The sequence below is a fragment of the Callospermophilus lateralis genome, chromosome 11, assembly GCF_048772815.1.
Source record: "Callospermophilus lateralis isolate mCalLat2 chromosome 11, mCalLat2.hap1, whole genome shotgun sequence".
Lineage (NCBI taxonomy): Eukaryota > Metazoa > Chordata > Mammalia > Rodentia > Sciuridae > Callospermophilus > Callospermophilus lateralis.
In genome coordinates this window covers 41,424,574-41,639,847 of record NC_135315.1, presented here as the reverse complement: position 1 = coordinate 41,639,847, position 215,274 = coordinate 41,424,574, and the positions used below count along the sequence as shown (strand labels likewise).

General features: G+C 36.4%; 1 protein-coding gene and 2 pseudogenes across 4 annotated transcripts; 2 read left to right on the top strand and 1 right to left on the bottom strand.

Moving 5' to 3' along the window:
• Positions 1-11,408: 11,408 nt before the first annotated feature.
• Nlk (nemo like kinase) lies at positions 11,409-160,998 on the bottom strand. 4 transcript variants are annotated; one of them, XM_076869352.1, is made up of 12 exons: positions 160,930-160,998; positions 159,345-159,815; positions 73,582-73,711; positions 63,473-63,528; positions 39,382-39,488; positions 37,559-37,644; positions 33,829-34,038; positions 30,590-30,691; positions 21,278-21,364; positions 16,379-16,577; positions 15,334-15,427; positions 14,790-14,998 (listed from the first exon to the last, which is right to left on the bottom strand). In XM_076869352.1, the coding sequence occupies exons 2-12, from the start codon at positions 159,800-159,802 to the stop codon at positions 14,881-14,883; spliced, it is 1,647 nt and encodes a 548-aa protein (XP_076725467.1). In that variant the 5' UTR covers positions 159,803-159,815; positions 160,930-160,998; the 3' UTR covers positions 14,790-14,880. The 4 variants fall into 4 exon arrangements, with proteins under 4 accessions (XP_076725468.1, XP_076725467.1, XP_076725466.1 ...); XM_076869353.1 differs by lacking the exon at positions 14,790-14,998 and adding an exon at positions 11,409-13,194 and having other exon boundaries at positions 159,345-160,951; XM_076869351.1 differs by having other exon boundaries at positions 159,345-160,951.
• On the top strand, positions 102,825-102,937 carry LOC143411059 (U6 spliceosomal RNA; annotated as a pseudogene).
• On the top strand, positions 135,362-135,677 carry LOC143410819 (prothymosin alpha pseudogene; annotated as a pseudogene).
• Positions 160,999-215,274: the final 54,276 nt, after the last annotated feature.

Genomic DNA, 215,274 nt, shown 5'->3' with positions numbered 1-215,274 from the left:
CTTATGTAGAATAATGTCCTTGTTTTTAGAAGATATATTAGGGTGAGTTTTCAGCAAAAACAAGAAAGTACACATAATTTGTATACAAAATGTACACACATATTTGTATATGGATAAACTGATAAGGGAGATGTGGCAAACTGATTAAAATTGGTGAATCTAAGTGAAAGGTATATGAGTTTTGATTATATTATTTCTTTCTCTTTTCTAAAGGCAGAGCAGAGATAGCTAGGGCTAACAAGCCTAACTCTCAAGGAAAACAACAACAGAAGGGCTCGGTGTAGTTCAGGGGTTGAGAGCTTGTCTAGCATGCTCAAGGCCCTGAAGACGGGGTTTTTTTTTGGGGGGGTATTCCTTATTAAATTGGCACCATCACCTGTAAATTTTTTATGATTCCCACTTACCCTCAAGAATTTTTAAACTATATATATATATATATATATATATATATATATATATATTTTTTTTAGTTGTTGATGGACCTTTATTTTATCTATTTGTATATGGTGCTGAGAATCGAACCCAGTGCCTCATGCATCCTAGGCAAGCACGCTAACACTAAGCCACAACCCAACCCCTTAAATTATATTTCTTAGGACTTTAAGCTTTGTTATAAAATCCTGAAGAATACATTAAAAAAATTAGTCCAGCAGGTTGTAGGATATAATATCAATACATAAAATACTTAGGGATAAATTTAACAAGAAAATGCAGATTTATATACTGAAAACTGTAAAATATCATTGAATGAAATGCTAAATAAATGGTAAGAGCCCATTTACAGATCAAAACTTATTACTAAGATGACAATATTCCACAAACTGATCTATAGACTCAGTGAAATCCCTATTAAATTTCAGCTGGCTTTTTTGTAGAAACTGACAAACATCTTAAAATTGATATGAAACTGCAAGAGACCCAGAATAGCCAAAATCATCTTGAAAAAGAACAAAGCTGAAGGACTCACACTTCCTAATTTCAGAATTTACTACAAACCTATAGTAATCAAGACAGTTTGGGGCATTCGTCGGTGTTTTTGGAAATAAAGTTTGTTCCTGCTTGAGTAGCTCGTGATTTTGTGCCCAGCCAGACTGCGGCAGGTGGGAAGGACCATTTGATAACCATTAGTCCCACACCTTGTCAAGAACTCTGGACAACAAGGACTCAGTGAAAAGACAAATGTGTGGTCTTTAAGGAGGTGATTTAACAGTCTGTGGAGAAGCGGGGACTGCACGCCTTATCTCGCCCCACAGCGGAACGATACCAACGCGGTTCCGAGGCAATGCTGAGCTGACGTGGATCTGGGGCGAACAGTCTGGGCCTCTCAGAACACACACCGAGCCCGGATCTGCTGAATTCAAGCTCCCGTTCGCCTTCATCTCGCAGACAAACCGCTGTGACTCAGCACTAAATGATTCTGCTGAAACAACTGGTCGGTCCTTCTGAACCTGCGGAGGTTAATACCAACCGAGCCTTCATAGGCAGTGGCCACAGGATTGAGACGGGGCTTGGGAGAGCCAGTCAGGACCCACCCCGTTGCATTGGTCACCCGGCAAAGGGAATGAACTGTCGCCATTTGCATGGGATACCACCATGGCAGAGAACTGACGTCACCAGAATGCGGCGGAGGAGATAACTTCATTGAAACCGGCGGCGACAGGTGTGTAACCCCCTAGCCCTTCCTCTCCACACAGTGGGCAAACCTCAAGGGCCCCTCCAAGCTCTCCCGTGAGCGCGATAGTCAGACGGAGGGAATCAGGAGTGGTGCAGGACCCGCTGCAACGAACCCCCCGGCTACCGCTCCCACCAGTGCTGACAACTGAGGTCTCTTGCACCAGCTACCGAGGTCATGGCTAGCGGAGGGCAAGCAAAATTCGCTGAGGGTTCTCAGCCCGAAGCTCCACAAACTTAGGGTCTGAGGGAATGGCAAACGGGGAGAGTGTGCCCAGGTGTTCAAGAAAATAGGGCTCCTGGGAGCAGCAGACCTGGCGTGTAACCAGTATTGTGGTGAGCGTCACCGGTGAGCGGGGCCTGGCTTGAGGAAAAGTGGGGAAGTGACTAGACACAAGAGAAGGCCCTAGGCACTCAGGATTGGAGACCCGCCCAGTCTGGGAGGAGGAGCTGCTGCACAGTGATTGGTTCCCGCATACAGAGAGGAGAAGCTTGGCCCAGTGGGCACAGTTCCACCTACTGGAAGAGAAGTTAATCAAACTCTAATACTGCATTTATTAATTTTTTTTAATTTGTTTTTTTTTTCATTTTCTTTTTTGTTGTTGTGTTTTAAATTTTTAAAATTTTTTTTAATTTTAATTTTTATTTTTCTATTATTTTTAAAATTTTTTTTCTTTTTTTATTTTCTATTTTTTTTCTTTTGTCTTTTCATTTCTTTTCAATTTCCTTATTCCCCCCTTCCTTGAATTCTACCTGCTTACTCTCATTCTCTTTAGTGACTTCTTCCCTTCCCTTCTAAAATCTTTCCTCCCAAGCATCAAATAAATTTATAGGAGTAAACAGTAACTCAGCAGTCAAACAGAACAAGAAGTAACATGAGCAGCATGAAAAAGCAAGGAAGAAAAGGAGTACAAACAATGCAGTACAGCCTAAATATTCAGGAAGACCTAGAGGCATCAGAAAAATGGTCAAATAAAGAACTCAAAGAATACCTTAGACAGTTGGAATGGAACTTTAAAGAGGATATGAGAGAAAATTCAAACAGTGAAAGAACACATTGAAAATGAATTACATAAACAGATAAAAGAAGAAATTAAGCATCTTTATCAGGAGATAGAGATTATAAAAAAATCAATAATTCTAGAAATTAAGAAAACTATAAACCAAATTAAAAACTCAAATGAGAGTATCACTAACAGAGTGGAGCAAGTAGAAGCCAGAACGTCAGATAATGAAGACAAAACATATCATCTTGAAAAGAGACTAGTCAACTCAGAAAGGCTGGCAAAAAATCACAAGAAAAACATCGAAGAGATATGGGATAACATAAAAAAAAAAACTTAAGAGTCATCGGGATAGAGGAAGGTATAGAGGTTCAAACCAAGGGAATGAGCAATCTGCTGAATGAAATAATTATAGAAAACTTTCCACAAATAAAAAAGGAAACGGATATACAAATTGTAGATGCATACAGGACACCGAGGATACAAAATCACAGTAGACCAACGCCAAGACACATTGTTATGAAGATATCCAATATACAGAACAAAGAGAAAATATTAAAAGCTACAAGAGAAAGGAGGCAGATTACATTCAGGGGTAAACCAATAAGGTTAACAATGGATTTTTCATCACAGATGCTGAAAGTGAGAAGATCCTGGAACAACGTATTTCAAACACTGAAAGACAATGGATGCAACCAAGAATTTTGTATCCAGCAAAATTAAGCTTCAGGTACGACAACAAAATAAAAATCTTTCATGATAAACAAAAGTTAAAAGAATTTGTAGCCAGAAAACCAGCATTGCAAAGCATCTTGAGCAAAACACTACATGAGGAAGAAATGAAAAACAATAACCAAACCAACAGTGGGAAGTTCCTCAGTAAAGCGAGAGGGCGGGGGAAAAGCTAATCATGGAGAAACAAACCAAATTAAAAAGAAAAAAAGATAAATAATCAAACATGCCTGGATGTACAAACCATATATCAATAGTAACTCTAAACATTAATGGCTTAAACTCACCAATAAAGCGACATAGGCTGGTAACATGGATTAAAAAAACAAATCCAACAATATGCTGCCTCCAGGAGACACATCTGATTGGAAAAGACATACACAGGCTGAAGGTGAAAGGTTGGGAAAAAACATACCATGCACATGGTCCTCATAAGCAAGCAGGGGTGGCCATCCTCATATAGAATAAAATCAACTTCAAGACTAAGTTAATCAAAAGGGATAAGGAAGGACATTATATACTGTTAGAAGGAACCATTCACCAACAAGACATAACAATTATCAATATTTATGCACCAAATAATGGTGCTGCGACGTTCATAAAACAAATTCTCCTCAAGTTCAAGAATCAAATAGACCACAACACAATAATTATGGGTGACTTCAACATACCTCTCTCACCACTGGACAGATCCTCCAAACAAAAGTTTGAATAAAGAAACTATAGAACTCAATATCACAATCAATAACCTAGACTTAACTGACATATATAGAATATATCAACCATCATCAAGTGGATATACTTTTTTCTTAGCAGCACATGGATCCTTCTCAAAAACAGACCATATATTATGCCATAGGGCAACCCTCAGTAAATATAAAGGGGTGGAGGTAATACCATGCATTTTATCTGATCATAATGGAATGAAACTGGAAATCAATGATAAAAGAAGGAAGGAGAAATCCTACATCACATGGAAAATGAACAATATGTTACTGAATGATCAATGGGTTACAGAAGACATAAAGGAGGAAATCAAAAAATTCTTAGAGATAAATGAAAATACAGACACAACATATCGGAATCTATGGAACACAATGAAAGCAGTTTTAAGAGGGAAATTCATCGCCTGGAGGTCATTCCTAAAAAAAAGAAAAAACCAACAAATAAATGAGCTCACACTTCATCTCAAAGCCCTAGAAAAGGAAGAGCAAAACAACAGCAAATGTAGCAGAAGGCAAGAAATAATTAAAATCAGAGCGGAAATCAACGAAATGGAAACAAAAGAAAGTATTGAAAAAATTGACAAAACTAAAAGTTGGTTCTTTGAAAAAATAAATAAGATCGACAGACCCTTAGCCAGGCTAATGAAGAGAAGAAGAGAGAGAACTCAAATTACTAACATACGGGATGAAAAAGGCAACATCACAACAGATACTACAGAAATACAGAAGATAATTAGGAATTATTTTGAAAACCTATATTCCAATAAAATAGAAGATAGTGAAGACATCGATAAATTTCTTAAGTCATATGATTTGCCCAGACTGAGCCAGGAGGATACACACAATTTGAACAGACCAATATCAATGGATGAAATAGAAGAAGCAATCAAAAGACTACCAACCAAGAAAAGCCCAGGACCGGATGGGTATACAGCGAAGTTTTACAAAACCTTTAAAGAAGAATTAATACCAATACTTTTCAAGTTATTTCAGGAAATAGCAAAAGAGGGAGCTCTTCCAAGTTCATTCTATGAGGCCAACATCACCCTGATTCCGAAACCAGACAAAGATACCTCAAAGAAAGAAAACTACAGACCAATATCTCTAATGAACCTAGATGCAAAAATCCTCAATAAAATTCTGGCGAGTCGGACACAAAAACACATCCAAAAAATTGTGCACCATGATCAAGTAGGATTCATCCCTGGGATGCACGGATGGTTCAATATACGGAAATCAACAAATGTTATTCACCACATCAATAGACTTAAAGATAAGAACCATATGATCATCTCGATAGACGCAGAAAAAGCATTTGACAAAGTACAGCATCCTTTTATGTTCAAAACATTAGAAAAACTAGGGATAACAGGAACTTACCTCAACACTGTAAAAGCTATCTATGCTAAGCCTCAGGCTAGCATCATTTTGAATGGAGAAAAATTGAAGGCATTCCCTCTAAAATCTGGAACAAGACAGGGATGCCCTCTATCACCACTTCTATTCAATATAGTTCTCGAAACACTGGCCAGAGCAATTAGACAGATGAAAGAAATTAAAGGAATAAAAATAGGAAAAGAAGAACTTAAATTATCACTATTTGCACACAACATGATTCTATACCTAGAAGACTCAAAAGGGTCTACAAAAAAACTACTAGAATAAATGAATTCAGCAAAGTGGCAGGATATAAAATCAACATGCATAAATCAAAGGCATTTCTGTATATCAGCGATAAAACTTCTGAAACGGAAATGAGGAAAAACACCCCATTCACAATATCCTCAAAAAAAAAAAAAAAAAAAAAAAAAAACTTGGGAATCAACCTAACAAAAGAGGTGAAAGATTTATACAATGAAAACTACAGAACCCTAAAGAGAGAAATCGAAGAAGATCTTAGAAGATGGAAAAATATACCCTGTTCATGGATAGGCAGAACTAACATCAACAAAATGGCGATATTACCAAAAGTTCTCTATAGGTTTAATGCAATGCCAATCAATCCCAACGGCATTTCTTGTAGAAATAGATAAAGCAATCATGAAATTCATATGGAAAAATAAAAGACCCAAAATAGCAAAAGCAACTCTAAGCAGGAAGTGTGAATCAGGCGGTATAGCGATACCAGATTTCAAACTATATTACAGAGCAATAGTAACAAAAACAGCATGGTACTGGTACCAAAACAGGCGGGTAGACCAATGGTACAGAATAGAGGACACAGAGACTAATCCACAAAGTTACAACTATCTTATATTTGATAAAGGGGCTAAAAACATGCAATGGAGGAAGGATAGCATCTTCAACAAATGGTGCTGGGAAAACTGGAAATCCATATTCAACAAAATGAAACTGAATCCCCTCCTCTCACCATGCACAAAAGTTAACTCAAAATGGATCAAGGAGCTTGATATCAAATCAGAGACTCTGCGTCTGATAGAAGAAAAAGTTGGCTCCGATCTACATATTGTGGGGTTGGGCTCCAAATTCCTTAATAAGACACCCATAGCACAAGAGTTAATAAGAAGAATCAACAAATGGGACTTACTTAAACTAAAAACTTTTTTCTCAGCAAGAGAAACAATAAGAGAGGTAAATAGGGAGCCTACATCATGGGAACAAATTTTTACTCCTCACACTTCAGATAGAGCCCTAATATCCAGAGTATACAAAGAACTCAAAAAATTAAACAATAAGATAACAAATAACCCAATCAACAAATGGGTCAAGGACCTGAACAGACACTTCTCAGAGGAGGACATACAATCAATCAACAAGTACATGAAAAAATGCTCACCATCTCTAACAGTCAGAGAAATGCAAATCAAAACCACCCTAAGATACCATCTCACTCCAGTAAGATTGGCAGCCATTATGAAGTCAAACAACAAGTGCTGGCGAGGATGTGGGGAAAAGGGTACTCTTCTACATTGCAGGTGGGACTGCAAATTGGTGTGGCCAATTTGGAAAGCAGTATGGAGATTCTTGGTAAAGCTGGGAATGGAACCACCATTTGACCCAGCTATTGCCCTTTTCAGACTATTCCCTGAAGACCTTAAAAGAGCGTACTACAGGGATACTGCCACATCGATGTTCATAGCAGCACAATTCACAATAACTAGACTGTGGAACCAACCCAGATGCCTTTCAATAGATGAATGGATAAAAAAAAAGATGTGGCATTTATACACAATGGAGTATTACACAGAACTAAAAAATGACAAAATCATTGAATTTGCAGGGAAATGGATGGCACTAGAGCAGATTATGCTAAGTGAAGCTAGCCAATCCCTAAAAAACAAATGCCAAATGTCTTCTTTGATATAATGAGAGCAACTAAGAACAGAGCAGGGAGGAAGAGCAGGAGGAAAAGATTAACATTAAACAGAGACATGAGGTGGGAGGGAAAGGGGAGAGAAAAGGGAAATTGCATGGAAATGGAAGGAGACCCTCATTGTTATACAAAATTACATATAAGAGGTTGTGAGGGGAATGGGAAAAAAAAACAAGGAGAGAAATGAATTACAGTAGATGGGGTAGAGAGAGAAGATGGGAGGGGAGGGGAGGGGGGATAGTAGAGGATAGGAAAGGTAGCAGAATACAACAGTTACTAATATGGCATTATGTAAAAATGTGGATGTGTAACCGATGTGATTCTGCAATCTGTATTTGGGGTAAAAATGGGAGTTCATAACCCACTTGAATCTAATGTATGAAATATGATATGTCAAGAGCTTTGTAATGTTTTGAACAACCAATAAAAAAAAAATAAAATGGAAAAAAAAAAACCACAGTTTGGTATACTGGCATAAAGACAAACACAAATCAATGGAATAGAATGGAGATGCAGAAATTAACTACATTTATTTACAATTTTTTTTTTTGTAGTACTGGGAATCAAACCTAGGGTCTTATGCATACCAGGCAAGTGTTCTACCTCAAATCTTTTTGTTTCGAGACAGAGTCTCACCAAGTTGCCCAGGCAGGCCTTGAATTTGCCATCCTCCTTCCTCAGCCTCCAGAGTAGCTGGGATTTAGATGCGTGCTACCAAACCTAGTTTCAGTTGATTGTTTTATGTCCCTTAAAATGGTTTTATTAATTAGAGGAGACTGAAAATATATCGCCTAATGGTTAAACATCTTTCCATCTGCTGAAAAAGCACAACTTGTATATAAAATTTAAGTGGCATTGAGTATATTCATTGTTGTCCAACCTGCCATCCCCACTATCAATCTCCACAATATTTTCATCATCTCAAAATAAAATCTTACACCCACTAAACAGCCACTTCCCAATCACCCCAGGCTGTGATAACCACCATTCCATTTTGTGTTTCTGAGTGTGTTCTAGTATTACTCATATATGTAGTACTATACGGTACTTGTGCTTTTGTGTCTGACGTATTTCACTTAGAATAATGTCTAGAAGGTTAGTCCGTGTTATATATTAGAATTTTCCTTCCTTTTAAAGCCTGAGTAAATATTCTATTGTATATATGTCACATTTTGTTTGTTTATTCCTTGATGGGCATTTGAATGGTTTTCACCTTTTGGCTATTATAAATAATGCTAGGAACATGAGTGTACAAATGTTTGAGTCAGTTTTCAACTCTGTTATGTATGTAGTCAGAAATGGAATTGTTAGATCAAATGATAATTCTGTTTAAATTTTTTTGGAGGAATTGGCATACTATTTTCCATAGCAGCTGCACCATTTTTCATTCCCACTAGCAATGTACAAGAGTTCCAATTTCTCCACATCCTTGCCAACATTTGTTCAATATTTAAAAAATCTTTGCTTTAAATATATTTTTGCCAGAACTGTGTAGCTGCAGATTCAGGCTAACTATGGAAAATGTCTACCATGTAAACTAAATGGAAAGCCCTCATTGGCAAAGCAAGCAGTCAAAACAGATTTCCCTTCTGTTGGAAAAAGTCAGCCTTCATTTTATGTGTTTCTACAAAAAATATCTCACTTCTCAATTCTAAGACAGAGAGTTGTGTCATGAATTTGCTGCCTGGGTGAAATAAATACTGCCAGTCTCAATATTTCTTCTTTTTTGGTAGTGGGTTCACCTAGGGGTACTTTATGTGCTCTATCTTACATCCCCAGCCTAAGGTCTTTGTGAACAAAAACTGCTTAAGTTGCCCCTTTACTTGGCAATCCAGGGTTTTTTTAATACCCAGGAACATTGTGTCATTATATTATATAAGATATGTAAGTGTATATCTTTCTTTTGTAAGTGGGAGAAGTGGGATGTAGGAAAACATAGTGATGTTCATTCTTTTTTTTTTTTATTACTTGTTCAAAACATTACAAAGCTTTTGACATTGATGTTGATTCTTTAAACCTAAAGAATATATGTGCCCATGTACTTCTTGAGTCTTCATTTTACCCTCTCGGTACATTATCTCACTTTAAAGAATGCTACTCTAATTTGTTTTATTCTCCTGCACCCACCATTATTAATGTTTTATGCAGTTAACGTTTGCTGAGTTCTTACCAATTTCTTTGTTCACCAGTTCTGCACTGGAGATCCGCTTTCAATTACTCTTTTCTTTATTTTTAAGTTGTTTAGATTGCCATTGAATTTGCCATCCTCCTACCTCAGTAGCCTGAGTTACTGGGAGTACAGGTATGCACCATGGTGCTGGGCTTCTTTCCTTTTTCTTGAAGTAAAAGAATTCCCCTTTAGAACTACATGGGGTTGGGGGAAGGGGGCTCTGCTGATGGTTCACTAAATTTGTTTACTAAAAGTATCTTGAGTTGTCTTAAATTTTGCAATTCTATTTTTTAATGTTTTTATTTTAACACAAAAGTTATATTTTAAATGATATACTATAAGGGGAAAACAAAATAAAAATTCTAGAGAAGAAATTATCTTCATCTTCTGTGATCTTAAACTATAAACAAACTATAGTTGTTTATAGTCCTACTTTATATGTCTACACTGACTGGTTTTAGAAATTCCACATTTTGTAATTCCAACAGATTGTGATAGATAACTAAGACACAAATCCCTTGATTTGCTAAGCAGTTTCCAATGGGAGTAAGTTTGTATATTTTCTCTAATATCTACTACCTATGAAGAACTTTGGTTTCAAAGTTATATGTGTGCTAGGTGCAGTGGCACATGCTTGTTATCTCAGCTACTCCAGAGTCTGAGATAGAAGGATCATAAGTTTGAGGCCAGTTCAGGTGCCTTAGCAAGATCCTGTCACAAAATAAAAAAGGCTGGGGATGTAGCTCAGTGCTAGAGTGCCACTGGGTTCAATCCCCAGCAGCATACAAAACACACAAAAAGAGGTTATATATGCAATTCAAAATGCTCCCTTGTAAATGATGGGACAGGGTTCTTATTTAAACATTACTGATATCAACAAAGCTTCCTCATACACAATTACTGCACCTGGTATTCAAAGTTTACTCAACGATGGGGCTTTGGTTATAGCTCAGTGGTAGAGTGCTTGCCTAGCACGTGTAAGGCTCTGGGTTCAATCCTCAGCACCACATAAAAATAAAGGTATTGTGTACAATAAAAACAAAGTTTATTGAACGGATAAATGAATTTGTTGAATGAATAAACTAATATAAGATTTTACATTAATTTATATGAGTTAAAATAGTCAATGCTTGTTCCCTCCCCGCCCCCTATGTCTGGGGGAAAAATCATTCATTTTGCTAAATTAAGAGAAGACAGGGAGAAGTAAATGCCACCTGCAAACTCAAGAGTAAAACTACTTGGTCCACCTCAGGGAAAGTATTCTGAAGTCAAGCAGTCTGGTTTCAGGTCTTAAGTACCCTGCCCCAGAGCTGAGACTTCTTCCTGAGCTCGAAGTGCCTTTGGGCAGCTAGGGACAGGACACAGGAAGGAAGAGGAGGGAGAGGGTCAAGTACCTTTGCTAGTCGGCTTCACCCAGAGCAATCTACTTTTATTTATTGTACTGGATTTCAATATAAGGTATGATTTCACATGAAAATTGGGTTCTTTGCTTCAAAAGAAAAGAAGTTTGAAAACCATAAATTGTTGCCATATTGTATATATTTAAACAACACCTTTGATATGGGTTAACTAAGCTATCAATATGTTTTTTGGTCAATCTTAAGTTTCTGGAAAAAACAAAACAACTAATGTCTTTTAGGAAATATAAATAGTGGAAATATAAATAACAAATATCTCAAAACTGCAAAGTTGGGACACAAGCTGTACTAAAAAGCAAACAAAGGAAAGAAATGGAAATAAAACAGATGACACATCTTTTTCAAATGTCACATTTAATGTTTTCACCACTGTACTTCAAATCTACATTGTACAAAGTGACCAGAAAGTGTGCCACGGTAATTGACCAACCTCTGAGATTGTACCTTTCACACCAGTGTCGTCTCGGGCTCTTTTGATACTAAACACGTTTCTCATTCAAGTGAATTGAAATGCTTCAGTTGGGTTGATTCTCAGGAGCCTCATAAAAAAAAAACAAAGATATTGCACCATCTTTGTTTAGTAATTCATTGTTTCTTTCACAGCAAATAATTACTTCATTGAAGTTAAAACTTCCAAACATAACTTATTAATAGTCTTCAAATTCAGCTCAGATCACTCAAGTTGAAAATACTCTGCTAAATACAGATAACTTACAATAACTTTAACAGTTAATTGTCCATAACACACACCAAGGTTTTTTCCTAGACCAATTTTAAGACGATCCTTTAGTACTCCTCGTACAGGTGAAAAACGATCTTCAATTTTCTTGTCTTTTTATTTTTAATATAAAAATTGGAAGGGACATTCAAGTTTCAAGTCTCCACATTGAACTTAAAAAAAAAAAAATAGTCATCATCAGCATGTGGAGGTAAACAAGCCAAGTTGTATAACTCCAGGAGGTAGAGGCCTTCAATTTGTATTCATATATACATATGCACAGAAGAATTCAGTGTTCCAACAGAAAAAAGAATTTGTCAAAAAGTAATAAGTTATTTACTACTGTGACATTTCCAGACTCCCACAGCTTTGCTAAGGACACAAACACATTTGACATAATTCCCTATGTGCCTTTTTTGTGGCTTTAAATGTATTAAAAATTTGTTTTTGTCTTTTATTTATTATTTTTCACTGTCCAGTGCAGGAAAAGTCTCACAAAATTTCACAGACCTAAAATGTGCAAGCTAATTCTCTCGCTATACAGCAATGTTGGAATTCTTTTGAAATTAGCCCAGAAATGAATTATTTACACACATGAAAGATGCATGCTTGGGGTTCTTTTATGTAAGAAAGAGCAGAAAAACTTCTAATAAAAATAGATTAAATATATATATATATATTTATACTGGGTAAGGAAAACAAAAGTTTAGTCTCTCCTAGTCACAAACTCATTCTCTCTACCCACAACATTGGTTTTTAGACAGCACACATCACCATCACAGCTCTAATGAGAAGCTAATTATAGGGCTTGATCATTAGGTGGCATGCCCCTCCTCCCTACCCCCCTCCCCCAGGCACAGCCACGATCAGCTCACGTGGCTCCATGATTGGTCGCAGGCAAGATTTTTAGATTTTTTAGTTTTAGAAAACCCCAAATCTTTAGGAATGGCTCAAATATCAAAATGTATGACTGTCCTTTGTGTGTGTGTGCGTGCATGTGTGTGTGTTGAGTGTATGTGAACAATCTCACTTCATTTAAAAAAAAGAAAAACAAAACAAAAACCCCAAACTCCCAAATTTGGTTCAATTCTCTTTTGTTCTGAGGTGAGCCATAACAGCTGCACTAATTCATAAAACATGTGCAACTCTGGGTAAAATATTTTTTTCTTCTAAAAGCACAACCACTTTACAAGATTAAAAGTCTAGTAACATTTCTAAATATTATTCATATCATACAAGTAGTGGTTGTTAATTTAAAACTTCATTAGTAAAATTACAGTACAAGCATGATTAACCTCCAGAATTGCAAATCCCAGACTCCAGTGGAAAGCTACATTACATCTTCAGTAGTACATTATCTTCCACTGTTACTCCCACACCAGAGGAGATGGGGGCATCTCAGACGGCTGAGCAACAGTGGAACTGGAAGAAAACAGAGAGATGATAAAATTAGTTGTAACACCACAGTGGGCAAAAGGGCAATCCACTATGCCTGTTTTCTTCTCTTTATTTAAAAAAGCTTGTAGAGTTCATTTCTGGATTTTTGTTTCTTTAATTTCTTTAAAGTTGAATGCTCCAAATTGTTCATTTAAGTGAGGAGATATGGTACAGTAGTTAACATATGGGCTTGAAAACATGTTTACTAGTTGCATGGCACTGAGCAAGCTCCTTAATCTTTCCTCATTGGAAAATGATCATGCTGTCTACCTCAGAGGACATTCTGATGAATAATTGAGATAATGTATATAAAGTGTGTTCCATGACATCTATAATATAAAGTAAATGGTGGCTATCATAATAATGTCTATATTCAAAGTAACCTTAAAAGATACAGAATTGTCTATTTAAAAGTAGCCTCTAGAAGTAGTGACTTTAAGTGGGGACCAGTTTTGAAGGAGCCTCATAGCACTATTTTATCAAGTATTAATGGAATAGTATGAATAATCATTTAGCATTTGTTATCCACAGAACTGTTATTAGATACTTCCCACCTCTAAGGTTGCTAATCAAATTATAATTCGGGTGGGGTAGTCATTTTGCTTCCCCAGGCCCAGGTTACCAATGATTTGCACCTAGAAGGTTGCGAAACACCTAATTGGGTCACTGACTCTTTTTTTTTTTTTTAAATACCTTTATTTATTTATTTATTTTTATGTGGCGCTGAGGATCAAACCCAGGGCCTCACGAGTGCTAGGTGAGCGCTCCATTTCTAAGCCACAACCCCAGCCAGGTCACTGACTCTTACGGGAAAATATTAAAACAATGTAATTTTTAAAAAGCCAGAGAAATAAAAATTGCAAATTAATGTCTCTTTCTGTAGAAACAATAAATGGAAGAAATGAAAGACATCTGATTTTACAAATTTTAAACAAATATTTCTTGACTTTGATTTGACAAATTCAAACAACTTTAATATCATGTATGAAAAGACAGAAGCAGGGAGGGGGAAAAGGAAAGGGAGAAAGACAGGTGGAAAATAAAGGAGACTGTAGGGTCTCTCAGATCCAAAACCATTCTTTGTCCTGCTTTAAGTGATACTGGAGCCAGATCCTGTACTTCTTTCTCCCCCTCCTTTGCTAACTGGCTTAATGGTAGCCTTGGTCAACAGAGGGCGCTGGAAGGGCACTGCTGGGCTGTCACATTAGGAAGCAGCTTCCCTTCCTTCTTCTGCTGTGTGGCTGTTTTTTTATTGTTGTTGTTTTGTTTTAAAAAACCAGAAGGCCTGGTTTTGGTTAATTCAAACTCTCTGGCAAGTTTCTCTGCAATCCAGCAGACCTCTTTGAGGGGCCAATTCTTCCCACACCTTTTGGCATATCTCTTCACCATCCTTAAGCTGAGGGTTCCTATGGCAACTTTACCCTCTTCAAAGAGATCCTTGGGTGGAGGGGCCTCTTCTAAGTTCTTAATTTCTTCCTTCACTCTCAGTCTATACAGGAAGTAGTTGCTTTCTGTATTTGCTATTTCAGGATCCTTTAGAATCCTTCTTAGTAGTTAATCATGTTTTTCTAATTAATAAATCTTGTTATTAAAATTTCCCCATTCATATTACTGGAATGATTTCTTTCTCCTGATTGGACCCTGACTGATATAAGAAGTTAGGGGGAAAGATCAAGAAAAGGAAAGGACAAAGAAATAGAGCCTGAGCTTGCGAAGTTCCAGAGTAGGTTCATAGTTCTCTAAAAAGCTTCTTGGCTTCTCCTCTAAATAGGCCACACTAGCAGTCCACCTGTAAAGAAAAATAAATTTCCTGCTTGCAGTTATTATGAAGTGGGACCAAGATGACCATGTCTAATCTATGCTGCTGCAGGAAGACATCATACATGACCAGGCAGCATGAGAGTCATCTGGGAAAAAACTGCCAAAGCAACTGCAGTGAATTGGCACCAGTGTAAAAACAATGCTCACATTTTTAATCTTATGACTGAAGCCAAAGTTCACAACAAAAACTTTCTGTTGGACCTTTTATCTATGTTATCTCAATAAAAACAGAAAGTCGCTGAATAACAAAATCACAATGGCATCCTTTTAATTCTAAAGAGAATATTAGAATTACATAGTTACCTAATAAAGCTCTTAAAAGCAGCAGACTGAGGGTTGATGCAGAGAGGCACTCTGTTTCCTTTCTGCTGTTCCAAAATGAACTGGTGAATAATTTCTGTGAAGAAAACAAACATCATGCAATCCATTGCCAATCTGTAGGACTGGGAGCAGTGAATTCTCAGCTACCTCTAGCCAGCATCTGACTAGAATTTCCTTCTGGTTTACTTAAATCTGTCTTACACATCAGCAGAATCCAGCTGAACTCTCCTAAAACCAAAATAATAGTTCTTGCTGCACATAGGTAAGCCCAGTAGTGGCTTATACAGACTGGAAACCCCAGCAGTGGGAAAAGTAAAATGGTCTAGAAGTTTGAGAGACTCCACATGGTGAATGTTACAAGTGAGCTCTTATAAATTGCTGGTAATTATTACCTTTTAGAAGATCACTTAAAAACTTCACTTTGTGTTTAGGTACATAGTTTTGGCTGGTTATTGTGGGGCTGACCTTTTCTTCTAAAATGTCCTAGAGCAGACACTAAAATCACTCAGAATTTTAAATCTCATCACCTCTACCCTGACCCCAACAGAAGATCACAATGTGTAGTAAATTATCAGAAATTCCCTTCCCTTGTTACTAATTTAGCCGCCGTTTTTTAAGTGGGGACCAAAGGGCCTCAGGCATCATGCTGGGCAAACACTCTGAGCAACACCCCTAGTCCCCTTAGTGGATTTTTATCCTCTTTAAAACTTCATATTTATATAAAAAGGCCAACACATTTCATTTGATGAAATGGCACTGAGTTTGTACAAATTAAATATATTTTGAGTCACAATCATTAAAACTTTGAAAATAAGAATAAAATCTCATTTCTTTGGCCTACCTTCCCCTGGATGTAAGCACTTTTATAACCTGCATAGCTTTATTGGCATATACTCCTTGGACAAACAGCTATATGCAAGGTTATAAAATAAACATGGAGGAGCCTTGGACAGCATCCAGACCCTGGATTTCTGGTCACATTGTAAAAAATGTTACTAGTCATCTGAAGGCCAAAAAAGACACTCACCTTTGACCTGTCGGACAGAACTGAGGTTCTTCTCAAAAGTGTCATCAAATTTGGGATTGGTGATGGGCTCAAAGTCACTTGTATAAACTCTTCCAGTAGAGGTGGAAAAGCAACATTTACACATACACGTGTGATATCTTAGTCGCCCTTCATCTAGGTAGGGGTGGGCTAAGGCATCCTTAGCGGATATTCTTTTTGACTGAAATCAAATTTAGAGACCAGCACATCAACACTACAGATAAGCATGACTGTCTATATAGGATCTTTCACAAGACAGTTACTGCTTTATACAGCTTATACTTAATATTCACAACATTCTGTGCAAAGAGGGATAATTGAATTTAGACGTTGGTAACACAGCAGAAAGAGGGAGTATATGATTTAGGACAACAAACTATTATCTACTACAATAAAACACTTAGAAGTGCTTTTCTGCTAAAATTTTGATAACTTCCTATCTTGAAATAGGTCTACATAGGGTCAAAAGTGACAAATATAATAGTATTTAAATATATACTGAATATATACTGTTTTGAAGGGGTAAGTTGACATCTTATTTAATTAATTCTTTTCTTTTTTTCTTTTTCTTTTTTTTTTTTTTTTTTTTTTTTACTATTTAAACACTTTTGACAGTACTGGGTGTGTGGGGGGGGTTAAATCCAGGACCACTTGCATGCTAGTCAAGTGCTCTATCACTGAGCTAAATCTGCAGGCCTTTTAATTTTATTTTGGGTCAGGGTTTTGCTAAATTGCCTTGGCTGAGCTTGAACCTGTGGTTTTCCTGCTTTAGCCTCCTGAGTGGCTGGGATTACAGGCCTGTGGTACAACATAAACTTACATTTTAAATAAGAGTCTATGATTTCCAAATGTGTCCATATTTGGAGGAGATGTAATCATGCTTGCAGTTTGACAAAGTTGCTGGAAACTTTTATTCTCCTTGACTGTTGAATAGATTGGACAAAAGCACATCTAAAAGCTGCTGGAGTTAGGTAGAATACAATGGTCTTAAATGCCATGTTATGAAAGACAACTCAGGCTCACTAGTAGAGAAGTGGCCTATCCTGTGGGTTTCTGGCACTTTTGATCAGAATACTTAAGATGCTAAGGCTTGCTAACCCATAAACTTTTTTTTCTTGAAACAGGGTTTCACTTTGTTGCCCAGACTGGGCTCCAACTTGCAAGCCTCCTGCCTTAGCCTCCTGAATAGCTAGGATTGTAGGCGTGTGCCACTGTGCCCAACTAACCCATAAACTTTTAAACTCATTACTCCTTTAAAAAATTAAACAAAATAATCATCCCTCCTCAGTGCTCAGTGGACATATAAATATTACTGGGATAAAAATGAATTTTATAGGATTTAAGGATGGAGTCCATGGCACAGAGCAAACAAAAACTGACACTTGGCCCTGCTTTCAGTATGACCTAGCACTTCATGTAACACAATTTTAAAAAGAAAACAATTCTACAATCAAATAAGTAAAACATAACTGGACCATTCTGATTGGTTCTAGTCCCCCAAACAATAAAATGTGAAACATTTCTCATAAATCTGGATTTCCCCAAAACACCTTTTATCTTTGATTTTTTGCTATGCTGATATGCTAAAAGGCATGTCATGACCTTTCAAGATAAGCTAAATACAAAACAAATTTACTGTTTATTTAACATGAAGAGACAAACACAAACTTGATAACCTTGTTTTTGCTTTTGTTGTTGTTGCTTTCCTTTCAATACCTGTGTATTCGGTGAGCCAGTTCTTCTGAAATCTGACTGCCTGGCATTCTTAGCAAGTAAGCCTTTTCTTTTTCTAAAAACATGAGTCTTCCTTTGGCAGCTGTTCCTGGAGCTAAAGATCCACTGGGAGAGGTCTAGTGTTTTACCCCAAAGGAGAAACAAGCTGGCCGACATACATTATACCCACTGTGTTGGTCCTCAGCCCCTCTGGCCCTTGCTCCCTTTTTCTTGATGCCTCTCATCAGTCTCATGTAAGGCACTGAGGTCTCTGCTTTGGCACACTAACTCTGGCTGTTGGCCAAGTCTGCTTGTGATTGAGCAAGCCACCTGTCCACACTGGGGCAGCAGTGATTAAATATGGGCTTTAATTTTATCATCTGACCATTAAGTCATTCCTGTCAGGTGGCAGATGGCAGACACTGGGTCTGTCAGCTGGTATCAGCAGCTGGAATCTAGTTCCAATGTTAGTCTTTTTTGTCTGAAGATTCTGTTATTTCCTGAAATCTGAGAATGCAGGGTCAAAAAGATTTTGGTTTCCCAGACCACTGACAGCATACTCTGTTGTTTTTTGTATGCACCTACAGAGGTTCTCTTTTACCTGACAGAAATGTTTGGACAAAAACAAATCAAATCCTTGACATGCAATGATCATCTTCCAAGTCTCTAAACTAATATCTTTTTAGGACTTCTCAATTTAAGCCAAAGGAAAGGAGACCTTCATTTACGGACACCAAAGAGAAACTGCTTTTCTTCAATAGTGGTCCTCTTTTGAAGGACCTAATGGTACTTAATTACATATTTTATATCTCAATTGCATATTTTGAGTGTCTTGTTTCTTTAACTGATCAACATTTGTAATAGATATGGACACCTGTTTCTATACTAGGTTTTATTGCCTTATCAACTTTTGAGTAAAAGTTGATACAATATCCATGTTACAAATAAAAAATATTTCTAAGTAAACAAACTGGTATACTTTGTTTACTTCTGTAAGGAAGCATACACCTTTAAAATTTCTTAAAATCATGTGGTGTAAATTCCTATTCCACTATTAAATTAAAACTGAATTTGCTCTCTTGGGTAGAAGGGGGAAACAAGCCATCTCTTGCCAGATAAATCTCTAAAACTATAACCACACAAAAAGTTTTATTTAATTAGGTGTGATAGTCCCATTATTAAGGAATAAGGGCTATATTTCATATGTAGAACTTATGTCTAAAAGGCCTCCTAGGAAACAGTGCTTGGTCCTTGCCCTACAGTTTAGGAAGTTCCAGCCTCATAGTAAAGATTGACTTTCAAACAGGTCAGAAGGATTAACAAACATGGGATCTTAGAGAAAATGGATACCTTACAGATACAAGCGCTGCAGGCAAACCTGGCAGAGGTGAATTAATCTAAATAGAACAAAAACAAAAACAAACCCCCCCAAAACAAAATAGAATAAAATATTTCTAATACAGGAAAGTAAAATTTAACCCTAGGGCCCTGGCTAAACTTGCAAAATAAAACAAAATGTCAAACTTAATGGTATCACAGGTGCAGTGGTACACACCTGTAATCCCACCCACTGGGAAGGTTTAGGCAGGAGAATTGCAAGTTTGAGGCCAGCCTCAGCAATTTAGGAAGCCCCTCAGCAACTCAGAGCCTGTCTCAAAGTTTAAAAAAGGACTGAGAATATGGCTCCTTAGTTCAATTTCCAGTTTCTCAAAACAACCGAACTAACTAATGAACAATACTGAATTACTAGCTCATTATGCAAGTTATATGACTGCAACTGTCCTTAATGGTGAGAACTTGACCTAAGGGAATCCATGGAAGCAAGAATTGACACTTTATCTTATTTCCAGTATCACTATGTACTTCATATACCACAGTAAAAAACAAAACAAAATAAACAAATAAATACTTAGAAAGCCACTCTAACAAAAAAGTCCACTTTGTTCCCTGAGATGTCACAAAAATAACTTGGTTCACCCTGATTGGTTCTGGCTCCACGAATAAGAAAACTTTTGACATTTCTCACAAACCTGAATCTCAACAGCACATTTTTTTTTTTTTAATCCCTAGTCTTTGATGCCAATTCTGAAGATAGTTATGACCTTTGTGGATTTTATAATCATGTGAGAAAGCTGTTTTTTCCTCATCTCATACCAATGTAATGTCAGTAACTGGTAATTTTGTGATTTTTTTTTGTATCAGGGGTTGGCGCCAGGGGTGCTTAACCACTAAGTTACATCCCCAGCCCTTTTTATTTTTTATTTTGAGACAGGATCTTGCTAAGCTGCTGAGGCTGGCTGTGAATCTGCAACCCTCCTGCCTCAGCTTCCAGAGATTCTGGGATTATAGGTATATACCATCAGCTTGTGATCTTTTTTATCCTTTAAATACCTTTTGTGTTTTGTACTTGGTGATCTCTTTGTATTCCCTATCAAGTAAAAATTTTAAAATTCTTTCATTTTTCAATCTTCTTTGACAAAAATTGTTGGTATAGATATGAAAATTCTTTGGATGAATGAATAAATGAAGAGCTAAACTTATGGCAGACTTTGCTTTGTAGTATGTCCCAAAAGAGTCACCTCCAGAAAGGGCATTTGAAAATATTACCATCTCAACACCCAAAGAATAAAAATGTCCTTATGCAATACAAAGAACAGATTTTTTTCAAATAATCTTAATTTTTTTTCTCCTGATTTGTCTTCATGTCAAGTTATTTTTACAAATATCAAGATAAATAAAAATTGTACAGTTTATTGTTCTTTTCTATGGGCATTTTACCACTGAACTACATACCCAGCCCTTTTTATTTATTTATTTTTATTTGGAGACAGGGTCTCATTCAGTTGCTTTTAGGGTCTCACTAAATTGCTGAAGCTGGCCTTGAACTTGGAATCCTCCTGCCTCAGTCTCCTGAGCTTCTGGGATTTACAAGTATGTGCTACTGCACCGGGGGCAAGTGGCAGTATATTATCTCTCTTCACTAGTGTCTTAAACATTAATAATCAAACTGTGTGATGAGTCAGCATAATAAACATGAAACTGGGGATTGAGGTTTATCATCTGACCAGTCATTATTTACATTGCCAATCTATTTAAAACCAGGATGTTTCTCTTAGAACATATTTATTTTAAATTCATTTAAAATATATAAAAATAAACACTACTTACTGGATCAAAGACCAACATCCTGCAAAGGAGATGAACAGCTTCATGTGTAGCCTGACTAGACAGGGTATAGAGTACAGGAAGAGATGGCTGTGAAAGAATAAAAAAATCAAATATTTAAGTGAGTCTTTATGTATATAGATATGGATTACGGCCAATTTATAACAAGGTAAGAAGTCAGCTCAAAGGATGATGTGTACAGTAAGTGTACAAAAGGAACAGGATTTCTCTTCATTAACCAGTCTTCAAAGGCAACAATTGTCACCGATTTCACAGTAGCATATTTATACTGTATGATGACTCACTCTAGTGTCAGAGCATAAAAGAGCCTCTGAAAAATGAAACTGATCCTGTAAATATGGTGGCTCCTTAGTCTGGCATATTAAATGCTTTAGAAGAAGGAAATGCCAAAAATGCCAAGGAGTAGGAGAAAAAAGACAAAACTTTGGCCACATGTAAAATGAAGCATGTAAACTATGCAACAGAAGCATGGGAACTATGTCTTATGACAATATTACCATAAAGGTATTAAAATACTAGTTCTAAAGAAGCTATACAGGATACTCAAGAATTTACAAAATCTAAGAAAGGATGCCACTGCTTCTGCCTGTTCTGTCTGAATCACCTTTAGCACTGACTTCTTAATTGTCTCAGAAGTGGCAGGCACATCCACATGGCAATAAGTGAACCCCTTACACTGAGGCAAGGAGATGGCTTTGATGAGAAGTCACAGAGCTAATGAAACTTCTATGTCATTGCTAGGTGTGTCTGGGGACAAAACAGATGAATGGCATCATTGCCCTGTCTCTAAATAAGTAAATTCTTAAAGTAAGAAAGGAAGAATCAAGGAAGGCAACAAAAATTCTAAATTCATGACCTGATTATTACTTGCACGACTGTCAAACTACTTTTTTTTTTAAAAGAAACTGACTTTAGGGTAGGGTAATTTTTTTTTTTTTTTCTAATGATATTGAGAACTACCGTCTACTTTCTGTAGCTAGTCTGCTAGGCCAAAGTCTATGAAAAATCAGCTCAGATGACAACAAAGTCAAAGCTTTGGTTAAAGAAACTAACCTGTTGGGCTAGGGATGTAACTCAATGGTAGAGCACTTGCCTCACATGCACGCAGGCCCTAAGTTCAATTCCCAGCACCACAAAACAAAACCAAAAAAATAATTATCTTTGGTGGTATTGAGCTTCACTCTGCTTTGGAAAGTGAAGCAGCTCAGAGCCACAAACTATATTTTATCTGAACCTAATTTATTCCTATTAGTTCTGAATACTTCTTACATCCTCTGTTTCTTCAAGGATTCCTCACAAAACTTAAAACTTCTGGGAAATAATCTCAGGCTAGAGCAGCTTTTCAGTTTTCTGGAGCTTAATGTATGTGGACCTGGTGGTATCCCCTTCATTTGGCCTGATCTCTTCTGCTTATTATACTTTTTTGAGTCAAATTATTTACAATTTGTTACTACATTAATGTAGTCTATTAATGGGAGAGAAGAACCTCAAGGGGGGGAAAGGGGGAAAAAGTAGGAGAGGAAAGAGAAAGACAAAAAAAACAGACTCTGGTTTCTATTTGGGAGCATCTGACCTCTAGAACAATACTAATTCCAGGCAAACTGGAAACAACTTTTACTCCCAAACTCTTGTGTATCTGTGGTGATCTTGTCTTGTATTTTCTGGGTAGTTAATAGATAAAAATTCAGAATATCACAAAAAGCAAAAAGTCACTACCATCTGATCATCTGAAGGCTAGAAAGAGCAACATTAACAGCAATATAAGCAGGTTTCACATTGGTCAAGCTCTCCACAACACCAGAAATGGAATACTGGAAGGTCTCCTTGTATCTCAGCCACAGCCTCAGAATCCTGCTATGACAACTACAATATCAAGTATTTTACATATCTGCTTCCTTCCAACAAAAGTCACATAAGAAAAATCCAACAATAATGAGAAAATTCGGTGTGGTGGCACACATTTGTAATACTAGTGATTCAGGAGGCTGAGGCAGAAAGACCAAGTTAGAAGCCAACCTCAGCAAATTAGTGAGGCCCTAAGCAATTCAGCAAGACTCTGCCTCAAAATAACAAATAAAAAAGGGCTGAGGATATGGCTCAGTGGTTAAGCACTCCTGGGTTCAATCTGCGTTAAAAAAAAAAAAGTTGGCAGGAGGTAATGATTCTCTATACAGAAGTTTTCTTTAGGATTAAAGAGTAGATAAGATTAGATGGGTGTTCTAGTCCTGTCTTGTCACTAATTAAATAAATCTCAGTATCTTTAAGTATAAAGTGAGATGGCTGGACTAGATAAACTCTGAAGTTTACTTTCATTCTAAAATTGTTTCAAACTTGCTGAGGATGTATATCAGTGATAGAAAACTTGCCTAGCATGTCCAAGGCCCTGGGTTCAATCCCTTTCACTGCTGAGGTTGGGGAGTCTAAAATTGTATCAGCCTTAATGGGATTACTACAGGTAGAAAGTATTATATGCACAGAACATTCAAGTGTTTGTAAACCAACTTACTATTCCTTGGTACATTTATTATTATTTTTATTTATTTATCGATTTACTTATTTATTTATTTATGTACGTATGTATGTATGTATGATGTATGTATGTATGTATGTATATATGTGGTGCTGAGGATCAAACTCAGTGCCTCACAAGTGTGAGGCAGGTGCTCTACCACTGAGCTATACTCCTAGCCCTCCTTGGCACATTTATATGTTTGCAGATGGAGAAGCATTTCTCATTTAAAACATGTATATCCCTAATTATTTATACTCGTCAAAATAAGGGAGGGAAGTGACGAAGAATTTTTAACTTACAACTTAATTTGTTTTCTTCATGAATTTTTTATTATGTAAAATAATGTAATTTGATATTCTTGAAAGATTTTGTTTTGATTGTGAAGAGCTGTCCTCTTTTGCACTGGCTTGTGCAGGTTGGCAGCCAAATTCCAGATAATTCTTAACAGACAGGGAGAGCAAAATTTCCTACCGTAAGTAATCCTTTCGTTTCCACTCTCTAAGTAAATCTGCTCTTCATCTTATTTTTGACTGGTATGACTACTAGAAGATATGGGTTCAAATTCTAACTGTGTCATCATTAGACCTGGGTAAGTTATTAGAGCCTTGGATTTCTCATCTATTAAACTGTACTAATACAAGTATCCTTATCTACCAACAACACTGCTCATCATTTAACATCCACTAAATACCAGAGCCCGGTTTGGTGTGGGAGCAACAGAGATGAATAAGATCTCTCTGGTAAGCAGGGAGGACAGAAAAATAGGTAGTTCCAGACACTACTAATGGGGAATAGAGAATGAATTAGAAGGCAAAATTTATGAGACTTGAGGAAGACTGGATATAGGACAGTTGGCTTGAGACAATCCGAGTTGATGTTAAGGCTACCTAAAATGTCAATGCAATACAATCTTTCTTATAGAAGTGTACCCCAACAAATACATTAAAAATAAGACTAAGTGTCATTTCAGCCTAGGACAGCTATGTTGCAATGGCAATTCTTCTTCAGAAAAATAACTATGAATAATTTAGTTTCCAGCACTGACTCTACAGGAAAGATGAGTACAAGAGGTGCTGTACTTCTAATTTTATTTTCTTCCCTCCAATTCACCGTCCATTATGGTCAAAACCAGTTAGGTCCAGCAATAGATTAAGTTTGTATTTCTCTTAAGTACAAAAATATCACTTTGAATAAGAGAAATAAATTGAATGCTCAGAAATAAGACCTAAATAACTAATTTCAAAATAAGTTTTTGCCAATTCTCCCAACATTCACAATGTAAATTTCCCCCCTTTAAAATACCAGTCCATTTTCTGGTATATTCTTTGTTCTGTTAAGTTTATAAGTCACTCAGTAATGGAGGAATATGTGGGTGCCAGTGCTGAGTCATGAGGACAGGAAGGGTCATTAAGAATGCTCTATTAACGACTATGATTAATTGTTGGTGAAATGAAGCAAGAATGAGTTTTTAGACTACAGTGAGAGGCCCTAAATATTATGACATAGTCATCGTAAGTTAAATGCAGAGTGCTGGTCGCTGTAGTGAAATCAGCCAGGCTGTGCAAGTGTCCTAAGCAGATGTTCCTATTAGTTTTTATCTAACTACACAAAAGTTTTAGACTTTAGCTGGCAGCAAAAAAGTTGTGGTGATCGGTCAGTAGCATTTCTTGAGTATACACAATTCATGGTGTACTACAGAAAGTACTCTAGGAGGATACAAAAGAATACTCACCTAGAAAATAAGTTTGAATCAACTGAACTCTCTCTCTAACATACTGTGAGTCTATTAAATGTAAAATATGGTACCTGTCAGGAGACAGGACTATTTTCACTAAGCTCAGCTTCTCTTCCTTTAACATTTGAGTTGTAAAAAAAAAAAATACCATACAGAGTTTCTGTCTGCCAAGAATTCCCTGACCTTTGGTAACCCATCCCCATTTTACCCTCAAACTAAGTGGTTTGGCTGGGCTTGATTTCAATGGCCCAATTCTAAGGATGGGCACCTGAGTTAGACCTGGCCAATCAAATTACATTATTTCCCAAGCACCAAGATTGGCTCCAGGATGGGAATGTGGTCTAAGACTCACTAGGACCAGATAATGGAATGGCTAGTCTAACACAGACCCTCAAACCTCCTTTCCCTTATCTGACTTCATTATTTAGAAAAGCTAAATACTCATTTTTGCAACTATGAGGCCACTGATGACATAATCTAGATGCTGACATGTGAGCAGAAGCATGCTAGGCAGGCTTCTGAGAAAGGGACAAAAGTGGTCATTGCCTTCCTTTTCCTTCATTTTCTTGTTTTGAGTATGAAGTCAACATTCTAAAGATGGAAGAGCAGAAAGTAAGAAAAAAACAGACCTTGAGTTGCTACATCAGCTTCAAAATATGAGGGAAAGATGACTAATTTATTTAAATCACTATAAGCAATACTTTCTATTATCTCTAATCAAACATATTCCTAACTGGATCAGAAACCTTCTAAATATTTCTTCTGGAGCTATTTGGAAAGCTCTTTCCAGAAGGATTGCTATGGTAGTAAAATACAGGCCTGGACTGCTGGTCCATATTTGCAAAAGATGTCTGAAAATGATGTCAAAACACGGGAAAACAGCAGAAAAGGAGAGTCAGATTCCTGACACAGAATATTATCTGACAACCCAAATTCTAAGTCAGTTGATTTTTTCATTTTAATGAGGCTGTAAGTCCACTTTTTTGCTTAAGTCAATTTGAACTGGAGAGAGTCCTGACTAATACAAAACACATAGTATGTGTATTAACTAGCCAACACAAGTAAATTAATTTGAGGCAGTAATCTGTGACTTTAGGACAACTAGGCATGGTAATGCATGCCTGTAATCCCAATGACTCAGGAGCTTGAGGCAGGAGGATCAAGAATTTGAGGCTAGCCTGGGCAATTTAACCCTATCTCAAAATAAAAAAATAAAATAGGTTGGGAATGTAGCTCAGTGGTAGGGAGCTTTTGGGTTTAATCTCTAGTCCAAAAGAAAGAAAGAAAAAGTATTCAACTAAGTTCTCCTTGTGTTTGTGTGTATATATATATAGACATAGATATATAAAGATAAATATCTAGGTATATACACACACACACCCCACACACATATTGTATTTTTTTAAAAAGTCCCAACAAATAGTAGCATATATTTATTTGTACAAATATGTCTAAATAAGATAAACAGAAAAAAATGTGCCTGGAGGGGCTGGGATTGTGGCTCAGTGGCAGAGCGCTTGCCTGGCACCTGTGAGGCACCGGGTTCAATCTCCAGCACCACATAAAATAAAAAGATATTGTGTTCATTTATAACGAAAAATATATTTTAAAAAAAGAAAAAGAAAATTGATTTTTAAAAAACAAATGAACCTGGAAAGATATTCTCAAACTAATCCAGAAAAGACTGGGATTAAGGGTGGTACTTGAGGATGACTTTAACTCTCTACAATTTTTGTTTTATAGGTACTTACATCTTACTTGCTCATATGTATAAAATATATGAATACATAATACACACACACACACACACACACACACACACACACACACACACAAATAGAAGTTTAAAATTATGCTGTGAAGGTGTTGGTTGGTGCCAGGCAATATATACTAACTTAGAAACAGGTTTTTAAACTAGAAAAACCTGTTTTTGAGATCTGGTTTATAATGTTAAGAATGTTATTATTTAACTTCTGTAATGCCTCATCTTCCATGGGTAAAAAGGAATATATAAGAAGTACTTAGGACATTTCTTAGTACGTAGCAATAATTTTTAACAGTAATTAGAAGTTTGCTAACAAAAAATGGTTATTTGCATCTAACTTGCAGCTATTTAAATGATAATTACTTATAAGATGCTTAGTTTTTCCTTTTCATAGTTCAACCTAAAAAAACTTAAATTGAATTTTTATAAGTATTCCTCACAAGTTAAAATACAGTTAATCTAATATTCTAATATTAAGTAATTTTGAATAAATACAGTAAGACAGAGCTTGCCCCATGAAGACTTCAATTAACTTAAGCAGCTTCACTGAGTTTTTGAAAAGTCAGATATTCTCTCTGTGTACATGCATTTTCATTTTTTGTAAGTAGTAATGTGTTATCTTTCTCATTCTGCTTTGTTTATAAGCTTAAAAGGAATTCACTTAAAAATTTTCAGTAAGTTTTTGTAAAGAGTCCTTCTGATGTTAAGACCTAAAAAGAACCTTATCAAATGCCTTTTCTGCACTGAGATAATCTTGAATTTTCTCATTTATGATATTAAAATATTTAGATTTTCGGTAGATTAGCAATCCTTGCATTTCTGGGATAAACTCCACATGGTCATAATATGTAATTTTTTTAAAAAACAAACTTTTCCTACTATTTTGGTGACAGTTTTAATGGTAAAGAAAGGTCATCTAAAGATAAAATTTTAAAGCCTATACAAAATATATCTATTTAGCCTTTGAGCAGAACTGGTCTCTTAATTTTCACCCTCTTAGTTTCTCTTTAAAGTTAAAATGTTCTGACATCAAGACTAGCCAGGGCAACCACTAACCTTTAATGCGGAGATCCCTTGAGGCAACCAGGAAACTCAGAAATAAATAAAATGTTAAAATCCCAAAAGGCGTTACTGTTAAGAGGCCAATTCATGTAAAAATGTATGTGAAAGGACTGGAGCGGTAGCTCAAAGGTAGAATGCTTGCTTAGCCTGTACAAGGCCCTGAGTTTAATCCCCAGTACCCAGTACTAAGCACGCCACCCCCACCCCCTCAAAAAAAAGTGTAAGAAAGTATTCTGTTACACTTCTCAACCTATTCAACTAAAGAAAAATGGGACTTTTTCATTTCTTACCTTATGTTTAGAAAATATGACATTCACTATGTTTATTTAATTGAAAGCTCTATATTTTTACAAATGTCAGATTTTACAATTTCTAAGAAAAAAGGAATCACTTGTTAGCAATGTGCAAAGGAATTCACAGTGTTTTAGTGCAGTAAACTTTTTTTTTTTTTTTTGGTGGTGGTGGAAATTGAACCCAGGGGTGTTTTACCACCAAGCCACATCCCCAGCCCGCTTTATTTTTTATTTTGAGACAGTCTCGCTAAGTGGCTTGGGGCCTCACTAAGTTGCTGAGGCTGGCTTTGAACTTGTGATCCTCCTGCCTCAGCCTCCCGAGTCACTGGGATTATAAACGTGTTATTACACACAAACCTTTATTTAAAAAAAATTTTTTTTTTTATAGTTGTAGATGTACACACACCTTTATTTTATTTACTTATTTTTATGTGGTGCTAAGGATGGAACCCAGTGCCTCTCACTTGCCAGGCAACCACTCTACCACTGAGCTACAACCCCAGTTCCCCCCACCGCCCTGACTTTTGAGCTATTCTAGACACAGGTTAGAAACTTTTCAGAAAGTCTTGCCGTCTTGGCTGCTGTTTAGCAACTCTTTGACACAGAGGATTAATTAACTGGCAACCTTTAGTAATAGCTCAAACTCCTCTAGAAATGGAGGGTGGCACCAGGGTGTCTGATTTTCACCACATTTCATTACTGTCTACCTTTAGCTAGGTAAGATTTACTGACCTGATGAGATCAGTAAAAGAGGAAAATTATTTTGCTACTTCCAAGGATACATTTTCCACAAGATACTGACAAATTAGTTAGTATTTCTGATGCTGGCCAATAAATAAATGGAACACAATGGACTTTATTAGTTCCTTCTAGATTATAGAACCTTCCTCTAGGTTAAGAATAACTGCACTCTTCTAAGGGTATTGGGATTTTAAATTATTTTATTGTTCTAAGCTAAATATCACAGAAAGATGTATCCATTAGGTGGCTTTTTAAACTACAAGCATATATCTCTCTTTATTAGTTTGGGATTCTCTTGGAAAACATATAATCTCACTTTCCTTTATACCTATGAAAACACAAGCTCTGGAGTCACACTAGAATTAAAGAGGGAACTGCAGAAGATGAAGCCTTAGCCAAATGGTTGGCTGGCCATTTGAAAGGAGTGTCAAACTGTCATTTGGTATCATCAATCAGATTATCTAAAAGCCCAGGAAGGTTAGTTGCCAGCTCATCCTGTTCAAGCCTTATCTGTTCTGTTTCAGTTTGCAGTTCCTAAGTAAAGTATTCTCCTTATTCACTCTTCACATCATTAAGCTGTTTTGTCCAAAGGGGATTAGGAAAGTGCTTCTAAAAAATGCTGCTAAATCAAGAGGGCAGAGATAAAAACCATCTTGTCTTTCTAAGCAGTGATTTTGATGGTTTCAAGTAATATAGTACAAATCTGGCAATCTCTCTTTATGCATCTTTTCTAACAATTCTCACATCTGATTTTGTGTTAGTGGCTAGAATGCAAAGCAACAATTTCACCTTCCTGGCTGAAATAAGAGACACCAGGAAAAATAAGAGACACCAGGAATTCTGGCTCAGAATTTGGAAAGAACATCTTGATATACATATACTGAGGACAAACCTCCATTGCCAGTAACTTTTCCCTTATGTATCAATAAACCAGAAGATATAAAGCTAGAGGTCATTTATTGGCAAAAGTGCTACAAAAATATGCATTTCCCCCCCAGGTAATTGGGAATGACCATATTTTATTCAGTTTGGTAAGTTTTCAACTTTTTTAAAATTTAGGTTATGATATAAAAAAATAAAAAAAACCTACAAGTAATATCTTTGTTTAAAAGTTCTTAATACATTATCTTTCAGAAGAGAAATTCTGCCCAGTTACCAGATAAAGATCTCTTTTCCCCCCTTTTACCTGTTTATGAGGACCCCTGAGTATGTGTGCCTTAGCGCCTTCACAAGCCGTCCTCATTGCTTCCAGTGATGGTGTGCCCAAGAGATCTGTGATCAAATCCAACTACAAGAAAACAGGAAATACAAATGGACAATAAGATCACAGAAACAATCTTTCATTACTCTTAAATAACAGCCTTAGAAACAAGGACCAAATTTTGGGAAAAAACTTAAAGCAAGCTCTAGACTAACTAACCTTGCAGGAGTCTCCACTTTCACTTATGGCCTATTCAACAAAAACAAAACAAAAACATACAAAAACCCCAGAAAGATATTTATTGGGAATTCATGACAAAAAAATATATATATATCTATATATAATATGTTTGGCAAGAATTGCATTCTAAGACTACAGCCCAGGCTGAACTTGAACTTGTGATCCTCCTGCCTCAGACTTCTGAGTCACTGGGATGACAGGTGTGTACCACCATGGCTGGCCTATTGTGCTGTTATAGCATCTACAATCTTTGTGGAGTTGAACTTTTCTTCTGTTGGTGGTTAATAACTGTCCTTTCAAACAAGTTAATGAATGGATTCTGATGCTTCAGATGCATTTAAGCTCATAGAGGAGCTAATCCAGAAACCAGTTGTATGGTTTAATAATTACTCAAAACATTCTGACCTGAAATGAAAGATAAACTCTGTTTGGGCCAGTACACAACCTTTACATTCTAGTCATGCAAAAAATCTCTTACATTGGCAGGAAACAATAGTACTTGGAAAACTATGAAACTGCATAAAGTCACACTTAGCTAGCTGAGCACAATAAAAGAAAGCAATAAAATGGTCTTCTCACATACAAACCTTGTAAGTAGCAAACCATGAATTTCCTGTAGTGTTACAATTGTTATTGTAACAATTGTAGTGTTACAATCGTTATAAAAATTATTTACATACCAATTTTATAAACTAATTAACAATAATAGGGGCTGGGATTGTAACTCAGTGGTAGAGCACTTGCCTAGCATGTGTGAGGCACTGTGTTCAATCCTCAGTACCACATAAAAATAAATAAAATAAAGGTATTGTGTTCATCTACAACTTAAAAAAACCAAACAAACAAAAAACAAAAACAATAACATTTCATTCAGATTCTTGTAGGATGGGAAATTCTTACCTAGAAGACAGTTTTCTGCACATATCTAAACCAAGGGGTAGCCATCATTATCACTGCCAGGATAAAGGATATATTTGAAAAGCTTGCTTTCCATAAAAGTTAGATCTCTATACAAAATTTTCTGGGAAAGTGTAGAATCAATATTGTGGGGTCTCTAGAAACTACTCTAAAGGCAAAAGGAAATAATTGGCTTATGGAAACATTCTAAAATTGATTAGATTCAAGGGAAACACTTATGATCTGCTCTTCAGCATTTAGGGTAGTTATTTTTCAAAGATACAGAGAAAATGCAACAGAAAAAAATAAGTACTTCTGTGTTCAAATTAGACTCTATTTTACATATCAATTTTTTACCCTAGAATACACTGACAATAGATGAGTTCTCCTCCAGTGCTTAAGACCTATGAATTCTCTAGAAAATGAAATATATCCTATATTCAAGTTGCTTCACTTTTCTTTCTAAGCTCTTTTTAGCATCAACTCAAGATTCTTGTTCAACAGTTAGGATTTAAACACCTCTTTATTATTATTGTTTTTATTTAAGCTTCTGTATGTAAGGTACTGTCACACATTCATTTTATGATAGTTTGTTATGTTCAGATAAACTAGTCTTATAGGTAAGTCTGTTTAACTCTATTTTCTAAAGAAATTCAATAGTAGATATTGTCAATAGTAGTAAAAATTAGATTACGTATTATATGCATCTGGTAATTTTTTAATTACTAGGATCAATCAAATCTCAATACTTCCTTGCTCAAAATACTTCATTGGCAGGTTCCTTCTCTTTCCCTCTGATGTCATTTCCTATCTTTGATCCTATAATCCCTCTAACATGCCATACTTGTTCCTGCCTCAGGGGCTTTATTATGATGGCTGTATTATCCTCCTTCCTTCTTTCAGGAACACCTTCCCCAGCACCTTACTCTCTCATTTCATGTGAGGGAAATGTTATCTTTTGAAGAATTCTTTATTGCTGCCCTACTCACCCATCATTTTCTATTTTTAACCTGGTGTGATTTTTTTCATCACAGACTTTATCATTACTTGGGGTTAATTTATTGGCATACTTATTTTATGTCTTACACGACAGTTTCACAAAGGCAAAATAACTTCTGTCTGTTTTACTGCTACATCCCTAGCATCCTGGCACACCACCACCATCATAACTGCTAACATTTACTGAGTGCTTACTATGTGCCAAGCCTTATTTTTAGCTTTACTAGTTTATTTAACATTCAGCTTTAGAGATTCTCCCCTCAAAAACAACAACAACAACAAAAAACAAAATACCCTCCCCCGTTTTTTTAATTAAAAAGAAGGTCAGTGAGGTTAAGTAACTTGCCCCAAATATAACTGATGTAAGTGGCAAAAGCTATTTTTGAACCCATCCATCAAATTCCATGATTTGGGTTCACTGCTTGTTTGCTTCATGCAAACAATACTGTTAAAATTTATTAATAAAAAATACTTAGGTTATATCCTAAGAAAAGACATGCATTAATGAATTAGTATAAAGGACAACTGAGGCAACACAAATGATTTCTGTTTTAGTTTTTTTCCCCCCCAGTGGTGCTGGGGAATGAAACCAGACCTCAAGTGTGTTCTACCATTGAACCACACTCCTAGCCATGAATGATTTCTTAAAGTTACATTTTATAATAATGATTAGAAAATTTCTCACGTTCAAATTTAAAGAAATAAGTAAAAATTTAGATTCTAAGCACAAAGTATAAGTACATAAAGTCACCAAATACATCTTCAAGTCACAGCCATTCAGTTAGAAAGAAGAGAAACCCTCTAACAATTGAAGATTATACCTGTGCACATTATAACAGCAGAGTCTGCAGCTATAAGCATCAGTGCATGTAATAAAGTCAACACTTACTCTAATAGTCTCCTAAGTTATAAAATGAATCTCTCTGTAATCTTAGAGTTTGTAACTTTCTGAATTTTAAGTGAACCTGAATCTGCTAAAAGCAAATTAGACAGTACAATGGATAAGCCCAAGACATGCGCAAGATGGCTTTTCCCCTCAACTCTGTAATAGAATTCAAAGCTACAAAAGCCCTAAAGTGAATCCACACCTGCTGAATGGGACTCTGTGCCTGAAACAATATTCTTCGTCCTAGTAGTTCTGCAAAGATACATCCAACAGACCAGATGTCAATAGCATTGCTGTAATGACGGCTGCCCATTAGGATTTCCGGAGCCCGATAATACTGAGTAACAACTTCCTGAGTCATATGACGGGATTCATCTAATTCTTCCACTCTGGCCAATCCAAAATCACAAATCTAAATAGAAAAGACAATCGAAACATTATCAGCAGACAAATGAACATGGAACAACAAAAAAACAAAACAAAGAACCTTGACATACTCCTGAACTTTAAAAAAATTTTAATGATATAAGTAGAGTGCATTTGTGTCAAAATACAATCTGGTTTTATTCAGATGAGAGGGAATAAAAGTTTCAAACTTCAATGTTTCTATATAAAATGATGCATCTTAAAAATATTCTCAGGGCTGGGGATGTGGCTCAAGCGGTAGCGTGCTCGCCTGGCATGCGTGCGGCCCGGGTTCGATCCTCAGCACCACATACAGACAAAGATGTTGTGTCCGCCAAATACTAAAAAAAATAAATATTAAAATTCTCTCTCTCTCTCCCTCTTTCTCACTCTCTCTCACTCTTAAAAAAAAATATTCTCATATTCAATTTGTTTTCAACTGATAATTAAGTAAAACAAAACAATAAGACACAGTTAAAATCATATTTCTAGTTTTAATGTAGAAACAAAACTATTTTCAAGACAGGCTTGTAGAGGAAGGTATGATAAAGAGGTATATCTTAAAGACTTCCTGAGTTAAGACTGTTTGCCATTTTTATTTTATATGTACAATATACAGTAAAATTTCTTTAAAGTTATGTGTTTCAAACTGAGTCCTATTGAATCCAATTCTGATGAAGTACTTCAGGAATTCTATAAACACTTTATTCAAATTTCACACCTATCCATTTAGAATACTAAAATTCATACTCAAACATGTGTATGTCAAAATTTAATATACTGTAGAATACTAGTGCTACTAGGTTCATTTCTTCATACCATGAATATTTAAATGTTACGTTTCAGATAGTATATTAGAATCTGGAGACACAGTTAATAAGAAAGACTGCCTGGATATATTGCTCAGTATTAGAGTATATGCTAAGCATGTGCAAGACCCTGGGCTCAATCCCCAGTAATAATATATTTAAAAAAAAAAAAAAAAAGGAAAAAAAATGATAAGCTCACAGACTGGTTAGTTTCTATACAGTACAAATAAATTTTTTCTTTCTATTTAATTGAAAAGTAGCCTGAGGTTGCAAACTACCTGTTAATAAATTACAACAAAGCCACAGTTGCAACTACTACTATCTCCAAATATTGAGATTTTCTTGATATTGGGAAAATATTGATGATGAGGTCAGATAGTAAAGACCATGTAAGCTATGTTATCTCTGATTAACTTTACAAGAAACTGTTAGAAGTGGTAAAATAATGTTTTAAATCTGTTTTCTAAGTTGAGGTACTAGAACTTGAAAAAGGGTTCTGGAATATTTTTAAAAGTTTGAAAACTACTCCTTTAAATAAAACAAAATTTACTCCTAATTTTTGGCAATCTCTCTTTCTGACTTAAATCAACATTGTCTATTCACACTAAATGAATGCATGTGTGCAAGTGGGGATGAGTCAGTATGAAGCCAACATTTAAAAACCTAATAATGAAGAAAATTTTTCCAGACAATACAGAAAAATCATAACAAAAAGACCAAATTTATCACATCTTTCCAAAGGTTAGTGTTCAAATAACATAATATTTTTAGAAAATGTTACTAGGCCATGATTTTTTAGGACATCTTTTAAAACACAGCAAAACAAAAAGAAAGAACTCAAAATTTTTTCTTGCATTTACATTTTAGGAGAAAACCCAACCAAACACCCATTGAACAATGTCTTTTGTCATAAAACAAATCCCTTTAAAAACATCAGCCTGATCCTGAGTTTACTTTTTGTTGTTGTTGTTAGCAAATGCAAGACAATCTGAGCCCAAAGTAAGAAATTTACAGGGATCAAATAACTAAAAAGATACTGAGGATTTCCAGCAAAATTATCCAACTTTGCTTAATAGGAAACAAAATATATTCAAAATATGAAAAGAAGCCATGCATGGTGGTACAACCCTTTAATCCCAGAGACTCAGGAAGCTGAGACAGAAGGGTTCCAAGTTCAAGGACAAGCTGGGCAATATGATAAGACTTTGTTTCACGATAAAATAAAAAGGGATCTGGATGTAGCTCAGTGGTAGAGCAATCTTGCATTCAATCCCCAACACCATGTCCCCACCCGCTGCAAAAGATGGAGACTAATTTAAGGAAAATGTTTTGTTACAATTATCTTCAAATAATATACAAATTAATTTGTATATTTGATGGAACAGAATAGTGTCTATAGCTTTATACTTTACTCTGGCTTTTTAAAAGCAAGCCTAGATCTAGGATGAGTCAAAGGAGCAGAACAAAATTTCAATTTGTTCTAATCTATGTTGTGTATCCATAAATGACATTTTCCTTTAGTTACCATTTATGTAGCCAGAGGTTACAATACCATAATAGATGATTTGGAAAATGGACTTCAAGCAGTTAATAGCATCAGGCATGACAGATTCTATACAAAACCCTCTGTAAAGGTTTCAAACCAAACACCCAAATAAGAAGAAACGAGCTTAAGTTGTCATATGATTGATTGGTATGAACAGGACAAAGAATTCCTAATTATAAAATTTTTAATGTGTGTTTTTCTTTTAATTAGAAAAGGATGAAATGTAACTACTGCCATTTTTGAGGAAAATATGAAAAACTGTTTTTTAACTCCTAAAGTCACAATTCTTCAAGGCCATAGTGAATTTTCATTCATATGCACTACAACCAACTGACTTTTAAAGAGAATTGGCTCACAGTTCAGAGAAATCACTTATATTAAAATAAATAAATAAATTTATTTCTACATTTAAAATTGTTAATGCTTGGATTAACTGTCAACAACCTAAGTAATAACAATAGTTTTGATTACTTTTAAAAGATAGTTCTTTCAAATGTATCATTGAAATGGTAAAAATAATTACTGTAGACTAAAGTACTATATAATACTGTAACAACTCAAGAAATAAATGGAATTTTTATTTGCTTTCACACGGCCCTCTAAAAAGGTTCTTATCTCTAATTTCTATGATGAGGAAAAATATGGTAGACCTTTCATTATTCAGGAGGTCTGCCAATATATATTTGTATTAGAGGTAGGGAAAGGCACATATGTGGATTTTGCTATTTGTGAGTCTCTATAACAAGAGACAATGGGAAGTGGGACCAGAGGGAGAAGTAAAACTGATGCTTTCTGGAGTGCTAAATATAATCAACCCTGTAATCCATTTTTCTTCAGGGGAGTTACTGAGGATTGGCTATGATATATGGAGGATATACACTTGATAGGCGCACATAACTTTTTGTGGTCTAGCATTTTCACTTTCAAACATATTTCTACTTCCTACTTTGCTACATCAGTCAAATAGCATACAGAAATGTTTTATGCAAAAATGTAGACAGTCTTCCTAAAAGGCTCTATTTCATTTTTATTTAATAAAAGCTAGAATAGTCTTCTAATATTTTTTTCTGATATATACTTTCTTTAACAATGGAACAATCTCAAAAGACATCAACTTCTCTATTATTCATTATAATTCTAAATTTAGTGTTTTTAAAACTGAAAAAAGATACCTTAAGAACACAGTTGCTGTTCACAAGAAGATTCCCTGGCTTAATGTCTCGATGTAAAATGCCAGCTGAATGGAGATATTTCAAACCTGAAATAATGAACAGATTTAATTGCAGATGTTTAATTCCTTTTAGTCAATTAATGATGCTGGACAAACCTTAGAAGGTTACAGAGTAGAGGATTTAGAATTGTTTCCTAAGTAACTGCATAATGCATATTATTAAAAGTTTGACTTAGTCCCCTCTCAAAAAATCAATTTTGCCTCAGTAAAATCATGCAAGGTGTGCATATTCCAAGAGATAATGTCTATAATTTAAACTAGTACATAGATTTAAATACAGATAAGCTTCTCAGACTCCCAAGTTAAGACTGACCATACCAATAGCCTTCAATTGAAGTGTGACCAGTGAAGTTCTGGTACTGATAATCTTAACCTATGATTCTGAACCTACTTCAACAAAATAATTTCCATTAAGCAACAGGGAGCCTTTCCCAGGGCAGATTTTTCACTGATATGACAAAACTGAGGAGCTTGTCCACGTGTGTCAGTAGTATTTTCTACTACTGAGAATCAGGAGGATAGGTCATTAAATAATTTCGACATCTTAAAAGACTGGGGCTTTAGCACTGCTAAAAGACACAGCCTCAGGTTGAGTCTTCTTTTTTAAAAATAAAATGTAGCAAATCACACTTTCCCACAAGTATAAAAAGAGACAATAATCTTCTCCATTTCCCCACCACAGAATATCAAATCTAAAGGAGGTGAACTTTCTAGTTTTAATATTGCTTATGCATTTTAATTCTTTTTGGCAGATGCTTTTCAATCTCTTTAAAGAATCACTTAATTCTATGAAAAAATAATTTTTCTGGATAAGAAAGCTATTTTAGCTTTTAATAATTTTTCACTTATAACTGCAAATTTTGAAGGATACAACTAATTTCTTCACTTAAAACTGCAAATTTTGAAGGATACAACTGATGGCAGAAGTGGCATCCATTATGTTGGCCTACATTGTTTCTTAGTTAACTCCGTGTTTTTTTTTTTTTTTTTTAAGTACCAGGGACTGAACCCAAGGGCATTAACTACTGAGCCACATCCCCAGCCCTTTCTTATATTTTGACTCTGAGTCTCACTAAGTTGCTAGGGCCTCGCTAAGTTGCTGAGGCTGGCTTTGAACTCATGATCCTCCTGCCTCAGCTTCCCAAGCCACAAGGATTACAGGCATATGCCACTGTGCCCAGCTAGGTCCATGCTCTTAATGAGCCATTCTGGAGTTATTTAGCTGGTTTTTTCTATTGGTCTCCTCTTTCTGCTTTGGTTTTAAGGTCAATTTATTTCTCTACAGTTGGACTTAGTATACTATCAACCAACACTCTGACAAGTACACCTATTATTGGCTTGCAGAATGCATTTCATCCATAGGAAGTACAGTAATTTTTAAATTTAGTCATCTGATACCACGTACTCCTACTATGTAGAGAATTAAAGGCTGCTTAAATGCATGTGGGACAAACCACTCTGCTTATTTGTCTTCCTAGATTAACCCAACTCAACTGCCCAGTGAAATTCACTACTCTACCATCATGAATATAAGAACTATTTGTCATTACATAACATTACATAACCTTCTCTACCATCAGGAATATAAGAACTATTTGTCATTATATAACATCAAATATGAAAATGATGAAATACAACTTGGTCCAAAAGAAAGAGCAGTTAGGAAAGAAGAAAATCTTGGAAGGCCAGATTAAAGTTCAAATGAACAGCAAAACATTTCATTTATATCATGACATGCCTTTTTCTTCATGAAGAAAATCTTACCTCGCAAAATCTGATAAAGAAAAACTTTGACATGATCTGAGCTGAGTGGTTGAGGAGAGACGATAATTTTATGTAGGTCACTCTGCATCAATTCTGTGACAACATATCTTGAGGTTTTAAGTTAAGGATAGTTCAGAGAATTCAGCCCTTGATCCCCTCAAAGCAGTCATCAGATCTAGGGTAATTGCCTTTCCAAGGCTAGAAAAATTTAAGAAAAAGAGCTTCTAGCACAACAGAGGCGAGAATTCTACCTTTACAAGATAAAACATTGACAAAATTAAAAGAATTATATGTTTAAAAGTTAGTAGAAGTAAGCAACAAAATGATTTACTTATGAAAAGCATCATAAAGAGAATACCAAAGGTAAACATTTGAAATAACAGGTCAGGAAAAGTGGAAAGACCAAACAGTCTCAAGGTCTATTCAGAAATGTAACTGGAGGATCCTTTGAATCCAAACAAAAGGGGGTTTGGTAATCTCACTTTAGTCTACCATGGAAAAAGATCACAACCCATCCATTGAATTATCGATTAAGTTACTTTATAAATTATGGTATCTTCAGAAATATATAAAATGGTTAGTCTGAATCCAAATCTCTCCACACTCTGAAAAAAATAATTCTTTTATTATTTAACTCTTGTATAAGTTTGCAAGACCTTCTTATAAAATTTCAAGCTTCCTATGCTTTGTACTCAGTTGTATCCTCAGGGTTTTGTTTAATCAACACATGGCAGATGATCAAAGAGACTGGGGAACCATGGAAATGTGGAATTCAGAACTCCTGCTAAGCACATGGATGTTATAGATATTAAGGAATCATTTTTTGTTGTATCTAGAATAGATTCATGTCTTGCCCTGCCTGAAGTTTAAAAATCATTAAAAGTTTAGACGAATTTTATGATTTTACTATAACCATCCTTAAGACAATTTCCAATTTAAAATTTTTAGCAAAGATGTGTAGAAAAAGGGACAACTTGGGAGCAGGGAGAAGAATAGCATTTGACACAAAACAGTGAAAATTCTCTTCTCCTTGTCTTTTAGTCTTTAGTATACAAAAGGTCTTTCCTTGTCCCTCACTGCTTGATGTTTCTAAGTCTCCTTTGTTAGTCCTCTTTTCCTCTCCAATTAAATGTTGAAATGCTCCAGGGCTTGGTTCTTGGTCCTCTTCTTTATTCACACTCACCCTTCTTGGGTATTTGAATCCAGTTCCATTCCTCTTAACATACATGCTGAAGTTGCTCACACCACCAACCACAAACTTTGGAGTTATAAGGATATTTATCCCTCTCAAAATTCTGTTGGTTTTACCTTCAAAATTTAGCTACAATTAGGGCACTTCTTAATATGTCTACTGTTATCACTCTGGCCCATGAGTCCTAGATTTCTAAAACATAGTAGAATGACCAAAATAATTTTTCTTTTTTTACTGTTTTATTCATTCCTATACACTGACATTTACTGTATTATACAGAAAATATGGCTGGGTGGGATGGCATTTATCTGTAACCCCAGTGGCTTATTAGGCTGAGGCAGAGGGCTACAAGTTCAAAGCCAACCTCAGCAATTTAGCGAGACTCTGTCTCAAAATAAAAAATAAAAAGGGCTAAAAGGCTGGGGGGTGTGGGGTGTTAGGCGCCTCTGGGTTCAATCCTTGGTATCAAAAAAAAAAAAAAAAAAAAGTTTCAGGCTTCTACATGCTTACCTATTTTAATCTCAGATTTTATCATTTAGGTTCTTTCCAAAAAAGTATATTTTGCCTCATAATGAAAGTGAGACAATGTGATTTGACATGTGGAATTTCCTTATGGGACAGTTCTCAGTGACAAATTAGAATTATTCCATAAAATGATATTATCAGGGTTATATTTAGTTTTTCTTTTTATTCTATGTTTTCTTTTTTTTTAATATTTTATTTTTTAGTTTTCGGCGGACACAACATCTTTGTGTGTATGTGGTGCTGAGGATCGAACCCGGGCCGCACGCATGCCAGGCGAGCACGCTACCACTTGAGCCACATCCCCAGCCCTCTATGTTTTCTTATGAGATTTTTCAAACATACTGAAAATTTGAAGGAATTAAACAGCAACCACCCATATATTCTCAGTATTTTGTAGACTCTTAATATTTTGCCATATTGTTCTGTCATACATCCACCCATTAATTCATTTAAATTTTCTGATGCATGTCACAGAATAATCTTTTAAGATTAAGTCAAAATTGTGTCATTCTTGTGCAAAAGTTTTCTATCTCATTTTCAATAAAAACCAGTCTTTCAAATGGCCAGGTCATAGTGATCTGACCTTCTTCTCTGATAGCCTCTCCTATCACCTTCCTCCTGTGCTAGACACATTCCAACCTTAGGCCTTTGCTGTAGCTGCTCCCTTTGCATGTACTGTACTTCCCAATACCTATTTAGCCTTTACATCTTTCATCTCCTTTGCAGCTTTACTTACATCTTATCTTTCAAATGATACCTATCTTGACCAATCTGATACCGCATCCTGCACTCCCTACCCAATTGCTACCTCCTTGTACAGCTTTCCTTTTTTTTGCCCCTAGTGCTTATCATCCTATATAATTACTTCTTATGTTTATTATTTGTTATACTCAGCCCTGCTCCATGAAGGCAAGAGTTTTTGTCTGTTTTGTTTACAAGTCTATCCCAAACTCTCAGGATGGTGCCTGCACTTAGTAAATCCTTATAAATATTTGTTGAATGAATGAAGTAATATATATTGAGCATCTAACAGGTAACTGGCACGCTACTAATTATTTTAAATATATTATCGCATCTAATTTTCATGGCAGGCCAGGGATGTAACTCAGTGGCAGAGCATTTGCCCCATGTACAAGGCCCAGGTTCAATTCCCAGGACTGAAAAATAAAAAATAAAACCAAACTTCCATTTAATTTTTATGGTAAACCTACAAAGTAGGTAGTGACATCCCCAATTTACAAATGAGGAAAGTTAGGCTAACAGAGAAAGTAACCTGCCTAAGGTTACAGTGTAGTAAAGCTTAGATTTGACTGTATCTAAAATTGCTTCATTGGCTGTCCATAATTTTGAATTTATCTTTTCTTCTTTTTTGAAAAACATTGGAAAAAAGCTATAATAAAATAAACTAAATGTTCACTGTCTTTCCTAAGAAGAATTTCGGCTGATAAATGCAGAAGTAGTAGAATTGGGGTAGGGGGGACCATCATTCTGCAACTTCTGTGAAATCATGGATCTAGCACTATCAATAGCTAGGAAAGCCACTTGAAAGGGATGAGAACAAGCCTGATATCAACTCAACCCACCACTCAATTTTAGCATTACTTAATGTGGGACAAAATATTATGTCCTTATGATAAGTGCACCACTGACTACAAAGTATTCATGCCTAAAAAAGTCTAATTTAAATATAATCTGTCCTCTAGCTCTGATTACCAGCTTATTAGAAATATGGGGAATAAAGAACTAGGGTACCATGAAGAAGCAAACGGCTAAACACACTATATGGATCATTCTTCAGGAAATATTTCTGAACAAGTCAAAGATCCCTCCTCTAAAGTATGTGGTAGGTGGGAGGGGAAATGAAGTCATGCAGGAATGTTTGGGATAAAGGAGACTCAAGAGATATAATAACCAAATTCAAATGTGTGAACTTTGTTTAGATCCCGATTCAAAGAGAGACCTTTAAGGCAATCCGAATAAATATTAAGGAATAGGATAACTCTATTAGATATGATTATGGCATACTGCTTATGTTCTTATCAGTAATGCATATTTAAGTATTTATAGGTACAGTAATGTGATGTTTGGGATGTACTTTAAAAGACTTCAGCCCTCCTTTTCAAAAAAGGAGGCATCAGGGTAGAGACAAAATGAGAATGGCAAAATGATCAACATTATTGAAGCTGGGTATTTCAGAGTTATTACACTATTGTCTCTACTCAAATTTTCATAATAGCTTTAAAAAACTTTATGTAGAAAACTCCAGTTTTCTACATTTGAAATTCAAAGAAACATAAGAATATAAAAACTACCCAGAACACTATTTCTTTGAACTAAACAACTATATTTTGATGAAAATATGTATCTACATATATGTATATTTAAAATAAAATTTGGATTATAATATATATAGCTTTGCTGCCTATTGCCTTAGTTTGAAAAAATATAAATATGTAAATAAAAATTAAGGGAAGGCTGTCATTAAATAAAGCAGGATTTTATAACAGAGTTCTAATGTACAGATGTAATTCATTTGACCAATCCACCACTGTTAAAAACCTAAGTTATTAATGGGGCATGGTGGAGCATGCCTGTAAACCCATCAACTTGGGAAGCTGAGCTAGGAGGATCACAAGTTCAAAGCCAACCTCAGCAACTTAGTGAGATCCTGTCTTAACATAAAAAAGTTAACAAAAAGGGCTGGGGATGTGGCTCAGTGGCAAAGTACCCTTGGGTTCAACCTCTAGTACCAAAGACAACAAAGACACAAAAAAAACAAAAAACATCTAGGTTATTTCTATTTCTTTTTCCAATTTTAAATAACTCTGGGCTAAACATGCTATACACATAGCTTTATGTGAATCTCATTATTTCCTAATGAATGATTCCTGAAGTGGAATTATGGTATCAAAGAATTATATGATAAACTATACACCTTTAAAAATTCAAAATACCATCGTATTACATAATCTTTTATCATTTGAAGTGCTATTTAGCATTCTTTTTAAATGTAATATGTCATGAGTTAAATAATTTCCTATCACAAGATGTTTAGGCTATTACTGTTTGAGTATAATGTAGCAGTTAGAGCTTTACGGTATTGTGTCATGAGTGAACCTTAACTATGTGTAGATCCTCTCTTTTGGTTAATACATTTCTCCAGAAAACAACCCTCTTTCTTTTGGCTTAGGTGGTATAGGCCAGGCTGTTAGGGTTCTGGGTGAGTGGGGCTGGGAGCCAGAGGAACCACAGCCTAACATGCTGTCTCTACATAATAAACCTTTAGTCTCCTGCAGGGTGGGGTAAAGAAAGACTGGGGCATCCTACTACATCCACTACAGGTGTATAAACAAGTCTGTGTTCAGACCCACTTGCATCCCTACTTTCTGATACCTGAGGCCTCCAATTTCTGAGCCTTTTTGATGTTCTGTAAAGCAAGAATCAACCTGTTTCTGGTTCTCACCATTGCCAGATTAAATTTCTGCCCCTTCTGGTTTAAATTTTTAATTCTTTATTGATATTTTAGGAGGACCATAGGGAAGAGTAGTAGTAAAGATATAGGTATGCAAGTTGAAAACCATTTACAGGTTTATTGGTCACATGCTTGTATGAGCACGAGAAAGAAAAAAGAAAAATGAGAGTGAGGGCAAAATGTTTTCTACTGGGATGATAAGATGCTTCCCATATTAACCCTCTTGTATATACTAAACATTTTTTTCCTCCTTGAAGAAATCTTAAACACAGAATAGAGACAGGAAAATACTTCTATTTGCACCATTAAGTCTCAATCAGAAGATCCACTATTTTTTCATTGTATTGGTTCCAGAAATCTTATGGGACAAAAAAGCAAGGGAACATTACACAGAAAACAGAACAAAACAAAACAAAAACAATGGAAAAACTTCACAAATGCCATTACTATACCAAGTGGTGTTCTCATTGTCTGAATGCCTGTGTCTCCCCAGAATCCACAGGTTGAAATCTTAAACTACAAGATGATAGTATTAGGAGGTGGAGCTTTTGGAAGGGATTACATTATGTGGCATTAGTGCCCCTACAAAAGAGGTCCAAGGAGCTTGTTAGTCCCTTCCACTATTTTAGTGAAAAGACTATATGAACCAGAAAATGGGTCTTTAGCAGATAACCAAATCTACTAGTGTCTTAATTTTGGACTTACCAGCTTCCATAATTCTGAGAAACAAATTTTGGTTGTTTGTAAGCTACTCAGTTTATGGTGTTTTCTTACAGCAGCTCAAATGGATTAAGACAGCTGTCAACTTGAGATTTTATTCTTGGGAAAAAAAAAGTCCTAAGGAAAGAGTAAGAAGCATTTATCTATATGAAATGTCAGCCATATCTGCTCAGTTTATTGAAAATATTCTGCTTCTGCCAGCACTGAAAAGTTCTTCCATGGATGTGAAGAGCAGGTTATATTCTATTCTGCCTCACATATCTACAAAACTGGCAGCCAAGTTGCAATGCCAGAATCTTTGGTGTTAATAGTGACAGCTGGTATGCATGCAAGCACCAGAGAGAAAACATCCTAATTTTCAAGTCATCAGGTTGAATTCATAGTGCTGGCACTTGGAAAATCTTGCTTTGACTTACAAAAGGAGCAAATTGAAACAAAACCCAAATACAGACAACAGTGACTACATTTTCAAAGAAAGGAGTAAAAGGAAAACTTTGACTGGAATAGGTACTGTTCTAACCAGATATTGGATAATAAATTACTTATTTTAGAAAAACAATCCCAGCATTTCACTTAGCACGATAAAACATATCAGGATAGGATGTTGTTCATCCTATAGATCTTATGAATTTGAACTGACAAATTGGACTATTTTGTGACCAATAACATTTTCTTATGGTTCAACCTAATACAAAGCAAAAGTATTATCAGATATCAAAAAATTGAAAAGTAGCTGGGCGCAGTGGTGTACACCTGTAATCCCAGCTGCTCTAGATGCTGAGATAGGGGGATTGTGAGTTCAAAGCCAGCCTCAGCAACTGCAAGGCGCTAAGCAACTCAGTGAGACCTTGTCTTTAAATAAAATGTAAAAATAAGGCTGGGATGTGGCTCAGTGGTTGAGTGACCCTGAGTTCAATCTCCAGTACCCACCCTGCCCCCTGCGCTCCCCCCCCAAAAAAGAAAAGAAAAATTGAAAAGGAAAGCCTTTGAAATCAATAAGGAGCATGATTTCAAATAGGCCAATTCCTCCAGATTAGGACCATATACACATGTGCATGATTTCTCACAAAATACAAACCAGCTGGTGTTTCCTCTGCTAAACACAAATTCCTACATCATCATGTCATTATCTTCAGGAACCATGAACTTGAAAAACATTTTATTCAACCTTCTATTAAAATATTTAAGAAAAAAGAGTGTTTTTTTTTTTTAAGTGCTACTTTCCTATCTCTGCTTCTTGAAAAAGAATAAAAAAGAATAGGACTAGGTCAATAAAATCCTATTAAGCCAGAAAAGCAAAAACACAGAGCTCTTGTCTATCTTTACCATTTTCTGTTTATCTTTGTTCAGAAATGCTTTCCTCTCCTCAACTCAAAAGACTGAGCAATCTTCATACAGTTTTTTTTTTTAATTGATTAAAATAGTCACTTCACAGAGGGTAAGTTTTGTCCTGCATCAGTTTAGTAAAGTAAAATTTTCAGGGAAATAGACTATTCACTCCACGAGTAGAGCAGTTTTTTCTTCACAGAAAACAACCCAACTAGGCCAAAATATTCTTCTTCGGAAAACATAATTTCTGAATTTGAAAATTTAGCACTATATCTGCAAAAATTTAGAGGCATCACATACCATTTTATGATAAGGCTTTTGCTTTGCTGAAGCAGAAATCCTCTGAAGTCTCAATCCCCAGCATAATGTCTCCCAGATGTCTCAACTAGTTGCCATGCCAACTATTGCAGCTTAAATTAAATGAGGGCCTGAAAAGGCACCTGCATCACTTCAGGTCTGTTGCGCATTAAATAAAGCTCTCTTGACAGGGACTCAGAGGTGCCATTAACTTGAACAGCATCTATCTGATTATTGTTTCTGAGTAATTTAATGAGGGTCTCTATACAAGAGTAAAAATAGGGTGCTCTTTTCCTCTCCTTGTCCTTCTAAATGGGATAGCCTCTCCAACAGCTGGTGTACCTACTGGGTCAATGACTTTGTTATGGTCTTTTAAGTTACCACTGGGTGAAGAAAAACCATAGAACCAAAGTTAGGGCTTTAAGGAGAATATTAGCAGATTAGCCATTTCCCCTATTAAAACTCATCATTAAAAATATGATCATTAAAAGCGAGGTATGCCAACCTCAAAGTGATTTGAGCAGCTCTGTTATAAAATAAATTGCGGCTGATTGCAGCAATTAGTTAAGTAGCTCCATGAAATATGAATTTCAAAATGTACTGATTTGCTTCAGAAAAATGAATGATGCAAATGAACAATTACAAATATACTGGGGAGGAGACATGGCAGCTCAGGTGATCAAGAGAAACAGTGTCTTTGTGTTGCTTTAAAGAGTTAATTTTTTAAACAATGTTAACATTTCAAGGCTTCTTCACTGCTTTCTCAAATATTAGTTACTGGAGAACATCACTTAATAGAAGTACAAATTTGTGCTAGAGAGGTTATGCAATTTACCCAAGGTCACATTCCCAGGCAGTTAAAGCCTAGCTCCTCGTCTGTGCTTTCTCAATCCTGCAAGCTGCTTCCCATTGGAACTTGCCTTTATTAGTCTACTATTCCCATCTCTTAACCAAATATCACGGTGTGCTTTGAAATACAGAATAGCTGAATCCCATACTTTTAATTATGGGCTATGAGGAAAGAAAAAACTATGTTAACCTTTTTTTTTTTTGGAAGCTACTATATGACTCTTTAAAAAGTCATCTCATTTAATCCTCATTTACCCTAATTTGTAACTATACCTATTTACAAATTGAACACACTGAGGCTGAAAGAGGTTAAGATGTTTGGCACAGCACGTGGATTCAAACCTAGGTTGGAATGATTCAGAAGTCTAATCCTTTATTTTTCCAGTAAAGGAAAATGGCCCAATAATTAATGATACCCCTTTTGCCAATGACATAGAAGAAATACAAAGGCTAAAATAATTATAAGCAAGTTTTTCTAGTTCTCTCTTTGCCTCAGTCTCTTTTCACTTCCAGAGTATTCACTTCCTTCAAGTCTTATTCCTTTTACTCTTCTTTTGATTTGACAATTTAAGAAACATTTTCCCTACATCTATGAATTATTTATGGTTAAGCAGCTTCATATTTCCTATTATTGTTTTTAAATAGATGAGAGAAACTTTAAAAATCTGTGTGTATGTGAAAGGGACAAAGAATTTCAGGCTTTTTTTTTTTTTTTTTAATGGGTAATTGATCCCAGGGACACTACCACTGAGCTACATCCCCAGCCCTTTATTTACCTAGGGACAGGATCTCCCTAAATTGCTGGCCTCAAACCTGTGATCTTCCTGCCTTGGCCTCCCAAGTTGCTTTGATTATATATATGTACACCACTCCTGGCAAGGCTAATTTTTTGTGTGTGTGGGTAATGTAGAAGGGCTGGGATAATGGTCCTTGATAGAAAAATAGGATTTCCCCCCCTCCCCCCCGCTTAGAGACTGGAAATATAGGATAGGCCTTGGATGAGAGGTAAAAATTGAAAATATGTTTGGGAGTCATTAGATATAGCAAGAAAGAAATAACCTCTATTTTCTATCAAATGAAATTTGTTTCAGGTAAAGCATTAATTTTGCTTTGGGTTATAATCTTATTTTTCTTTGTAAATGACTTGTTTCTTATATTAACTTTTTTCATTTTTCCTTATTTAATTTAAAAATCTGGATATTAATATTATATAAGCACATTACATTAATAGACTGTAAGTTCAACCATAATGACATGACATTGTTTAAAATAATGCATGAGTGTCAAAAGCTGAGTTGTTAGTGGACAGTGCCCAAATATAAATAGGATTGTATTGCCAGACTCCCAAGAAGATGGCATAGGAAGAAAATGTCTTCATGGAGGACAGAATTAGGGGAAGGAAAAAGCAAGAAATAAGGGGGCTTTTAAGGATCAAAGAAACGAGGTGGGAACATACTGATACAAGAAAGGCAGGAAAAAAAAAAGTGTGTTTATAATTAAAGCCAGGTTTGTATAATTTTTTTCCTGTTGCAAAAAACATTATGGGTAAGAAGACTAGGAAACTAATCTAAAGCCTGACAGCCAACTACACCTCAATGTTAAGCCTCCAGTGACCTCTTCCTCCAATTAAAACAAATCTAAACTATGATCAATATTTGTTTAACCTACCTCTATGGTGTTGCATCTATTTTAGGAAATAATTTAGAATGCAGGATAATCAGCCTCATACCAGAAATCCTGACCACCTCTGCTGTCAAAGACAATTCTGCAGAAAAAGCTACACAATCACCACAGAAACAAAATGCTTGACATCAAATTCTGACCTTCAATTATAAGTAAGATGATTGAATACTTTCTGTTTTTAGGAAGTCATGATTACTCAAGCAGTCTCAGAGGCTTCAGGACTGATGCCAACAGCATCTTTGTTTAACCATCATCATTAGCATCAATAAATACTGACTGGGTACCAAGTGGGTGCAGAGAGTAGGCTAACTCAATGACAAGACAGAGAAAAAAAGATAGATGAATGCAAGGCAACAGTCAAGGAGTTAGAAAAAGACTGTCATTGATCTGTAAAAAATCAAGTAGAGAGAACAAAGGAAGCAAAACTATTTTAATATACACGGACACAGAAGCTTGACTGGAAAAGAAAAAGGGCTGATATTTATTCAGTTTTGTATGTGTTAGCCATCAGCTTTACGTTTATTTTGCCTCATCTATTCCTAGTTATTCTAAGAAGTAAGTCCTAGTATAATCTCCATTATACAGAGGAGCAGAGGTTTAGAAAGGTGAAGGAACTAATTGTAGGTATCTTAGTATGCAAAAGAGGTGGCACTAAATCCCATTCTTTGTTCTTAATCTGCACCTTCAAAAGAAAGTAAACCTCAAAACTCTAAAACTACAGAAAAAGGTACAACAAATAATTCTACTTCAAACGAGAGAAGGCCTGGAAACTATTTTTTTTTTTTTTTTTTTTTTAATGAGGAGTTAAATGGATTTAGCAGTGGGAGGCAGTGCGGTGTAGGCTTTGGAATCAAAATAAACAGGATTACAATCATGACTCTATCATTTATTTGCTTGATGATATTAGGCTAGTTAACTTCTGAGTGTGTTTCTGCAGCTATAAAATAGGCATAATGAGCTGGGCACTGTGGCTCATGCCTGTAATCTCAGCAGCTTAGGAGGCTGAGGCAGGAGGATCGTGAGTTCAAAGCTAGCCTCAGCAACCAAGAGGCGCTAAGCAACTCAGTGAGACCCTGTCTCTAAGTAAAATACAAAATAGGGCTGGGGATGTGGTTCAGTGGTTGAGTGCCCCTGAGTTCAATCCCTGGTACATGAAAAGAAAAAAAGTAATAAAACAAAAATAAAAATAAAAGAATAGGCACATGCTATTTACTACACAGGGTTACTGTAAGCCAGGCTTTAGATGTATGAATTTGGAATTACACAAAACTGCCTGGCACAAGGGGAACAGAGATTAGGTGGTAATTATCATCATTACTGTTAGAGGAAGGAGGAGGGGTATTGAGTTCATTAAACATCAGTATGTCAGTTGCTATGCCCAAAGTCCCACATACAACAAACTCAGTTATTCCCTGAAATATCTCTATGAGGAAGAATATTATCTCTATTATCACTGAAAAAACTGTAGGAGTAGCAAATGTTTTCAAGGTCTAAACGCTAGTAAGGTGGAACAAATCAGGATCTGAACTCAGGGCTGCCTGAAATAAAAGTTCATGACCTTTGCTGAAATACCTGACTTTGCTCTTATTTTCCCAACATTCTTCCCCTGGACAGGGGTGGAGGGGTGGGGTGAGAGAAGAACATAAGTGATAAAAAAAAAAAAAACAACAACCCGACAACCACTCAAAAAAACTCCTTTAAGCCAATGATGGAATTTCAAAAGGAAAGATCAGGCACTCTCAAAATGATATCACCACTGAAGGAAGAGGAAAATTCTATTTATTTATTAATACAGTCTTATTTGTTTTTTTGGCACTGAAAAACACTGTCCACGACAGTCACATCCTTTCAGAGTTTACTCAAATGTGAACAAAAGCCCTTTCTTGGACCAAAAATGGTTTTCTACAGGAGATGTAATTTTGAAGGTGGACTGGAAACTCAAGGGAACAATTAAAAGTACTCCTCTCTGTGAGACCTTTGCGAAGCTCTACACAAGGGACTCCCAGTTTTGGTAAAGAGCCTCTAGTAACTGAAGGGTTTCTCAGCAGCGATCAGATTAGTATCCTGTAACTGATTAACATCTACATATCCAAACATATATACTAAGAACACACATAAAGAACCCCAAATGTGCAAATCATATATCTTTTGGAAATATGCCACTTGCCACTTCATCCTGATCCTATCTATTTTCTACCATCTGGTTCTCGTGTCACCTCTAAGTGATTTATCAATAAGAGGAAAAGACTGCCAATTAAACAGATTATTATTAAACCTATTGCCAATTGTGTCATTCAGTTTTCTTAATTAATATTTAACAATGACATGTGCAGATCATGCAGAGAATAAAATAATGTAATAAGTAGCATATGAATAAATTGGATTCTGGCTAAAATAACAATTTGCACCAGTGTGTTATAGGTCTATTAAGTTTCCCGAGGTACTGCTCACAAATTGAGTTGATAGCAGGAGACTCAGCTGGTTTGTCAAGTGGCTAAAAGCCCCACTGATACCCTATATCCTCCAATTAAGGAAAGTTTGATATATTTAGTGGCTTCTGAAACCTCTAGGTCTCCACGAAACACACGCCTCCTGGTGTCTAGCAACTTTAAAAAATCGAAATAAAGTCAGAAGAGTGGGATATGACATAAAAGATCAAATAAATACAGTCCCGTGAGTTTCCTTAAACCCTCACACCTGAATTATGTATGTCAAGTGGCTAATAATCAGAAGGTTACCCAGAAGGTTAAGCAGGTTCAGGAGGATGATAATGGGGTTCTGAGGCTTTTCAGAAGTTCAAATTAGGTGTGGCTTTGTAGTTATTCAATATAATCCTCTAATAGTTGAGAGTCTTGACAGCATTTCATTCCCACCAGCTGGGAAGTTTTAAAGATATATTTATTTTTTAATAGGTGAAAAGATTAGAGTCAAGCTTTAGAATTTTTTTTTTTTTTTTGGCTTCACCTGGAACACAGGTGTTTCAAAGAGCTGCTGTGAATAAGTCGCTCCAACTATAGCGATTCTTCCAAAGGAGATGGGGGAAAAAAAATCCAACTGCATTAGAACTTTAAACAGTTTAAGGAAAAAAAAAACAAAAAAAAAAACAAAACAAAAACAAAACAAAAAAACAACCATAGGATGGGTAATACACTAAGCTTAGCAATCTTTATGCAGTCAGAAAGGGCTTTCAAAAGAACTGAAAAAAGGAGAGATGACGACTCCTACAAGGTATAGAGAAGAGGAGTGATTCTTGGAATCTCAGACTGAATGAGGATTTTATACCATAATTTTCCAATTAATAAGAAAGATTTGGTAAAGGCAATGTAAAAAACAATAAGAAGGTATAATGTGGATGCAGTCTGGATAGAAGGTTTAGGGGTGATAGAGAGTTTATGTTAAATTTATGTTCTGGGATGAAGGTTCATAAAAATTCCTATTTTCTTTAAGCTTCCCCAAGGTTTTTACCTTCTCTATAAGATGCTTCCCTTACTATTATAGCATTTACTAAGTACTAAGTACTACTATATCTATTTACCTATCTTATTTTAATCCTCAAAAATAATTCTGAGGGAGATATCACTGTTATTCTAACTTTACTTATGAGGAAATTGGGGCAGAGAGAGGTTAAGAAACGTGTCTGAGATCACAAAAGTAGTAAGAGGCAAAGCTAGGATTCAAATCTAGGCAGTCTAGTTCAAGATTCCATGGTCTTTGTCATTTAAATTGATTTTCTATTACCTCAAGCTAGCAGAATGCAGGCTGGATAGGCCCAGAATCAATCATAAGGATTTTGAAATAAACACAGGATGAAGGTCTTATTCCTATTGCATAATGTCACACAACTCAAGATTTCTGTCATCAGGCAGCAAAACTAAGGAATGATGAGAATGTGGCAGACAGGAAGAAAAGTGCTAATTTTAGAGACTGCTATTAATTATGCTCCAATACCAAAAACACCTATTGGAGAAGGTAGTAAGGCTTTGTAGGGAGAAGTAAAGGAGACATGTGATTGGTCAGTTTCTTAATTAAGAATACTCTGGGACTATGAGAAGAACGTCAGTTTTCCACATTCTCATGTTCAGGCCTGCCAACCTAGCCTATAACTTAAAATTTTCCCACCTCCCAGATAAAAGATAAAGAATAAAACTGATTTGTTACATCACTTTTATTAGAGAATAAATAAAAAATGGGGGAGTGCCAGATGTGGTGGCACCCACCCATAATCCCAGCTTCTTGGGAGGCCAAGGCAGGAGGATTCATCACAAGTTCAAGGCCAGCTTCAGCAACCTAGAGAGACCCTGTCTCAAAATAAAAATATTTCTTTAAAATGGGGATGGGGATGTAACTCAGTGGTAGGACATTCCTGGGTTCAATCTCTAGTAAGCCCCCACCCAAACAGATAGAACTGGGGGAAGCTATAAACTATTAAAAAAATAAATGTTTACTATTGATTGATAAGGTACTACACAAGTATGTAATAATGAAGCACTGCTAAGTAAATACTTTAATAACAGAGAGCTAACCATTTTGGACAGCTCAAGTAGTATACATGTATGATACTATACCAAAAAAAAACAAAACAAAAAACAAAAAACAAAAAACAAAACTATCAGGTTTAAATACTCTTACCATCTAGTTAACTGAAGAACTCATTTAATGTTCTATGTGTAATGAACCACTGACGTTGTATGAAAAACTATTAATGCTGCATTAAAAGCTTTCAGGTAACAAAATAAGGGCATTTAACTGATTTAGCTGGGTTGGGAAAATAAAATGGAGAACCTGATATATCAAATTATTTCCTACAGAATGAATATGAATGGAAAGCTTTCAGAACTCAATTTTAATCCCTAAACACTCTTTACTGAATAATGGAAACTGATTATTCTTTTTCTATTTCATATTGGACAGAAACCAACACTGAGCCAGATTATAAAATATAATTCTTACAATATTAAATATTTATCAAGTAGGTCCCCACATTAGTCAACAGTCCGACAATCATTTTTTTCATTTTCTTTTTAAAATGATCTTCATTTTAATGTGCTATATATTGGAACAAGTATGTGAGTTGTGTGACTTTTCCAAAGAACACAGTAAATTCTTAGTTATCTGCATACTATGGTTTATTAAAGCCATAAGCCAGAGTTAAAACATGCTTAAACCCACTTTAAACATGAATTTGGAAATCCTACCACTACTGGTTGAAAGAAGAAAATTCCACAACTGTAAATATGTGAGATTTAATAAAATCTCTTTCCTCACATTTTTTCCTTCCAAATCAGGACTTACAGGGAAGGAAATTTCAACCTAGAGCTCAGATATCAAATTGGCTAGTCTGAAATAAAGGTAAAGGCATTAAATAGTATGCATAAGGAGAACCTGGTTTGTGGATATTGTTGATTTCAAACCATGCTTTGCACATGAAAGAAAAACAACAATGTGTCAGAGAGAACTGTATTCTCTTGTAACAAATGGTCAGCCCTAAATCTCATCATCATCTTTCCAACAAAAAACATAGGTGCCTTTACAACTAGAAAAAATTTGGTGTGTGCTTCAATTAGAATCACTGACCTTTTCTGAAGCATGCCTGTGCCTCTCTATATAAATCAATGGAATAAAAGGTCATTTTGTTAAAATGTTTGAATACGATAATTTCTTTCACAGAAAAAGGCAAAGCCCCCCCCCCCCCGCCGCTTTTTTAAAAGCAACTAATTTATTGGATATAATGTGTCAAAAATTAAAACTACCTCAACTGCAATTTAAAACTGACTTAAAAATCAATTACTATCAAAAACAACAACAAAACAACATAAACAAGAAAAACAACTGGAAAGCTATCAACATAGTCTGTTATAACCCAAAAGGTTGTCAGATGAATCTTTGTTACTAAGATCATAACCAAGTAGGTATAAAACAAAAAAAGCATTCTAGAGAAAATTATGTTATTTAAAATTTCAGTTCTTCTCTTCACCAAGTACACTGGAGAAGGAAAAGCAAGCTTGGTGTCTGTCAAATGTGGATGGTACAGTCTGGTGATTTCTAATTTACCACCCTGAGAACCCTCCAAAACGAATGCACAGACATACAAATCCAAAAATCATTAGCCAAGGAATAAGAAGCCAAAATGTCTATTCTAGTTATTTTTTGAATATAAAATTTGTTTTGAAAGATTTTTACCTATATTAGGAACATTTTATTGCTCCATTAGTTTTCATTCAGGAAGAGAAAAGGCAAATTCTTCAATTATCTCTTAATCCACTCAGAGAGTAAAGGATGCACATATCAGTCATATAAATTGTAATACAATGAATATTTACACTTTATTCAAAAAGGCAATGAGACCTCAAATCAAACCCATCAGTCCTTAGCAGGTCTGAAGAAACTCGCTTCTACTAATTTAGTTCCAAATATCATTCTGCTCAATAGAATGACAGCATTTCTTCCAGTCTGATCTATTATAAAATGGCATAAATGAAGTCATTAAAACCCAAGAGCAGGGGCTGGGGTTGTGGCTCAGCAGTAGAACACTCGCCTAGTGTGTGTGAGGTCCTGGGTATCCTCAGCACCACATAAAAAGTAAATAAATAAAACAAAGATATTGTGTACAAGCAAAAGAAATATTAAAAAACAAACAAACAAACAACAACAACAACAACAAAAAAAAAAAACACAAGAGCAAACTGCTATCCATGGTGTGAAGAAGCACAACAGCATTCTGAAGGAAGAGCAGGTCTCTCAACACAGCACTCTCTACAGGTGCTTCCTTTCCACCCAGTTCAATTCATTTTTGGTTAGAGATTTTGAGATAAAGTTGTTATACAATTCTGAAGAGCAGAGAGAATTAAAAACATAGAGAACAAAAAAAATCTGTAAGAATGAATCCAGGAGAGGAACATCAAAGAAGTTTACTTCTGTGTACTTTTTATGGTAATTGGGAAGAGAGGAAATAAAATGATAATCCGTTTAACAGGATCTGCCTTCTCTGTCTAGATATATGTTCTGATGTAGTAACTTATCCATTTGTTCATGGTACATACTTTCTTAAAATTTACAGAATGAATATTCTATCATGCATTTAGATCTGTCATTTATTAGCACTGCTTCACATTGACATTTAGTTAGTACAGATATGCAAAAAGATTTAATGGACCTTTGAACAGAAATCAGACTTGGCTTAAAATTTTGTGGAAAAATAAGAATGTCATTGAAAATATTAAAAATGTACTTATCCTACTAATATGTAACTGCTCTTGAATGGATTGATAAAGAAAGGACTACTGAAAGTAGTCTATTCTATGAAAATTGTTAAATTGCAGATAAGTCTTTCAAGTTCCTTTTTGGGGAGGACAGAAGGAGAGCAGGGCAGCTTCTGTAAAGTTTTGAAATTTAAGGTTTAAAACAAACATTGGGTATCTTAAAAACCACCCAGGAAGATGCCAAGTATCATCTTTTTCTCCTTTACAACCATCTGTGCATAATAGTCACTATCTCTTGGCACCCCCAAATCAGGTCCTTGTTACAGTGTGTTTGGGTTTTATCTTTTTAAATTTGTGTATTATGCACACAAGTTTAGTATTTTAGTCATTTTTAAGTGGACAATTCAGTGGCACTAAATATTTCACAATGTTGTACAACCATCACTACTACCCAAACAGAAAATTCCAAACAGAAAATCCTTGTTAACTTTTCAAGTACCTTTCTGATTCTTTCATTCTTCATGACAAAAATATGGGGTCCATCTTTCATTGGGCCCCCAATGCCTACTGAATAAAGACCAATTTCCTTAGCTCAATATTCAAGGCCCTCTATGAGTCGGCCCTAACCTAGCTTAATGTTTCCTCATTTGTACATGGTATTCTCTAGGCAACAGGATGACTGACCATTCCCTAAAGTTGTTTATAATGACTTACTCCATCTAGAATATCCATCCTTTTCAATGCTACCTGCCCAAATTCTTTTCATCCTTTATTGACAATCTGAAATGTCTTTTCCTCCAATAGCCTTTTTTTTTTTGTGTGTGTGTGTGTGTGGTGGGGGGAGAGGGTACCAGGAATTGAACTCAGGAGCATTTGACCACTAAGCCATATCCCTAGACCTATTTGTATTTTATTTAGAGACAGGGTCTCACTTAGTTGCTTAGTGCCTTATGTTTTTTGCTGAGGCTGGCTCTGATCTCACTATCCTCCTGCTTCAGCCTCATGAGCTGCTGGGATTACAGGCATGTGCCACCATGCCCGCTCTTTATTGTTTTTTTTTTTTTTTCTGTCTGCAGTAACTTCTTCTTCTAGTTTTTTTTTTTAGAGAGAGAGAGAATTTTTTAATATTTATTTTTTAGTTCTCAGCAGACACAACATCTTTGTTTGTATGTGGTGCTGAGGATCGAACCCAGGCCGCACGCATGCCAGGCGAGCGCGCTACCGCTTGAGCCACATCTCCAGCCCTGCAGTAACTTCTTCTTTAAAATCCAATGCCATATGACTATATTCTTTGGGTATACTCTACCATATATCATAGTTATTTTTTTACATCGAATCTCTCCCTCATCAGACTATATTCTCCTTGTGGGAAAGCATTAAGAGGCAGCAGAACATAGTGAATAAAAACCAGAAAACCCTTTTGTTCTAGGAATACAGTTGATGCTTATGTTTATGGAATAAATTAATGGAAATCCTTACAATATGTGAATCTTTCAAACTGTCAGGATGTAAATTTCTAGTCTTTGCTGTTATTACTACTGTACAAAGAGTACACTTATTTATGCATAGATGCATTTCTTTTTTCTTTTTGTAAATATTTGTTTAATTGTAGATGAACACACAGTATCTTTCTTTATTTTTATGTGGTGCTGAGGATTGAATCCAGTGCCTCACACACATGAGGCAAGCACTTTACCACTGAGCTACACAGCCTCAGCCCTGCATAGATGCATTTCATTTGCTTGATTTAGTTCTTCACTGACTCCTAAGATTCCCTGAAAGTTAAGAACTCTTTCAAAGCATTAGAAACTCTAACTGACCCAAACTGTCAGGTAGGTTCCTTGCTATCTTTGAAAAAAGAGATAGACTGCACTACTCAAACCTATCATCCAAACAGGGATACTTTTGAGAGTGAAAGAAGTAACTTATTAATAATTATACTAGGACATCAGGAAAAATCCAGGATTGTCCCTACAAACAAAGATGTATGGTTATCCCATTGGATTTCTCACTGCCACTGGATTTAGGATGAAATTGCTTCAACAGAAGACATGTACCACCCATATTCTTCTTCATAAAATGCTAAAATTATGTCTCAAGCTAAAAATACACGTTCCCCCAAACAAGCCAAAATTTTATTTCAAATCCAATAAGCATCTGGCACTTTCTGGGAAGGGGGTCTGTTTATGTACACTGTGCAAAGTCCAGAATCCTGACTGAAGCAAAATAAATACCTCTTTCCAATCAAACAATAAGAATTGGCTTCTCTAGGATTAAATTTCAGTAGGTTCAAAGTAATTTAGGGCCAAACTGTTTTAGTACAGATTTCCTACTCAAAGTACAAAATGAAAAATGTAATCCTTTAAAAGTTAACACATCAGGGCTGGGAATGTAGTTCAGTTGGCACAGTGCTTGCTTCCCACGTACAAGACCCTGAGTTTAATCCCCAGCACCCCCCAAAAAAGTTAACATATCAGCTCAGAAAATTACATAATCTTGGGGCTGGGGATGTGGCTCAAGTGGTAACACGCTCACCTGGCATGCTCGGGCACTGGGTTCGATCCTCAGCACTACATAAAATAAAATAAAGATGTTTTATTCACCGAAAACTGAAAAATAAATATTAAAAAATTCTCTATCTTCTGTCTCTCAAAAAGAAAAAAAAGAGAAATATATAATCTTTAAGATTACTACAGAATATATTTCTTAGGTTGACTTAAAAGATTAAAAACTCTGAAAACAGAAAGCTAGAAGATACAGAAGTCATGGCAGAACTTATTACTCCTTCCAAATACCTGATTTACACTTACAGGTGTTGCATGTTGTACGAACATTCATAAAGTCATAATTTAGACATTGACTTACTTTTTTGCTTAAAGGAATTATCTAAAGATATAAAACCCAAGCTAAATTTCTAGTAGGCACTTATATAATCATAATTGTTATAGTTTTAGACTCTTTTGAGAAATCTGATTAGCTTGTAAAACTATATGATGATACGCTTTTAAAAAATTATATATATATAATTGATGGACCTTTATTTGATTCATTTATTTATATGTGAAGCTGAGAATCAAATCCAGTGCCTCACACATGCTAGGCAAGCACTCTACCCCTGAGCCACAACCCCAGCCTGCTGATACTCTTATTGATATTGTACTCTTGATTCCATCAATACTCACAGAATTCAAATTTTCTAAGAATGACAGCTAGATTTTAACTAGTAAAATTTCAACTAGATTTTAAGACATCTGGTTGAAAATATTTATATATTAAAACTGAATATACAATATAACATCACAATTTTTCTAACTTGAAAAGCATAATAATATGATACCATATGTACATTGGAAAATTATTTATTTCTCCTCACAATTCAAGAAATTACATAATTTTTTAGTATTATGTATTTCAAGCTAAGTCATTCCTTCCTAGAAAATCTTTATAATCCTGTGGCAGTTACAGGTATAATTCCTTTTTATGTTAAAAGAAATTAGTTTTTCCAAATGACACCTCTGCTGGAAAACACTTACCTTTTTTTCTGTGCATGATTCTATGTATAGCCAAAAAGTATAAGACAGACAACTGAGATTCAGGTTTGAAAAATTTTTCCAGCAACAGCCATTACTCTGCTGTGAAAGTAATGTGTCAATTTAAAATCTGAAGCTAAATAATTAAGTGATATCAGACAAAATGAAGAAGAAAAACATTTAAGAAATGATGTACTAGAGGACTCTATGAGTGTTTTATGACAAAGACTTACTTGAACATTGACAAACAATTCTGGGGACAGGAAATTTCATACACACATTCTGCTAACTAATAAAATGAAATAATATTGAATCAAGGCTCTCCCAAATCCAATTAAATTGTAGTCAATAAGTGACCAAGAACTCCTACCCTACAGAAATACAGAATTTTTAATTTAAAGGAATGATAAACCCTAAGCACACAAAATTAATGCTTGAAATAAACAATTTGTGGTCAAGTACAGTGATGCATTCTATAATCATCAGGAGACTGAAGCAGGAGAATTGCAAGTTCAACGCCAGCCTCAGCAACTTAGCAAGGCCCTGTCTCAAAATGTGAAAAAATAAAAAGGAACAGGATGTACTTCAGAGGTAAAGCACCACTGAGTTTAATTCCTAGCACCAAAACCACAAAAACAAAAACAATTAATGCTTGAACTATAACCTAAACAAAATGAATATAATGAATTAGATATGTGTTCAGTTAAGAGAACCTAAATATATATGGCATTTATTTAATATACCCATTTTCACCAATTATCTTAAAATGAAAGCATTCCCTCCCCTCCCCCACAGATGTCCCATGTACGGTAAGAATTAACTCAGCAGACCTAATTGCACAAACCCTGTGCATTCCAAGACTTCAGGATTGAAGGAAATAACCTTAGAATCAGTTGAATTCTGTCTGATAGTGATGTCTTTGTATATATAGGGCTTTAGCCATGACAGATTATGCTTATGATATGATTTACGGTAAATACCAGATGTGTGCCTGAGGCCTCTGGCTATACCATATTTGATCTCTAGGGGCAGAAAGGGAAGGAGGGCTAGGGACTGAGCAGCTCCACACCTATGAAACTGACTCATAATACACTACTGGGCACCAAGGCTCAGGTGAGCTTCCCTGGTTGGTAACAACTTGCCCATGTCATCAATATGATTGCTGGGAGAACTAAGCTTTGCCTACACCAATCTACTGGGATAGGTCAACTGGACCTCACATCAGGCCCTACGAACCTTTTTCTTTGCTGATTTTAATCTTTTTGCTGTAATAAACTGTAACCATGAGAAAAACAGCTTTTCTGGGTCCTTTGAGTCCTTCTAGTGAATCATAAAACCTGAGGGTGGTCTTGGGAACCCCTAATACAAGCTATAATACAATAAAATTCATAAGTAACAAAGGGAATTTCTTCTAATTTCAAAGTTTGGTTTCAGCAACTTCATTCCCAAAGAGACAGTAATAATAACAACACACTGACAGGAATACTTTGCAGTATGTGGATTTCTTTCCCATAAACTTTGGGTTAAAGAAGGCAGTCCTAGCCAAATGCTGCCCACTCCACCAGGACCTTCCCTTCCTTCAATGAGGACCCAGATAATCTTCATGAAATCTATGAAATGGAAATAATTAATGCCCTCCCCTTAGCTGGCACTGCTAACCCACAGGTGAGGAGAAAAAAATTTTTTCTTGGTTCTTCTAACCTTAGGTTAATTTTGTATACTTTTTTTTTTTTAAGGGTATGTCAGAACTATCTGGTCTGGCCCAAAGTTATTAAGTACACAAAGACACTCTTTTCAGACAGTAGTTGGTCAAGGGAACAATTCTTTCCTTAGAATTTGCAGGGTGGGGTTCCCTAAGTCCACTGAGTTTTATTGCCCCAAAGGATTAATTCCATAAAATAAAGTATTCATGGATCAAAATATCACCAAGGACTATAGCATTCAAAAGTTTTGATTTATCAGGGTTGGTGATGTAGCTCAGAGGTAGAGCTTGCCTAGCATGCATGAGCCCCCAGGTTCAGTCCTCAATATTGTAAAAAAAAAAAAAAAAAAAAAAAAAAAAAAGTTTTGGTTTATTAGATCAAAACATCCCAGCAGTGCAGTGTGGGTCAGTGACAATTTTATCACCTTATAAGGTTTATGATTCCCTAGCCAGCTTAGCTGTTCTTTTTCCCCTTGAGGAACTCCTAAAATTATAAAAGATAATTATCTAGTATGGAATTACTTACTACAGGTATAAGATTGAGATTTTCATTTATTTCATTGCTGAATCAGCAAAAGAATCTCTTATATGGGTTTCCATTCTGAGTAACAGTTTTAATTAAAGTACTAATAAAAAATAAACTGCAATATCATGAGCCCACCAAATTCAGTGATTTAAGATTACCTGTCTTTAACATGAAAACTTTATTAGGCTAAATGCCAAATGGAAATTGGTGACACTGGTGAAACTGTGTCTCAATTTTTTTTTAATTTACATTCTCAGGAGCTACTACCATACATTATGTTATAGATCATTATTATTCACAATATATAACATACTATTTTTAGACACTAACGGTAGAAATAGGAAAAAAATCCTTTTTTCCTGAGTGAATCATGTATATAGGGGTTGAAAACAAGGTCATATAGTTGAAGACTCCCTAGAAATGATCCTTGATTCCAACATTTTCTAGCTCTGTGATCTTCTACCTTTTGTGCCTCAATTTCTTCTATAAAATGGAAATAAACACAATAGTTTCCCAAGGGGGTGGTTACAGGTATTAAATAAACTCATGTGTGAAGAACTAAAAACTGTGGCTGGCATTTAATAAAAACTATAAAAGCAACTGATATTGCCATTATCATCACCACAACTACTACCAAGACCATTATTCCGTGGAATACAGGGCATTTAACTTACTAGTACTTTAATTTTCACCTTACCCCAAGTATTATCATCTTAACTGACAGGCAGCTGCTGTATATGGAAAAATGACTTTACTGGGTTCTATTAAAACATGGCTGCCTCACTGATTTTATCTGTAAAATAAGATAATAATAATCTATTTCATAATGCTATGCAGGGATTAAATAAAACACCTGTTCAGATGCCCTATTCTGTGGTATCACTACACAGGACATGTTGATAATACTAAGCTCCACCAGATATTTGTGATTTCAAAATTACCTGGTTCCAGGTTTTCAACCACTTCTGTAAGGATGAGATTTAATATAATTCAAGGCATAAACCCCAGGTGTTAGAACAACAAATTAAAAAATTGTTCCCTTCTTTCATATTCCCTGGTTAGGATACATTTCTTCAAAATAGTCAATGTGTGGAGGTTGGAGTATGTCAAGGGCAGAGAGTACCTAAGAAAAGGAGAAAAAAAGTCAAATTTAGAGAACTAAGAAGGAAACAAAAGTCATCATAAATGCAAGTAAATATTATCAACACATTTATGATTTAAGGCTTAGTTATAATTACCCACTGATATTAACTAAATTTGTCTTTTAAGAAACATAGTCCTAAATATTAAGATGGGTTTACTTAAAAAATATTAAGATGGGTTTACTACTTAAAAAAGACAATTCTAGCTAAATCAAAATGAGAGAAGCAACTGTGTTTTACAACCTGCCACCAAAATCCCTGTCTAGAGAAGAGTGTTGGAAAGAAATGTCCCATTTTTTCACAATCAATATTGCTCTAGGAGGATAAGAAACTATATCTACCATTCATTCCTTTACTTCTCTGTTCTACAAATGTTATTGTACCTGACAGGCATTACGTTAAGCTCTGGGTTATACAGATGAACAAAACAGATTACCATCTCCGCTTTCATGGTTAGAGGAGAAGTAAACATGAAACAAATAAACAGTTACACAAATATATAACTACGACATCTTTTTAAATGAATTTATCTTTTATTATAAAGGGAAATGTAATATTTTATTATGAGGGGTGGAGAGAAAAAGCTTGCTTGAAGTAACACTATTTTAAGATTTGAAGGTTGGTACCCAACCTTTTTGTTGGTCACACAAAGCAGGCAAAGTGAAGACACTGAGGCAGCCGTTAGGAACAGAAGAAGCCAGTGCTCATGGAATACAGTAGATAGGAGGAATATAGACTGGCATAAAGCAGAAGAGGAAGGAAGGAAATATAGTATGCAAAATCTCTTTAAGTCACATTAAGTATTATGGGTTTTATTCTAAGCACAAGAAAAGTTACCAGAGTTTGGGAAAAAAGACTTTTAAGACTTTTAAAATTCAAGTCCTTTATAAAAGCAGCATACTACCCAAGGTAACATAACAAATAGGTCTATTTCCCCTTCCAGCTGTCTAGCTAGTCTTTTTAAGTTTATGTTGGTACAAGAAATATCAGGGTCATAGACATGGAAGACACTGACAGGAAATAAACGGTGTGATACAAGTTCCAATTTTGTAATCTTTACCTTAGTATTTAAAATTTAATTTTAAGAATTTTTTTTAAAACTGTGGAGAATATCAAACATATATAAAGCTGGAAGAATAATATGAAGAATTCTCATGTAATCAATACCTAGCCTAAGTTACCCACATGGTCATTTTTATTTTATCTATAACCTCTACTCTCTATATATAATTTCCAAACATATACCAGACTTTCTTTCAGTCATACATCAGTTAAGTATCACTAAAAGATAAAAACTTCAAAGAATGAAATTATTGAATCTAAAGATTTGATATTTAAAATTTTTATTTATTCACTTTTTCAGGGCTGAGGATTGAACACAGGGCCTCAAACATGACGTTTTTGAATATCATCAAACATCCAGTACTCGAATGTTCAATTTTCTTCTTTAAATAAAAGTCAGTCTAAATCAGAAACTAAATAAGATTATGATTGATTGATGCCTTTTTAAGTTCTAACCTAAAAGTGTCTCTACCATCTCTTTTTCATGTTTTTTGCAATTTACTTGTGTAAGAAAACTTGTCCAATTTTAACGTTATTCTTTTTTTCCCAGCCAATTATTTCTCACTGTAAAATTTATTTTATTAAACTAAAACCTCCTTTAGTGAAAAAGCCTTCACTTACTTTAAAACCAGTTAAATGTAGAGGTTTTTAAATAGTTTAGATGTTTTTAGAAGAAATATCTATGGTCTTTTTAAAATTAAAATGTTATACTTAGAAATTTAATATATACAGAAAACAACAATTTTCTTAATTTTTTGATGAACCTTATCCTTTTCCATTTCTTTTTCAATGAAAAATAATCTTTCATTTGAAAGGTAAATTATTTCACTTCTATATTTTCTAAAATCTGTAATGGACCAATGTCACAAATCCACACAAATTTCCTTCTCATTATGTGATAGAAAAATTTTTAACAGGAAAATTTAAAACTTGAGGAAGGCAGTTAGAAATTAGTGTTTTACTTGACATCTTTCAGACTCTGAACTTTGTATCTGAACAACATACATCCTGTCTTGGGGGAAAACACAACACAATGAGTGACAGCGTCCATTAGACAAAGCTATTTTACACTTCAAATCTATCTGCTATAATTAGAGGTTATCTAGAGGAAAGTGACAACCATACATTTTAAACCTTGGGAGAGAAGAATGAGTCTTACTCCATATTTGATGAGGCTTTTTGTAGAAAAGCCATTCAAAACAGGGGAGACATTTGCACTACAGCATTTGTCTATGATCGTTAGCTTCAAAAGTATCATATTTTAAACTCTGCCTGGAATTTTTTATATGCTTGTTGTTTTATGCTTACTCTTTCTATCTAAAATGTTTGTCAGAGGATGATGGCATTCCACGGTGTTTAGGTGGCAAAAACATACTTAGACCAGTAGACATAATCCAGGAATCTCAGAAGGGAAGAGTTTTAAATTCCAAATTTCATGCCTGACTCTCCATTTAAATAGCTGAAGTTTCTCTATAAACCCTCTATTATTTGGGGGAATGAATTATGGGGCAATAGTCTTATGATGTAAATAGGAAAACTCTTGTAAAGACTTGGGCTTATAAAGAATCAAAGTACTCCAAATTACCAACTCTTCAAAGGATCTCAAATACAAAGAGAGTAAACAGACTTAGCTAATTAAAAAGTAAATAATTGGGCTGGGGTTGTGACTCAGTGGTAGAGCACTCGCCTAGCATGCATGAGGCACTGGGTTCAATCCTCAGCACCACATAAAGTAAAATAAAGACATTGTGTCCATCTATAATTTAAAAAAAAAGTAAATAATTGTTATCACCAAGTGTCTTGCACACTTCTTCAAAGAACTGAACAAAAGTTCATTATGTTAGGTACTCTTTGGGATTTTAACCCCCATGATGTTAGAAGAGTCACTATAAAGTGGTTAAATGATGAGCAAAAGCTTAGTTTCAATCATCCTTTACCAATAAAACAATTAATTGCTATGCATAACCACAGTCCTAAATATAAAGAAATGTAACTGTTCATTCATTGAACAAACACTTACTGAATTTCTACTCTGTCAAGGACTCAAAGACAAGAATAAGATACTTATAAAGAAGTTGGTAGAGCCTGCATTTAGGAGAGAACAACCCCTTTCTTTTATCTGACCCCAAGAGATCCTAAGTTCTTTAAAGTGGAGATTATGTTATTACTGCTATATTTTAGAGTTGTAATAAGGTACACAAATTCTAAGAGTATAATTTGATGAATTTTTACACACACACACACACACACACACACACTATTTTAAACACCACCCAGATCAAGAAATTCAAGACCCTTAAAAAGCCCATTTGCCCATTTTTTTTTTTTTTTAGTTAAAAACTATCCTTGTATTACTTCTGTCACTATAGATTCATTCTGCTTGTTCCTGAACTTTACACAAATTACAAAATAGAGAAATCTTTTGTGTATGGCTTCTCTCATACTAGTATGCAAATGATATTTATCCATGTTGCTTTGTGGGCCAGGGGTTCATCCTTTTTATTGATATGTATTATGCCACTCTAGGATGGAATATACCACAATGTACTAATCCAGAGTACTGCTGGCAGACATCTGCATTGTTTCCAATGTCTAGGTATTATTAATAAAGCTGCTACAAGCATTATTGTACATGTCTTTTGATGGATGTATGTATTCTTTTCTCAAGTGTTTAACAAGGGATACAATTTTGAGTCATTGGGTATATGTACCTTTAGTATTAGTGGAAATTGACAGTTTTCCTAAGTTGTTTTACAAATTTATATATTCACTAGCAATGGATGAGCATTTCAGTTGATCTATAACCTTGGTTAACACTTGGTATTGTCAGTCTTTTAAATTTCAGCCATTCTGGTGGGCATATAGTGGCATTTTATTAATTTACATTTCTCTGATGACTAATGACTGGATAATTTTCATGTTATTCTCTTTTATGAAATACTGATGGGCAAAATGTATTGATTTATAGAAATTATATGATGTTTGATGTCTAAAGAATTTGCAGTCTGAAAAAATGCCAAGCACAGCATTTATTTCTATTGTCTTCCTCAAACACTAAATATTTATTTGTGTGCATGCGTGTGTGTGTGTGCATGCGTGTGTGTGTGTGTGTGTTACTGAGGCTAGAATCCAGGGCCTCCTGCAAGCTAGGCAAGTATTCTACCACTACTATATATCTAGTCCCATTTTCTTAACTTTTTTAAAAAAAGTACTAGGGACTAAACAGAGTCAAGCACACACTAGGCAAGCACTCTACCACTAAAATGTACACCCACCTTCCCCTTTTTTTTTTTTTACAAATATTTATTTTTTGACATAGCATCTTGCTAAGTTACCCAGGCTAGCCTCAAACTTTCAATCCTCCTGCCTTAGTCTTCCAAGTAGCTAGGATTACAGGCATGTATCATGGTGCCAGGTTCCCAATTCTTTTAATTTTTTGATGAACCTTATATCTTTATTAATAGTGTCAAATTTAATAATCTTTTAAAAATGTTTAATGCTTTATTCAGTTAAGAAATTTTAGCTTGTCTCAAAGTCATAAAGATATTTTCCTATGTTTTATTCTAGAAGCTTTATTATTTTATCTTTCACATTTAAGTCTATGGCCCATTTTGAATTTATGCATATGATGTGAAGCAGGGGTTAAGACTTGTTTTTTAAAAATACGGTATCTGACTCAGAGCTACTTATTGAAATGGCCATCATTCTTCACTTGGATTGCAGGGGCACCTCTACTATAAATCAAGTGAAAATGTATGTATATGAATATACAGACTTCTTGTTTTGTTCCATTAATCTGTCTATCCCTCCACTGTTTACTACCTGAGGCTTAATACCTGTAAAAACAGTCTCAATATCTAGTAGTATGAATTTCTAATTTTATTCAACTTCTTTGAGATTATCTGGGCTATTTTAGATCTTTTTCAGTACCACACATTGTAGAATAGTCAATTTCAACACAGATTTAAATGTAAAATCACGTTCATATTTTAACTGAAATTATATTCAATATACAGTTCAACTTGGGGAAAACAGGCATATCAACCATACTGAGTCTTTTAATCCATAAACATGTAAAACTGTATATTATTTTAAATACCTCAGTGATTTGCCCAGTACCACCAACTTTGTCTAGCAAACAAAACCAAATTCACTGAAAAGTAATGTTACCTCTATAGCATCCTCTGCTTTTTCACTCTTTGGCAGAGGAACAGTTAGTATTACCAACTATTGGTACTTTTAGCAGTTAGTATTACCAATGTATTACTAACATCTTATTATTACTAAGGTTTCTGTTTCTTTTCTCTCTTTTCTTTTTGGTACTGGGGACTGAACCCAAAAGTGCTTTACCACTTAGCTACAGCCCCAGTTCTTTCTTATTTTTTGAGATAGGGTCTCTTGCTAAATGGCCGAGACTGGCCTCAAACTTGTAATCCTCCTGTGTTAGCCTCCCTAGTTGCTGGGTTTACAGGTGTGCGCCTAACTCTAATATTTCTTTTGTTTTCTGTCATTTTCACTCACTCACTCTTCAAAGACTAACCATCCACTGTATGCTTAGTGCTACTGCTGCAAGATGAGAAAAGGTGCAAGACTTGCATGTATGATGATGGGGCCTTTGGCAGGAGTCAGTGGACCCTAAGGGGGCTCTAAATGGATTTAAAGGACAACTGAAAGTCTAAAAGGACATAAAAATGTGTGTATGTGCATTAAAAAAAAAAAAAAGAGTGCATAGCTTTCAGCAGATTTTCAAAGGAGTACAAGTTTTTTAAAAATATATATATATATATATTTTAGTTGACAGACCTTCATTTTATTTAGTTATATGTGGCGGTGAGAATCAAACCCAGTGCCAGAATCAAACCCACATGCCAGGCAAATGCACTACTGCTGAGCCCCAGCCCTGGAGTACAAGATTTTTAAAAACTCAATCATTACTTTCCATGCCGATCATATGACAGCTAATGCACTTATTTGAATGTGCGTATGCCCAAGGGCATAGATGGGTCAAGTAGAAGGAGGATTCTGCCTAGAATAATAATAATAATATCTCAGATTCTGACTAGACACTAGTGATAAACCTAAACAACATCAATCTTTAAATCCGTTTCTGTTTCCCTAAATTACTGAAACCAAGATGAACCTACCCTTTAAGATGATGAAGCAGCTACTCAGATATATGTGTGTGTGCGCATGCATAGAAATTCAGTCAGATCACCTGAAATCAATGAATTGGATACAGTGACTTTGAAGAGTTCTTTCAAAAGAAAATACAAAGCCTTCTAGGGCTTTGTAGCTATTCTTTGATACATAAAAAGCCTTCTAAATTAAAATCCAACCTTCCCACAACGACCAGGTTAATTTTTCTAAATGCCATCTTTAACATGACATTTCTTTCTTCTTCCTCTATTCAATCAAATCTTATTCTCAAAAGGCTCATCTTAACTTTATCTTATTCATGTTTGAAGTATCTTTTGAGTTTTTAAGTCCACAAATTTTCTCTTATCCTTAATCTTATGGTATTTGGCACCAGAGAAGCCTTAAAATTTATTGTTACCTGGGCTTCAACCCCAGAGATTCCAATTTAGACTGTTTTAAGGCTCTATGGTAATTCTAGGACGCTTCTAGGTTTGCTTGTCTCGATCTCTATCTATTATCTATGCATACAACACAGACTTTCCTGAATTAATGTTTAACCAAGCAGGCATGCCTCCTATGGTACCTTTATCATAGTATTTATCACATTACAAAAATTATTTCAGCAGCAGGGCGTGGTGGCGCACACTTGTAATCTTAGCAGCTTGGGAGGCTGAGGCAGGAGGATCACAAGTTCAAAGTCAGCCTCAGCAAATTCAGTGAGACCCTGTCTCTAAATAAAATTCAAAATAGGGCTGGAGATGTGGATCAGTGGTTGAGTACCCTTGAGGTCAATCCCCCTGTATCCTTGCTAAAAAAAGTTATTTAAGCTACTTAAAGGTAGAGACCCCACAAGGTAATGTAGTTTAGGCATACAGGATATGCACAATGAATATTTGCTGAACTAATGAAAATGGGCTCTGGAGCCAGATTTACACTCTAACTCTGTGCCACCTTGACCTTGGGCAATATTAACTCTAAGCCTCTGGTTCCTCTGAGTAGGGTTAATAAGCCCTATCTTTACAGGATTTTTTTAAGGAGTAAATGAATTAGTGTATGTAAAACATCTAGCATACTTCCTGAACATAGCAACATGTATTAAGTATCTCGTCTACCCTGTTCAAAATGGACAGTGTTTTAAATATTTTTGTATCCTCTATATGACCTAGCACTCTTTCCATAAGACACAATTAATTAATTAATAAACATTTGCTGCCTTATCTACATTAAATATCAGTTGCCTCTTAAGACTGGCATCCCTCACATATCAGGTATGCCTTGAGATGTTTTGAGGGAATAGATCTCAAGCATTGCAAAAATCTACTATGTATAAAATAGTGCTCTCACACCACTTTCACCTCCAACCATTTGCTTCATTTTCAAAAACTCCACATATGTCACAGGCACTCTTCTTATGACAGAGCTCAGGAGCTCAAAAGAGGGTGTGTGTGTGTGTGTGTGTGTGTGTGTGTTTTTAACATATTTGTACGTATTTTTAAAATCTAATTTCTACAATAATCATGTACTGTTGTTTCTGCTTTTACCATGTCACTTTGCAAGTGTTTTAGAAAACAGCCCTTGAAAAAAATGTAGGTTCACATATCACTGGAAAATAGAACCACAACTCAAACCCAGTTTTGACTCTAAAGCCCAGCCTTTGTAAACTTCATTAGAACTGATAGTGTTTTAATTAGTGTAAATTTCAGGAATTGTTTACATTTTTTTTTTTTTTAAACACTACTCACTGAGGCACTATCTTTGGAACTTATTAGTTACTCTCTAGGGACGAATCACAAGCAAAACTATAAAACAGTTTATTATATCATTCATCTTCTTAAAAAATAAGCCAAGATTGGTCTGAAGATAATAAAACACTGAGAAAACCTTAGTAAGTCAATTTCTGAAGCCACCTTTGAAGTATTTCTTTATCATGGGTACCTTTACTTGTGTCTCTACCATTATACATAAGGCTTGTACTCATTGATGCTGGGGAGGTAGTAAAGTAAATTCAAGAAATAACTAAACAAGCACTAGACATCATTCTAAACAACATATCCAAAATCTGAGAACCATTCATAAAATAGTAGCTCAAATGGTATTTTGAAACATGAAAAGAAGCACATTGCGAGGTAGTTTCAAAAGACAGCAGTACTTTTGTTTATTTTTGTTTGCAATACTGGGGATCAAACACAGGGCTTCACTATACTAAGCAAGCACTCTACCACTCAGCTATATTCCCAACCCCAGTGATATCATTTTTTTAAGCTTAAGAAAAAGATATTTCATGAGGGTAATCAATAAAATCAAATATTTCAAGCCAAGAAGTTTCAAGTGAACCATAAATAAGTTTGATATTCTTAGTTTTATCAAATACCCCATACATTTGTATTTTTTTTTTTCTTAAAATGAGACCCAAACTTTGGTCAAAGTTAGTCAAAGTTATAAAGGTTTCTGAGCAAACAAGCAGTCAGACTCACAAGAAATCATTTTTAATAAAGTTTTTATTATGGCAATTAAAAGAGCACAGGTTGAGTACTATCTGAAGAATTTGAGGCAATTTTTCTTTTCACATGCAACTGAAAACAGAGTCCAATGCTAACAACCTCCAGTTAAATGTTACACATTATAAAACTTTTAATTCAGGATTAGTTGAGAAGAAGCTGTTTTTCAAAATGCGATAAGTCTGTTTGTCCACAAGTCTTCACAAAATCACAAATAAACTAACCTTTGTTACCTTAATAGTTATATGATTTAAAATAAATACACACACACACACACACACACACACATATTTTTTTCTTTTTAGTTGTAGGTGGACACAATACCTTTATTTTGTTTATTTATTCTTATGGTGGTACTGAGGACAGAACCCAATGTCTCACACATGTGAGGCAAACACTCTACTGCTGAGCCACAACCCCAGCCCCAAGGGTTATACTATTTTTAAAGAAGATATTACTCCTACATCACTAATTAAAAATGGTAAGGAATAAAAATACAGCACTTAAAACCAGGTGTAGATTACTCCTTATATCATTCGCTATGTATTACACTCTATTTTTGTGTTGAATATTGGTGTTATTAGTGTTATTCCCCTGTTAAATATCAACATTTGCTTTGCATCAATTAATATTTACCTGCCAGTGAATAAACCTTATAATTCACTTAAACTTGATCACTGTTCAATCATAAAAAGGATCTAATTTTTCCTTAAGTTTCTAAGTCCTTTAATAAAAAACTTGGCTGTAGTCTCCTTCTAACTTATTTTCCCTACAAACACGTTTCTTTTCTACGGGTTTAAACATATTTAATAGCTTATATTCTTAGAAATAAAAAAAGACATTCAGACTGATAAATGTAGAGTGTACAACACAATACCAAAGCCCATCTGCGACTTATTATGTGTAATGTTTTATAATTTGGAGTTAGACTTTATGAAAGTCAAACAATTTGGAGTATAATTTTTAGACCTCCAAATAAAATTTTGATAAAATGGACTCATGATTCTAATAATCAAGGCTAGAAACTACTGATCTCAATAGTGAAAATTTAAGATAGTTATAGAAACTTAAAGACTACACATTTAAAGGAAAGCATAGTAATGAAAGGATACAGCTTAGAAAACTGTGAGTTTGTGTGCACGTATGTATGTGTGACCCATTCAATAACAATAGGTATTCTATAATCTCATGATGTGCTTATAACTTTTCAGAGTTTAGCATAAAACTATAACTAATTTCCAAATTTTACTTGCACTCTTTTTAACACTCGTTTTCTCTTTACTAATTCAGTGAAGTAGGTTTAGGAAGTAGTTTCCCCCAAACACCAATTTCACTTACATTATCATGTTTAAAAAAACACAACATCTTCAATTCCCGGAAGACTCTTTTGCAAGAGACCAGATTCTGGAAGACGTTGGGCATCTTTTTGAGTGCTACTCTCTTTCCATCTCTTGGATCTGTTACTGACCTAAAGAAGCAATATTTGGGGGGGGGGGGGGAGGAAAAAGACAGAAATCAATTCCAAACCTTGTTCTCCAATGTTTCAGATCAGATCATGACAAATATCTTTATCTTAAAAACAATATTAAATCCATATAATAAAGCTAAGGCATCAGTGAGAAAGCAGAGTATACACAAAGAAAACGTTCAGCTACCCAACTCATCTGCCATGCTTTTAAAAAATCCCTGTCTATTAAACATTTTGCCCTTTCTGAATGATCACTTATACTCTGAGATAGGAGGAACATTGGTAAAGCCATTTTAAAGATGGGAAAAAAAATAAACAGCATAGCATATTAACCATAATCAAAGTCAATCAGTTACATGGTTTATTTTCAGAGATGTTCAAACACAATTTAAATATCTTGGTTTCTAACCATATGAACACCTTTTAGTAACCTGGGATAGCACTGGCTGAACAATGTCCCTTCCTCAGAAGTATGAGTGGAGGCTTAAGGATCCCTCTAGTTCTTAAGTGATGATAACTTCTGTCCTTTTGTTTCCCAGCTTTCGGTGTGGTAGTTGCTCCTTATGGATATTATTTCTTTAATAGCTCAGTGTTCCCCCTTTTTTCTTTTAGTCTTCTAACCACTTGTATAATGAATTTCCCATATTTACATTTTCCTATGTTTGAAATATCAGTGTGGTTTCCATTTTTCTGACTGAACTCAATCAATACATATTAAATGAAACAATTAAAAGAAACAAATCAATAAATTGGGTAAATTGGTCAACTGGTCATTTGGCTATTGTATGCCATGAATTAACCTAGAGCTTTTTTTCCCTGTCTACCCATCATGCTAAGACTGGTTGTTCTACATGGTCAGCTAGGTTTCTGATGATCATTTCAGCTACCATTATCTTTAGTTTTTGCTCTGATCTAGTGCTTTGAATATTCCTTATAGCTTTGAGTAATTTTAAAATCTGATCCATATGTCATCAATGCCTTTATTCAAGTTTAAGTTTAGAAAAATAATAGATCTTATTAACAGATATAGCACTAGAAACCATCTTTGAGATTGATATCCAATGACTAATCTTGGGTATAGTTATTCAAGTAATTATTCTTTCAATTAACTATGATCAATGCCATCAGGAAATCAGACAACCATCAAATTGCCTTCCTAAAAATAAAATATTCCTGTTATCTACCTATATCTAAAACAAAATCACACCAAATTTCTCTATGAATTAATCTTAGTTATCACTACTTCCTTTATCAAGTTTTCATGAAACTCTTACATGATGTATTCTAGTAATTTTAAACACAGGACGACTCCTTTTTCTTCTACTGTCTGAAAATTTGGTAAAACAATTAAGTAGTATCATTTTTGAGTTTTCCAAAGCTTGAAATGTAATTCAAATTAGGCCTGGAGACCTAATATTAGAGACCGTTGCTTAGAAAACCAAAACCAAAACCTAGAACATGGCTTAAATTGCTTATAAACTGGGAAAGTAAAATATCAGGGAAACTGAATAATAAGTTATAGTCTGACTGTTGAAAGCCATTTTTTCTTCCTCCAATAACCATACCCTGGTTCAATATACTACTTATATATCCAGCTAATAGAAAATAAAAATGTCAAGGAAAGCCAGGCACATTGGGGCACACCTGTAATCCCAGTGACTAGGGAGCCTGAAGGAAGAGGATCATAAGTTCAAGGCCAGTTTGGACATTTAGTGAGACCCTGTCTTGAAACAAAAATAACAAAAGGGGTAGGGATATAGCTCAGTGGTAGACCACTCTTGGGTTCACTCCCCAGTACAACAAAAAGGGAAAAAAAATCAAGGAAATACAAAGAAAGGAAAATTTTGGATCATACATTGTATTCAATTGTCATGTCTCTTGTCTTTTTAAACCTGCAATAGTTATCTAGCATGTCTTTCATGACAGTACCATTTTTGAAGAGTATATAGTACATTTATTTTGTAGACTGTCCTTCAGTTTGGGTTTGTGTGGTGTTTATTCATGATTAGATTCAGATTATGCTGGCTTTTAAAAATTTGTTTCTGTGGTACTAGCAATTGGACCCAGAGCCACTCTATGACTTAAGTTCATGAAGTGCATCCCCAGACCCCAACCCTCCTTTTTTTTTTCCTTCATTTTGAGACACTGTCTCACTAAATTGCTGAAGCTGACCTTAAACCTGGTGATCATCTTGCCTCAACCTCCAAGTAGTTGATATTATTCCACTGTGCCCAGCCCTGCATTTTTGATAGGAATACAGAAGTACTATCTTCTCAGAGCATCGTATTTGCAGGCATGATGTTAATATGTCTCATCACTGGGGATAACTTCAGTCACTTGGATGAAGTGTCTGCCAGGTTTCTCCACTGTAAAATTAATATTTTTTTCCCATTGTAACTGTAAATAGCCTATTCCTCATCAAACTTTGACTTACTAACTTCAGTATACATTGATGATTTTTGTCTAAACCTATTATTAATGGTTGCCAAATGGTATTTTAATAATTTTTTCATCTTTTATAATAATCCAGCACAATATATATTAGTTTTTTTAGTGAATAAACTGATTTCATAAAATGCTCTCTCCAGGGCTGGGGATATAGCTCAGTTGATAGAGTGTTTGTCTTGCATGCACTAAGCCCTGGGTTCAATCCCCAGCACCACAAAAAGCAAAACAAAACAAAAACCACGACTCTCTCCAGAGGCCTCATATAATACTACTTCTTCCTAACTTGTGACTTGTTTTTGCTGATCATCCTATTGTGATGAGAAATACTGCACTAACATAAACCTGCTCCTGGAAATACTTGACATAGGCTCAAGGTTAGCACTGTGCCTTGTAATGTTTTAAGGTAAAATTCGCAAAGCAGCATTTTATTTTCTTATTCATGCAAAAGTCAGTCATGCCTGTGGCTGGTAACAATATAACTCTAATGAATGTGAATGGCAGTGCAGTAATTTCACGCCATGTTGAGTTTGTTCTCTCTTAACTTGAGGTAGCAGATGCTTTAGTTCAGCACAAACAGTACCACAGAGCAAAGATAAGTCTGGAAGAATGTTATACAGGAATTCTTTTATTTCCTTTGTTATTCAAAGGATAGTTGTGCTTAGTTTCTCTGTTGCTGCAATACTCTGGTTACTACAAATATGCTTGTTAATTAAGCTCCAGATGTAGAGATAATGAACAACTTTTAGAGTAACTTGGCTCATTTCAGAGAGAAAAAAAAAAGGAGTTATCCTTACATCTGCAATCCACTTATTGGTCAGTTATTTTCACTGCTAAATACTGTATGCCCTAAATGGTACATCTATCATTTCATCTTACTACCTCTTTAAGCGTTCAAGTTATACTAACAGGTATTTACTTCCCGAATTAATTAATATTAATAATTAAATTAATATTTGATTTCTACCATGTTAAAAATAAAGTTGTAAAGGTTTTGAGAAGGAATTCTTTACACCTGCCCAGAGTGTATCATCTTCTTCTGCTCTTAGAACAAGTCCAACTATCTTTTAAAAATCTAAAAGAATCTAAAAGTCATTCTTCAGAGAGAGAGAGAGTTTGTCAAAAGTACAACAACAAAACAAGAAGCTTTTTAGATCTGTTGTGGTCATTTTGTCAAAAAGTTTTCTTAATCCCAGGAAACTATGACCATTATCACAAATCTGCTTGAATTACTGACAAGCAGAAAAACTGAATGACACAAGCGTAAAACTTATTGGAGACACTCTCCTAGGCACCAAAATGTCACTTAAAACATGTTTAAAGTATCAAAACATCTTTAAATTGTTGCTTAAAGCATCATTAAATTAGCAAGAATCTCCAAGAAATTTTATGTTCTTCATTAATTTTTATGTGAAGAATCTTTCCCCATGTTTTTAGCAGTTTTCAAGTTTATGTTTCTGATACAGATTTTTAGCTACTCAAAAGAAACAAATAATTTATAGTAAGAATGCTTCAACTTAGATTAAGATAATCAAGTTCTCCTAATTCTATTCATGTCAAGTTGTTATAAGCAATCCCCTATTTTTTGCTATATATACTACAATTACTATGTCAAATGTACCAATACAGTATATATCTCAGCTACGGAATCTCCTAATTAGATTCTAAATATTTAGATTATTGCTTTCACATTCGTTTTGAAATTCATTTCCTTAGAAGTTATTTTTACTTTTATTTAGGTTGTCTGCTTGAGAAAAAACAAATTATGATACAAAATTTTTGACAACAAATAGGTCTAGAGAATGTATCCTTGTTATATATTCTACGACACACATGAAATTTAAGAATAAATTAAGGAACAAGGAATTTATTTTTATGTCTCTCTGCTCTTTCTAACCAGAATTTTAACAGGCTATAGTTTGTATGCATTCTCTGCCATAATTTATAGAGCTGCATACCATTTTGAAGGAAAAATCCTTTATGCCTCCCTCCCCCACTCAAAAAAAAAAAAAAAAGGGTTCTCATCTTCCATGTTTATATTGGTTGTTCCATCCACTGAGCTTTTGTTTGTCTGTTTATTCAAGTCTGTATTTGTTGAGTTAGCTGTATGCATAAGAAGGAATCTTTTCTCTTTTTTTCTCAAGATACTAAAATGGCCCCAAAATTTGTTATTTTATTGCTTTCTATTATAAGGGGGAAAAAATTATACAATAGCTAAACCAAGGCTATAATGAAATGAAGTTCATCATTTTTTCATATCTTTCTAACATTATTGACTAGCAGAAGCAAAATATCTATATTTAATTGAAAGAGTTAAATATGAACTTAACCATCCCCTAATTCTGTTTCAATAAATGACAGTAGGCCATTCTGATTTACAGTGAGGCACTCAAGGGCACTGATAAAGGAGGAGGGATAAGCAATAGGCCAGCCATTCAATATCAGACCATCATATTTATTTTCAAATACTCTACTAGAGTAAGAACTCACTTCCAAGACCCCTCTAATTCCCCACCAATAATGTTGGATAAGTTAAAATGTAACTGAAAATTATTTTGTTTTTTCCTGTGGTCCTAGGAATATTTGATTTTTCTTTGGACCATGAATTAATTAGTTCCACATTGTACATCCTGCAGAGATATAACAACTCTTCCTCCTTAGTCACTGCCAAGTATCTCTGTGAGGAATCCAACCTGCCTGTAATGAAGTGGTCACCCTGTCTTTTTAAAGGGGATTTTCTCATGTGAGAGAGTGAACATGATACAGCCCAGTCTGTCAAGCGAAGGGAGTTTTCATGGCCCACTAGCCACAGTCCTCCCTTAGAAATAGACCTATGAATATTGCATGGGGAGAAAAACTAGTTGCAATGAAGGAAAGGTTACTATCAAAGCCATAAAAAAAATAATTCGTATCTCCTTGCATTTTAACAATTTTGGGTGAGAAAAGGTCATAAAGGATAACTAAAACTAAGTCACATAAAAATGCTCGTTTTTAATCCCATTAAGGACTTCCTGAAAGTTATGTGTTCTGTCATAAGAATTCTGAGGAATATAAAGGCAAAAAAGTTTAAAAAATGGCAATTTTTGCTGCACATTATGTTTCTAAACATACAGAATGCTACATGACAGCTGGGCATGTGGTATATGCCTGTAATCCCACCAGCTGAGGCACGAGGATCAAGAATTTAAAGCCAGCCTCAGCAACTTAGTGAGGCCCTAAGAAACTCAGGGAGACCTGTCTCTAAATAAAATATAAAAAAGGCCTGGGGATGTGGTTTTGTGGTTAAGTGCTCCAGGGTTCAATCCTTGGTACAAAAAAAAAAAAAAAAAAAAAGACAAAAAAGAATGATTTTACTAACATGGTAGATTTATAACAGTGTGACTTTGCATCATCAAAAAACTTTAATGCTAGTCAGAAATAGAACTCAGCTTGCCTAGCACACACAAGGCCCTGGGTTCAGTCCCTAGCACCATGGGAAAAAAAAAAAAAAAAGAAAGAAAGAAAAGAAATTCACATTTTCAGAAAAAGCTTTGTTCTTGTCATAAGGAATACTTTGTTATATGGCTTGGTACTGTGGTCATACATAAAATGCCCATATTTTCTAAAGATGTATATCTAATTTTATATCTCAAAATAAAAACACATAAAAGGCTGTCGATGTAGCTCAGAATGCCTGATTAGTATGCACAGGGGCTTGGGTTCAATCCCTAGTACCATACAAACAAACAACCTTTGGTAACAATAAAAACAGATAGTTGAAAACCGAAGCAATCTTGATAATTATTATATCTGGGTGGTAAGTCTAATTACGGGAAAAGAAAATAATATATATTTGAAAGTTTTCAAAATAGAAATTAAATTTATAAAAAAATATTATTAATAATATTAAAAATATCTTCCCAGTAGCTTGGGAGGCTAAGGCAGGAGGATCACAATTTCAAAACCAGTCTTAGCAACTTGGCAAAGTCCTTAGCAACTTAGGCCCTGTTTCAAAATAAAAAATTTTAAAAAGGGCTTGGGATGTGATGGGTTTTAGATACAGATGTGAGATGTAAAATCACACAACTTTTAGAAGACAACATACAGGATATTTAGGCAGGGAGAAGATGTCTTCTATGAACAAAAAACACTAAGTATACAGTGGTAATGTGCCCCTAGGTTCTATCCCTGTTACCAAAAAAGAAAAAATTAAAAAAAGGAAGAAAAATGTTATCTGGGATCAAAGCTAACAAATGATATCCTATGCAAAACTTCTACTAAAAAACATTGAAAACAATTAAAGAATAGACATATATTCACTGACTAGAAGATGCAACATTGTAAAAACTTCAATTCTCCCAAACTGACTTCTAGATTGAGTGAAATCCAATAAGATCTTCACAAGGTTTTCTTTTTGTGAAACCAGACAAATTATTTCTGAAGTTTTTATGGAAATGCAAGGGTGCAAATGATAGCTAAAACACTTGAAGAACAAAGTGGGAGAAACTGCTCTGCTAGATTTAATGCCTTATTATAAAGTTACCATAATTTACACAATGTAATTTTTGTGCAAATATAGTCCAGAAATAGAAATAGGACCTAGAAATGTAATCTTGCATATATGAACACTCGGCTTATCAAAAGGGTGGCTCAGAGCTGGGAATGGTGGCACAAGCCTATAATCCCAGTGACTTGAAAGGCTGAGGCAGGAGGATTGCAAGTTCAAAACCAGCCTCAGCAACTTAGCAAGGCACTGAGCAACCCAGGGAGACCCTATCTCTAAACAAAATACAAAAATGGGCTAGGGATGTGACTAAATGGTTAAGTTCTCCTGGGTTCAAATCCCTGGTACTAAAAAAAAAAGAAAAGTAGAAAAGAAAGAAAAAGAGTGGCTCTGCAGAGCAGTGAAGATGGGAAAGTTATGCCAGTTATTAAGCTACTGTATCTTAACTTCAAACCCATCCAGCTAAACACTGGTCTGTAGTAGCAGCAGCTGAATTCAATTTATTGTTTTTCCAACTCTTGCAGAACTGGTCTCACTGTAACTTCTACTAGAGATACCAACAGTAGTAAGCTCATATCTCTTCCTCAGATGGCTGAATTTCTGCTCTATGAAGTTTAAAGTTTTAATAATTCCAAGTTCTTACCTATATTCTCCCAGGTGTGAGATGGAAACTGTTCCTTGTGTTGACATCTTAGTGTTCTTTTCTTCCCTTTTTAATTACCTACCCAACAACTTTAATGGTATTTTTTTCATATTAAAACACTATTTAAGTAATTGTAGTTTCACTTCACACTATACACACAAATAGGTGGGTTTTAGATATAGATATGAGATGTAAAATCATACAACTCTTAGAAGACAACATATAGGACAATGTCTTCAAGATATTTAGGCAGGGAGAAGATGCTTCCATGAACAAAAACACTAATTATACAGGAAAATTGATATTTAAAGTCAAGGACTTCTTTTCATATCTATACATTGTTAAGAGATAAAAAACGTAAGTCACATAGAGTATGCTTGCGACACTTAGAAGGAACAAAGGGCTATTATCCATATATATATAGAACTCCTATGAATCAATTTTTTTTTTTAGAGAGACAGAGAGAGAGAGAATTTTTTAATATTTATTTTTCAGTTTTCGGCGGACACAACATCTTTGTTTGTATGTGGTGCTGAGGATCGAACCTGGGCCGCACGCATGCCAGGCGAGCGTGCCACCGCTTGAGCCACATCCCCAGCCCGAATCAATTTTTTTAAAGTCTGGGAATACCGAATGTTTTACAAAGATGTAGTGCAATGGAAATTCTTAATAGACTACTGATAGGTGTGTGTACATTGGTAAATCACTTGGAAAACAAGTTGGCATAAAGACAGATAAATAGATAGATAGATTTCAACATTGTAATTTGACTCCTTGATGTATATACTAAAATACATACACATTTTTATAGCACCAATTATTTGTGAAAAAACTCAAATATCCATGAACAGTAATAGTATGGTTTTAAAAAGTGTATACTTATATTATGGAATATTCTACGGCAATTAAAATTAACTACTGCTACATGCAACACAGACAAACACAATTCCATAGAAAGAAACCAATCACAACAAACATGTACTACAAGATTTCTTTTCTATAATATTAAAAATATATGACAAGTTAAACTCTAATGTATAGGGATACACACTTAAAGAGACCCTGAAGAGTGGTTATCCTTAGGAGTGGGGATGATAGTGAGAGAGGGCATAGAGAACTTCTAGGTACTAGTGATGTCTTTCTTACTTTTCACTTGAATGATTATAGTGATGTGTAATACTATTGTGTGTGATAAGTCACTAAGCTGTATTTTGTGTATGTTTCTGTGTTATAATAAAACTAAAAAGGCTTTTAAAGAAGGCAAACTGCCCAGTTTAATTTTTTGGTGTAAAAGCACTTTCGCTTGAAATCTATATAATAATTTTTTTTTTTAAAGAGAGAGTGAGAGAGAGAGAGAAAATTTTTTTTAATATTTATATTTTAGTTTTCGGCGGACACAACATCTTTTGTTTCTACGTGGTGCTGAGGATCGAACCTGGGCCTCACGCATGCCAGGTGAGTGCGCTACTGCTTGAGCCACATCCCCAGCCCATATAATGAGTAATTTTTAAAGAAGATCATTCTTTCCCTTATTTTTCACATTAATACACATCTAGACCAGCTCAGTGGATTTTTGTCACTTATTTCCCTGTGCTACAGGTTCATTCTATAAAGAGGAGTATGTTAAAATATCTTTTTTATGTTTTGATAGAATTTCAAAGGAATTTGCTTGCTTAAAAAAATAAACATTTTCTTCATCATTAAACAAGAATATACTATTAAGAAGCATTCCACAGGAAAGTGCTGTCAGCAGAATTTAGGACCCACCCCTAATCTAATCACAATCTCCTAACGTCTTCCATTGTGAAGCAAAATGCTGAACAAGCCACAATATATACATGTGCTTCAGGTTTTTAATTAGTTAGCCTGTTATAAATAACCAAAACCAAAAATATTGCAAAAACAAAATAAAGAGGCAAGACTTCCAGCTGTGGCAAACTGAAGAGGTCAGCAAATCCTCTCCCCCAAAACAACTATAAAATTAGACGACATTTATCAAAAACAAATATTTCGGGCCTCTATAAAATGACCAAAGTCAAATGACAAATTTAAAAGTATTTATGAAAAATGCTGAAATTTGAGTCAAAGAACAATGGGAGTCAGTGGCATTACTGCGTGGAGCAGCTCCTTACTCACACCTCCCCTGACCCCCTGCAATAGTTCCGCCTAAGCAGGGCTGACAATGAAAACCAGCAACTTAGAAAGCAAAAAACCCATTCCCAGTGACATTCAGAGTAAAAGCATCAAATTCCACTGGAAAATAACAGAAAAAGTCTATAGTTCTGCTAGCCTGAGCCTGCTCCCCCAGTTGGGGAGATAAGCGAACAAACAGAAACCCAGAAATTTAACAAAGAGATTCTGGAAATGAGAGAACCTAGATAAACTAGATAAACTCTCTAGATAAACTCTAGATAAACTAGATAAACTCTAGATAAACTCTCTATACATCCCTGGCTCAATGGAAGTTGAGTATATACACAGAAGGGACCAGAGAGGGACCAAGCAGAATTTCAGGTTTCTATTTTGTTTTTTAATTGCTATTTTAATTTTTGGACTTCCCTTCCTGTGGTTCCCTCTTGTGTCTGCATAGCTTAGTAGTCAGCCACTGATGGAGTAATGGTTATCTTCCAAAATCCTGAGCCAGTAAGACTTCCACAGTTTGGTTATCCATCTGTATGTATATGTGTGTGTCGAGATCTCATCCAATTTTCACAAATGACTAGCTTTTATTTTCTGCTGAGTCCTTTAGTTCTCCTCACATGAAGGAAGCCTCCCAGAGGGCCAAGGATGTATGGAGAGCTTGGAGTGAAAGGATTTGCTGACCCCAAAGGGTAACTTAAGTTCACACATACACAGAAATCAAAAATACTAGATTGGTATGTAAGTACATAGAAGAATACATTGTTGGGTTTATAATATGTATGTATGATATATGACAATAATAGCATAAAAGGGAGAAGAAATTGAGCTAATTAGAAAAATGTTGCCATATTTTACTGGAATCAAGACAATATTAATTTGAAATTTGTTTGGAAATTAAGATGCATGCCAGGAACAATCAATAAGAAAATAACTAAAAAATCAAAAGAGGATTAAAACACCAAAAGATGAGGACTGGGGGTGTAGCTTAGTGTAAAGTACATGATTAGCATCTATGAGGCCCTAGGTTCAAACCTCACTCTAAGTGTATATGTGCACACACACAAACACATAATCAATAAATGAGTAAATATGATCATCTACAAATATTTGTTTAACATAAAATAAGGAAATGAAGGAAGAATGTAGGAACAAAAGAAACATGAGCATAAAGGGCATTTCATATTTGTGTTAAAAGGCTCAATGTTAGGATGGCAATTCTCTCAAATAGTGATCTCCTGATTCAAAGAAATCTCAGTCAAAATTGGAACCATCATACAATACTGGTGGGAACGTAAAATGACATAGCCACTTTGGAAAACAGTTTGAGTCTTCTGGAGTGATGAAAATAATTCAAAAACTAAAACTTAATATATCCTATTAATTGTTGCAGATCATTATAAATTCACTAGAAGTCACTGAATGATGGCTCATTTTATGGTATTTCAATTATGACTCAATAAAGCTGTTAAAATAAAAACCATCACCACAGAATACCAAGTGTTTACAACATTCTAGGTTCTATTCTAATTTATTTTGTACATTTCCTATCTTTGCCTTTAATATTTTATATAACTTTTCCATTTATTCAGGTTATTCACTAGACAAATATATAGAAATTTCAAATCACCTATTCAAACAAATATAATTTTCATTTCATTTCTTCTTTTATTTTAATAGCAATGTTTTATTTAATTCTAATTCATTTGGAATTCCAATCATGTATGGAATGAGATATTTATTTATAATAATAGTAACTATGAACCAATTTCTGGAACTGCTATTTCCTCTAAAGTTCACTAATTCATTTTCAACCAGTACTTATCCAATAAGATTACTGATCCCATAGATACGGATGTAGCTCAGTGGTAGAGGGCTTGCATTCAATCTCAGAGTGGGAGTAACAGTATCTTTTAGGATGAAAACTACTGAAATCTTGAGCACAAAGATTCTATTACTGTACATCTGCTCCTAGTATGTAGAATAGTATTCCATCCCAGGTCAACTTCTACACTAAATCCCACTAGATCATCAAGAATTTTTTTTTTTTTTAATGCTGAAAACCTCTTAATGTGTATTCTATTTATATTATTCTTGAGCGTTTTTCATCTATGTTCAACAAGATTGCTTTTAATCTTACTCCCCAGCCTTAGTAGGTATATTTTGTCTGACTCACAAAATTGGTAGCCTTCCTTTTACTTCAGTGTTTAGTACCTGTTTATATGATATAGGTATTATGTGCTTAAAAATATTCACCAGTGGTGACATTAAAATTCATGTGTTTCCTATTCCAACTAGTTTAATATCTAAAGTATCTAGGTATAGTGTTTATATATATATATATATATATATATATATATATATATATATAAATTTTTATAATATACATAAATTTCTCTCTATATAATTTTTTTGCAGGTTAATTTATAAAATTTTTATTTAAAAAAAATTTCAGGGAGCTGGGATTGTGGCTCAATGATAGAGTGCTTACCTAGCATGTGTGAGGCACTGAGTTTGATTCTCAGCACCACATATAAATAAATGAACAAAATAAAGGCCCATCAATGTCTAAAAAAAATATTTTTAAAAAATTTCAGTAGTTTTCATCCTAATTTTGTCTCTTATTACACAGCTCTTTTCTAAGGTCCTTTTCAGCTTCACTGATCCATTTTATTTGCTTGTTGAAATAAGCACAGAAGAATTGAAAAAAATTATAAGCTAATTTCCCAGCCTATGAACTGGATAACTGGTGGTAGGGGTTTTCATGTCTTTCAAACAGTATAGTTTATTTATTGTATTTCCTTTTTAAAAATTCTAACTGAAATCTTGCTATGTTTTGTTATACATTTCTAATCTTATTGCATTATAATCTGAGGATGATGTGTGTAAAATTTATGTTGAATGTATTTACTAAAAAATTATATGTTGGGCTGGGGATGTGGCTCAAGCAGTAGCGCGCTCTCCTGGCATGCGTGCGGCCCGGGTTCGATCCTCAGCACCACATACAAAGATGTTGTGTCCGCCGAAAACTAAAAGATAAATATTAAAAAAAAATTCTCTCTTTCTCTCTTTTAAAAAAAATTATATGTATTCAAATATGTGCATTTAAAACAAAGTACATGTGCCTACTTTCGTTTTCTCAAAATTTTATTTCATTATTGAGGACCATTAATTTTGGTTTATTTGAATGGAAATTTACACAATAAGATAAACACTGTCTCCTATTCAAGTGTTCTTGTAGACAGTTCTTATACTTATCAGTTTTTGTTTCTTTTGTTTTCCTGTTATGTTATCTGGAACAGATGTGCTGGCATACAACCATGGTGTATAAGACATATTCTAACTTTACAAAAAAGAAGTTTTAATATAAATATTTTATGTATTTTTCATTACACATAAATTGGAAATGATTTAAGATAGTAATATATGGAAAACATTATTTGTTCATATACATTATTTGTTCACATAAATGAAACAAACTGTGTAATAGAATTTAGTTGAGAGTAATAAGTTCTGAATTTGAAAAAATATATTAAAAACTATAAAATAACTAAGAAAAAATGTTGACTGAGGTATGTTTTCAATAAAACAGGTAACACAAGATCATTTTTCTGTGTATTTCATGCTAAATTTTCCAACCCCAACAAGGATGCTTTAGATGCAGGATAAATTTTGGGGAAATACATTTGGAAACATGCAGTAACAAACACTGATTTTTAATTATGGTGAACAAAGTGATAAAGGAACTTAAATTATCCATTATAGGAATAAACATTGCAAATAATCAGTTTTTAAAAATACGCTAGTGTTCTGAACATGGCTGAGGCCTTGGCTCTGGGTACTGAAGCTTGCTGGTATGAGGCAGGGAACATGATGGCTCTAAATGAGTAGGGTGATCATTATTTGCTAACAATATCTACTCCAGGCCCACCTGGGGAAATATGGCAGTAAGCTCAAAAGCTGCTAGCAAGAGATAACAAAGGTTTTCTTCTGTGCCCAACCTATGGATGAATCATCAGTCTTTATTATAACTCACTCTTTAAGAAGAAATGGGGAAGGATCTGGCTGCCCAAACATCTGGCAGAGGTTTAACTGATGACTGAAACATTATCCCCAAATCCATTTTTTCTTTTTTTAAAAAAAGGCAAATAACAGGACTAGGGTTGTGGCTCAGCGGTAGAGCACTTGTCTAGCACATGCAAAGCCCTGGGTTCGATCCTCAGCACCACATAAAAAAAAATAAACTAATTAAATACATATTTTTAAAAAAGGCAAATGACATCTGTAATCCTTTGAAGAATACACATTTTCTCCCATTTGAAAAGCCAGTTACTTGGAGAAGAAGATGAAAATGTTATCCCAGTTTTATATCTGAGGCCTACCAGTACTTGGATAAAACCATAATTTAAAATTCTTTTATTACTAGTTAAAATATGTAGATTAATGTAATTACAAACTATAAAACCTCAGGTAAAGAGGGATGCATTTGCCTCAGCCATACTTAGCCACATTAGAGAACCTACCAGTTAGCTGGGCACAGAGGCAGACACCTATAATCCCATTAGCTCTGGAGGCTGAGGAAGATGGAAAGTTCAAAGCCAGCCTCAGCAACATCGGGGTGCTAAGCAAATCAGTGAGACCTTGTCTCTAAAAAAAAATATAAAAGAGGGCTGGGAATGTGGCTCAGGGGCCAAGTGCCCCCTGAATTCAATCCCCAGCACATACACACACACAAAATTATATACATAAAAGAAGCTACCTGTATATACCACAACTAGTATTTCAGGTATATATTACATGGTAGGATGATTTTATTATTTTATTTTATTCTATTTTTGGGAGAGGTACTTGGGATTGAATTTGGGGGCACTCAACTACTAAGCCACAGCCATAGCCCTATTTTTCGTATTTTATTTAGAGACAGGGTCTCACTGAGTTGTTTACAGCCTTGCTTTTGCTAAGGCTGGCTTTGAACTCGCAATCCTCCTATCTCAGCCTCCCAAGCCACTGGGATTACAGGTGTGTGCCACTGTGCCCGGCTTGTAGGACAATTTTAAATCCTCCTTTGGGATATAAATTTAAAAGACAGCTCTGGTGGAAAGGAGGTCCTGACTCCATTCCCTTGAACTATGATAGAAAACCTTGAACAAAGGTCAAGATACAAGATAGCAATCAGAAATAGTAATGCAGAATGTAGCTGCATACAGAAAAATGTTCTATTGTCTTATATCTTACTGAGGAAATTAACATTTAACAGAAAACTACCTGAAGAATGGAAGCCTGCTAAGCCAAACAGAACTAGATGGGATTCAATGGTGCAAGAGTTTTAAAAGTGGGAGTCTAGGGAAGAGGGCCACAAGAAAGCCATAAGATGAATTTAGAAGTAAAATAGCATCAGTTTGTTCTGAGTTTCTTCTTTTTACTATTTACATTCAAAATACCAGGGTGGGGGTGGAGTGAGAGGGAGCATTTCCTGAAAGGGTTTCATGTAAAAACATTTTAAGACTATCACCACTCACCTCTAACCAATAACTACCAGCTACTTCCACGTGGATACTGATTGCTAAATCTCTCCTAGAGAGCCTTGCTCTGCTTCTTGTCAGTTTCACTTCAGGAAGAAGGATGAAACTAACCACAAAAGTGATGAGGACAACAAATGTCAAATGTGCTTGTCAAAAAAAGCCTATCTGAAAAATACCACTCACAACATTGAATAAAAACTAAAACTCAGACCCTTTTCTTCCATTGACCTCACTTTGATAAAGTAAAAATGATTGTTGGTATGTACCAATTTTTATCAGGTCACAAATCCTTAGGAGAAACAAAGCAGAGAATGAGAAACTGCCAAGATTTAATTTAATTGAGAAGGAAGCTAGATAGTAAGCTGCCTATTTCAAAATCCCTGTTCTGCTTAGAGGATGTGCTAGTTTCAGTGAATACTATAATAAAGGGAACATCAGGGAGGAAACATTTATCAGTAGAAAAATGGTCAACAGGGAATTTTAAGTTCAAAAAGGAATTCTGAAATGTTTCATTTTGTAAACAGCAACTATAATCAACCAATGGTAGGAAGAAAATGAGTGTATACAACAAAATGTAAATGTATGAGGTAAAAAAATTACCAAAGTGGTCAGAATAAATTTTTCAAAGAACTTTATCTTGAAGAAATCATTTCTCTTAGAATTTTAATCTAAATCTTTAACATTTTCAAATTAAAAATTACAATTTTAAAAAAATTTTTCTTTTAGTTGTAGATGGACAAAATGCCTTTATTTTATTTGTTTTAATTTTTATGTTTTAAATTTTATGTGGTGCCTGGGATCGAACCAAGTGCCTTACTCATGCTAAGCAAGCACTCTACCCCTGAGCCCCGACCCTGGCCCAAATTACAAATCTTAATCTGATTTTAACTATAGGGAGAGCACTTGCTAGACAGACTTTGCCTGTTTCCAAAAGTATTCAAATCTTGGTTTCAAACGTTATTCACTGACATTAATTTCCTACCACTATTATAACCAGATAAAATTTAAAATTTAGCATATCCCCAATTTCACTATCATACTAAATACACAAAATTTTCTCTTATTGTAATTGTAAGACTTTAAATATAATAACTATTTGAAACAGCTCTTCATAATTTGTGTGTGTATGTGTGTGTGTGTGTGTGTGTGTGTGTGTGTGTGTGGACAAACAACTTTCAAATGAAAATTTTCAGATTGCAAAAGCTCCAAAGTTCAGAAACAGGGGTAGAATATAAATAATCTTAGAAAATGAGTGCAAAAAGATTTTAACTAATGGTAAAAAGGCATGTAATACATAATCTCAATGGTGCCTGGTTTACTGAACTACCAATCTACAAGATTCTTTCTTGTTAGAGGAGGTTTTAAACACTATTACAAAGTTGCAAGAAACAATAAGAATCATAGGAAACAAAATAAAACTTCCCTGCATATCACTGCCCTTCTGCTTTTTCCCCCTTTTTTTCTTTTGATATCTTCCCCTCAATGAGAAAGGAGGGCATCTACAGAAAGAGAAATACTACTAAAAGGTTGTTAAAAATAGCAGCGTTGCACTCTATAGATGCTGTGATTTGCTTTATGGCAGAAAGACATATATAACAGTCACCTGCAAATTATTCTTTCTATGAACTTTTTTTTACTGGGCACTTAACAATGTACTAGTAGTCATGACTAGGTGCTAAATGATATAAAGAAGAATAAGACAAATCTGTGACACCCTTAAGGAGACTTGTATCACATGTATGAAACCATGAAGAGAAAATGCAGCTCAGACTCAAATGAGTTTTTATTTATTAGGCTTTCTAAATCACTAAATTTATTTTACAATCTTATCACATCCCTCAAAAATTAGAAACATTCCAAGTATCCATTCGCTGAGGGGAAAATTTTTTTTTTTCTATGTAAGTATAAGTCAACAATATCCAAATGTTTCACCAAAGTAATTATTTCCAGCAGACTTCTAGAGATCATTAAAAGTTAATATTACCTTTTCTATCTTGATCAAAATATACTACTTCAAAAGTGAGGTGGACAGGCAAAGAGGAACATTAATATGCAAGAGACAAAAGAAAACAAAAAATAAAATGGTAAACTCACACTTTGCTGTATCACTAATTACATTAAAAATTAATGAACGCCTTCATCCCAGCTACTTTGGAAGCTGAGGCAGAAGGATTGAAATTTAGAGCTAGCCTGGGCAATTTAGCAAGGCCCAATCTTAAAAGAAAAAAAATTTTTAAAGGCTGGGGGTATAGTTCAGTGATAAAACCCTCTGGGTTAAATCCCCAGAGCCAAAATAAATTAAATGAATAAATAAGGCTGGGGATGTGGCTCAATGGTAGAGCACCCCTGAGTTCAATCTCCAATAAACACACACACACAGATTCATAAAATAAATAAGCTAATTAAAAGGCAAAGACTAGGCTGAGGATGTGGTTCAGTGGTAGAATGTTTGCCTAGCATAAGGCCTTGGGTTTGATTCACAACAAGCAGGGAGGGTCAGGGCAAAGCAGAGACTGTAATAATGGATAAATAAACCCAACTATATGTTGTCTATGAGACACAGACATAAACATATAGATAAAAATAATATGAATGGAAAAAATATACATGTAAACAATAAGCCTAAGAAGACTGGAATGTTTACATTAACATCAGACAAAGTAGATTTCAAGAGAAAATTTATATAGGAAATAGAGACTTATATATATAAAAGGGCAATTCAAGAGGAAGGCACAGCAGTTGTAAATATGCATGTGTACTGAAATATCTATCCAATGTGACAAGAAAAGGAAAAAAGTAAATGAATAGAAGACATACGTATGGGAATAGAAGTTAAAATGTCCTCATTGAGGGCTGGGGTTGTGGCTTGGTGGCAGAGGACTTGCTTGCCTAGCATGTGTGAGGCACTGGGTTTGATTCTCAGCACCACATATAAATAAATAAATAAATAAATAAATAAATAAATAAATAAATAAATAAATAAATAATAAAGACTGTTGACAACTAAAAGTAAATAAATAAAAATGTCCTTATTGAAAGAAGACATGTGGCAAAACCTAAGGAACCTTTAAAAAGCTACTAACATTAATAAATGAATGCAGCAAAGTTCCAAGATATGAGGTCAATTTACAAAATTCAACCATATCTCTATATACTATCTTTCAACAATTAAAAGGAAAAAAAAATTTAAATATTTCTTAGTTGTCAATGGATGTTTATTTTATTTATATGCAGTGCTGAGAATCAAACCCAGTGCCTCACATATGCTAGGCAAGCACTCTACCACTGTGCCACAATCCCAGCCAGAAAATTTTTTTTGAAATTCCATTTATAATTTTTGTTTAAAGTATGAAAAATAACACTATAAAAAATCAGGGCTGGGATTGTAGCTCAGCGGCAGAATGCTTTCCTAGCACGAGAGGCACTGGGTATGATCCTCAGCACCAAATAAAAATAAATAAGTGAAATAAAAGGTATTGTGTCCATCTACAACTAAAACAAACATTTAAAAAATCAATTTAGCTGGGCATAGCAGCACATAACCTGTAGCTTTAGCAACTTGAGAGACTGAGGCAGGAGGATCTCAATTTCCAGGCCAGCCTCAGCAACTTAGTGAGATCTTTTCTCAAAATCAAAATTAAAAAGGGTTGGGAATGGAACTCAGTGGTAACCCCTGGTTCCAATCCCCAATACTGCAAAAAAAAATGAATAAAAATTTAAAAAATAAACTTAATGAAAGATATACAAGGTCTATACAATGATTACTGCAAAGAAAAGTTAGCAACAACCTAAACAGAGAAATACATCATATCCATAGATTTATGTTCATGGCTTCAAAAATTTAATATTTAAATGGCTTAACTCCCCCAAATGATTATGAGATTCAAAGCAATATAATCAAAATTCTGTAGGCTTTTAAAAGATATATAACAACTGATTTTAAAATTTATATAGAAATGCAAAAGGCAAAGTAAAGTTGAAGGATTCCAAAACCTGTCATAAAGATACAGAAATCAAGATGGATGATATTGGTATAATGATAGATATACAAGTCAGTAAACAGAATAGAGAGTCCAAAAATAGACTCATACACATATGTCAATTCATTTTCAACAAAGGGGTTAATGTAACTCATGGGGACAAAAGATATTTTTTTCAACCAGTGGTGCCAGACTAATGGGATGTCCATATGGGGGAAAAGGGAGTTATGACCCTTACCTTTATGCTATACACAAAAATTGACCACAGACCTGAATGTAAGAACTCAAGACTATTAACCTTACAGAGGGGAAAAAATGGAAACAAATTTTGTGACTTTGGGTTAAGTAAAGATTTCTTGGCGAGGATCCAGACTAAAAACCACATTAAGAACTTTTGCTCTGCCAAAGAGACTAAGAAAATGAAAATGAAAAGGCAAACCACTAAATAGGAGATGATATTTAAAACACCTATCTGACAAAGACTTGTATCCAAAATAACTAACAATCTGATTATTAATGGGCAAAAGAGCCAGGCAGAGTGGCTCATACCTGTAATCCCAGCAGATCGAGAGGCTGATGCAGGAAGATTGTGAGTTCGATGCCAGCCTCAGCAATTTAGCAAGGCCCCAAGCAATTTAGCAAGACCCTATCTCTAAATAAAGTATAATAAAGGTTGGGAGGATGTGGTTTAGTGGTTAAACATCTGAGTTCAATCCCTAGTACCCCCCCCCCAAAAAAAGGCAAAATATCTGCATACTTTATAAAAGAAGATATACAGATACTCAACAAGCACATAAAAAGAAACTCAACATCACTAGTCGGAGAAATACAAATTAAAACCACAGTAAGATTCCAATGTACACCCACTAGAAGGCTAAAGTTGACTGACATCTAGCACTAATCATACTAGATTGCAATGATTCACAAAACCTATCACACTTCAGATGCCCATCAAGTAATGAATGGATAAACAAACTGCAGTACATCTATGTTACAGAATGCAGCTCAATAATACAAACAAATAAAACTTTAATTAAAAACAACTCTGACGCCAGGCATGGTGGCACATGCCTGTAATTCTGGCAACTTGGAAGGCTGAGGCAGGAAGATCACAAATTCAAGGTCAGCCTCAACAAATTACTGAGGGCCTAAGCAATTTTTTTTTTTAGTTGTAGACGGACACAATATCTTTATTTTATTTATTTATTTTTATGTGGTCCTGAGGATCAAATCCAGTGCCTCACGCATGTGAGGCAAGTGCTCTACCACAAAGCTACAACCCCAAGCCCAACGGCATAAGCAATTTAGCAAAACTGTCTCAAAATAAAAAATAAAAAGGGTTGGGAATGTTCCTTAGTGGTTAAGCACCCCTAGGTTCAATCCCCAGTAATAATAACAACACAACAAAACATAAAAATATGGATGAGGACCGGGGATATAGCTCAGTTGGTAGTGTACTTGCCCAGGATGTGCAAGACTCTGGGTTCAATCCCAGCACTGAGAAAAAAAAGAAGAAGAAAAGAAAACCCTCAAGACATTATGCTAAGTAAAAGAAGCCAAACCCAAAAAAGACTGGTACTATATGATTCCATTTATTTGAAAAGACAAATAAGTGTCTAGAAAAGACAAAACTATAGTGACAGAAAGTAGATCAGTGGTTACCTGGGGCTGCCAATGGGAAAGGAGATAAGCTGCAAAAAGGAGTGTGAGGAAACTTTCTAGGGTGGGAGACTCATTCTATATCTTGATTGTGATGGTGCTTCCACACTTGTATATAATTACCAAAATTAGTCAATCTGTCACTTACAATGGATGATTTTACTATGTGTAAATAAAATGCTAATTTAAAAACAAAATCAGGGGGCTGGGGATGTGGCTCAAGTGGTAGTGCGCTCGCCTGGCATGCTCGCGGCCCGGGTTCGATCCTCAGCACCACATACAAAACAAAGATGTTGTGTCTGCCGATAACTAAAAAATAAATATTAAAATTCTCTCTCTCTCTCTCCCCCTCTCTCACTCTCTCTTTAAAAAAAAATTAAAAAAAATAAAAACAAAATCAGAAAACAAAAAAATAATAATAATACTTTGCCGCACCAATAGTCACATTTTTGTACCACATCTTCCACAAGTATAAGATAAACATTTTTAAGAAAGGTACTAGCATAAAATACAGGCATTGAGTACATTGAAAATGGACACTGAGTAAAATTGAAACCATGAGTTATTAATTTTTTCATAGACATGGCAAAAATTATTCTAATAATGAAAGGTGTTAATTACTACATTTCTGCAGAGTAATTTGGCATTGTAAACCTAAGTCCTTAAAACACGAGTGAACTTTTTTTTTTTTCTTTTTTGTGGTGCTAGGGGATTGCCTTGCTCATGTTGGGTAAGCACTCTACCAACTGAGCTATATCCCCACCCATGAGTGGACTTTTTGACCTAGTAATTTTACTTCTGGGACTTTTTACAACAGAATCAAATTAAATAAGACTATATACAAGAATGGTATTGGAAAGCTTTCATAATTGTGAAAAAATAGTTTGGGGAAAAAAACTTGTATGTCCAAAGTAGGTGACTTAATTAATCCAATTAAAATGATGTGGTCAATAATATACCTGTGTTCTGACTGAGGAATAAAGATGTACTCAATGTCCATTTTCTTCCCCTTTCTTATATTTTATGTTCATACCTTTCATAAAAATGTTTACCTTAAAGTGGTGGGGGAGATGTGGTACAAATATGTGACTAATAATTACATGTCAGATTTCTAATATTAGAAGGAAAATAATTCATCATTTCTGTGTTCTTTTGCCCAATCTTGGGCATATAAGGTTATATTTTCTGCTTAATTCTTATGACGATTAATTAAAAAAAACAAAAAACGCTTCTGACTTTACTCAGTGTTATTATAAAAGATATGACATGAGCAACTATTTCATTTCAAGGGAACTATGACCCAAAAACTGAATTAGTTATTTTAATAATTTACTTACAGTCTGCCCTGTGGCAGATAAAGGAGTAAAAAAAGACTTGTGTGCATACTTTTTAGGTTTGTTATCTGAGCTATATAGTTCCTTTATCTAAGAAAGGAAAATGTCACAGCGCTGGATCCAGTCATTTCTAGTTCTAAGGAAGATTAATCTACTAAAAAAATCAGTCAATACCTTCAAAAATTATAGAACTGGCCAAGTACCAAGAAACAGATTTCTGTCAACTAGTATGTGGTATACCTTGTAAAACATTACTTAAAAAAAGGAATAGAATCCTTATTAAAGCCTGATTTTAAACACATGGAATATTCACTGTAACATAAAATGAAAATTCAGTCTGTGAAGGAGACTAAAAAGACAAGAATCACAAGTAAAAAGAGATATATCCTCAACAGTTTCCCAGCTGCTAAGATTTGAAGTCTAGTATGTTATTGAAGATATTGAAATGTATGAGTATCTGTCATTACATCCATATCAGCATCAGATATGGTGCCTAATACTCTCACAACTATAGAAAATTTCAAACAGAAAAAAGCAATATTATACTACAAGCTATTCAAAGTAAAAATTATAATGCCTATTTTTAAATAATGCTTTCCAATACCAATAAGTTCTGGTAGTTACATCAAATAAAGATAATTCATTTATAAAACTAAAATACAACTTGGGTTTAATCTAACAAATAGTAACATCTAACTAATTCTCCCTGCAACTTAGCAGATTTAATTCAGAGGAGAGTGAATATGTGAAATGTAAGTAAGTTTCTATGTAGATAGAAAAAAAATTAATTGAGTTTTACTTATTTAAGGATAAACTGAAAAAACCAAGTACACACACAAAATGAAATTAATTTATTGAACTTTCTTAATAGAAGAAATAATTACATTTAGGAGCATGGCAAATGATAACAGTATAATTTTTAAATTTCCATAACCAAAATGTAAATATTCTGCTATTTGAATGGGTTTTTTTTTTGTGTGTGCAGCTGCCTTCATATATTAGAAAATAAAAATAACCTGTATGTTGGTGCCTCATTTTTAAAAAGAATTATATCCCAAACCAAACTGAAATATAGGTAATTAGCTCAAGCAAAGTTCCACTAAACTTAAGAAGAACTTAATTCTGGCTAGAAATAGTGGAAATGGAATGTGGTACTGTAACACAAAGTGTGAAAACAAGGAAAAATATCCATCCTATCACATCCTATCCATTCACAGTGTCCTGCTATTCTACAAACCAGCTGCCAGGAGAAGGATGTGCCTTTTATTTTCTAACAGAAAGGAAATGTTCTTTATCTGTCAGTTGTAAAGGATTTCCTAAAACTGTTTCCTAAAACTGTTTCCCTGACACTGTTGATTTGTAAAAGTAGATTTTTAATTCCTCATTTCTTATTTATTTATTTTTTATGTTGGGGATTGAATTTAGGGGCATTCAACCCCTAAGCAACATCCCCAGTCATTTTTATATTTTGAGACAGGATCTCCCTAAACTGTTTAGGGCCCTGCTTAATTGCTAAGTCTGGTCTCAAACTTAGGATCATGTTCCCTCAGACTCCCAAGCTGTTGGGATAACAAGCATTCATGCTCCATCATACCTGGCTATTCTTCACTTCTTTGTTGAGGAAAATGAAGATGTTTCAAAATTCCTCTTTTTCTCTGTGCTGTTTTGGAAATGGGTGTTGGAGTGGGGAAAGAGAGAAATGTCTCCAAGATCTACCTGGGTTTTTGGTTGACTTTTATAAATGGTGCATTGAATGTTCCTCCTCTGATGCCCAGGTGTCAGGATTCCAGTATTAAGGCTCCTATAACCCCAGTCCAAATGCAAATAGTTGACAGATATTTTTCCTCCTTTAATACTCCTTTGATTATATTTAGGTCTAGAAATCTAAGGCTATACTGAAGGAGGATTAAAAATATTTAAAAATTTTTAATTTTGGGGAGTTTTTATTTGGGGAGGATACCAGGGATTGAACTCAGGGACACCTGACCACTGAGCCACATCCCAAGCCCTATTTTGTATTTTACTTGGAGGCAGGGTCTCACTGAGTTCCTTAGCGCCTTGCTTTTGCTCAGGCTGACTTTGAATATGTGGATCCTCCTGCCTCAGCCTCCTGAGCCACTGGGATTACAGGCATGTACTACCATGCCTACAAAATTTTTAATTTTCAAAAATTTAAATCTATAACCATCAAGTTGCAATAACAGTTCTGTAAAGGTTTGGTCACCCTACATTTTCTCAGCTTAATTATGGTAAACTAAGCTTAAAGGATCAAGGACTCACACATTGTCATCCTCTTCAAAAATTAATTCATATTTTTATTATGAAGTTCAGAATGCTATTTAAAATAGATCTGTCTGAAATCAGTTAGGTAGTTGGCATTCTTTCTCACCTTTTTCAAAATAACTATGTCCTTGACCTATAAAAGAATGTCCATACTGACAATTTCTTGAATGTCACTATTTGATAAGGCATCATCATGAATGTATAGTTATACCTCATTTATGAGAGTAGGTTCTTACATCAGGAAGTGAAACTTGGATGAAGAAATGCATAGGAAATTTTGGAATAGTTTAATTCTCCACTCTGCTTTTATGATTTTAAGATAAGTGTTATAGTTAAAACACACAACCAAGATAAAAGGACAGAAACATACTTGGAAGATGACTTTTCTAATTGAGCCAGCTATTTTAGAAAAATCCTAGAATACTTACAGTGAGTGTCCGAATACCATCTGGCTGTACCATTGACGTAATTTTTTAACTGTAACTTTAAAGACTGATGCAGATTTTCCTTTGTAAAATCAGACACCTTAAAAGTTATACCAGAGCTATGCTAGCTGGGGAGTAGGGAATGCCCTAACACAATAATCACTTCAACTCTATATTTTAATTGTAGACATTTGGAATAATAAAATTCTCTACATCTTGATCAAGAAATGAATTTTACCAGCCTTAAAATAAAGTCCTGAAGATTAAAGTGTACAATTAACACTATAATACCGAATAGTAGGATCCTTGCCTCTACAAGTAAGATTTGGACAGAGAGATACATCTTTTCCCATGACCCCTACATTTCCTCTGCAACTATTTAAGTTTTAGTCTAAAAATTAAAAAGGAAAAAGGGGGAAAAAAAGGAAAGAAATGCTAATCTGTCACATACAGAAGCTGTTAATCAGAAATAGGAACGGAATGAATCTAGTAGCACTGTAGAATTTTCAGCAAACTCTTCCCTAGGGCCCCAGATGACTGTCCAAGGTGAGTAGCCTGACAGTTTGTAGGGTACTGCACTATTCGGGGGAAAATATGGAGATAAAACGGGATCAGGACAGGAAGACAGCAAATAGTAGTATGGTATAACATTTGCTAGGACCACATATAACCCATAGTCTCTTCTGCCATGAAGATGACCCTTTTCTGGCACTTACAATAACAATTTCCACTTGAGGTGGCTATTATTTGTGTTTTCCCAGTCAATGTTCTCTCCCATGTTATTCTGCTGGCAAACAGACCACACACCCACAACAGACTGGAAATTTGAGGCTGGGAGTAGTCGGTCCTCTTTACTCTTTGGTTAAAGAGCTGAAAGGATGATGAACAGGGGCTGCCCTCTGGTATATGGAAAAAAAATAATTCAAAAACATAAACACAATTTTCAGAGAAAAGAAAGGAAAAGATTCACAATATTCAAGACTTGCATTTTAAATATGTTTAAAGCCAGTTCTACTTTTACCTGTCTTGAATGATAACAAATCCTCTTTTGTCAAAGTTTCAGTTGATTTTATAGTCCAAGAATCCTGACTTTTACGCCTACCTTTACTAGATGCACATTTTCACCTGAACTTTTTGTATTCCTTCCCCTCCTGTTAAACAATGTAATTTTCCTCTCTAGCAAACAAACCCTTAGGAGATGGCACTATTTTAAAGAATCCTTTTCAGGCATTTAATCTGATGACTACTGACCTTATATTTTATATTACCATGGATGAAAATCAGTAGCTCCTTTGTCAACAACTCTTTCCCAATATTATGTCCCTTTCGGTTTACAAGCCTTGGACTCAGTCAACAAAAGGCAAGTGGCTATGGTTGGGTTAATAACGCACTTATAAACATATCATTTGAGCATTTCAAAGGCTCAAGAGAGACAGAAAGGTAGCCTTATTGAAATGTGTTCTCGTTTTTAGGTTCCTAGGACAGAAACAATCAGACATCAACTCAAAACTCTTTGGGTATTTTTGTTTTGTTTTAGGTGCTTTTACTTAGATATTTGAACACAGAATCCAATCATTCCTTTCCTAAACCTTAGAAAGTCCTGAAAAACTACAGCCTTTTCAGAAAGCTTAATTTTTACCTCATATGAATAAAAACAAGTCATTTTATTTATTCAGAAGTTACTGTCATCTGATGAGAATATAACTGCTCCTGGCAATCTTATTCCAGTAAAAATATTATGCCTCTTTCTACTACCCTTATAATTAAAAAACAGACTTTTTTTTTTTTTGCTATCTTTCTTGTCATTCTCTTTTTAGAGATGTTGGATTGAAACTTTAATGTGCTATAATGCAGATCATATCCTGTCTTAGGCAGTCTGACAATAGAATAAGGCCTGACAAAATGTTCATCAATTATTAACACTAGTAGAAACCATTAAAGAGTCCAGTACAACACCAATACATTAGCTGAACAAATGAAATACATGAATAGTGAGGATCTCTGTTGTGCAATTTTCATACAAAGGATTGTCACCTTCATTTTTCAAACCAGAAAACCAATGTATACAGAAGTTAGCAAATTTGCCCTGGGTAAATTGAGAATAAGTAAGATTGTATTTAAGTCTGTTGGACCCTATAGTATGTGTTCTTTATACTTTATACTATATAGAAGCCTTTCTCTCACAACTGTGAAATTCTGTGAAGCAGCAATTACAAAGCTTTTCCTCCATACTTTTCAAAGACCCTTGTGACCATAATTACGTTACGTAGAATTATTTTTATTACAAATTGCACATCTTGATATATCTATGGAGTAAGTTGAGGGGAATACGCAATGAGGACATGGAGTGGGAGTTAATGGGGACCGCCCACTAAAGCTCTACTTTGGGAAATGCTATTATATATAGATCAGCCTACTTTAGGAGCACTCAATTTTGGTTTCATTAAGTATGTATGTATTTGAAGAGCTAGAACTATATTTTTTTAAAAAAGAACCATTGTATATTTTTTCTAGCTTCTTGTCACAAGAATATTTCAAAGAAACCAAAGCCTTTTGTTTCATTAATATATGTCCCCTCTTCCCTTCAACTCCCCTCATGGACAGTTACTATTCATTAGTTAAGAGAGCATTTCTCAGAAATCTGGTTTAGGAAAAACTTTTAAAATATAACAACAACAACAAAAAAAAGCCATTTTATTTCTTTAGCTGTTTGTACTGAGGGAAGGAGATACAGAGTGCTCTGTTTCACTATTATCCCCCCCACAATCACTTCTTATCCAATAGGTATTTGCTGAATGGGAGGACTTTATTAACTTAAACCTGGTTTGAAAACAAGTTTTATAAAATACAATTGACTTTCATTTGAGGATGGAATAGCCTAAATAAGGTAAAGAAAAATCCTACAATTCTGTTCTAAAATATTTATGTTGTTAGCGTGAACAAGAAAATTCCCAAACTATGGCTTCCTAAAAGAAAACAAATATTATCAAAATGGAAGAATTATCATATCAAATAAATGTTCCAGATCTATTTGTGTTTATTGTAAAGAAATGTGTGCGTCCACAAATTTTCTGAAACTGCTAATATATTAAATGATTGTGGGAGGCCATCCTCCCACGTGATTTGAGTTACCTCTCTGGCTGGGTGAGAGGAGCTTAGGCAACAGCTGTGTCAGAGTTTTGAGGACTTGTCTGTGCAGAGGCGTGTCTGGCCACTACCCCAAAGACCCAATCATTGCCCCTGACCTTGGGACGCTGCTCCCCATGTTCGTTGGTTCTCTCTCTCTCTCTCTAGCTTCTTCAGTTAACCTTGCTACCAAAATAGGTGGCTGAGGCTGGAGCTAGGAGAAACCATCCTGGAGCTGGTTTAAAGGTAATTAGAGTCTTGTCTCTTTAATTTAAAACTCCCTAGCGGTTTCTCCCGACTGGAACCTTCTTTCATCAAGCCGGCGCGGGTCACGGGCTAAAAATGATCTAACATTCAATGACCTAAGTCCTTTTTGGAAGACAAACAAAAATAATGAATAATGAATAGGGTTTCCATACCCTTCCTTCTCTCCTTCTACTGTTTTAGCTATGAGTAACACCAATTTTCATGCAGTAAGACTTGGGAGGATGAAACTGAACAAAAGTTAGTATTGACAGAGGGACAATTTATTTCTTCCCATTTCTAATGAGAAGAAAAGGGTGCTATGCAAGTGCCACATGCTACCAATTCAAAAAGTTTATGCCTTCTGGCAACCCATTTAAGAATAACCTGAATATTGTTAGTGTTCATGCTTTTTGGGTCTTTCTGGTTCAACAAGTGGTGCCTACCAGGCAACATTTCAAAAGACGATAAAATGAAATTCGGGATATAAAAATCAGACTAGATGTCAACAGAAAAAAAAATCAGATGAAAGCATAACAAAGTCTTTTTATTTTGGAAGATGTAGAATAAGTGCATTATGAAAAAGAAAGGGACATTATCCCAATATAATCTGCTTTACTTGGATTAAATGCCATGAAATCTGCAATATGTCTTCTGGGATACTTCAAAGTAAAATTAATGAGGGTCTCTAACAGGAAAGAGAATGGCCCCCACAGATCTGACAATTTCACTGGAGTCTCATAGAGTATAGTAGTTCCCCCTTATCTGTGGTTTCACTTTCCTAGGTTTCAGTCAACCACAATGAACTATAGTCTGAAAACATTAAGTAGAGTGCTCATTTTGGGAGCACATATACTAAAATTGGAATGATACAGAGAAGATTAGCATGTAAATGCCCCATGTGCAGGGGCCATTCACAAATTTATGAAGGGTTTCATTTGAGAAAAAAAAAATAAGTAGAGAATTCCAATAACCAATTCGTAAGTTTTTTAATTGTGCGCCATTCTGAGTAGCAAAATGAAATCTCAGGCCTTCCCACTCCATCCCTCCTGGGATGTAATTTATCCCTTCATTCAGCAAATCCATGCTTATATATGACCTTCCCGTTAATCAATCTGTAGTCAACTATCAAGATATCATAGTGCTGTTGTTCAAGGAGCCCTTATTTTACTTAATAAAGGTCCCCAAAGCACAAAAGTAGTGATGCAAAGGCAACGCCAGGTATAAAAAGTATCAAATAGACCACTTCTTGTATAACATGGTAATACCTCAAGGCATACAGGGGGAAAAAATAGTATGTATGGGGTTTAGTATTATCCATAGTTTCAAGCATCCACTGAGGGTCTTGCGAACATATCCCCCAAGGATGGGAGGGGGGACCACTGTATGATAAAAATTATGACACTACTTTTTTAAGGAAATAGGTCTTACAAGTATGGGAATAATTTTACTTAGTAGATTATCAAAATGTAACTAACTGTGGATAAGATTTATGTGGGAGAGATTATTTTATAGCTAATAAAAGGAAGTAATTAAAATTATAAGAATTATACTAATCTTTTTATAAATCAGTGAAACACATACATATCTCTATGTAAAATATATTTTAGATAACTGTAAGCATAGACATTTCCCAGATAAAATGCTTGCTGCATCTGTTTCATATAATTTCATAAGACATTAATTCTACAGGTATTATCTAAAGATTGCATTTCTCTGAATCTCTCCCTTCCCAGAATTAACCATTATCCTGGCTCTGGTGTGTATCCTTGGTACTCCCCATTGTTTAAATTTTTGATACAAATGACAGTGTCTATAAGAACATCTAATTGTTTTGTGTTTAAAATTTTTACATAAGTGGTATTGAACTGGCCAAGGCTTTCACATACAATTTGTTTTCTTGGATATTAGCCTTCTTTTTGTTTTTGTTTTGTTTTGCTTTGCAGTACTGGGGACTGATCCCAAGGGCAAATCACATAGTTGATAAAGTATCTGTATTCAGAATTCTGAGAAAAAAAAAAAATCTTAAAAGTTCAATAGAAAAGGGCTGGGGTTGTGGCTCAGTGGCAGTGTTTGCCTTGCATATGTGAGACACTGGGTTTGATCCTCAGCACTACATAAAAATGAATAAACAAAACAAAGATATTGTACCTATGGAAAAAAAAAGTTCAATTAAAACAACAACAACAATTTTTTTCTAAGTAGGGAGAAGACCTGAACAGACATTTCATATAGAGATGGCAAACCACTAGTTATAAGCAAAATGCAAATTAAAATATAGTAAGATACCATTACACATGTATTTAAATGTCCAAAATGCACAAGAGTAACCCTACTAAGAATTGAAAGGAGGAAGTGGAATTTCAACAGTTGGTGTACAGTGATAAAACCACTTTAGAAAAGTTTTACTTAAATTATACATGTACCTACCTACCATATTATCCACTTGCTTCACTCCTATGTGAAATGAAAGCAAATGTCCATGTAAACACTTAGACATGATTCTGGAAAGCAGTTTTATTTGTAATAGCCCCAAACTAGAAATAACTCAAATATCTATCTACAGGTGAATGAATAAAAACAAAAAACATTATGAGATAGCCCTATAATAGACTATTGCTAAGAAATAAAAAAGAATGAAGTGTTGATTCAAGCAACAAACAACATGAATTTCAATCTCGATACAAGAAACCAAATGATAGAGGTCATTCCATTTACATAAATTTCTAAAAAATACAAATTATTTGGGGCTGGGGATGTGGCTCAAGTGGTAGCGCACTCGCCTGGCATGTGTGCGGCCTGGGTTCGATCCTCAGCACCACATACAAACAAAGATCAAACAAAGATGTTGTGCCCGCTGAAAACTAGAAAATAAATATTAAAAAACTCTCTCTCTCTCTTTAAAAAAAAAATTAAAAATAAAAATAAATAAATAAAAAATACAAATTAATCTATAGCCACAAAAACGCCTGGAGATGGGCATGACACAGGAAGAAACAGAAAGAAAAGATTAAAAAAGGATAGGAGATAACCATATTTATGTAGGTTTGTCTCTGTGTCTTCTCTTTTCTTTAATATTTATTTTTTAGTTGTAGTTAGACACAATACCTTTATTTAATTAATTAATTTATTTTTATGTGGTGCTGAGGATTGAACCCAGGGCCTCACACGTATTAGGCAAGTGCTCTACCGATGAGCCATAACCCCAGCCCTCTGTCTTCAATTCTGTACCACTGGTCTACATGTCTGTTTTGATACCAATTATATGCCATTTTTGTTACTATGGCTCTGTAGTATAGTTTAAGGTCTGGTATTGTGATGCCCCCTGCTTCATTCTTCTTGCTAAGGTTTGCTTTGGCTATTCTGGGTCTCTTATTTTTGGAAATGAATTTCATGATTACTTTTCTATTTCTATGAGAATGATGTTGGGATTTTAATTGGTATCGCATTGAATCTGTGTAGTGCTTTTGGTAGTATGGCCATTTTGACAATATTAATTCTGCATATCCAAGAATATGGGAGATCTTTCCATCTTCTAAGGTCTTCTTCAGTGTTTCTTTAGTGTTCTAAGGTCTTTCTTTAGTGTTCTGTAGTTTTCCTCAAAAAAGTCTTTTACCTCTATGTTAAATAGAAGTGGTGAAAAAGGGCATCCCCGTCTTGTTCCAGTTTTTAGAGAAATGCTTCCAATTTTTCTCCATTTAGAATGATATTGGCCTTGGGTTTAGCATAAATAGCTTTTATGATGTTGAGGTATGTTCTTACTATCCCTAGATTTTCTAGTGTTTTGAACATGAAAGGGTGCTATATTTTGTCAAATGCTTTCTCTGCATCCATTGATATAATCGTATGATTCTTATCTTTGAGTCTACTGATGTGGTGAATTGTGTTTATTAATTTTCATATGTTGAACCAACCTTGCATCCCTGGGATGAACCCAACTTGATCATGGTGCACTATCTTTTTAATGTGATTTGTCAGAATTTTATTGAGAATTTTTGCATTTATGTTCATCAAGGATATTGGCCTGAAGTTTTCTTTCCTTGATGAGTCTTGGCGCCCAAAACACACATCAGAGAAAAGATAAGTCTCTTCAACAGATGGTGCTGGGAAAATTGGAAATCTATATGTAGCAAAACGAAATTAAACCCCTATCTCTCACCATGCACAAAACTCAATTCAAAGTGGATCAAGGACCTAGAAGAATTAGACCAGAGATCCTATGCCTAAAAGAAGAAAAAAGTAGGCCCAAATCTTCATCATGTCAGATTAGGCCCCAATTTCCTTAAAAAGACTACTAAAGTGCAAGAAATAAAATTAAGAATCAATAAATGGGATGAATTTAAACTAAAAAGCTTCTTCTCAGCAAAAAGAAACAATCAATGAGGTGAAGAGAGACCCTACAGTATGGGGGCCAATTTTTACCACATGCACATCAGGTAGAACGCTAATCTCCCGAATGTATAAAGAACTAAAAAAACTTAGCACTGAAAAAAACAAACAACCCAATCAATAATTGGGCTAAGGAACTGAATAGGCACTTCTCAGAAGAAGATATACAACTGATTAACAAATATATGAAAAAAAAATGCTCAACATCTCTAGTAATTAGAGAAATGCAAATCAAAACTACTCTAATATTTCATCTCACTTCAGTCAGAATGGCAGATATCAAGAATACAAGAAACAATAAGTGTTGGCAAGGATGTGGGGGAAAAGGAACACAGGTACATTGCTGGTAGGAATACAAATTGGTACAATCGATCTGGAAAGTAGTATGGAGATTCCATAAAAAACTTGGAATGAAATCACCTTTTGACCCAGCTATCCCAGGCCTTGGTCTATACCAAAAGGTCTTAAAAAGAGCATACTACAGTGACATTAGCCACATCAATGTTTATAGCATCACAATTCACAAAAGCCAAATTGTGGAACCAACCTAGATGCCCTTCAATAGATGAATGGATAAAGAAACTGGGGTATACATACACAATGGAATATTACTCAGCAATAAAAGAGAATGAAATTATGGCATTTATAGGAAATTGGATGGAATTGGAGAATATCATGCTAAGTGAAGTAAGCCAATCCCCAAAAAACACTTTTCTCTGATAAGTGGGTGCTAATCTATAATGGGGAGGGGACATGGGATGAGTGGAAGAAGTTTGGATTTGGCAAAGGGGAGGAGAGATGGGGAAGGGGCATGGGGACAGGAATGATGGTGGAATGAGATGGACATCATTACCCTAGGTACATGTATGATTGCATGAATGGTGTGACCCCACTTTATGTACAACCAGAGAAGTGAAAAATTGTGCTCTATTTGTGTACAATGAATCGAAGAGCATTCTGCTGACGTGTATAACTGATTAGAACAAATAAATTAAATTTTTTTTAAAGAACAGCATATTTTTAATTTTTTTCTTAGTTGTTGATAGATAATTATTTTATTTATTTATACATGGTGCCGAGAGTCAAACCCAATGCCTCACACATGCCAGGCAAGTGCGCTACCGCTGAGCCACAGTCCCAGCCCAGATAGGAGAATTTTTGTGGTAATAAATATGTTAGGCATTTTGCTAAAGGATTCATGTGTATATACATATATATCAAACTTATCAAATTGTGCAATTTTAATATGTACAGTTTATTATTAAGTATACTTCAATAAACCTATTAATAAATTTTCCCCCTATACCAGGGATTGAACCCAGGTGCACTTAACTGAGCCACATCCGCCATTTTTAAATATTTTATCTAGAGACAGGGTCTCACTGGGTTGCTCAGTGCCTCACTAAGTTGCTGAAGCCTTCTTTGAACTCAAGATCCTCTTGCTTTAGCTTCCCAAACTGCTGGGATTATAGGCATGTGCCAGTGTACCTGGCTTATCTAAATAATCTTCACCTGTTTTCATTAATCACATTGATGGTGTTGGTATTCTGAATGTTGTATAAGCACTGTGGGAAGAAACAAATGAGTACTTGTGTGAAGTTCTATTATTTCTAGAGCCGTTGAAAATTAGGATTCCCAATATGTGAGAAAGGAGATACACATGTATAAGATCAGAATTTTAATAATTAACTTGAATTTAAAATACTCCTACCATAAATATATCTTTAAAAATATCTATTCATACCAAAGTTCACATGTATAAAAGAGGTTGGGGAATCCATCTCGAATGATGTACAAGTCTGAGACCTTGGAAAACGTGAGGAAAGAGGCAAACAAATCTCTCCCCCAAATTCACAATCCCCCAACAAAGGAACCCACATATGTGGAAGTGAATGAAATTCAAGAGAAATACTATAAAAAACTGATTATTAAGATGTTCAATGAACTGGAGTTGTGGCTCAGTGGTAGAGTGTTCGCCTGGTACATGTGAGGCAGTGGGTTCGATTCTCAGAACCACATAAAAATAAATAAATAATATAAAGGTATTGTATTCCACCTACAACAACAAAGATGTTCAGTGAACTGAAAGAAGATCTAAGGAACAAATTAAAAGAGCAAATATAGGAGGTAAAACACCATTTCAAAATACATAGGGATATTGAAAAGAAATCAATCAGAACTCCTGGAAATGAAGGACACACTGAATCAAATTAAAAATTCACTTGAGGGGCAGGGGCAGTGGCTCAGTGGTAGAATGCTTGCCCAGCACATGTGAGGCACTGGGTTCGATCCTTAGCACCACATAAAGTAAAATAAAGATGTCGTGTCTACCTGTAACTAAAAAATAAAAATTAAAAAAGGTATTGTGTCCATCTACAACTAGAAAATATATGAATTAAAAAAAGAAAGTTAGATACTATGATCAATACTATGTATCATCCACTGTATACACACTCAGCAAATGGCAGTTAATAAAACAAACAAAAATTCTAAAATAAAAATTCACTTGAGGACTGGGGTTGTGGCTCAGAGGTAGAGTGCTTGCTTAGCATGTGTGAGGCACTGGATTGGATTCTCAGAACCACATAAAAAATAAATGAAATGAAGTTATAAAAAAATTCACTTGAAAGTATCACCATTAGAATAGATTATGTAGAAAATAGAACTTCTGGCCTCAAAAACAGATTACATGAACTTGAATACTCTGTATGCCATAAAGGGGTAAAAAATGAAAGACTATGATCAGGAAACAACAAGAAGAGACGATAATAAGAGATCAAACCCAAGTCAGAACATGGAAATACAGGCTAAAGGCATTAAGAACCTCTTCAGTGAGAAAAAAGTAAAAAACTTTCCTCATCTTAGAAATTACATCCACATATAGGATGCATATAGAACCCCAAACAGATAAGATCAAAAAGGAACCTCTACAAGATATATCGTAATCAAAATACCTAAAATAGAAAATAAGGAAAGAATATTAAAAGCTCCAAGAGAAAAACAGCAGGCCACATTCAGAGGCAAACCAATAAGGTTCACTTCTGACTTCCTAACTCAGACCCTAAAATCAAGGAGAGCCTGGAATGAGATATTCCAAGCTCAAAAAAAAAAGGGCAATTTTCAGCCAAGATTGCTATACCAGTAAAACTTTCAGAACTGATTGAGAAGAAAAAACTTTCCATGATAAGAAAAAACTAAAAGAATTCACTAAACCATCTCTACAAATATACTTCAAGATATACTGCACACAGAAGAACTCAGAAACAAATCCCAAAGCTCCCAAATAGATAAAGCTGACTAAAACAGCAATGACCTAAATGAAAATCAAGACCAAATTAAATATGATAAACAAACCAAAATGGCAGGAAGTAACAAACACCTATCCATAATAACACCAAATGTAAATGGTCTCATTTATCCAATTAAAAGATTGGCAGAATGGATTAAGAAACAAGATCCAACTATATGCTGTTTGCAAGAGACTCACAGGCAAAGACACAGGCTGAAAGTAAAGGGATGGAAAAAAATATTCCATGCAAATGGAGTCTGAAAACAAACAGGAGCAGCTACTCTCATATCTGACAAAGTAGATTTTAAGCAAAATTAATCAGCAGAGGAAAAAAGAAAGCAATTATATACTGGTAAAGGAAACAACCCAATAAAGATATAACAATAGTAAATATTCATGCCTCAAGTGTCATTACACCTAATTACATAAAAAAAGAAAATGAAAAAATTTTCATGACCTTAAATCCCAGAAAGACCACAGTACAATAATACTGGGGGATTTCAACACACCTCTATCGCCAATAGACAAATGATTCAAACATAAAAATCAATAAAGATATTTCCAATATAAATAATAATCAAATGGACCTAACAGATATCTACAGAATATTTCACTCCAGAACAGCTGAATTTATTTTCTTCTCAGCAGCTCATAGAACCTCTTCTAAATTAGACCATATTCTAGGTCACAATATCTTAGCAAATACTTCAAAACAGATATAATCTCATGTATCCTATCAGATCATAATGTAATGAAACTAGAAATCAATAACAAGAAAAATTATAGAAAGCACATATACATATGGAGATTAAATAATTCTTTTTAAAATGAGGAACAGATCATAGAAAAATGAAAGAAGTAGTCAATAAATTCTTAGAAACAAATGAGAACATATTAAAATCTCTGAGACAGTATGAAGGCAGTTCTAAGAGTAAAGTTTACAGCTTGAGTACCAACATTTAAAAAAAAAAAGATCCCAAACAATCTAATTCTGCACCACAAGCCTTTAGAAAAGGAAGAACAAAATCAGTAAAAGACAGGAAATAATTAAGATCAGAGTCAAAATTAATGAAATTGAGAATTTAAAAAAATATATACAGGATCAGTAAAACAAAGAGTTAGTTCTTTGAAAAGATAAACAAGATCAATAAACCCTTAGCCAAACTAACCAAAAGAAAGAGAAGACCTAAATTAACAAAATTTGAGATGAAAAAGTAACACCATAGGGGCTAGGATTGTGACTTGAGTGGTAGCACGCTCGCCTGGCATGTGTGAGGCACTGGGTTCGATCCTCAGCACCACCTAAAAAAAAAAAGTAACACCACAGATACTTCTGAAATCCAGAGGATCATTAGAAATATTTTGAGAATTTATACTCCCAATAAGCTACAAAATCTAGAAGACACTAACAAATTTCTAGACACATATGACCTGCCCAAATTGAACCAGAAAGATACAAAAACCTAAACAGACCAATATCAAGCAATGAAACTGAAGCAGCAATTAAGTCTTCTAACAAAGAAAAGCCCAGGACTGGATGGATTCTCAGCTGAGTTCTTTAGATAAGACCTTGAACTAGTACCAGTTTTCCTCAAATTATTCCATGAAACTGAAATGAAGGGAACACTTCCAAATACATTCTATGAAGCCAGTATAACCCTGATACAAAAACCAGACATAGGCACATCAAGGAAAGAAAACTACAGACCAATATCACTAATGAACACAGATGCAAAAATCCTTAATAAAATATTAGCAAAATGCATTCAAAAATCACACCAAGAAGACAGTACATCAAGATCAAGTAGGTTTCATCCCAGGAATGCAAGGCTGATTCAACATACACAAATCAGTAAGTGTAATTCATCACATAAATAGAATCAAGGACGAGAATCTTTCTCAATAGATGCAGAACAGGCCTCTCATAAAATCCAGCACCCATTCATGTTAAAAAACACTGAAGAGGAGCTGGGATTGTAGTTCAGAGGTATATTTATACCTGCACATAGTGTAATTTTGTCAAATTCATTTCAAATTTTCTCCCCTTTTCTATACCTCTTCCTTCCCCACTCAATCTCTTTCTTCTCCACTGACCTTCCCCCTTTATCTTTATGATATCAGACTCTGTTTTCCCAGACTCATTTTTTTTCTCTAGTTTTTGCATACGAGAAAAAACTTTTTTGACTCTTAATTTTCTGAATTTGTCTTATTTCTCTTAGCATGATGTTCTCAGGTTCCATCCATGTACTAGCAAAAGCCATAATTTCATTCTTTTTTTTATGGCTGAGTAAAACTCCATTTTGTATATATACTACATTTTCTTCATTCACCTATTGACAGGCACCTGAATTGGTCCCACATTTTGGCTATTGTGAGTTGTGCTGCTATAAATATTAACATAACTATATCACTATACTATGCTGACTTTATTTCTTTGGAATAAATATCAAGGAGTGGGATAGCTGAGTCATATGCTAGTTTTATTCCTAGTTTTTTTGAGAACTTTCCATACTATTTCCCCAAGTGGTTATATTCACTTGTAAACAATGTATGAGAGTACTTTTCTCCTTACATCCTCGACTCACCAGCATTTATTATTATTACTATTATTATTATTTTGTAGCAGGAACTGAATCCAGGGGCGCTTAACCACTGAGTTTCAAATCCCCAGCCTTTTTAATATTTTATTTAGAGACAGGGTCTCACTGGCTAAGCAAATCACTGAGACCCTGTTTCTAAATAAAATACAAAATAAGGCTGGGGATGTGACTTGATGGTCGGGTGCCTCTGAGTTCAATCCCTGATACCCACCCCCCCCCAAAAAATTAGGCAAAGACTTCTAATTGCCATCTAATAACATATTCTTCCCCCTTCCTCTGAAAGAGAACTGCAACTCTTTTCTAGACAGAAATGCATTCAACTAAAAAAAAAAAAAAACAACTTTATTTTCCTTTTCTTCTCAGTTATTACTGATGTATGATTCAGTTTGGGCCAATAAAGTTTAAAAGAAATTATGTGTGATTCCTAGGAAGACTCCTTTAAAGGAAACTAGTAACATGTTTTTCATTGCCTCTAAAAAGGATAACAGTGCCTGGGGGAGACAAAAGAAAAAGAAAATTTTATAAACCTTCTATGTCTTTTGAATTTTGAACCATTCAAATGTCTTATCACATACACATATACACATATATGCTCACACATTTAAAAAAAAAAACAAAACCACAGTAATTTAGCTTAGGATACAGCTCAGCAGTAAGAGCAGTTGCCTTGTACAGGTGAGGTCCTGGGTTCTATCCCCAGCGCTACAAGATAGACAGATAGATAAAATCATTATGGTTTAATGAAGAAAAATGGCAATTTTAGTATTCAGAGACCATTACAAGAGAAATTTGTGTAGATGTTAAGTAAATTATCTCAACAAACCAACCAATATACCCACCCCACAACACAAAAGGTAACACAGTGCCCAGGTAAACATTCCCCCTATTCTGCATCTTAAGTTATTAAAAAAAAAAAAAAAAAATCCCAAATAAGTAAATTTGAGTTCAGAATGTGATAACAAAACAAACACTAGCTATTTTTCCAGAGTAAACCTAACAAACAAATATATATATATCACACACTTTCCTCTCTTGTTTGGGTTTAGATTTATTTATTTGGGTGATGCTTTGAAAAATGCCCTTGGTGAGGACAGAATAATAGTAACTTTCTTTGACAGCTGTGGTAAACTACTTCATGGATATGAGTCAGAAAAACTTGCTAACGGAATAATATCAACAGGGTAGGGGTATGGAAGGCATAAAACATATGATATATCTATAAATTAAAAAACGTTAAGCACTTGAAATAAAGAATAAAGCAGTTTTCCCAACATCACCTTTTCTGATGAGTCAAATACTAAACTTTAGTGCACTGAAATGGATCTATACAGCATGGAACAGCAGTGCAAAAAAATACAAAAGGCAATGGTGTAGAACTTATAGCCTACTGACAAGGCACAGTCCAGGCAATACAGAAGCCTGGAAGAACTTACCCCTGTTACTGCTGTTCTCTGGACTGGTACTAAGGGGACTCTATTTTTTTTTTTCTTTTCTATTTCCTGTTTCAATCATTCAAAAGCTTTCAGAGAAGGGTTTGGTTAGACACAATAAAACAGTTATCTTCTAACTCAAGAAACCTATTTCATCCTTATAGGCCAGTGACGGCTAGCATTTACTGATGACCTACCTTTATGTACTTTTTTCATAAAGTATTTCATTTAATCCTTTATGATAAATGGTAGGGTCAATTATTTTATTTTCATTTTACAGATGAGAAAACAATACTCAGAGAGGTTGAGGAAGGTACTTATAATCATACAACTACCAAACGGTGACGGGCCAAGTTGCTGCCTCTGAATCTAATATAAACCCAGTATGCTTAACTTAATAGTCCTGAGTTTCCTCAAATCCTGAGCTAATGGATGTTCTTCACAATCCTAAGTAGCTGTACAGCGATATGGTTCATTTCTTCACATCTGTTTTGTACTAGGCAGAAAAGGATGCCTGCTATCTTGTAGGGAAGAATCTGGAGAATACTAGACAACTCTTAAATCTCCCCTCTGTGACTACTTCTGTATATTTTCTTCATAGCTGTTTATTACTTTCTGGTCACACAAAAAAATTAATGCTTATTTGATAATATGACAGAGGTAAGATTTAAAATAATTACTGTACATAAGACCTGTGTTCAAAACACAAGACACTTTAAAATCCATATTGTACAAAGAATGACTAAATGCCACAGAACTACCACAAGATATACTCTTGAAAAATAAAATACATTAGAGTTACTGATAGAGCTTTTAAAAATTGGATGTCTCTTTACTTCCTGATAGTTTAGATTTGGCAGCATGGGGTGGGAACTAAACATCTGATGCACACATCTGGTTAAGCATTTGCTATAAATGATTAGACTCTATTTTAAAATTATATAGTAACCAAGTTTAGGAAACTTCTCCTTTTTGAATGTGATAAAAAGATGACTTCCTGTCAGCATCCCCAAAAATAATACTCTTCTCTATTCCAAAAATATATCTGATTAAAAAGTAACCAAAATCTCCATAAAGTAATTCATGTATTACACTAAGAAAGATGATATTTATTTATAAAGACATTTGTATATAAACAAAGTGCTGTGTTAGGTATATCACATAAACAAAGGGTAAGCCACCCATCCTGTTATCACAAATTTTTCAATCCAATAATTTAAAAAATTAGATTATAGAGATCAAGACATTTCATTGGTATATATAATTCAGAAAACAAATGGAAAATTTATTAATACAGCTAGTTTTTACATGTTGAGCAGCAAAACTGATGGTATAATAATGTAAGTGTGAGAAAAGGAAGATGATAAAACAAATAAGCAATTCCGCTGCTTATTTCTATACCATGTGACTATCATTCCAAGTAAACAGACTTTGCATACACAGTTTTTATGATCAATTAATCCACTTTTAACAAGGGCCGCAACAGAAACCTTGGCCTTAAACTACACAGTAAAACCAACTGTAATGGTTAAAAATTCCCTCATAAGTGACTATTTAGATATAACTTTTAGGATAAATGAGAAAATTCTAAGATGTGCACCTGCATATCTTATATTACTTAGTCATTACAAACATGTTATTTCCTCAATGTTTACATTTCAAAGCTTTTACAGCCAAGAGCACTCTACTCAATTCAAAAACTGACAGGCTTTAGTGAAGACAAATAAACCTCTTTGGATCATCAACTTTAGAGGTCAACATTAAATTCTGCTCTTCAATTTCAGCTCACATCCAAACTGATCCGGAATAAGACGAGCAGCAGGAAACACAGGGGATTGTTCTTCCCTTTTAACCCCACCCTACTCTTTTCCCAGCTTCCTATTCACAAAGGCAGAGAGACATCCTGATTTCACACAAAAGGAACTCATAAAAGTGGGACTTACATATTATCAGAAAACTCATACTTAGGCATCTGGGACATGTAAAGATGCATTTTGCCAAAAGATTTTCCTTAGAATTCAGGTAACTCAAATCAATTTTATATATAATGCTAAACAAACACATAAACACATACTTAGTAGCTAATAATTTTTAAAAACACAAGGTTATGTAAAAAAATATTTTCTTTGGCCAAACTTGTCAGAAGTCAGAATTAATATGTTGCAGATGCAACATTTCTATTTAAGGAGTTATTTTAAAAGCAGGATGAGGGGCTGGGGCTCAGCGGTAGAGGGCTCATCTAGCATGTGTAAGACGCTGGGTTCGATCCTCAGCACCACATAAAAATAAATAAAATAAAGGTACTGTGTCCAACTACAACTAAAAAAAATTTTTTAAAAAGGGGGGCAGGAATGCTTTAAAAAAAATGCAGGATGAATTTTGGGATGTGGGGAAGCTTCCCTGTGTGCAACTGACAAGCTTTCAATGATGAGGAGTAAAGAATTCCTAACACATTAAAAAAAAAAAAATTCCTAACATATGTTCTTTCAGGCTGATTTGCTTAGAGACATAGAATTTGTTTGGAGATGTCAATATCGATTGCAAACTTGATAATGAGTAATATAAAACCTAATTATCTTTGCTACCCCAGTATATCCATCATCCACCCAAGTTAAGGATTAACAACAGAGGCTTCAGGATAAAACCTAAAGATACATTTTCATACTGTTACCCCTCAGTGGAACTTTTTTCCAGTTCTTTTATTTATTTATATTTGTGATTATAATGTGGAGGGGGGCAGGTAGGCATTTTAATTTCTAAAAGTCATTTAATGTTGACTTATAATTACTACCTCTAAGAATGTAATCACTTACTTGTTAAAAATCCAAGTCTAGTGCCAGGCGAAGCGGCGTACGCCTATAACCCTGGCAGCTCGGGAGACTGAGGCAGGAGGATTTCGAGTTCAAAGCCAGCCTCAGCAACTTAACGAGGCCCAAAGCAACTCAGCAAGACCCTGTCTTAAAAAGGGGTAGGGATGTGGCTCAGTGGCTAAGCACTCCTGGGTTCAGTTCCCAGTACCAAACAAAAAATAAAAATAAAAAAAATCCAAGTCTAAAAGTGAACAGATTACCTGAAGGTACCAAACTCCTTGAATAAAAGGCACACAATTAAAAACAAAAAACACCAGAGAAATCTTTTAGAAGCAACTAATGCTAACATTTTGGGTATCTAGTCTTGTTTTCAACAAACTTTCAAAATATTTGACAATAATCTTGTGCACTATACTGATCTGCCAACCTTGTCTCCAAGAAACTGCAAACAAATAAAAAACTAAAGTAGCTGCAAATACTACACTTGATATTGGTCGCATCCTACTTCTCCACTTCATTAGCAGCATGAATTTACCCTGTGCTATGTTCCAAAAATAACCACAATTTTCCCTAGTCAGGCATAATGGTAACGCTAAATTTAAATAATTACCTCTTAAGATTGTCATGGTTCTAGCCTTTGGTCAGAGGTGTGATGGTTAGGAAATCATTTCCACAATCTGTAGAAAATTAATGGACCTCCTTCTTAAAAAGTGACTTATATACACAAACATGCCCCAAAATACTACACACAATTTCTGCAATTTATAGATCTTCTGCTGAAGAGGCTGACTTGCAGGTTAAAAATCAATATTACAGGAAAACTGGATATCTACACACAAAAAGATGAAGTTGGTTACCTATCTATACCACATACAAAAAAATCAACTCAAAATGGATTAAAGACCTAAATGTAAGTCCTGAAACAATAAAACTCTTAGACAAAAGCACCGGGAAAAGCTTTACAACATGGGACTTGGTGGCAGTGATTTCTTGGATATGAAACCAAAAGTACAGGCACCAAGAGCAAAAAAAAAAAAAGACAAGTAGGACTACATCAAACTTCAAAATTTCTGCTCAGTGAAGGAAACAACAAAATGAAAAGGCAATCTATGGAATGGGAAAAAATATCTGCAAACTACGAGGGGCTTATTCTAGAATATGTAAGAAATAGGGGCTAAATTCTAGAATATTTATAAGGAACTTATATATCTCAACAACAAAATAATCCAATTAAAAATGGACAAAGGAGGGGCTGGGATTGTGGCTCAGCAGTAGAGCGCTCGCCTAGCACAGGCGGGATCCGGATTCGATCCTCAGCAACACATAAAAATAAAGGCATTGTGTTGTGTCCATCTACACCTAAAAAAATATATTTAAAAAAAATGGACAAAGGACTTGACAATTTTTGCTGGTTAAAAATCAATAATACAGGAAAACTGGATATCTACCCACAAAAGGATGAAGTTGGTTACCTACCTATACCACATACAAAAATCAACTCAAAACAGATTAAAGGCCTAAATGTAAGTCCTGAAACAATAAAACTCTTAGACGAAAGCATTAGACATTTTTCCAAAAGACATATGCAAAAATCAACAAGCACTTGAAAAGATGTTCAACATTATAAATTATTAAGGAAATGTAAATCAAAACCACAATGAGATAACACTTCTCACTCATTAGAATAACCACTATCCAAAAACTAAGTATCAAGCACTAGAAAGAATATAGAGAAACTGGAATGCCTGTGCAATTTTGGTTAAAATTTTCCAGTCATCATGGAAAATATAATGGCCAACAGCTGGAAGCATCTGTCATCAACAGATGAATAGATACAGAAAAAGTAACAAGGGCTGGGGTTTGGCTCAGTGGTAGAGTGCTTGCCTAGCATGTGTGAGGCACTGGGTTCGATTCTCAGCACCACATATAAATAAATGAAATAAAGAAAATGTAACAAACACACACACACACACATGGAATAATTTTCAGCCTTTAAAAAGAAGGAAATCCTATCATAAGGTACAATATGGATGATCTTAAGAGATCATCATGTTAAGTGGAATATTCCTGTCAAAAAAGACAAATACTGCATGATTCTACTTATATGAGGCGTCTAAAGTAGTCAAACTCCTAGAAACAGAAGGTAGAATATTACCAGGGTTGAGGGGAGGGGGAAAATGGGGAGTTATTGTTCAATGGGTAGAGTTTCAGTTTTCCAAGATGAAAAAGTTCCAGAGATCTGTTATGCAATAATGTGCCTAAAGCTAACAATTACTGTACTATAAAATAGTCATGGTATTTACAATAAAAAGAATTTATACAGGTTGACTATCCCTTATCCAAAATGCTTAGAACCAGAAATATTTAAGATTTCAAAGTTTTTCAGATTTTGGAATATTTGAGTCAAACATCTTTAATCTAAAAACCTGAAACTTTTCAAACATCATGTCAGCATTTGAAAAAGTTTCAGATTTCAAGAGCATTTGGATATCAGATTTTCAGATTAGTGATGTTCAACTTGACTACAGAACCCTAGTGTATCATAAATTTGGGAAGGAAGGCTGATGTCTATTACAAGAATTCCTTTGATGCCTTGCTAGGGCTACAGATGAACTTTGTTAACAAACAATTCAAGGAATAAGGCAGAGAGGGTGTTACAAATCATATTTAATGACTACTCTGAGTCTGGTACCATGTAAGGTATCTTACTTGTATCATCTCGTTTAATCTTCCAATAAGCATCCAAATAAGTACAAAAATAAAATGGAAAGTGGGTGAAACTGCTAATAAGGAGATCAACTATAGAAATACTAAAGTAATCCTGGAATAAAGAGATAACAATAGTGATAAAAGTTACTAGTACCACAGGTGGGATGACCTCCAAAGGTTCTTCAACCATTTCCTGGACCAGGGTGAATTTTGCTACCAAGAGGAAGATTTTGGTTTGTCCTATGTAATTTCTTTTTTAAAAATGATTAACATGCTGGGCACAGTGGTATGTGCCTGTAATCTCAGCATCTTGGAAGGCTAAAACAGAAGGATCACACAAGTTTGAGGTCAACCTGAGCAACTTAGTTAAACCCTCAGAAACTTAACAAGATCCTGTCTTAAAATAAAAAGGAACAGGGATGTAGCTCAATGGTAAAGCACCCCTGGGTTTATATTTATTCATGTATGAATATATGCAGGAAGCTATCCGTGAAATATATGAGGACCTTCTCTTGGCATGGAAGCCATGGAGGGACAGGCCTGGCATTGGGAACTTCCTATGGCTCTCCTGCAGTAACAAACTGCCCAATGCATGTGACCTTCCCCTCTGCTCTGCGAGAAAGGTCCCTCATAGTAAGGCTTTATGAACTGAGCAGCCTACCTGCCCCCACCTTTATCCTCTGTTGGTGAAGAACATTCAATAGAATCTCCCTATATAAATAAAGCAGGTGTGGGCTCCTTTGTGTCAGAAGCTGGATCCTTCTAGTCAGCTTACCCGTCCACCCTGGCTTTTGAAACTACTTTCTGTGTTCTGTGGGTTTTTTCGCCATTTTATTTCTCTTAGCTTTTATTTCTCAGTCAGCCCATTCCATCAAGGGGAACCTCATTCCCACTGCCTACACTGGATGTGGGCGGGAAACATAAATGATTATATATTCATATAATCCAGCAATTATGGTTCTTGGAATTTATCCAAATGAACTAAAAAACTATGTCCACACAAAAACCTACACATGGATGTTTTTAATGACTTAATACTCTTAGTAATGGCATTATTATCCAAACTTGGAAGCAACCAGTAAGTCCCTCAGTAAGTGAAGAGTTGAACTGTGGTACATCCATACATGGAATATCATTCAGAGCTAAAATGAAATGAGTTATCAAGTCACTAAAAGAAATAGAAGAACCTTAAGTAACATTACTAAGTGAAAGAAGCCAAACTAAAAAGGCTACATACCATAAAATTCCAACTATATGACATTCTCTATATCAGTGGTTTCCATAAATTTAGGGAGAAGGAGGAAATGAATAGGTGGGACAGAATATTTTTAGGCCAGTGAAACTATTGTGTTTGATACTTTAAGGGTGGATGTATGTCTATGCTTATCAAAACCCATAGAATACATAACAAAGAAAACCCTTATGTAAACTACAACTGTGAGTGACAGATATTAGTTTATTAACTGCAGCAAACATATCACAATGGAGCAAGATGTTGATTGTGAAGGCTGTGTGTGGCAGGGGGATGAGGCATGGGAACCCTGTTTCAGATCAGTTTTACTGTGAACCTTACTAATCTATTTTTTTTTTTTAAGAAAGAGTGTGTGTGTGTGTGTGTGTGTGTGTGTGTGTGTGTGTGAGAGAGAGAGAGAGAGAGAGAGAGAGAGAATTTTTTGATATTTATTTTTTTTTAGTTTTCGGCGGACACAACATCTTTGTTTGTATGTGGTGCTGAGGATCGAACCCGGGCCGCACGCATGCCAGGCGAGGGCACTACCGCTTGAGCCACATCCCCAGCCCCTGAACCTTACTAATCTAAAAAACAGTCTACTAATTATTTTTTAAATATGCTTTATAATATAGTCAAAGGAGATTTTTATAATCATTTTTATTTCAATACTTAAAAAAATACGTTATTTGGAAATCTTTTAATAACTAAATTTTAATTTCCTTCTATTGGATATGCAAGGACCCAAACTCTCATTCTTTACCAAAACAAAACAAAACAAAACAAAACAAAATCATACATGCTTTCTGGGAGTAAAAGCTAATGTAGAGAGATATACAATACTTCCTGGATTGTAGCAGTATACTACTTCATAATTTTAGCTGAATGAATGAATAGAGACATTAATAATCCAATGCCACAGTTGTTTTTTAAAAATTGTCTCCAAGACCTGAAACTGAAAGCCACCAGCCAGCCATGTGTCATTGGAAATGCTGTAGAAAACATTAGTGAGTCTTATTAGATTATGAACAATGCTCTTGAAGCCACTTTTTTGTTTCTTTGTTTATTCTTTTCAGTGTTGAAATAACAAATATATACTTTAAAGGTAAAACATACTTGTAAGAATACTATTACAAAAATTCCAGCTATAACATGCTTGAGAAAGAAGTGGAACTTTCTGTGAATCTGTATTTCTTAAAAAGAATTAGTCTTCTTTCAAAGCTTATAAGAGAGACCTATTATAGTAATGTTATAAAACCATGAAAATCTGGAGTTAGTCTATGATCTCTAACATGAATGAATTATAACACATTATTGTCAAGAAGAAGCTAAAGTTCCCAAACACTTTCTTACTAATTCTCTTCATATTAATGCAAAATTTAAGTATTTGCTACATCAAATTTGATCAACATACCTAAAGTTATCTCTAGATTAATGTTTTAGATTAACTGGAAGTGCCAGAAACCCAACAGACTTAGAAGTAGTTATAATTTAACTATTCTAAGACAATGACTTCTCAGGAGTGACTTATCCCCTCAAAGGCTGGAAAACAAGGGAAGGAAGGAGAAAATGGGAAAGGAGATCTGTATCTAGTATACAAAAGAAAAGTGCAAAACAAAGAGAAGAGAGAAAAGACATGGATATGAACAAAAGAAAGCCCCAAAAAGAAGAAACAAATTTAAAAAGACTGGCTTGACATAAAGTAAGTATTATACTAGTATGTATAATTTTATTTATGTATGAATCTAATTCATTGATTTACATTACCGAATGTGATTCTCCATCTTTCGTGTTACTTTATAGGCAAAAGCGAGTAAAATGGTGAGATGAATCCAATTACCACTTCGGACTCAATTTGGTTAGAAGACAAATATTTGAATAAAATTGGTGTACCAATGATAGTTAACCCTCTCCACTCCATTTCTTTCCTTCCACTATTCTATAAACCATAGTTTCTGTCTTTAATTATAATTAACTTTCAATTTAAAGCACACTAACATATTTTTGCCACCTTCTCCATTCTTAGGCAAAATATTAGAAGAAAAGCATCCTTTTCTGTTAGAAAAGAATATAGCTCTCAGCCAGGCACAGTGGCACACACCTGTAATCCCAGTAGCTCGGGAGGCTGAGGCAGGAGGATCGTGCATTCAAACCCAGCCTCAGCAATTTAGTGAGACCCTGTTTCTAAATAAAGTATATTTAAAAAAAAAAAAAAGGCTGGGGATATGACTCAGTGGTTAAGAGCCCCTGGGTTCAATCTCTGGAAAAGAAGAAGAAGAAGGAAGAAGGAAGAAGGAAGAAGGAAGAAGGAAGAAGGAAGAAGGAAGAAGAAGAAGAAGAAGAAGAAGAAGAAGAAGAAGAAGAGAAAGAAAAGAACACAAGAATACAAAAAAAGAAAAGATAAAATAAAATAATCTAACACTAACCACTATAGAGATTTACATGCTTGCATAAACCCCAAAATCTTATGCTGAATTCCTAATCACCAATGATAAGAAATGTGGCCTTGGGAAGATGATTAGATCATGAGGTAAAGCTCTCATAAATGGGATTAATGACTCTATAAAAGGGTTGGGGATGTATGTGCCTCGGTAGTAGTGCATCTGCCCGACCTGCATGAGGCCCTGGGTTAGATACTTAGCACCACCAAACAAAAAAGGTCCCTAGAGTTATCTTCCCTCTTATACCATGTAAGTATACAGTGAAAAGGTACCATCTATGAACTACGAAACAGGCTGTCACCAGGCAACAAATCTGCGGGTTGCCTTGATTTTAGACTTCATGTAGGCTCCAAAACTGTGAGAAAGAAATCTCCATTATTTATAAGCTACCCAGTTTATAGTATGTATTTCTCTTATAGTGCAAATGGACTAAGACAATAACTTTAAAAACCATCCAAGGTCCGGGTTTGTGGTTCAGCGGTAGAGCACTCGCCTAGCACATTCGAGGCCCTGGGTTCGATCTTCCGCACTACATAGAGATAGATAAATGAAATAAAGGTATTGTGTCCAACTACAATTGAAAAATATTTTTAAAAACCACCCAAATTTTTAATTATCACTTTTTAAAAAATAAAAATCTAATATCTCTAAATAAATGAGAAATAACTTAAAAAAGGTCACAATTTTTTTTAGACCCACATACAGAACCATCACAACTGTTAGCAAAACAAATTTCTCCTTTCCTCAAAATATCACCTCATTTATTACACATATGAAAAAAGAAAAAAATGGACTTTTTACTTTACCAGTTTCAAATTGCTGTTTTCACTATATGGGAAATGTTAAAACATAGATTTTGTCTGTTGATGTTTTTAGCTTTTATTTATATACAACCCTATTCCAAAACAGATGGGAGGTAGCTAAGAGGAAAGCATGCAACATAAGATTTCAAGAGAGAAGAGGGGAAGAGAAGGAAGAAGGAAATCAGGGTAGAAAACTCATGAAATGTGCATGTGGACCCTAGAAGGTGGTCTGTACCCCAAATATAAGCTAAGAAAGTCCTTAACAGAGGAAGGTACACATTTGGCTCCAGACTTTACAGCATCCAAAGCAAGAGGAAAATTTAACTGTTTTCAGGTTGAAGCATTTTTCATTCCAACATCCAGTTTTGAAAGTCAGAAGGCTCAATAGTTATGTCAAAATTCCAAAGAGATTCAAGAAAATAAAACAGATGATCCTGAGGCACAAATTGTACAGAGATGTTGTCTAAACAATGCTAAGAAGTTGCTATACAAGTTGTTCTTGCCTAATAATTCACACAGGCTTCAAAGACATAGCATAGCCCCACAAAGAAAAGGGGCAGTGAAATGTTACTTTCATTTCTGCCTAGAGATTACTTGCATTTGATTTGGACTCTCTGGCACTGCAAAGGCAATCTGTTCAGCAGTGTACCTTTAACAAAAAGTTGCTAGTTTCACACAAATCTCCTTAGAGAAAGGAGCTTTCTCCTGGATGAATATGAGAGTCAGTTGTCTGTATCAATTTAATACTGACAGTCTGTTTCAGGATGTTTTAAAAAATTGATTTATCTGCCAAATCAAATAGTATCAACAGGCTAATACAGCCAATATTCCTTATAAGCAACATAAAATTATATCACATTTCATTAACTGTTAACATGTCACCAATGGTAAACATGCTATTATTTTATGAACCACCAAAGAGGAAAAACACTGTTTATTAAACTATGGAATGTGAATGATTGTGAGAAACATCCTAATGACATATACTCCCCTGAGCATCATGAACCAGCTAGCTAGGTGTCGGTACAGCTTTTGCTCTTACCTTCTTCTCTGACCTTCTCTCTACTTTATCCCAACCACTATGCTAGTTGGTTTCTCACTAACCTCTTTTGGCTCTCTATCAGGATATAGTCTCATCTCTCTTTTTGCACTATTGCTTAACTCTTTTCCCCATCTATATATGCCCAAATATGTGATGGTTGCGGGGAGCTGGGCAGAAAAAAAAAAAAAAAAAAGGGTTTATAAATCAGCTTCTTCAAGAGACACCAAAGCCCTGTAGATCACATTTATTTTAGCCACAAAATGATTGTATAATTGACCATAGAAAGAATTTAAATTCAGGCAACATTAAACAACAACCCCCCCCCCCGCCCAGTCCCCTGCCAAAACCACACACACACACACAGTAATCAAGGTCACTGGGAAAACTTCTCTATTTCTTTTTTTCTTCTTCTTCTTCTTTTTTTTTTTTTTAATAACAACCAGGGGCTGAGATTGTGGCTCAGCGGTAGAGTCCTCGCCTAACGTGTGAGGGGCCCTGGGTTCGATCCTCAGCACTACATAAAATAAGTAAAACAAAGGCATTGTGTCCAACTACAACTTAAAATTAAAAAAAAAAAAAAAAAAGCCCAAAGGCAAAAATTCCCCTTGGTGTTCCAGTCACAAAGTATGCAATTTTAAAGTGAGTTAAGATTCAGAATTGGGATGTACCAGTTCCAAACATTATTCCATCCTAGGCCCTCTGGAGATTGTAAGACAGATAAACTTTAATCATATATTAATCCCTCCTTAAATGTGACCAACTCAAGCAATTTACCAAATACCAAAATAAATTAACTTCAACATGCTGAATAAGCTTTAAATGCTTTCAAAGTTACTTTCTGAAAACTAACTGCAAATTAATTTATAAAGGTTCTAGCTAGGAGCTTAAAATTTTAAGAGTTAGTTATAAGAACTTGGAGAACTTGATTCAACAAATTTAAGAGAATGACTGTTATGTTCTAAGGCTAGAAGTAAATAAAATCCTGTTCTCTATTTTATGTCTATAGAGATGCCTGTCCTTTAAGAAAAATATACATTACAGAGTATAGAAACAAAAATAAGCAATTCATTCTGTCTGAGGTACAGATAGGAATGGGAATTGAACCAAAAAAGAATACCTACAAAAGCAGCACATAGAAAGTGAAAGAGGAGGATGCGCTTACCACAGTTGAAACCAGGGAAGAACATTCCAAGCTTGAAGACAGGGCTAAATATAGACTTTACTTTTCCCTTTAAAACATACCTTGTAACATTTCAAAAATAGCTTAGAGGTAACTCCCCAAAGATACAACAAATACAAGTAAATTAGTTTGAAAAATGTACCTAAGATGCTGGATCTTTAAAAATATATGGCAAACCCAGGGGGAAGGCAAAGGAATTCCTGGAGGGCAGAAATAAGAAGAAAATATAAATTCACCAGAGTAACACTATAGCCAGAGTTTTCCCTAGAGTTACTGGCCAATCTTTGGTAGACAAAAGTCTAGATTTTAATGGGTTACTTGCTGAGATGTCAGGAAACCACCTGGAGCCCCTTGCAGGGAGACAGATTGGATTACCAACACCTTTATAAATATGCCAAGACTCCCACCCCCACCCAGCAAGGCTGCATCTTTAGTGGTTGAGATTGGAAGGAAAAAATAATAATAATTCTCCAGAGATAACAGGAATAAGCATTTGGTAGAAAAGTAAAACAAAAACAGTCTCTACTGAATTCTTAAACATAAATTTTCACCCCTGTGGGGCTAAAATTCAACCTAGTGTTTGGCCTGGAAAACCTCAAGTCAAATATTTACTCAAAAACAGACACTCAAAGACACTCTAGACACTCAAATCATTTCTGAAAAAAAAAAAATCTAATTTCCAGCCTCAAAAAAATTCTAACAAAGTACCAGCAACCATGAGTACAAAATTTTTAAAAATCCCCAGAGAAAGAAACTCCTTTAAGTAAGAGACAATGAACAAGTAGGTGCATAAACCTATAATCCCAGCTATTCCGAAGGTTGAGATAGCAGGATCACAAGTTAGAGGCCAGTCTCAGCAACTGAGCAAGATCCTGTCTCAAAATAAAAAATAAAAAAGGGTCCATGGTAGAAGTCCCATGGGGGAACAAAAAGACAATGAACAACAACAAACAACAGAAATGGATCAACAAAGACAGAATTTTTCCAATGCAAAAATGGAATATGAAGTATTTGCAATATGCTTTAAGAAATATAATATAATAGGGGAGAAAAATAGATGAAAGAAGAAGAGAGGAAGCTATTAGTAGATTTGAAAACAGACAATATTTTTTACCTATAGACTTTAAATATACATGTTAAAATTTCTAGGGCAATTGAAAGAACAAAATAAGGTGTGAAACTTTCAAATACATAGAGGTGGAAATTTCAAGCAGTTCAAAAGAAGGTAAATAAAGAGAAAAATATGAAAGGCAGGACATATGGAATATATGAATAAGATTGTAGGAAAAAAAACTTAAAGGATTAATACAATCAGCCCTGAGTATTCATGGACTCTGTATGCAGGGATTCAATGACCCATGAATCAAAAATATTCAGGAAAAATAAAACTGCATCTACTAATCATGTACAGATAACAGACATTTTTTGTTCTTGTCATTATTCCCAAACAACTATTTACATAGAATTTACTTTTATAGGTCCTTTAGTACTCTAAAGGTGATCTAAAGCATACAGAAGGCTGTACTTAAGTTATAAGCAAAATACTATGCCATTTTTATATAAGGGACTTGAATATCTGTGAATTGGTCCTGAAAGTAACCCATCAGATATAGTATGATGACAGTATTCATGAATAACATTTACAGATAAGTACTTCACTTAAAAGACTGTCAAACAAGATTTTTAAAATCAAGTGTACAATGTTTACCTGAGACACATAAAATATAAGCACATGGAAGTGTTGAAAGTAAAAAAAGAAGTTTAAAAGCACTAAACAAAGGAAACTGGTTAACCATTTCCAGTTAGGATGAAGTAAGAAACAATGTTTTTCCTTACCAAATAAAAAATAATTTTTGTTGGTTGGTTGGGTGGTTAGTTAGGTGGCTGTATATGAAAAGTTGAGGACTCATAGAATGTAAATAAACTAAAAGAAAGAAAGATAATCCCTTGCTAAAAGAGAAAATACTTCAACGCCTCTTCATCTCTGAGGAACAATCAGCGAGGAACAAAGTGGCATCTGAAAGGGGTAAGAAGAAAAAAACAAAATCTTTTACCAAATTTTCACTGGTTAAAAATAGTTTGATTAACTACAAATCTGAGAATTTGTAGCTCCAGAGTTTATACCCAGTCTGCTGAATCTTTATCAAAGGGGCTTCATGTAGGATACAGCATGACAAAGATCCACCTCAAGTAACAAGGTACCTTAATTGAATGTAAGGTTGAAGACAGATCAGGAGGGTCTTACTGGTCACCAACAGAATTTTTTTCACAGAAATTGACAATTCTATAATGATATGGAAATGAAGTTTCTATAATAATAATTTAAAAAACACTCTTGGAGGAATTGCACTGTCTGATTTCAAGAGTCACTGTTATGGTTTGGATGTGAAGTGTCCTCCAAAAGCTCACATGTGACACAATGCAAGAAGGTTCAGAGGAGAAATGATTGCATTGTCAGAGTGTTAACCCAATCAGCCTGATAGGAATTAACAGTGATAAATAAAGTAGTAGGATGTGGCTGGAGGAGGGGGGAATTGGGCTGTGGCTTTGGGTATATAGTTTGTATCCACAGAGTGGAGACATCTCTCTGCTTCCTGATCTCACTTAAGCTGCTTCCCTCTGCCACACATTCTGCCATGAATTCACACATGCTTCACCTCACACCAAAAGGAATGGAGGCGGTCTTCTATGGACTAAGATCTCTGAAACCCTGAGCCCTGAAATAAACTTTTCCTCCTTTAAAATCATTCTGGTCAGATCCTTTAGTCACAACAGCGAAAAAGCTGACTCAGTCACTTAAATTTCAGCAGTTCTCTACCAAGGATGATTTTTGTTCCCTAGAGGGTATGTGGCATTGTCTGGAGACATTTGCCGGTTGTTACAATCAGAGAAATGCTACTAGCACTTCTAGTGGGTAGAGGCCAAGGATGCTGCATACCCTATAGCCTCCCAGAACAAAGAATTATCAGTCCAAAATGGCAATAGTGCTAAGATTGAGAAACCCTGCTCTAAAGCTATAATAATCAATACAATTGATTATTATATTGATTATATTATTAATATACAGTAATATATTATTGTATTGATTATTATAGCTTTAGAGCAGGGTTTGTAATATTTACAATAGACAAAAGACCAATGAAATAGAATAAAAGTCCAGAACTACATTCTATTATTCTATTAACACAGTCAACTGAATGTCCACAACAAATTAAAGCTTTCAATAAGAAAGTCATTTAACAAAAGTTTTTTGTGAGAATAAGTTATCAGTATTTAAAGGGGGGAGGCAACCTCAACATCAATATCAACAATAAAAACTCCTCAAACTCTTCTATTTCTCCACATACAAAATTAATATGAAATGGAAAGTGATCTGAACATAAAAACTATGAAACCTATCGAAAAAAACAAAGGAGAACACTTCCATGACTGTGAACTAGGCAAAGATTTAAAGACCAAAAAGCACTAAAAATTAGAGGAAAAAATTGACACATCTAACTTCTCCAAAGTAAGCATTTCTGCATCAAAAGATACTGTTAACAAAAACAAAAGACAAGTTATAGACAAGGAAAAAAATATTCAGAATATATTTGTCTGTCAAAAGACTAGTACTCTGCCAGGCAAAGCCCTAAGCAACTCAGCAAGACCCTGTCTCTAAATAAAATATAAAAAGGGCTGGGGATGTGGCTTAGTGGTTAAGTTCCCCTGGGTTCAATTCTTGATATCAAAAAAAAAAAAAAAGACTAGTGCTCAGAAAAATAATATCAGACAGTGTAGTAATAATAACAACAACTCAATTTTTTGACTTGGGCAGGAAACTGGAACAAACATTTCAAAGAAAGATACAAAGAGTCAATAAACATGAAAATTAACCAAACACCATTAGTCATCAAGGAAATGCAAATTAAATCCAAAATGAGATACCACTTCACACACACTAAAATGAATACATTCAAAGACTATCAAATATTCCAAGAAAATGCCATGAATTGGAACTTTCATCTTTGTTGGCAGTGATGCACACTGGTAAAACCACTTTAGAAAACAGTTCAGTTGTTTTAATAAAGTTAAATATATATCTACTCTACAACCCAGTAGTTTCACACCTAGATTTTTATCCTCAGAGAAAATATATATTTCAAGAGACTGAGATAAGAATATCCTAAACTTGAAACAGCAGGATGGATAAATCATGCTATATTCATACAATGGAATATGATTCTGTAATTTTAAAAAGTCCCAAACACTGATAAATGCAAGCAGCATGGATGAACTGCAAAAACATGGAGAATGAAAGAAGCACATAAGAGTATGTATATTCATATTGTATGATTTTGTCTATATAAAATCTAACAAGGGAAACTAATCAGAGATAACAGAAACCAAAACAGTGATTGTCTAGCACTTAGGAAAGGGATACATGGTGGAAGTGAACTTCCCAAGGGTTTTGAAATATTGGTTGAAGTCTGGCTGAAATCTGATGAAATGTTCAGTATCTTTATTGGAATGGTGCTATGCCAAAACTCATTAAAATGAATACTTAGGTCTGCTGCATGTAAATTACAGTTGTAATTTTTAAATTAATTCCAAAAAAGTACAAGTGGAAGTTGCATTAGTACTGCATTATAAGAGATCAAACAAACTTGTGGAAAAGTACTTAGTTTGAAGGCTCAATAAAATAGAAAGATATAACTTCTACATTTACATGAACCTAACAAGAGCTTCAAAATACATACAGCAAAAATTGACGGAAGAGGGATTGGAGTTGTAGCTCAGTGGTGGAGTGCTTGCCAAGTACATGTGAGGCACTGGGTTTGATCCTCAGTGTCACATAAAAATAAATAAAGGTATTGTGCCTGTCTACAACTAAAAAATATTTTTTAAAAAAACTGACAGAAGGCACTGGAGTAATAGATTTTTAATAATATGTTTATCAATTATGCATATAAAATTATGCATATAAGATGTGCTTATTTTATAAGGCTTATAATATTTAAATAATACAATTAATAAATATCTAGTGGACATATACTAAACAGTACACTAAACAATTTCAGGATAAAGATACATTTTAAACACAACAGAATATTTATAGGGCTGGGGATGTGGCTCAAGCGGTAGCGAGCTCGCCTGGCATGCGTGCGGCCCGGGTTCGATCCTCAGCACCACTACAAAACAGATGTTGTGTCCACCGATAACTAAAAAATAAATATTAAAATTCTCTCTCTTTAAAAAAAAAAAAAAGAATATTTATAAAAATTGATCACTTGTAAATCCACAAGGTAAATCTCAACAGATTCCCAAGAAAATGATATCAATCATACAGATCATGTATTCTAATCACAACAAAATTATATCACAAGGTAGTAACTTGAAAATATCACTTTAGAAAATTTAAAATGTACTTTGATATAAATTATAGGTTAAAGAAGAAATACAATAAATGTAAATATGCCAACTGATTTTTTTCAGAAAACTACAAAGGCAAATAAACCAATGGAAAAAGGCCAAGATTTCAACAAATGGGATTGGAATAATTGGATAATCATATGTTTAAAAAAAAATTAGAAGCTCTACCTAAATATCACACCTAATACTAAAATTAACTCAATGCAAGGTATAGTGGCACACACCTATAATCCCAGTGGCTTGGGAGGATCCAAGGCAGAAGGCAGGAAGATCCAAATTCAAAGCCAGCCTCAGTAACTTAGCAAGGCCCTAAGCAACTCAGAGAGACCCTGTCTCTAAAAATATATATATAAAAAGGGGCAGGGGGGCTCAGTGGTAAAGCGCTCCTGGGTTCAATCCCTGGTACCAAAAAATAAAAATAAAAATTAACTCAAAACCTGAAACACAGAGACTATAGCACAAAGCATTAAACTATACAACATTCAGAAGAAAACAGGAAAAATCTTCATCTAAGCCAGGCAAAGAGTTTTTAAATGTAACATCAAAAACATGATTTGTTAAAAGAAAAACCTATCAACTGCACTTCACCAAAATTAAAATGTCTGCATTGCAAAAGACACTATTTAAATTATTGAAACAAATAAACAAACAAAAAAAAACTATAAAGTAAAATGGGAGTGGTGGCACATGCCTGTAACCCCAGCGACTCTGGAAGTTGAGGCAGGAGGATCCCAAGTTCAAAGCCAGCCTCAACAATTTAGCAAGGTCCTAAGTGAGATCTTGTGTCAAAAACTATATTTAAAAAAAGAAAAGAAAAATAGCTGGGGATGTAGCTCAGTGGTAAAGTACTCCTGGGTTCAATCCCTAGTACCAATAAATATATAAATAAACAAACTACAAAGTAGGAGAAAATATTTTCACATCACACATCTGAAAGACGACTTGCGTGCATACTATTAGAAAGATTGCTCAAGGGCTGTGGTTGTAGCTCAGTAGAGCGCCTGCCTAGCATGTGTGAGGCACTGGGTTTGATCCTCAGCACCACATAAAAATAAATAAAGATATTGTGTCCATCTAAAATTAAAAAAACAAACAAAAAAAGAAAAATTGTTTAAAACCTAGTATTAGTTTGTTTGTCTAGCATGTGTAGGCACCTAGATTCAATCTCTAGTACTAAAAATAACAACAACAACAAAAACTAAAATTAAGGAAATAAAGAATTAAAATAAAAATTGAGCAATGGCTCGAACAGATGCTTTACCAAAAAGATATACATATGGCTAATCACTTGAAAGATGCTAAACATCTTCAGTCATTAGGGAAATGTAAAACCACAATGAAACAGCACTATATATCTTCTAAAAAAGGCTAAAATTGGAGAGAAAAACAAGACATTACCAAATGTTGACAAGGATGCAGAGCAGCTAGAACTCTCATACTTTGCTAATGGGAACCTCATAACTTTGGAAAACAATTTGGCAGTTTCTAATGAACTTCAAATAGTTTGACCCAGCCATTACACTCCTACATATTTATCCAGAAGAAATGAAAGTTTATCTCTATACAAAGATCTGTAATAAATGTTCATTCCAATTTTGTTAAAAACTAGAAATAACTCAAATGTCCATCAAGACATGAAGAGGTTTTTAAGTTACAATATATGAATACAATTGGAAATGAATGAACTATTGATATATGCAACACAGGTCATAAGAACTGAAATGTGCCCTTTGGATCTGGCACATAACTGCTAATTAAAAGAACACTGGTCATTTATTTGTCAGAGTAGTTTGAGCTATATGGTATATGTGGAAATGATTGTACAGTGGACTGACAATAAATTAAAGGTAAAGGAGTAGTGATAGTGATTGAAGACTACTTTTTTCAGAAACCTGGCTTTGAAGGGAAAGAAAAAAGTTTAGTTTGGTACCCTAGAAGATGATGACGGTTGAATTTAGGGATGAATTTAGGCTAACAGGAAAGTCCTGAGAGGCAAAGGTTGAAAATTAAGGAGAAAAAGGTAATAAATGGACCAAAGCCCTTGGAAAAACTGGAAGAGAACAGGATTCAGGGTCAGAAAAGTAGAAGAAAGCTAAGTATGTTAATATAAATCTGTCTGTGGGTGGAACAGGAAGTTATCCATTTCCTGCATCCTTTGGCTTTCTCTATAAAATAGCAGATGAAGTCATTCATAGACAGTGAGGAAGAGGTGGAGTAGGAACTTGACAAGAGTGGTGGAGGTTTGAAATAGCCAAGTGAGCAATGGAGAGACATGACTTGAGACAAGTTTAATACTTGCTAGAGAACAATGAAGACCCAGCAAAGGTTATAAACCGTGAACCATGTCAAATTACCATAAAAGTTCCTAAATGTCTAGAGATGAGCCTTGTACAAGTTATGGGATAAAGTGAAGATATATTTTTATTCATCACTGTGAATCTATAATAAAGTCTGGGTTCACAAAAGGAGTAGCATTGACCTAGACTGCTACAGCTATCTTCTGTCTCTCAGCTTTCTTTCTTTCTTTTTTTTTTTTAATATTTATTTTTTAGTTTTCGGCTGACACATCATCTTTGTTTGTATGTGGTGTTGAGGATCGAACCCGGGCCGCACGCATGCCAGGCAAGCGAACCACTGCTTGAGCCACATCCCCAGCCCTTCTCTCAGCTTTCAAATCTGTTCAACTTCAAACTATCATCCTTACAACTCCCTGAATAGTTAAAGAGAAATCTGATCATTTTGATCATCTGTTTTGTTTTGGTGCTAGGGACTGAACCCAGGAGCACTTAACCACTGAACCATGTTCCCAGTCTTACTAACCTTTTTTTAAAATTTTGAGACTGGGGTCTCACCAAGTTGTTCAGGCTGGCTTTGAACTTGGATCCTTCTGCCTCAGCTCCTCAGTCGCTGGGATTACAGGCATACAACACTGTGCCTGGCCCTTAATCATCTGTTTGAATGCATTCAATAGGTTTCTAGACTCAAATAAAATCTAAAGGTATTTATGTAGCAAACAAGGTCCTTCATAATTGAACTTCTTATTCTCATTTCTTAGCAGTCACTCCCTCATCCTACAGTTTAGCCATATTGAACTAATTCCAAATTCCCATGCACTCATGACTTTGTACTTGAAATTCCCTCTGTTTGAGGTGTCCTTCCCCCTCATATCAAAATTTAACTCAGATGTCATTCCCATAATTAGTCAAATACAAAAAAAAAAAATTCACTGCATAAGCACAAGGTTTCTGTGCACAACATAATACTGTGAAAAGTATCCCCTCAGAATTGCCAAACTGAGGTCCTGGGTATCCCATTTGTTTTCCCACAGTAAGCATCCTATGCATATCCATATGTACATGTTTTTTTTAATATCTTTATTTTTTTTAATTGGTGCTGAGGATCAAACCCAGTGCCTCATGTGTGAGAGGCAAGTATTTTGCCAATGAACCACAACCCCAGCCCCTATATGTACATCTTAATTGAATTTTTTTTTTAAAACAAATATTCAAATACAAGTTTCTTCCAGGTAGGACTGCATTAGGGAAGCTTCCTTGGCCTCTCACTTTAGATATGGCACCATAACCACTGTTTTTCTCCATAAAACAAAAGTGGTAAATGCTAATTGGTAATAATAAAAACAGTAATATTTGGTAACGATTTACTATGGATGAAACATTGTAGCATTTTATATGCATGGCCACATTTCATTTTCATAAGAACCTGAGATAGGTACCATTATAATCTCTATTTTATAGAAGAAGAAACTGAGGTCCAAAGCAACCTGCCTGAAACCACACTGCCAATAATAAATAGCAGAAAGTGAATAAATGGCAATCTAGGTAGACTAACTTTAAGACTGTGTACTTTGACTGGCTGCTCTGAAAAGCCATCTCTGCATTGTTCCTGGGTCCAGCTCCCCACTCGCCTGCTGCCGCTGACTCCAGCAGCTTTACTGCCAGAGTCCCTGAACTCTAGTTTCCTTTTTAACACACTGCATCGAATCACCAGCGTGCCCCACCATGTCAGACGCGGCCAGCCATGGACACTAGCTCTGAAATCACCACCATCGACTTAAAGGAGAAGGAAGTTGTGGAGGAGGCAGAGAATGGAAGAGATGCCCCTGCTAATGGGAATGCTAATGAGGAAAATGGGGAGCAGAAGGCTGACAATGAGGTAGATAGATGAAAAAGAGGAAGAAGGTGGTGAGGAAGAGGAGGAGGAGGAAGATGATGGTGAGGAAGAGGATGGAGATGAAGATGAGGAGGCTGAGGCAGCTACGGGCAAACAGGGAGCTGAAGATGACGAGGATGATGATGTTGATACCAAGAAGCAGAAGACCAATGAGGATGACTAGACAGCAAAAAAGGAAAAGTTAAACTAAAAATAAAAGGCCTCCGTGATCTATTTACCCTCCACTTCCCATCTCAGAATCTAAACTTGACCTTTGAGTAGAGAGGCCTGCCTGCCCGCCCGCCCACTGCGGGCAGTGCCACCCACAGATGACATGAGTTCTTCACCACCCAACCAAAATCACAACGTGAATTTGCAATAGGAGAGGAAAAAAGAACCAAAACTTCTAAGGCCCTGCTTTTTTTCTTAAAAGTACTTTAAAAAAGGAAAATATGTTTGTATTTTTATTTACACTTTATATTTTTGCACATATTGTTAAGGTTCACCTACTTTTAATGATCTCGGATGACCAAACCAGCCTTTGGAGCGTTCTCAATCCTACTTCTGACTTTACTTGTGGTGTGACCATGTTCATTATAATCTCAGAGGAGAAAAAAAAACCTTGTAAAAAAGGTAAAAACAACAACAAAACAATCTTATTCCAAGCATTCCAGTAACTTTTTTTGTATATGTACTTTAGCTGTACTATAAGTAGTTGGTTTGTATGAGATGGTTAAAAAGGCCAAAGACAAAAAGGTTTCTTTTTTTTGTCTATGAAGTTGCTGTTTATTCTTTTGGCCTGTTTGATGTATGTGTGAAACAATGTTGTCCAACAATAAACCAGAATTTTATTTTGCTGAGTTGTTCTAACAACAACAACAAAAAAGACTGTACTTAAAATAATTTACTTCATATCTGCCTTTTCTGCTTAACACTATATTAATTTTGTCCCCAGTATACCCTCAGTGCTCACAGTCTAGTACACAGGTCTTCATCAAATATGTTTGCTAAAAAGATGATAGTAAATTCAGACCTTTTAGATTTATCCCTACTAAATTTCTGCTTGTCAATTTCTGCCTATTGTTCTTATAGTACTCTATCTAAATACCTGTCATCTGTTATGTTACCCATCTTTTCTGGCTCCCACTGATCTGTAAATTTGGTAAGCCTTCCATGTTATTGTTCAAATTATCAATAAAATGATACAAACTCCTACACTAAGGTTCAGAAAATTGTTTTTGACATCTTAAATCTGGACATTCATCCAATAACTTAACTGAAATCATAGCTATATAAATGCTTTAAAGGGCTAAAGAATAAACCCATTACTTTGGTAGGGTTTTTCATAACATATGATTTTACCTAAACTTTTGTCAAGGCTTGCAGTTTTTCAATGGGTAAGTCAACACTCATAACATTTCATTCAGTTTAATTATTTCTTATCTTCCAAAAGCACTTCTCATCTTGGCTGGGCAGGTGGCACTCCCCTGTAATCCCAGCAGCTTGGGAAGCTGAGGCAGGAGGATCGTGAGTTCAAAGCCATCCTCAGCAATTTAGTGAGGCCCTAAGCAACAGAGTAAGACCCTGTCTCTAAATAAAATATAAAAAAAGGCTAGGGATGTAGCTCAGAGATTAAACACCTCTAAATTCAAACCTCAGTACCAAAAAAAAAAAAAAAAAAGAAGAATTTCTCATCTTGTGCTAGCCCTTCCATTTGTCATAAAGCTCCCAAGAATATAGAATTGAGGAATAAAATGTCCCATATTACTATTTGAACTTTTATGAAGATGAGCGAATAACTTCCACAAGTGTGATTCTACAAACAACATCTTTGGCAACAGGAATTAAGGACTTTATGCAATATAGACAAATGCAAACAACATAAAAGAACTTTCACGGGGCTGGGATTGTGGCTCAGCGGTAGAGCGCTCACCTAGCACGGACGGGACCCAGGTTCGATCCTCAGCACCACATAAAAATAAAGGCATTGTGTTGTGTCCATCTATACCTAAAAAAATAAATATTAAAAAAAAAAAAAGAACTTTCATCTGTAAAATTACTTCCCCTTCAGGCATTTCAGGGAAAACTTTTTAGGAAAACAAAAGTTCAATGAAATGTATTGTTTTTAAAACCTAAACCTAAATAAGTGAGTGGATTATAGAAAAGACTGTATAAAAATCACAACAACTCAGGAGGAATGACTCTTAGTAGGAAGATCACAATTACAGGACAGCTTTGGCAATTTAGGGAGCCCTATCTCAAAATAAAACATTTTTTAAAGGCTGCGGAATATAACTCAGCAGTAGAGTGTCCCTGGATTCAATCCCTAGTACTTGAATCAACCAATCAATAAATAAAATAAAAATCATTCTCAATTTGTAATTACTTTTCCTCTTGGAGGACACATTAAATTTTATAACAAGTATTCTACCATAAGACACTGATATTCACATGTTTATATGGGTACAAATTATAACAAAAAATATAAATCATAACAAAAAAATAAGGGATGACTTTCTTTTTCTTTTTTTTTTAAGCAAATTGTATGTTTATTTGTAGTATATTTTAAAAATTTCCTACAGCCATAAGACTCTAATGGACTATGATTACAATTGTTTATTAGTAAATATTTAAAATAACATAAATAATTTGAAATAACATACGTATATATTGTGCTAAACAACTGTAAAAATAAAATTTTATGGTTGGGGATGTACCTCTGTGGGAGAGCACTTGCCTAGCAGAAGCAAGGCCCTGGGTTTCATCTCCAGCACTGCAAAAATAAAACATACTTAGAAATGAAATTTTAATGGAAATGCATCTCAATGAGATGAAAGTTAGGGTATTTTTCCTCATCAGTCCACATTTCCATGGATGAATATAATTTATTGCTAGAATAAGACCAAATTTGACATCAATTCTATTTTGACTTTTTAAATTACTCACTAACGTTAATATATGGGAATGGAAGGATGTTTTTTAATAGCAGTAACATTCAAGTTTTTGAATCTTTTCTTGGTGAAACACAAAAAACACATAATAATCTACCATCATCAAAGTATATTGTAATGACATATCAGCCACTCATTCTATTAGCGTCTTCTCCTTTTTTTGTGAAATGAAGAAGATATCTCTTAACTGGTTCCCATCTAAAGACAAGGCACAACTCTTTAAGTCCTCCTCATAATCTTCCTTAACCCTGAAGATGGTCATGGAGTTTCATAAACAGCCCCTCTTTCCTCCCAGGATCTGTGAACATTTCAGCAACTATCTTCCTTGCCATTAAGGGATGACTTCTTAAAAGATACAAAACAGTTGTCAATCTACCTTCATTTAATAGTTTTTAAAAGTTATTTATCCCACAGTTTGTGGGAATTATATTATAACACACATGGCTTTAATATTAAACTTTTCCTCATTATCCTAAGACTACCATAGTGCATTTTATTAACTTAAGAATATTTACTTAAAACATACAAAAATTAATTTCTTAAAATGAGGATGTTTTAAAAAATCTATAATTTCACTTTAAGAGTCTCCAGTCATCCTTGGATGTTCTAATTGCTATACAAGCTCAATAATAGTATTTATATTCAGTGAAAGAGAACTAAACAAAAGAAAATGGGTGAAAAGTATTACATGCAGAACTCTGACGATGGGGGCAAAAAAAAACCTCAGAATTAAGTCACTAAATAAAGACTATAGATTTACCTAAGAAGAATTCTAGGGCAAGTGCCAACAACCCATGCTATCTATAATTGTTTTACTCCCTCCTTCAGCACCCCCTTTTCTGAAGTTTTAATACTTTCTTATTCTTATTTTTGCAGTTTTTAACAGGCAGCAGTTTTTAATAGGCATAACCTCCCAAATCTTTCCCACTAAATTAAATAGCATTCTTTTCCAAAAAATTAATTTATGATAATTTGAAGTTTAATATATCTCATGCTATATCAAAACTAAGTAAGAATCATTTTGTAAGCCATTACTCTTTTTTCTAGTGTCCTAGAAGAAATGATCTCTTTGTGTATCTTCTACTTTACAAGCACAAAATAAAGTTTGTAAGGAAATAAAATTGTATTTTTAGTTTTAGGATATGTGCAGATACCATGAAGCAAGTCTTGTAGCTAAAATCCCCCATTAAACTACGTGATAACTCAAATCAAGTCACAAACTTAAATGATACTGCATGCTACTTCTGCCAGTAGCACTGCAGGATCATAACTGAAGCAACAGAAAGATAGCCTCTGGGACCATTCAAGGCCATTAAAAAAAAATTTGCTTCTAAGATTATAGATTCCTATTAAAAATATTTCATAGAATTACAAAATGGTAAAAACTGAAACTGGAAAAACTAGTACTTCAACTTCCAACTCTCAACAATTGACTCATGAAATCTACTTATAACTAATTGGTCCTACCAACATCTCTCATATACATGTTTCCACAGCATTTTATTAAGAATTATTTATATGAGGGTACAGCTTTTGTGTAATAACTAGGGCTCTGTATTAAAATTCAAAGGTATTCAACCCCAATTTCCCTAAAATGGAATTCCCTCAAATTCAAATTTGTTTATTTTAATACAAAAACAGTTTTATTTGATATGATAAACTAAGCAGTGAAGCTTGCTGAGAATATCTTTGATGCTATTAAGGATAGCATAAAAAGTTTGCTACAGAGAAATTTAAGAGGTATACCTCAAAGAATGAATTTAAAATTTAACCTAGTTCAACCTTTCCTCAAGTTTGAGGAGCTTAAATAAATGGGGCAATGATGCTCCTGTATGAATATAGATTCTGTATAAACCTGTATTCATCTGTTTCCTCAAAGATTCATTAAAAGGTTGGCAAAGACTAAAATAAACTCATTTCAATTATTTGTCAATTAGTTGTTAATTAGCTCTGTATTCTCCATTTAAACCTTTCTCAAAAGCACTCAAAGTACTTTAAAATCCATTTAATAATCAAAATTTGTATAAAGACCCAAAATAAATAAAATTAAACAATATAGTTAAGGGAATTTGGGGAGATGGAACTCCTTCTAAAACTGAATGATGGTGATGGTTGTAAAACTCTATAAAAATTCACCTGAGTATTTTTTATTTGTTGTTCTTAGATATACATGACAATAAAATGTATTTTGATATATTATACATATATGGAGTGCAACCATTACAATTCTGATCCCATTCTTGTGGTCGAACATGGTGTGAAGTTACATTGGTCATGTATTCACACATGAGCATAGTAAAGTTATATCTGATTCATTCTACTGTTCACGTGTATTTTAAATGGGAGAATTTTGTACTGCATAAATTATACTTCAATAAAATTGTTTTTAAAATGAAGCATGAAAAGAGTGAGAAGACAAGTCATAGATTAGAAGAATACATTGTAAGTCGTGTATCTGAAAGCAACTGGTCTCTAGAATACATAAAGAACTCTTCCAACTAAATAACAAAAATGAAAATAAATGACATTTTTAAATGGGCAAAGGCTCTGAATAGACATGTGTCCAAAGATGATACACAAAGGGCCAATAAGCACATGAAAATATGTTCAACATCACTATGTATCAGGGAAATACATTAAAATCATAATGAAGTACCACTTCACACACACATTTGTCAGGTTATAATAAAAAAGATAGCTGGGCGCAGCAATATATACCTATAATCCCAGTGACTTAGGAGGCTGAGGCAGAGGAACAAGCCAGTCTGAGCAACTTAGTGAAGACCGAAACAACTTAGTGAAACACTGTCTCAAAAAATAGGAGGGGCTAGGGCTGGAATTGTGGCTCAGTGGTAGAGCATTTGCCTAGCATGTGTGAGGTACTAGGTTCAATTCTCAGCACCACATACCAATAAATAAATAAAATTTTAAAAATAACAATAATGAGAGGGGCTAGGGATGTGGCTCAGAGGTTCAATTCCCAGTTTAAAAAAAAAAAAACAAAAAAGATAAGAAGTGTGGTACGAATGTGGGGAAATTAGAACACTTCATACACTGCTGTAGGAATGTAAAATGGTGCTGGTGCTAGTGCTTTGGAAAACATCCTGCCAGTCCCTCAAAGTTAAACATAAGGTCATCAAATGATCCAGTGAATCTACTTCTAGGTACAAGTACCTGAGAAATGAAAACATATGTTCAATTAGTGGTGGCCTCAGACAGGAATTACAGTGAATGGGGAGGTAATTTGCTCATGAGTATGAAAAAAGCATTAAATTGTACACTCTAAATAATCACATTGTTGATATGTGAATTATATATTTAAAATTCCATTAAAAAAAATCTTAAGTGGTTTCTTCTTGGCAAGAAATAGAATAGGCAGAAATGGGATAGGGAGGTTCTTAAGAGAGGCTTCAATAGTGTTGGTTATGCTCTATTTCTTAGGCTGGGTAGTATGTTCATGGCATTTTTATTATTCTTCATAAACTCCATCAAACATTTTTACACATACCAATATTACATTTGTTTAGAACTAGGTTGAAGTCTTTACTCCATCAAATAGTTTTACACATACCAATATTACATTTTTTAGACTTAGGATGAAGCCCTATTCTGCCACTTATTAGCTGTGCAGCCTTGAGCAAGTTACTTATACCTCTGAGAAATGAAAACAAACGTCCACACAAAACATGCACAACAACGTTCATTAAGAAGTACTATTCATAATAGCCAAAACGTACAAACAATCCAAATGTTCAATAACCGATGGGTAAACAAAATCAAACACCCAAACAATGGAATATCAGCCATAAAAAGGGAAGAAGCACTAATACATACTATAACATAGTTTCTCCTCCTCTAAAAATAAGGCCACCACCATGTACCTCTTAGGGGTTTTGTTTTCTTTCTTCTTTTTCTTTCTTTCTTTATTTTTTTTAAATTTTGTGGTGCGGGGATCAAACCCAGGGCCTCCAGTGTGCTAGGAAAGAATTCTACCACTGAACCACATTCCCAGCCTGTCCTGACAGGTTTCTTTAGAGCACAAGTTATTATTTTAAAATTCAAAGTGAGAATCTGTAATATCATCTCACTAAATAACTACTAATGATAGATATCCTTCTAGACTTCTGAAACATATAAGTAATACTTGTTTATATCATTTTTATTTGTTTATATCTTGAGGGGACAATCTCTGATACTGATTTTCACTTTTATTGTGGACATCTTTCAAAGATACTCCATTATTTATAGATATTTAGGCTGCTTTCAATCTAGGAGGATTATAATAACATTAAATGGACATTTTTATAAATATATCTTTGTATCTAAACTCAATTGTTTCTTCAGTCAAAAGGTGTGAACATGTAATTTTGAGAACATGTTCTCCATAAAGGCTCCATCCATCTACACTATATCAACAATTTGAGATTTTTCTATATCTGCAACAATGAAGGGAGTTATCACTTATTTTAAAATGTCAATCTACCTTCCAATGGCAAAGCATCTGGGAAAAAAAATAATAAAATAAAATAAAATGTCAATCTAGCAGGTTAAAAGTATTACTTCATTTCTGCATTTCTTTATTAATGAAAGTAAGAATCCTTAATGTTTTTGAACATTATTTCTTCAATGAACTGTCCATTCTCTGGGTTTGCCCATGTTCTGTTTACCTGTTCTTATTGATTTTAAGAGCTCCTTAAATATTAAAGATATTAACTTTTATTTTTCCTATTTTTCGTATGTGTTGCCATATTTTCACCAAATTTTGATGATTACACTCTATATGGTATAAATTTCTTCAGAGACAAATTTGATATTTTCTTACTTTAAAGTAACAAGCTTTATTTCTCCAAGATTATAACAAAAGTTTCCAATATTATTTTTTCCTCCCTCTTCATTCATTCTTTCTTTCTCTCTTCCTTCTTTGGAGAGGAGAAACTTTTATTTTTACATTAAAGTCCTCAATTCACTTGAACTTAATTTTTGTTTATATATATATATATATATATTTTTTTTTTTTTAGTTGTAGTTGAACACATGCCTTTATCTTATTTATATGTGGTGCTCAGGATCGAACCTAGTGCCTTGCACGTGCTAAGGGAGCGCTCTCCTGCTGAGCCACAACCCCAGCCCCTGGATTTAAATTTTTGTACATAATAAATACAGATCTAACTTCACTCCCACTTCAATGCTAGCTAAATATCCCCCAAAAGGTACAAGATAAACCAGTAGTATGTTAGAACTAGTTCACTACTTCTCACGAAGATTATTACATTTTCTGGAATTTTGCAAGGTTATTGTGAATTATAACCATAAAAACTATATTACATAAAGTTATAATGAAGTAACTCATATTTAAACAAAGGTATTAAATAATCAGAAATCATCACTCCCTAATTATTTTATTATGATTTATGCTTTTACAGTTATTTAACATCTGTTTCACCTGAATGGCAAAAATACTGTATAATAGTACTGTATAATACTGTTTTCCAACTCAATATTTAGTGATTTCACACTGGTAGCTTGAAATAGGTTATTATAGTATTTACACTAAAGGGTGAAAATTAAAATCAACAAACCCTACAAATTAGGCCTTTTTATTTTTCAGAGGCCCTGTTGCTAAACATATAACAGCATACCACTGAACTAAGTCATTTTTTTTCTTTCCTAATTTTAAAGAGGACTCTATCACATAGCAAACTGCCATCTATTCATAAGTTTATAAAACTGCTGGGGTTTTTTTGTTTTTGTTTTGTCTTGTCTTGTTTTTAAGATACTGGTTATTGGGGCTGGAGTTGTGGCTCAGTGGCAGAGCACTTGCCTTGCACATGTGAGGCACTGGATTCAATCCTCAGCACCACATAAAAATGAAAAAACAAAATATAAAGATATAGTGTCCATGTGTAGCTAAAGAATGTTTAAAAAAAAAAAAGAAAAAGAAAAAGATACTGGTCTCAAGAATGGTAGGTCAGACCTATACAACTCAGCTACATCCCCAACCCTTTTTAAATTTTATGTTGAGACATGGTCTAACTAAGTTACTGCCCAGGCTGACTTCAAACTTGAGATCCTCTGGCCTTAGCCTTCTAAGTAGCTGAGATTTTAGGCATACACCACCACACCCAGCTTGCTTTGCTATGTTCTGATATATTAGATGAGACATTATAGTATCTATTAACTGAATCTTTGTTTTTCTAACATCACAGTGCTGCAAAGAAAAGGGTATTTTTCCTAAACAATGGCAAAAATCCTGTATAATAGTGCATTACTACATACTGTTTTTCAACAATTTAATAACATTCTTTACAAAGACTTTTAAAAGCAGTCTTTTATAAGTAAGGGATTATTTCTTTTGAAAATAAAGGGCAATCGTTAGAAATATAGTTGGTTACCATGCACTTAGATTAAGGTCCTTATTCTTAAAAAAAAAAAAAAAAAAATCCAAACAAAACCACTACCATAAGGCTTTGAAAACACCACTGAGTGTTCCCTCATACAAATTCTTCCACTGCCCAGGAAATAGGGTATATAAGTGACAGTACTCTTCTTTGAGAGTCACCATCACACACAGACAACATTAGAAACTTTCAACTCAACAACAAACACTTAATAAGCACCCAGCCTGGGACTGTGTTAGGCTCCAAACAAGCAAGTAAGACAAGATCCCAGTCTTTAACATTCTAATCTTTTTAGTGAATGCCAGTAGAGAATGTGCCACAGAGTTTGTTTCATGAGCCCGGGAGAGAGAAAGAAGCAAAACCAGAGATTGACTTTAATGCATCTTCTAAGAATAAGCACCTACTTGAAGAGGGATTCAGAAGTATAAAAACTAATCATTTAAAGTTTGCACACCTAAAGAGTCAAGCTAATGTATGTTGGTAACCAGATCTTCAGCACCTTTCCAGTTAAACATTATAGTGCCATATTTTAATATCTTTCCTGCTGAGATAATTTAAGTAATTTATTTACAGATACTGACATCAACTGCATCAAGGAAAACCAGTTAACTGTGGCCTATATATTTCCTTACCTATTATAGTAATTTAGACTTGAGCTTCAACTATCTAATTCTATGGCATTTACATTACAAAACCACATATGTAATATAATAGTTGAGTTGACCATAGAACCACGCTGTTTTGCAACCAAAACCAAGGATCTCACTTTCAAGAGCTTGTTGTCAATATATATGTGTTAAGCCTAATATCTCATATGGTAGCCTAAGGAACAAGCATAGCAACTGCTCTTTCCATACACAAAGTTGTGGCTTATTAGACACAGAAAGACAATTTCAACCATTTCCAATCATTAACTAATATTTCAGACTTTAAAATCTATTTCTTAGGGCTTTGTACTATATATAGAAATGATCATTATCCTTTGGGAAACAATGGCTCATTTACTGAAAATGAGTTTAACAAAGGAATTATTTGGTACTGAAAAAATACAGAGCAGTGAATTGGGTGACACAAATCAAAGCATCGTCAGTTCATGTGACTATATTAGGGTAATTTACTTAAAAAAAAAAAAAACTACACCAACTTAAAATTTAGCTTCAACAATGTAATAGCCTGAATATTGTCACATCATATCCTCTGTCACAGAATAGTGAAACTAGAGCTTAAGATTCTTATTTTTAAAATGTTTCCTTAATTGTCAACCTGAGATAAATATCACAAAAAAGAAAAACTTTCCGGAACGGAATATTTCTATTCTGTCTGAAGCTTAGTTTTGACTGGTACATGTTTCAGTTACACATTTGATTCACACTGAATTTTCTTTTAAGTATTAAAAGAATAAACAGCACTCCAAAATAGTCACAAGCTTTAAAACGTATGTTCCTCCTCTAGTTGGAGAGCTAACAAAACTTTTTACATGGAATATGAGTTGATACAGTGACCAGAAATTTCTTAACATTGTAAGTCTAACTTTAATTGAAATTCAGTCTCACCAACTTCTGTAGAAATAGCCTCAAAGTAAATACAGCAATAGTCTAATGCTAATCTACAAAAATAGTTTATTGATATATCCATGAATAATTCTTTTAAGTTTTCTAAGGCATACATTTTCTCAAAATATAAAGTAGGAGACCATATATGCTCAAAATAGATATTCAACACAGTCACATTTAATATGAAAGACTACAGGCACACAGCTCATGACATTAAACCAGAAAACTTGAGAGTCACTGGCACACACAGCACAACCAACAGAGTATTTTAAATATTTACGATTTTTTTCAGGTGCATTGTTCTTGGCTTAATTTATAAAGTATCTTTATTCATTTTCTTATGCTTTTACAAGAACACTTTCTCCATTTTCAAAGGACAGTTAGTTGTCCTTTGAAAACTACTAGTATATTACTGGTAAAGCAGTAAAAGAGCAAGTTTTGGCTCAGTCCTCAACCAATTGTGTGACCCTGAACAAATCTCTTAGCTTCTCTGAGTCTCAATTCTCCTATTTATAAAATGAGAGAATTAGACTAGATACAGTCTCAAGTATCTTCCAACTCAGTAATTCCTTTCAGGTAGAACTCCAGGCTTGTGAGAATGAAATAGCCCTCAAAACAAATGGTCAAAATCTACCTTTACAATGTTAGTAAAACAAACAGGATACAAAATTGTAAACACAGTGTGATCATGAACCTAATTCTAATAATATTACAAATAGACCAAACTCACATAAAAAAAAAAAAAAAAAAAAAGACTTTAATATACCAAAATGCCACCAGGGATAATCCCTGAGTTGTAGATTACAAACAACTTTTTTTTTTTTTTCCTTTTGGCTTTTCTGTATTTTTCAAGTGTCCCACAATAAATGTATTGCTTGATAAAAGTGAGAGGGACTTAGACAGGCAAAACTCTCCTTTTATGTACTAAAGGAAATTTGCACATAAATTTACATTTGGAAATCATTCTAAAATTGAATGAGATTCTCAAAAACAGAGATAAAATTTTCTAGAGTCACATACCTGATACCTATCTATCAATAGTCATATAAAAGCTGCTGGTTATTATCTTTGAATTAACAAGTTTTTAGGGGTTTTTTCACTTATACTAAAACTGATAGCAATTAGAATTCTAAGACTTTACATATATTAATTCATTTAATCCTCACAATAAGTCTACTATTACTAGATATACTGAAGACCATGAAGTAACTTGCCTGCAGCTAATGAGGGGCAGAACCAGATTAAATAAAGACAGTATGTCATCAGAATATAGACTCAACTTTTAAACCAAACTGTCCCTTTGTACTTAAATGCTATCCTCCTCAGGTTACTCTTTATTGGTTTTGTTCTGAAAGTTCTTCTACTTTTCTTAAACTTGAGAGAAATAATATGTTAAGTACTGGGATTAAAAAGACTGGTCAGTCTGGCAAGGTGGCACATACCTGTACTCCCAGCAACTCCACCAGCTGAGGCAAAAGGATTGCAAGTTTGAAGCCAGTCTCAGCAATTTAGTGAGACCCTGTCTCTAAATAAAATACAAAATAGGACTGGGGATGTGTGGCTCAGTGATCAAGTGTCCCTGAGTTCAATCCCTGGTAAGTATGTATAAATGAATGAATGAATGAATGAATGATAAAAAGGACCAGGGGTATAGCTCAGTGGTAAAGCTGCCCTGGGTTCAATCCACAGTACTTAAAAAAAAAAAAAAAAAAAAAAAAGACTGGCCAAATTTCTTTTACTTGCTTAAAATTATAATACAATTCCAAGTCATTATTATTTCAAATGCTTAGATGGGATCGGGGGTAGAATTTAATCTTCATACATATCAGTAAGTGAATACCATAACACCTGAGGAATTAAATAGCATTAATTACTGTTTAATATTGAATGTTTTAATAAAGAAAAGTGCTTTATTGATTGACATTATTTATCAATCACGACTCTACAGAAAGTCACTAAAACCAACCGCTATACCTTTCTAAAATTTTTACCAAAATGTTTCAATTATGTTGTAACTAATTAGTTTGAGATTTTAAAAGAATACTTGTATACTTTGAACTGTGGCTACAGTACAAACCCAGTTAACTCCACAACAATCCTAACAACTATAATATACAGAACCTGGGAAAACAATCAACTAAAGGCTGGTGAAAGGTTCTCACATAATTTCTCTGAGACAATTCAAATCCAAACCAAGTATACGTGTGCCCCTTTTTCTGCACAGTACCCACATTACTTGCCAGTTTGTATGGTTCAAATTTCCCCCACATCTTGGTAATCAGGTTTACTAAATTTCCAGCCCTGTTGAACTAACTATATTAAATCAATAGTTTCTTATTTTAAAAAATTAGAAAAGAGATGGATGTAAAGAAGAAGAGTAGGGGAAAAACTCTGCACCAGGCTCCTGTTGAGACAATCACCAGATAATTGCACCCTATGGGTACTTCTGTGCTAGTAAGATGATACAGTGAAATACAGTCACCTGGTTTTATTTCAATTTACTTAAACAATTTGCAAATCTGTAGCTCTCCGTCATGGTACATTAAGAAAATTAGCATGTAAGAAAAATCACCTGCTTATGTAAATTGGTGGATGATTTTTATCCAAGCACACACACATACACAAAAAAAAAGCTCCAATCTGGGTCAAATGACTAATTTTATCTATTTGTTCAAATATCTCTCTTCACCTTTTCTCTGTAGCTCAAAGCAAGAATTTTAGGTCAAGGAATGAATAAACAAAAAGTTTCTGGCTTGTTTATTCTTCTATAAGGATTTGGCTGCCTGATACCACTGAGCTCTATATTACTTAAACTGAAAACAAGACTGAGAACCTTATTTGGATAATAAAACCACAATATGAAGAGAGGAAAGAAAAGAAATCAATGTGAGATAGCTGCTCTAATTGGGAAGGAAAGCAAACAAGGCAAGGATCAGGTATGAATTTTACCTTCTGTTACTTTAGGAAAGCAAGGCTTCAAAAAAGAAAATAGCTCAAGTAACTCAAGGCTAACAGGACAACTGCAGAGAACATCAATCCTGTTTCCTTTATAAGTATACCTGCTCAAGTTCTCCTAAGTTTGCCATAAATTAGATGAACGTTTATCTTGATCATTAATGACTGCCTTCCCAGCATCCACTGGTAATGCTTACTCATCCCTGCCATGAACTAACTTCATTGGCTGGTCCAGGGTGGGCCTGATTGTTCTAAAAGTAATTTTATCTCCATTAATAGTGATTGGTTCAAAAGTCATCATAGAATCCAATAAAGGCCACTAGAACTGTGCTGGTCAATAAGAAAGGTGGTACATAGGGCTACTGAACACCTAAAATGTGGCGAAATTCAAATTGAGATGTGTTGTTTGCATTAAGTACACATTTGTAATCCTAGCTACTTGGGAAGCTGAGGCAGGAGAATCACAAATATAAGGCCAGCCTGGGCAACTTAGCAAGATCCTATCTCAAATTTTAAAAAGGGCTGAAGATATAGCTCGGCAGTAGAGCACTTGCCTAGCATGCAAAAGACTCTGGGTTCAATTCTTAGCACCCCCAAAAGGAAAATGTGGTACCCTGGATTTTTGTAGGCTTAGTATGAAAAAATGTAAAATATATCATTAGTCATTCTTACAGTAATTATAGGTTTAAATGACAATAGGTTGAATATAATAAATAAAAACAGAAAAATTAATTTCACTTCTTTTTACTGTGGATGCTAGAAAATGTAAAAATCACATAACAGCTTTAATTATTTACCTATTGGATAAATAACAGATTTATCTGCTGATTTGCTAGAGGCTTCCATAAAAGAGTTCCTTTCCTCTGTAGGTAATCACACTCCTTCTCTGGGCATTGTATGTCCTGAACTGCTACAGCCTTAAAGCTGTGTCAAGGATCATTTTCTAAGAGGTCCATCTGTAAACTAGTGAGTCCCTTGCCCAATTTCAGAATTTAAAAAAGACTCCAGAAAAATATTTTTATTTGACCTGCAAATTAAGCCCTGGCTCCCCAAATCAATTTGCCTGATTTCTCTCTTCTTCCCCTACCCCTCTCTGTCTTCCTCCCTCCCTCCCTCCCTCTCTCTCTCTCTCTCTCTCTCTCTCACACACACACACACACACACACATACACACACAAAACAAACAACAACAAAAAAAAAACCACTTAGTATTAGATTTTATTTGAAATGTAAAAATCAGGGATAGGGATGTAGATCAGTAGTAGAACACTTGGCTAGCATGCACGAGGCCCTGAGTTCGATCCCCAGCACTGCAAAAATAAAAATAAAAAATTTTTAAATCACTCTAAATATTTAAGAAAACAAGCAATTAAGGGGCTGGGGGATGTGGCTCAGTAGTAAATGGATTCAATCCCTGACAGGAAGGGAGGAAGAAAGGAAAAAAAAATAAGTCTAAAACACTAAAAAGGTACAATACTAAAAGGAAAGCAGCATTCTCACATTTACATGTAGGGAAGAACTGAATGCCCATTTACAAATAAGCAGGCTGTCCTCTACGATTGAACCACAACATATTTATTCCTCATCAATCAGAAATACAAGTCTTTAGAACAACTGAACATTTCAAATCTGATCTCAAATTTTCAAAACTCTTATATAGAAGTCTCATTTTTCCTTTAAACAATTTTAGAAACTACTCAACAAGCTATTCTATAGTCCTGAAAAGAGAAAGTTGTTTGCTAGTTGTGGTCACTGGCAGAGTATACTTGCCCACAAATAAGTGCATTATGCCTTACAAATATTAATGCCATTTTATAATAGAATCTTAGAAAACATAGAACTGAAAAAAATGAGCAAACCAAGGCTCAGAAAGCTTAAATAACTTTACCAAGGTCTTAGGATTGTTGGCAGCAAGGCTGGAACTAGAATACTTATCTACTAACTAGTTTAATGTTCTATTATTCTACCATTAATATATATAAACAAATTCTTCCCAAGGAAATGACACCTTGAACTTGATAAACATCAAGTCACCTGGTTTACTAAGCTAGGGACAAAAATTCAAGATTTGAAAGAATTTTATTAATAAATACAAAGTGCTGCTATACTTAAAACATTATATTCAAACATGCTATATATGTGTTTATATGTTATATGTGTACACGTATATATAGAATGTATATATATGAATGTATGTTATGATTTCCCCCCTTTAATACACATACAAAGGGGGAGTGGAATCAAACAAAATCTCCCTCTCAAAAGCCATCAATAATCTATTTGATGTATGCAATGGTCTTTTCTCCCCCTCTCATTTTCTTTGACTTTTTATATGTAGCAAAGATACTCCCATCCTCCTAACAATTTTCCACCATACTGGGTTGTCATTCACTGTGAATACGTTTATTACCTGATTGTGCTGTACTTGGGCCTCCAGTAACTTCACTTACAACAAAACATTCCCTAAGGCTCAGAGGGCCTCAGTTATCTCTACCCTTCTATTTATAAAGCAGAATTAAATCTGACCAAGTCACTATCTTACTTAAAGTAAGATAGTTGACATTAAAGTCTCAATAGTTGACATTTGCAGGGAGGGTTTCAATCTCTTTTCATTCTCCACCAATTAAGGGTTTTTTAAAATATTTTTTAGTTGTCGATGGACCTTTACTTTATTTGTTTTTATTTATATGCAGTGCTGAGAATCAAACCCAATGTCTCACGCATGTTAGGCAAGTGCTCTACCACTGAGCTACAACCCAGCCCCTCTTATGGTTTTTAAGACATTTTTCTTAATCATTCCCCTTGTGAAATTGTAATTCTTTAGGTATGCTGTATATCTCTCTTTTCTAATTGTTTGATAATTTTTTATTTGTTCTTTTTAGTTATACATGCAGTAGAATGTATTTTGACATCCGTATATAGAGTATAACTTCACATTCTTGTGGTTGTAGATGATGTGGAGTTAAACTGGTGTGTATTCATATATGAACACAGGAAAGTTTTGTCGGATTCATTCTATTGTCTTTCCCATTCCACCTTCTCTCCCTTCCCCCGCACTCCCCAGCCATCAGTCCAGTGTGCTGTATATCTCTTTATGTGGTGTATGTAGATATGTGCTTTATTTACGAAAAGAATAAGATTCTTGCCCTCCCATCCCTGCCACAAAATCCTCAACTCTTCAGCATGACATTAACTCCAGCCTGGTGATCTCCTGCATTTACCCAGAATGCCCTTTCCCACTGGCTGACTCCCATTCTAAAACCTTTAAAAAAGGTAAAGTAGTATCAGGAGAATGGTAGTACCAAACTTACACATAGGAAGAAAGTGACTGCCCATTTATTTGTAAAATAGAAAGGCTTTCCTCCACAATTTAAGTATTACCTATTCTAGGAAGTGTCTATGCTCTCCATAGAAATCCCTTCTTTATTCTCCTCTAATGTCTAGAAACTAACTCTACTGCTGTATTTATGGCACTGAACTATAATTATCCATGTACAAATCTATCTCCCCGACTAGGGAGATTAATCTTTAATCCCTATCATCCAGAAGAGTGTCTCATAAATAGTCCACATACAATAAATGAATTTTATAAGAAAATGTGAAAATAATATATCCTTAATGTTTCAAATTTAGTTTCAACTCTTCACTAAGGATATGGATTCCCTGAAAGTAGAGATGTATTATTTTTTCATACTATTTACTTGACTATAAACTCCTTCAAAGAAACATCATGATGTAAATATCCCCAAATCTCAGTATCAAACATATCAGAGATAACAAAAGAAGCTTGATGGAAGTTTACAAAGTTATTCATAGAATTAAATATCCTCATTTACTGCCTAAAAAGTGCTGGTCCACAGCAGGTTGACAATAAAAATACATGGACTAGTGTGTTCCAAAAGTGTCAAAAGCTTTCACTGTCTGATTGTAGATATTATTCAATTAGCCCAATTAACTTAAAACACAGAGGTAAAACTGGGTTTAGGTAAAGATCACCATGGCCGACATTCTTGTAATACTACCTATACTCATACCACTACAACTAAATATTAAAGTTCAATCTCACCATAATTTCTTTTGAAGTCATCTTTCCATAATGTCAGAGTGCCAGAATTCTTGTTAATGTTTCTTGGCTAAGTATGTCAGAACTACCAATGAAATCTATCATGACTTGTCACATGCTCATTGACAGTTATAACTGTTGCCTCAGGCACTCTGTTACTCCTAAGCAACAACAGGATCAAATTGACAGCTATTTTAGTTAGGAAATCATTGTTGACCCAATCAACAAATAATTCATTGTGGTATTATGGATGCATAGAGAATGATAACTATAATCTTGTAATAAAACAGTTTTTGCCCACCAGCTTCATCCCATTTACTGGTTAGGTGACAAATGGAAATTTTTCTTTGGTCATAACAATTTCTATCAATATTAAGGAAAACACAGTATATGAACAGTTGATTCTTGAATTGCTAGGATATCAACAAGTCTAATAACCAAGGCTAGTCACTCAATTATACTATAGAAATCAGTGATAACTCTGCCACACCAAGCTGCTCGTTCCAGAACTCCAGGAAAGAACTTTTAATATCAAGGAACATTTCTGTAGCTGCCCATGCTTTGAAGGTAAAACCCCAGAATTCTATAAGCATTTATCCAGGTAATGCATTTTACAAATATTCTCCTCTAGCATAGCAGATGAAAGGGAACTAACTCTATTTGCTCCCATTTCTCTTTCTGGACTTAAAACCAGTGGTACTAACTGATGGTTAAAATATTTAGAGAAACCTTTTAAAAGACAATGTTTCTGAAATATCTTTTTAAAAAAAATTGTCTTCCTTTTCTAGGCTGATATTCAACAGTATAACATGAAATTTCTCCCCAAGCATAAAATAAGTTTCTTTTGTGTGTGTGTGCGCGCTATGGTTTTATTTGTGTTTTGTGAACATAATCTGGATAATCTTGTCAGGAGTTTAAATTCAAAATGATTTTCAGTGTTATAGGCTATGGGGTTTCAATCACCAAGAAACTGGTGCATATCATTAGATTGTGCTACTTTTATTCTTTCCTTTCTTGTCTTTCTCTACTTTGTGACCATGAACCTGCAGTTTCTAAAACTAAGTTCATTTGTAGTAGAAATTAACAACATACATCTCCACATTTCTAGCTTCACTAGGCTGCTTTGTTATGTCTAGAAGAGCAACCATTCCCTTTTTATGGTGTAGGCTCTGCTTCTTCAAAGCTCTTTTCACAAAGCAGACCCCTCAAAGAATCCAGCTGTGGCTGTTAATCTTGGCTGGTAGTAGGGAAACTTCTCAATACTACAGATTCTTAACCTGTAAAACATAGTTAATATCAAAATACTCTTCCTGATGCAGCTAACTCCAGGATTTTCCCTAACATATATCCCAAAAGCACCCCCATATTTTAAAATCATAGTTTGGTATTTACAGAGTAAGAAGACTAGAGAAATCATCAATGGTGGGGAGGGGAGCTCTAATTTTCACAAGAAAGAGGAACAAGCTAGACAATCTCTGCCATGTATAAGCGTTTACACTGAATAATTTTTCATTGAATCAAACACATTTCCCCCACCTCACTGCGATCTTCTTTAGCAATTCACACTTTCTCATCCAAACACAAGTAAAATGAATTTCCACTAAAACTGAACTTTACCAAAAAGCCTGTCCTTTACTTGCTACGTTCTGAAAAGAAAAAAATAGTTCCCTTCCCAGTATATAAAACTTCCAAGTATATAAATCTACAATACTTTCTAAAACAGTGCAGATGATCTGACTAGAACACCTACCAAATAAATTTTTTTGTTAGTTTTTAATTAACTGAGAAAACAGGACAGAATATTTGCCCCTTGGCACTGAATTTGATCTTCTTTTATTTCCCTGGCATATAGTACAACTAAGTCATGCCTCCAAGAGTCTGCATGTTGATTTCACCTGGTAAATTGGACAAATCCATGAGGACTGTCCATGAACATTAACAAAATAGTTTGATTTTTCTTCCAACAATAACTACAATAAGAACATTTATTGAGGGCTTACTGTGTGCTTGATAGTACTCACTGGTTTATAAGGATTACTTCATTTAATCCTCATACCAATCCTGAGATAAGCACTCACTATCATTATCCCTATTTTATAAATGAGGAACAGAATGGGTAAATAATTTATCAAGATCACAGAGTTAGTAACTAAATATCACTACAGTGAAGCTTAAGTTTTGAAAGATAAAAGTAACCTGCTGAAGGTATTAGAATAATAAGATTCAAAGCTCTCCAACTTTACTTGAAGCACAAAGACAACAAACCTAATGAATCCCAAAATGTTTGATCTTTTAATTAATCAGACAAGGCAAAAACCAAAACACTAATTTTATCAAATAGAGGCTTTTCCCAGACTCACTTTTGTCAAGGCAGCATGTGCCATTAATCCAATGTATATTTTACATTGCCAATGTCAAAAACTGTCTGAGCAGTCCTCAAAATGCTCTCATGTGGTCAACTTATTGCAATTCTTAAATAAAAGTATACACTTCAAAACCCCCCTGAAGCTCTTTGTTCCAAAGTTGTCATACCTTTAAAGCACAGTATTTTTCTCTGGCAAATGTGCATTACACTGTACAAAAAGGTACATTTTATATTCTATTCACCAAATGAGTGAGATTACTGTTTGTAGGCTGTTATGTGTTTGCATTTTTAAAATGTCCATATGGGCAACTGGAAACATTGACATCTGATAACAAAGGTAGAATTAAATATGTTTTGATAACCCATAAGCAACTCTATCACTGGCAATGAATATATCTGAAGCTAACCCATGATCACATTACCAGGTAAACTAGAGATAAAACATAGCAGACAGTTGTTAATGAAACCTTAATTGAACTGTCAAAGCACCATCTTAACCAGCAACCTAATGGGTAATTCACTTCTTTTATACAACTGTCCAATATTGATAAGTTATCCCACTAGTTAAATTCAGCAGAAAGATAATCAAGTAAACTGAAGTGTTCCATAATAAATCTGAATGGTAAAATGCTGCATCACGGAAAAATAAATATAAAATAAAATGCTATATTACTTCTATAAATATCTCTTTTCTACATGTAAAAACAAAATTCCTTAAAATTACAAGTCACTTTTTTAACCATCAGATAGTATCCCTGAGTGCATGTCCAGAAAAATAAATGAGAGCAGATATGGCTCCTTGTCATATGCTATGCCAGAAGAATACCTGCAAAATGTACTAATGAATGTATGTTTGAATCTAAGTGGATCTCATGATATCCAGGTAGTTATATGGTGCATTGAATCAAGTGATATACCATTGAAAGAACATTTTTATGTTCCATTTTAATCATTTTAGAAAATAGTTATTTCAGACTCATAAGATACCTCTCAAATTAAAAAAATCCTATTTCAGTAAGAAGTGAAAAAAACTAATTAATGTCTTGGGTTTCAGAATACTAGTGCAAATTCACACTGGTTTGGTTTTCAATCTCTAGTTTTAACAATCTTACTCAGCACTTAATTCCAAATACATTAAGCAATTCAGACAACAAAATCACCAATATGTAAATATAAAAATAGAAAAGTATTTGCATACTAAAAACACACACTTGGGAGCTCTTTCCTTTTTTCATGTTAAATTGTATTTTACCAGAAATAGTTGATAAAAATACTCAATGAGGAAACAAGGAAAAACTTGGTTAAAAAAAAAAAAAAAGACCAGATCATCAGAGGATACAGCCATGTAAGAACACAATGAGCTAGCGACCACCTACAAACTGAGAAGCCAAGCCTCAGAAGGAACCAAACCTGCCAACACCCACATCTTGGACTTCTAACCTTCAGAACTGTGAGAAATACATTTCTGTTGTTTAAATTAAAACAAAGAAGAATCTGCCTAGGACACCAAATAACCAAGCATTAAAGATAATTTGTCAGTGTGCTAGGTGCTAGGGAGAAAAAGAAGTACTTTTGTGGATACAACCCTACCCTCAAAGGGCTTACAAATGCAGTCAGTGAGACAAGGCAAACATGAAACAACTGTACTCAAAAGAAGATGTGGTGCACACAGGCAAATGTCAAGTCCATGGTATGTTCCACAGGTCAATCAAGGAAACTCTAGAATAATTCAAATCAAACATATTTAGATTTTCAGATATAGGTGATTTGTATTACACACTATCAGAATGTTTGCTATATGAAATGTTCTTCACCACCTTGACCCTTTAAAAAAAATTTTTTTTATCCTGTACTACAAACTTGAAGTTAAAACTTCTATAAACTTAAGCTTCTACTTCACACTACCTTTTGGTATAAATGTAAGTGAATAATGCCTTTAGAATACACTCAAGAATGCTGCAACCTGTTTCCCTTTCAGTATCCCTAGTTCTTAGCATTAAATGCAAAACATTAAAATGAGAGCATTCAGAGTTTAAAAAAGAAAAAAATCCAAATTCTCATAAATAAGTAAATCAATGACAAAATTTAAAGAAAGGAACAACTGTTTTCCTGTATCTCCTCTTAGCCCCCAAAGCTTAGAAATCCTCAAGAGTTAAGCATGGAAGAAATGGAAGTTCATAGTGAAATCCCTGAGAATAGGCTATAGAAGGGAAAAGAGGAAGACAGGAACAGGCAGGTCTCTAGGCAAAGTGACTGAAGAGGTACCATTATCACCTATATTCTTTCCCATTAGGAAACCCACACACCTTGGAGAAAGGAGAATGCAGCAGCAGCAATCTCCATGAAGAGCAGGTGAGAAAAACTGGATTCTACTAGTTTTTAAAAAAAGAAGAGGAAGAAGAAGATGAAGAATCAGATCATTTAGCTGTCTAGGTTATAAAATCTGAACTATAAAGATAGCAAGTTATAATGCAAATGGTACTCATCAATTTTAGCCTCAAAACAAGGACAAAAGGAGATATTTACCAAGGTAGTTCCAGAGTTCACTTTCCTGTTATGACGGGGTTTTTTCCCAAACATTAACAAGAATCTACTTTTGAAAGCACTGAAAATACCAATTCACCTATCTACCCTGGAATCCTTAATCCTTAAAAAATAAAACCTAGTTCACTCTATTTTTGATAGGCATAAATTTTATTATAAACTATACTCTTCCTAAGAAGGGCAAATAGAACAAAATGTTGCATTTCAAAAACCCATAGACTTTCAAAATATATCCTAGCACTAGCAAAAGTAAAGCAGTTTTACTTGTTTGAAAACTATACTTCCTACAATAGCAACTGACCAAGGGATTAAAAACAACTTAAGAGGCACTAAGTGACACTAAAACATTACACCAAATGTGGGCCACTGCATAGCTACAGTCTACTAACCTCATTTGTGGTACTCGTGTGTGATGCTATATTTAATGCATTCTTATCAGAAGGCTAAAGCTACATACTTCCCAACTGTAGCTTTATGTTTAAAATAAATCACTCAAGCAGTGATTTTAACTGGTTCAACTATGAAACCTACCTTCCTTGTGGGGATCAAGATCACAAAATAAGGCACAAAAAGATGTAAAGGATGAGAAAGTAGTGATAAGAAGACTATTCCAAAGGAATCAAGTTGGTTCAGTCATTTGGGCATTGGCTGCAATTGGGCAACTATCTAAACTCAATCAAACCCATGAGAGATGACCAAGGTCTTTGTAGGAATAAGTATTTCATACCTTGATCTACTATCTTGACTGGTCAGTGACTTGCTGACTCTCTGAATAAGAAAGTTTGGTTGTCAACAAACTTATGTATGTCACTCATGAGAAGAAGCTCAACCAAAATCTGCCACGACTCAAAAGCATAGGCCTAAGACAGCCCACATAATAGGCCTAGTAAGTGAGGGTGGCTTCCTACAGTTGAGTAGCTTGCTTCACTTTGGTCATGTGGAGAAAACCATGAGGAATGTCTCTCCCAATCAGAACCATGAGGAGACACCACAAGAAGTTGTGCTTCTCTTTTGATACTCACCAGACAACACCAAAGGCTCCATATCCAATAGGTCTATCCGGCTCAATATCCAGCTGCTGTTGTGGATGATGCGAGTGCTGATGATGGTGCGCCTTAACTGTAGCAGCTGCGGCAGCCTGTACCTGAGCTGGGGCTGCTGCAGCTGGTCCAGGAGCCTGACCCGGTGCCGGTGATGGGAAATATGGCTGTTGCTGCCCAGGGTTTAACATGGCTGCAGCTGCGGCCGCTGCTGCGGCTGCCGCAGCAGCCGAAGAGGTATGCTGCTGTACAGGGTGTACAGCAGCAGCCGACCCCGGATGAAGATGGTGTTGAGGGTGATGGTGGTGGTGAAGGTGAGGAGGAGGAAGGTGTGGAAGGTGGTGGTGATGGTGGTGGTGGTGACCTGCTGCTGCTGCAGATGTACCGCCATTGTAAGCCGCCATCATTTTTGCGTTGGCTCTTGCGCCACAAAGAGACATTCAAAAAAATGCCCTTTGATTGGAAAGCAAACTGGGTCAAGCTGTCATTTGGCCATTTAAAAATGAAGAAAAACCACTCACTCCACCTCAAAAATCATAGAGTGTAACTGGCTTTATGTCTTCATCAGTCAATTCAAACAAGTTAGAGGATCTTGATGTTTGATTTTTGGGTGAGCGTATGTGGAAAGGTGTAGGTTGCCAAAAAAAAAGGGGGGAGGGGGGAAAGGAGAAAAAGAAAAGAAAAAAGGAAAAAAGGACCCCTTCCCCCCAGGATTCCTGCCACAAGTGGTACTAAAACTCCATTCTTACTTTGGGGGAGGTTCCAACTTTGAATATGGGAATAAAGGCCAAACCTCCCGACCCCCTGAACTCCACACACGAAAAGGATCAGGTAATACACCACCCTTGGAATCTTGTAAGAGGCTTGACTCATCTACCCCTTCCATTCCCACATCCTTTTCTAAACACCTACCACCTCCTCAAAAACACAATTTTAAAAAATTCCAACCACCCTAAATAAAAAAAGACGGGGAAATTTTCAGGGAAACCAGCTTCCAGCTTCCCCCCCCCTCGAACTCTCAGGCCTTCCTACATCTCCCCCTATTCTTAGTCTGGTTGACCTGATTGGGGGGGGGGGGGGGGTTGTACCAAACTTTCCTGGGCAGAATGAGCCAGGGAAGAAGGTTGGAGGAATAAGTGAGGAAAAGAGGCGACAGGCAGGGCAGAGAGGAGAAAAGAGAACCGGGGCAAAAGTAAAGGTGAGGAGGTGCAGGGAGGAATGAAAGAGAGATGGACAGCACTCGGACGCCCAGACAGAGGGAACCGCCCCGGTAGGAGGTTAGGGTCCCGGGGCCAAAGAATAGGAGCCCCGGGAGGCGGGCGGGGTACGATCGGAAGCGGGCTGACTCCTGCCCCCGCCGCCGGCTGCTTCTGCTGAGGAGGGTTGGGGGGGAGAGCGGGTGGGTCCCCCCGCGCGACGGCCCCTGCAGGGCTTAAGGCTGCTCCGTCTCCCCCCCTCCCCCCCTCCCGGCTTCCGTCCCCGCGGCTGCTTTCTCCTCAGCCGCTGCGGCCGCTTTCTCCTCAGCCGCCGCCTCCTCAGCCGCCGGTGCCGCCGCGGCCGGACTCACCTCCCCTAGCAAAGCCGGATAGAGCGGAGCCAGCGGCGGACACGCGCAACCAGCCGCCGAGGCCCCGCCCCCGCCTCACACTGACCGGTTGCCCTGGCCAATCCACGCCCACCTGTCCGCGTCCGCCTCCAATCCTGGGCCCGGAGCTTCAGACAGGCGCACTGTTCGACCAGTGGCAACAAGGTGTGGGTCTCCTGGGGAAATCCCGCCCCCTATCCGGGATGGGCAGACAGAAAGACCAATCAGAAGGCAGAGTTTGGTCTGATCGACAAAACTGAAAACCAATTAAAAATCAAAGATCTCCGTGACATTTTCTTTCGCCTCTCTCCTCTTTTCTTTTTCTTCTTTTATTTTTTTGGCAGGAGCAGGAAGCTGCGTGCTAATCCCGCCTGCAAAAACTGGAAGAGAGGGGAGGAATGAAAGAGCCAATCATGAGCCAGGAACAAAGACCTGAGCAACCAATCCTTGGGTTGAAGATAAAGTAGGCTGGAACTGGGGCCAGATAGACATATGATTTGACAAATGGAAAAAAAGATTGGCTTAAGTCCCGCCTTTGAGATCTGCTATAGGGCAGGATTGTGGGGAATTTGCTGTCATATCGGAGACGAACTCCTCAAGGGGCGTGGCCAAGTAAAAGGGGTGTGGCCTATCAGGGGGCGGGACCGAGCCTAGAGGGCGTAATCCAAATCATCACTGGTCCATTGATAAGAGCTATCTAGTTACTATCCATTGTAAGGTGTGGAAAGATGAGAAGAGGTTTAAAAAAAAAAAAAAAAAGGAACGTTGAGCCTCAGAAACTAAATGTTCAAGGTTACCCAATAAGACAGGCATAGAAGAAGCTCAGTAGACTGACAGTTCATAGCCTGTGACTAGTCCAACATGGTTAATTTGATCTTGACCATAAAGAGGCGTTATCTCCAGCATTCAGAACTTCCTCTCAACAGATGGTAAAGCTGTTGGTATGAATTAAAACCAAAAAATAAAAATAAACTTAACCACAAAAATAGTAATTGTCTCCCAAATTTTCCAATGAAGTAAGTTCTAGTCATTGAAATCTTTCTAAAATAAATCATCCTTTTACATTATTTCACTTATCTGAATCAACTCTTCTTTTAAAGTGTGAAATAATAGACTTAAGAAACCTTGTTGTTTTGGGGTTTTGGTCCTAGAGATCAAACCCAGGGCCTGTCATGCTAAGAATATGCTCTACCACTGAGCTGCACCCCAGCCAAAATCTTTTTTTTTTTTTTTTTTTTTTTTTTTTTTACTAAAATTGTAATCAGAAACCTGGAAATCATCTTTGAGTCCTCCCTGCCTGTTCACTATTCTTGCAATCAATCATCAAATCTTAAATACTTCTAAATATCCCTCCTCCTTCCTCTCTCATCACCACAGCATTACCCAAATTGACACCACTAACATCTTTAATACATTTTGGCTACCCTCCTTTAAACCATCCTTTGCTGAGGGGAAAGTAACATTTTGAACTCTCATCATCCAGAAAGGAGGCTAATGTTGAGGACGCTACTACCAGAACTTCCACTGCTTTGACCACATTTCAAATGTATGGCCTTCCAGCCAAGATGCCACAATTTCACGTTATTGGAGCATTTGTTGCCCCCTGGGGGTTTCAGCTCTAAGTTTGAACCAAAAAAGAAGGGATGTGCAGATCTCTACAGAAATTATGATTCCATCAAAGAGGAGATGAAGAAGGTTGGTATCTTTCAGAGTAAAAAGTGATTTTAGAATGTAAAGAATTTCTTTCTATTGCATTTTGTAGATGTTTGTCACTGAACTGTGTTCTTGATCTATGAAACATATGAGGTAAAGAACAGTTTTCTTGATAACCAATTAGCAAATAAATAAATAAATAAGAAGTAAAAATATAGTAGTACTCTCTTATCTGAGTTTTCACTTTCCATCAATTTCAGTTATCCATGTTCCACTTCAGACCAAAAATATTAAATGAAAAATTCAGAAATAAACAATTTATAAATTACAAATGGCACACCAGTCTGAGTGATGGGATGAAATCTTAAGCCATCCCACACTGCATACTTGCTCGCTATTTACTTAGTAGCCTTCTTAACTATTAGACCAGTGGTCACCATGCTTAAGTCATTCTCCTCACATCATCTCATCACCTTGGCATCATTTCATCACAAATCATCAGAAGAAAAAGGGTGAGTATAGTACAATGATATATTTTGAGAGAAAAAGACCATGTTCGCATAGCTTTTATTACAGTATATACAACATGCAGTTGAACATCCCTAATTTGAAAATCCAAAATTGGAAAGCCTCCAAAATCTGAAACTTTTTGAGGGCCAGTGTGATGCCACAAGTGAAAATTTCCACTCCAACTTCATATAACAGATCATAGTCAAAACACAGACACAGCTGGTGTGGTGCCCCACACCTATAATCCCAGAGGCTTGAGAGATTGAGGCAGGGGGATCACAAGTTCCAAAAAATCTATACTATATACTGTTCCAAAATCAACCAAAAAATGGTCCTTTGTTTTGGACAAAATGCTTCTGGTCCCAACATTTTGGATAAGGGATATTCAACCTGTATTTATCCTATTTAAAAACTACTCATAACTAGTTATTGTTATTAATCTCTTACTGTGTCTAGTTTTTAAATTAAAAATTTAAGATTATATGATTTTTTATATTTTAATTATTAATTTATTTAAATCTATAAATGTATATGAAAAAAAATATATATATATATATGTATTATTTAGGAATTGCTTAGTTATTATCCACAACTTCAGGCATCTGCTGAGGGTCTTGGAATGTTTCCTCTGCAAATAGGGGGAAATAGGGTACACATCTGACCATGCCTCTACCCTTGAATAAAGTCAATAACACTAAGTAGCCTGGCCTGACATGGTTTCTACCTACTTCAAGGACTTTCTCTCTCATCTCCACACTCTATACTTCAGACATTCTGAACTTCTTTCAGTTCTTCAAATGCTTTGTTGCCTCCCAACCTTCACTGCATATCTTCAGTTCAAAACAATCTGTACCCATGCTCCATTCCTCTAATTCCTCCTTCTAGCGTTCATGCAAAATTTTCCTGCAAAGCTTTCACTACCCCTGTTCTAGATTATGTGTCTGTGTTCTATATCTTCATGGCACTGCCTCCCTCATAGCATTGAGAACTCTGTATTTTAGTTGCTTTATTGAGTTTGACTCGGACAGAGAGTTTGTCTGCCTTACTCAGTGACATCTGCCTAATTCCTAGGACATTGCCTGAAGAAGGTAAAGACACTAAAGATTTACATGAGTTACTGAATATCAGAGACCAGGTATAAATCCAAGTCTGTCATTTACTAGCTCTATGACTTAGACGATTTGATTAGCCTTTCTCAGCCTCAGTTGCCCCAACCAAAATAATATGTGCTTTATCAATTTGATATGAGAATTGAATGAGGTGATATATTTAAAACTGCTTGTCAAAGAGTAAAAAGTTCTATCAATGTACATAAAATCTCTTCTACCCTCACTCACACATTATATTTAGGATGCCTTTCCCATTTTCCATTGTACATCAGTCTCCTTTAAAGTGTGTTTTCAGAAGCTTCTCCCCACCCCCTCATTCTTTCAAATGATGCATTATGGTTATACATAGTGGTGGGATTTGTTGTCACATATTCCTCTGCACACCCTAGGAACTTCTTAACCATGCAAATCCTCTAGTTCTACCCCAGACCTACTGAACCAGAATCAGGGATGAGAAAGAGGAGTAAGGAATCTATTTAACAGCCCTTCAGATGATTCTTACATAAAGAAGCACTGACCTAGAGGAAAGAAGCTTAGTCTTCTTACAGTTTAACCTATTACAGTACCAAACACATAGGAAGTGCTCCATACATGTGAAATAAACTAATTAATCTAATCTACCAGAAACTGATGGTACATTGCAAGTTATTTATTCCTTCCCCAAACATACACTGAGCCCCAATTATGTCTAGTTGTGGTGTAAGCTTCAGTGTGGAAGACAGGGAGATACTTGTATTAGTCTCTGCCTTACAGAAGCTCTACATTTTTTGGAGCAAGAATTTCCATATTGGGGAGTGCACACTCCAAGGGGTACACAAAGTGACCTATTAGGCTCCTTGAAGAAATTAGTACTACTTCTATTTCCATTTTATTTCATTTTTTTTCCAATGTTCATTTTGTTAGTGTTTGATAATGTACATAATACTAAAGAGTGGTGTGCACGTTTATAATTTATACACAAATAAAATATACAAGTAGAGGATCTGTGCCCCACCCCAGTTATAAAAAAATTGGGAAATTATTAGTTGTGTGACCGCTTAATGTTCATGATATAGATCAGTGCTGCCCTATAGAAATAGAAAAACCATATGTTAGATTTTAAATTTTCCTGTAATTACATTAAAAAGCTAAAACAAACAGGTAGAATTATTTTATATTTTTTTATTTAACCCAATATACTCTAAAGATTGTCATTTTTAACCTGTAATATATATAAATATACCAAGTCTTTGAAATCTGGTATGTATTTTGCATTTACATACAGCACCACTCAACTGAATTGAAAGTTCAGTTTTCTCTGTCACATTTCAAGTGCTTATTAGCCGCGTGCAACTCACAGCAACCATACTAACACAGGTCTAGATCATGGGTTTGAATTCTTGCTCTATCCCTTACTGAGTTATGTGACCTTGGGCACATTCCTTAACCTATCTTAGTGTGAACATCCTTATCTGTGAAATAAAGAGGATCCCTGACTTCTTCAGCTGTGATGATTCAAAGAGACAGTGGAAAGCACATAGCCCACGGCCTGCTGGCTTCTCATCAGTGGCAGTAATTGGGGTGGTTATTATTAGTATTACAACCCAAGGCCAAGTGCCCTAAGTGTCAGATGAGAAATATACTTTGGGCATGGCTCAGCTCATATTCCCAGCATTTCAATCCACATGGATGCCTGCTCAGTTAAATACTTTACCAGACAACACAATTTCCAGCCCTTCCCATTCTGTTCCATTTTCAGGAGCTGAGCATGATGAACGAGAAGTCGGAAGTGAGTCAGCAGGATAGCACTTAGAGCCTAAAAAAGCAAGCAGGACATCAGAATGCATAAGCAGGAATATAATGTGCAGGAAGTGGGAGGTGATCTTCCCTTTCTTCCAAGAACTGGCTCGCCCCATGAGTTGTCTGCAGAGTCTTTGTAGAACTTGGGTCAGGCCCAAGGTGATTAAAGGACAACATAGGGTGCACCTCACATTTGACAGTGCTGGGTGTTCAACCCGAGTTGAGCATGTGCTATATCCCCAAAACATCATTCTGCAAATGAAGAATTAGACTCGGGAAGCCAAGCTAACTTATGGAAACTCACACACAAAGCTGGGACTGGCTAGCTCCACCGTACCCATCTGTCCCTCCCATGGCACCCCACAGCTGGAGAGAGTGACCAAGAAGTGATACCTTGGAGTAATGGGGTACAGAGGAGAACAGGCAGAAAAATCTTCCACTTTCAAGTGGGGCAGTCAAGGGCCTTCTTCCCTGGGTAAATGAAACCTTTTTAATGCTTTTTACCTATAACCCTCAGTAGAAAGCAGGTAGGATCACCTCTGACCTTCAATAGATACTTCTTCTGGATCACACTTCCTCTAAGCCCTGGCTACTGCCTGCAGGCCTGGCTTATCCTTCCACTTCCTCTTCTACTCAAGTTCTACTCACTATTCAAGGTATTGCTGTTGGAACCTCAGATCTTCCATGAAGACTTTCTCAGATACTAGACCTTCTAGATCTCTCCCTCCCCTGAAGAACTTAGACATTCATTGTCTGCCACATTTATTGAAAGCACACAATACTGCAAAAAACTTTCTAAGCATGTGACCTTGGGCACCTTATGTTTTTCAGTTTTCTTATCTGTGTAACGAGAGTAGTAATACCTATTTTAAAGGAGAGCAAAATATTGAGAAAATTAAATAAGGTTATGTGGCTACTATAGGAAACATCTAGAGCAATCCCAGAACCAGAGTGATCACTCTGTATAGTGGTTTTCCTCATTACTTCTCTGTATTATTTACTTGCTTTTTTTTTTTTTCCTGTTGGCTCTACTTGTAGTGCTCTTCTTCTTGGGATGAGAGATGATACTTAAATCTTAGTAAATTGTAAAATGTCTCTCTCATTTTACCTCATCCAATTTCCTGAGTCCTTCGGGCTATCAGCCTTGTGACAGCATAAAGCTGTCAGTGCCAAAATAAAGCTAGAGGCTTGATACACAGAAGTGTGAGCAAGGCTGAAAACTTTTGAGGAATTTGGTAGTGCTGTAGGACAGAGGGCATGTCTAGGATCAGCTAAAGGAAGGTTCAGTAGGGGAAGCCAGAGAGGTCAGGGGAAGAGCTGGTGTAGGGGAAGAGCTGGTGTAGGGGAAGGGAAGGGGAAGGAGTCAGGAGTCAATGCAAATGAGACAGAGATTTGGATGTGGCAACCTGCCAATGTCTAGGAGAAGATAGACAAATCTAAGTTCACATGCTGCCTGGGCCTCTCTCTCACTGTTGGGCCTCCACCCAACTCAACAAAACAGTTTCTGAGTGTCAAGAGAGTTCCGTTTGCAAATATCTGAGAACTTTGGCCACATTTCCCCCCCTCTATCTTTCAGTCCCTGCATAGAAGGAATATTTATTATCCCAGCTCCAAACCTCAGGACCAAATCTTAACCATGACCCACATCCTTGACCATGTGAATTAGGCAATGCTGCAAACTTTCCCCAATCAGTGATTTAGCATTTTATCTTAAAGTTAGTTGTTAAAGAGTTTAAAATATATTATAAAATCATCGTGCTTAAAGTTTGTACGTATCTTTTTTTACTTTGACTTCTTAAATCTTAATAAATGAAAGTCCAGTGCAACTCCCATGCATTGGTCATAGCAATCAAATGAGAGATGTTTCATAATGTTTCATAATGATGTTTCAGAATGTGTCCTGTGGATCAATTTCCAGCTTGGACGCAAAATGACAATAATGAGCTGGGCACAGTGACACATGCCTGTAATCCCAGATATTCAAGCAGCAGAGGCAGGAGGATCACAAGTTCAAAGCCAGCCTGGGCAACTTAGGGAGATCCTGTCTCAAAATAAAAATGAAAAGAACTGGGGATGTAGCTTAGTGGCAGAGAGCCCCTGGGTTCTAATACTGCAATCAAAAACAAAACAGAAAACAGACTTCTGGTTTCAGTGATATGCTGGTAAAGGTTTGCAATCAAGATAGGGGGAAAACAAGAACAACAACACTGATTGAAGTTGATATCTGTGGCTTAAAACCTTCCACCATAGTTTCAAGCAACCAGTGGAACATCACTGATGGCAGAATTTGAAAAAGGTGCACACAACAGGCTAGGGTTCCTTCAACATACAATGTCTGTATTACCCTTCTCCCTCCACTTAATAGGTATGGGTGTAATCTGGATAACCGGATTTTTTAAGGCTTCCCACTAGATTCTAATGTGCAGCAAAGTTGGGAATCACTGGGTTAAGAGGCCTCATAATAAGGCCCCAGAAGCAAAAAAACAGGCCACATGATTGCCTTCCAGGGACAGCTGGGTTGTAATCCTAGCCTCCACCAGTTGGTACATTTTCTCCCCTGAGCAAGCCTCCATGGGAAACTAAGCAGAGGCTTACTTGGTGGGCACAATCTCAGTGCACAGCAGTAGGGGTGGAGGTGCGGGTGTGGAGGGGAGGCTGGTGGGAGATCTAGGAGCCAGGGTCATTGTGTCAATGTCCTTGTCTGACCAGAAATTCCTGGGAGTGCTGGAAACACTGAATTCCTGCCCCAGGACACTCCTCCAGGGATATCATTATCCTTCTATTAAAACTGTCTTTATTCCGACCAATTGGCAAGTGCTACTTTTTGCTTACTTCTTTTTTTAAAAAAAAAATTATTAGTTGTTTTTGGACTTTTATTTATTTGTATGTGGCACTGAGAATCAAACCTCGTGCCTCACACATGCTAGGCACTGAGCCACAACCCCAGTCCTTCCTTTTGCTTAATTCTTAATCCTTACACTTTTAGCCCTGCGGATTCCTTCTTAGTTATTTTAGTGGAAGTGTACCTAAGCCTCCATGGGGAAGTGGCAAAGGAATGACACTTTCTTCTACCGATGACTGCTGGACCCCACCTCTGGTCTCCACAGCCCATCTGCTTACTTGTCACGTGGCCAGGCAGATGATTATTCATCTGCTGTTTTTAATGTTCTGGGTGCTCACCAGTGATGGGGACTGGGCCCCTACTTTAAACGTTCTTGTCCCCAGGGCCCAGTGTGTTTGTTACAATGAAGCAAACCAATCTCTCCCATCATGTTACTGAGTATTTTAAACTTTTTAAAACACAAGTAATTCATGAAGAGATTCTTGTTTTTTAAAGTTCAGATTGTACTATTTAAGCAAATCTTTCCCTTGACTCTCTTAACTTGCTCTGTTCTACTCAGAGATAATCACTATCATCAGGTAAGTGTGCCTCCCAATGATTTTGTGTGCATTTATGCACACGTATACACACAATGTGCACACAGTTAGAAATGTATAGTTTTATTTTTTGTGTTATTAAAATACATACTATCATACTATACATATAGTTCTATAAAATACATTTTCACTTAACAACATGCTTAACAATATAATCTCTGTATTGATCTGCTGTTTTAAAATGCTGAAGTCACAAGGATTTAAGAATGCAAGTACAATTACTTCATATAGGAGGTGATCCCAGAAAATACTGGAAGGGGAATGGGAAAGTGACACAAGGGTGCTTTTATAAAGCAAGTCATCACTGTAGGTATTCTACAGGGGAACTCTGGAAGCCCCTGTACTACACAATTATAGAACCCTTCTACTAAAGAGAGCTGGAGTATTCACCTCTCAACTCCTATCCACCATTGATTTAAGAGAAACTTCAGAAGGCCATTAACTGTTGAGGGCCACAGCCGAGTCGGGATGACGTATGGCATTTTTACCAGAATGGAGTGGTTGAGAGGTGACAGCAAGCCATTGAGATGATGATGGTTATTTTAAGCTGTGTATTCAATTGTATATTAGACCCCTGCTGTCCGCCTCGGTGCTACTTTGGAGTTCTCTGGGGAGTTCCCGTTGGTTGGGGAAGTGCCGGAGGAGGGATTTCCGGAGGAGGGATTTCCGGTTGGTGTGTCCCGGGAAAAGGCATTTGCGGGAGTGCAGAGAACAAAGGAGTTCCTGTTTTGAACCTACAAGGCTGTGTGGCGGCTCGGTTATTTTGTGCCCAGCCAGACTGCGGCAATTAACTCCCCAGTACTTTTGGCCTGACTGCACCTGGGCAAAGAGGGCATCAGTGGCCAGAAGAAAGCCATTAGTCAGGGGGCTGGGGTTGTAGCTCAGTGGTAGAGCACTTTCCTAGCATGTGTGAGGCACTGGGTTTGACACTCAGCACCACAAAATAAATAAATTAATTAATTAATTAATTAAAAGTTTTTTTTAAAAAGCCATTAGTCAAGTAAAGACAGGTGCAAAGAGTTGGAAGTCTATCAGCATATATATCCATGATAAAACCCAATATGGGTGGGACACTGACAGGGTCTGCTATAGAACAGAGGTGCCTTATTTCATGAAGTCATTTCTCATCTAACTTGCTGACTGCTATTTTTTAACCTTTACAAACAAGGCTTCAATAAATGTTTCTACCCATGCCTTCTTCATGGGCACAGGCAGATAGTTCTTGAGGATGGATGCCTGCAAATGGATCCATCCATTATATAATGTCTCTTTCTAATTTAACACTCCTGGGCTGGCGAATGCCTAAGTGTGACCTCTGAACTCCCAGATGCCAGAGTGTTGATCTCCTTTCTTCATCAATCCTTCACTCCTGCCCTTTCAGGAATTCTTCCAAGATTGAAAAAAATGAGAGAATCTAATGGCTTTCCTAGAGTTTTATGTAGGGATCCCATGACCTCATCTACTCTCTCCATAAACAATCTCTCTGATTTTACCTGGTCTTCTGCCTTCAAAAACTGTTGACCCTCGTACATTCAGCTTGCAAATAGTACCGTGTTCAGGAAATAAAAATGAAACTTTGAACCAGTGGGTTTCTTTTGCTTGATCATATATTTCACCTCTATTTAATCTTCCTGGGCAATCATTTCCAAAGAGCAACACAACCTGAGACTGGATCTATGAAATCCTTTACATACAGCTGTTAGTATAAGTACTCAGCTAGGAATTTATTAAAATTTTCAATTCAAAATTTTATTTTTAATTTTAAGTCAACTCTACTGACTTTACATCTAATAAATACCTGAAGTTCAACGAGTTTTGATAAACCTACATAGCCATGTGACTACTACCCAAATCAAGATAGAGTATATTTCTATCCTTATCCCTTACAATCAATCCCTTCCACCCTGAACCCCAGGAAACCATTTATTTTCTTCCTTCAAGTTTAGATGACTTCTGCCTATTTTAGCAGTTTCTTTCACAAAAGATGTTTTTGAGATTCACCCATGTTGTTGCTTGCATAGGTAAATCTTTTCTTTTTATTGCTGAATCACATTCCATTGTAGATGTTAATTTGTTTTTATCATCTACCTGTTAATAGACATTAGAGTTATTTCCAGTTTTGACAATTATTAAAAAAACTGCTATAAACATGTCCAGTTTTTTATATTGACATATTTTTCCATTGTTCTTGAATTAAGAACTAGAAATATGTGGCATGTGCCTTTTTATCCCAGCCATTGGAAAACTGAGGCAGGAGGATTGCAAGTTCAAGGCCAACCTGGGCAACTGAGTGAAGCCCTGTCTCAAAGTAGAAAGGGCTGGGATAGCTCAGTGGCAGAGCACTTGACTAGCATGTGCAAGCCCCAGATTCAATTCTCAGTAAGACACAGGAAAAAAAAACAAAGAAAAAAAAGAAAAGAAAAGAAAAAAAAAAAAAACTAGAAATAAGACTTCCTACTTTAAGTGCATATTTAACTTTATAAGACACAACCAAACTATTTTCCAAAGTGATTATACCATTTCACATTCCCACCAGCAATGTTTGGGAGTTCTAGTTCTTATCTGCAGCAACACTTGAGACTGCAGTCTTTTTAATTTTAGCTTTTCTTGTGGATATGTATTGGTATCACTTCATTGTTTTAATTTGTATTTCCCTTGTTGCTAATGATAGTAAAAATATTTTCACTTTCTCCTTGGTCATTTGCATATCTTCTTTTTTGTGGAGTTTCAATTCAAATACTTTGTTCATTTTTAAACTTGAATGCAGGTGATCTTTATATTATTTATATAGAAGTCCTTTCTTACATATATGTGTGTATATGTATATGTGTGTGTATGTGTATATTTTCTCCTAGATTATGTTTTCATTTGCTTAATTATGTGCTTCCAAGAGAAGTAGTTTCAAATTATGATAAAATATAACAAAAATTTTTTATGACTAGTGCTTTGTGTTCTCAGAAATCTTTGACTTCCCTGAGGGTATGAGGATGTTTTTCTTATATTTTTAGCTTTTACATTTAAGTCAACAATTCACTTGGAATTTATTTTCATGTATGATGTAAAGTAAGGGTGAAAGGGAAAGGTTTTTTTATTTCCCCATTTGAATATTCAGTTGTTCCAGCATCATTTGTTGAAAAGCTTATATTGTCTCCATTGGATTACCTTAGCAATGTTGTTGAAAAATCATTTGATTAAATATGTGTAGATCAATTTCTGGGCACCTTATTCTATTCCACTGAACTACATATCTGTCCTTATGCCAATACAATACCACATCGTCTTGATTAATATAGTACATTTTGAAATCAAGTAATTTAAATCTTCCAATTTTTTAAATTCAAAATAATTTTGGTTATTCTAGGTCATTTGTAATCCCACATAGATTTTAGAATCAGTTTGTCAATTTTTAACCCCTCAGAAAAACCTTCTGGAATTTTGATTTGTATTTCATTAAGTTTATAGGTCAGTTTGAGGATAACTGATATCTTAACAACATTGAGCCTTCCAGCTCATGAGCACACTTTATTTTTCCGTTTTTTTAAAAATAGAATCCACAGCCTTGCACACATTTGTCAAGTGCTCTACCATTGAGCTACATTTCCAGCCCCTTTCTTGGGCTTTTAAACATTTTTCTGAGCAATGTCTTATACTTTTCAGTGGACAGGTCTTGAACATATTATTTTATATTTTTAGAAATTATCTCGGATTTTAAATTTTACTGTAGCTCGGTGTGGTAGCACCTGTCTATAATCCTGCAACCCAGGAGGCTGAGGCAAGAGAATCATAGGTTCAAGGCCAGTCTCAGCAACTTAGCGAGGCTCTGTCTCAAATAAAAAGGGCTGGGGTTGTAGCTCAGTGGTATAACACACTGGAGTTCAATCTTCAATACAAAAAAAAAATTTTTTTAAAGTTATTATAAATGGTATTGATTTTTGCATATTTATTTATCTATTTATTTTCCATTACAATCCTTATTACACATATAAAGTATTATTTTTCGTATCTCTGTACATACAGTATGCTCACGCCAACTTATGCCATTATACATGTACTCTTTTTTTTAATTACACTTCTTTTTTTTTTAAGAGTTAGAGAGAGAAAGAGAGAGAAAATTTTTTAATATTTATTTTCTAGCTTTTGGCAGACACAACATCTTTGTTTGTATGTGGTGCTGAGGATTGAACCTGGGCCGCACGCATGCCAGGCGAGCGTGCTACCGCTTGAGCCACATCCCCAGCCCCTAATTACACTTCTTAATACACATATATACCACAATTTTTTATATCTCTGTTTGTATATAAGGTATGTTGGCCCCAATGGTATTGATTTTTAAGCTTCATTTTTTTTCAATGCTCATTGCTATATAGAGAAATACACTTGATTTTTAAAATACTGACCTTGAATTTTGTAACCTTGCTGAATTCATTCACTAATTCCAATAATTGTTTTTATAGATTATTGAGGACTTTCTAATCTTATTAATTTGTAAATAAAAAGAGTTTTATTTATTTCTTTCATCTTTTGATTGACTGATTGGTACTGGAGATTGGACTCAAGGACACTTTATCACTGAATGACATCCCCAGCTCTTTTTATTTTTTGAGACAGGGTCTCACTAAGTTTCTTAGAGCCTTGCAAAGTTGCTGAGGCTGGCCTCAAATTTGTGATCCCCCTGTCTCAGCCTCCTGAATTGCTGAGATTACAATGCCACTATGACCAGTTTATTTATTTTTCTTGACTTATTACATAGGCTAGGACCACCAGTGAACTGTTGAACAGAAGTGATGAGCATAGCTTCTTTGCCTTTCTCCTAGTCTTAGGAAACAGTCTTCTAATGTTCAGTCTTTCATCATCAAATATGGTTTTGGTGGGATTTTCATAGACAATTTTTATCAAGTTCAAAAAGCTCCCCCTCTAGATTCAACCTATAAATATTTTTAGTTTTAATTATTTATATTTCACCATTCTAAAAGATACTGGTATAGTAGGTCTTGGTTTTTTGTTTTTTTTTTCTCCTTTAGTGAGAGCAAGATTTCAGAATCAAATAGTCTTGAACTTTGTCAACTTACAGTTATATAACCTTGTTCAAGTTCTCTATCTTCCATCTCAATTTCCTCACTTTTAAAATAAAAATCACTACTTAATTTTTTTTAAAATGTATTTTTTAGTCGGACACAATACCTTTATTTATTTATTTTTTATGTGGTGCTGAATCAAACTCAGGGTCTCGCGTGCTAGGCGAGCGCTACGACACTGAGCTACAACCCCAGCCCCTCACTACTTGATTTTTAAGGTTATTGTGAATGATATTGGGTTTTCTTGCATGTGTCTGATACATGGTAGACACTCGAAAATATAATTACCTCTCTCCATCTCTTGTCTTCTTTTAATAATATACTTTTGACTTTATTATAAAATTTATGATGTCTACCGAAACATTCACAACAGGGTTTCTTTTTTAATTTAATTTAATTTTTTTAGTTGTAGTTGGACACAATATATCTTTATTTATTTTTATGTGATGCTGAGGACAGAATCCAGTGCCTCACATGTTGGAGATAGGCATTCTACCAATGAGCCACAGCCCCACCCAGGGTTTCTTTTTTTAATGGGTGTTGGTCACATATTAAGGTCAGAATCACATCTGTAGATGATGCGATGACATCTTCTCTGTGGACTGCAGTAACGTGATATCCAATTAAGTATTTACCTCTGCTGAGTTCCCAGGCTAGGACTTCCAGGGATTAATGTGTTGTCCCAATCACTACAACAACAAATGTACTGTTCCAAACAATACCTAATTATATCACGTTCACTGCTTTTAATAGTATATCCAGAAAGAATGATGCACAATTCTTGGCTCCCACTCAAACGTGCAAAAAAACCTTTATTGTTTGTCCATGAATGTGTTTTCTTAGGCTGAATTCTCCAGCTCTGAACACAGCAGAAGTCAATGATACCAGGCCAAAACGTTAAAATGATGTTATTACTCCCAGAGCAGTGATTCCAAATGCCAGCCCCAGAGCGAGTGCCTGATGAAGTGTTTCCCACAGATCTCTATAGAGCAAGAAATATAAGCATGATTTGTGAGTTCTTCATAAAGCTAAATGTACTGTCCCTCACTCTGACATTGTATCTCTCCTACTTTTTTGAATGCAAAATGTCCCTATGTTTTGTTTGCTGATGACCATTATTTACTCTTTTTACTTGGTAATATAAGTTAGCAAATACCACCAATTTTTAGAAAGTTACCTGTCTGAGAATTAGCCAGGAGACCACAATGCCTAGGGTTGTACCATGGTCACAGGTCAACTATGAAAGTTATTACTTAGGGTAATTAGGGACCTGTATAGAGTCACTTCAGATTTCAAGCCTCTACAACCAGGGAAAGTTGACTCCCATGACAGAGAACATCAATAAGGGACTGGGTACACAGGGCCTGTGATGCTCCTCATGGACTGAGATAAACTTCACCTGATCTGGGGGAAAAAAAAAAAAAGTATAAGAACCAATTCTAAACATGAGAACATGTTGGAAAAATTAAAATAAATAAATAAATAAAACAGAGAGAGATGGACAAATACCAAGATATAGAACCTGCACCAACATGTTGACTGCTTGGAGAGAACATGGGATTTGTGGAAAGCTTGGTGTAGGGCATAGAGATGGAGTCATCAGTGAGAGGAAGCTTAGCCACCTCAGCTGATGCTTACCCTTTAAGTCTTCATTTTCATAGCTGCTAAGTAAAAAGGATCACCCTGTTTTGCTTCTCTGGAGTGTCTCCTTGCAGTTAGAACAAAAATGGATAATAGGAAAGTGCTTTGCAAACCATGGCATCCCAGACAGCTTTCAGAAAAGACTCTTTTACTGTACTGAGGATCGTGAAGGCAATAATATTTCTAGACACATGACATCGCTCCAGGCAACCCCTGCACTGAGAAGCGATGATGGAAATGTACATGGCCTGTAGGCCAAATACTGTCAGAACATGTTATCACTAAATAAATCTGGACAACCCTATTTTTAACGTCATGTTCCCAAACCTAGTAACTAGGCAGAGAGGCTCACTGCTGGTGAGAAGCTGGATGCAAAGTGGGGTCAGAGGTTCACAAAAGGACAGCCGGGGGTTATGTCAAGCTGTTCATCCCTCTAAATTCTGAGTTAATATCTCAGACTATATTTGGGCTTCATGGTATGTTGGTGGAAATTTAAAAAAAAATAGTTCATCTGAAGATCTGTCCTAGCACGACTAAAATTTTCATCCAACAATAAATGATTTTCATTGCCCGAAGATTCATCTTACTAGAATGCATTCAGATCATGGTCCATTATTTAATAATAGTCGTTACCGTGTACTGAGTGCTACCCACACAGGGGGACTATTTTTTAACTGCTTTAATAGATTATCTTGTTGAATCCTCACAGCAGCCTTATGAGGAAGATACTATCTTTGTTTTCATTTTGGTTTGTTTTGCAGTGCGGGGGATCAACCCAAAGGCTTTGCACATTCTAGCCATTCAGCTCTATTCCTGAATGGCTAGAATGTCTTCGTTTTTCAGATGAGGAAATCAAAGCAAAGAACTCAGCGCATTACCCAAGGTCATCCTTTGAATTAGAGATTGGATTTGGCAAGGCAACTGTACCCCAAGTAGAACCTATACTAGACTTCTATTTTTATTAAACACATATTCTATTCCAAGCCCTGGACCAGTAAACTACAGGGATTAATAAAATCAGATAGATCCGTGCCCTCAGAACCACCCAGTCTAGTGGGGAAGAGGGAGCCACAGATAATTTTAACCCAATGTAGTAAGCACTAAAATAGGCATGCTTGCCCTTCTGCTCAGATTTATTTTTCTCCAAAGCATTCTTTATTGCCATTTAGCAAACTCCATGTTTATTTGTTTATTTTAAAATCTGTCTTCTTCTGCTAAAACTATAATCTCCCTGATGGCAGTATTTTTTTGTGTTACCTCTCTATCCCAGTATCTAGAGGGTTACCTGGCAAGTGAATATATTTAAAAGCCACCTTCAAAGACAAGGAGTAGAAATTAAATTAAACTGAAGGCAAAATGTCACTAAATATCACAGAATTCTTCCTTGGTAATCTGGACTGACAGAATCTTCACAGAATGGAGCATGCTGAGAAACTCCAGGGAGAAGAAAGAACACTAGCTAGAGAACTTAGGCAGTGAAGTTGTCCTTTAAGTGACTGGAGTTCCATTAGATGTATGTGCTCAGGTGTCCCCGTCCATCCTCCACCTCAGTCCCTCCGGCAGATTGGTGTGGGTTGCTGTCTTCCACAAACTGACATTTCTTCACACATTCTGTTCTCTTCCTAGAGGGCCTTCCCTTGCTCCTCTCCTACCCTCTTCTTCTTCTGTTGTACCATCTCAGTTTTGCCCTTCAAAATTTAGATCTGCTGTCACTTCTTCAGTGAGATGCCCTACCTCTGTGCTCCAGTAGTGCTCTCCTAGTGCTAAAAGCAGATTTAGTTGTTTGGGCCCTACACTGTAGGCTCCTGAGAACAGAGTTCATGTCTTATTTAGCTTGTATTTCTAGAACCAAGCACTGTTCCTGGCATAAGAATGACATTTATGGGCTGGGGATGTAGCTCAGTGGTAGAGTGCCTGCCTAACAAGTGCGAGGCCTGGGGTCAATGTTTCTGAATGGCCAAATGGCAGACTCTCTCTCCACACACTCTCATGGCAGTGACCGTGACCTCTGATTCCAGTACTCCTTTCCCTAAGCTGATGAAAGTTCTCCATACGGAAGTTGTGCAGTCAATTTTGTGTAAGTGCAACCGTAAAAATATAAAGAATAATAACATGGGAGTACTTGTACTTCCAAATAGAAAAACATGTTACAAAGCTATAGGAAGCTGCAAAGTAAAATCGTGTCCCAACTGTGCAAGAATAAAGGAGCAAATCAATGAAAGAGAATAGAAAGTCCATAACAAATAAAAGCATGTGTAAGTATTATTCCACAAAAGTGACATTTTCCAATCAATGAGGAAGTGATGGATGATCTAGAAAATGCTGGGACAAATTCTTGATCTGGGTTGAGAAGATAATTTAAATCCCTTTGCCACACTATATGCCAAGATAAATAATGATGAATTTAATAATAACTCTTATTATTGTTTACCATGTACCAGACCTGCTGCTAAGCATGTCATAAGTATTCCTAAACTGAGCATCATGACTATTCTCTGAGGTTGGTGCTATTGATTTTATTTCTAGTTTTCAGATGAGCAAACTGAGGCTCCAAGAATTTAAGTGGATCAAGGTCTCACAATTAATAAGTCAGGGAAGCTGGTACTCAACCCTGGGGGCAACTAATCCTGCAGCTTTTCATCTTTGTGTGATGCAGGTTATTCTTTTTTAACTTATTTTTTATTGACCCATAATTGAATATATTTATGGGGTATGATATGATATTTCGATAAATGTATTAATGTAGAATGATTAAATCAAGCTAATTAACATATTCATCATCTCACATACTTACTTTTTTGTGGTAAGAACATTTGAAATTTACTCTCTTAGCAATTTTGAGATATACAATGCATTATAATTAACTGTGGTCACCATACTGTGCAATACATGTCAAAAACTTATTCCTTCCATTTAACTGAAACTTTGTACCCTGAAGCTTTTACTCTTCACTGCTGTACCATAATATCTCTCACTAAAGTGCTAGCATTCAAACTACTGAAGAGTTACTCCTAAAATAAAAAATCTTTTTTTTTCTTTTCCCTCTCTTCCTTCCTTTCTTCCTTTTTCCTCTTTTTTTGGGGGGTGTGTGTGGGGGAGAGGGGGTACTGGGAATTTGAACCCAGAACCCAGAGGTGCTTTACCACTGAGCCACATCCTCAACCCTTTTTATTTTTTATTTTGAGACAGGTCTCTCTACGTTGCTTAGGGCCTCGCTAAGTTGCTGAGGCTGCCTTTGAACTTGCAATCCTTCTGCCTCAGCCTCCCAAGCCCCTGGGATTACAGGCATGAGTCACTGTGCCTGGCAAAATAAAGTTATTTCTAAACATAATACAAAAACAGAAATATGTTTGAAGCCACTAACTATAAGTTGTTTAATTTCATTGGTCTCAGCTTCCTGATCTACAAAAAGTGAGGAAAACAGCTAAGGTCTTTGGCAAATGAGAATTCCAGGAGCCTAGACTTCTACTCTAGGTATCGAGTGACTGAGCTTGGTTTACACCATCTTCTTCCCTCCCAAAGGTTTCTTCTTGGACGACACTGAACATGTTTCCTTCAGACCTATGGAGATCTGGCCACCCAGTGCCTTACAGAAGGCAGCAAGCAACACCTTGGATATGCCTTTGAAGAAGTGGATAGATAGGAAAGACACACAGACAAATTCAGCCAAGGGTTGTGTGGGGGTGACAGTGTTGAAATGTTTCATCACTGCACGGCCCTATTTTCTGCCTCCTTTTTACTTTAGAATAATTTTAGATTACAAAAAAGTTTCAAAGAGCCAGGTACAGTGACGCATGCCTATAATCCCAGTGGCTCGGGAGGTTGAAGCAAGAGAATCACAAGTTCAAAGCCAGCCTCAGAAAAAGCGAGGCATTAAGCAACTCAGTGAGACCCTGTCTCTAAATAAAATACAAAATAGGGCTGGGGCTGGGGCTCAGTGGTAGAGTGCCCCTGAATTGAGTTCCCAGTACCCGCCCCTCCAAAAAGTTTCAAAGATGGTACAGAGTTCACTCGTTTCCCCTGTTGTTAATATCTTTTTTTTCTTTTTAATTTTTTAATTTGTTCTTATAAGTTACACATGACAGTAGAATGTATTTTGACATATCATACGTACATGGAGCATAACTTCATACACACACACACACACACACACACATATATATATAAACAGCGGAATGCATTACAACTCTTATTATATAGAGAGAGTTCAATTTTTCCTATCTCTGGTTGTATACATAGTATACTCACACCAATTCAAGTCCTCAAACATGTACTTTGGATAATAATGATCATCACATTCAACCATCATTAATTACCCCATGCCCCCTCCCTTCCCCTCCCACCCCTCGGCCCTATCTAGAGTTCGTCTATTCCTCCCATGCTCCCCTTCCCTATCCCACTATGAGTCAGCTTTCTTTTATCAAAGAAAACATTCGGCATTTGTTTTGTTGGGATTGGCTAACTTCACTTAGCATTATTTTCTCTAACTCCATCCATTTACCTGCAAATGCCATGATTTTATTCTCTTTTATTGCTGAGTAATATTTCATTGTGTATATATACCACATTTTTTTATCCATTCATCTATTAAAGGGCATCTAGGTTGGTTCCACAATTTAGCTATTTGAATTGTACTGCTATAAACATTGATGTGGCTGTGTCCCTATAGTATGCTGTTTTTAAGTCCTTTGGGTATAGACCGAGGAGAGGGATTGCTGGGTCAAATGGTGGTTCCATTTCAATTTTTCTAAGAAATCTCCATACTGCTTTCCATATCGGCTGCACCAATTTGCAGTCCCACCAGCAGTGTATAAGTGTACCTTTTTCTCCACATTCTCGCCAACACTTATTGTTGTTTGTATGCATAATAGCTACCATTCTAACTGGAGTGAGATGAAATCTTAGAGTGGTTTTGATTTGCATTTCTCTAAGTGCTAGTGATGATGAACATTTTTTCATGTGTTTGTTGATTGATTGTGCATCATCTTCTGAGAAGTGTCTCTTCAGGTCCTTGGCCCATTTGTTGACTGGGTTATTTGTTTTTCTGGTGTCTGGTTTTTTGAGTTCTTTATATACCCTAGAGATTAGTGTCTAACTGAAATGTGAGGGGTAAACATTTGCTCCCAAGATGTAGGCTCTCTATTGACCTCACAGATTGTTTCTTTTTCTGAGATGAAACTTTTTAGTTTGAGTCCATCCCATTTACTGATTCTTGATTTTAATTCTTGTGCCACAGGAATTTTATTAAGGAAGTTAGGGCCTAATCCTACATGATGGAGATTAGGGCCTACCTTTTTTCTTCTATATATGCAGGGTCTCTGGTTGTATTCCTAAGTCCTTGATCCATTTTGAGTTGAGTTTTGTGCATGGTGAGAGAGAGGGATTTAATTTCATTTTGTTGCATATGGATTTCCAGTTTTCCTAACACCATTTGTTGAAGAGGCTATCTTTTCTCCAATGCATGTTCTTGGCATCTTTGTCTAATATAAGATATTTGTAGTTTTGTGGGTTAGTCTCTGTTGTTAATATCTTACATTACTGTGGAACCTTTGTCAAAATTAAGAAACCAATACTGATACATTAGTATTAACTGGACTACACACTCTATCAGATTTCATTAGTTTTTTTCCCCCCTAACATTCTTTTTCTGTTCCAGGATCCCATTTAGAACACTGTGTTACATTTAGATATTGTGTCACTTTAGCTTCCTCTGGACTGTGACAGTTTCTCAGACATTTTTTGTCTTTGATGACCTTCAGGGTTTTGGCTGGTACTGGTAAGGTAGAATATCCCTTGTTTGGGGTTGTCTGATATTTTTCTCATGGCTAAACTGAGAAAATAGAAGTAAAATATCATTTTCATCACATCATATTGTGGGAACACAGTACCAAGATGACTTCTCTCTATTTGCATCGATCTGGATTACCTGGTTTGAACCTCCATTTTTTTTCCTCCAGATTTCTGCATTGTAAAGTTACTCCCCAAACCCTCCTTCCATACTATACTTTCAGAAGTAAGTCACAGCCCACACTCAGGATGGGACGAGATTGTTTGTGCCCTTTTGATACAGCTTCCTGCCTCAGCAAGAATAGCATCCACTTTTGAAGCCTCCACACTCTAAGACACATCACTGTGGATTTATGATGGGGACTTTTTAGGATGGTGAGATTTAGAAATCTTTATGAACAAAGCTCAGATATTGAGGGCCTTGAGTGGCTCCCTTGAAATTTATAGTGAGGGGCTGGGGATGTGGCTCAAGCGGTAGCACGCTCGCCTGGCATGTGTGCGGCTCAGGTTCGATCCTCAGCACCACATACATATAAAGATGTTGTGTCCGCCAAAAACTAAAAAATAAATAAATAAATATTAAAAAAAAAAAAAGAAAGAAAGAAATTTATAGTGGGAGCTGGAGAGAGAAAAACCACCAATGGACAGATTTCTACCACTTGTCTGATGACCTTTCCCTATTCTGAATCCGGCTGTCCCCCAAACCCTGTAGTAAGATTGATCCTAGGCGTAGATCTTTGCCTTTTCATCATCCTTTAAACTTGGTGAAGCATTCGAAAGAGCAAGGAGTCAGGGATGGTCAACAGGCTTTGATCCATGACCCAATTTTAACGAAACAGCAGGGACTACCTGGAGGATATTCTAGATTTTCCAAGGCCCAGCCTTGAGCTGGGGAAATTTCACACCAAGTGCAGGTTTTGCGGGGGGGGGGGGGGGGGGGGGGGGGGGGGGCGGAGGGGTGGGGCTGGGGGTGGGTGATGGTTTGTTTGTTTTTGTTTGGCTTTTGGTTTTATTTTTGGTGCTGATGCTGGGGATCAAATCCAGGGCCTCATGCATGCTAAACATGAGACCAGGTGCAGTTTAATGCCTATATCATCCCCCTTTTCATGAACCAGTGAACATAAAACTTGCCACTCAACATAAAAACACAATAGTCTCCTGGTTAAACTGTAGTAAATAGTCTCCATCTTTCCTTGCTCCTCCCACTCTCCCTTCTTTTCTACTTTCCTTTCTTTTTTTCTTTCTTTCTAGCTCCCTCCCCCCTTTCACTCTTTGCTTTATAGCTGCCTGATCCGAGAAAAAGCCCCCTATTGAAAAATTATAAACTCTCAGAGACTAACTAAGCCCAGATCCTCTATTTTTGTGTTTTGCTCCCACTAATATGTATGTAGTAGGGCTCAGTAAATGTTTGTTTCTAGATGGGGTTTTAACTGGAAAGTACTCATTTGCCCAGTTTCAAGAGTCTCCAAAGCTTTATTTATGCTGGCATAGCTAGCACCTTTTAAAAAAATAACATTGATGTATAGTCACTCAAATAAATTAAATTAATGTACCCTTCTTAACTGTTCCCTTTGGCTATATGGACAAGCTCATATTCTAAAGCATGTGACCCTGACACTGAAAAAATAAAACAATGCTTCAGGCATTATGCTAATACCTTTGTTGTGAGCATTAAATGAGATGATGTGGAACATTTTACATGGTGCCTGGAACATAGTTAACATTGGCCATGTGTCAATTTATTTATTTATTAATAATTTAATGATAATCTACTATGTGCTAAGCATTGTGTTCGGTATTGGAGGTACCTACACCTAAGGTTAAATAAGAAAGATTTGGTTCTGGCCCCAGGGGTTTTACTGTTCATAGGGGGACACAGCAGCTAATAAAGAGATAAACAAGCAAACTTATAATTACAAATTGTGATAAACACTATCTAAGTCTAACAAAGACCTCCAATTTAATATCGGAAACAAATTGAATTCTTTGTTTTTCCTTTGTACCTTATCCAGTGTTCTCTACCTAGCAAACGGCATCACCATTCACCCATTACTTAGGTCAGAAACCCAGAAGTGATCATTGATTCAGCTATTTCTCATATCCCAGCCAATTTTATTTTTTGATTCTACTTCAAAGGGTATTCTTAATCCAACCTCTCCTTTCCTCTCCCAGGACTACTCCCAGGTTGTCCAAGTCACCACCACCTTTCACCAAGAGCAGTCAGTACATCTTCCTGATATCACTCTTTTTCCTGTGAAGTGTATTCTCCACACACCATTAAGAATGGTCCTTTTAGCATCACCCCCAATATATATATAATTGTCAGGAATCAATTTAACCCAAAGAAATGAAAGATTCATACACCAAATAGATATAAAACATTGCTGAAACGATATAAGGAACAACCAGTGTTCATGGATTGAAGACTTAATATTTGCTTAAGATAGCAATTCTACTCAAATGACTTATATATTCAATGTAATCTGTATCATAATTTCACTGACCATTTGTTTTGCAGAAATGGAAAAACGGATTCTCAGATTCACAGGGAATTATAAGGAGTCTGAGATTGCCAAAAATGGCATAGAAAAAGAACAAAGTTGAAAGATACTTCCTGATTTCAAAACTTACTACAAAGTTACAATAATTGAAACTCTACATTGCTGGCAGAAGGTATATAAACCAATGAAGAGATCTCAGTCCAGAAATATAGTCATACATTTATGACCAGATGATTTTTGAAAATCATGATTTTTGCTGAGTCCATCCAATGGAGAAAGAATAGTCCCTTCAATAAAAGTGGTTGGTACAAAAGGAGAACCACAAGAAAAAAAGGCAAAAAAAGATGAAAACTGCTTCATGCTACAAACAAAAATTAACTCAGAATGGATCAATGATCTAAATATGAGAGCAAAAGCAATAAAAATCTTAAATTGAGAGCAGGGATAAATTTTATTGATCTTGGATTTGCAAGGAGTCTTAGATATGATACTGAGGACATGAACAATAAAAAAGATAAATAAATTAGACTTCATCACAATTAAAAGCTTTCATACATCAAAAGACATTACTAAGAAAGTGGAAAGATGATTTACAGAATAGTTGGAAGTATTTATAAATTATATATCTGATAACGATCTACTATCCAGAAAGAACAATAGTAAAAAGACAAAAACTAATTTTAAAATGGGCAGAGGACTTGAGTAGATATTTCTCTAAAGATAAATAAGTGGCTATCAAGCCATGTGTGATGGAGCATGCCTGTAATCCCAGTTACTTGGAAGGCTGAGGCAGGAGGATCACAAGTTCAAGGCCAGCCTGAGCAACTTAGAAAGACCTTGCCTCAAAATAAAACAAGACGGGTTAGGATGTGGCTCAGTGGAGGAATCCCCTGTACTAAAGAGAGAGAGAGAGAGAGAGAGAGAGAGAGAGAGAGAGAGAGAGAGAGAGAGAGAATGAGAATTACAAACATTGTCAAGGATGTGGAGAAAATGGAACACTTTCATATTGCTGGTGGCAATGTAAAATGGCTCAGCCGGAGGGTTGGGGTTGGAGGAAACAAAGAAGAAGGAGTATTTTGGATAAGCCTGCAGACAAGTCTGAAAATCTCTCTTCTCCTAATTTATCCTTGTGAGTACTATTAGATATTCAAGGAGCCATTGACCCTGGGTGGAAACTTGACTCACAGGATCCCTAATCAAAGAAGTTGTGTCTAATCTGTAGATTCAGAGTCCAGCTGCTTCTGGAAGAAAAGAAGATCCCACAAGACTGTTCAGATACTTCTCCATCAGGCAGGTCTTTGCCACTATTTTTGCTTCAGAACCACCCACTTAGTTGGGGTTTTCTTTCTCAGGAAAGGCACGTAACCTCCAGAGTTTTCACCCACTAGAGAGTGGGAAAGAAGAGGACTGGTGGAAATAGAGCTACAAGAAAAAAAAAATTTTCATCTCCTGCTAACTGATTCCTTTCTCCACTGTGTCTTTGCAATAGGAAAAACCTGATATTAAAAGGTTTTAAATACTAAAAAGGTGATGGAGTTCACGATCACTTTTGTGGTGATCAATCAAAAGTGATAAACATGCTGGGTGAATCTTCTTTACAAATGGTCAAATCCCTCAACTCACTTGGCATGTGGGTTGTTGAGATAAGTAGAATTCAATGCCAACTTCAAATTACTCCAATTGTGGATGGTGGTGCTTGTGAATGGAGATGATCCTTTTGCATGGGATATTTGGAATACAAGAGGAAAGGAAGCTGGTATTACTGTTGGCATTCTATTAGCACTGAGTTGGCCACTTGACTTTTTGAGTCTAGACAACAATCATATATGTTAGCAATGAAATGTTAAGTCTGTTAGCAGGTTAGAAAGAAGTATTAGAACAATCTACCAGGGTTGGTTTGGTAATAGTAAGAACTGGCTTTGTCCCAGAGCTTTTAGCTCTAAGCAAAGACCATGCTCAAAGCTTCACCCTGACAAGTGGCCAAATCAACACAGCCTAGAATGGTTAGGTGCTTTGGAATTGCAACTTCCACAATGGAACTGACTCCTTTGGCAGGCCCAGCCAGGTGTGGCAGCCTGCTCTCAAGCCAAGCACAAATCAGGAAGAGGTTGGTTTTTTGCTGAGTTTTGTTCTTAACAGAATTTTTAATCTGGCCAGTATGGTTGACAAAAGGCTTTTGTTTGGATTAAACAAAAGATATTTTAAATTTTTAATTTGAGTCAACATCCTAATATCTGTTTCCACCACCTCTCCTCTCTCTCATGAGCTCTATTGATAATGAGCCTGCATATCTGCCTGGATTGACTGGAAGTGAGAAGTAGCATCTTCCTTTAGAGAGTTCGCCTTGGTTCCCACCACTCACACAATTCATCAGTATGCTTTTATATCCACACCTCCTGCATGTGCAGGTAGCTGCAAATGCCTGCCAGACCATTCCAAACCCAATATATTAAAACAGGAAGAAGCTTCAGACACCTATTCAGAAATGCCCAAAGAGAACCCTCAAGTGCTAACCCCTCAAGTTGTAATAGGGAAAACTTGGGGAAGTTCCCTGGAGGTAGATTAGAAGTCCTCCTAGAAGATATGCCAGATGGTGGGAAAGGCCGTGCTGCTCTGTAATAATGCAGGAGCTTTAGCATTAATCCCTCAGGAAACAGTTATGGCTTACCCCCAATAAGTTCATTTCTAGGCTCATTAGATAGTCCTAATGTAGTGATTCTCAACTGAGGTGAGTGTTTTTGGAGTCTGAGAAAGTGTCCCTGGTACTGGCATATGCCACCACTCCTGACTGAGCACCACTGTCATAACCACTTTAAGTGCTGTGTGATCACATCTATGGTGACTCTAGTCCTCCTTCAAAACCCTTTCTCTGAGTCCCTGAGTATTGTTTTATAATGAAAGGCAGAAGGGAAAATCCTGGGGCTTATAAAGACTGCTGAAACAGTGGTTCCCAAGTCTGTCTGAGCATCAGGATCCCCTAGAAATCTTTAAGAATTTAAATTCCTGGGCTCTGTTACATGCCTAGTGAATTCTTCCACATTATTATTGCTGCATCATAGTTCTGTGTAATTATGGGATCTGTTGTTACACATTTGTACATGTGCACACGTGCGTGCGCGCACACACACACACACACACACACACACACATGAATCTTTGGGGATGGGGTCCAAGTATGTGTATTCTTCACATGCCCAGCTGATTCTAATACAGCCACTTTGGAACCAATCTGTGGTGCTGAACTGAACACTTTAGAGAGGCACTGATTCACAGATGTGGAGGATGCTCTTGAATCTCCCACATTCTTCCTGGAACCAGCAACCCCAAGGCTTAGCCTCAGTTACTCCTATGATATCAGAGCCTTTTCCCTTATTGAAGTTTCTGAAGCAACAAACAGTGACTTAGCACCATAGTCTGGTGTGAAGGCTGACCTGAGCTTGAATTTGGCTTTGCCACTTGCAAACTGGGTGGTAAATGATAACCCTTTCTCAAGCCTGGGTTTCCCTATCTGCAAAATAGTGATAGTGATACCTACCTCTCAGGATTGCTATGAGGACTCCTTAAGATTACTCAAATAGGGCTGGGGCTGGGGCTCAGTGGTAGAGCATTTGCCTAACACCCTTGAGGCACTGGGTTAGATCCTCAGCACCGCATAAAAATACATAAATAATTAAAGTTATGTCCATCTACCACTTTAAAAAAAAGGTTTTTTTAAGCAGATGGACATAACTTTAATTATTTATTTATTTTTAAATAAAAATAAGATTAAAAAAAAAGATTGCATGAATAAAGCTCCTGCCTGAGACCTGGGTTCATGGTATTTATGCTGTAAATAGGGTTTGCTTTTCAGCTTTCCAGAAGTGGGGTCAGCTGAGTATTCTTGGACTCTTCTCAACTGGGACTCCTCCAGCAGGCACTCTAATACCAGAGTGCTGATGTCAATCCGGACCCAACTTAGAGAAGAAAGACCCCAGTTTAAGGAGCTCTAAAGACAACTTGTTACTTGGCCTTATAGCTTCATATGTCAAAATTTAAGAACCTACTGTAATTATTAATGCATGTATATTTCAGCTCATTTCCCTTAAACAAAACAAACACTATTCCCCATGGCAACAATTATTATTCTCCTCCTTCTAGAATCCGTGCCTGTTTGAGGGGGAGAAGAGAGAGCAGAATTCTTTAAGCTACATACTCTCAAAATAAGACTAGAAACCAAGGCCCCCCAAATGTGTCCTTACTCATGTAAAAATTTATATAGAGCTGAGGCAGCTACACAAGCATTTCCTAAGAAATGGAAAATAAAGCCAGGGAGAATACAAGTATAAAAGACAGGAATTCCAATTCCAATTTTAAAAACTTTAAAAAGTTATACTGTTTGCAAAATATAAACGTTATGTCAGAATCAACCTCAATAGAAAACACTGCAATATTTCTTTAGAAGTTGAAGTCAGTGATACAGCTTTAGAAAGTTTATTTACCTAAGAAAGTTTTTGTTTCATGTTGTCTAATCTGGTTTATTTTCGTACCCGTTACTTTCAGATACCTTCTGAAATACCACACCTATGGATTCTGACCCTGGTGCTTAAAGCTAAGGCAAGAAAAGCAGGGATATCTTGATCAGACCCGTGGGCAGAGGTCAGGTTCAGGAATTAGAATTAAGAAAGTCTCCTTGAAGGAGCTGTCCACCTCTTTGGTGCTGACAACCCCATTACCACCATGAGGCTGCAGCAGAAGCTGTATGTTAGACAATCTTGGGGTCATGGGAGAGTCTTACTTAGTGAATTTATATATCCCAAGTTGGGGTGAGAGTATTCTTAGATCAGAATGGAATGCTCTCAAATCAGTTAAAGTCATCAAAGCCTACTATCTTCACTCTGTCCAGATGTAGACCATGACGCTGAAAACCCACTAAGGAGTAGGAATATCACATCCCAAGAATCTTACAAAGAGAATGGAGTAAGAACACCTGATTGCTTCTATTAGGCTTTTGCTATCTGTTTTACTTTCATTTAATCTTAAGAGACAGTTATCTTTATCCTCATTTTAAATTTGGGAAACTAAGACTCAGAAAGATTAGGTAAAAGTATTCAATCTTTCACAACTAAAAAATGGTGTGTCATTATTCTTGAGCCTCAGCCTCTGTATATGAAATTTGTCTAACTTCCAAGCTTGAATTCTTTCATCATGTGAAATTTACTTAGGACTGAAGCCAAAACCTGGGCCGAACCATGCCTATTGGATTGAAAGGAGGAAGGCTGTGGAAAAGCAGACTCAGAAAGCAGGTATTCAGTCCAGAAACTGGAAGTACCATGGTAACCTCATTGCCTCTTTTCTATCTAAGAGGGACATCCGATGGAAATAATGCTCACCTTCTTCCTTAATTAGGAACCCATCATTTGTAATTACTAACAAGATGCTTTTCAATGAGAATGACTTTGCCAGTAAGTGGAGGTGATTTCAATTTTAAGGTGATTTCACTTCTAATATCCTTTTCCCAGAGACATTTGGTATGTCCCAAATGGAACTCATTCTTCATCTCACTCTAATTTTCTTCTTGTCCTCTTGTCAGCTATTTTACTGAAACAAGATGTAAATCTGAGATGCATGTTTGATACCTTTCTAATTCTTGTTCGCTTAACTACCAAGATCATCTGGTTAGTGTTACTTCCATGCATCTTTGTAGTTCTTCCATTTCTCTCCTTTCTGTAGCCACTGCCCTGGTTTGGGTCACCTTTATCTCTTGACTAGACCATTGCAGCAGACTCCAAAATGATCTTCTTGCTTCCAATTTTGTTTCATGCAAGTCTGACAAAGTGACCCAAAATGCAAAGCTGATCATGTTTCCCCCCTCCATTTAATGTACTGAACATAGTATAGTGGTTAAGGGTGAAAACCTGGAGATAAACCAGCTGTTTTTTAATCCTAGTTCTACCATACTGTTTATACCTTCACAAGTTATTTAACTCTCCTAAGCCTTAATCTCTATATATGTAAAATGGAAATGGTAATCATAGTACTGCCTTCAGAAGTTGAAACTGAGGACAAAATAACATAATACCAGCCACTGCCTCATTTCTCTGGTCTCCTTTACACCAAAACTCCGTGAAAGAATTGTCTATATTTATTGTCTCAAATTTCTCCCTTAAATTAAATATTTAATTTAATTTATTTAATTTCTTAAATTAAAATATTTTTTATTATACAAAATCTCAAGCATACATAGAGAAGAAAATGGTTTAATATATTCCCAAGTGCCATTGCCCAATTTTCAATAATTGTCAACTTATTGCCAGTCTTTTTAAAAAATATTTTTTCTTTGTTGATGGACCTTTATTTTATTTATTTGTATATGGTGCTGAGAATCGAATCCAGTGCCTCACACATGCTAGGCAAGCACCCTACCACTGAGCCACAATCCCAGTCCACCTGTCTTGTTTTATCTCCTACTTATTCTCCTAGGTTTTTTTTTTTTTAAACAAATATCAGACATATAATCATATAATTTCATCCCCATCTCTAAAAGAGAGGATTCTACAAAAAAGACAAATCTATATCACATCCAAAAATAACAGTGATTTTTAAAAATATAATCAAATATCAAATTTATGACTCCTTCTACTCCTTCTCCTAGATTGAACCCAGGCCTCATGCATGCTAAGCATGTGCAGATTTTGAATTATTTGAAATGCCATCCTTTTAAAAATTTGTTTAAATCAAGATATAAATGAGGACCATTCATTATAATTTGTTGACCTATTTTTAAATCTCTCTTGATCTGCAGGTTTCTCTCTCCATTTCTCTCTTTTTAAATTTTTTTTTTTGCAATATTTTGTTGAAGAAAACAGACCATTTATCCTGTAGAGTATCTGATAGAATGGATTTCCTCATTGCATCCCTATGGTGTTGCTAAATGAGTTCCTCTTTCCACGTGGCTTTTGTAAGTTGATGGTTAGTTCTATAGTTTTAGTCATGTTTAGATCCCTTTTTATGCAGGAGTTCTTAGCGTCATTTCATAATGCTTTGGGCGAGCACCGTTGGCATCCATTCATTCATAAGATAGTATAAAATGACAATTTTCCATTGTTCCTTCTGTATTTGTTAGCTGAATGCTTTTGTAAGAAGAAATTTCTCCTCCTTAACTATTTGTTTGCCTTGAGGAAAAAGAGGATAAATGTTTGAGTTGATTTGATTTTCCCCACTTACAAATTTTTATTTGTCCCAGGGATTGAATCCAGAGGCACTTAACCACTGAGCCACATCCCCAGCCCATTTTAAAAATTTTATTTAGAGACAGAGTCTCGCCAAGTTGCTTAGGACCTCATTAAGTTACTGAGGCTGGCTTTGAACTTATGAGCCTCTTGCCTCAGCCTCCCAAGCCTCTGGGATTACAAGTGTCCCCCACCTTGCCTGGTCCCCACATACTAATTTTTTAAAAATGACTTGGTTTACTCCCATTTTCTCCCAAACCTGTTCTAATCAGGATTTCACCTCACTATACCACTGAATCTACTTTTGTTGAAGTCACCAATGAATGCTAGATTGCTAAATGCAAAGTCTAGCTTTCATTCCTCAATGTCAGCACTGAGAGTGAGCCTCTCTGCTCTGAAACATTTTCTTGACTTGGCTCTGAGGACATCATACTCTCCTGGTTTACGTCTTTTCTCATTGAACTTTCATCTTCAGTCTCCTTTGTTCATCCTCATCTCTCTAAATTCTCATGTTGGAGTGCCTCAGAACTGTTTTAAACCTCAAGCTCCTCCAAGATTTCACCCAATCTTATTATTTTTAAATACCATTTTAGGGCTGGAGATGTGGCTCAAGTGGTAGCGCGCTCGCCTGGCATGCATGCGGCCCAGGTTCAATCCTCAGCACCACATACAAACAAAGATGTTGTGTCCGCCAAAATATAAATAAATAAATATTAAAATTTATTTTAAAAAAATAAAAATAAATACCATTTTATGCTGAATACTCTCATATTTCTCTTCCTAAAGTCCAGTCTCAGAATTATCTACTTGATGTCTTCATTTTAAAGTCTAACAGTCATCTAAACTTCACCTTCCTGAAACCCCACTCCCAATTTTATCCAGCTTCATCTACATTCTTCCACATTTTGGTTAATAGCAACATTCTTACAGTTGCTGTGGCTAGATTTTTTGGATTAATTTTTGTGTCCTCTTTTTATTTCACCTTCCATATCTAATTTGTTAGGAAATGTGTTGATTCTGTCTTCAAAATACATCCATAATCAGATCACATTTCGCACCCGTACTGCTACCACACTGGTCCAAGACACCATCGTCTTTTACCCAGATGATTGCAATAGTTTCTAGCTCAGGCTTTCCTCCCCTTTCCTTACCCTCCACTCAGCGCAGACATCGTTCTTCACAAAGCAGCCAGAGTGAGCCTTTGAAAATATGTCAGATCATATTACTTCTCTTGTCAAACCTCCCAAAGGCCCTCTTCTTGCATCATTTACCTCCATTGTACTTATTACCATTAAATATACCATGTATTTGCCCCATTAATTTTGTTGGTTTATTCCCTCTTTTGAATGTAAACTGCAAGACAGTGGGATTTTAAAAAATATTTATTTATTTTTAGTTGTAGTTGGACCCTATACCTTTATTTCATTCATTTACATGCTGAGGGTCGAACCCAGGGCCCCGAGCATGCTAGGTGAGCGCTCTACCGCTGAGCCACAACCCCAGCCCCCCCTTTTTTTTAGTTTTTGTTTTCACTGCTGTATCCTAGAATCAAGGACCCTTGCATGTGGTGGTAACCCAGGGATGGCTTCGGTGGCACGGAACCAGTGCAGGAGCACAGGTTTCACACTCCAAAGGGGACCCTGCATTTGGAATTTAATGTTCTGTGGTCACCATCTTGAAATTCATAAGAATTTTATCTTTGAATCTGTTTTATGAGTGAAATCTGATGGGATAATGGAGTATGTACTGGTGGTTTGGTGCCCCAATTCATATGTGATCATGCCTCTGCTGTCCCTCATTTCTTCCAGGTGGGCTCTCATCAACCTGCTCCCCTGTCCCTTCCCAGCAACTGCTGACATATTATGCCCCAGAGAGGTCTTGGGCATCGGGAAGGGGTGTGTCAGAGTCAGGCATCTGTGGCTGGGCTGGGCACTGGGTCTCTACTCATCTTGGCAGTATATCTATGCTCCAGGAACACAACATTAAATAGGAAAAAAAATACCATGACCAGAAGAGAGAGAGAGATTGTGAAAGCAAGTAAAAAGCTTTTTCATGCTTTTGAAAAAGGGGCCCAGTATGCTCACCGTGCACTGAAATTTTTCACCTGCACATCATGTAACTAGCCCTGTAGTGTTCAATAAATATTTGTGGAATGAATTAATGAATAATATATGTAAAGCTCTTAGAAGTATCTGACATGTGGTAAGCATTCAATGGAAGTTGGCTATTATCAGCTATCACCTCATTAATGGCCAATTCTTTTTTTTATATATACACTGGGGATTTAACCCAGGAGCACTTAACCACTGAGACACATCCCTAGCTCTTTTTTATATTTTATTTAGAGACAGGGTCTCACTGAGTTGCTTGTGGGCCTCTCTAAGATGCTGAGGTTGGCTTTGAACTCGTGATCCTCCTCATTCAGCTTCCGTAGCTGCTGGGATTAATGGTCACTTTTTACTTCAGGTTCAACATTTTAAGTTATATCCAGCTATGGTTTTCTCCCATTTGTGCTGTTTCCAGCAGATGTGTCTCTGTTTATTGTCTTCTCTGATGGGAATTTTTTTCTCTTTTATTTTTCTGCACTTTAACTTACATTGGTACTACTCAACTTAGCCACCCCTTCCTCTAGGAAGTTAACCCAGTGCCCCCCTGGGCCAGATCCTCACCTTTCAATCTCTTCCTCCATCAGGCGCAGTTCCTCAAGGTAGGTCATTGCTGGGAGCCATCAGCCAAGTAGGTATGACAATTTCCTTGCCAGCGTACCCCCATGTTTCTTTAGTGGAAGGACTCATGGAAATAGGACATTTTGCAGGACATTGCATGTAAGGTGACCTTGCTCAAGGACCAGGGCGGATCCGTGTTTAGGGTGTCCCCGGTTTAGCATAATAGGAGATTAGGGTGTTCCCCCTTTAGAATAGGGCGTATCCTGCTGCTGAGTTCCTCTTGAGTTCTTAGGGTCAGACAGTATATTTTGGGAGACAGAAGCCCAGGAGTAGTGGATTTGGGCAGAGTGTGGATTTGGGCAGAGAACGTGGATTTCCCCAGAACGTGTTTGTAGACGGCCGGTGTGAGTTCGGGAATAAAGAATTGCTGTTTGAATCTACAAGCTGTGTGGAGACTCGTGATTTGTGCCCAGCCAGAGACTGCGGCAGGTCATCAGCTGAGCTTTATCTAAAGGCCCAGAACTTGTTTCAATGAGCTTTGGAATATGACTGTGCTACAAATCAATCTAGATACCTATTTTGCTAAGAGTGAGCTTTGTTCTTAAACCTGTGGCCCTTGAGCTCATTAATTGCTCCTACTTTTCCTCATTCCCTATCTGGAGTTAGGTTTATTGCTCTGTCACAGCCCCCGGGATCCCAGTAGGACAGAGACTTGCTGCTATTGCGATCCAGATACCCAGGTGTAATCCTGTTGTGTTTTCTTTCTTGTGCATGATTTTAAACTCTCTGAACCTCAGTGTCTTCATCTGTGAAGATGAAGGGTCCATCTGGCAGGGTTGTTGAGAAGTTTAAATAAAGAATGCCAGCCTTGGGGGCTGGAGGGTGGTAGAGTACTTGCTTAGCATGCTTAAGGCGCTGGATTCTTAAGGTTCATGGTGCCTGGGGAGAATGCTACCCCATAGTGGGAGCTCAGGACATGTGCTTCTGCCAGGTGTCATACTAGCTACTGACATGGGCCTTTCCCACTGCCACGGAAATGGTGGTTCTAAGCTGCTGTGAACAAATTTAAGCTGCCATAGCTCCAGCCTATCTAATACGCTTGTCCTGCATCACTGTTTGTTAGTCACTATCTCCCCAGTAGGTCCTCCTGGCCTCAGAGAGGGAAGAAAAAAAAAATCATTGTTTTGGTTCAAGTGTGATAAACAGTGATTGACAGGCCTGAAAAAGAAGCTGTTGAATAAGGAGAAAAAAGCCTCTAATTATTCCCCTTAACCTGTCTGTTATCCTGTCTGCTCAATTCATTCTTTGACAACTGCTTTTCCTCCCTGCTTTAGCTGTTTAGGAATAAATTATTTTGAAGAAATGTGTTTTCAAATAAATTTGTTAAGGCTAAAATGTTGACATTTGGGAAATTCCCTATATTCTGAACCTGAGCCTCCCCCACTCACTGCCAAGAGACTAGGAATGACTGTCGCTGGGGCAGCATGGGTGATGGTAGTTAAAAGGGACTCAAGTCCAAGGGAGAGACCTGCTTCTGGTCCTAGATTCTTTGCAACTAAGTTGCATGACCTTCTGGCGATGTCTGATCCTGGACTCACTGCTTCCTCATCTGTAAAATAGGCACACTTCACACACTTCACCTCTTAGAACTGTGAATTTTACAGCACTTTGGAAATGGAAAGGATTTTTTTTTTTCATGGTACTCAAAATACTGATCAATTCGGTAGAAAAAAAGAAATGACTTTGGGCTTGTCATGTTAGTGCTTGCCCTTGGAACTTAGTCTTTGACCTTGGCCTCTTAGGCAGGGCCCTCTGCATAAATCATCCCATCTCTGAAGTGAACAGAGCCAGTGAATTTCTCAGGAACTCACCTGAGGACTGGGATTGGAGAAAGGAGGAAGAAAAAGGTTCTTGGGAGGTGGAAGAAAGGCTAGGCACCTAGGGTTTTACTCTGAGCTGCAGGTTTTGAGGTCATTATCATGGCTACCGATACTGTCCCACATCACCTGCTCATCCTCCCTCACTGTTGCTGGGGATCCTCAAGTTGTCTTGAACTCATTGTCAGTAACCCAGGTATAGTTGGAGAATCCCAGTACCACCACCCAGTTGCCGCCCTGGGTGATACTGGAGATTGAACCCAGGGGGCTCTACCACTGAGCTATATCCTTAGCCCTTTTTATTCTTATTTTGAGACAGGGACTCACTAAGTTGTCCAGGCTGGCTTTGAACTTGCAATCTTCCTGCCTTAACTTCCTGAGTGGCCAGAATTACAAGTGGGTGCCACCACGTGGGGCTGGAGTGGGTTCCCTTGGTGGTGAATCCCCTGTGGTCTGCATAAAGCCACAGTGAGTGATTTTTTAAAATATTTTATTTATTTATTTATTTATTTATTTTAGTTGTAGATAGACACAATATCTTTCAAACCAGGGACTTACACATGCTAGGTGAGCGCTCTACCGCTGAGCCACAACCCCAGCTCACAAAGTGAGTGATTTTAAGGGGAGGAGCCTGAACGATGAGTGGTGTGGAACTTACTTAATCTTAGAGTTAGCTTTGTGGAGTTGGATGGAGAGCTGAACAGCACTCCTTCAGAAGGAACCTGAGCACCCCTCTAATTCTAGTGACTTGGGAGCCTGAGGAAGGAGCATCACAATTTCAAGGCCAAGTTGGGCAATTTAACACTTTAGAGCTCCCCTGAGTTCAATCCTCATGTCCTGCTCCCCCTATCTAAACCCAAATAAATAAAAGAACTAGGGCTTTCGACTACTAATATTAATAATGAGTATTTTGAGAACTTTCTATGTGTCAAATGGATGCCATCCAGAGAGATTTTTCAGATTTTTCTGGATAAAATCGGCCGCTCCTCCCGACCCTGCCTACTCTGTAGCCTGTGGAAGACGTCTGTGGCTGGGGATGTGTGCTCCCAGGGCCAAACCTCCCTTTGCTCCTCTATCCTCTCAGATGGCTTTGCTTTTGCACCAGACCATTCCAGACATGAAATTCCAGCACATTTCTTCCACTATCAATGCCAAGGTTTATAGCATGGGGTGGGGGAGGAATCAAAGGGAGTCACACAGTGCATTTGGAGTCACTCTTGCCCTCTCTATCTCTACTTTCTTTCTTTCCATCTCCATCTCTCACCCTATTCCCCTGTCTTCCTCCTTTTCTGACCCTGGCTTGCCTTGAGACCTTCGTCATTGCCCTCTCTCTAGTCCAGAAAAGTCACTGCTACATGCAGTGTGGTGTCCCGGATTGGATCCTGGAGCAGAAAAGGATCTCAGTGGGAAAATGGTTGGAATCGATAAAAAGTCTATAGTTGAGTGAATAGTACCATGTTAATTTCTCACTTTTGCCAAATGATCCATGATAACATTGGGAGAAACTAAGTAGTTGGGAGACATACAGGAATTCTCTGGATTATCTTTACAACTTTTCTGTAATCCGAAAAATTCTTCCAAAATAAGAGGTTGATTTTGAAAAAGTACTTTTCTTTCTCTGAGGATGTCACAGCACCACCTCTTTCAGTGCCACCTTCTGCCCAACCTCCTTCTCAGGACAGTTTCTCAGCAAAAGCAGTTCTCTCCCTAATAGGATTTTCTGGTGCCAGCTGTTAAGATAATTCAGTTTTCTCAGTCTTGCTTCAAGTATACATTATCTCACTTAATCCACACAATAACCCCTGTGGCAGGTATTATTACTCCTAATTCCCCCCAGGGTTAGGAAATTGAGACTCACAGTAGTTAAGTATTGTGGCACAGTAAGCAAGAGAGTCCAGAGTTGAAATTCAAATCCAGATTCTTTTTTTTTTTTTTTTTCAGTACTTACTGGGGATCAAACCAGGGGCAGTTTACCACTAAGCTATGACCCCAGTACCACCTCCTCCCACTTTTTGAGAAAAATTTTTTTTTAAATTTTGAAATAGGGTTTTACTAAGTTGTCTAGGCTGACCTTGAACTTGTGATCCTACCTACTGAGCCTCCTGAGTTTCTGGGATTACAGGCATGTGTCACAGTGCTCAGTAAATCTAGATTTTAATTCCCAAACTCATACTTTCAACTGCTATTCTAGCTTTCTTTCTAGTTCTTTTTGGAGGGGTCTTATTCCAACATCAGTATTTAACCATCTTATCTTACAACTCAAGACACTCTGATAAGTTCATAAATGAATCCATGCATCCCATTCATCCATTCATTAATTCAACAAACATTTATTGAACATACCATCCTGTGTGCTAGCTGTGTCCCAGGTATTAGGTTTCCATAAATAAGTAAGACATACCAGGCATGGTGGTGCACACCTGTAATCCCAGCTACTTGGGAGGCTGAGGCAGGAGGCCAGCCTTAGCAATCTATCCGGAGATTGTCTCAATATAAAAAGGGATGGGTTTATAGCTCAGTGATAAAGTGACCCTGATTTCAATTCCCAGTACTGAAAACAAAAACAAAACCAGTAAGATATGATTCCAGCCTTCAAGGGGCTTCAGACTGGTAAAGGAGACAGGCAGAAAAACACTTTCACTACAATTAGACAAAGCCAGTTATAAAAGGTGGGGGGGGGGTGGCTTATGATGGAAAGAGTCACCTGCACCTGGGGCTCCAGGAAAGGCTTTATGGAGGAAGAAAGGCTTGATTTGAATCTTTAAGGATGAATAAGCATTTTCCAGGAAGCATCAGAAATAGAGCGGCGGCAGGTCAAGGACTCAGCAGGAGCACAGGCATGGAGGTGTGAAAGAACACCCAGAAGGTGTCAGTGGTGCAGTCTGCCAGGAATACAGGATGTCTGCAGGGAGGGTCAAGGGGTGAAGTCAGAGAAGCACAGGGGTCCGGTCATGGGCCTCAGGGGGCTCTGCTAGGGAGATCTGACTTAACCTTGCAGGTGATGATGGAGGGGCAGGGATAGGATTTCAGGAAGAGAGTGGTATATGCTTGGACTTGGGGGTCCAGCTGCCAGGGGAGGAAGAAGTAAAGGGAAAAATCTGAAGGCTGGAGACAGGTTAGGATGTTGTGTTAAACCAGGTGAGACAGGGTCGTGTCCTCAACTGGGAAAGTGGCAGTGGGCATGAAGAGAGGATAGACCTGGGGAGTTGAGAATGGGAACCATTCTGGCCCCAAATTTGAAATTTCCCCCAGCTCCTCCTCACTCTCTCTCTCATTCCCCTCCAACAAACATCAGCAAATATTATAAGAAGTATAATACTTGTCACAAGTACTACTGCCACCTGTACTATGGCCTCCCTAGTCCAAGCCACCATTACCTCCCACTTGGATGATTACAATGGCCTTCTAACTTGCCTCTCTCTTCCTTCCTTGCTCTACACAATAGCCAGAGGGATCCCGTCAAAGACAAGCCACATGTGTTCTTCCTCTGATCTAAGTGGCTTCCCATCTCATGCAGAGAATAATATATCTAACAATAGTCTGCTCGGCCTGTGGGATTGGGCCCCCACCTGCCTCTCAGATTTCATTCTCTGCCACTCCCCGACCCTGTTTTTCAAATTCCAACCACACTAGCCTCCTACCTTCGTTATCCAACACACCAAGCTCATTCCCATTTCCGGTCCCTTAAACTTATCCCTCCCTCTTCCTGGAATGTTCTTCCTCCAGACACCTGTTTGGCTCCCTTTGACCCTTCCCTTCAGGTCTCTGCCCAAATATTAGTTCATCAAATAATTTTTCTTTGAATGCCCTTTATAAGAAAGCACTCATCATTCACATTCCCTTTATTTTTATTTCTCTTCATAGCACACAGCCACCTGACATATTGAATATTTATTTATTTGGCTTACCATCTCTCTTCTCAGAACCTCACTGGAACAGAAATTCCATGTAACAAAAATTTTCTCTGTTCTGTTCCCTGCTGTGTCCTCAGTGCCTAGATCAGTACCTGGCACATAGTGGGCACTCAGTAACTATTGTTGAAGCCCCTCTTGAAAAGTAGAATTGGCAGGATTTAATAATTCTTTGGATATGGAATATAAAGTCTAAAAATATTGAGGAGTCAAAAATTTCTAAAGCAGGGCTATATAGAATATTTTATATGGTTATTATCATACATTTTTTGTCCCCCCCTGCTCAGTTTATCCCAGGCATCATTAGGTATCACCACATGTTTTGCTCCATTAAAGACTCATTAATGCAAAACTCCTGACTCCCGAGAAACAAAGTAATACCAGATCTGAGACTGGGTGAGGCAGGAGAACTGCACTCTCAAAGCACACTTAGCTTCCTGACCGACTGAGACTCCATCGTGGGCTGGGGTGGCAATCTGCTGTGCCTAGACAGGGCTAACTCATGCTAAGGTTTGCTGGCCAGAGGAAACATCTGGGTCTGTGTCCATGCTCTGGACACTAGTTAGTCTGGGGAGTTGCTCTGTGATGGGAGCCGAGATGGTAGGACATAGAAAGGGACAGAGTTCATGGTCAGATACATGAAGTCCAACATAGATCATCTGCCAGGGCTCACCTCCTGAGTTGAGAACAAGAGAAGAGGAAAGGAAAGGTCAATGTGTATATTTCCCCAGGCTGCTACAACAACCACAAAACTTTCTTCTATCACTGTTCTAGAAGCCCAAAACCAAAAGGTTAGCAGGGCCACTCTCCCTCCAGGACTCTGGGTAGAATCTTCCTGTGTTTCTTTCCAGTGATGGAAGCCAGGATTGCTTATGATCATCTTTGCTGGCTCAAGTAAGGAAACTCAGCCAGAGCAGCAGGGAATGAGGCCAACATAGAAGGAGAAGCAGCGTTGAGAGGTGGAAAGAGTATCAGAGTTGAATCCATAACTCTAGATGTGCGTGAAGCTCATTCTAACCGGAACTCCACTCATCCTTCTGATTTCTAGGAACCAACACATCTCCTTTTCAAAGTAAGCTAGTTTGAATGGGTTTCTTGTTTTTTGCAAACTCATAATCAAATAGTACATTCACAACAACATATCTTTTGAATAAATTCCCCTATCTTGGGAAACTTAAATGAGTCTGTAATTCACATTCAAAGGTTCTAACCTAAAGGGTGAGGAAGGCATTTAATTCCTTATTTCAAGGGCTGGGATGTAGCTCAGTGGCAAAGTGTTTGACTTGCATACCTGAAGCCTTGGGTTCAATTCCCAGTTCAAAAAAAAAAAAAAAAAAAACCAAAATGGGGGAAAAAAACAGTCAAAATAATTTCTTATCATGTTTAAGAAAGCTGAGGTCATATGACAATCTCAAGGTGATGTCATTGGTAAATGCTGAGACTGGTATGTAAACCCAAGAATGGATTTAAACAGCTGGAATCCATTTTTTTTCCTCCAATATATTCTCTCGTATTTCTTCAGAAGATTTAAGTGATGCTTACGGATGAACCATGAGGGTCCTCGTTTCACAAGTCATTTATTAAGTTATCGAAATTCTCTGTGTCTCAGCTTCCTCTTCTGAAAATAGGGACAGCATTATTATCTACTTCATATAAATGTAGCAAGAAATAAATGAGATTGAATTTTTGTTAATTCATTCATTTTTTGCAGTACTGGGGGTTGAACTCATGGCCACTTTACCACCCACTGATATATATCCCCAATCCTTTTTATTTTTAGTTCTTTTTGTTTGTTTTTGGTGGTGTTGAGAATTGAACTCAAGGCCTCATGCATGGTGAGGCAAGCACTTTACTACATCCCCAGTCTTTTTATTTTTTTTTGTTTTGAAACAGGGTTTTGCTAAGTTGCTGAGGTTGGTCTTGAACTTGTGATCCTCCTGCCTCAGCCTCCAGAGAAGCTGGGATTATAGGCATTCACCACTGTGCTGAAATAAATGAGATTTTTTGGATACACAGAATAGATGTTATAGAGAAAGACACAAATAGAAATACATACAATGCATAGTACAGTATCTGGCACATAGAAAGCACTCAATAAAGGTTAGTTATTATTATAATAATTATCAACATCACCATCATCATTATCATTAAACTCCTGGGCTTAAGCCCAAAACCATCAGTTTGAGCCTGTACTCCCTGTTGCTAGCAGAGGGACAGCTGCACTTGCCGTCAGTTTATTCTCCAAAGGCTCTGGATTTGACTATTGCTGGCAGAGCATTTTAATGTGGCTCAGTGTTTTCGTTTCTGTCATTTTGTTGTACCTGCCCCCCGAGGCGGCTGAAACAGAGAAATCCTAGAGAAAAATAAATAAATGCACAGTGATCAAGCCCCTTAGATATTCTTTATGTCCAAGTTGGTTTTGTTTTTTTTTTTTTTTTTTCCCCCAGATGTATCTTTTGGGTGAAAGGTGAAGATTTATAGTCCAGTGGATCAAAGCCCAGGTTGTGGCCCCTGGAGGTGACAGATTGGATAGGCTGGGCCAGCAGGTGATAAGGACGATGTGGGGAGACTTGGCAGATAGCAGTCAGAGCAACAATGCATTGAGGAAGCAGGAGCTTTTGAATTCATATATAACAGCAGGAAGATCACTCATCAATTAGAGCTACAGATATTCAGAAGCCAGCTTAGCAAACTCTAAAGATTATTTTTAACTACACACACCAGACAGCCGGGCTGGCTCCTCTGGCAGCTCTGTCAATCTCAGCAAATCTGAGCTAGAGTCATGGAAGGAGACGGCAAGGGAGATGGTGGGCCAGGGCAGCATTCCTCTTGGGTGTGTAATAAGTGAAGAAAAAAATGTTTAGATTAGGCAGATCTGCCCATGGGTCACACTGTCATGGCCAACAACAAGGTCCTTTCTGCTAGCAGTACTTGTTCAGGCTTTCTGCCTGCTCCTGCCCTTGACTGATGAAAGAATCCTTCGAGTTCTTGATCTATTGCCTTTATCTCTTGCTTTCAGTTCTGCTCTTTAGAATTTAAAGATGACCTTCAGCTTCTCTACATTGACCTTTTGCGGTTTCAAGGGCTGTGCTGCATCTGCAGTCATTTTGGTTTGGATAATACCCTACCTGGCTGGACACTCACATGATAGGTCTTTCCTGACTCTCACTTTCCCACCAAGGTGAACAGGACAGACTTCCTCTTTCTTCCTTACTCTTACTCCTCTCTCTCTCACCAGGGGGTCTGATTCAGTTAGGCTGGTGTGAAGACTGAGCATCTGAATTTGAACAAGTTCTTTAGGTGATCTGGTGTAGGATCATGCATGCAAACACCTGCTTCACAGGTTCCACACATGTTTCCTTCCGTATCTCCATTACCTGTTCAATGACCCTTTTAGTTTTGGTTACGACTTTCAGGACATGTAGAGGAACAAATTCAACTCGCTGGAGAGTTGGGGAAATGTATTGTCTTCATGAAGCCAAGAGACCGCACAAGAAGAAATGATGTGACATCTCAAGTTCATTGATGACGAAACTTTATGAAGATACTGTAGATAAATTATTGCTACACTTATCTTTTCCATCTCTTCTTTGTTCAGTCTCCTCTGCCCTATAAAAACTCTTGTCCCAGGCTGGGGATATAGCTCCGTTGGTAGAGTGCTTGCCTCACATGCACAAGGCCCAGGGTTCAATCCCCAGCACCACAAACAAAGACTCTTGTCCCACGATGAAGAGCGAAAAGTATGCAGTGGTTGCCTTCCTGGGCATTATGTTCTTTTGGGCACCTCACACTGGACACCACCACTAATTTTGCCCTCAGTTCCACTGATCTTGCCTTCACTTCTGGGAAGAGGGCTTCCAGGAGAGTGATCCCAATTCCAGATGTTTTCACTATCCTTGAGTTCACCACTATACTCCATATATGAGACAGACTAACTTAATTTCCATTAAGGATCATAAGACATTTGCGTTGAAAAAAAATGAAGTTGTAGTAGACATAATCCAAAACAAAAAAAAAACTAGAAAAGCCACCATGTTTATTTGTTTCATGGTGCTGGGGTTCGAACTCAGGGCCTCACACATACTAGGCAAGCACTCCACCTCTAATCCACATCCCCAGCTCCAGAAAAGCCATTATGTAAATAACAGGTAATATGCTGAATATGGTGGCACATGCCTGTAATCCCAGCGATTCAGGAAGATTGCAAATTCTTGTTGACCAGCCTCAACAATTTAGTGAGGCCCTAAGCAATTTAGCAAGATCCTGTCTCAAAATGAAAAATAAAAAGGGCTGTGAATGTAGCTTAGTGGGTAGAGTGCCCCTGTGTTCAATCCCTGGTACCAAACAAACAAAAACCAGGTAATTTAAGGCCCTACCATGTTGAGGAAGAAGATATCCTATTTCAGACACTGAAAGAAGGGAAAGTGATAGTTTTCTGGTTTTTAGCATAGTTTAATCAATTTCTTTTTCATAATCAAACCTCTATGTGATTGAGATTCTGTAGCATTAAGTCTCTGAGACCTGATGACTTATACCACTCAACCACCTTATTTGATCATTACAACCTTTCATAGTGTAATTAATTTAGCAAATATTCATTAAACTCTTACTATATGCCAAATGCTCTGTCAGTTTTTTATCTATACAGAGAAGAGTGAGGCAGACAGGACTTTGTCCCCATAGAGCCTACAGTCTAAGAGTTCATTCCAGGGATGGAAATCAGAGAAGCAAAGTGCCTTGCCTACATTTGCAAATCAAGTAGTGGCAGAGGCATAATGGCCAGCCAAGAAGGATCCCCATTCTTTCTTCTCCACAGGACTTAGTTACTGAAATCATGATCTCTTATTCTTTTTTTGGAATGGTTAAAGTTTCATCTTTTACTCTAGAAGAACTTTCAGAAATTACAAAGTAGAAAGCCTATGGCAGGAATATCCCAGGGAGGCCAATCTCACTTCAAAAGTGTCTTTAACCAGGCAAATGTTGAGGAAAGGAGCACTTGTACACACTTGGTGGGAGGATTTGTTAGCACAACCACAGAGGAGATCAGTGTGGAGGTTTTTCCAAAAACAGGGACAGGAACCATCATTCCTACCTCCTATGCCATTTTTTTTGCATTTATCCCAAGGAATTATAAAGTCATCATGCTATAGTGATATATGCATACCCATCTTGATAGCAGCACAATTTACAAGTTATTTAGCGGCATAATTTACAAGCTCCTTCAAAAATTCTGGGTATGATCTCTTATCCTTACATCTTGAAAAGCAAGTACTGGGACCAAGAACTTTATTTATTTATTTTTTCCTGTGGTGGAATCACAAGGTCTTGACCCCTCCCCCACCACCCACTCTCTTCCAATGATCCCCATCTCCTGCTGTTCATGCCCTGGTGTAATCCTCTTACCTTAAGTGACCAATGACCCACTTCTAGCAAACAAACTACAGAAGTGACAAGATGGCACTTCTGAGTTAGGTTATAAAAAGACTGTGGTTTGTACCTCAAGTGTGCTCCCCACTACCACTTGTTTTGGGAGAAGCAAACTGTTTTGTTGTAAGCAGCCCCATGGAGAGGCCCAGGAAATGTGATGAGGAACCAAGGTCCTCAGTGTAAGAACCCACAAGAAGCTAACACCTGCCAACACTCTCATGAGTGAGCCTGGAATTGTTTGGTCTTCAGATGATACTATATCTCTGTCCAACTGCCTAATAGTGGCCTCATGAGAGAACCTGCCCCAGAAGCACTCAGCTAGGCCACATCCAGATTCCTGACCCATAGGAACTGAGAGATAATAATTTTTGTTGTTGTTGTTTTAAACTACCAAACTTTGGAGTGTATTGGAATACAGAGGTAGGTGATATATTGCTGCCTTGGTTTTTAATTTAGTCCTCTCCTGCTTTGGGGCTTCTCCAAGGGCTCACTTGAGGCTGGTGATAATTAGAACTGGGAGACTCGAGGACGTTGAGTGCACGGGAATTAGAGGAGAGTGATCAGAGCAGCAGAAAGTAATTCTATGATGACCTCATCCCTCAGAGAATGGCTGTGGAGGAACACAGGCCTGGAGAATAAAGCCTCTCTGTCGTACAAGTCCAGCTGGACTGGGCGAGGTCTCAGTGCAAGGCTTGGGCTGAAAGTGTTAAAGGCTATGGACTTCCTTTTGCCAAGATTGGGGCTCCCAGCAGGTCACAAGGGACAGGATGAAAAGTGAGAAGGAATTGGGGCAGCAGTACTGAGACTGGAAGCTGTTGTTAAGAGTCCAGAGCACAAGGCTCTGCAGCTTACAAGTTGTGTGACCTTGAATGAATTGTTGAACTTTCTGCATAATGTCCACTTTGTAATAATATCCACTTCGAAGGGTTATTTTGAAAATTAAATAGGACAATGTAGGTAAAGCTTTTCTCAGAAAGCAGGCGAATTGTTGCTATTGCCATTATTTGCAGAAGGGCCCAAGTTGGAGGTGCTGGCTACATAATTTGCACTGGGGTCCAAGTAGATAGAATGGGCCAGCAGGGCCCTCCAAAGCAGGGCTGCGTACTGCAATTTAGTGAGCCCCTCTCTAAAATAAGTGTATGAATAAAAGGCTAATGGTCATTTCAGACACTGCCTCAAAAGAGGATTGGAACCATAGAGAATTTATCTGGAAAAGCCTATTTGTCTAAGGAACAGGGAGCAAACCTTCAGATATAGCTCAACCCTCATTTGACATAAAGAGACTCTTACAGATGGCTTATTCAAAGAGTCAATGAACAAAAATAGGCAAAGGTTTTCATCTGGAAGTCATGACTCATGGTTCTCCAGAGAATTCATACAGAAGCAAAACCCAGGAGGGTAAATTTACACCTCATTGATGTCAGCAATTTCACACTGAGGAGAAAGTATCAGTCTAATGAGTTGGAAAACCAGATAATATTAGAAAAGAAGTGATGCTTCAGAAATAATATGAAAATTTTTTTCATAGAAAAGATCACAGAAAATCCATGATTATAAAGGATAAAAATGATCTATCATATTTAGGTGTGAACATTTTGAAAGATGAATAAATTAAGTAATAAAAACGTATATAACCACTTCCCAAGGTTTACAAGGTTTGTGTCTGATTTGCTATATTTTGAAAATTATACCTGTGGTCATGTTGCATATGTGAATTTAACAATTCTGATGATGAAATATAGAACACAAGGCCATACAGGGCATGATGAGGTTGCCTGTATATGATCAGTCCCCAAAGGTTTTAAAATGGTAGGTAGAAGCAGAAAACTTGTGCACTTAAAATTTGCAGATCATTGTATATATCTAAATTTAAAGACCCACTCCACCTTTGGGGAAGATTGCTACTGTAAGAAAAATCTCAGAATGATCCTTTAATTATCTAAATGCAAAACATTGCACTGATTTATTGTTCTTGAAGGAAATGGTGACATCATTGTTAACTGACTGCGGATATTGATAATGTAAATTATGACTCTGCAGCCCTACCACTTACTGAGCATTTACCATGTGGTCATAAGGACTACTAGGGACGTTCATTAAACATACAGATTGTGAGCCCTTTTTGGAGATCAGATTCCCTATTTCTGGGTTCTGTGAAACCCTGGACCCCACAGGTTTAACAGAAGCCATCCCGTTGCTTTCTATGATGTGGCAAGCTGGGGAAATGGTGCTTAACATGATTTATGTCAATTAATTGTTACAATTACCCTCGAAGCTGGTACCATTATGGTCTCCATTTTACAGACGGGGAAACCAGATTAAGTCAAATAGCAAACAAACAGAAAGCTACTGACAGTAGCGCCCAGGGTTGCCTGTCCTCAAAGCCAAGCACACAGCTCTAAGACTGCTCTGGCTGGTGGGTAGGATTGAGCTAGAGCTGCAGCTTTTAGCTGATTGGCTAGGTTAGGAGGGGGTAGTTGCTTCCCATGTCTGGGTCACAGAGGGGAAAATGAAAGGTCTCAAAATCTTTTTTGTAAGAGATTTCATGAACTCTGAGTTCAGTGCCTCTTTGGTGCCCAGAAGACAAAACGTGACACAAAACTGGGGCTGTGGTCTCTGGATAGTGGTGATATGGACAGCACCAGGAGTTAGCATGTTCAGCAGGTCACTGGGGGTCTTGGAAGGGCACCTAAGCATCCCCTTCAAATACTACCAGGGTAGTGGCATGGAACAGGGCATGAGGAATGGGAGAGAAGAACACATGAGTGTTGCATGGTGATTGAAGGTGGGTGGGTTGTTTTTTTTTTTTTTTTTTTTTTTGCTGAGTATGACATCTCCACAGGCAATGCTCCAAATAACAAGAAGCCCTTTGTTAAGGAAAGCTGAGATCAGGTGGGGGCCCAAGCCATTTTCATATGAGCAATAAAAATTAATGGGACCCCCTTTTATAGTCATAGACTGGCCAAGACCTTGACACTTAGATGACATAATTGGATTTTTAATGTATCTAGGCCTCATTTTGTTCCTGAAGGGAGATGCTGTAACATTGTCCAGGCCAGTGGGAGAGACTATTAATAAAACTATTTTGAACTGAACAGAGAATTTTGAGCTTCACATGTTCCTTCCTTTCATTAACCATTCCTCAGTTTCCCCTTCTTTCATACTCGACAGCCCGGTTTCATTTCCGGCAAAGGTTAAGGTTTCTAGGCCCTTGTATTTGCTTTTCTTGCCTCAATTATTGCTCATTAAGTACATGGAGAGCTAGGATGATGATTTATTGAGTGATATATGAGGTAGTGGACCCAGAAAACTCTCTCTCTCTCTCTCTCTCTCTCACACACACACATACACACACACACACACACACACACACACACATACACATTCCTATCTCATTTAATCCTCACCTCCACCCTGTGAAGAAAATGTCCTTCCATGATAATGTGGACTCCTCTCCCCAGACCATGAAGATAAGGAAAAGAAAATTTCATTTTGAGAGTCAGAGTCTTTAGATGGTTACACAATGGATGAGAATAGCTATTTAGAGTGAAATGGAAACCTGTCTATGAAGTTGTGAGCAAGGAGTTTGAGACCTCTCTGTCCTCTATCCCTAAGGCTATTGAAGGTGACTAGGGAGGCATCCTTAAAGGAACTGTAATTGAAAAGTGAAAATCAGCAATTGTTCTTGGATGGCGGCACTCAATCACTGAAGAGAATGGAGGGAAGTTAACTGGACAGAAACTTACCTTTCTGGGACAAAGCTTTAAAAGATGGAGAGAGGGTCACTAGCTACGTTAGACAGGAGACCATGGTTGAGATAAACCAAGTGAGACTCTCCCATGGGGTCCTGGGTAGCCACTCCTCAGTGTGGGAACCCTGTTCTGAGCCAAGTGACTGTCTCGGGTTCCATTACTCCACTCTGGGATGATTCTCTGACTCCTGGGAAACTGATCATCCATTAACCAGGCCTTAGAACTTCCTAGACCATAAGCAGATTCTAGACTACGGTGAACTGATGTCCAGCAGGTGAGCCCCCTGACCTTCCCTAGGAATGCCTCTCTGAATCTCTGTTCCCAGGGCACACTGTTTGTCACAGTAGAAAGTTGCCACTCTTTCCATTTTGGTAGCCAAACGACCTCAGATTTGTAACACTTGGCCAAGGTCACTCAAGCAAAACCCTCTCTCTCTTTTTTTTTTTTTTTTTTTTGGCCCCAAAGCCCACACATATTTACTCGGTGACTCTGCTAGCAGAGTTTTGCTTTCTGCTTCTCCTCCTTCTCTGCCCTCCTTCCCTGTGGGTCCCCCTCTCCTGCCCCTTGGCTGGCAAGTGTGCAGTTTTCCACAGGGCGATCCTATTCTGTGTGAAGGCTGAGTTAGTGGAAGGAGAGCTTCAGCCTTGGCAAGGCATCTGGGACCCCAGGACCAAGGACCTCAGCAGGGGAGGCCTGGCAGGAGTCAGGAGCGAGAGCTGAGTGACTCCCGCGATGTCTCACAAGGTAGGCTTGTGGCTTTAGAAAGAATTAGAGGTGGGAAGCTAAATGGCGGCTGTAAGTGAGCAGACTGCCTGAGTGGCCTGGGGTCAGAGCTCTTATCTGAGGAAAGCCCTTGGAGGCAACTGTCTAGCCATCTCTTCTTGGCTTGAGAAGTATGAGGAAACAGGCCATTCCATCTCCAAGGACAGGGTGAACTTTCCTCAAATGATGCTTTGGCTTCAGGCTTTTCTGTCAGGATCCCATTTCCTCTTCACCTCCAACCCCTCTCCTGAAAACCCTACATCTTCAAAAAGACAAGTGACTCGCCCAGGGTCACCCAACGACTAAGTGATGGGGTAGGGACAGGACCTGCCTTTGACTCATTCTTACTCTACCTTGGCCTGGAAGTCCCTAGGTAGTGGGGTGTAAAGTGACCTCCTGGGTTGGAAGTACAGGAGCTGCATGTATTTCTAGGTGGGCCAAGTTTACCAACCACCCTGGGGAACCATCTGTCTTAGAAAGACCGGTCTGTGAGTCCCTAGAAATAAGCCTGGTCCACGGAAGACAAGCCATTCATGATTTCTCCACAGGGATCAGAAACTACTAACTGAATTATTGTTGTTACAAAGAGGCTGCCATCCCAGACCAACAAGGACAATTCCCCTGACTCCCAAGGACAATTCACATCCCCCAGCTCTCCTCCTTCTGCTCAGAAAGGAGTCAATACAGAGTGCTAAATAACTTGGTTTCTAGTTTTTTTGTTTTGTTTTGTTTTTTGATCCTACCAACGACCTTTGACAGAATATGTTACTTGTTTTGGCTTCAGCTTTCTCCTCTTCCCTCCCTCCCTCCCTTCCTTTCTTCCTTCTTCCTTCCTTCCTTCCTTCCTTCCTTCCTTCTTTCCTCCCTCCCTTCCCTTCTCTTTCTCCTTCCCTCCCCCTCCTCCCTTTTTCTTCTGCCTCTTCATTCCCCACCTCCTCTTCTTCTCCTTCTCCTTCCCTTCTTCTTTTTCATACTGGGGATTGAACCCAGCTCACTCTACCACTGAGCTACACCCCTGGTACTTTTTAATTTTTGTTTTAAGACAAGGTCTCACTAAATTACTGAGGCCAGCCTCAAACTTGCAATCCTCCTGCCTCAGCCTCCTGAGTCACCGGGATTACAGGAGTGCACCCCAATTGTCTCCCTATCAGATTCCTCCTATTCTATTGTGCGGAGTATGCTATTAAACAAACTAACTAAAGCTGGGCGCAGTGGTACACACCTGTAATCCCAGAGAGCTGGGAGGCTGAGTCACAAGGATGGCCAGTTCCAGACCAGCCTCAGCAACTTAGCAAGTCCCTAAGCAACTTAGCGAGACCCTGTCTCAAAATAAAGAATAAAAAGGTCTGGGGATGAGCTCAGTGATCAAGCATCTCTTGGTTTAATCTCTAGTACTGGAAAAAGCAAAACAGAACAAACACTAACATTTTGGTATGTTTTCTTTTAGCCGTGCTCTTTTACATATTTCTTTTTTGCAGAGATCATGGAGCATCTTTATTCTCAATACTGCTGTTTTTTATTCCTAACATAAGCATTTAGCCATGTTGTCGTAAACTCATTCATAGACATCAGTTTTAGTGGTTAAACAATATTCTATTTTATGGATATGTCCTCATTTATTAACCATTCCCCCAATGTTGATCATTTAATGTCTAATTCACTTTCTGCCAAACAGATCTTTGTGCATTAAACATTTTTCATGTTTTAGATTATTTCCTAAAGATAGGCAATCGGGAGTTGAATGCCGAATCTCAGCATTCTTAAGATTCCTGAGAAAATACCAACACCGCCAGCGCAGGTGGTGCACACCTGTAATTCCAGCAATTCGGGAGGCTGAAGCATAAGGATAGCAAGTTTGAGGCCAGCCTCTGCAATCTAGGGAGGCCCTAAGCAACCTAGTGAGACCCTGTCTCAAAATAAAAAGTAAAAAGTGCTGGGGATGTGACTCAGTGGTAAAGCACTCCTGTGTTCAATCCCCAGCATACACACACACACACACACACACACACACACACCATTGCTAATTTGGGGAAAATTCACTTGTCTTTGAGAATTTAGGTTCTGGATTCAGACAGGCTGAGTGCCAGCCCTTGCTCTGACATTCACTTGTGTGAACTTGGGCACCTTTGTGGACCTTTCTAAGTCTCAACTCCTTAACTGCCAGTTGGGGTTGATGCCTGTACCCTCCCCAAGGTGCTGTTGTAAAGACGAATGAGTACGTAGGCAAAGCTCAGCACTTGGCATGGAATGTCCTCCATAAATACTAGATGCTATTAATCTGCTTATCTTTTGTTATCAATGGAGATGAACCTTTTCATTTAATTATTATCCGTTCTCTTGTGTTTATAGATGTGTTATTTTCTGGTGAAAAAACTAAACCTAGGGACTTTAACAGGAACCATGAATTAGGCAACCTAGCAGGAATGTTCCTCTTTCTTAGGGTTTATCTGACCCCAAAGAAAAACAAGTAATTAGTGCCCTACAGTTTCTGCCTCTCCCCTTTTGGGTAATTTTAGGATCTAGCTTCAGACTGTCATTCTTCTTCTTTAAATGATTCCTTTAAGCTGGGGTGTTCGCCCACCTGTAATCCAGTGACTCAGGAGGCTGAAGCAGGAGGATCGAAAGTTCCAGGGCAACCTGGGCAACTTAGCAAGACCCTACCCCAAAATAAAAAGGGCTGGGAATGTAGCTGAGTGGTAGAGCAGCTCTGAGTTTAATCCCCAGTACCAAAAATAAATAAATAATAAATTTCCTTTAGGACTACATTCTTGCCAGGCGCGATGGTGCACGCCTGTAATCCCAGAGGCTCTGGAGGCTGAGGCAGGAGGATGGCGAGTTCAAAGCCAGACTAGCAAAAGTGAGGCACTAAGCAACTCAGGGAGGCCCTGTCTCTAAACAAAATAGAAAATAGGGCTGGGGAGGGATGTGGCTCCGTGGTCCTTGAGTTCAATCCCTGGTACTCAGAAACAAAATAAAAAACCCCGACTACATTCTTAAGTAGAATTTTTACTATGTGGAGAGATCCTGAGGGAACACAGCACCATTGATGGAACAAACTCAGAGGGAAAATTGGATTTGATTTCCAGAAATCTGTAGTACGGCCAAACTCTCTAGGAGCACATTTTGTAGTGAAGTTAGAATTCCCAGGGCAAGAGCCAAGTGCCCTGGGGGGCAACTTTAGCCCTTTAGGCAGGAGCACAGAGCAGCCTGAAGCCGGCTGCAGCTTTGCCTCCTGCTGACAGTGTCTGTAAATCCATTTCCTGTCTTGTAATTATGTCTCATGTAGTAATTAGCCCCTTCATATCAATGAAGCCAAATTTCCATGTGTAATGGAGTGGAGCCCCAGTGTAAGAGACAAATTGAAATGCAATGTTGGTAGGCAGCGGGAGATCTCTGTGGGGACAGGGAAGACAGCCCTCTGCATGCAAAGTCCTACTGTGTGCCAAGCGCACACTGTTCCATGTACTCCTCATGCTGACCCCCTCCTTCCTGACACTTTCACGTTTCTTTCCTCATCAGCTGGCAGCTTCTGTGCACGTCCTTGGTGGAAAATCAAGACTGTCAGGGACACCTAGGGGAATACTTGGCTTTGTGTGCCAATGGCTCTGCAGGGAGCCGAGGAAGGAGGTGCTGCAGGAACAGCCAAGGTTAGCCCTCCTTGGGCCTTGTCCCTTCACAGGCCTGAGTGTGCACAGGCATGCATGGGACCAGCAGGGTCTTTAGCAAACGTTTAAGGTTCCACTGACCAAGAATCCAGTGCAGGGACCCATCTCTGGGGGACACATTTGGGATATCCCTGTAATCCTTGGGGGGACAAAGCAGGGAAGCATGAATGAATAAGGCTAGGGGCACCTTATGGCTGGATGCAGGCTCACGTCCTTGAGAAGGGAACTCAGTCTCAGGGAACAAAGAGCAAAACACATCTCTTCATCTCACCCTCCTCCATTTACCTCTTTTCTCTTTTCCTCTTATCCCTACAGTCAGGCTAGGTTTTGCGTGTGTGCGCGTGTGCACGTGCGCACTCAAGGGTTCTCATATTCCTCTAGCTTGATGGAGAATGGAGTAGAGGATACAAATGGCTAGGAAGACTTAACAGAAGAGGAAGCTGGATCAGCCTGGAATCCTCCAGCAACCTGCTTAGACATTGTCAAGTACCTTAGGTTTCCAATCTCTAAAATGGGGACAATAATCACTGTCTTGTACAACCTCCTGGACTGAGGAAGAGGGGGATTATGCCCTGTTCTGTTTTATGGGAATTTCTGAGTGTTGTTTTTTTTTAGCGACATGTTTCAGTAAATATGTATAAATGCATGTTTATGTGTTGTGTGCAAATTTCCTCCACAAACACTTAATCAGTCAGAGGATATATCTTTTTGTCTCTTGGGGATGTAAACATACCACGTAGAATAATAAGTAGCTACTACTTACCAACAGCTCACCTTATGCTAGACCCTACCTAGACTTTGCACATAAATTCTAATATTTAATCCTTACAACTGTAAAAGGTAGGTATTGTTAGTCCCATTATATGGCCAAAAATCTAAGACTCCGGGTCAAGATGATGGCCCAAAGTCTAGTGTTGGGTCCATGTTGAAACTGTCCTCAATGATTATGTTTTTTTCTAAGAATCTGGGTTTTTCCTTATATCTACAGGCAGATGTTTTTGGATTCAGATGCAAATATTATTTCCCGCTGGCTGACTCCTGCCTTTAGTCTCCTCTGGCTCTGGTACCAAGTGAGTTAATACTTGAAAGGAGAAAGCCTTGTGGGGTATGCTATGACTTTCATCTTTGCAGACCTCAAGCCCCCCTCCCCAGCGCCCAAGAGAGCCTCAGCCAAGGCTTCAGGCTCAGGAAGGGTTGCCAGGGACTTGGCCAGAAGGAGTGGCCCTTCGAAACCTGGAAATGGTTCCCAGGTGGCTTCCCACAGACTGCCCCTCTTTCTCCAAACTGTGTTGCAAAAGCACTGAACTCCTATGCTGTTCCCTTTACCTCTTCTTTCCTGACCTGGTGTCCTCTTCAAGACAGAATTCAAGAAGGATTCACTACAAGTCCAGTTTCTGTGCCAGGCAGGGGGATGCTTCTCTTCTTTGCTGCCAGTTCAGGTAGTGAAAGCCATAGCTGGCCATAGCTGTGGGGTTGGAGGTAGAGCAGGGGGTTCAAAGCCTTGCTCTGCCACTTGTTTGGGTCACTCAACTTTTCAAGACCTCCTTTTTTTTTTTTTGAATTGGC

Bases quoted from the DNA above. Each gene is read 5' to 3' on its own strand.
- Nlk (XM_076869352.1), bottom strand. From the start codon at position 159,802: ATGTCTCTTTGTGGCGCAAGAGCCAACGCAAAAATGATGGCGGCTTAC. The intron at 39,489-63,472 runs GTATCCTAACCA...TAAAACCTCAAG, and splicing joins ATTGACTATTTTGAAGAAAT to ATATGTTGTCACAGAATTGA. The intron at 15,428-16,378 runs GTGAGTGTCTTT...TTTTCTTCACAG, and splicing joins TTCTGTCCGACAGGTCAAAG to AAATTATTCACCAGTTCATT.